The 259,848-nt window shown below is 39.3% G+C and overlaps 2 protein-coding genes and 3 non-coding genes across 5 annotated transcripts; 4 read left to right on the forward strand and 1 right to left on the reverse strand.

Moving 5' to 3' along the window:
* Positions 1-26,663: 26,663 nt before the first annotated feature.
* Positions 26,664-26,735, forward strand: TRNAA-AGC (transfer RNA alanine (anticodon AGC)). Its single transcript has one exon. It is a non-coding gene; the product is annotated as a tRNA-Ala (tRNA).
* A 2,030-nt stretch (positions 26,736-28,765) lies between these two features.
* CLCN5 (chloride voltage-gated channel 5) lies at positions 28,766-189,709 on the forward strand. Its single transcript, XM_006217837.4, has 14 exons — positions 28,766-28,990; positions 31,394-31,559; positions 140,795-140,941; positions 160,828-160,979; positions 163,717-163,816; positions 168,339-168,526; positions 171,849-171,971; positions 172,817-173,023; positions 176,515-176,595; positions 176,820-177,362; positions 179,686-179,872; positions 180,933-181,331; positions 181,491-181,707; positions 182,903-189,709. Exons 2-14 carry the CDS (start codon positions 31,544-31,546, stop codon positions 182,991-182,993), a joined length of 2,451 nt encoding a protein of 816 aa, XP_006217899.2. The 5' UTR covers positions 28,766-28,990; positions 31,394-31,543; the 3' UTR covers positions 182,994-189,709.
* Positions 64,308-64,380, forward strand: TRNAA-UGC (transfer RNA alanine (anticodon UGC)). The gene has a single exon. It is a non-coding gene; the product is annotated as a tRNA-Ala (tRNA).
* Positions 140,045-140,117, forward strand: TRNAA-UGC (transfer RNA alanine (anticodon UGC)). Its single transcript has one exon. It is a non-coding gene; the product is annotated as a tRNA-Ala (tRNA).
* A 48,314-nt stretch (positions 189,710-238,023) lies between the features above and the next one.
* On the reverse strand, positions 238,024-247,198 carry AKAP4 (A-kinase anchoring protein 4). The gene is made up of 7 exons (XM_006217834.3): positions 247,061-247,198; positions 246,235-246,409; positions 245,236-245,331; positions 244,178-244,228; positions 243,545-243,646; positions 238,940-241,069; positions 238,024-238,383 (listed from the first exon to the last, which is right to left on the reverse strand). The coding sequence occupies exons 3-7, from the start codon at positions 245,329-245,331 to the stop codon at positions 238,228-238,230; spliced, it is 2,535 nt and encodes an 844-aa protein (XP_006217896.1). The 5' UTR covers positions 246,235-246,409; positions 247,061-247,198; the 3' UTR covers positions 238,024-238,227.
* Positions 247,199-259,848: the final 12,650 nt, after the last annotated feature.

Below are 259,848 nucleotides of genomic sequence, written 5' to 3' on the forward strand. Positions count from 1 at the left end.
TGGTCTATATGTAGCCATAAGGATAAACACTACAAACACAATATTGAGTACAAAATAAGTTTGGGAGTTATACATACAGTTTGATATTATTTATATAGATTTAAAAAATATACCAAACAGCACTACGTACTCTAAGTACTGTTTTTCTGGACACATACCCATATTGAAAGTAGAGAAACACTGATAGGAAGAATACAGATTAATTTCAGAATATTGGTTACTTTGGGGGAGAGAGAGAGGGGAATAGATCTGGAAGGAGTACAAAGGGGGCTTCATCTCTATCTGTAACATTTTCTTTCTTTAAAAAGAAAAAAATAATGTATGTAAGCATGCCCAAATAACAAAATTTAGGGTATATGGGTATTTGTTATATTAATCAGTGCATTTTTCTATATGTTTGCAATATATCATAGTAGAAGTGTGATTTATTGCTCTAACCCACCATAAGTAATGCCAAAAGACTGATAACAAACTATTAAAAAGTAGTTACAATTCATGTCACGTTTGGCTTATTTTTCCAAAATACAAAGAATGCCTACAAATCCATATGGAAAAGACCACAGGTTAAATAATGTGGGTAAAGAATATTGACAGTTCACAGAAAAAGAATAAAAGTAGTTCCTATGCATAAATGATCCTCAACTTCAGTCATAATAAGAGAAAGGCAAATTAAGACATGCCATATTTTACATATCAGATTGGCAAGGATGAAGGAAAGGCTGCTAACTCATCATAGTGGTGAGGATGGCAGAGAGAAATTGTTGGTAACTATTAAACAGGTACAGCCTCTGTGTAGAGCAATTGGTCAATATCTATCAATCAAAATCGCAAAAGTACATATTTATACTAAATAATTCCATTTGTAGGAATTTACCATATAGATATACTTACACACATGCAAAAGGATGTATAACGTTATTTATTGCAACATTGAAGACAACCTAAATGTCTATCAGTAGAGGACTGGCTAAATAAATTACAGTACCTCTATACAATGGACTAAAATGCAGCTGTTAAAACACAAATTGTTATTCCATATAAATTTTATTATGACTTGTTCTTGTTCTGTGAAATATGTCCTGGGTAATTTGATAGGGATTGCATTAAACCTGTAGATTGCCTTGGGTAGTGTGACCATTTTAACAATATTGATTCTTCCAATCCAGGAGCATGGGATATCTTTCCATTTTTTTAAGTCTTCTTTAATTTCCTTCATCAATGGATTATAGTTTTCTGTGTATAAGTCTTAATCCCGCTTCTGGGCATATATCCAGAAGGAACCCTACTTCAAAATGACACCTGCACCCCAGTGTTCATAACAGCACTATTTACAATAGCCAAGACATGGAAACAGCCTAAATGTCCCTTGACAGATGATTGGATAAAGAAGAAGTGGTATATTTATACAATGGAATACTATTCAGCCATAAAAACTGACAACATAATGCCATTTGCAGCAACATGGATGTCCCTGGAGAATGTCATTCTAAGTGAAGTAAGGCAGAAAGACAAAGAAAAATACCATATAAGATCGCTCATATGTGGAATCTAAAAAAAAAAAGAACATAAATACAAAACAGAAATAGACTCATAGACATAGAATATAAACTTATGGTTGCCAAGGGGGCGGGGGATGGGAAGGGACAGAATGGGATTTCAAAACTTGTAGATACTGACAGGCGTATGCAGAACAGATAAACAAGATTATACTGTATAGCACAGGGGAAATACATACAAGGTGTTGTGGTAGCTCACAGCAAAAAATATGTGACAATGAATATATGTATGTTCATGTATAACTGAAAAATTGTGCTCTACACTGGAATTTGACACAACATTGTAAAATGACTATAACTCAACAAAAATGTTTAAAAAGCACAAACTGTTTGGGGGCAAGTGTACAGCTCAAGTGGTAGAGCACATGCTTAGAATGGATGAGGTCCTGTGTTCAATCCCCAGTACCCCCTCTAAAAATAAATAAATAAACCTGATTACCTCCTCCCCACCAAAAAAAACCAAAACCAAACCAAAACAAAACAAACTGTTGATGTACTCCTATGGAATAATTGTCAAGATATGTTAAGTGAGAAAAAGTGCAAAGTGCAGAATGGTAAGCATGAAATGCCACCTCACATGTGAATGTATTATCTATTTCAAAGACATGGTTTCAATTTTGTTAGCTGTATATGCACACCTCATATTAACCTTTTGTCCACAAACTTGAGTGAAATAAATACAACTTTATTTTCAATAATTCAACCTAATTTCTGTCCCTGAGTCCCCATTTCACTATGAGTAATACTATCTCAGATCTGTCTCCATTTACCACCAAGATGGTGCCAACAGTCCTGATATTTTAGATAGTGCCAGGATATCGGAGATGAGCAGCTAGTCCTCAATCATCTGTCCACATAGTTTGCTACTGAGTAGATCTTGGGACCTTACAGCCCCAAGAAGTCTGGTGAGTCCTTGCTAAGTTTGGGACATATGACTATTTGATAATGCTACTTATTGTACCATCTACTGAGAGGCACCACACACCAATACAGATAAAAGTATGACCATGACTGATTAGATAGATAGATAATCACTGACTATGTGTCAGGCACTGTACTGGACACTGGAATTATAGCAGTGAACAAAACAGATAAAAATCTCTGACTTCATTGAGCCTATCTTCTAGAGGAAGCAGAGAAGAAGCCTAACTCCAGAGTGCTTTTATGAGGAGACTGGAGTGGAGGCTGAAGCCCATCTTGCCAGTGGAGTCTTAGGCAGGATTTCGGGGTTGGTAGGAATGAGATGTGGGACTGCAAACAGGACAATGGATTATAGATTTGTCTATGGAATAGCTGAGTCTATTGCCCCCATCCCTGCCTATACCCCAAATACACAGAAGCAGCCTAGGAAAACTTGGAAGGATCTTTTATAAAGATACTGTGTCACTAAGGAGCTTGAATTACAGAGATCTGATGAATCAGAGGCATGGGCAGGGAGACGGGTGCGGGGAGGGCAATAGGAGCATTCCCTGGGGGGAGGAGAATTTTATCATTGATATTTATTTAGAATTGCTGAGGCTTGGTGGTAATAAAAAGCAGATTGCCATGGAGAGAGGGGCGGTGAGGGGAGGAGGGTGTAGCTCAGTGGCAGAGTGCATGCTTAGCATGCATGAGGTCCTGAGCTCAATCCTCAGTACCTCTATTAAATAAATAAATAAATAAATAAATAAAACTAATTACCTCCCCTCCCCACAAACAAGAATTTAAAAAGATCAGATTGCCTTTTAGTTGTTTTTCATTATTATTTTTAGATTTTCTAAAGATAATATACCCCTTTATTGCCTTGCCACCCAGTACAGAAAGCTGTTCCCACCACCCTTGCCCTTAGTAGAGAGTGACAAGGATACAGATGTTCTCCTAGAACAAGTACATTAATATAATTTGAGATGGTATTTGATACAATAAACCTATATTAAGGATGTGGACTTCTTTATAGCGTTTTTCAAGAGGTAGCCAGCCCATCAACACGTAAGTGGTAACTAAAAAGGAACTAATTCAAAAACCTATGCGTAGAAACAAGGGGGGGAAATGAGGAAAAGAGAAAGAAACATAAGTAAAAGACAAATGAAGAGCATACACAATGAGAAGGCTGACCAAAGAAACACAGGAAGTACTATAGATATCATGACGGTATATTGATAGCATAGGTTATCATGATGGTATATAGTTACTATAGGTATCATGGTGGCTCTTTAAAAAGAGAACAATCAAGAAATACGAGGGCTCAAAGAAGATATTTTAGACAGTAGGAGATTAAGAAAACAAGTTGATAAGTCTCAAAACAAAACAGAAAAGAAAAATGAATTACAAAGCCACCTGAGAAGCAAACAGAGAGCACAATTAAAAAGAGAGAACCATGGTGAAAATGCACAAGGGCATCACAGCAAACAAAACAGAAAAGATCACAATGATTATACAGAAAGAGAACTACAGCTGATAAAGTACATGAAGCTGATGTGTGAAATCCTTCATCCCACCTCAGATACATAGATGCTGGATACACATAGTGGAAACAAAATATATAATAGTTAGGTTTAGAATCAAGAAAAGGAAGTTCCCGAAGCACCAGAGACAAAGAAGGAAGGCTACGTTAGAGCAGTGATAACGAAAGGGAGGTCTGGGGACCCTTAAGGTTCCCCAAGATCTTTTCGGGGGCTCACAAAGTCAAGACTATCTTTACAATAATACTAAGATTTTCTTTGAATTGATCAGTCTCATCGATCACACACTTGTTCAGCAGTTTTCCCGAGGCTATGTGACCTATGATATTGCAACAGATTGATGCAGAAGCAGATATGAGGATCCAGCTGTCTTCGATCCAGCCAGACATGAAAGAGATCTGCAAAGATGCAAAACAAGATTACATTTTTTGCATATTTTGAAATATACTGTGACTTCATTACAAGTATGTCTTTTATGGAACACATCATGTTTCCAGTATTGCTATTTTAGGTAAATTAACAAATTGATATTAAGATTTTTAAATATTTTTAACTTCTATAGTGGCAAATATTTATCGTTATAACCCACATAAACAAAAGCTCTGTAAGATGCTCAATGATTTTTAGTTTTTATTTTAAAATTAGCCTATAGTAAAATTGACTTTGTGGACATACAGTTGGATGAATTTTAACACTTGTATAGGTTCATGTAACCATCACCACAAACAGGATAATAAGAACAACCAATTCTATTACCCTCCAAATTCCCTTGTGCTTTTCCTTTGTCATACCATCCCCTCACCCTGAAGCCCTGACAACCACTGATCCGTTCTCTGTCACTATAGTTACATCTTTTTGATAATGCCATATAAATGAATCATACAATCTGTAATCTTTTGAGACTTGCTTCTTTCCTTCAGCATAATGCCTTTGAGATCCATTCACATTGTTGGGTGAATCAATAGTTCATTCCTTTTTATTGCTGAGTAGTACCACAGTTTGTTTATCCATTCATTCTCAGAAGAACCTCTGGGTTATTTTCACTTTGGGGCTGTTACAAAGAAAGCTACTATGAACATTCGTGCAGAGGTTTCGTGTGAACATTTCTCTAAGGTAAATACCCAGGAATGGGATTGCTGTGTCATATGGTACATGTATGTTTAGCATTATAAGAAACTCCAAACTGTTTTCCAAAGTGGCTGTAACATTCTGCATTGTGAAGAGCTGTGTAAAAGAGTTTCAGTTGCTGTACATCTCTGCTAGCAATTGGTTTTGTCAGTATGTTATATTTTAGCCATTCTCATAGGTGTGTAGTGATTTTAATGTGTATTTTCATAATGGTTAATGATGTTGAAAATCTTTAAAAATTTTTTTAAATTTATTTTTTGTGTTGGGGGAGGTAATTAGGTCTATCTATTTATTTATTTTTTAGAGGAGGTACTGGGGATTGAACCCAGGCCCTCATGCATGCTAAGCATGTGCTTTACCACTGAGCCATACCCTCCTCACCCTGAAAATCTTTTCATGTGCTTATTTCTCATATGTTTTCTGTTAAAAATTTCATAGTTTTATGTTTTACATTTAAGTCTATTTTTGATCTTGAGTTAATTTTTGTATAAGGTGTGAGATTAAGGTTGAAATTCATTTTTTTTTGGATGTCTAAGTCCGATTGTTCCAATGTCATCTGATGAAAAGACTGTATTTTCTTTATTGAATTGCATTTGCGCCTTTATCAAAAATCAATTGATCATATTGGTACGATTCTACTTCTGGACTCTCTTCTGCATTGATCTATATTCATCAACACCACACTGTCTTGATTTCTGTAACTTCATCGTAAAGTTCAGCATAAGTCTTAAAATCAGGTAGTGTGATTATTTCGACTTTATTCTTTTCAAAATTGTTCTCATTCCTTTGTCTTTTCATATAAATTTTGGTATAAGCTTGTCAATTCTGACAAAAAAATACTGCTTGGCTTTTGATTGAAATTGTATTACATGTATAGATTAATTTGGGGGAGAACTTGCATCTTTACTATGTTGAGTCTCCCAGTCTATGAACATATGTCCTTTCATTTATTTTGGCCTTCACTGATTTCTTCCATCAGCATTTTGTAATTTTCAGCATACGCTTTTGCGTTCACACCAGGTTACACCAGAAGAAATAAAGTGGTAAAACTTACTGGTAATTCAGTGATACTACAAAACCTGGTCTATTTATTTCCCAATCTGTTAATTACTTTCAGAGTACTCAAATAGCTGTTCCATGCATTCTGTGCAGGTTTTACAGCTGTATCTAGTGGGAGAGACAGTTTGGAGTTTGTTTACTCCAACTTACCAAAACAACACAATAATTTTTAAGTGTGAATGGCTTCTGAGATGAAAAAGTTTGAAAACAGCTGCATTTTAGGTATTGGAGTTATGATACTCTCTAAGGGATGGAAGATGAGGCCACAAAGAGGGAACTGAGTTCTATTCATTAAGCCACCAGCCCTTTCACACAAAAGGAACTAGTAAAACTTCACCCACAGGGCCAGAAATACGTCAAGGAAGCTCACCATTTGTCTAGGACAATAGGTGGAAAATAGTACCTCCTAAAATAAAGGACATATAAAGAATAACTTCAAAATCCTGAGATAAATAGATAGGGATTATTTATTTGGTTCTTTTGGGGGGTAATTAAGTGTATGTTTTTATTTTGGTGGAGGTACTAGGGATTGAACCCAGGATCTGGTGTGTGCTAAGCATGCACTCTACCACTGAGTATACTCTCCACCCGCCCCAGTAGAGTTTTTTTTTAAAAGTGATTTAATCCAAGAGAGGCAGGAAAGGAGGGGGGAAAAGAAGAAAATATGATTCAAAGATAACACAGGGACTTTCTCTTCCAATCCTGATGGCGTAAAAGGAACTGAGTTTACCTTCTTGGCTGAAACAGCTGAAAGGAATGGATAAATTATATGAAAACAATGGTTTTCAGACATTGGACATCAGGCAGCAAAGGACACTGATCCTTGAGAAAAAGGAAACAAACAAAGTGAGCCCTATGATTACCTCAGCTTACTGCCTGGAGAGTTTTCAGGATACAGCACAGGCAGGGAGAATCTAAACAGAGCCCAGCAGTTTCCCTGAGTCAAGAAGACTGAGCTGAGCAGGGAGGCTATAGCCTAGTGGCAAAGTGCCTGCTTAGCATGCACAAGGTCCTGGGTTCAATCTCTATACCTCCATTAATAAACAAATAAACCTAATTATATCCCCTCCTAAAAAAAAAGGGACTGAGATGAATTTACCAGAGGTTCCAGAGGGTTCTTCTAGAATCTTCAGCTGAGCACTGATCAGCACCTATATGTGAGGAAACTACCAAAGGCCAGGAAATGAATTAAAAGAAATGAGCATAGAAAACAAGGTTTTGAGCTCAAACACGGCTTGGAAGAGTTCCTATTCCCAATATCCAGAGCAGATAAACCTTGTAATACATAGGGCTTTGGGTAGAGTGCTCAGAGTAGTGCCACAGTAAAGGCCTTCCTGTTTTACTTACTAGGCTCATTAGCCCTAAACTGCTGTTCTGATCTGTTAGTGAAAAACTAACAAAGTAAAATTTCCTGCCAACCCAGGAAATCCTCTCCATGAATGTAGAAAAGAAAGAAAACAGTTTTATTATTTAACAAGCATTAAACAGATTGTAATGAATTACAGGTAATCTGCTAATGAGATTGGAAAGAAAGAAAGAAACCCCATTCTTATGTATGCAATGTATCTATTGCACACATGTTTTTAAATTATAAAATATGTAATAGGGCTTGAAAGTACTGTTTGGTATACATTCTTTCATAGTTCATCCCAAGTTCACCTGGTAATTGGAGTAGCCATCTGTGCTAGTTAATTGCCTTTATCTGAAGAAAAAATACAGGTTCTCATATCTCTATGACAAACAGGTGCTTACAGCTTAGGGCAAAGCACCTAGGCTAAATTCCTAGGACGACAGAGAAATATAGGGGTGCTATCTTACTTGATATTTACATTTCAAAGAAATGGCTCCCAGTCCCTTCAGAAAAACGTTTCTGGGTTATAAGACTGGCAAGAGGCTTATTTAGTCCTTAAAAAAGATTTACATAAACAACAAGTTTCTACTGTATAGCACAGGGAACTATATTCAATATCTTGTAGTAATCTATAATGAAAAAGAATATGAAAAATAATATATGTATGTATATGTATGAGTGAACTATTATGCTGTACACCAGAAATTGACACAACATGTAAACTGACTATACTTAAAAAAATTGCATACATATCAAAGGAGCAGAGAGGATGGATTCACAAATACTAGGTTTTTTAAGGAAAAATCTCTAAGAAAAGGGAGAAAGAAAAGATCTTTTTCCTTTTTGGCAATAGGGAGAGTTCAATTTTATTTTTGTTTACTCTTCCAGATTTTACTATACAAAGATTAAAAGCAAACTTCAAAAGAATCAAATTCATTCCAAGTAACTTAACTGTATCCCAGAAAAAGCTAAAAATCATTCAAAGGAATTCAGAAAATTTAGTACCAAACAAGATAAAATTCACAATGTTTGGCATCCAGTAAGAAACTACCAGGTATGCAAAGAAGTAGGAAAATATAACTCATAATAAGGAAGATACAATCAATAGTAGCAGACCCAGAAATGGCATAGATGATAGAGTTATTAGACAAGGTCATTAAAATAACTGCTATAAATATATTCCATGTATGTAAAGGAAAGCAGGAGTATGTTAAGGAGAAAAGTGGAAGATATCAGTAAAGATACTCATTGAATTTGTAGAGATGAAAATACGTGTATGATAGAAAATATACTGGATGGGATTAAGAGCAGGTTGTGGGGAAGGGAATAGCTCAGTGGCAGAGTGTGTGCTTAGCATGCACAAGGTCCTGGGTTCAGTCCCTAACACCCTCATTTAAAAAACAAATAAAAGCCTAGTTACCTTCCCCCTCCGACAAAAACCCCCAAATTTAGTGGGGAGATGTAGCTTAAGTGATAGAGTGCATGCTTAGTGTGTGCAAGGTCCCGGGTTCAATCCCCAGTACCTCCTCTAAAAATAATAAGTAAATAAACAAACCTAATTACCTCACCAAAAGAGAGAGAGAGAGAGAGAGCAGATTAAACACTCCAATAAAAAAGACTAGTGAACTTGAGGACATAGGACTAAAAATGATTCCAAAAAGAAATGCAAAGAAAAGTCTGAAAATAAATGAACAGAACCTTAGTGAGCTGTGGGATGACTGCAAACAGCCTAATATATGTGTGATTCCCAGGAGAGGAGGGAGAAAAAGACAAAGAAAAATTACTAGGAGAAATAATGGCCCCAAATTTCCCAAATATGATAAATCTATAAACCTATAAATCTAAAAAACTCAATAGACTCTGAGCGTAAGAAACACAAAGAAAACCACATTACAGCACATCAAAATCAAATTTCTCAAAACACAGTGAGAAAGAAAAAAAATCCTAAAAGAAACCAGAGAAAAGACATCTTAGATAAAGAGGAGCAAATATCAAAATGATATACATTTTTCATCAGAAACCATGAAAGGCAGAAAAGAGTGAAGCAACATCTTTAAAGAACTGAGAGAAAAATTGTCAATGTTGAATTCTATACTCAGCAAAAATATTTTCAAAAAGAAGGAAAAATTAAGACCTTTGCTGACATATATAAGCTGAAGTAATTAATCACCAGCAGATCAGTACTATAGGAAATGCTAAAGGAAGTCTTTCAGGCAGAAAGGAAATACCAGATGGAAACCTGGATCTACATAAAGAAATGAAGAGATTGAAAAAGGAAACTTTGTGGGTAAATAGTTTCTTTTCCTGATTTTTAAAATGTCTTGACTAGATCATCAGTAGCATAAAGCAAATAGAATAACAATGTAATATGGTGTTTATAACATATGTAGAAACAAAATGTGTGAAAACAATTCACAAAGGCAAGGATACTGTTGTAAGTTTCATACACTATACATGAACTGCTATTACCTCAAGGCTGATTGTGATAATTTAAAGATGTATGCTGTAGAGGGCAGGGTATAGCTCAGTGATAGAGTGTGTGCTTAGCATGCATGAGGTCCTGGGTTCAATCCTCAGTACCTCCATTAAGTAAATAAAAAAATAAATAAATCTAATTACACCCAAAAATAAATAAAATAAAATTAAACAGATCACTAAAAAAAGATGTATGCTGTAAATCCTAATAAAATTAATAAAGTAACACAACAAAAAGTTAAATCTAATAAGCAAAAAAGGAGATAATGTAGAATCAAAAAATACTCATTAATCTAAAAAGAAGACAATAAAAGAACAAAATGGTAACAAAGAACAGATAGGATAAAAAGAAAAGCAATAGCAAGATGGCAGATTTAAATGTAACCATGTCAACAATCACCTTAAAGGCAAGTGCTTTAAACACCCCAATTAAAAGACAGAGATTGCCAGATTGGATGAAAAAACATGACCCAACTATGTGCTGCTTGCAAGATATCCATTTTAATAATATAAAATACAAATATATTAAAAATAAAGGGATAGAATATGATATTCTGTCTAATCAGAAGGAAGCTGGAGTGGCTCTTTTAACATAAGAAAAAATGGATTTCAGAACAAAGAATTTTACCAAAAATAGAATGTCATTCATAATGATAAAATGGTCAATTCATCAAATAACTGAACTTCAAAATGCATGAAATAAAAACAGATCTTCAAGAAGAAAGAGACAAATTCATAAGTATGAGATTTCCACACCCCTCTCTCAATAAATGATAGAACAAGTAGACAGAAAATCAATAAAGATGTAGAAGATGTAAACAAAACTATCAACCAACATGACTCAACTAACATTTATAGAACAGTTCACCCAAAACAGCAGAATATACATTATCAAGGATCATACAGAATATGACCAAGACACCAAATTCTGAGCCATAAAAAAATCTCAATAAATTTAAATGGATTCAAGGAATACAAAGTATGTTTTCTGACCATTAAACAATTAAATTGTAAATCAATAACATAAGGATATCTGGAAAATCCCAAATATTTGAAAACGAATTAATGCACCTGTAAATAACCTATGGGACAGAGAAGAGAAATCACAATGGAGATCAGAAAGCATTTTGAGGTGAATGAAAATGAAAATATGACTTATCAACCAAAAGGGCAATGATAAAAGAGTGCTTAAAGGGAAACTTATAGCACTAAACATTTATATTACAAAAGAAGAAAGGCCTCAAATAAATTATCTAAGCTTCCATCTTAGGAAGCTAGAAAAAGAGAAGCAAATAAAACACACATTAAACAGAAGAATAAATAGTAAATATTAGACCAGAAATCACTGTCATATAAAATAGAAAAAAAAAATCAATGAAACCAAAAGCAGGTTCTTCAAAAAAAGAATCAATATAATTAATAAATATCTTTTCAGACTGAGTAGGGAAAAAAAGGGAAGATACAATTTACTTGTATCAGGAATAAACAAGGGACCATCACTACAGATCCTAGACATATTAAAAGAATGATGAGGGAATATTATGAACAATATGATGCCAATAAATGAAGCAGCATGGACAAAATGGACAAATAATCCCAAAGACACAAACTACTGAAGCTCAACCTAGAAGAAGTAGATGAGGTATACAAACCCATAACTAACAAAGAAATTAAATTTTTATTTACAAACCTTCCCACAAAGTAAACTTCTGGAAAGATGGCTTCACTGATAAATTCTACCAAACATTTATGAAAAAATTCAAATCCTATATAAACTTCCAGAATATAGAAGATAAAGGAATACTCTCTAACTAATGGTATGGGGCCAGTATTACCTGGATACCCAAAAGAGACAAATACACTTGAAAGAAAAGAAAAGAAAACTACAGATTAAAATCTCTCATGAACATAGATGCAAAGTTCTTAAAATTTTAGCAAATAATCTAGCATATCATGAACAAGTGATTTATTCCAAAACTACAAAGAGGATTTAATATTTGAAAACCAATCAATATCTTTCACAATATTAAAAGATGAAAAAAGAACAATATGATCACTTCAATAGATTCAGAAAAAGGATCTTATAAAATCCAATGTCCCTTCATGATAAACATTATCAGCAAACTAAGAAAAGAAAGGACTCTCCTCAACCTGTTAAAGAGCATCCATGAAAAAACTAAATGTAACATCATACTTATGGTGAAAGATGGAATGCTTTGAGGTCAAGTTCAGGAACAAGGGAAGAATATTTACTTTTAGCTTATATTCACTATTCTACTGGCAGTCCTAGCCAATACAATAAAGCAAGACAAATAAAAAGTATGCAGAGTAGAAAGGAAGAGGTAAAACTCCACTCAGATGACATGATAGTCTACGTAGAGAACGCTAAGGAAGTTATAAAAGAAGCTACTAGGACTAATAAATGAGTTTAGCAATGTTGTTGGATACAAGATCAATATACAAAAATCTTCAGTAATGCTTTGGCAATTATAGGTCTTTTGAGGTTCCATATAAATTTTATTATGATTTGTTCTAGTTCTGTGAAATACATCCTGGGTAATTGGATAGGGATTGCATTAAATTTGTAGATTGCCTTGGGCAGTGTGACCATTTTAACAATATTGATTCTTCCAATCCAGGAGCATGGGATGTCTTTGCATTTTTTAAAGTCTTCTTTAATTTCCTTCATCAATGGTTTATAGTTTTCCATGTATAAGTCTTTCACCTCCTTGGTTAGATTTATTCCTAGGTATTTTATTACTTTGGGTGCTATTTTAAAGGGGGTTGTTTCTTTACTTTCCTTTTCTGTTAAAAAAATCAATTACATTTTTATATTCTAGCTGCAAACTATTGGAATTGAATTTTTTAAAAAAATCTATACCATAAAACACTTAGAGATAAAAATCTAACAAAATATGTGCAAGATCTGCGTGTTGAAAACTAGAAAACACTGCTAAAAGAAATTACAAAAGATGTAAATAAATCAAGAGGTATATCATGATTGTGGATCTGAAGACTCAGTATTGTTCCCAAATTGATCTAAAAATTCAATGCGTTGTCAGTCAAAACCCTAACAGAAACATTTTTTAGAAATTGACAAGCAGATTCTAAAATTCATATGTTAATTCTAAGACTCTTGACTAGTCAGATACAATTTTTTAAAGGATATGCAGTTGACTGCAGGGTCAGATTCTATCTTTATTTAAAATTTTATATTTTATTCAGTATAGATTTTTGTGTTAATTTTGATTATTAGAAAACTACTGCATTAAACTTCTATTTATTACTGAGTTTTGTGATGCCTGCTTACATTTTTTCCAGTTTTTTTTTTTTGAGATAGAACTGACATCTAACACTGTGTAAGTTTAAGGTTCACAATGTGATGATTTGATACACATATCCAAGCACAATTTTGAAAAAAGAGAATAAAGTTGGAATACTTACAACAACCGACTTCAAGACTTATTATAAAGGAACAGTAATGAAGATAGTGTGGTAATGGCATGAATATTGGTAAATAGATCAATGGAACAGTAGTCCAAAAATAGGCCCACAGAATTGATTTTTGAGAAACATGCAAAGGCAATTCATTAGGAAAGGACAGTATTTTCAACAAATAGTGCTCAAATGATTAGATACCCATATGCAAAAAAGGTAAACTTTGATGTATGTCTCTTTCCATTAGTAAAAATTAACTCAAAATGCTCATAAATCTAAAGCTATAAAACTTCTGGAAGAAAACATGGCAGAAAATCTTTTTTTAACCTTGAGTTAGGCACATATTTCTCACATATAATGCCAAAAGCATGGGCCATAAAAGAATACATTGATAAGCTGGACTTTATGACATAGAAATCTTTTCTTAGAAAGATGTTGTTAAGAGAATGACAAGACAAGCCTCAGATTGGGATAAAATATTTGCAAATCCATACTTAACAAAGGACTTGTATCCAAAATAGATACAGAACTTTCAAAAGCCGAATTGACCAGTACTATTAAATAAATCAAATCGGTAGTTTTAAAACAGTTCCCTTAAAGAAGGCATGAAGTCAAAATGACTTTACCATAGTTTTTTTAAACCAACTTTCAAAAATTATATAACCTCAAATTTCCTGGTGAATAGGACAAATTTACTAATTTCTTGAGGCTAAACTAATCTTAATGCCCAAATCTTCTTCTTTTTTTTTTTTTTTTTTTGGTGGGAGGAGGTAATTAGGTTTATTTATTTATTTATTTATTTATTTAATGGAGGTACTGGAGATTAAACCCAGGACCTCATACAGGCTAAGCATACACCCTACCACTGAGCCATACCCTCCCCCCTCTTAATGCCGAAATCTGACTAAGCCAAGGCATAAAAACTTTTAAAGGCTAATCTTGATTACAAGCATAAATGAAAACTCCCAGATAAAATACAAGCAGATTTATTCCCTAATATATGTTTAAAAATATGAACAAGGAGGGCTTATCCCATCATTTCAAGAGTGATTTAATTAGGTGATCTGTTAATGTAATTCACCACACTAATAGTTTAAAAAAGATAAAAACCATATGATCATCTTAGTTGGAGAAAGAGAACACCCATTCATAATTTAAAAACAAACAAACAACAAAACATAACAGAGAGAGAGTTGAAAAATCCTACATCAAACCTAGTGCCACTATTATCCAATATTAAACCAGAGGTCCCAACAATGCACTAAGATGAGAAAAAAGGAAAAAAAACAGGAATAAAGATGAAAAAAGAAGATGAAATATATAAAAGTCACAGATGATATGGCTGTCTATGAAAAACATCTGTGAGAATCTATAAAACTATTAGAATAAGAGAATTCAACAGGTTGCTAGATACAAGTTTCCCATAAGGGTCAATAGAATTCCTATATGGTTACAACTAGCCGTTAAAATGTAATTTTAAAGAAGGATCTCATTTGCAATAGGAAAAAAAACCCGGTAAGGTATCCAGGAATAAATCTAAAACCAGTATTTTACTTAAAATGTATATAATACCACTTAAAGTATATTTCTATCTATTTAATTTTTTCTACTTTTGTCTCCATTCAATCAAAATTTTGAGTACCTGCCATGTACCAGGCACTATTGTTAGGGCTGTAGATGTAGTGATGAATGAGACAAAATTCTAGCCTTCAAGAAACTTACATTCTGGTGGGAGGAAGTGATAATAAATAAAATGAGTGAAATACATAGCCTTGTAAAAAGTGCTTGAAGAAAAATAAATTGAGTTAAGGGAATGGATGACAAAGGAGGTGGTATTTAAGAAGGAGTGATAGAAGGGAAGGACAAGATATATGAACAGAGACACAAAAGACAGGAGGAGTTGTCAAGGGGATATCTGGTGGGATGGGGATAGGGGAGGGAGCGCTTTCCATGTAGAGAAAGCAGCAAGTGCAAAGGCCCTGAGGCAGGAAGAGCATGTCAGCTCTAACACAGCCATAGAGGGGAGAGGGTATAGTTCAGTGGTTAGAGTACATGCTTAGTGTGCAGGAGATCCTGGGTTCAATCCCCAGTACCTCCATTAAAAAATACTTAACTAAATAAATAAACCTAATCCGCCCCCCAACAAAAAAACCCAGTCATACAAAGTTAGTGTGTCTAGAGGAGAGTTATGCAGGGAACAGATCATAGGGCCTGTCTTGTAAGCCGTGATAAGGAGTATGGATTTTTGTTTGGGTGAGATGGGGAAGCTATTGGAAGGTTTTGAACACAGGAGTAGCATAATTCGATTTGTGTTATAAAAGAATCACTCTGACTTCTGTGTTGTGAATAGAATATAGGGTGGCAAGGGTAAAATCAAGGACATCAGTCAGGAGAATATTACAGTAACTGAGGTGAGAGATCATGGCGTTTAGAAATAGTGAGGTAGTGATGGAAGTTAGACGTGGTACAATCCTGGATATATTTTGAAGAGAAAATCAAAAGGATTTGCTAATGGATTGGATGCAGGATGTGAGAAAGAGAGAAACCAAAGATAACTGAGGATAGAACTAGGGTGAAAGTTATGGCCAATGAATTTTGGCTTGAGTAACTGGAAGGATAATTTTCCATCAACTGAGATGAGGCACAGTGGGGGTGGAACAAATTTTTAAGGAAAAATCAGGGGTTCAGTGTTGAACATGTTATCTCTGAGACATCTATTAGACATCCAAGTTGAGATGCTAAGAGGGCAGGTAGATCTATGATCTGAAATTGAGGGGGGGTATTAAGTCTAGAGTGATACGTTTGGAAGTCATAGACATATTAATGGTAATTAAAACCATGAGAATAGAAGAACTCACCCGGGGAATGAATATAGAAAAGAAAAGAGGAATAAGAGACCTTGAGTAGTTCAGCAGCATCTTACCCATTTTGTTCTTGTGCAGTTAGGTTTTTGGATCTCAGTGATGGACTCTGTTTTTTTCCTATTCAGCTTGGTATTTTATAATTTTGTCAATGTTAGTGTGTTTCCCTACAGTTTCTGTTGGAAACATCACCGAGTCCCTTGTCTCTTCCATCCTCAGCTTCTCTATTAATTTCCTCACTTGCAGTCAGCACAGTTCTAGTTCCCAAAACAATTCATACTGGGAGCACAAAGAATTTCAGAGATATCAAGACCTTCCCCAGTGGGGCTTAGGATCCAGGAGCTGTTGTTGTCGGCTAGGAATAGAACTCCCTTTCCTGGGACTCTGCATCTCCATTGGTAGGAGTGAAGGGCAGGCCCTGAACACCCACCCATTTCTCCCTCTCAACACTGACAGACTTGCCACAATCTGACTTAATATCACCAGGACTCAGCTCTTTATGTCCTTCAATTTTGTTTATGTCCGTCATCCCCCAAACCCTGGGACTCCTTGGTCATTATCAGCATATTTCATATTCTAATTCCATGCAATTTAGTGTATTCACCTAACCTACCCCATTACTTAGCCCTCTCCAGATCCTGAAATCCTTCCACTTGTCCTCTAGAATTCTAGTCTTGGTTTTCCTAGGACAGTTCCAGTGTATAAGTGGTGTGCCACTGTCCTGTCTTGCCCAGTTTAACATTTGTCATTCTCAATGTCTTCCAGATTTGGGTGATAAATTATATAGTCACCTTATCTAGAACTCAAAGTCTTCAGCAACCCCCACCCCAAATCCTTTCCCTATTTGTAGAATGCTTCACTCGCTCTTCTATTTCTTAAAAATTTTTTGGGGGGGGGTAATGATGTTTTTATTTATTTACTTATTTATTTTAATGGAGGTACTGGGGATTGAACCCATGACCTTGTGCATGCAAAGTATGTGATCTACCACTGAGCTATACCCTTCCCTACTACCCTTACTTTCTTAATCTGACTGAAATGTGGATCAGCCCGAGGACCATACAGCCCTCTCAAGCGGTGGTTGTTTTCTCCCACAGCCTAAGGTCCCTCACTGCCACTTTCAAATCATTCTCCCTTTATTCTCCCTAAAAGTCCCCATCTTTCAATTTCCTGTCACAGACTGTGTTATATTCATATTGTATAATATGTATCATATATATATGTGTGTGTATATATATATGTTAGCTTCTATCTCACTGTAACCCTCTCCAATTAATCCTGTCATAATTCTTTGTGATTTCAATATCTCAATACATGATCCTTCTAACACCCTAACCTCTCAGTTCCTTGAAATCCTCTTTCCCAGTTCTGTCCTCCACCGAACTGCAGTCTCTTGCCTCTATCTTGTCATTACCAATAACTGCCACCCCTCTCCTACCTCCCTGGAGCTGAACATAGCTGGAGCAAAACACAGAATGACGCTCTCACTTCAAATTCAAGACCATGAACCTCAAGTGGGCACTTAATGTTGCCAGGAAATCACATAATATTATCCTAGTCCATTTACTCTCCCAGTTTCCTAGACAACTATTTCATACCTTCTCGTCTCCCTTCAAACTTCTCACACCTCCACCCCCGTCCTCACTCTCAGCTCATGACCTTGCTTCCAATTTCACTGAAAAAAACAGAGGCAATCAGAAAACAAAGGTCATAAATTTCTACCACTTCATCTACCTACGTACCTAAATCTATGTATATATTCTACCTTTTCTCCTATGACAATGAACCGTCCCTGCTTTTAGCTGAAGCCAACCCCTCTACTCCTCTTCTGGCAATTGTCCCCTCTCTTGCCCCTCGAGCATAATTTTTTTCCCCTTCTACAGGGTCTTTCCCATCAGTTTCAACCATGCTGTTACTGTTCCCATTACAAAGCGTAAAAAGTCTTATTTTGAGCCACCCTCCCTTGCTCACTACCCACCCCATTTCTCTGTTCCCCTTTATAGCAGAATTCCTCCCTAAAATTGTCTATACTTGATGGCTGATTCCACTATTTCAATTCTTTAAAAAACAAAACAAAACAAACAACACTTTTTATTTGGAAATAATTATAGATTCACAGGAAGCTGTGAAAATACTATGGAGGTCCTTTGTAAACGTGACTCAAATTTTCCCCAGAGTTACATGTTACAAACGATAGTATAATATATAATTCAGGAAACTGACATTCATACAAAGTATGCAGATACTTCTGTGCTGTTTTTTTATCCCATGTGTAGACTCATTTTTATCACATGTGGAGATTCGTGTAAGCACCACAGCAATCATGATATAGAATGGTTCCATCACCGGGAAGATCTCCATTGTGCCGCTTCTTTCTAGCCACACCTCCTCCCTCCTGCCACCATTCTTCCATGGCAACCACTCATCTGTTCTCTGCCTCTATAATTTTCTCATTTTGAAAATCTTAAGTAAACAGAATCCTATAATACGTGACCTTTTGAGATTGCTTTTTTGTACTCACCATAATGTCCTTGAGATCCATTTAAGTTATTGCATGTAACAATCGTTCCCCCCTCCCTTTCCCCGTTTCCCTGTGTTTTATACAAAGGCAGGTGGGAAGCAGCACACAGGGGTGGTGCAGCGTCCCTGGGTCTAGAAGTGGGTGGTGATGCCTTAGGTCTCTGTCAGCTTGTTCAGGACAATGCCAGGCATCATGCTGATCTTGGCCAGCTCGCGGTGTCCCACAATTTCCAAGTGAAGGCAGCGGCTGAGCAGCTGGGGGAAAGATGGTCAGCACTGTGTTCTCTAGGATGCGACAGTCCATGGGCCTGCTGCATCCACCTGTCACGGGCTTGGGGCCAGAGTGGCAGGGCAGTATGGTGGTCTGCCTGTTTAACAGCTTCAGCAGCAGCTGAAGCCCAATGCCACTGTCCAGTGTGACAAACTATGGAAAGTGCTGGTTCTCCCACACTACTGAGTTTTTGCTGGGCCCCTCCGTAGCCCTCTGCCCGGGGTCCTCCAGATCATGTTCACTTGGGTGCCTACGTGGAAGTCTGCTCACCGCAGCAGGTACATGCCCCCGAAACTCTCCTTGGCTTCCGGCAGGTGCAGGTAGACCACGATCTGGCGGTCTCGGGCAGACACCCAGAAGCCCAGCTGGGCTTTGTCCACCGTGAAGTCCATGCTGTACACCTCAAGGGGCTTGTCGTCCCAGTACCTAAGTCTCAGTATCTTGCTGTCCTCCTGGTAGCATAGCAGCGAGATGCTCCTCATGGCAGCTGTGGCCAGGATGAAGTGCTTCATGCTTATCATGTGCTGGAAGCACAGCTGGGTGCTAATGAAGGCCATGCCCCTTAGCTCACTGGAGACAGGCTCCACGGGAAGCTCTTCTGGCTAATGGTTACACCAAGTGGCAGTTGCAGTGACACAGGGCAGTCACGGGTCCCTTCTGTCCCTTCTCATACAGGACCTTGAACTTGTTCTTGGTCATAGGGTAAATGTATGTGTAGTTTATTAAGAAAATGCTAAAAGATTTTCCAGACTGGCTGTACCATTTTACATTCCCACCAGAAATGTATCCATCCAGTTTCTCCACATCCTTGTCAGCATTTAGTATTATCATTTTTTTTTAGCTTAGCAGTTCTAGTAGGTGTCTAGTTATATCTCATCATAGTCTTTTTTTAAGGATTTTTTTAATACCAATTTTACTTTTTAATTTATTTTGGGAGGTAATTAGATTTATTTATTTATTAAATGGAGGTACTGGGGATTGAACCCAGAATCCCCTGTATGCTAAGTATGCATTCTACCACTGAGCTATACCCTCCCACCCTCATCATAGTCTTAATTTGCATTTCCCTAAACCCTAGTGACATTGAGCATCTTTTTATGTGTTTACCTTTTGTATCTCCTCTTCAGTGAAATGCTTCTTCATGTTTTTTCTCATCTTCTCATTAGAGTATTTGTTTTCTTTTACTGTTCAATTTTGAATGTTCTTTATATTTTCTATTCTTTTAGCCCTTGAAAAATTTTGCACCACTTCCTTCTGGCATAATGGTTTCTGATGATAAACATGCCTTCATTTTTCACTTGGTGGCTTCAAGATTTTTGTGTTTAGTTTTCAAAAGTTAGATTATGATGTATCTTGGTGTGGATTTCTTTGGGTTTATCCTGTTTGTGGGTTGCTTAGCTATTGGTTTGTGTCTTTTCTCAAATTTTGGAAAATTTCAATCATTGTATTTTTCAGTTCTAAAATTTCCATTTGGCAATCCCTATCAAAATATCTGTAAGCATTTTTCACAGAACTAGAGCAAATAATCCTAAAACTCATATGGAACCACAAAAGACTTTGAATTGCCAATGCAAACTTGAGAAAAAGAACAAATCTGAAAGTATAACTCTCCCAGACTTCAGACTATACTACAAAGCTACAGTAATCAAAACACACACAAAAAGACACTAGGTCAATGGAACAGAATAGAGAGCCCAGAAATAAACCCACACACCTATGGTCAGTTAATCCACAACAAAGGAGGCAAGAATATACAATGGAGAAAAGACAGCCTCTTTAGCAACTGGTGTTGGGAAAACGACAGCAGCATGGAAAACAATGAGATAAGAACATTCCCTCACATTATATACAAATATAAACTCAAAATGGTTTAAAAACTTAAATGTGAGAATGGAAACCACAAAACTTCTAGAAGAAAACATAGGCAGAACACTCTTTTACATAAATTTTAGCAATTTTTTTTGGATCAGTCTCCTAATGCAAAAGAAATAAAAGCAAAAATAAATAAATGGAACCTAATTAAAGTTAAAATCTTTTGCACAGCAAAGGAAACCATAGGCAAAATGAAAAGACAATCTCCTGAATGGGAGAAAATATTTGCAAATGATGTGATCACCAAGGGTTAACGTTCAAAATATACAAACAGCTCATACAACTCAATATATATATATTAAAAAAAAAACCCAATCAAAAAATGGGTAGAAGATCTTAATAGACACTTTCCCAAAGAAGGCATACAGATGGCTAACAGGCACATGAAAAGATGGTCTACATTGCTAACTGTTAGAGAAATGGAAATCAAAACAACAATGAGATATCACCTCACACCTTTCAGAATGGCTATCATCAAAAAGTCTACAAATAACAAATGTTGGAGAGGGTGTGGAGAAAAGAGAACCCTTGTACACTGTGAGTAGGAATGTAAATTGGTGCAATAATTACGGAAAACAGTACAGAGGTTCCTCAAAAACACAAAAATAGAACTACCATTAGATCCAGCAATTTAATTCTAGAGTATATATCCAGAAAAAAAGAGAAAATGCTAATTTGAAAAGATGCATGTATCACAATGTTCATAGCAGCACTATTTACAATAGCCAAGACATGGAAGCGACCCAAGTGCCCATCAACAGATGCCTGGATTAAGAAGATGTATGTGTGTGTGTGTTACATTACTCAGCCATAAAAAAGGAAATTCTGCCATTTGCAGCAACATGATTGGACTTAGAGAATATTATGCTTAGTGAAATAAGTCAGAGAGAGAAAGACAAATACTGTATGATAGCTTTTATATGTGGAATCTTAAAAAAATACAAAGGAATGTATATGCAAAACAGAAACAGACTCACAGGTATAGAAAACAGATTTGTGGTTATTAAATGAGAGAGGGAAGAGGGGAGAGACAAATTAGGGGTATGGGATTTTATACTATGTATAAAATAGATAAGCAGCAAGGATATACTGTATAGCACAGGGAATTGTAGCCATTATCTTGTAATAACCTATAATGGAGGATAATCAGTGGAAATACTGAATCATTCACTATGCTGTATACCTGAAACTAATACAATGTTGTAAATCAACCATATTTCAATAAAAAGCTATATTAAGAGTAAAATTTCTATTTGGTTCTCCTTTATATCATCTATTTCTTTGCTGAGACTTTCTATTTTTCCTTCATTTCAAACCTGTTCAGAACTGCTCTTCAAAGCATTTTTATGTGGAATGCTTTAAGATCCTTGTCATGTAATTCCAACATCTGTGACATAGGTCTGGGTGTCTGTTGGTTGTTTTTCATTTCAGTCGAGATTACCTTGTTTCCTGTTATGACAAGTTCTTTCATTTCCATCCTGGACATTTTTGATGTTATGTGATGAAACTCTGGGTCTTATATTTAAATCGTCTGTTTAGCTGACCTCTGATACCATGTTGGAAAGGGGGCGTGGCCTTGTTACTGCCAGTTGGAGGTGGAAGACCATGTTTCCAACCTGGTTTTCACCCTCGAGCAGAAGAGGCATCTCGTTGCTGTTGGAAAGGAGGAACCAACTCAAAAAGAAAGACAAGATGGGCACGATTCGATTCAGTGATCCCATTTGTAACAGAGAGCAACATTCTTATCCCAGAGCCATGTTCTCTACTCCACCAGTAGATGGCGCGCATCCCACGTGATTAGATCACAGAGCAAGTCCTTCATGCGGGTCCTTCTAAACCCAGCCTGATTTTAATAATAGCCATTATTTCTGAACTCTGTAGCTGGCTATTTCCTTTCAGCATTGAGTTCTCAGCGCAGCTTTGTGGAGAAGCTATCATTATTTTCACTTTAGAGATAAGGAGACCGGCTCAGAGGTAAAAATCTCTTGCTCAAGCCTGGATTCCAAGCTAGCTCTCTGATCAGACCCTCTGTTCTTTCCATCAAGTCATGCACGGTCTTTTGGAAAGCTTAAGGCGAGTTTTTCTAATTGGTGGAATTCTTGGGAGGTTCTCTTTGACTGGAGGGCTTTTTTAATGCCCCTTCTGCCAAGTGCAATAGGAGTCACAGACTAATCTGGATTGTTCAGACCAGGTAAATCACTTAATGTACATGCTTCAATCATTCTCTTCTGTCAAATGGGAACGATAAAATCTGCTCCACTTAATTCTGAAGGTGGTGTGAGGGTAGAAGGGGGAGAGAGATGTGCAAACACTCTGCAAATAGAAAGCACTGGAAGAATGATGTCGCCAACCCCGCATTTTTCAAATGCCTACTGTGAGCTGGGCACTGTGGTGGTTCTGTAAAGCAATACTTACTCAAAGTGTGGTCGCTGGCCCAGCGCCAGTCCACAAACTGTTTATGGCTCATCCGCCACAAGAAATTGAGTGTAAATGTTTCGAAACCTTAACAAAAACTTGACAGAGGAGTCTCATGTCTGTTGACTACAATCGTAAAAGAATCGGGCTTGTATTTTGTCTATCTTTGTTTTGATTTCATTTTTCTAGCAATTCATTTTTACTGTATTTTATAAAAGTTTTGGTACACGATGGATTTGGGGGGAAATGGTCCTTTGCCACAAATGGTTTGAAAGGCTCAGCTGTGATGAATAGAAAGAACATGGACCGTGCCCTCAAGGAGCTCTCACGGTAGTGGGTGAGCAGGGATCACACTGGTTCTGAGAAACTACCACCGTCATGCTCTGTGCTTCCACTCCTGCAATGAACAGAAGGCTCAACACAGTTGGATGGAATACAGATTAGAGACCTGCAAATTCTCAAAAACACTCCCTAAACGAACTCTCCTATTTGCCCCCTTAGATGCTAGCAGCTCTAATCTAGACAGAATTGGACTTCCTCTCAAATAGAGGGCAATCTGATATGAGATTTTTAAAACACCAACTTTCTCACGAAAACCATCTGTTAAAAATTCTGCTTGGTCCAATTAGAGAATTATAAAGACGGGGTTTTTGCATAATATAGACTTTCTAGTATATGCTCACAGGCTAATAGGCTCTTTCTTTAGCTGACACTAAGGCTATAAGCAGACCATCTCATTCTTCAATCTAAACACTATTCTTGTGGGGGAGCGTATAGCTCAGTGGCAGAGTGCATGCATGCCTGGTATGCATGAGGTCCTGGGTTCAATCACGAGCTCCCGGGTTCAGTCACGAGCTCCCGGGTTCAATCATGAGGTCCCGGGTTCAATCCCCAGTACCTCCATTAAAAAAACTAATTAACTCCCCCACCCCCCAAAAGTATACAATGTGTGTCAATTATGTCAATTACATCTTAATAAAACTGGAAGGGGAAACAAAAGCATGATTTGAAAAAAAATTTAAACATACTTGACAGGCTATTCAAAATTTTTTATATTACTTTTTAAGATACATAATTGAACAGGTTATACACTTCCATGGTACAAAATTGAGAACGTACACAGCTCCACAACTTGCTTTTTTCATAGAACTTTACATATAAGTAAACAAAGAGCTTTCTCATTGGAGAGATGTACTATTATTCGATGAATTCTCTGTTGAGGGAGATCTGATTGTCTCTCATTTTTTATTATTACAAACAATTGCAGACAACAGTTTACCCCTATGCAAACATAAGTGAAGGAGAAATTCCTAAAAATGGAATTTGGGGATCAAAGTCTCATGTACTTGTAATTTTATAATTATCGCAAAATTGTCCTCAATTGACTAATTGCACTCTCACCAGCAACTTATGAAAGGATTCTTCCAGCCCTCCAGCTTTGTCAACACAGTATATTACCAACATTTGTATGTTTTACTGATGGTATATCACTGTAATTTTCAGTAGTGTTTCTCCAATCATGATGTTACCTACCATTATGTTCTAGAAGCCATTTGTTAATTTTAATACTCAGCTCTCCAGGTACAAGGTGATTACAAATGATCCCAGATCATTTTTCAGAATTTCTTAACCTACTGAGCTAGAGAACTTTGTTCATTTCTTTTTATTTTTCCCATTTTTTTTCTAGAACTGTTCCAGGCATTTCTTGGGCACCCTATGTATTTTATTTTAAAACTAGCATTTCTCGGGTCTAACACGGTGCCTGGCACAATAGTAAGGGTTCCAAAAAATGTAGAATAAAGAAATAAGGACAATACCAGAAATATTCACTTACTCCTTTACGTGGTGATGGACTCATAACTATTTCAGTCTGGATTTGCAATCACAATTTCAAAATTAAAGATAAAGGTGCTTTGGACAGGCAGTTTGGTGTCACTGTGACCTACTGCTCTGGAGGTTTTTCTTTTGAAAAATGAACTCTAAAGTGCTACCTTTTATAATACAGAGAAACTCATTGCTTTATTCTTTCTTTATAATTGACTTCTAAGATCACCTTGTGTTTACTCTTTACTTTGGAAGACCCAAAATGGCTTTTGACCAAAAGTCTGTTGACCACTGTGGGGGGTGGGACAGGACATTGTTTCAATTTTTTCCAAGGAAGGGGGAGGAGAGTACAGGGTCTCACTTATGTGGATCTATCTACACTCTTTTGCCCAGATCCACTTGTGACCTTGTATACACACTTGCGGGGCACCTGGCTAAGGTTCTCATGGGGAACAGAACACAGTTAACAGAATCCATACCTCCTGATTAAATTATTAACTTTGCCTCATTAGCTCCACATTTTAACCACTTTGCTTGGATAGGTATTGCTGTTCAGGCATTCATTACTCACCATATAATAGCTCTTGCAACACTTGTGGATCCAAAGAAGTCTTATTAGTCATCACCACCATCAACAGTAATCCTAGCTCACATTTATTGTGCATTTAATCTTCCCCAACTGTTTTACATCTATTAATACATTTTATCTTATTATCCAACTGGAGAGTGAAACTTGAACGAGGTGACACAGTAAGTGTTTGAGTCCGGTTGGTTCTGAGCCCAGGCAGTCTGGCTCCAGAACCCATTCCCATAACTGGTTTTGTTTTGCAAACTGGAAAAGATAGAATGTTCTTTTTCGAAACGTACTCCTAAAATCCCCAACTGGAGCCCTCCAAATTGTCAGCGGTCAGTGGCGACACCATGTGGTAATCTGTGTGTACTGCAGCCCCTCTCATACTAAATCACTCCTGCCCAAGCTCTCCCAAATAAATCTATACTCCAAGTAAAGCTAATATTTCCTTACTTTACAGAGATAGATAGTTTCCAACCAGATGCTCTCCTTCAACCCTCTTTTGCTGGTTTCACAGGAAAAGGCATCTTTCCCAAGCTTATCTTGTCTTTTGCATCTCATTTCTATCTCCCCATGTATTTTATACTCCATTCCTTACCCCCATTTTTTTTTTTTTGCCTCTTCAATTTGTTTCAATAGTGGCTCTTCCTGCTTAACTTACAAATAAGCTCTGGTTTCTCCTATCCTGCAGTGACAAAAGCAAACAAGCAAACAAACCTCTCCCTGAACAATTACCCCAATTTACCTTCTTAAAGAAGAGTGACAGATGTTAACTAGACTTACTGTGGTAATCATATTGCAATAGATACAAATAGCGAATCATTTAGCACACTTTGAACTACTATAATGTTATATGTCAATTATACCTTAATAATGGGGGTGGGGGTATAGCTTAGTGGTAGAGTGTGTGCTTAGCATGCACAAGGTCCTGGGTTCAATCCCCAGTACCCTCATAAAGAAAAAAAAAGCCTTCCAATAAAGGGATTACCTTGCTCAAAAACCTTAGTTTTCTTTCAATCACTTTCTGAATTAAGTACATATCTCAGTCCAACACTCAGGATCTTCCAAAATTGGGACTCGATTTATCTTCTGGTTACACCTCCTACAACTTCCGTACACTTGTTTACCCTAAGCTTCAACCACAGAGGACGACTCAATAGGTCTTCATATGTGATTTGCTGCCTGCACACCTTTATAGGAAGTGTTACCCCCACTTACAATTACCATCATCAGAGGATTCAGCACAACCTGCCCCAATTCTTAGATACTTATGGTTATTCTCCACCCACCCACCCACCTATATACTGTAAGTGCCTGAACGTAGGGACTAAATGTTACCAGGTGAGAAAGTAAAAATGAGCTTGGACTGTGAAAGCAAAATCCTGTCCATTCATCAGGCTGCCATAACAGCCATAGATAAAACCAGCTGCAAATTTAACAGACAACAATATTTCTCCCCACGACATGCTGCAGCTGTAAGAGAGGATAACAACCCTCTTATTTGAGTTACCGCCATGTTTTTTGTTCACTGAGAAACTTTGTTTTCTACAATCATAGACTATCAGAAACTTTGCTGCTTGAAATCGTATCAGTGAGAATAAAACATCCCACATTTTGTCTGGAGGACATAAATTTCTTGGACCCAGAGAAGCAGCCTCAATTTCCAATCCAGGTGCAGACCTTCAGATAAGGGGTATCTGGACACAACATTCCACATCTATCTTTACTTTCTGGTTCCCAAGGAAACAGGACTCGGTTCACTTCGAAGTCCAGACCTGTCGTTGACCACTTCACACAGCCCTGTTTTGAGCTTACCAAAACAAAACAATGTTTCATTTAAAATTCACTTAAACTCCACCCTTCCCCCCAATACCATAATGACTCTTTTTCTTTGGTGAGATGCCCTGTGGTTTCTCTGGTGTGCAATCTCCCTCGTTGCAATGGGTCAAAAAGCCAGACTCTTCTGATTAGATTTTTTGTCTTTGGTGGCCTTGGGCTGATTGGTTTAGGATACAGGTTTTGTTTCCCTTACCACTTAGTTTGCCCAAAGTAGGCGTTCAAAATTGTTCACTATAGTATACTCTGAATTAGAGTTCCAGGGTTCTAGTTAGATTACCTGGATTGATAATATAAATTCCGGTCTCAGTCCTGCCAATTAATAATTAGCTGGATCATGTTAAGTAGGTCAACGTACCCCCATTGGCCTGTTTTCTCTTTTGTAAAACGAGGGGCTAATCCTAGGGCAAGGGCTTTGGAGTCAGGTAGACCTAGGTGGGAATCCCAGTTTCTATCCCTTACTAGTCCTATGACATTTGCTTTTCTGAGCCTCTGTTTTGCAATTCTTAAATTGGAGATAATACCAAAAATTGCAGGGTAGATTTTCCAGTGCTGCTATGAGGATCAAGTTGGCTGTTATAAACATCACTGTATTTGATCACTATTCATACTACTACTGTTATGTGAGCTCGGACAAGTTACTTAACCTTTCTGTGCCTCTGTTTTCTTATGAATAAAAGTGGCGAAATAATAGTACGTACCCCAGTGGGGTTACTGTGCACATTAAATGAGATGAAAAAAAGTAAAGGGCACAGAACAGTGCCTGACATATAATTGGAGGCTCAAAAATACGTGAGCTAATGTAATTAGTATTAGATTTCTACTACTAACTATTCGGTGGGCCAAAAGCTCAGGATAAACAGTTTTGTTCTAGGGACAAAACCAAAAAACCGTACCGCTGGCTCGAAACAGTGAAACATAAAAGAGTATTTCTTTTTCAAAAGCAATTAACACGCCCCGCCCTGGGTTAGGACCCGCCCAGTCCTCATTAAATATGGCAGCGAGCTAGGCCGACCTACTGCGGCTGCGCGCGCGGAAACTCCTCCCAGCACCGCCTTCGCCACGGCTCTCCCCGCCCTGCTGCCTCCCGGGCGTGTATCACCTCGTCCCGGGCTCCACGGAGGTGCGCGGAGAGGGCTGGCCGGAACGCGCACGCGCAGACGGCGGCCGTGCCTGGCCGATCCCTGCGAGGCGCCTGTCACATGAGCCGCGCGCCCGCTCCGCTCCCCCTCCTCCCGGCTGGGCTGTGAATGAAGCTCTGCCGGCTACGTGGGGCGCTAGCTCAACTTAGTGTCCCGGACACCAGAGCCGACTGAGCGCTCGGCCCGCCGGCGGCGGACGCGGGCTCCGCCGCTGCTGACCTCGGCGACAGGTAAAGACCAATGGGCTGTCCCGACCCCAGCAGGTCCCTGGTGGGCCGCTGGCCCCCGGCCCACCCTCGGATCACCCCCTGGGCGCAGCGACACAGGGGAAGCGCTCCCCCGCTGGCTCGGCTCCCCGGAGATGGGGCTTCCCCGTGCCCGGCCGCCGCCGCCTGGCACTCGGGGGAGTTAGAGCAGCCAGTTCTGGCCAGTGCAGGGCGGCATCTTTCCGAGAGCCCAGCCCTGTTCTCTGAGCCTGGGTCCCTGCGCTGTCCCAGCGAAGTTTCCTCGAGGAGCCGCGCCAAGCCTGTCTCGCTTTTGAATGGAGGAGGTTAGCTGCAGACGTCCCCCTTCCAGGACTGAGGCAGGGTGACTTTGGCTGGTAAAGCCCTATTGAGGCCCCATTCTTCTCTCTTGCTCTGGACTGGCAGGTTTGTGTGGGTCGTAGTGAAGCAGAGTCCAGACTCTTGGAAAAGTAGTCGCTGCATTTTCCTTTTCCCACTTAACGCAGGGAGCTGGTTCTCTCCAGACTTGCCAGGCTTGCGCTTGAGCGCCTTCACCCAAAAGGGGAAAACTTTACCTTCACGTTGATGCGCGTTTACCGTATTAACCTTTCCGAGCAAATCAGTTTTCTGGAGTGCCAGGTGAAGTTGTACGTGTGCCCGTATGATAACGTCAGTGTAAGCTACCCCTAATAAGTGAGGGAAATCCAGAAGTGTGGAGCATGAAGAGCCACTAAGAATCTGCTTTACAGAAACTTCGTACGTTTATGGGCAGCTACACGAGTTTGACTTGGGAGATGTTAAATTCTCCTGGCCCCATGAGGCGCGGCTCAGTACTATTTAACTGCACGCTAAATACGAGGGGGAAAAAAGGCAAACCAAAACAAACTGTCCCAGGTTCCAGATAAGTCATCAGAGCGTTTTTTCCTGGCGAATTCATCCTGGGATTTTGTGAGTTCCTAGTTTTCTTGGACTTTGCGAGCCTTTCCTTATCCAAAGCATTGTCTTTTCTCTCTTGGCTTTTTGGGAAGCACATTCACACTTTCGCCCTTAAAAAAAAAAGTCACTTAAAAAAGGCCAAATGATGGCTCTTATGTTCCTATTAGTCTTCAGTATGTATGCGTGAGCGCTTTCACTTCGTTGGGTGGAGGTGTTGCTTATAGAAAAGCTATGGACATAGCAATCTGCTTTGAAGTTCACCAGGTCAAAAAGGTGAGGACTTCTTTTCTTAGAAAAATCAGATTGGCTTGTATGCCAAATAAGAAAGATCAATGTGCTAATTAAGAACTTGTTTAAATGGACAAAGTGTTTAATATATTATTAAACCTCAGAATCAAACGAAGTAGCCAGACCTATCATTTTTCCCCCTTTCTAGCGTCTTTCATATCCTTGCAAATGGTATTGTCCTAAGACTGAATTTGACATTTTAACAATAGGAATTATCTGAAACAATTTGGCCTTACTTAAATTGGCATTCTGTTTTTACATTTTTCTTTTCCTTTGGATCTTTTCCTGCCTGATTTGAAAAGCAATCTATGCTCCCTACAGGACATTGGGAAAGTGGGAAAGTATAATGAAGTGGAGTGGAGAGGAAGGCCCAAGACCCAAAGGACATTGCTCTAAACCTTTTAAAAAAAAATTGAAGTACAGTCAGTTACAATGTGCCACTTTCTGCTGTACAGCATAATGTTCCAGTGATACACATATGTACATATATTCATTTTCATATTTTTCATTCAAAATGGCAATAAACACACATCTATCAATATATATTCATGTTTTATTACATCTCTTTTCTTTTTCTCTATGAGATCTACTTGAAAACTTTAGTTGCAAAATTTGCTCTCCTTTCTAATATTTTTTTAATGTAAAGTTGAGCATTTGGGGGGGCGTTGAGGGAAGGCATGATATTATGCTGTTCTTCATTCCCCAAATTGTGACATTTCAATAAGGGAGAGACACTTAATGGTTATCTCATCCAACCAGTCATCCTTTGAGATTCTGAAAGCCATTTACTGGAGATCCAGTGATTCATGCAGAATCAGACAACACTCAGTTGCAATATTATGCGATCTCCGCATTCTTTCTTCGGCCATACCTTGCTGCTTAAGAGGAAACTTGACCCTGTCCGTGCCTGCAGGAGATAATTTTCAAGGATTTGAATGTGTTTTTTTCTGTTTTTTTAATTGAAGTGTAGTCAGTTTACAATGTTGTGTCAATTTCTGGTGCACAGCATAGTGATTCAGTCATATGTATACATACATATATTCCTTTTCATATTCTTCATCATTATAGGTTACTACAAGATATTCAGTCTAGTTCCCTGTGCCATACATTAGAAACTTGTTGTTTACCTATGAACATGTTTTTGTTTTTCATATAGGTATTCATTTTTCTGTTGACACTTTTCAGGTTTGGGCCTTGAGCATCTTGCAGAAAACAAGACAACACAGCTGCTGTTGCATCTCCATCCCAGTCAAGTCTCCCTCCAAAACTGGAGAGGGGGGCGGGTCTGGGAACCTCTGAGCCTGAGACCCCAGCGTGGAAGAGAAGAGCAGCAAGATGGCCATGTGGCAGGGTAAGAAGTTAGCACTTACTTCTCTCACTGCTTTTTCCTCCTCCTCTATCCTCCGTCCCAACCCAACCCCCAAGCCAGTGGCAGGCAGCCAGCTAGCTGGTTCTATAATTTAACCCTTTGTCTTTGCTGGGACCAAGCGTGTTAGTTTAAAAGGAGTTGCTGCTAGCTAAAAGTTAAGATCATTTTTAAGAAGGGGTGGAGGGGTGTGTGTGGGGCGAGGGGCAGAGTAGCAGGAAAATGTAGTGCCAGAAGCATTTGAACATGAGCTCGTGGGGTTTATGTGTGAGGAAACGGAGGACATTTTTTCATATTTCTGGTTTTTTTTAAATGGCAGTATTGGGGATTGAACCCAGGACCTTGTGCATGCTAAGCATGTACTCTACCACCAAGATATACCCAACCCCCACCCCCATATTTCTGGTTTTTATTTGTCTCTGGCAAATTTCCATCATAAGGTTCTCAGAGGTGGGGGAGACAGATGTCAGCACCTCCCTGGCTTCCTCTTCCCAAAAAAGATTTTAAAGGGTATCTAATGTTACAGTGTTTATTTTTGGTGATAGAAGGAAAATGCCTGTTTTCATACTGTGCAGCAACCTGAGAGCCAAGCTCAACTTGCCTAATGGATTATATCTCTTTGTGAACCTGTGAAATCTTACCACGTATAAAGTTACTTTGTATTTCTGGTGGGGTTGCAAATTGCACCCTTTGGGAGAGTATCAAAATCTCCAGGGGCGGGGGGCATTTTTGTGTTTATCAAAAGGGAGTATGGACTTAAGAAATGGTGGACAAACACTGCCCACATTGATCTGTGACCCGCAAAAGGTGAAGGACCACTTAGATGGAGGAGAATGACAGGAGCGCGAATATCTATAGTCAACAGGTAGGTTTGTTGGTGGTCCGATGTATCTTTGAAAACTGTCTCCTGGTGGTTACAGCTATCACAAGTATTTTTGATATGCGATGGTTGTCAATTTAAAGATACTTGGTGAAATGAGATTCAGCCTGTTACACCTGCTTTGACTCACACAGTGGGCATTTATCAGGCGCAGTTTGGATATTCTTGTTTAAGTCCTGAGACATCCTTTCATTCAAGAAGTAAAATATGGGGGGAGGGTAACTCAGTGGTAGTGTGCATGCTTAGCGTGCATGAGGTCATGGGTTCAATCCCCAGTACCTCCATAATAAATAAATAAACCTAATCACCCCCTCCCAAAAGGTACTAATTTAAAAAAAAGAAAGGAAAAAAAAAGAAGTAAAATACAGAGATGCGTAAGATGCAGACACCTAGAGAGTTCCTTGTCTTATGGGAGAGACAAGCATATAAACAAATAATGGCATCAGGTTGAATATGTGTTATCATAGGGAGAGGTATAAAATGCAATAATAACTCAGAGAAAAGTGTGATGAACTCTGAATTTTGAGCTGGGCTGAACAAGATGAGTGGGAGTTTGCCGGAGGGGTGAATGAGAGAATTGCATTCTGGGCAGACAGAGGAGCACTGTTTGGGAACTTCCCAGTTGCTCGGTTGGCCTCGTGTGAGATGTGTGGGCCACGACCTCAGATGAAGCCGGGAAGGTAGTCAGAGGCTGGATAATAAAGAACCTTGTATATTCCAGGAAGGATTTTCCACTTGATCCCGAAGACAAAGATTCTAAACAGGGAAGTCACATAATCAGATTTTGTTTGCGAAAGATTACTTTGGCGGCAGCGTCGAGGTGGGGTTGGAGCCGGGGAGAGTGAAAGCACAGAGCCAAATGGGACGTGTCCGGCATAGTGGTTTAGGGGAGAGATGGTGAGAGTCTGAGCCAGCAGCAGGGGCAGAGATAGAATGGGATGAATTCTAGAAACGGTCTGTGGATGCCAGAGGAACCGAGCTTGGGTTGACACCCAGTTTGGGTGCCTGGGGATGGCGCCAGTGAGATGGCCAACTTATAGGGTGGTGAGAAGGGCGTGGGCATGGTGGGAAGTCAGTGTCCTGCATTTGGTTTGACCTGTTCTGTTTGAGACACCTGAGAGCCGTCAGGTTGATGTTGAAAAGACAGTTCGGAGAGTCTGGAATTGGAGTTTCGGCTCGTGGGGCTCTAGAGTTTTGTTCCTAATGAGGCGTAAAGAGCTGGTGTGTTTTCTTTCTGCTTAATGGCAATGTCATTAAGTAGTTAATGATTTATTTGTTAATGAGACGTTTTAATGGATCACAATTCTTAACACGAATGTCATAATTTCTTAATAAGTAATATATTTTTGCCATCTTAGGCCCTGAAGTCTGATCTGCTTAAAATTGGAGGAAAACAATTTTTCTTGCATTAGTGAAGAAGGGAGTATTCCACATAAGTAACTGCAACTCACTCTCTGTTTTGTGCAACCTCTGAAGTGACGAGCATAGTTGCAATGATAGTTTGGGTGGTGGTATGGTAGAGGAGTTAAAAGTATGGGTCTGAGCTCAACTCCATTGGTTTCATTACTTGGTAGTTGTGAGATCTTGGGCAAGGCCTTCTCTGTCTCTTGGTTTTCTTCTTTGTAAAATAGAGATACCAGTAGAACTCACCTTATAAGGTTGTGGTGATTGATTAAATTAATATTAAGCAAAATGCTGGGAACATAGTAAGTGGCATGTAAGTATGTGTGCCACTATTATTAGTAAAAGGTTTAGAATATTGTCTAGCATATAATAAGTAAAATTTAGCAATGGCTGTTACTATTACTCCTATTCTATTACTGTTACTACTTCTATTACCATTATTTGCTATAGCCCGGAATAGGACTGGGACCCTCTTCTGTGGAGGGAGTTTCAGGTTGTCCTTGGAAGGCCTGCCCTGTAGTAGTCTGTTTGGGTCTTTAGGTAGAGGTTCAGATCTGAAGAGATCCTTAGAAAACGTCTAGCCCAACCCCTAGACGTTAAGCGACAGGCTCACTATCAAACAGGATGATTGTGGTGACAGGACTGAAACCCAGGTCTCCTGATTCCCTATTCCAGTTTTTCTTTCCGTGGACTCGTGGAAGAGGGAATGTCTGGGTCTGTCCCCAGCTCAGGGAAGCTCTGAGTCAGTCTCTGGAGCTGGTAGAGGAACTTGAAGAGCTAGAGGAAGCCAAGTGTCGTTAATCTCTCGGGTCAGTGCTGTCTAGTTCCTCCATGGAGAATCTGATCAGAAGTCACATTCCTCTGAAACTTGGCCAACATTATTATTTTGGCTTCATTGGATGGAGTCCTCTAATACATTTCCTGGCCACTTTAAACAGAGTGTGTTGAGCATGACTGAGTAACTCAAGGCCATCATTAATAACATCAGTTTGATTGGACTGATAGTCAAGAAAATATTGACGAGAGTACTAGCCAGTGTGGAGTGGGATGAGGGTGGAGATTGTGCTGTCAGGTGTCATTTATGTCTTCAATTAATATCAAGCACCAGTTGTGCACAAGGCACTGTGCTGGGGGCTAGAGATGCAATCAATGGTCAGGAAAATCGGCTGTGGTCTCTGCTCTCACAGAACTTACCAACAAGGATAAAGGCAGCATTTCAACTTGAAGAAATGCCTTGTTTAACAAATGTGCTGGAGTAATTGGGGAAAAAGGACATCAACATAAATTCTGAAGGTGTAAAATAGTGTTCCTTAAGAAAGGAGAGAGGGGTATTGGAATTGCTTTTAAAAATATTCCTACCTATAATTGTAAAGAATATGAAAATGAATATATGTGTATATGTATGGCTGAAACAGTATGCTGTACACCAGAGATTGACACAACATTGTAAACTAACTATACTCCAATGAAAATAATGCAAATAAAAAATTAAAAAATAAAGACATTAAAATTTTTAAAAAAGGAACTATATGGTCAAAAAAAATATTCCTGCTCAGATCCCATCCTCGCAAATTGAGATTCAATCTTAAGACATGAGCATTTAAAGAACTTCTGTAAGTAATTCTGATGTGTAATCCTGTTTGGGAACTGCTGCATTAAAGAATTAAAAGTTAAAAAAAGAGAAATGATAAAGGAACTCAGAAAATATAGGATATTTCTATAATCTTTATATTTTTATAATTATCTTTATAATACTTGTATAGGGAATATTTATATAACCTTTATATTTTTATAATTATAATCTCTATAATTATATAAAAATAGGAAAGATATTTGTATGCATAATCTAAAAGGTAGAATAGTAATGTCATCAACTATATGAAAATTAAAAATTTCTACACGAAGTCATGAATAAAGTTAATGAGAAAACTAGAAATAAATTGCTAAAAGACTCTTCTTCACTAATTTCCCAATTGTCTTCAGTTTGGGTATTTATAGTGAACTTTTTTTTTTTTAGTTCACAATCTTACTATTTTGCTTCTATTTTGCATATCCAATAAATTCTTAATATGAGATATTGAATTTTCAGCTCTAGAATTTCCATGCATTTATTTACTGGCTTTTAATTAATCTATAAAGACTTACAGTACAATAAGAAAAATACAAATATTTTACTAGAAATATGTGCCAAGGATGAGAAGAGAAAAATACATAAAAAATCCAAATGGCCAATAAATGTGAAAAAATGTTCCCTCTTAGTAGCAAAGAAAGGGAGAAGTAAATGGTGTACCATTTTTTCAAACATAATTTGCAGTAATTAAAAAGAAATGAGAGAACACAGCTTTGGCAGAGACATGAGGAAGCAGGCATTCACATACATGCCTAGTGGGAATGTCAATTTGGCTAGATTTATCAAAAGCTTTTAAAAACGTCTTCACCTTTTGCCCCAGTCATTCCTTTTCTTGGAGTTCATCCTAAGGAAATAATGAAGGATGTGCACAAAGGTGTATCAATAAGGATATACATTGTAGCATTTTTCTCTCGTGGGGAAAATTGATAACCCTTGCATTCTGATGAATCAATACAATGGAATTCTATAGTTATTAAAGATGATAATGTGGAGTCATACTTATTAACATAGAAATAGGTTCATGATACGGTGTTAAATGGTGGGGAGTGGGGAAAAGCAGGTCTCAAATTATTAACAGTTTAAAGTGTCGGCTCTAGGCATAGAGCTGGATGGAAATCCCAGCTTTATCAGCCACATGGTTGTGGGAAGTTACCTACGTGAGTGTTCTTTAACTTCCACATCAGTTAAAAAAGGGATAAAATAGCAGCGAACCTAACAGTTCCTACCTTGGATGCTCATCAGGATCACCTGGGGATCGCTGAAGCCCACCCAAGCCCAGGGCTCACCCAGGTGGATAAAATCCGTTATCTCTGGGGATGGGATGCAGTGCTCAGGAATTTTGAAGCCTCCCAGGTGACTCTGATATGCAGACAAGTTTGGGAACTGCTGAGCTAATACATAAGTGGTTGCAAGGATTAAATAATAAAATCACAGTTCCTGGCATGTGGTAAGTACTCAGTACATGATAACTAGTCTTAGTAACTGTTACTTTTATTATTAATAGTATGATCCCATCTTAATCTATGTGTTGTGTCCATGTATGTTTCATATAAAAAGTGAGTGACAGACACAAAAGTATTAAAAAAAGTCTCAGTGATAGACACAAAAGTATTAAAATGAGAAATTACAGTTGACTTGATTTTTGCTTATTTGTGTCTTCCAGTTTTTCTGTACATAACATGAGTTCCTTGTTAATTAAAAAAAATTTTTTTTGCATTCTCTTTTTATTGAAATATAATCATTTTACAGTGTGTCAGTATCTGGTGTGCAGCATCATGTTTCAGTCATACATACGTTGTTAATTTTTAAAAGTATAATTTCTGAAGGAAGTATCCAATAGATGTAGACAGCTTTATATACTAAAGTCTTTTATAAATCGTGAAAAATTGAAGACATAATTTCCATAGTAGGGAATGTAAACAAATTACAGCAGGTCCACAGAGTAAAATATCTGGCTATTAAAAATCAAGACCAATGCTGAGGAAACTCTTCATGATATAATGGCAGAGTATGAAATTATCCCATTTCTGTCTTTTCAATTTAAATGGGGATTTATATATATCTCTCTGTGTTGACATGTTACATGAACACCCAGGGATGTGACGATAAATACAGAATGGTTGGGAATTATCCAAAGCTATTAAAGTGGCTATCCCCAGGTAGTAGGGTGCATTTATTTTTTTCCCTTTTTATACTTTTATTTTCCAAATTTTATATAATAAATACACATTATTTTAAAAATGAGAAAACAACTTAATTTGGAAATGAATAGAAAATACAGTGCCTCCAACAAGAAGTGAATTATGTGGGCTTCCGGATGACTGTCTCAGCCACTCTGTGCCCTCCTCTACCCCCAAATTAAAAAAAAAATAAACAACCAACCAAACCCCTGGGGGTTTGGTTAGAGCAGTTATTTTGCTATTAATACTTCCTCAAGTACTCTTGTACTTTTTGTCCATCTCTCTTATTGACTCCAAAAACTCTTTAGGGAGTGAGATTGGAGACAGGGAGCTGTTCAAAAATGGGGAAATTACACAGCAGAGCCCTGATTCCCCTGTGTTTTTCTCTATCTGCAGTCAAGTGCTCTACCACTGAGCTGTACCCTCTTTTTTTCTTTATCTGGCACAGTGTCTCATCTGCAGCAGGTGCAAGAAATGAGCTCTTCGTCTCTCCTTAGCGGGGCAGAACAGGTGCGGGGTGGATTATGGTGAAAAACATCAAGGGGGTAACCAAAAACTGTCTTTCAGGAAAATTGTCTCTAAGAGCCAGCCATTCCTTCCCAAGCATGCAGTGTGGAAGGAACATGAGCCTTGGAATCCAATACACTTGGATCTGAACCCAGCTCTGCCATTTGGCAACCAGTTACCTAAACTCCAAAAACCTCATTTGATTCATGGGGGGGGGGGTCAAGGGCAGTCCCTGGAGGAAGACTCCCTGGGTTCATATCCTGGCTCTATCACTGCTAGCTAGGGCAAGTTATTTCATCTCTTTGGGCCTCACCCTCTTCATCTATAAAATGGGGTTAATCATCATCATACCTGGGGTGGGGAACGGATATATGGTTCAAGTGGTAGAGCGCATGCTCAGCATGCACAGGGTTCAATGCCTAGTACTGCCTCTAAAAATAAATAAATAAATAAATAAATAAATAAATAAGTAAGTAAGTAAACCTAATTATCTACCCCCCAAAAAAACCAACCCCCCCAAAAATCATACCTAAAAGGGTATATGGCATCTCTCTGTACTATTTCTTACAACTGCATGAGAATCTCCAAATGAAGTTTTTAACCTCAAAATAAAATTTTAATTAAAGAAAAAAAAGAACAGGGGAGCAAGAATGTTCTACATAACAAGAATAGCGCTTACACTCAAGGAATTATCATCTGTTCAATAATTTTATCTAATATATAGCCTGTAATTAAATTACATTTTCTCCACTATCCTGAAATATCTTTTATAGCATCTTTTGAGGGGACATTTAGTATCCAATCAATGAACAAGTATTTAATTTGATTATCTTTCCCTTTTCTCCCCTCTTGTCAAGTACAGTTCATTTTCCTTTGTTTATTTGTTTCATTTCAATACATTGATGGTTTTGAAGAGTCCAGGACAGTTGTCACTTAAAACACTCCTCAGTGTGGCTTTGTGTGATTGTTTTCTTGAGATTAGATTCCAGTTATGTATTATTGGCAAGAAAATTACATAGGTGATGTTGTGTATGTCCCACTGCATCACATTTTGGTTGAAGACATGTCATGTCAGTTTATCCCATTATTGGTAATCACTTATTAAGGTGGTGTCTGCCATGTGTCTCCATTGCTGAGGTTCCGTTTTTCATAGATAATTAAATTCAAAAATCTATGGCATGGTACTTTCAAACCTTGTGAATATCCTATTTCCCAAACTATTCATATAACAGTTTTAGCATTACTTGGCAATGAATTGTTGAAAAATAATTTTTCTAATTTTATCATCCCTCTGTTTTTTAAAGCTGGAATTCATCTGTAATTGAGTTCCCTTACATTTTAAAATTTTATTTTTTCTGATTTAACTATAGTTGGTTTACAGTATTGTGTTAGTTTCAGGTGTACAGCTTCAGATTGTTTTCCATTATAGGTTATTACAAGATATTGAATGTAGTTCCCTGTGCTATACAGTAGATCCTTGTTGTTTATCTGTTTTATACACAGTAGTGTGTATCTGTTCATCCCATACTCCTAATATATTCCTTCCCCTCCCCTTTCCCCTTTGGTAACAATAAGTTTGTTTTCTACATCTGTGAGTCTATTTCTGTTTTGTAAATAAATTGATTTGTATTAGTTTTTAGATTCTGCATGTAAGTTATATCCTAAGATATTTGTCTTTGTCTGACTTACTTCACTTAGTATGATAATCTCTAGGTCCATCTATGTTGCTGCAAATGGTGTTGTCTCAGTCTTTTTTATGGCTGAGTAATATTCCACTGTGTGTGTGTGTGTGTGTGTGTGTGTGTGTGTACTGTATCTTCTTTATCCAGTCATCTGTTGATGGACACTTATGTTGCTTCCATGTCTTAGCTATTGTAAATAGTGCTTCTATGAACATTGGGGTGTGTGTATCTATTTGAATTAGAGTTGTCATCTTTTCCAAGTATATGTCTGGGAGTGGGATTGCTATAATTCTGTTTTTAGTTTTTGAAGGAACCTCCAGACTGTTTTCTATATTGGCTGTACCAATTTACATTCCTACCAACAGTGTAGGACCCCCACATTTTTAAATTAAGGGAAACAAATTGCATCCCAAAGATAAATGCTCATTTTTTTTGTCTTGGTCAAATTTTCTTTTTTTATTGTGGTAAAATACACATAACCTAAAAATTACCACTTTAGCTATCTTAAAGTGTACAATTTAGTGACATTTCATACATTCACAGTGTTGTGCAACCATAGCTACTATCTAGTTCCAAAACATTTTCATTTCTCCAAGAGGAAATCCCCTACCCATAAAAAATAATAATAATCATACCTACTCATCGGCTTCTTGCGAATCACCAAACTGCCCAGCCTATTGTAGCTTTTCTGATGGTATTATAATTTCAACAGGAAAAAAAAAATCAGTGTGCTCTTAAAGGGATGTTTTGACACTGGAAAGGATCTGTGGAGGTGATCTGTTTCCAACATCTCATCTTATGAAGGAAGAAACTGAGGCCCAGGGAGACTCATTCTGGGGCTGTCACATGGTACCCAGAGCCAGGGTTAGATCCTGGGTCCCTGATCATCAGTGCCAGTCTGTCTGTCTGTCTGCCTGTCTGTTTAGCCCTGCTGCCTTACACGCCCCCTCATGCCTCCCCCCCACCCCCCATGCCAAGCTTGGCTATTTTATAATTTTCTGCTCAGTGTTAGTCTTTCCCTACTATCACTTCCCCTCCTTTACTGTGGCTTTGAAAAGATCAGGATTTTTTTTTCCCCAGAAGAATTGTTTTGTCATTGAGGCTTCCAGGATGTGTGGTTTTTTTTTTTCTTCCCATCCCTCTGTTAGCAGTTTTGAAATAAACTATAGGTTCTCATGTTTTCACCAGAATTATGATTCAAAGCTTCCTGTTTGATGAAATGCTGTGCTGTGTGTGGCAGGGCAGGGGGAGGGGGCACTAGAAAGTTTCACTATGAGTGGCAACAAATGCCAGATTCTTCTACTTCTTCCTACCCTTCTGTTAACACGGAGGTATTTATAGACCTGTGGTCAGAGCCGAGAAGCTGTTGTGGAGTTCATAGGATGAGGTAACCCTGTTAGTAATGACATATTTTCATGCTTTTCAACCCAGTACCATTCAGGGATGAGGTAGCATTTTATTGTATTTATTTAGGATTTCTGCCCTGACTACTTCCGTGAAGAGCAACACAGGAATTGTAACATAGAACCAAATCCAGGACAGGGTCTGTCGAGTGGCAATGAAAGAGATAATACCAGGCATGTGAGTTAGTTTGGGCACTGAATTTTTCTTTTTCTTTTTTCCTCCCCCCATCAATTTTTCCTCTTCTGCTCCCTCACCCCCCCAAAAAGATAAGCACACTAAATGACATCATCGACATCTTCTGGCCAAAAAAAGTGCTCTGATCTAGAGGAACCCCTGGCCTTCTCTATCCTAAGTCTTCTGGTCCTTCCCCTGGCCTCCCTTGGCCTGGCCTGATGTGTGGCCACCTATGACTCAACATTGAATATTCCCAGGTTGAAATCATGATCTTTCCTGTTTAGCCTGAGAGTGGTGAGAGGCAGGTGGGCAGAGGAATGGCCACCATCCAAATGCCCAACACTGCCAAGGGCTTCTTTCCCTTGTGTTATGTATCCGGGTAATAAATATGATAGAACCTGTTCCTCTTCCATTTGCCATATTGAATAATTTAACCATCATCCACCGAGATATCAAAGCCCAAAGTCTGGGAAGCATTACACAGTCCTCGCTTTTTCCCACATGTGTTCCACCCTTAGGGGTCTAGAGCATTTCAGTAGGTCGCCTTCCTGGCAAATGTCTACTGACCTTCCAGCCATCATCTCAGAAGTCGTCTCTTCTCTGTGGTCTTTCCTGCAACCTTGCCCATAAAATTCTGGCAAAATTCGCCTTTTCCTTCTTTGTGTATTTCCCCACCAGACTATCTCTCTTGAAGGCATTGGCTGTATCTGTTCAGTGCTTTGGTTTTCATGTTTTCTGTGCAGCAGGCACTGCAGAGGGCAGGTGCTGCGGGCATAGTAGTGGCCGTAAAAATCCTGATTCTTGTCCTCCTAAGCCTTGCAGTTGTGTGGGGGAGTTGGAATGCAAAGAAATACACAGAGATTTCATTACGGGGTATCGTGAGTGCTGTCAAGTCCCATGAAAAGGAATAAGAAATGAGACATAATTTATTGGGAGGAAGGGTCTGAGAAGAAGTGACAGGTTCAATGGAGATTGAAAGATAAGTAGGAGTTAGGGGAAGAGCATCCCCCAGGTGGAGGAAAGAAAGCGGAAATCCCTGAGGTGGAAAGAACCTGGAATCTCCTCCAGCTTGGTCCTGTACAGCTGTACCATAGTGAATGCAGTAGAAAGGGGCACGGGGGTGAAATTGGAAGGGTGGTCAGGGGGCTGATCACACGGGGTTTTGTAGGCCATGTAACCAAGTATCCTGAGTGCTGTGTGGAGGCTTTGTGGATAGATTGGGCAGGAAAACAGTGAATGACAGGGGGTGTCTCATTCATCTTGACAAACCAACTATCTAGCAGAGAGTACCTGGCACATACTCTGTGTTCATTGAGTCTTTGTTTAATGAGTGATACCCGCTTGGCCTTCCTACCAGAATTGCCATGAAGATTAAATAAGGTAAAATATGCCAAAGTGCTTTGCAAAATGTGAAATAAGTGTTATTGGATGTGTGATTCACTAGATTCTGTGCAGATGTTGACGATCACCGGGGGGAAAAATAAACCTGATTGTCTTAAACTAGCAAAATCTCTCAACCAGGTCATCCTCTGCCCAAGAACAGGCTGCTGTACTGATTTCGTAACATATTCAAAGTGCACCTCCATTGCCAATGCTTTTAACACATTATGAGTGAGTGGAAACCACCTTCTATCACACCATTATGTCGCACTCCTGGTGTTAGAGATAATTGTGTTGCCAGGAGCAGTATAAGTTTCTCTTCTGTGCTGAATTCACTCAATAAAATCTCTGAACCTAAGGAATTCCTGACTTAAAGAGCTGGATGAATTGTGAGGATTAGCACCCTCTAAATTTGCATTTGTATGGGGGCAAGGCTAATCACAGCATGGGGTGACTGCCACCAGCTGTGGCACATGGTTTTCTAGCCTGTGTTAAAGTAAAAGATGTGACAAAGTCATCAGTGCGCTGCTGTTTTTCTGTTAAATGTCTAGTTCCCTATTTGAGCTGCAGGAACTTCAGACCAGATGATTGATTAAAAAACCCACTCTCTGTGCAGTTGGTGGGAGTATAAATTGTTAGAGCCCATTTGGAGGGAAGCTTGGAAGTCCTCATCAAAACGTGAAGTCCATATACCTTTTGTCCCAGTGAATCTAGTCTAAAAAGTAACTGCATAGAAGTCAAGTTGTTACAGGGAGGTTCGTTGCCTCGTTGTTGCCATTTTTTCCCTATCGATAATTGTGACGTCCATCATGAGAGACTGGTTGGAGAGATGGAGAGAATGGGGTTTACGCACTATGGAACGTATTTCATTAAAAAGAGTGAGGCGGCTCTCTATGTAATGAGAAAAATGGTGCAGAATGGTATTGTATGATCTCTTATGTTGCAGCAGAAAGAAGAGCAGAATAGGGTAGAGAAAGATGAGTTTGTAAGTACATATACTTACATATGCGTAGATGTTCTCTGGAAGGATGCACATGAAACAATTAGCAGTTGTTACCTTGGAGATTAAGGGTGGCTAGGGGATTTTCATTTTCACTTGACACTTTTCAATACTGCTTGACTAGTTTACAAGCCGTAATGCCTTTAAATAATAAATTCTTAACTGAAACCCATACCTGACTTGATTCTTTTCTTGACACTACTATACTATATATAAAAGGTATAATAGTGGCCGGGGTGAGAGGTCAGGTGTGAAGCACAGGGAACAGAGTCTGGGCAAATCAAAGGCCTCTGAAAGCTACCCAGGGAATCATCATGATGTGGGGGTTAGGGTGGGAGGTATGTGGCTTTGTTAAAACTTAACGTTAAGAAAGTGAGATAAAATTAGGTAAAAATCATGATTTTATTAGGTTTTTTTTTTGGATGAAGCAGTTTTAATTATGTCATTAGTTTTGATCTGTGGGTATTTTTTTTTACATTTTTTATTGATTTATAGATCTGTGGGTATTTTAATACCCGTAGCATAGTAATTGTATTCTGGGCCACAGTTAAACAAGTAAGTATCTCAGTGTCTGGATAAATAGTTGTTCTTGTTCAACTTGTTTAAATATTGTAAGTGAATGCTAGGCTACAATTTCTCGAGCTTTTTGCTGAAGGACCCGAGGAGGAATGCAGGTATGGTCTTATGTTTGAAGCAGAGAAGATATACTTTGCTTCTATTTGTGTTAAAAAAAAAAAGTTTTGATTAACTTAAATTCTCAAGTGCTTCAAGCGTGTTGTAGCCCACTCTCCTTCACCAAAAGAGGCTTTTTGGGTTTGTTTTGTTTAAGTTTAAAAAAAAATTTTTATTGAAATATATTTGACATATAACCTTTTGTTACTTTTAGGTGTGCAATGTAATTATTTAATATATGTATCTATTGTGAACATACAATATTTGTCTTTCTCCGACTTATTTCACTTAGCATAATGCCCTCAGGGTCCATCCGTGTTGCAAATGGTTGCCATTTAAAAAAATTGTCTTTTAGTTATTTTTTTAATTGAAGTATAATTGATGTACAATATTATATAAGTTACAGGTGTCCAATGTAGTCACTATTTTTAAAGTTGTACTCTATTTATAGTTATTTTAAATGTTTGCTATATTCCCTGTGTTGTACAATATATCCTTGTAGCTTATTTTATACCTAATAGTTTGTATCTCTTAACCCCTACCCCTACCTATGTTGCCCCTTCCACCTAAAACAAGGTTTTTGCCTGAGATACAAAAAGTAAAAGGAATGTCCAGTTGAATGTCCTCTTGATTTGCTATAATAAATATTTCCTTCACTCAGTTGTGTGTGTGTAGAGATGAGAGTCACTGGCTACCCTTAACTGACCCTGGTTCTCTAATATGTGGAATTTTAGCCAGGAGATGGGTGGTAGAAAACTTAAAAAGGGATTAATGTGCAAGAGACGTTTTACTCTCGGATGTATAATTGTGTGCATGTCTAATTGGGCAGGTGGCAGAGGCTGGAGTGATGGAAACAATCATAAGAGAGGAGAAAGGCTGTCATTTCAGGCTGTAGATGGGCATAGAAAGATTGGAATCGGTAAGAGTGCAACTTTTGAGAGATTTTTATGGTTGTGGAAACCATAGAGCCTGAGGAGCTGCCTGGAGTGTGGTTTGAGGTTGAACTTGAACCTGGACCTGAAAGTGATGCATAGAGAACCAGACAGGAAGAGTCTCATCTTTGATCAGAGATCAGAGTCTCATCTGGTGATCAGGAAGCTGTTAGAAATGGCCCCAGTGTGGACTATAGGCATAAAGGAAGGGGAAAGTGGGAGAAGAAACAGACATCTTGGAAAGACAGAGAAGCCCCTGAGCGACAAGGGGGCTAGACTTTGTTATCTGCTGAGAGCCAGCAGTTGACTGCCCTGTGCAGAGAATGTTGCTGAGAGGCCTCACACCATAGTAAAGAATTCTGATTTGACTGAGCTCAAGGAAGAGAAGAGAACAAATAAGAATAGTTATCATTTATCCATTACTTAATGTGTTCTTTACCCAAGTGCTTTACATGCATTTTGAACTGGTAATGGATAGAACCTAGATCCAAGGCAGCCTAGTTCTAGAACCCTTACCATGGTACTAATGAGCAAGTGAAATTATGTTAAGGGGGTAAGAAAGCAGAAGGCTTGAATTAAACAGTCAACGGATAAGTGAAATTCAATTCTGTGGCCCAAATCCTGAATTCTTCCTGAATTGAAGTAAGTAATTTAGTATCTTTCATGTGAAGAACACTGCTCGGTGTCACAAGTGGGACTAAGAGGAACCAGAGGTGGACACTGTCCTCCCCACAGCTGATCTCTGAGGAAGTGAAAACATGTGCACATGTAACCATGATCTAAGCTAGTGTTAGATACACATGATACAAGAGGTTTAGATGAGCAGAGGAGTTGGGCAAAGGTGAGGAGATGGCATCTGAGTTAGACCTTGTAGTACAGGGTAGGTTTTTCTATAGTTGTCAGTGTTGGAGATGTGATTCCAGGCATCACAGTACAAGGTACGTTTGAGAGTATGAGAAAAGACAGCATCATGCTAGGCCTGTTAGAATTATGTGCACTGTCTCATTAAATCCTCATAACAACCTTTTGTGGACTCAATGATTTATTTTCAAAACCAGGACACTTTTGAGAGAGAAGTGGCATGCTAATCAAAAGGGGTAGGCATACACAGGGACTGACCCAGGAAAACCAGGGCATATATATGAGACAAGTTGGTATCATCCTCACTTAACAAATGAGAAAAATGAGAATCTAAGTCACATAGCTAGGAAGTGGTAGAGCCAGGACTTGGATCCAATTCTGGCTCCCAGACTAAGAGATGTGCAGGCAGTGGGATGGGAGGGGGGGCTGTTGAAGGGCTTTGAGCAGAGAATGTCATGGTTAGAACTCTGCAAGGCAGATGGGAAGGAGATACTGGAATTAGAGATTAGTTAGGAGATTGCTGAAAGAGATTCAGGTAGAACAGTATGAGATCCTGGAGATAAGATGTTAAACTTTGGGGGATTAAATTAGGAAGGGATAAATGTGAGAGACTTCACAAAGGAAGAAATGATAAAGCTTGACTCCTGGTCAACTTTGGAGGGAGAAGAAGAGTAAAGGACAACTCAGGACTTCAGATTATTTTAGTGAAAACATATTAACCAAAAATAGCCATTGTAATGTAGAAAGGTAATGTGAGTTTTTAGTAGCATCCTAGACTAAGAGAAAAATCTGCTTCTCAGTACAATTGCCTTCCTGGCTTTTAATCCATCAACAAATTATTTAACCCTTCTTTGCCAGTAGTTATTCATCTGTAAAATGTAGTGTTCTCTGTCACTAGAAAGCCCCTGAAATAGCACAGCTTGTCTGAATGGTTTTTTAACTTCCCCATTTTCATAATTTGAGTACTTGTGCTCAGTAATGTGAAATTGAATCCCAGTGTTGAATACACTCATGTTTCTGTTATATCAGCAAAACAATAATCATAATATTGATAACAATATATTGTCTCCCTCTTCTGAACTCCTGCTTCTGTTATTATATATTGCCTATAACTAACTACCAGATGAATTCTAATGCCCGCTTTATAGTATCTTTTCTATCATTGTCTTCACCTACTTTTAAAATTCTTTATTATGATTTAACTTTTTAAAATGGTTATCTTAGATCCCCATTAGAGTGGAAAATACTTGAGGGACAGGAACATGCATGTCCCTTTATTGCTCCTAATGCCTTAGAGACACTCGGGAAATATTGATCAATTTGATTTGGCCAGCTCGTATGGTACAGTAGGACTGCCTCTCCTTTTGTTTTGTGCATTATACTTTATTAGTATGGCCTCACATAGTATTGGGTTTTTGGCAGCTACATGTTACTATGAGTTCAAAATGAGCCCAAGGCCTACTTCTTCCTTCAGGTATGTCTCTGTCTCTGTCTGTCTCTTTTTAATTATTTATATTTACAAAAAAACTTTCTGTTCAGCCTTTTACTTAAACATTAATATAGTTAATTTTTATTTCTTGTTCACCTTGTTAGCTTTAGCATTATTATCATACATAGTTCATAAATATCTGTATTCAAGTAATTAATAAATTATTGTTTGGTGTGTTCATTTCTATTGCTGCATAATAAATTACTGCAAACTTAGTGGCTCAAAACAATACCCATTTATTATCTCACAGTTTCTGTGGGTCATGAGTCTGTCATGGCTTGGCTGGGTCCTTTGCTGTCTCTCAGGTTGCCATCACTGTGGACTGGGACCACAAGTCTCATTTGAGGCCTTGGGGTCTTCTTCCAAGCCTACATGGCTGTTTTATTTAGTTCTTCATGGTTGTAGGATTGAAGTCCTCAGCTCCCCGGGGCCACCTGTAGTTCCTTGCCATGTGGCCCTCTCCATAGGCACATCACATCAGAGCAGCTTACTTCCTGAAGGCTGGCAAAGGATAAAGTCTGTCTGCCCCCATAGCAAGAAGGAATCATAGATAATCATGGGAGTGACTTCCTGTCATCTTCACTGTATTCTGTTGGCTAGAAGTTAGTCACAGATCTCACCCATGCTCAAGGCAAGGGCATGAACATCTGGAGGTGGCCATTATTGGAGGTACCTACAAGTGTCTGCTACAGTTGGCATAGAGCTGAACGAGGCTAATGGAAGATTTTGCAACTTACCATGAAGCCATTAATGGGCACTCAGTGGGTAAGGCTACTCTAACAGCTGTGACTCCAACTTTGTCATCTAGTGAATGTGTTTTTCTTTTCCTTGCTTATTACAAAGATACAAAAAGAGGTGATGTTCAGTAATTTCCCTAAAATTCTTCATCACATGGGGCCTTTCACCAAGACAAAGAGCACTGGAGCAGGAGCAGAGTTGTGGAGATGAGATTTCAGTTTGGATGCCTGTAGATAACCAAGTAGAGATTCATCTCCTGTGGATCTGGGTGCTTAAGAGAGGGGTTGGGCTGTAATAGAGATTTGGGAGCCCTTCATGTAAAGATGGTAAGTGGAGCCTAGAGTATATGCAGAGTTTGAGAGGGGAAAGGAGCTAAGAGTGAAGTTTTGGGGAAACCTAGGTACTTTATGTGAGTCCTCTGACCTCCTAAATCTAACAATCCAAGTGAAAAAGGAAACAGGATATCCAGCTCCCAAGGAAAAGTTGTATTATTTTTGTTTGCTTCCGTCTTCAGTCCCATCTCTTCCTGTCTATTCCAGGTACTCTTTATTTACCGATGCCCCTTTTCTTCTGGGATCTTCCTTCCTTCCAAGTGAACCCATTTGCTAGACTATCTATAAACACCTTATGGTCTCCCTTTGCTGTGCTCTCCAGATGCTAATATTTGTCTAGCCAGCCACCTAACCTTTCTGGGTCTCAATTTTCTCAAAGATGTAGGGAGAAGGTGATGATTTTTAAGAAGCCTCTTTTAGGTCTAAATTCTGTTCTGCCATCTTATTTCTCTCCCCTTTTCCCTTTTTGATTCTGTTGACAGTTCAGTTCCTTTTTGAAACTTCCCTCCCTTGGCCACAGAGTTGTACTTTCCCGGTTCTCTTTCTGCCTGGCTCTTCTGCTGTTGCTTTTGCTTCCTTCTGCCCACTAATTGTGTCCATATTTGGGAGCACTGAGTTTTTTGCCTTTTCTCTATTTGTATTCTCTCCCTGTTAGATTTCGTCTTCTCTTCTGCCTTTACCTCTTTTGGTTTTTCATCATAAAAGTAATACATGATGACATGTTTATCTTAAAAAAAATCATCTAGAAGCATCTTGAGTAAAAAGTGAAAGTTCCTGTCCAGCCGTCTGCTCTGAGGTAACCACCACTATCGTGTTGCTGTCCTTACTTCCAGGTGTTGAGTCCCCAAACCCATCAACTTAGCTCTCAACTCTACTTCTTTATCTATAGCTGTGAACAGAACACCCTGAACTTGAATGCTGTGCTTTCGGCCTATCAGACAATACAGCTGAATGACTTTGAGGATGTGGTTGATGTGATTCTTTCTGTGGTTGTTTCTGTTCTGTGGTTCTTTCATGTCTAATACGTATTTATTTTTGTGTCCTCATAGCATTAAAGGTATCAGCTGTAAGTTTGGTTGATCCTATTATTTTATGGCTGCTAAGCTCTCATTAGTACTCCTCCCCGGTTTGCCTACATGCACAGATCTGAGGAACTAGAATAACACTCTGTCAGAACTTTAGATGGAAAGTTGAGTGACTGAGATACGGCCCAGTCATTGGGAACCAGAACATGTGAGAGGTTAGGTAAATCCAAAAAAGGACGGGGATTTGTTGGAGGAGTGTAAAGTGACAGATGGGTAGTGTATTGCAAACTTTGATCAGTAAATTAAAGCCAGGGTGCTAACGTTAAAGAAAAATATCATGGGTTCTAAAACTTAAATATAAAACTTAAATATCTTTATCTAAAATATTAGCTACTGGAATCACTGTTCGTGTGAAAACATTGTTTTGGCTCTGAAAAAAGATGTATAGATAAGCTCTGCAGTGTGATGGGTCACTTTCCAAAAGTATTTTCCACTATAGGTATATTAAATCCAACTTAACTGGAAAGGTTCTGCCTCTTGAGAATCCAGATTGCCAATGAAAGTTGATTGCTCCGTGTTGTATTAATGAGTCTGTGTCATAAGCAAATGACACACTGAAAATTGCAGGTCTCTGTATAAGCCTAAGTCCAAAGAAATTGAAGGTCACCATCGTTAGATGGTCCATAGTAGTGGTTCTCAGCGGGGGGCAGTTTTGCTCCTCTTGGGGACATCTGTCAATATCTGGAGGTATTTTTGGTTGTCACAACTGTGGGGGGGTGTTACTGGCATCTAGTGGGGAGAAGTCAGGGAAATTGCTAATATCCTATAATGCCCAGGTCAGCCCCCCACAGGAAAGAATGACCTGGCCCAAGATGTCAACAGTGAAGTTGAAAAACCAGGGAATTTGGGGTTGGGAGGGAGCCATGGAGGTGGCATTGGTGCCCCTTTGTATTTATGCTGATGTCCTATAATTGTTAACCTTAGATGTTATGACAGTTGTTTGGATTTCAGTGATAGCAGCGTAAGTATCACGTAGTTGAACCTTATTTGCTTTTCTGGGTATTCTAATTAATATAGATATTAAAGGAAATTAGCCCCAAACTTTGTAATTACTCTTTTTTTTTTCAGGGGGAACTTACTGCCAGAACACTTAGAGACAAAAAAAAAAGAATGCTAAGACCTGATGTAATTTTATCTTGAGTTATTGTTCTGGCATACTGCATTTTAATTCTTAGACCTAAATACTACAGGTGACCTTATCTTAAACTGAGATATAGCTCAGGTGTTTAAGCGTGTTGCCCAAGGTCACCTAGTGATGTAATCATAGGCCCTGGGCCTGAAATCATGTCTCTTAATTTCTAGGCCATTGTTCATTCAATTCTGTCATTGCTTCTATGTTGCTGCTTTTCCTGAAGAGCACAATCAAGTATGTCAGAGTGGAAAATCTTAGGTGCCAGGTGTTTTGCAAATGTATACACGAATATTAAGCCTCACTAGTCATCTTAGAAAAAAAAGCAACAGAATAACCCAAAATAATGCAGAGTAAAAAAGGAGTTAGGCTTTTGTCACCAATGAACTTGGATGCCATATTACACAAATGGGGGGTGGAACTTAAAGGGAGTGGTAGGGTGAAAGGACCATTAGTATAACACAGCTGGATAGCATTTCTCTGAGCTACCATTTTGCAGAATGTTGCCTTTTGGACTGACTCCCAAACTCCATTTGGCTAGCACTTTGGAATTTTAAATGGGTAAAAAATATGATTTTCCATTGCTCCCAGCTGCCCTGTATGGTTTAATAGAATGAGTATTTAAAAGAGAATAGAACCAGCATTGATTTGCTTTATGAACTTGGGAAATATACTTGGTTCCTTCAGATGCTCAGTTCCTTCATACAGTAAATGGAGGATGTTAATGATAAAGGTAGTTAATATTTATTAAGCCATTACAATTTTTCCAGATACTGTTCTAAGCCCTTTACACATATTGTTAAACTTCAGTACAGCTATAAGGTGAATACTGCTATTCCTATTTTAAAATTGAGGAAACTGAGGTAAAGAGAGCTTAAATAACTAGTTTTCATAGCTAATAAGTAGTGCCTGGTATGGATTGAGATATGCTGTAAATAGAAAATACCCACTGGATTTCAAAGAATGTGTATGATAAAAAAAGAATATAAAGTATTTCAATAATTTTTAAAATATTGATTACATGTTGAAGTGATAATGCTTTAGATATATTGTGTTAAATAAAATCTATTATTATAATTAATTTCATCCTGTTCCTTTTTACTTTCTTAATGTGGCTTCTAGAAAATTTAAAGTTGCATATGTGGTTGGCATTTTTAAATTTAGGTTAGATGGCACTGCTCTAGAGAGGTTTATCAAGCTACCTCCTGGGGGTGGTTGATACCTCACCGTATTATGTACATGAAACTAAAAGCTGAGGAAGGCAAACATATTTAAGTACGTTGGGCTAAAGTTTGCTGTTGTCACCGGTAAGTCTCCAAGGTGGGCATTAGGGCTATTCTCTGATGGTTGTGTTATTACAGGGTGGAGAGGGAAGATGCTTTTCAACTTATGTAATTTCTAAAGTTTTAGTCCTGTACACATCTAATGAAGAACTGTGGAAGGCACTGTGTTGATGCTGTGGCTCAGATAAAAATCAGTAACTTGCATAGCAGTACTATTTACAATAGCCAAGACATGGAAACAACCTAAATGTCCACCAAAGGATGTCTGGATAAAGAAGCTGTGGTATATTTATACAATGGAATACTACTCAGCCATAAAAATAATAAAATAATGCCATTTGCAACAACATGGATGGCCCTGGAGAATGTCATTCTTAGTGAAGTAAGCCAGAAAGAGAAAAATACCATATGATATCACTTATATATGGAATCAAAAAAAAAGACAAATGAACTTACTTATAAAACAGAAACAGACTCATAGACATAGAAAACAAACTTTTGATTACCAAGGGGGCAAGGGGTGGGAAGGGATAAATTGGGAGTCCAAGATTTGCAGATACTGGTTGTTATTTATAAAATAGATAAACAAGTTTATACTGCATAGCACAGGGAACTATATTCAATATCTTGTAGTAGCTTATGGTGGAAAAGAATGTGCTGTACCCAGAAATTGACACATTGTAAATACTTCAATAAAAAAAGTTAAAGAAAAATATCAATAACTTAGACCTTGCCACCAAGGAGCTTCTTATCTAGTAAAAGAACATGTACACACGTGACTCTCCATAAAGTTGTAGGGAATGAGTGGTAGAAACAAAGGGCTTAGAATCTTAAGAGGACAAGAAGTAATGTGCAACTGTGGTAAGGAGGAGGAAAGGCTTGGGGAGGAGGTGACATTTGAACTGGTTGGAGAAAGATGGATAGGGTTTTAATAGATGTCCCCTCTGTCCTCAAAAGTACATGCAGAAATTGATGACAGTTCATTGAGCTGCCATGGTTTGCTGCTCACCAAATGGAGGCTCTGTGTGTGTCTGTGTGGCACAAGATGGAGAGAGGTCCGGTACATTGACGTGGGGATTCGTTAAGGACCCATTTGTGTTCTGTGTCTTCCTTGACCCACTCATTTCCTGCATAGATGTAGAAAATTCCACTCAAGGAACAGCTTACTTATCTAAGGCTTTTGATTTCTGATATCCTGGATTAGCCAGGCAGCCAGTGTTGCTTAAGCACATACCTCGTGCCTGTGCATATGTTTTATTTTTTCATATCTTTTAAAAAATATTTAATAGAGGTACTGGAGTTTGAACCCAGGACCTCATGCATGCTTAGCATGCACTCTACCACTGAGCTATACCCTCCTCCTTTAGGTATGTATAGATGAATGGACAGACAGATTAATTGTTTTTAAACTGTGGTTACTATGGGCCAACCTTGAAATTTAGATTTAACATGAATTTCTTCTTATAAATTCTCTAATCTCTCAAGCAAATAACTGTAGCTCTTTCCACAGGGAGGAGTTAGTTAGGGGGTAGAAAGAGGCCAGAAATGTTACTCTTAACAGAAGCTTCTCTATCTTGAAATGAAAAAAGTAGGGAAAAAAATCATCTTACCCCCTACACCGGCACTGCCAGTAACACTGTGTTCAATTCTGTCCTGTCCTATCTGCTAATTGTGCATCAAATTGACTGGTTTGGTTTTGTGTGGAAGACATTGGCATTAGAAAAAGGCTTTGAGGGGCGGGGAGGAAGAATATTACTTTCAAGATAAAATCCAGAAAGAAAACAACTCTAGAGCCTTAAGTGGTGTGGACTCTCCACTCTATACTTTCAGGGCCTTTGTCTTCTAGGTAGATTTCTTTTCGGAGGGGAGGGAGATAATTAGGTTTATTTATTTATTTTTAATGGAGGTAGTGGGGATCGAACCCAGGACCTCGTGCATACTAAGCACGTGCTCTGCCACTGAGCTATTCCCTCCCCCACCAGTTGTTCTCTGTCACTATCAGTGTTGCAGTGAACATCCTGAGTCAAATCTTTGTCACATTCTTAACTATTTCTTTGGTATAAATTATAAAAAGTAGAATTGGATACATAGGAGGGTAAAGGTTGATCAGTTTACACTCTTGAACTCTTACAGTCCTGTATATTATCATTTGGAAAATATTAATTTGGTAAGTCAGAAAGGGCTTTTTGTTGTAGTATATAACTTCCATTATGAGCGAGGTTGTGCTTTCTTTGTGTGCTTATATTGTTGATAATTCATTATCAGGTCATCACTTTCCCACTGATTTAAAAGTTATTTGATTATTAAGGAGAGTAACTCTTTGTCATAGCATTGCACATATTTATTCTCAGTCTTGATACTTGTTTTAGAATCTTTTTTTTAACATTGTTAATTGATTTATAATCATTTTACAATGTTGTGTCAAATTCCAGTGTAGAGCACAATTTTTCAGTTATACATGAACATATATATATTCATTGTCACATTTGTTTCTCTGTGAGCTACCATAAGATCTTGTATATATTTCCCTGTGCTATACAGGATAATCTTGTTTATCTATTCTACAATTTTGAAATCCCAGTCTATCCCTTCCCACCCCCCCGCCCCCTTGGCAGCCACAAGTTTGTATTCTACTTCTGTGAGTCTATTTCTGTTTTGTATTTATGCATTGTTTAAAAAACAAACAAACAAAGCATAGAATCGGTTTGTTTTTAATGTCCTTGAGTTTTCCTTTTTTTGGAGTCAAATGTATCAGCCTTTTCCTTTGTGGTTTATAATTTACATGTCTCTCACCACAGGGCATCTAAGGGCCAAGGAGAGATGCCCTCCCAGAACTGCTGCCTGTTCCTTCCAGACCAGCCTCCTGGTACTTGGAAGCTGAGAATTTCCTGGTCAATCTGCTTCCTGGGCTTGCAAGGACCTCTTTTGGGTTCTCTCCTCCTAAGAGGGGGACTCTGCCATAGATGTGAGCTCTCCTAGGTCTAAGGGGTGGTTGTTTGGTGGGAGAAATGTGTGTAGTCCACACAGATATGCCCAAGGAAAGGAGGGGCTCAGGGGAAGGGGGATTAAGACGAGGGGGGTTGTGAGCCTACGTTTGTATTACTGCCTCTGGCCTTACAAATATCAGGGATGGACCTGTTTCTCACAGTAATATTTATGATTTTAATTACACTTAAATCTTGAATCAACCCGGCATTTTCTTTGGGATAAGATACAAGATTGGAGGGGTGGTGGTTATAGCTCAGTGGTAGAGTGCGTGTTTTGCAGGCACGAGTTCCTGGGTTCAATCCCCAGTACTTCCATTAAAAATACATAAATAAATAAAAATTTTTAAAAAAGATATGAGGTCAAAAACAAACTCCCCTCCCCCAGATGTTGCTTTATACATGGAGAAACTGAGCCTTAGGTTGTAATTTAGCCAGAGTCGCTGGGCGGACTAGTGGCAGAGCTGTTTCTCATCACTGACAGACTAGTGCTCATTCCTTTGAAGTGGACAGACCTGGGCTGGATTGATTCTGGGGTCTGGTACTAACTGGCCTTTCCTAGGTTCTGTAGGCTAGGTCTTTGATTAATTAAGTAGGAGTATCCTCCCCAGGAAGATTTCTATATAATTTCACCCAGCTAGCTGCATTTTCCAGGTTCTACCCCTTGTGGTCTGGGCAGACATCATCCTCACCATAGGATGTTTATATAAAGCAGTCCAAACGCTACCGCCCGTAGTTGCAGCCTCTGTTCCTTATGTTCCAGCTAAAACCCAGCGGCTGGGAACACAGATATCTGTAGAAATGCAACAAAACCCTTTTATTTTACAGAGTTGGAATTTTTTTAAGGCTTCTGATGAGCTATTGTCACCCCACCCTCCAATTCCCTTGAGATACCATAAGCATAACTGTTAACAGAAGTTTGAGATAATTTGGCTACTTCTGAATACAGATTGCTTATTGTGATGACCTTGGTTTATTTTCCTCTAATTTATTTTTTCAGAAATTCATCTAGATTTGACTCAGTATTTTATCTTCTGTCTCTACTTTTAATCACATACTGCATACTCCAAAGACAGTTCAACCTAGCAACTATTAAACTGACTTTCAATAGGGCAGGCTTAGTTCTTTTTTTAATCTTTAATGAAGGAGAACCCTACTCTATTTCCCCAGTGGTAGAACTCTCAATTTACATTCAAGCAGAGAAAATGTGTTAATTAAAACTATCCAAGTGTAGTGAGCTCTACAATTTTAATATACGTTGCATCAGTTGACGGGGACAGGGATTGAAATAGGAAATAGCTCACAGGTACTTTTGTGATTCAGTTATGATGACACTGATATGTTAGATCTTCAGACTGCAAATTTTGGTGAAGCCAAAACTGATCCGAATGTATAGAGAACTGTATCACTACCTCCAAGGTCTGTCTTAGCTCTTTGGACTTGATTGCTGTTGCCTTTATTCTCAGACAACCTGCTTTAGGGCCTTAGAGCTAGTATTTTTGTTCATTTGTTTTGCTTTGTTTTATTTGTTTTCAGTTTAGGGGCAATATGGACATAACACATAATAGCATAGCTCTTTTAGTTGCAATGCACGTGAACTATGCTATTTTTCTCAGTCATAAATCTAGGATAAGACTGAAATTGCAGAAATGTGGTCAAAATACTCTGCAAGAAAGCAAAGGAGAGCAGAGGTATAAGGAAATAATATAAACAGCCATTTCTAGACTAAAGTTATATGTGTAAGAAAGATTTTGACAGCAGTGTCCCTTACCTTCCTAGTCAACTCTACACTAAAATATTTTGGGGGGGAGGTTATAGCTCAAGTGGTAGAGTGTGTGCTTAGCATGCACGAGGTCCTGGGTTCAATCCCCAGTACCTCCATTAAGTAAAAACTAAATACATTTAATTAGCACCCCCCAAAATGTTACTTTTTTTTTTTGCACTAGAGCCATTTGTGTTTCCAGTCCAAACTAGCCTGACATCCAAGATTCCTAGACTCCTACTGTCTCACATATGATCTAGTCCAGCCTCTGACTCAGGCTAGCAGTCCACTCACCCTGCAGTGGGTGATCGTTTCAGTTACCCTGCAAGTGGTGGTTCTGGAGTGGGGCTGCCTGAATTTGAATTCTAGTTGACAGCTGACTAGCTGTGGTTCTAGCTTTGGTTAGATGATTTAACCCCTGTATCTATTAGTTCTCTCACCTTTGACATGGGGATAATGGTACCTACCTCATAGGACTGTTGTGATGATTAAATTAGATGACAAACTTATAGTGCTTATTCTACTAGCTCGTTCTTTTTTTGTTTGTTTTATTTTTTTGGGGGGGTAATTAAATTTGTTTGTTTTGTTTGTTTATTTAATGGCAATACTGGAGATTGAACCCAGGACCTCGTGTTCGTGTACTGAGCTATACCCTCCTGCCCCTGCCTCTACTGGCACTTTCTTGTTGCTCTTACCGTTATTGGTATTCTGTTGTCATGAAGATTGAAATATTTGAAAATCCTTCTTTATTTTAAGCTGAAATCTGTCTCTTTATAATCTCTAACCATTATGCTGCACAGAAAGAAAAAAAATCTAAGCCTTTTTCTACTTGCCATCCTTTAAGATGCTGGATGGGTAAGGACGCTGTATGAAAGTACATTGTAAATTGTAAAGTGCCGTGCACTCTCCAAAGGAGTATTTAATATTGTTATTGTATCATGGTGTACAGTATAGTATTATCTAACCTGTCCATTGTACCTGCCACATCTTATCTTTTCCAGACTAAATATCTTGTGTTTCTTCTAGTATTCTCCATATAACACGATTTCTAGACCCTTAACCATCTTAGTTGCCTTACTTGGGATGTACTCTAGTTGATTCATGTCTCCTTTAAAACATGGCCCCTAGGATTTGACTTGGTCCTATGTATGTAGTCAGATTAATGCAGAGCACAGTGATAATATAATAATTACCTCTATCCTCCCTTAACAAATAGATACTTTGTTCTGAAGTGGAGAATTGTGTCAGCTTGCAGGAATATCATTCTTTTGGCTAAAGGGCCTTTTCAGATGAACTTCCATTAAATCTGTTGCATATTTTTAAACTTGCCTTCACTTATTTTTTTCACCATTTATTTATTTATTTATTTTGAGCCCTTTTCTTTGTACCAGGTACTGTGCTGTGTGCTGGGGATACAATACGGTGGCTTCTACCTTTATATTGTATTTCAGTCCTGGTCCAGCCTGTTGATATTTTTGGATTCTAGTTCTATTTGGAAACAGATTAGCTGTGTTTCTGTGTTTAATATCATTCATAAGCTTGATGAACATGCTTTCTCTGTCTTCCTTAACTTGTTGGGTTAAAAATGGTATCTTGAGGTGTGGGAGGGTATAGCTCAAGTGGTGGAGCACATGCTTGGCATGTACAAGATCTTGGATTCAATCCCCAGTACCTCCTCTAGAAAAAAAAAAGGCATCTCAGTAGTGCCAGGTACAGAACCCCGAGATGAGTAGCTAGATCTCCTTTTGTGAGTTGACATTGATCTATTAAGTAGTATTCTTTAAAAAAAAACTTTTGATTTTGAGATAATAATAGATTCATAGGATGTTGCAAAGAAATGTATAAAGTCCTATGCACCCTTCCCCCCATCTTCTCCCAAAGCTAATATCTTACACAACTATAGCACAATATCAAAACCAAGAAATGACATTGGTACAATCCAGAGAGCTTAATTCAGATGGTGTGTGTGTATAGCACTATGAAATTTTATCATATGTGTGGCTTTGTTAACCACCATCATGATCAAGGTATTTAACTCTGTCATGAATACAAGACTCCCTTGTTCTGCCCCTTTATAACTACATCCCTTCCCCCTCCCTGCGCCTACACCCTGGCAACTATTCTCCATCTCTATAATTACGGTGTTTCACAAATACCACATAAATAGAATCCTGCAATGTGTATCCTTTTGAGATTGGCTCTTTTTTTCACTCAGCACGATTTCCCTGTGGTTCATCCAAGTTGTTGCATTTATCCATAGTTTGTTCCTTTTTGTTGCCAAATAGCATTCCATTTGTGTTCTTTTTGAGTAAAGTTAGTCAATCGATCATAAATCAAATCTACCTGTATAATAGGGCAGGGTGCAATTCACTTTCTCATGTGAATGTAGTCCATGGGTAAAATGTCTTTAATGACTTACTGAAACTCAAAAACAGTCAATGGCATTACCTCAATCTACCATTGTGATCATTGCTCATAACCATCAGTTTAATATCCCCCTGTAGACTGGTTTTTTTTTCATCAAAATCAACGGTCTTTGGTTTCTGAGCTGTTTTAGAAATAATCTGACCTTTGAAAATTAGGCTGTTAGTTGTCCAACAATAGTCATCCTTCATTTCTGTAGTTGGCCGTGAACTTTTGGAGGTGACCAGCAGTGGCTTCTCAATCAGAAATGTTGGGTCTCTCAGTACCACAGGGTGTCCTTGATGTGGGCCCAGAGACCCAATCTCATTTTAAACTGCTGGCTAGTCTCAGTATTTCAGTATCCGTTGGGCTTTGTCAAACCATTATTTGTATTTGTGCCACCGTTTCCAATGTGAAAATTATCCCGATCATTGAAGATGGACTAGAAATAGGAACCGAGTCAGCCTGCTGGTGTTTTTACTCCCTCACTCTCTTTGTCACCTGTTCACATATATCTTCTATTTAGGGGTAGTGATCTTACCTTGAAAAATCTGAGCTTGCTGTAGCTACATTAGTTCCTGTAGCCTGCCAGCATGTTTCCTGTGTCGCTACTTTGTGTTCTTTAGTCATTTCTCCTTTTTTTTTTTCCTTCAAGATCACGGGAGATTGATGCTATTATGAGAACTTTTTCCCTAAAATCTTTTACTCCTCTTAAATCGTAGTCTGTTTAAGTGTCACTGTGGTCTCTTGTAAAAATTTTTGTTTCCGTTATCTGGGGGAATATCTTGGTACCTATCACACTTTTTTGTCCTTGGTCATTACCCACCAGTAAGGTGGGAAACTTAAGATGACATGGCCGTATTTCCTAAAGTTTCTTTCACTTCTACTTTTTACCAGTCAGTTCTTCTTTCTTGGTCAAACTTACACAGAAGTCTAGTTCCTCCCGCTGCTTCCTCAGCATCCGAGAGGATGAAATTGTCCCCTTATAAGTTCAGTACAGCCCTTTTCCTTTCATAGGCATATTGCTCCCAGGCTGACACTCCCTTCTCAGATCTCTTGTGGCCTCCAGAAATCCTTACTTTGGTCAAGAAATGTCCCCATATTCACAACCATTTTGCCAGAACTCTTTGCCTTGATGACAGTATTTTTTTTCCACTACCCTCTTTAATGGAAGCTGCTCACTCTCTTATAGTTCCTCAATCTCAAAGCTCGCTTCTGCTCCAGGATATTGTTCAACACCTTCCTTTTACCTTATTCTTTAGTGTGTGTGCCATTGCATCATATACAACTGTCCTCATTGGCATAGACTGATCCATGGGTTACCTGCTTACCATTTTTGAGGCCACTGGCATGTAGCTTAGTGTCTTATGGAATCCTGACCCCTGGCATCATCCTAGACCATGTCAGTGGCCACATGGATGCATAATCAAATCTCCAGCATAACACTTCTTTGACCTCCAGTACTATGCCCTTTGTTTTCATTCTGCTTCAGTAACTTCACCCGGTGGCTACACTTTGGGCCTCGTCACCAAATGGAACAATTCTACTTCTGAGGTTTCAAACTCTGAAATCAGTTTTTGGACTAGTACCTCTCACCTTCCACCTCCTGCATTCCCTTCCTCTTGCCCAGCCTCTCTGACCTCATTGACACTCAAATTCCCTTGTCTCTTCTTCCTGACTTCAGTCCTCTCCTGCTTCTACAGTCTTTCCCACTCACCCAGCCATTTCCCACTGCCACTAAACCCTGCCAGCCATTTGATACCAATTCCCACCAGTCTTCTCAATTCCCTCACGTGCCCCTCGTTGCCCTGCACCTGCCCTGCCAATCTACAATCCTCTATGGACTTTAGCATCTGTTTGCTTCTGTTCTGTTCCCAGGCTGCTGAGCAGTACTCAGGACAGTCACCTCCCCATGCGGATTATATCCATGACCAAACTGTGATTTCTGACCACAGCTGGATCCTCAACGGCTGCTGGCTAATCCTTTTTTACACATTCCTAGTTGGTTCCTTTTCTAATTTCCCACAGCATCTGTTCCTTTGTCTTACCACACCCCTCCAGTGCCCTAATTTAGCCTTCCCTATCCCCAACTCCCCCAACGCCAGCCCCAGCAGATAATCTAGTTACATACTTCCCAGAGAGGAGAGAGCCCACTGGTCACAAACTGTCTTTCCCTTGTAACATTTATTTCCATGGCTACTTTTATCTTCATTCTTTTTGTATCATCTTTCCCAAGGCTGACCTGTCTTTCTTTTTACCTATCCCCTGATGCCTCCTTAATGATATTCTGTCTTCAGTGGTAGAGCACATGCTTAGCATGCATGAGGTCCTGGGTTCAATCCCGAGTACCTCCATTTAAAAAAAAAAGATATTCTGTGTTCCATTAATCTCTTCCTTCTCTCTAGTATCTTTAGTATTTTCCTCAAAGAGCTCTTTCTTCTATCTGTAGACATATCCAAGAATCTCTTTTACCTTCCCCCAAATCTACATTCCCTATAGACTCATAGGAAATCTTTTGCCTTCCATTTTATCTGAAAATTTCTTGAAAGAGCCATCTGTATTTCTTCATTTTTCAGCCTTCAACTCATAAATCTGGCTTGTGCACCCTTCCCGCTACTAAAAACTGACCTCTCATAGGTCAGCATTGACTTTGAAATTCAGATTGGGTGGGTTGGATGTCCTGAGATACAGAAAACAGAGGAGGGAAGGGATGTGTGTGTGTGTGTGTGTGTGTGTGTGTGTGTGTGTGTGTGTGTTTGTATACACAAGATTGCCCCTGCTTGTTTAGAGGGGAAAAGAAGTATGAGGAAGAGGGGATATAATTCAATACTATACCTTTCTTGTATTCCAGAGATGTTCGTAACATGACCTAATAACATCATTTCTTTCTCTTTTCTTTTATTCTCAACCGTTATTCACTATGTTTCCACCATCTGGCTTGTTAAATTACATAAGAAAGTACCATACCACCTTTTTACTGCAAATGACAGTGATGATAACAACGATGATGATAGTGGCCGCCTTTTGGGTGCTTACTCTGGGCCACACGCTGTGATACATATTTGAATGCATTATAGCCTTTAGTTTTCATGTCAGCCTAGTGAAGTAAATATTCTAATACCCATTTTATGGATGGGCTAATGAGGGTTCAGAGAAGTAAGGGTTTTAACCAAGATTACATGGCAAGGAAGAGTCAGCACCCTGGTCAGCCTGGCTCCAAACCTCTCTTTAACTATTATACTCTACTGCCTTCTATGATCTAGTGCCAGATGCCATCTCACTAGCGCTCTCTCTGTCTGTTTTTTTTTTTTGGTTGGCATTTTACTATCTGTCTGTCTGTCTGTCTGTCTGTCTGTCTATCTATCTATCTATCTACCTATCTACCTATCTATCTGTTTCTTTCTTAGTGAAGTTACTGGGGATTGAACCCAGGATCTTATGCATGTTAAGCACAGTGCTCTACCACTTAATTATACCTACCCCTGGTTTTTCTTTCTATGTCACATTTTTGGTGGTATTTTTTCCTTTCCTTAACATTTTCCAACCATATTTGTCATGTTCATGAATCCCCAGCAAAATCATTTCTTCCCAGTCTGTGTGCAATTTCCTCCATCCCTTGCCAGAAGTTCATCATCCTGAGATCTTAAACGATTATCCAGAAAACCACATCCTATTCTTTGACATCATCTAAGTAGCAATATATTCACTTCCCATATCCTCCCTTCTAATCAAAAGTCATGACCTTCAAAAGGAAGAAGAGATAAAAAGCTTAAAGTCTTCAGTTTCCTACCTAAACATTCAAAGTCAGTAGATATAGTCCAGCTTCTTCTTGGTTGTATAATTGGTTCTCAGATCTAAATATCTGCAGGACTGAAAATCAACTGGAAGGTGCAATGCATGCATCTCACCATATCCATCTCATTGAAAGAGTCAAAGACGTCCAGGATGGGAGAATTAGCTGGGACTGAAAAAAAAATAAGTCAGCTCTTGCTGTTCATTGGGCTGGGAGGACAGACACTGCTAAAGAAGACTGCAAAGTTAACAGGAAACATTGTTGCTCCCTGACTCAGGTAGCAGCTATGAAAAAGCATACAGGTACCCTCTCTCAGTGAATGCTGCTTTCTTGTTAATAATGCTCCAGACCCACTCTGCTCTTTCCATCTATTACTGGGGCTTAACAATTGCTGAGCTGCCTTTGCCTCAGAAGAGCATCCAATCCCTAGTTTATCCCCGTTTCTCCTAATCCCACCTCAGAAATAATAAGCAGTCCAGAACCAATCCCCAGTTTCCTCAGGCCCACCTCAGAATCATTCAGAAACATCCCCCAAAGATGTTCCCCTCCTCCTTCTTGGTGAGCAGTGTCCCATGGTTCCTCTGGAGCACCCTTCCTTATAATGAATGTATGAATCTGACTTGGTTAGATTACAGACTTGTCCTTGGTAGTCCCTAGGCGATGACGCCTTAAATATCATGGTCACCTTGAGCTTTCCCCAAATGAGAACTTGGCCTCTTTCATTAAATTCAAGCCTGGCCCAGTTCCATATTTCTTGTCTTGAGCATGAAGGTCCCCACCCACTTCCTGGCTCAACCCACGTATAGTGTTAATAACAGATTGATATGGTGCCATCTTAGCCTTGAGGTGATAGTATGAGCTGAAAACCCAGGAGTAGAATGAGATTAGGGACTTGACATACCTGAGTCAGTACCATACATGGTGGTGAAAGGGATGCAGACTTAATGAACAGCCAGCTGGTGACTCCAGAAGGAGGTGAGTGGTGAAAAAAGTGAGGAACATGCATTGTATAAAAACATAAAATAGGGAGGAGGGTATAGCTCAGTGGTAGAGTGTTTGCTTTGCATGCACAAGGTCCTGGGTTCAATCCTCAGTACCTCCATTAAACAAACAAACAAACAAACCTAGTTACTCCCCAAAATTATTTTAAAAATAAATAAAAATATTTTTAGGTAAGTAGGGAAATAGCTCAGTGGTAGAGCATGTGCTTCGCATGCATGAGGTCCTGGGTTCAATCCTTAGTACTGCCATTAAATAAATAAATAAACCTAGTTATCTTCCCTCCACCCCCCCAAAAAAAAGCAAAACAAAAAAATATTTTTAAGGAAGAGTTTGACTTAGGGTGGAGTAGAGGGGCAAGAGCAAGTGATTCCAGGCACAGCTGAATGGTTTGTGTAAAAGGATGGAAGCTGGAAGGAACAAGTCATGTTGGAGCAGTAGCCCTCCCCTTGAGACTGGAGAGGCAAACAACAAGAAAGCTCATATTTGTCAATCTTTCTTCTCAGTGAAGTATGTGGTTTGAGGATTGAGGAGAGGCTGATGAGGCTTGAAGAAGAGACTATTGGAACAGGTGGCCATCACAGTAACGTAAAAGTAGTCTAGAAAGGTGGAGGTCCATCCATGTTGCTGCAAATGGCATTATTTTATTATTTTTATGGCTGAGTAGTATTCCCTTGTATAATGACTGAAATAAGCCAGAAAGGGAAAGAAAAATACCATATGATATCACTTATATGTGGAATCTGAAAAAAGGACACAAATGAACTTACTTACAAAACAGAAACAGACTCACAGACATAGAAAACAAACTTGTGGTTACCAAGGGAGAAAGAGGGAGGAGTGTAGGGATAAACTGGGAGTTTGGGATTTGCAGATACTATTATGTATAAAATAGATAAACAAGGTCCTATCCTACTGTATAGCACAGGGAACTATATTCAATACCTTGTAATAGCCCATAATGAAAAAATATGAAAAGGAATATATATATGTATATATACACATAAATATATGTATAACTGAATCATTATGCTGTACACCAGAAATTAACCAATGTTGTAAACCGACTGAAAGAAAGGAGGAGGGACAGAAATGTCTGGCAGACCCCAGGACAAAGTGGTAGCTACCTGGCTGATTCTTTTAAGGACACTTTACTTAATACTATCTGTGGAGAGGATGCTTACAACTTCTGCTCACCTGGGGCACTCAAAGCAAGGAAATCTTTTTGCTTGATTCTGACCTTACATTAGATAAAAGTGAATTTAATTTCTCTTTTTAAAAAGTATCTCAGGACAAGCATTACAAACTAGGTCACTATTCCCCTCAAAAGAGGGGTGACAGGTAAGTTTCATGTCAGTTACTTTGAAGACCGTTGTTTCCCAGTGAGGAAGTTTAGGATATAGTCCATGTTCTTCCTGTTTGTGGGCCATTAAGTCTGTCTTTTTTCTTGTAATCACCAAAAAGTGCTAAGCAATGCCTGCAATGCATCATCATTTTGGCTGAAACCAAAGCCTTAATTTCTGCTGCTTTTGCAATGAACTAGCACCTTTCTTATCTTGGGCAACTTCATTGAAGTTGGTTAACTGGTTAGGTGGTAACACTACCTTTTTGGGATTATTTCCTACTTAGATGGGATGCATGTTGCATTTTTAACTCTGACTGTAGAAACAGTAATATTAAGTATGGTAAATTTGCTTTGATCCAGAAGAATATTTGTTCAGCGACCATTTACTGACCACCGACTATGTGCCAGAAAATGTCAAATGATGTTTTAAAGAGTTGAACTTTTTTTGGTGTTAAAATTAGAGCAGCAAACAAGATATGTTCTTTTTTTTAAACTGAGGTATAGTCAGTTACAGTGTATCAATTTCTGGTGTACAGCATAATGTCCCAGTCATGCATATATATACATATATTTGTTTCTGTATTCTTTTTCATTAAAGGTTATTACAAGATATTGAATGTAGTTCCCTGTGCTATATAGAAATAATTTGTTTTTTATCTATTTTTATGTATTGTGGTTAACATTTGTGGATCTCAAACTCCCAAATTTATCCCTTCCCACCCTCTTTCCCCTGGTAATCATAAGATTGTTTACTATGTCTGCAAGTCTGTTTCTGTTTTGCAGATGAGTTCATAGGGTCCTCTTTTTTCTTCCTTTTTTTTTTTTAGATTCCACATATGCATGATGTCATATGCTATTTTTCTTTCTCTTTCTGGCTTACTTTACTTAGAATGACAATCTCCAGGTCCATCCATGTTGCTGCAAATGGCATTATTTTATTCTTTTTACAGCTGAATAGTATTCCATTGTATAAATATACCACAGCTTCTTTATCCAGTCACCTGTCAATGGACATTTAGGTTGCTTCCATGCCTTGGCTATTGTATATAGTGCTGCTATGAACACTGGGGTGCATGTAAGATATGCCCTTTTGAAAGAACTTAGGAGGAGTAGGTGAGTGTTTACTTCTGAAAAAATACTTCATTAATTCCATCCAGTTGTGAGTAAAATTACTGTATTTGAGCAAAAAGTATAGATTGAAACAAACTTTTGCCAATCACAGCTTTAATGAACAAGTAGCAATTTAGTGCCAGGCTTTGTTCTAAGCACTTTACAAAGACTAACTCATGAATCCACCAACCCTGTGAGATAGATACTATTTTCACCTCCATTTTATAGGTGAAGAAATGGAGTCATGTAGAGGTTTGGTATCTTGCCCAAGGTTACAAGATATGAAGGCATGATGTTAGGATTTGAAATATAGGCCGTCTGTGCTAACTGTATTAAACTGCAAATAGATTCCTTCTGAAGGACCTCTAAGTTTAATTTGCTTGAGTGGATTTCTCATGCCCCCTGAAATCCTGCTCATGCAATTGATGCTTTTATTTAAACTCCCTTGTCCCTATATGAAGATATCTTTCTACCCAGCTATAATCTAGATTATGGCAAATTTGGAATTAATGGTATTTAATTTTAAATTCTGCTATTTTTATTAAATTATTTTTTGCCAGTTTTTTGAGCATTTACTGTGTGCAGGGCACTTGTCTCCAAGGCTCATTCTTTTAACCATCACATTGTTCATTTCCACAAGCCCTCTCTCAACAGCAGATTCTTAGAGACCTGATGTGGGATGACTTTATCCTGTCTCAGTCTATTAGTGACTGAGTCGCCAAAATCCCAGGAAAAAAATCTTTCTTGAACTATATCAATATGTACAATGTCTAAAAATTGTGTCACATGCAACAACACATATGTGCTTCCAGGACACCCAGCAGCAGGATGGAAATAGCTCTGTCTTGTGTTGTTGTCTTGGGTTGCTCATTCCACTTAGAAGGTGAACACTGAGGGGTCATAATCCTCAGCTTAAAACCAGGAGTATTGAAGAGAGGGTATAGCTATTGGTTGAGCGTATGCTTAGCATGCACTAGGTCCTGGGTTCAATCCCAGTACTTCCATAAAAAAATGCAATAATATAGCGTATAAAATTTAAATAACCAATAAAGACTTTAAACAAAATTAAAGAAAGAAAGAAAGAAACAAACAACAACAACAACAACAAAAAACCCAGGAGCATCAAAGTAACAAAGGAGCTGAAGGATCTGCCTGGGGTTGGTTTATTGATTTGTGAGATCCTGTTGGCCTTGAGAACATGTGATTTTTATCTATTTTTATCAGCTTTATTGAGACATAATGACACACAATAAATGGCACATATTTAACGTGTACAGTGTGATAAGTTTTGTGATAAGTTTTGAAATCCATCTGTGAAACCATTGCCACAATCAAGATAATGAAAATATCCATTACCTCCAAAAGTTTCTTCCCAGCCCTTTGTTAATTTCTTCCTTCTCAACCAATGGGGAACTGCACTGCCTTCCTAAACTACTTCCTATCGCTATGTGTTAATTTGCATTTTCTAAAGTTTTATGTAAAGGGAATCATACAGTATGTAGTCTCTTTTGTTTCGCTCCTTTTGTTCAGCATAATTATTTTGAGAGTCATCCATGTTGTATGTACCAGTAGTTCATTTCTTTTATTATCCTATTGTATGGACATACCACAATGTATTTATCCATTCCCCTGCTGCTGGACACTGGAGTTATTTTTGTTTTTTAGCTACTATGACTAGTGCTGCTGTGAACATTTGTGAGCAGATCTTTCTAGGACATTATGCTTTCATTTCTCTTGAGTAAATAGCTGACATTGAGTCATATGGTAAGTGTATGTTTAACTTTGAAGAAACTGCCAACCTGTTATACAAAGTTGTTGCTGATGGGAATGTAAAATTGTGGAGTCAGTGAGTTTCAGTTGCTCCACATCTGTCCCAATACTTGATCTGGTTAGCGTTTTTAATTTTAGCCATTCTAATAGGTGCATAGTGGTATTTCATTGTAGCCTTAAATTGCCTCTTTTATTTGCGTCATTTTATTTAAAGTAGGGTTTTTAATAGGCAGCATGTAGTACATAGATTCTTGGTTTCTAAATACAGTCTGTAGATTTTTGCCTTTAATTGATTTGTTTAGATAGACTGTTAACAATTTAAAAGACTTATTTTGACGTAACTTATCTAACACCATACAATCCACCTATTTAATGTATGACAATTTAATGGTTTTTATTACATTTAGAGTTGTGCAACCATCACCACAATCTAATTATAGAATATTTTCATCACCCTGAAAGACATCCTGTGTCCATTAGCAGTCAGTCTCATGCCCTTCAATCTCCACTCCAGCCCTAGGCCACCATCAGTCTATTTCCTATCTCTGTAGATTTGCTTATTCTGGAAATTTCCTTTAAATAAAATCTTACAGTATGTGGTCTTTTGTGACTGGCTCCTTTCATTCAGCATAATGTTTTCAAGGTTCATCCATGTTGTAGCAGTTAACAGTACTTCATTCATTTTTTGGCTGAATAAGATTCCATTGTGTGGATATTCCACATTTTGTTCATCAGCTAATAGATTTTTGGAGTTGTTTTCTATTTCTTGGCTATTATGAATAATGCGACTATGAACATTAGTGTACAAGTTTTCGGTGACTCTGTATTTTCATTTCTCTTGGCTATGTACCAAGGAGTGGAATTGCTGTCATATTGTAATTCTGTGTTTAATATTTTGAGAAACTGCCAAATCATTTTTTCCCCCTTAAGCAGCTGCAGTGTTCTGCATTCCTAGTAGCAATGGATGAGGGTTCCAATTGCTTCACATTCTCGCCAACACTTGTTATTGTCTGTCATGGGATGTCTTTCCATTTATTTAGGTCTCGTTTAATTTCTTTTAAGAATATTTTAGAGTTTTCAGAGTACACGTTTGGTATTTCTTTTGTTAACTTTATTCTAAGTGTCTTATTATTTTGGATGATCCTATAAATGCAATTGTTTTCTTAATTTCATTTCAGATTGTTCATTAAAAATTTTTTTAATGGAGGTACTGGGGATTGAACGCAGGACCTCATACATACTAAGCACGCACTCTACCACTGAGCTATACCCTCCCCCTAGATTGTTCATTGATAGTGGATGAAAATGCTATTGATTTTTTGTCCTGCAGCTTTGCTGAACTCATTTATTAGTTCTAATAGTTTTTTTAGTGACTTTCTTGGGATTTTCTCTATATATGATTGTGTCATCTATATTTGCAGATAGTGTTACTTCTTATTTTCCAGTCTGGATGCTTCTTCTTTCTTTTTCTGGTGTAGTTGCCCTGGCTCGAACTTTTAGTACCATGTTGTAGAGAAGATGTGACGTTGTACATCTCATCTTTTTCCTGATTTTAAGGGAAAGCATTCAGTCTTTCACCATTAATTCTGATGTTAGCTCTGGGCTTTTCATAGTTGGATTTAATCAAGTTGAGGAAGTTCTCATCTATTCCTAGTTTATTGATGGTTTTATCACAAAAGCGTGTTGCAGCCTCTGCCCTAGGAATGAGCTGGAGTGAGGATGATCCAGACTCAGTGTTCTTGTCCTGTTGCACGTGGAGTAGAGTTTCTACCCTTCAGCTGTAAGCTGGGTGAGAGAAGGGAGACTTGGTCTTCTTGGCTGCACCTGATCAGGATACTTCTGCAACACAGTCAGGGGGATAAGGAACACTAGCAACCTCCCCTTCCTGGGGTGAAACTGTAGCCCTAGACTGGCATCTGGGAGGGGTCTGCGCCCCCATCTTCTTGGCTGCCCAGGATAGAGCCTCTGTCATGCAGAGCTTTAGATCATAGCTCAGATGCCATCCATTCTCTCTGTTCTTGCTGAGATTTAATAGGTTTTCTTCAATGTATGTTTCTACATTTGCTGCATGCCCTTAGGACAATTTCCAGAGACTTAAAATGATTGCTTTTAGAGGGGGTGGGTATAGCCCAGTGGTAGAGCACATGATTAGCACGTGCAAGGTCCTTGGTTCAATCCCCAGTACCTCCATCATAAAAAAAAAAAGAAGATTGCTTCTAAAAATAATTTTACCAGGTAAACTGTTGCTTTGCTGGGGATATAGTGGGCCAAGCTCTTTCCCCTGCCATTTTATAAGTCCCAACCAATTATTAGAATTTCTAATTTATTTGGAAAAAATTTCAAACTTACTGAAAGTTTGCAAAAAAAATAAATACAAAGACCACCCTTACAGCCTTTACCCAGATTCAACTACTATTAACATTTTACTTCATCTGCATGCTCTGGTATGCCTGTGTGTGTGTACACATATTTTCTGTACCACTTGAGGGTAAAGTACATACATCATGGCTCTTTACCTCTAAATAATTGAGTGTGTGTTTCTGAGGAGTAGGGATATTCTGTTCCGTAACTATAAGATGGTTACCAGTTTCAGTAAACTCTGTATTGATTATTGATCTCATCTACCTGTATCGAATCCTGTATTTTTATCTCCTGCTTCCTCCCTCTGTTTTTGTATGCATTTTCTGTTGTACATAATATTGAGACATGAAGAGAGGGGGATATAGCTCAGTGGTAGAGTGTATGCTTAGCCTGTGTGAGGTCCTGGGTTCAATCCCCAGTGCTGCCATTAAAAAATAATAATAAATAAATAAACAAACCTAATTACCCCCTCGCCCACCAAAAAGAAAAAAAGACATGGGAGCCCATTTTTTTAACATTTTTTTTATTGAGTTATAGTCACTTTACAATCTTGTGTCAAATTCCAGTGTAGAGCACAATTTTTCAGTTATACATGAACGTGCATATATTCATTGTCATTTTTTTTGCTGTGAGCTACCACAAGATCTTGTATATATTTCCCTGTGCTATACAGTATAATCTTGTTTATCTATTCTGCATATGCCTGTCAGTACCTACAAATTTTGAAATCCCAGTCTGTCCCTTCCCACCCCCGACCCCTTTGTCAACCACAAGTTTGTATTCTATGTCTGTGAGTCTATTTCTATTTTGTATTTATGTTCTTCTTTTTTTTTTTTAGATTCCACATATGAGTGATCTCATATGGTATTTTTCTTTCTCTTCTGGCCTACTCCACTTAGAATGACATTCTCCAGGGACATCCATGTTGCTGCAAATGGCGTTATATTGTTAGTTTTTATGGCTGAATAGTATTCCACTGTATAAATATACCACTTCTTCTTTATCCAGTAATCTGTCGATGGACATTTAGGCTGTTCCCATGTCTTGGCTATTGTAAATAGTGCTGCTATGAACATTGGGGTGCAGGTGTCTTTTTGAAGTAGGGTTCCTTCTGGATATATGCCCAGGAGCGGGATTCCTGAGTCATATGGTAAGTCTATTTCTAGTCTTTTGAGGAATCTCCATACTGTTTTCCACAGTGGCTGCACCAAACTGCATTCCCACCAGCAGTGTAAGTGGGTCATGGGAGTCCATGTTTGAATGTTTTTCTACTGATAGACACATTCAATGAAAAGATCTGTGAAGCAGCCCATCCAGAGTTTGACAAAATGCTTTCACTATCAGCTCAGCTGATCCGACTGCCACCCTGTGACACAGGCAAGATGTGTTTCCCCACCCATATCAAATATGAAGAAACACTGAGGATTTCACTAAAGATATAAAGCTTAGTAAGTGTTAGACCTGGGCCTCAACCCCAGGATTTCTGACCCCAGAGTTCAGATCTTTCCACACCAAGTGACCTTGCTGAATAAGCTCTCAGCTGTCTCCATGTGACTTTTCTTCTTAGGAATTTGAAAGCAATTTAAGATCCTATAATTCTAAAACTTGTGCCAGATGCTGTCAATGTATAGATTTGAAGAGATTGTGACTCCATAAGGTTAAGTGGCTGTTGTTTCCTTAAGCAAAGTAGGAAAAAGGAAACCTTACCACTATTTCCCTTCCTCCTCTCAGAATGAGCCCCACAAGTACTCAGAAATGTTTGACTTGACTAACAGCAACATTTATATGGTACTTCGCCAATTACTATACGTTTTAATCCGTCCTTTCATTTTAGATCTACACCAACCCTGTGAAAACCAATCCCCAGCTGATACATGTCCCTTCAAGCCTGAGAAGCGCTGCTCTAGGGCACTTCACTTCTACTCAAGCCCGGCTTTCCCTGTCCCCTTACCAACCTCTCTGGCAATGCCAATGAATCCTTGTCATGACCATTGCCAGAGAGACTTTCTCTATACTCAGACACTTTCTCTTTAAAGGTGGCAGTCTTCCCAGTGGGATATACGAGATAATCTACTAGAATATAGGAAGGAAATGATTAGAAAAAAAATTTTTGTTTGCCACTTCCCTCGCTGTTGTTCTATTCTCTGTATCTTTTTTAACAGCTTTACTGAGACATAATTCACATACCATCAACTCACCCATTTAATGTATATGATTCAAAGGGGAAGGGTATAGCTCAGTGGTAGAGTGCATGAGGTCCTGGGCTCAATCCCCAGTACTGCCATTAAAAAAAACCCTATGTATATATGTATATGTGTATATATATATACACACACACACACATACATACACATACATATATATACACACACATACATATAAAATAAATAAACTAATTACCCCAAAATTTAAATAAAATAAAAGGGCAAAGTTAAAAAAATAAAGTGTATGATTCTGTGGTTTTAAGAATATTCATACTAATTTCAAAACATTCATGTCCTACCAAAAAGAAACTCTGCACATTAGTGGTCACCACCCCTTCCAATCCTAGGCAATCACTAGTCTACTTTCTGTCTCTATAGATTGACCTTTTCTGGACATCACCTATAAATGGAATCATACAATATTCTATCTTTTGTGTCTGGCTTCTTTCCCTTAGCATAATGTTTTCAAGGTTTATCCATGGAAGTGTACTTCATTCCTTTTTATTGCCTAATAATGTTTCATTGTATGGCGATACCAGTTTATCCATTCACCAGTTCATGGACATTTGAATTCTTTCCACTTGCTTCCTGTTATGAATAACGCTGCTGTGAACATTTGTGGGGAAGTTTCTTGGTAGATGTATGTTTTCATTTCTCTTGAATATTAGTGTGTTCCTTGGTTAGCATAAATGTTATGTGTTAAATTTTGAGGGAAGAAAACAATGCAAAAGTATATGTGGTTATTTCAGGGAATTAAATTTGTATTTCTTTTTTGGCTTCCCATGTTGTCCCTCTCACTCTTTGTCATTTTATTGACCTTGCTATGTAGCTCTTTATGTATCTTCCTGCCTTCTTCTTATTCCTGCCACGGTTGCTCTGAAGAGAAAGGAAACATTTATTAATTAACATTGAAGTGCTAAGTACTTCACATTTAGCTTCGTAACAATCTATATATGGTTTGTGCTGTTAACCCATTTAAAGATGAGGAAACTAAGGCTCTGAGATTGTAGCTTGTTCAAATCACCTAGTAATTCAGAGACAGAAGTGAGATGAACCCACTTCTCCCTTTTTTTTTATTGAAGTATAATCAGTGACAATATGTCGATTTCTGGTGTATAGCACAGTGTCCCAGTCATGCATATATATACGTATATTTGTTTTTGTTTTCTTTTTCATTGAAGATTATTGTAAGATGTTGAATATAGTTCCATATGCTTTACAGAAGAAATTTGCTTTTTTAATCTATTTTTATATATAGTGGCTAACATTTTGCAAATCTCAAACTCCCAAATTTCTCCCTTTCCCTTCCCTCCCCCCCGCCCCATAACCATAAGGTTGTTTACTGTGTCTGCGAGTCTATTTTTGTTTTGTAGATGAGTTCATTACTGTCCTCTTTTTTTCTTTTTGTTAGATTCCACGTATGAATGATATCATGTGGTATTTTTCTTTTCTCTTTCTGGCTTACTTCACTTAGAATAATGATCTCTAGGTCCATCCATGTTGCTGCAAATGGCATTATTTCATTTGTTTTTATGACTGAGTAGTAGAGCCCACCTTTCTTTGATTCCAAAGCTCATGCTCTTTCTATAGACTGACTCCCAGATGGAGTATTTATTGAAGTTCAGAGGACAGATCTTGCTTCACACTGAAGACTTTAAGATGATTGTATGGAGTGAGGAAAAGGAGAAGTGAGGGATTATGCCAATATTTTGTTGAGATGTGGGAGGGGGAAGGGATGGTAGATGAATAGAGAAGTAGAACCTGGTTTGGGGAAGGAAGGTGTTGGTGAGTGTTCAGTTTGGGACATAAGGAATTTGAGAGCATCATTCATTCAGGTGACATTTGAGCAGGTTGTCTGTGCCTGGCATAGTTCAGGATGCTGGAGATAACATCGAAGAAAGAGATAACCATGGCCTCTGCCCTGATGGAACTTGTGGGCTTAGTAGGGCAGGCAGACAAAGGCTGTTATAATCCAGTGTAATGGGTGTCATGATACAAGTGAAGAGAAGGATTTAATTCAGGTGCCCGGAGAGAGTGATTCTATAGAGGCTCTGGGGTTAGTAGAAAGAAGTTTAAAATGTCTATAGCTTAAGGTACAAATAGGGGGAAGGACAAAGAATTACTGGAAATGGCTATAGGAAATAAAAAGATTAGAGTTGATAATATTGTTTGCCCCTCCTTTCCCCCTTCCTGCATGGTGATAAAAAGATGATTGCCTGCAGCTACATGGAACAACTGGTAGTTCCCTGACTCTCATGCTTTGTTGCCTTGGTACCTTTGAATGTGGCATGCCCTCTGCCTGGAGTCCTCCTCCCCCATCCCCTTTGTCCACCCAACTCCTGGCCACCTTTATCATCATCTTTCAGAAAGCCTGCCATGACGCCCCTGTTCCATGTCCCCACAGCCTCCTGGGCCTACTGATCCCACTGTCCCTTCTCTTAATTGTAAGTGCTCTCAGAGCTGGGACCTGTTCATCAACCTGAGTGGCCCCCAATAGTGCTTGACAAATAGTAGGATGGATGCATGGATGAATTAAATGCCAATGACCGCATCTTGAGAAAAATGAACAAGAGGAGAGGAGAAGTCTTCACTACTTCATAAAAAAAGAGCTTGGGGGAAAAAAAGGTGCTTGGTCGTCAGTCTAACTCTGGTTCTTAACCTGGGGGGATTTTGCCCCTCCTCCCCACCAAACTTTTGAGAATGTCTTGAGACATTTTTGGTTGTGATAGTTGACTGGGGGCAGAGGGCAGGTGGCTACTGGCATCTAGTAGAGGCCAAGGATGCTGCTAAACACCCTACAGGACACAAGACAACCCCCAGCCCCACAACAAAGACTTATCCCACCCAGAATGTCAGTGGTGCTGAGGTTGAGAAGCCCTGGTCTAACCAAGTTCAGTTCTCTTCTACCTAAAGCAGTGGTTCTCAGAGTGTGCCCCGCCCCCACTGGCAGTGGCAACGTCTGTCTGGGAACCGTCAGAAAAGCAAATCCTAGGGTTCCACCCCAAAGCCACTGAAGGAGAAACTCCAGGGATGGGGTCCCCACTCTGTTTGAACAAGCCCTCCAGGGGGATCTGATGCAGACAGAAGTTGGGGAACCACTCCTAAAGTCAAAAAGCTTGTTGGTAACAGAGCCAGAGCCAGAACCCCAAGAAATGCCAGGGTGGGAGTAGTTAAGGGATATCATTAGAACAATCCACAGGAAGTGATGGTTTCCAGAGTGAAGTGCTCATTTGGTATCAGATATTCCTGAAATGTTGCTAAATATGAGAGCAGGCAAAGGGAGGCAAGACTGCTACTAATAGTTAAGACTCCCAAAATGAAGGGAGACGAGGATAATGCCGTTAAAGAAGTGATGGGTTGGAGTAGGGAGGGACCTGAAAGCTTTTAGTTCACAGTCATCTATGCAGAAGAACTGCTTGCAAAAATTTACATTTAATGTTAGACTTCTGGAAATAACTTGGCCAGGACTCTGTTTCCTCGAACACAGCAGCTCTTACTCTTTTTGTGTTTTCTTTCAGGTTTTGTCTATGTACAGAACTATGATTACAGAGGAGTGCTTGCTGTCACAATAAATAAAAAAGTGTTTTCAAAGGCTCTGCCAGAGTGGTAGGCAGCAAAGGTAAATGAGATCCCATGGTCAGTGTGTTCTTCTTGGGGGCAGGATGGTTTGGTGCTATTTGAGATCCTCAGAAAAGCAAGGCAGGTGCCTTAGGCTCATTTTGGTTCTCTGGGAAGAAAACAATAAAAATGCCAACTTCAGAACAGAAATTTTTCTCAAGCCTCATTAAGGAAGCCAAGGATATAGATAAGATAACGGGAGAGGAAAGGTCTCCTTTAGGGGAAAATCTTGTATCATAAATAGTAGATACTGAGAGCTATTTGGATTGGCTAGTTTTCTAAAGAAGCTTTTTATTGAGTGGGAGTGGAGGGAGAAAAGAATTTTAGAGCATCATCTATGTTGGAGGAGGGAGAGTTAAAATAGGTGCTAGGGTTAGGAATTGGTTTCCCTAACAAGCTGAGTGTGTGAGGGAAATGCTCCCTAACATTACATATAATTTTTAAAAGCAATTATTTTGCATAGAAGGCTTTTAAAAAATTCTCTTTAAAAAGAAACTTCATGTGTGTCAGTTACAGTGTAGCGAATCTTAAAGCACACTTCATAAGCCAGGGAAATTAATGGTGGTATCCCCAGTTTATAGGATGTGGAAATCAAGGCCCAATGAACTAAAATGATGTGTCTACAGTCAGACAGCAGGTGAGTTTCAGGGCTAGAATTCGAACCCCTGGGATGTTTTTCTGCAAGTCTACTGTAATTTCCACAGTAACAGAGCTGCTGTAGTGATCAGTTTCCTAGATGTATCTGAGATATCTTCATACCTCCCCTTACTGGACTAAAGTCAGTACCCAAGGCTGTATATCAGGACTATAAGGGGATTTTTTAAAATACACGTGTCTAGACTTCCCCCAAAGAGGACCTAGGGAGAGAGACTTTAAAAAAAAAAAAGCACCATCTTTCCCCATCCCTGTTTGCTGCTAGTACCTCTTCTTTCCCAGAAGCCAGGCTGTACAAAGGCTGATTTTAGAGTGTGGAGCAGGTGGTGGGCAGGGCCAGGCCAGCCAGCCTCGAGCCAGTTCAGCTGTGATGGTGACAGCTGCTCCTCTCCAGTTGCCCATAAGTAGCTGATCTCAGTCACCTGGAAGAGGGACAGGGTGCAAAAAAGGGTCTTTTGTGGCCATGGGCAACTGTCGTCAAGCTTTCTGGGCTCAGATTTTCCCTCTTGCCAACCAACAGTGTGACCTTGGGTAAGCTAATCCCTTAACTACTTTTTAAAAAAAATCAGTTATTTTTCGTTGAAGACCAGGAGACAGGATAAAGTCGTGGTTGGGTAGATTTGGCCTGCAGACTCTCCCCAAAGGGTAGACATTTTTTTCCAACCCATGTGGAAGATAAAGGTAGGAACAGAGTGTCTATGGATCGGGCTGCGTGTGTGTGTGCGCGTGCGCGCGCGCGCGCGCTTGCATGTGTATATTACTGGAGGGAACAGCGGATTAAAGGAGTGTTTGTAGTTCTGTTTTATTTTATTTTCAAAAAGACATGACTTTTTAAAAAATTATCTTTTAATTTATTTTTGTTGGAGGAGGAGGAGGAGGTAATGTTTTATGTATGTATGTATGTATGTATGTATGTATGTATGTATGTATGTATTTATTTATTTATTTAATGGAGATACTGGGGACTGATCACAGGACCTCATGCTTGCTAAGCATGTGCTCTACCACTGAGCTATACCCTCCCCCTTTGGTTCTGTTTTAAACGGGAGGGGTGGACCACATGTGTCACTGGAGGTATAGGGGTCTCTTAAAGACAGTTGAAGTGCAGGACCCCACAAAGGTGAGGAAGATAATTGAAATATAGGCTAGGGGGCCAACTTTGAAGAGGATGGGGGAATTTCATCCCCTGAAACTAGCAAAAATAGATTGAAGATACTACGATTTTTTTTTTTTTACTGTATACTGATAGACATTAAAACAGGGCAGTATCTTCCTCTCAGGGTACTGTTTATACAACTCTAATCTCTGTGTCCTTGTCATTTTTACTGAAAGACAGATGTTTATGTTCTATCTTTCTTTTATTTTACTGTCTTGTCTACAGCCCACTTCTCTTCACACCCTACACCACGAGCCACACATTTATCATGTTTGATGGCTAGATTTTAGTCCCTCGCTAATATACCAGAGTTTATTTAACCACTGACTGATTTTAAAACGTTTGGGATGCAGGTGATTTATATGAAAGGATGAACTTGTCCACAGTTTTCTCGTATTTTTCATTTCTGCATTCCACAGGGAGTTCGAAGCTTTTTATCTTCCTTGAATTATTTCGGTCCATTCCTCAGACTCAACAAAATATAGTTCACTTTCAGCCAGTCATACCTATTTACTTGTTTGGCAGATAAAATTTTTTTTTCACTTGTTTGGCTTGTCTTCATGAATTTAAAAAATTTTCTCCATTAAGGAAGGGGGAAGTGTATAGCTCAGTAGTAGAGCATGTACAAGGTTCTGGGTTCAATCCCCAGTACCTCCATTAAAATAAGTAAATAAATAAACTTAATAACCTCCCCCCAAAATAAAAATTTCCTCCATTATTAGGTAAGCATTCAGGTGACTTTTTAGCTTCTCTGCTTGCTTTACCTCTTTAGCTTTGCTTTCTCTACCTCCCCCCCCGTAATTCTATTATATTGAGGCAACTTTACTTTTATAAATACTAATTAGTCATGTTAAAAGTCTAGTACTGTCTAATGTCTTTAGAATTAAAGATATAAATATTATTGGGATGCTGAATTAATGATATATCTCTGTGTCTCCCTTAGTTTCATATTAGAGTTAAAATAACATTTTTTATTGATATAATTGACATATAACATTGTTTAAAATGTACAACATGTTGGTTTGATACATTTATATATTGCAATATGATTGCCACAGTAGTGTTAGCTAACATCTCTATCATAAAATAATATTTAAGGTCTAATGCCACTTTTAAAATAATAAATCCAGCCAGTCCTTCAACACTGTTGAAAGCTTTGTTTCTCTTTATAATATGGGCTTTAGTGAAACAAAAGAATTAAAATAGTCCCAAATCCCTTTTTTAAAGTATGTTTTAAATGTTGTAAAACCACCAGAAAGTATACAAAAATTATTTATCGATCCATAAGCTTGTGACTGGAAATATTTTCAACCAAATTTCCAAATGCAGTTTCACTTAATGGCTGAAATAAAATGGAGAAATATTTATGAAAGATTGCCAAACAGATAAATGACTACAAATCTGAAATTTAAAAAAAATCTGAAAGGAACTGAAATGGTAAAAACATGCACTGAAAGTTACAAAACCATCCTAGTGGTGCATAGAAATGGTCAGTATTTAAAATGCCAGTGATTGTGAAAACTACAGATTTTTCTCCTATTTGTTGCTTTAAATAATTCACCTGGAGCCTATCTAGTACTGTATCCTTAAAAACTAGTATTGTGGGTCAGGAGAATAAAATGTGGCTGTAGCACTGAATTTTATTATGAAGTTAAACAGTTTTCAGTGTTCCTTTCTTGGTGATGTAATACTTTTAGATTTTTTAGCCGCTTACCCAAAGGAAAATAGTATTAACTGTCAGGTTGTATCAGATCTTTATTATTTTTTGCATTAAGTTCTTTTCCCATCAAAGTCATGGCTGCTTTTGTCTGTATTGCTTCCCTTTTAAACTTTGTACTTTTTTTTTTAGTATATGAAAAGCTTTATTTTTATTCAGTCATTTTCATCACCTATAGGTGATAATTTCTTCTTTTGCTTTTGTATTAATAAAATTCTTTCACATATTGAGTATAAATTTACCTTTCCATTTTCTTACAGTCTCATAATTTAAAAAAAAGTTTGAATCCTTGACTCATCTGGAATGAATTTTGATCGTTTTCCCAAAAGCATTTATTGAAAGTTCCTTTCCCCAATGAACCATCATTTCTCACACTATAATCCAAAGACATTGTGTGAATTCTTTTTCCACCATCCATTCTCCCACATAGTTGAAGTTGCTTGAATCCCATTCTAATTTCAGATTTCATGGTAAATGCATTCCTCTGTCTCTGAGCCTTATACGTATCTTTCTCTACTTAAAAAAAATATTTCCCTACTTTTTAATCTGGAGACTCAAACCATATACTACACCCTGAGGAAAAGATAATGATAAAGCAAACAAAAAACTGCATCTTAAAATTACATGGAAAGACACCATGGGTATTTTATTTTATTTTTCCATGCCTCAGCCTTAATGTCTCAGTCTTGGCAGATTTTTATTCTATTTATTTACTTATTTTTAAGTGTTGTTTTTAGTACAGAAGTTCAGTCTTTCAAGATTCAGGAATTAAATCCAAACATTACTAAATTCATTCCTTTCTATTACTAGCAGCCAGAGAGCAGCAGCTGTTGAGCTTTTGAGAGGGTAACACAGAACACCGAGAAGAATGTTTTTGGACTACTGTTAATTGTGTTCAAACTAAATATGAAGCTGAAACCAATATGATAAACCGTTTCAAGATTAAATTCACCAAACTCTCGGTGGCATCATTAAGGAAATTCATCGAAGCCCTTGGGTCCTGTGTTCTTTGCCTCTGAGTCTGAAGGCTTTGTGACGCTCCTAACTAGAGCTGGTGGCCCCGCATGTGAGGGGACCTGGGGAAATATCTTGGCTTTAGTGGCTGTTCCACTCTTCCCTTTGGCTGCTATTATTGCCTATGCTCATTTCTCTATTTTTGATCCCCTAATTTTGAGCTGTTTTTCAGAGTGGCAACAGAGATGAAACATTGTTTTCAATGCAGATGATATTTAGAAACAAAAGAAGTTGGAGGTTTCAAGATGAAACAGAAAGGAGGGTGTTCTTAGTGGTAGAGCACATACTTAGCATGCACGAGGTCCTGGGTTCAATCCTCAGTACTTCCATAAAAAATAATAAAATAAAATTTATGAAAAAAAAGAGAAAAAACATAATATCCCTTTAAATGTAGAGGCTCCCCCTGACCCCTGATGGGAAGCTTGTAATGTCAACGTTCAGGATTTATTTTTTACATTCCAATAAGTAGCATCATATAAAACAGGATGGGGAACCTTTTATTTTATTTTTTCTATTAAGGGCCACTGACCTACTGAAAGAATTCAATTAAGCATCACAAGTTTAAAAAAGCAACTTTTAAAAAGTAAAGAAATTTAACACATTCCATTCATCTGGTTTTAAAATTAGAAAAGGGAACATAAAACCCCCTAGTCAATAAATACAGCAAGTAATTTACAAGAAGTACTTGGGTTTTATGTTATTGGCAGTTGGAAGAGAAACAGAGAAGGAAAAAGAGGGATATACTGAGTTACATACACATAAAGGCTGGTCCCCCTCTAAAAAGTAGAAATAGAAACAGCTAGATAATGCCAAACTTTGCCTTTGAAAACATTATAGAAGTTACAGTGCAAGTTTGTATACCTGTGTGGAGAACTATCCTACAGATTTAACACCAACTGTTTATATTATAGTCCATGTCTTAGAAATTCTTGTCTCCCGCCTTTGTTTCTATTTGTGTGTGTAGAAAGAAAATCTTTCCATGTTTCTTTTACCATTAGTTATGCAGTTTTTCATTTTTGTCGTTCATAGTCCTTTTCAGCTGACATCATTTTGTACATTTACAGGTGTCTTATAGCATGATATAAACATTTATTTCAATGGTTAAATTAAATAATACCACTCAAGTTCCTTGAGATCAGAGACTACATGTTTTGTTCATGTGTGAATCGCTTGAAATGAAAAATCAATGAATGAGGAAAATAAATGCTATATTTGAGTTGGTTTAATCACATCTCTGTGATTAAAAAAAATATTATGAATGCAGCTGTGGCAAACATCTTTTGTACAAAGCACCCTTTTTACCTGGGAGGGAAGAGATCTAATTCAGGGTAGAGGATATGAACCTGTTCCTGAACTGGGAGTACTGGGTCAGACTGTTGGTTTATGCGGTAGTATAGCCAATGGTGTCTTGAGTGTGTCTTCATTATCCCAGTGGCCCACAGTTATTTGGCTTTGTCTTTATTATTTTACTAACACAGTGAGTGAATATGGTACTAAATAATCATTGACTTGTGGTTCATTTCATTCATTACTTTTATAGCAACTGTCTCTAACCTCTTGTTCTGAGGAACTTGGGCATTAACTTTATATAGTTAGATGACAAACTTTTTGTACATCATGTTGTCACATTATTGAAGGAAAATTGACAGGATTCGGCAAATGTCTAGGTGGAAATGAAGGTCGAAATGTTTCTGCATTGTATTAAACTGTTGTCATTTTTACCATACTTAGTCCCCATAACATATATGTGCCCAATTAGGGTAACTCTCAGGTTAATTTTCTTTCAGTGGTTGTTGCTGTGGTAAAACAGATTTCTGTACTTCTAGTTCTGTTTGGTAGATGTTTACTTTTTTTTTAAATTGAAGTGTAGTCAATTTACAATGTTGTATCAATTTCTGGTGTACAGCACAATGCTTCAGTCATACATGAATATACACATATTAATTTTGATATTTTTCACCGTAAGCTACCACGAGATATTGAATATAGTTCCTTGTGCTATACAGTATAAACTTGTTATCTATTTCATATATACCAGTTAGTATCTGCAAATCTCGAACTCCCAGTTTATCCCTTCCCCCCGGTAACCATAAGTTTGTTTTCTATGTCTGTGAGTTTGTTTCTGTTTTATAAAGAAATTTACTTGTCTTTTTTTTTTTAGATTCCATATACGAGTGATAGCATATGATTTTTTTTCTCTTTCTGGTAGATGTTTATTATCTATTATTATTGGAGTGGGAATTGAATAGATTTTTGAGATTTTATCTTATAATTTGCCCGTTTGTGGAACTCATTACTTTTGTTTCTTGAATATCTTGCTCATTTAGGTTATAGAATTATGTAGTGTGCAAATAGTGCTGTTTTAATCTTACCTCCTTATATTACTCATTTTTCTTACGTGGTTACAATGGTCACATTTTCTAATGTGATTAATTAGGAATGGTGACTAGACATTTTTGTGTGGTTTTTCTTCTTTTTTTAGATGTACTCCTTTAATATGTCTGCTTTAAGAATAGTGTTAACTTCTTTCAGGCATCTCATTTATAATTAAAAGAAAATCCTTCTACTTTAAAAATCAGAAATGAATGTTGAATTTTCAGATTTTTAAAACCACATTTATTCACTCAATTTTATTTTTACTATTTTCCTCGTGAATCACTGGTCTTAATTAAAATCAGTTTTGCAACCTCAGGTGAAAACCTGAATGACCATAAAGATCAGTTCTTTTAAAGTACTGGTGTATTGTTTGCTAAAATTTCATTGAAAATTTTGCATCTATGTTCACAGATAAGACCAATCTATAATTTTCCTTTTCTGAGTTTAGCCATAAGTCGGGTTTAGTAATCAGGCTGATGTTCACCTCATGAAAATAAATTTAATAGAATACTTTAAGGAATCATTTGTGTAATAGGATTACTATTCATTTAATTTTAACATTTAAGTACTATTTCTGTGTTTCTTTTGAAGTTTGTTGATAATAGCACTTATTTCTTTGGCCTATTTATATTCCTTATTTCACTTTAGATACTTGGGCTTTTTTCTTTGTTCATTTTTAGAAAATTATTCCTTTTCTTTCTTAAAAAATTTGCATATGGAACTTATAATTTAAATCATCTTTGCATTAAATATTTATCTCTAAAGTCAATAATTTGTGTACTTTTCTCTTTTGTTGAATTGTATTAGCAGTTTATCAACTTTATTAGTTTTTTCCAAACTGCCTTTTTCTTTTTCTTTTTTTTTTGTATATATATCTTTTAAATTGAAGTACGGTCAGTTTACAATGTTGTGTCAATTTCTGGTGTACAGCATAGTGCTTCAGTCATACACGAACATACGTATATTCATTTTCATATTCTTTTTCACCATAAGTTACTACAAGATATTGAGTATAGTTCCCTGTGCTATACAGTAGGAACTTGTTGTTTATATATTGTATATGTATTAGTTAATATCTGAAAATCTCAAACTCCCATTTTATCCCTTCCTATGACCTTCCCCACCCCCCCCTCCCATAACCACAAGTTTGTTTTCTATGTCTGTGAGTCTGTTTCTGTTTTATAAATAAGTTTGTCTCTTTTTTTTTAAAGATTCCACATATAAGTGATATCATATGGTATTTTTCTTTCTTTTATGATACAGTATTTTTCTTTCTCTTTCTGGCTTACTTCACTTAGAATGACAATCTCTAGATCCAACCATGTTGCTGCAAATGGCATTATTTTACTCTTTTTATGGCTGAGTAGTATTCCATTGTGTAAATATACCACAATTTCTTTATCCAGTCATCAGTTGATGGACATTTAGGTTGTTTCCATGTCTCCAAGCTGCCCTTTTCTTAAGAGAGGCATGTAGAGGTATAGATATGTTTTGATTCATATTTATATTTTAAATATTTCCTTACTTTCTTTATTTAGTTGTCATTTAAGAAAGATATACTTTACAGTTTCCATGTGGTTTGTGTTCTTTTATCTCATTTCTTATCTTACTGCCTTGTGCTGTGTAAAAATCTTGCCATTTCTATTTATTGAGAATGTTTTTGTATCTGAATATATGATAAATTTTTGTGAAAAAAAATTCCCGACATTTTCCACTTGAATATTATGATAAACTGAATGATTATATTGTGTTATTTTGTTTAGATACACTGAATTCTTTCATTGTTGTTTTTGCTGCTAATTTGATTCCTCATATTCAAATAATGGAATAGTTCTCCAACTAGAATTGTGTTTGTCTCTGTCATGTTAAATTTATCAGTTTTTCTTTTGTGAAAAATGATTAGATTTTATTTTATTTCCTGGATATTTAAAACATCATTATCTGGTACCTTTGTTTATTATTTTGTAATCTCTGTTTTTATTTAAAATTTGCTTTTTTTCAGATTCTGTGACTAAAGTCCAGTCTTTTAATTTGTACTAGCAAAGCTAAAAAGTGTAGCATTTTTTTTAAATTGAAGTATAGTTGATTTATAATATTATGTTAGTTTTAGGTATACAGCATAGTGATTCATTATTTTTGCAGTTTATATTCCATTATAGGTTATTATAAAATAATGGATATAATTCCCTTTGATCTATAGTATATCCTTGTTGCTTATCTATTTTATACACAGTAGTTTGTATCAGTTATTCGCATATCCATAGTTTGTCTCATACCACTTCCTTCTCCCGTTTGATAACCACAAGGTTTTTTTCTATGTCTGAGAGTCTGTTTCTGTGCCATTGCAGGAGTAGCCATTTTAAATGTGTATTTTTTAAAAATAATCAGTTAGGGTCAAATTTGTTTAATCCAATCTAAAATTATTTTTATTGTGTTTACTGCATAAAATTTAGCATTATAATTGTATTTAACACTTAGCAGTGAACTTTTTTCTTTTTAAATTCATACTCTAGTGGATTTGAGGGATGGTTCAAAGATAGTCTTACTTCCTTAATTTATAGTATTGCCTCAATTTCTTATAGCTGTGCCCAGTGATTCATTTCTAATAACCTAATGGTTATTTGCCATAGAATGGTAGTCTTTCTTATATACTTGTTAGGCCATCCATCTTATTATATTTGTTTTTCTTATATTATCTTAATTGCTGCAGTTTTTACCCTATCCTTGTGACTTTGCATATTTACTTTTAGTTTTGTTAAAACTTTCTACTTTGGCTTGGTTTGCTTTTTAAATAACAGCTGAAATCTTCCCTAACCTAGAGAAGGAAACACACATCCATATCTAGGAAGCCCAGAGATTCCAAATAAGAGGAACCCAGAGAGCTCCACACTAAGACACATAATTAAAATGTCAAAAGTTAAAGACAAAGAATATTAAAAGCAACAGAAAAACAACTTGTTATATCCAGGGGAACTTCCCCATAAAACTATCTGCAGGTTTTTCAGCAGGAACTTTGAAGGTAAGGGTGGAGTGGCATGATATATTCAAACTACTGAAAGAAAAATCTTCCAGTACTACCTGGCAAAGTTATCATTCAGAAGTGAAGGAGATATAGAGCATGTGCTCTGCCTCTTGAGCTATACCCTCCCCCATTATTGTAAGAAATTGTGACAGCCATTCCAGCCTTCAGCAACCACCACCCTGATCAGTCAGCAGCCATCAACATTGAGGCAAGACCCTCCACCAGCAAAAAGATTATGACTTGCTGAAGGCTCAGATGATGGTGAGCATTTTTTAACAATAAAGTATTTTTAAAATTAAGGTATGTACTTTTTTTAGACATAATGTTGTTCCATACTTAATAGATTACAGTACAGTGTAAATGTAACTTTCATATGCACTGGGAAACCAAAAAGTTGATATGACTTTCTTTATTGTGATATTCACTGCATTGTAGTGGTCTGGAACTGAACCCACAATATCTCCAAGGTGTGCCTGTATTGGAAATCCTCACCAGAGCAATTAGGCGAGACAAAGAGATAAAAGGCATCCATATTGGAAAGGAAGACATGAAACTGTCACTATTTGCAGATGACATGATATTATATATAGAAAGCCCTGAAGCCTCCATCAGAAAACTGTTAGGGGGACAGAGTAGAGCTCAGTGGTGGAGCACATGCTTAGCACGCACGAGGTCCTGGGTTCAATCCCCATTGCCTCCATTACAATAAATAAATAAACAAACCTAATTACCTCCCCTGACCAAAAAAAAGCCCAAATAATAATTAAGTCGTAAAAACCAAACCAAAATTGTATATTAAAAAACTGTTAGAACTAATAAGCAAATTCAGTAAAGATACTCTACATCATTAATCATCAGGGAGGTGTGAAAAAACCACAATGAGATTTCACCTCACACCTGTTAGAGTGGCTATTATCAAAAAGACTAGGAATAACAAGTGTTGCAGAGGACACAGAGGAAGGGGAGCCCTTGTACACTGCTGGTGGGAATGTAAATTAGTGCAGCCACTAGGGAAAACAATATGGAGGGTCCTCCAAAAATTAAAAACAGAACTACCATATGATCCAGCACTTCCACTTCTGGGTATCTATTTGAAGAAAATGAAAACTCTAACTTGGAAAGATAAATGCACCACCGTGTTCACTGCAGCATTATTTATAACAGTGAAGATATAGAATCAACCTCAGTGTCCATAAGTGGAAAAATGGATACAGAAAATGTAGTATATATGTACAATGGAATATTATTCAGCCATAAAAAGGAGATATTGCCATTTGCAACAACATGAATGGACCTTGAGGGCATTATGCTAAGTGAAATAAGTCAGAGAAAGACAAATACCATGTGCTCTTTCTTATATGTGAAGTCTGATATATATATATATATATATATATGAATTATATATAAATTATATATACACACATACATGATATATATGTATGTGTATGTATATGTGTGTGTGTATATACACACATTTATATATATATAAAAATAAAAAATACTAAGCCTATAGATACAGAGAACAGATTGATGATTGTTCAAGGCAGGAGGTGTGAATTGGGAAGTGAGTGAACTCTTTTTGTTTTAGTTTACATAAATAAAAATATAATTTAAAATAATAAATATGTATTGAGCTAAGCATTGTGCTTGCAAGCTTTATTAGGTGTGGTGTTAAGAGGTTTACATGTTATCCCCTCTTCAACCCAAGAAATAAATACTGTTATTATCTCCATTTTATAGATGAAGAGAAAAAAGTCATAGTAATTGCTTCCTCTCTTGATTATTTTTTATTAATAATACCAGTTATTCTTTGAGATTTGAAAAAAAAATAGTGTTTCATTTCAAAGGAGCTGTTGTTTTGCCATCTGCCGAGACGTCTGGCTTCTTGTACAGCTTTAGGTATTCATTTTCTCTATTATTAAAAATTAATATTATGTTTTTAAAACATCTGTGGCATTTTTCCCCTAAGGACAGAAAAATAAGTTGCTTTTCTCTTAGTCAAATGTATGTAAGGGTTTGTTTGTTTAAATTTTAAAAATCCTTGGTTTTTTTTTTAATCTTTATGTTTAGCTCCTTCATTTGTGGCAAACCTTCAAGAATGATTGTTTCCCTTTGTATTCATGGTTTAATTTTCCATCTTTTCTCATTTTTAATTTTGGAAAAAGTCAGTTATTGGAGAAAATGTTAAAAATCTATCTTCTCTGCTCTAGCAGATCTAATAAACTGTCTTAAAATTTAGCAGAATACAGCAGTTTTTTTCCTGAAAGCAAAGTGACTGTATTGCCTTCTAGCTTGCTATGTATCTGAACATTTAAAAATAAAATTATATAAATATATATGTAATATTAATATCATAAATATATATTTATAAGCTTTAAAAATATATCCTCAGTCAAGTCTATTTATGAATGGACAGTTTGTGGCTAAATTTACATCCCACCTGCCTTCCTCCTGCTGCCTGTCTGTTGTTTTGGAAAATGTTCTCCCCCAGTGTCAGCTAGGAATAAAATTGAAAAGTATGGAAAGTACAGCTGGGAAAGTAAATATACTTTAAAAATATGAAATGAATTCCAATATGCAGTATAAATGGCTTTTAAAATATCTGCTCTTTTTAAATAAAATTATCTCCACCACACTTTTCACCTCATTCAAATGCATCTGAAACCTTTCATTTTTGGTTTGAGTAATAGAAGTTTAGCGAAGATACAGTGATAGTAATTATACATTTTTCCAAAAAAAAAATCACACGAATCCTTTTTATACCCTTCTAGTGACATCCTTCATTTAGTTTTGATTTTAATATTGATTTTGCTTAGGCAAGGTAGCACTTCCTATACAAAACAGTGTTTTCCATGAGATTTATAAGCATTCTAAGGGAGGAGGGAAAGGTTTTCTGGTTATTTCCAAAATGATGAGGTAAATGAAATTTTAATAGTGTTTCTTTATTGCAAGACTTCTCAGAACTTTTAATACATTTGTGTATTTTTCCAAAATTTTTTTAAAAAACTGTATATCGCTTCTCAGCCTTTTGGCTAAGATCAAATGTAAAAAAAAAAAGAACAATTATATTAAAAAGTTTTTTTGAGGAATGCAGTAATATCTCATATAACCAAGTGTTCCATAATTCAGAGTTTAGAAAACGCTGGTCTAAGAAATAGATACTTGTACCCATTCTGTGTGCTGGGGGTTGGGAATATAGCTCAATGGTGAAAGCATGTGCTTAGCATGCCTGAGGTCCTGGGTTGAATCCCCAGTACCAACATTAGAAGAAAAAAAAGAGATAGCAAAAGAAGCTACTGGACTTGATAATCTTCCAAACCAGAAGATAAGAAAAAAATGCAAGACACACTCTGTTAACACGGGTGTAGAGTAGGTCAAAAGCTTGAGTACTGATAAGAGAACCAGTTTATATTGCCAACACATTTTTGAAATGACATATTCTCATCCTCATTGGTGCCCCCACACCACCCTATGTCTTGCAAATATTTGATTGACATTGCCTGTTTGTTGAAGTTTCAGGAAGTTTGGACTCTTTGGAGACTGTAGCCCCATAATCCTTCCTTATCTTTTAAACTTGTCCAAGGTTGTTTGTGGTTCATCCTACCCTTTTTCCCTTGGTGGGATAAATAATGCATTTGTTGTACAAGATAGATGGTATCTTATCTGGTAAGACCTTCTCGCAACCAGATTCTGGAAGCAGTTTGTATATGCTTTTGGAAAAACAGCAATATACTTATATAAAAACAATCTATTAATTGCTGCTTATTAAATCCATTAGAATTAATGCCTAGCATGTACAAGTATGGCAAGGGGGGAAAAATCACTACCCTTTATAAGATATCCTTGGAGGTACTTACGTACCACAGGCTAAATGTTAACAGACCAGTGGTGGTGTAAACTTTACATGAGGCTGTTTTCAAGGTGTTGTAAAACATTCTTCCTGAAAGTCCCCAAGCAGAGGGCATCTTAATTAGACTTCTAAATCTCAGGTAATATTCTCTTCCCTGTGCCTGTGAGAAGGAGGCCTAGGGAAGTATTGATATTTAGACCTTTTCAGAAAGGCCCTTCCTCAAAGGGTGGCCATTTTAACATACACTAACTCCATTGCAGAAGAATCTCAGGGTAGAAACTATATAGATTATGGATTATGCAGATTGGATGAGATACAGCTCCATAGTCTCAGTGTTTAAAATGTTACTTTTCTAGACCTCTTGCTTCCCATGGTTATACTCCTTGCCTTCCCCTACTCCCCAGAAAAAGCTCTCCATCCTCCAAGTAAGTGTTTTGGGTCCTTCACATTCTTTACTAGCCTGTCTTTGCCTGTCATCCTTGGTCAAGGCTCGGCTTTTCCTTTTAGAAAAGTGAGATCCCTCTGTTTCTGGTCTCCAGCAAGAAACCTTGAAGTTCACCTTTTTTACCCCCCAGATAGCTAGCCTACTAAACTGTGCCACTTGTTCTACAGCACTGTTGTCCACCACCCCAGGCTAGGGGGCAGTCCAGTTCATCTTCCTCACCAGATTTCCTATCTACTCTAATCCCTTTATTTCCACAGAGTTTGAGCTCCTATCCAATGAAACCCAACCAATGGACTCTGCTCTACAAAATAATGGCTTATTCTAGATTTTTTAAAAATTGAAATATAGTTGATTTGCAATGTTGTGTTAGTTTCTGGGGTACAGAATACTGATTCAGTTATACATACATATATTCCTTTTCATATTCTTTTTCATTATGGGCTATTATGAAGATATTGACTATAGTTCCCTGTGCTATACAGTAGGACCTTGTTATTTATCTCTTTTATATATGGTAGTTTGTATCTGCAAATCCCAAACTCTCAATTTATCCCTCCCCACCACCTTTCCTCCCTGGTAACTATAAGTTTGTTTTCTGTCTGTGAGTCAATAACTGCTTTCTTCATGTCATTTCCTTATTGATGAACCTAGGATGACTTTCCAATACTTATTGTCTCCAGCATAAATTCCTCCATGTGCTTGGGTTTCAAGGCCTTTGTTATCTTGCCTCACCTCATTTATCCAGCTTTGTCTTCCCTTACTTCTACTCCGCACCATGGACCCTTGAGTCAGATGTATTGTCACTCTCCCCAACCAGTGCTTCTCAAGGAACTGTGCTGAGAGATACACTTTTTGAAATTTTTTTTTAGCTTCTAACCCATCCTGTAGTGATACTTTAGCATAATACAATAAAAATCATTAGGAGAATGAAATTATAAAGACATAAAATAAAGATGTACAAAGCTTCATCTTTATTATCAGACTCATGAAGCATAAAATTACTCTGTCAGAGTGCTATAAAGTTTCTAAGTGCTTATTAATTTCTAGGCTCATCTTGGTGAGCACTGGCAGTAAAGTTTGGGGACTGGGACTAGGCTTTGAACTGTACTGTGAGTAGCACAGCTCTGCCTCCTGCTGATTTACACTGCCTTGCCCTTTGATTAGACATCCCTGCCCTGGCTTGGAACACCCTGTCTGTCTTTTTTTGTTTTAAGATTTTTTTTATTGAAGTATAATCAGTTTACAATGTTGTATCAATTTCTGGTGTAAAGCATAGTGTTTCAGTCATATATGTACATGCATATATTCCTTTCCATATTCTTTTTCATTATAGGTTACTACAAGATATTGAATATAGTTCCCTATGTTACACAGTAGAAACTTGTTTATCTATTTTATATATAGTAGTTAGTATCTGCAAATCATGAACTCCCAATTTATTCCTTCCTACCCTCTTTATCCCCTGGTAACCATAAGTTTGTTTTCTATGTCTGTGAGTCTGTTTCTGTCTTATAAATAAGTTCATTTGTGTTCATTTGTCTTTTTTTCTGGATTCCACATATGAGTGATATCATATGGTATTTTTTTATTTTTCTAGTTTACTTCACTTAAGACTAATGATCTCCAGGTTCATCCATGTTACTGCAAGTGGCATTATTTTATTCTTTTTTATGGCTGGGTAGTATTCCATTGTATAAATATACCACAACTTCTTTATCCAGTCATCTGTCAGTGGACATTTAGGTGAAAACATAGGCAAAACATTCTCTGACATAAAACTCAGCAGTGTTCTCCTAGGGCAGTCTACCCAGGCAATAGAAATAAAAGCAAAAATAAACAAATGGGACCTAACCAAACTTACAAGCTTTTGCGCAGCAAAGGAAACCATAAGCAAAACAAAAAGACAACCTGCAGAATGGGAGAAGATATTTGCAAACAAAGCGGCTGACACGGGCTTAATTTCCAGAATATATAAACAGCTCATACACCTTAATAACAAAAAGCCGAATAACCCGATCCAAAAATGGGCAGAAGACCTAAACAAGCAATTCTCCAGTGAAGACATACAAATAGGTAAAAGGCACATGAAAAAATGCTCAATATCACTAATTATCAGAGAAATGCAAATCAAAACTACAATGAGGTATCACTAGTCAGTATGGCCATCATTGAAAAGTCCACAGATAAATGCTGAAGAGGGTATGGAGAAAAAGGAACCCTCCTACACTGCTGGTGGGAATGCAGTTTGGTATAACCATTATGGAAAACAGTATGGAGATTCCTCAAAAGACTAAAAATAGACTAACCCTATGATCCAGCAATCCCACTCCTGGGCATATATCTGGAGGGAACTCTAATTTGAAAAGATAACGTGCACCCCAATGTTCATAACATCACTATTTACAATAGCCAAGATATGAAAACACCCTCTTTTTATCTGCTCCTGCAAGAAGGCTCAGACTATTTGCCACCTCCTTCCTCTACTTGTACAGCTGTACTGAACTTAAACTCCTGCTGCTCCACTTACAGTTAATACTATACCGCTTAGCACCTGATTACATACCATATTTTATTTTTCTATAATTGTTCTGTACTGCCTACCCCACTGCCTTCCCAAGTAGCCTGAGATGCTAAAGCGTGTCAGATGTGTCTTCCAAAAACAATATTGTGTCCTGGCATCCAGCCATCTAAGTCCTTCAATGTATATTGGCTGAATGAATGAATGAATGAATGAATCTTCTTTTATCCAAATAAAAAGAACATTTTCTTCCCCTAAAATGTGTTTTCCACCATATTTAGCAGGCAATTGATTAAAACATGTATTTTATTTTTTAACATTTTTTATTGATTTATAATCATTTTACAATGTTGTGTTAGATTCCAGTGTAGAGCACAATTTTTCAGTTATACATGAACATATGTATATTCATTGTCACATTTTTTTCTCCATGAGATACCATAAGATCTTGTATATATTTCCCTGTGCTATACAGTATAATCTTGTTTATCTATTCTACAATTTTGAAATCCCAGTCTGTCTGGCTTACTTCACTTAGAGTGACATTCTCCAGGAGCATCCATGTTGCTGCAAATGGTGTTATGTTGTCGGTTTTTATGGATGAGTAGTATTCCATTGTATAAATATACCACATCTTCTTTATCCAGTCATCTGTTGATGGACATTTAGGCTGTTTCCATGTCTTGGCTATTGTAAATAGTGCTGCTATGAACATTGGCGTGCAGGTGTCATCCTGAAATAGAGTTCCTTCTGGATATATGCCCAGGAGTGGGATTCCTGGGTCATATGGTAAGTCTATTCCTAGTCTTTTGAGGAATCTCCATACTGTAAAACATGTATTTTAAAAGTATATTAAATTGACGATAGTCAGGGTACATACAGAATACTCACTTTCAAGGATTGCCCTGTTTACATAACCTTTTGGCCACTGTAGGGTTGACTGTGGCACAGGTTTGGGTTGGGTGTCCTGCCTCACAGGGGCCTTTGCTGGTAATTCAGACCAGTTATTCCCAGTCCATGGAGTGTTGCTTGTTAAGAATGTTGTGAAACTTCAAAAATTGATTCCTATTTACCCAACGGCTATTAATTACTGTTACACAGACACACAGCATGCAATAATGCCTTATTTCCCTTTAGAGATTAGAGGAAACTGTAAACTGACAGAGTATTACAGTTGCCCCATGTTTGAATTGCTGAATTGTCATGTTCTCGGTTAAGCGGTCCAGTGTGCATACCCCTTAATCAATAAATCATTTCTCCTGTATGCATTTAGATGCAAGGTGGGTTCTTATCATCCATGTGCCACAAACAGTTATATTTCCATCTCAACCAGTGAGTCTTACTCCAAATGACTGACATGCTATGCTGTTCAAGCATTTTTGCAGCAAGATGTTTAATGATGCTACCAGTTTAGTCAAAGGATTCTGGGAAGTTTTGTGTTTTGTTGTTTTGTTTTGTTTTTTACTTTTCTATGAAAATAGAACACATGTACAAAGTAGCGTGTAAATACAAAGTTCCAGCTTAGTGATTTATCTCAAAGTGAACATGCCTCTGTAACTGAGGGTGGTGAGAATTTGACTGGGAACTTTCTTTCCTTCCTTTCCCAACCCCAAATGATGGTCTCTTAAACAGATGGCGTTGGTGGGAGTGCACATTATGAAGTGTAAATTGTAATCCGTGTGCAGAGGTGCTGCTCAGTTGAATGAATTAAGCCTTTAACTTCTCTCATTGTCCAGAGAGCATTGACGCCATCTGTCTGGCAGCACAAATTCTGACAACTGCCCAAATCTGTAGGGTCTTTCAGTTCATGTCTTTTTTTTTTTTAAGCTTTCCAGGTGTTTTGAATTATATTTAGTTGTGGTTTGTGGCAAATTTATGAGCTGGCTGGCTACATCTTCTTGACTTCTGCCTTAGAATCTGCAAAAGGATCACGGGGGTCAGTCTCTCCACCCTGCTCCACTCCTGTCTTTTTTTTTTTTCCTTCTGAATTTCAGCTTGGAAAAATTACAAAAAGATTTCTACCTCCCCGTCTTTCCACACAGTTACCATTTTCTTTCAAAAAGTGAGTTTGGACATACTATTTTATATGTCCTACTGTGGGATTATACACAACGTTGTGTTCATAAAATACCTGTGCTGGGAAACCTGCTTGTTTTCTTCTTCGAGATCCTGTATGTGGTTTGTACGGTTGGCATTTTAATCAGTAGCCCCATTAAAAGGCCCAGTTGCCATCAGGTGCATCATGGGTAGAATCTCCAAAACCTCTCTTTAGGAATCAAAAAGCAATGAAGAGAAGAAATACTTAAATATTGTGGTTTGTGTCAAGGAAAAAAATGGCCACACTGCTCAAATCAGTTGCACCAGAACTAGCACTTTGCTCCAACAACGTGCTGAGTGTTCTGCCCATTGTTTTCTTCATTTTTCCCGTAGCAGTAATTTTTTTAATTGAAGTATATAGTCAGTATACAATGTTGTGTCAATTTCCGGCGTACAGCATAATGTTTCAGTCATACATATATATACATATATTTCTTTTCATATTCGTTTTCATTATAGCTTACTACAGGATATTGAATATAGTTCCCTGTGCTATACAGTAGAAACTTGTTGTTTATCTATTTTATATATAGTAGTTAGTATCTGCAAATCCTGAACTCCCAGTTTATCCCTTTCCACCTCCTTCCCCCCACCTGTAACCATAAGTTTGTTTTCTGTGTCAGTGAGTCTGTTTCTGTTTTGTAAATAAGCAATAACTTCTTAACTCATTGCTATATTCACTTTGCAATGAGCCAGCAATGTTTTTTTAAAGATTGTTTTGAATGCAGGTAATTTACTTGCCCTTATGATTCATTAAAGGATATATTGCAGTTCAAAAGGTTTGCATATATGGGCAGCTATAATTTTTCCTTGGTTTATAACACAGTTAATTAAGTTCTGCTGACCCACAAAAAACCTAACTGTTACAGTTACTCTTAGGAAGAGTTCAGAATGGGGTGTGACTGGTGGGCTGTTGTTTCCTTGAGGTTACTGGGAAGGGCTTGTTACTTGGTGGCTGGTGGGAGATGGGAGAAGCAATACAATAGTGTAAACATATTTGAGCATCCAGCCAGCAAGACAAGTGAGGAAATGAGACCCCCCCCCCTTGAACTTCTGGCTTGACAGAAAGATGTGCTGGGTCCCAATGGATTTGGGTCTCTTCCTCCCTTGGCTTGAGCCCTGGATTCTAGGCATTGAAGGTTTCCTCCCCACACCCACCTTCTCCACCCCCAAGGTCAGCCTCAGAGCAGCGTTTCCCCAGGGACCCGAAGAGGAAGGGTTTCCGGTTGTCCTTGCTTTTTAATTTAAGGGCTTTGTTTAACCTGAATGCCTGGGGGGAGCGGGGGGGGTGGGGGTGGGGTGGGGTGGGATGGGGATGGAGGCGTTTTTCACGTTTAAGGGAAGAATCTAGCTGTATTTTGTGGTCCTTTGTTATTCAAGTTCTCAAATTACAGATAGTATCATGCTTGTGTTTTTCATGTGTTACATTTCACATGTTAAAGGCAAGGAGAGAAGTAGGGAGGTTGACTGGAGTGTCATGACTCTCTTGGGCTCTTCTAGATTCAATACAGTGTGATCAGAGCCTTTCAAATTAAATCATATAGTTTCAACATTAATCATTGTAGAACCACAAAACATTTCTTCTAGATTTTTTGAGGGGAGGGAAATTAGGTTTACTTAATGAATTATTTTTTAATGGAGGCACTGGGGATTGAACCCAGGACCTTGTGCATGCTAAGCATGCGCTCTACCACTTGAGTTATATCCTCCCCCACCACAAAGCATTTCTTGATCACCCCAGCATGTGTCTAGCACGGTGGAAGAGGACACAAGAGAAAAATGCCTGAAACCCGGCTTCTCTTGAGCTGATTATTCAAGAAACAACGAGGAGGGTGGAAGATGAGAATATAATTAAGAAGTGAGTACACTGTCCAACTGGAGTTTAGGAAAAGCAGAGCATCGTGAAAGTGAAACTTGAGTTGGGCTTTTAAAGACAGTTAATATTTGAACACACAGAGAGGGGAGTTGACAGTCCAATCTAGCCCAGCAACACAAGTCTGGTGGGTGGAGGTTGACCGTGGGGAAGTTGGCTTGACTGAGCAAGAGGATTGTTGAGATTCTGAGAAGCAGGACAGGGGAGTGTGAGATTGAATATGGCAGTAGGGACTGGTCTGGGAGAAGAAAAACAGATAATGAAAGGTGTAAAGCAAACGGGGCCGGACTCCAATGAGAAGGAGGGTGGGGTCGGACAGAAAGTAAAGGAACAAATATGCAACGTTGCAAACGAGAAAGTTCGGACTCGGTAACCAATTAAATACAGGGATTACAGGAGGAGAGAGCAAAAGGTAATTAATGTTCAAAATTGGTGAACTGAAAATAGCAGTAGCAATTGCAGGCAATTTGGGGGGAAGGAAATTTGCTTTGGGGAAAGGTAATGAGTTTAGCTTTAGGTGTGGTTTTTAGGCATCAACCTTTTTATTTTGTGGTAAATGGCTTGAAATGTCCTGTGGCCTGAATGGGAGAGCAGGAATAGATACTTAGAATTTGTTTGGAAATCATGACGCCTGAAACCTGAAACAGAATTCAGAGAGATGATTAGAAAGGCAAAGATGTATCCTTGTCGGGGGTGGGGGTTGGAGGAGGAGGGGAGATACACACAGTAGGAATCTTGAAGAAGGAAGAAGTGGCAAGAAAGATTGAAAAAAGGAAAGATCAGAGAGGTAGCAGGAGAACCACACCACAATATAGAATAATATAAACAAAGGCAAGGGCATGTCAAGAATTGGGGGGTCACCTTATGTCAGTGCTAAAAGAGAAAACTGAGGAAAGTAAGAAGTTAAAAAAACATTCCCTTTAGCTGTGTTCGATTCTAGTGTATATTAAGCTTTCTTGACCATGTAAAGTTAGAATCTCACTATAACACAACCTATAATAGTGCAGAATTTGATACACCCCTATTCCATCTTGGACTCCATTCCAAGAAGGTAGATATTCCTAGAAGAATCTTACCCATGACTCCATTCTGCTGCATAAACCCTAGGGACAGCATCAGACACAGGCTTGTGCGTATTGTCTTCAAATATAGACACAAAAGTGAAACAAGATTGGGTGAATTTTTCCACCAAGTTTCAGGAGACTGTTTTCCCCCTAAAACAAATATTTGGTCCTCTCACCATGAGTACGAAGCAGCTAAGATGCAGAGCTGTCAACCACTTGCTTTAAGATTTAGATCAAGTCAGTGATAGGGCTGGAAGTAGAATCCCGTTCCCCAGATGGGTAAGCATGGTTTTGTTTTGTTTTCTCTAGCCCACTGAGAGGATAAGGATTAACCTTTGACTTTACATATCTTATCTCCTGGTCTTAAATTCAGGTCAAAACTTATTCGGAAGTTTACATTTCAGAATTACAGAGTGAGGTGTAGGTGGTATTTGTCATGCTGGTTAGTCACCACGCCTTGGGAGGGTGGTTAGGCAGAACAGTGACTGAAGGATGGAGTGTGTGTGTGTGTGTGTGTGTCCCCAAACCCGACACACCCCGAAATCTTCCTGAATTAGTAAATCATTTTATCCATATCTTCTTGCACAGTAACAGGGAAAAGGATGCGATTTGAAGAGGCACTGAGAAGACATTTGAGGGCTTGGTAATGGCAATACTTCAGACAGAATGGGAGCAGCTGTATTTAGCCTAAAAGCAAACAGATTCATTTCACAGATACTTATGGGGCTTCTACCCTGTATCTGAGGCCTCCAAGGGAAGTCAAGGTCAGTCTCTTCCCTCCGGGGGAGATAAGGCACAGTGCAAATAACCGGAGTGCAAGGCTGACAGTATCTAGGTGCTGTGGGAGCCAGGCAGAGGAGAGACATTCTCAGAGTGGGTTCTTGGAAGACATGTAGAGTGCAAAGGCCTGACAGCTATTAAGAAAAGCACAAATGAAGAGATAATGGGTCTATTCATTCTGCCAGGCCTCCAAGTTGTAAGACGTAATAAGTTTATGTACCAAATGAATGGTGTAACTGTGTCTATTTTTAGAGGGGACTTGAGCTCATGAGTCAAGTCCTTCCAAGTTGTCATTTTTTTGGTTTGTTTAAATTTCCCTTGAGCAATGAAATAAAAACCACTCAACTGCCAGGTTTATCATGTGTTATATCTTGGCTTTTGAGCTACAGGGAAAGGAGGGGAAAATTAGCGTTTCACCTTGGGAACACCAGCACAGATAGGTAGCTTGCCCAGAATTCAGAGACATGAAAGGATATTAAATGCTATAGTGGTATCTGTGCAGGGAACAGCATTCTGTTGTTTAGTGCTTTGCCATACAACATGAACGTTTCAGGGAAGGATTCCAAGACCCCAAATACCTTATGCTTAGCCCAAAGCCATTATCTGTGTGTTAGAGCTGGAATCCTTGCCATTTGCTGGTGTCATCATGCCCCAGGTTAATCATTAAAGTTCTATAGACTGTACAAAGTGTCCCTCATGCCCATCTCATTTATACTGGCTCAGCAACCACCCTCATCCAAGCCTTATTCTGAACACTGTCCCCGAGACTCATCTTCATAAAACACCACCTAGAATGAGTTCCAATTGCTGCCCTTGAAATCTACCAAAGCCCTCCTCACTGCCTGGCATCACTTCCTTTCTGTTCTCACCTCTGCTGTGCCTCGTTCAGGCCCTCCTGAACTCTCTCACAACTGAGAGTTGTGAGAACTGAGCTTTTAAATCCATTCCCCGTATGCCAATCCATATTTCCACTTGCTGCAAGACGAAACTTCCCGAAGAAGCATTTTGTTCCCCATCTTATAAAACTCTACTAACTGCACATTGCCTGCAGCTGTGTTTCACCAGCATCTCAGTCATTTCCCTGCTGCCTTCCCAATCTTCATGTCTACCTGGACTTGTTATCTTCCTTTAAATCAGCTCATTTTACAGCCAAAACATGGAAGCAACCTAAATGTCCATCGACAGATGATTGGATAAAGAAGTTGTAGTATATTTATACAATGAAATGCTACTCAGCCATAAAAAGGAATAAAATAATGCCATTTGCAGCAACATAGATGGACCTAGAGATCATCATTCTAAGTGAAGTAAGCCAGAAAAAGAAAGAAAAATACCCATGTGGTATTTTTGATATCACTTATATGTGGAATCTAAAACAAAGGAAAAAGGGGACACTAATGAACTCATCTACAAAACAGAAATAGACTCACAGACATAGTAAACAATCTTGTGGTTACCAGGGAACGGGGGTGGGAAGGAATAAATTTGGGAGTTAGACATTTGCAAATGTTAGCTACTATATATAAAAATAGATTAAAAAGCAAACAAATTTCTTCTGTATAGCACAGGAAACTATATTCAATATCTTGTAATAACCTTTAATAAAAAATATGAAACAAATGTATGTATGTATATGCATGACTGGGACATTATGCTGTACATCAGAGATTGACACATTGTAATTGACTGTACTTCAATTAAAAAATCAGATCATTTTAAAAATTAAATATCTCTTAATAAAATAATGCCATTTGCAGCAACATGGATGGACCTGGAGATTGTCATTCTAAGTGAAGTAAATCAGAAAGAGAGAAAAACACCATATATCACTTATATGTGGAATCTAAAAAAAAGGACACAAATGAACTTATCCACAAAACAGAAACAGACTCATAGACATAGAAAACAAACATATGGTTACCAGGGGTAAAGGGGGTGGGAAGGGATAAATTGGGAATTTGAAATTTGCTTCCCTTGGGAAGTAATGGAAATGTTAGCTATATTGATTGTGATGGTGGTTTCATTGGTGTATACATCTATCAGAATTCATCAAATTGTACATCTGAAACATGTAGTTTACTGTACAGGAACTATATCACAATAAGGTGGTAAAAAAATCTCTTTTGGTCTCTGCAGCAGTAAACCTCATACAGGCACTCAGGCGGAGGCATTAAGAGAAACATCAGTGAGCCACCATAAGTTCCCTCTCCAGAGTGGTTGCTCACAGCATGATTAATCTTGCAGCATTTAAGGACCATGGCCTTGGCCTTATTCATGCTCATCTTCCTGGCAGAACTCTCCACTCCAGCTAAACTGGTTTATTTGTGGCCTCTTAGGCAGCACTTTTACATAGTCTCCTCCGCCTTCTGGAATCCCGTCCTCCACCTCCTCTTCCTCTTGACCTGTCAGCATCTTTCCCATCCCTGTTGGTCGCTCTCCACTCCAAGCCGTCTGGTTTACAGCAATGCCTCTCCTCTCTCAATTCCGGCGTTTTATACCTACCGCCTGGTCTGACTAGTTCAACACTTTCTTTTATCCTGCTTAAGTCTGTCCTCATGGCATCCCAAAGTCTCAGAGCTGGGATGGAGCTTAGAGAGTTTTGCATCGGGCTTCCTTACTTGGTACAAAGTCTTCAAGCTCCTTGAGGATAGTTTTCACATTATACGTATCAAGCCCTGAATGTTTGGCCCCCTTGTAGGTTTTCTTCGCTCCGGATGCCATTAAATGTGCCCTGATCTCATGATTTTTCAGGAGCTTATTATCTAGCTTATCCTGCTGATCACCAGTGTCATCAGCAGAGCTGTCAAAGGCACAAGGTCATTGTGTCTCCTCCTACTCTCTCGTATCCCTATCATACAGTCTACATAATTTACCCCTTACCTCAGTACCTCTACACTCACCTCCTGAACCCATACATACAGCCGTCTTGGTCTCCAGTCCGTTTTGCCACCTTCTCCTTTATTTTGAAATGATCACAGTGAATATTTTTTTTCTTTTCTTCTCTTCTTTAATCCTCCACTTGTGCTTTCTGTTTGCTTTTGTTTTTTGGTGGGTAGGTAATTAGGTTTATTTATTTGTTTGTTTGTTTGTTTGTTTATTTATTTATTTATTTATTGGAGGTATTGGGGCTTGAACCCAAGACCTCGTGCATGCTAAGCACACGCTCCACCACTGAGCTATCCCCTCCCCGCATTGTGAATATTTTTATGGAAGTTTCCACTCCCAGGTCTCTCTCCTTAGTTCTCTCTTTCTCTCTCTCCCTTAGCCCCAGGTTGTTGAGCACAGAGTGAAGTCTGGGCCCCTCCTCCTTTAGCAGCTCCTTCCTGGCTCTAGACAAGGGAGGCGGTGGGTGCTTGGGGTCGTCTTTCTCACTTACCCTCCCACTGCCTGCCACCACAGGGCACCCGCATATCCCTGCATAGACCATGTTCCCACGGGAACCTTCTCATGAGCAGCCCCTCCAAAAAGGTACAGGGAAGCAAAGCTTCTCACCTCCTGACCTATAAGCACACCCACTCTCTGATCTGCTCGCTCCCCCATGGACCTTTGATGTGTCAGAATAGGAATCAGTCCCTTTCCCACACTGAAGGTTTGCAGGCAATTGAGCCTTTCCGGGTCTCGTCACACAGAGAGCCTGAGAAAAGAGCCTTCTGACCCCATCAGCCTTTTATATGCCTTGGAGGGAGGAGAGCGAACTTTCCAAATCCCACCCTCACCTGCAGAGTTTACAGGAGAGTGAGACTTCACCCCTCATGCAGGATGGAGATTTCTTCATGCCTTTCTTTATTACAGTGACACCCTCCCCACCCCAACAAACACAGAGATGATGCACACTGGCTGTGAGAGAAGGAGGTGCCTGATTACCCCCGCCTCCCAGTACCTGTGTTAGTGCACGTTCTCTGTCTGTGAGGAGCAGCAGCCTCCTGACCTGTTTGGTCCCTCCTGCCACACATGCTGGATGTGAGCTGTCTTAGGTCCCCTCCCACACACAAGCTTTATGGGTGCACATGCTTTCTGAGCTGTGCCCTGTCTCTTCCACCCAGCACGCCTTCTCAGTTCCCTTCCCACAAACATGCTTTGTAGGACAGCAGTAGACTTTTAAAAAATGCAGAGAAAGAAGGCAAGAATATACAAAGGAGAAAAGACAGTCTTTTCAGCAAGTGGTGTTGGGAAAACTGGATAGCAGCATGGAAATTAGTGAAGTTAGAACACTCCCTCACACCATACACAAAAATAAGCTCAAAAGGCTTAAAGACTTAAACAAAACAGGATACCATAAATCTCCTAGAAGAAAACATAGGCAAAACATTCTCTGCCATAAATCGTAGCAATGTTCTCCAGGGCAGTCTCCCTGGGCAATAGAAATAAAAGCAAAAATAAACAAATGGGCTTTGGCTCAGCCTCACAGGCATGTATATATTCAGATGTGTGCACAAACACACACACACAGTGATGGAGAAGAATCTTTCTGACTCTTAGTATTTGCCTTATATGGTGGAGCGTGTGGAGGAATAAAAAATATCCACCTTTCTTAACTTAGCGGGGAAACAAAAAGATCAGAAACTGGAGTTTATCCTTCCAGCATGGCAGCGAACTTCTAAGTTTTCATCTGTTGGGATTCTTCTTATACCTGTTCCATCTCTGCCTCTGCCTCTGCCTCAGTCCCCCCACTGTCTAGGCAAGAGTACAAATGTCTTGAATTGTCCCATCTTTTCCACCTTGAGCATGCAGGACTATGGAACTTGCTTTTTTTTTTTTTTAAAAAAAGCATGCTTTCCCACGTGCACACATGGAGAATGAGCCTGCTGACAATGCATTCTCTCTCTTGTGTGTCCTGTCTGTTGGTGTATGTTTTTCCCACTCTTGTTCCACTTGCCTCTCTTCTTCTGCACTCCTCTTTCTTTCATGTGCATGCTTGCATGGTGTGCGTGTAAGAGAGACACCTGAGCTGTCCCAGTTCATCCAGCATTGCAGGACTGTGAGCTTTCTGGTGCTGCCCAGTTCCCATCCTATGTGTGGCTGTAATTGACCTAAAATTAACCTTGTTATTACAGCCTCCCAATGCATGCATTGCTTGTGCCACAGTGTCAGTCTCCCTGTTACTCCTCTCTCTGTATCGCGAGCCCCCCACCACCACATCTATGACAGCAGCTTGAGCCTTCTTCTTATACATCCTTAATCTTTCTCTCTTCTATTTCCCCCTCCCTCTCCCATAGACGTGCCCAGGATGTGCAGAAAGTGAGTTCTTATCACCTTTGGTCTCTTACTTGCATAGACACACACAGCTTGGGGTTTGGCGGCTGGGCATGCTGTTTCTGCAGTCTACCTGTGATGGAATCCTGGTGCGATCCCTTGCTGGCTTCGTGATCTGGAACAAGTGACTTCCTTTTCCTGTCTCAATTTCCACAATGTATATATTAAAAAATGAAACAAAAATGAAGTTGAAAAATTAAACAATTAAAAAGAACTACCTCCTTCCTTGACCCAAAAAGCTCCTCCAGTTTCTCCCTATTTTTCTATTCCATTTTACAGAAAAACTCCTTGAAGGAGCTGACCCCACTTAAGCTTTTCCCATCCTCTCTCTTTTTTTTTTAACGGAAGGATAGTTGATTTACAATGTTGTGTTAGTTTCTGGTGTTTGCGTGGTGATTCAGTTATAAATACATATATATATATATGTATATATATATATATATATATGTATTCAGATTCTTTTTCATTATACGTTATTACAAGGTATTGAATATCGTTTCCTGTGCTATATAGTAGGATCTTGTTGATTATGTCTTTTATATATATCCTATTCTCTCTTGAATGCCCTCCAATTAAGGCTTCAGTCTTCATCACACCATTAAAATTACTCCTGTCTAGGTCCCCGATGCCCTTCACATCCGCCGGGTCATTGGGTAATTTCATCATCTTCCTTAGCAGAGCCACACACAGTTGCTCATTCCCTCTGTCTGGTTTCCAGGACTCCACGCTCTCTCTCACTTCACCAGTCTCTCTTTCTCAGTCTCTTTTGATGGCTCCTCCTCTTCTCCCTGAATTGTAAACATTAGAGAGAGAGAGAGAGAGCGCATTTAGTCTTTGGATGACTTCTTTCTACTTCTCATTAGTCCTTAGCTGTTCTCATCTTGCCTTGTGGCTTTTCACGCCATCCTATGTGGATGGCTTCCATATTTATATTTCCAGACCGGACTGTTCTCCCTTGCTTTCTCCTCCTCTTTCTACTTCTCCTTCCTCTCCCTGCTCCCTCTCCCATATTGTCTGGCTCTCTTTCCTCTCACTGTTCCCTTTTCTCACACTAAGCTTTCCTTTAACCCCTCCCCTATATGCAGTTTGAGCAAAAAGGAGGCTTATTGCTGTCCCTCCACTGCCTTCTAGCCACCACCAACACATGTGTAGTGCAGGGCATGGAGGAAATGAACCACCTTATTGGTCCAGGGCTTGGCCTTGCTTGTTTACCTGCCCATCCCTGGCTTATGCACTCCACATTCTTCCTGCGTCTTGCCTGGGGCACGTGCACACACACCACACACACACACACATACATCAGATATTCAGGAGAGTAGATTATCTCACCTCCTTTGCTTGCATCTTTTCTCTGGTGGAGGGTGCGAGTGAATGAGGCTTTTCTTCTATTTTCTTTCTGGCTCACATCCTTTGCTGCAGAAAGTTGTACCTTTTAAATCTCCCACCTGTGACCTAGCACCAAAGTGAACCTTCTTAGCAAGATGATCGCCTCATCTCTCCCTTGACGCTCTTCTTCCCACACCCAGACCCTATCATTTTTCATGGCTCGTGTGTAGGGTTGTGGCCTTTCACACCTACCACATGCAGGCCTCCCTGTTAGATCTAGTTCACATGGAATCCATACCCCCTCCACCTCATTCTCACAGCCACGAGTCCTTCCCGTCATGCAGCATGAGGGGAGTGAGGTGCTCACATATCCCTCGCATGGCCTAAGGAGCCCTCCTCTCTCGTTCTCTCAGATGCATACAATTGTCAGGCTATTGAGCCTTCTTTGCCCTCTTTCTAAACACGAGGTTGTAAGATTCTGAGCTTTCTTACCATGTGTCCTCTCTGCACGGTCAGGTGTTGTTTGATCCATAAAATAGGGATAATGATGATTACCTTGTAGACATTTTATGGGAATTTAATGAGTTAATATATGAAAAGCACTTGGAACGATGCCCTCTAAATAATAAATGCCATAATAGTATTGGAAGAAGAATAAAGAAGGAAGGAAAATAGAGAAAAAATAGGTAGTGAACATTCTGAAAGGTACATGATGTGAATGGACACACAGACACACTTTCTCATTAAAGTGGGAGACACATTGTATGTATGGGGCACACATACATACCTGTCCAAAGTGTCTGGGACACATGCACACATACACACAGTGTACAGGAGAGCGAACCTCCCGACTTGCTTTCCTTCTTACATGCCTTGAGTGTAGGACCGTTGGCATCTTAATTACCCTCCCACACCCAAGGCTTGCAGGAGGGCCAGCCTTCCCCTTCCTCTCCTGTGCACAAGCACGAGTGCAAACACATACACACCGCAGGCGATTGAGGTCTTGATGTAGCCCCCTCCTTCATAAGCCCTGTGTGTGCAACACCAAACCCCTCTCTGGATGACTGTCCCATTCCCTGTGCGCCCCTCCTGGCTCACCCGCCAGGACTCCCCCACGCTGGTGCACCTTGCTTTCTAGCGTGAACCCACACCTTGTGCCAAGAGAGTGTGCCTTTCCCTGCTCCCTCTCTCACATCCCTTGCATGGTGGAGGGTGAGCTTCTGGAAACCCCTCCCACATGCAGGGTTTGCAGGATGGTGAGCCTCAGCTTTCCTTGCTCTCTTGTGCATGTGCGCATACACGTACACACATCTTCCAAAAAGACAGACATACACCAGTGGGAAGGAGAATGACCCTCTGCCCAGTGTCCTTTCTCCCATCTCAGTCATTCATAGATCTGGCAGGAGAGGGAATTTTCTCTGACCTTTGTCAACTGAAAAGAAATGCTCAACCTAAAAGTTGATAGTTATCGTTTTTATTTGGCAGACATTTCTGAGGACTTAAGCCCAGGATGTGGCCTCTCAGATTGCTCTGAGAGACTGCTCTGAAGAGACAGGGGAGGAGCCAGGATATGTAGAAATTTTTGCAATAAAGACTGGGTAGTTGGAACATCAAAAGATGACTGTTAATTAAAGAAAACCAGACATCTCAAGGAATGTAGCACTCTTTTGTGTACAGGAAGATGCAAAAGTCTGGACTCACTGAAATCATTCCTTAGCTATCTAAGGCCAGTATCCTGTTCTTTCCCATCATGAGTTCCCTCAGGGGGCACCACTGGGGGTGACAGCAGAGGCTGGGCTGCCTGCTTGTCACCATCCTGAATTCCCTCCCATTCACTGTTGGGGGGCAGCAGTAGTGGCTGATGACTTGATGGTTGCAGCATCCTTTGTTTACTCATACGGCAGGCAGTATTTTTCATTCACAGCTTTATCTTGTACAAAGTGTAGGTCCTCACACTCAGCAATGAAGACAACTTAGAAGGAGGGTGAGTCTTTTGACCTGTTCCTTCCTTGTCAGCACCTAGCAAGGGGACAGGGGAGAGCCTTCTCAGGATTCCTATACCTGGGGTGTGATGGTAAGGGAGCCTTCTAGCTAATTCCCACAAATCCAGTGTGCAAGGGAAATAAAGAAGTAAATGCTTCGGGGGGAGGGTGCAGCTCAGTGGTAGAGCATATGCTTAGCATGCACGAGGTCCTGAGTTCAATCCCCAATACCTCCTGTACAAATAAATAAACCTAATTACCTCCCCCCGCCAAACAAACAAACAAGAAAGAAGTAAATGCTCCTTAACACATACGGAAGTGTACATATATACACACACACAGGGCGCAGGAAGTGGGATTCCTTCACTATCCCATGCCTTCCTAAATGCACTTATTTGCACAAGAAGGCACATGAAGGTCCTTTTTCTTAGATGTTCACATAGACGTGAATCAGAGTGTGAGCTTTCTCTCTTCTCTTCCCAGATGCAGGATTTGCCACTGACTTATCCAGTGAGTCATTCATTCATTCCACAAATATTTGTTGAGCATCTACTCTGTGCTGGGCAGTCTCCTATGCACCAGGGATACATCAGTCATCAAAAGACAAGAATTCCTGCCCTGAGGCATGGTAGGGGGTAGACAGGTGGTGAACAAAGTAAGTACATAGTGTGTCAATTGGTGACAAGTGCCCTGGAGAATCATAAAGCAGGAAAAGGGGATGAAGAGTGGATGGAGCAGTGGCAGTGGTGATGGTGGTGAGAAGTTTAAGGATCAGGTAGGGCAATCAAGAAAGTCCTACTGTGTTTTAGGAACAGCAAAGAGGCCACTGTGGCAGGAGCAGAGAGGTGGGAAGTAGTAAGATATGATGAAGGAAATGGAAAACTGATTATTAGGACGTATCTCTAGAAGATAAGGACTCTTGTTTAAGCAAATCATAACCATAACACCATTATCATACTTAATCATAGTAATTTCTTAATGTGATCAAATATTCATTGTTCAACTTTCTGGTTGTCTCAAGAATACCATAAATTAAGATCCAAATAAAGTCCACTTATTGCATTTGGTTGGCAGGTATCTGAAGTCTCTAAATTATACTTTCCCCCTCCATTGATATGTTTTCTTTGCTTGTAATTTATTTGTTGAAAGAAAGCATGCCATTTCCTACAGTTTCCCACAGGCTGGATTTTTCTGATTGCATCCCTGTGGTGTAGTTTACATGTTCCTTTCCTTGTCTGTATTTCCTGTAAATTGACAGTTGTATTTAGAAGCCTGATCAGATTCGGGCTTAATTTTGGGGAAGGGGACAGAAGTACTTCCATCAAGAGGCACATAATGACTGGTTGTCTCTCCTGCTGTGATGTTAGTTGCCACTGATGCTCAATTCCTAGAGCCTTTATTTCATTAGATTTGCAAAATGATGATATTCTAATTCCATTATTCTCTCTTCATTTGGAATACTGCTATAAAGGAAAACTTACCTTGAACTACTGTCTGATTGCCCAATGGTACAGTTTTTATTGGAAAGGCAGGATAAATGCTTGATTCTCTTTATTTGTCATTACTCAAAATAATGAGTTGGCTTACTAGCTTACTCCAAAGGTGATTTTAAAAATTAATATGATAAGCTCATGGATTTAAATATATTTGATCTTTCTATTGCAGTTCTTGTCCTCAGTAAAGCTCAAATATCCCATCTTTAGCCAGGAGAGCTTCTTCACATTGGTTCCTGAATTCTTTTTACATGGCCCCAGTAGTTATTCAATAGCTTCTCTGCTTTCAGGGTTGAAAAATTGTTCCAGGCTTATCTTGGGCCATCTCTTTCCTGAGAGCTGGAATCTGCCATGTTGTCATTAAGCCTTGGTTCCTTTTATTAGGCATGATATTTAGAGACCACATTCTAGACCCTAGGGGTGCTCATTGCCTCTGGATTGGTTACTGTTTTCAGGCTTCTTCAATGACCAGAACAAAAAAAAAAGTATTTTGCTGTTATTGCTTTGTCTTGTTTCTAGATCAAACATGAGTTCATTCTTACACTTCCAATTCAAAGTCAGATCACCAGGGTTTTACACACTTTTGTTTCAGAAGTATCATTCTGACTGTTGTGTGGTGAATAGACAATAAAAGGAAGCAAGTGCAGAAACAGGGAGAACAATTAGGAGGCCACTGAAATAATTCGGATGAGAGATTGATGGAGACATGGTGGTAGTGATGGTAGTGGTGAAGGCAGTGAAAACTGGTTAGATATGGATCTATTTTAAAGTTAGGACCAATTGGATCTACCAATATAGTGGATGCCAGGTATGAGAGAAAGAGGGGTTAAAGACTGAATGTTCTCTTTCCTCTTTTTTCGTATGAGTTGGGCACCTATGCTGACACTGCTTATGTGGGTCCCTAAGTTTTCTGCTCTGTCCCCTCTTCTCTAATCTTAATACCCAGATGCAGGTGCTGTTTCAGTGCAGTATACCTGGGCAAGGACTCAGAGTGTGAGTGTCTTCTGCACGGAGAAGAACAGAGAGTCTGTCCATCACCTCTTCTCATTCCTTGCACAGATCCTTTTGAACATCTCATGAATTTGGGAATCCAAGTAAAGCATCAGGGGCCCTGGGCTTACTGTCATGTGAGCTTCTGCCTGAGAATAAAACTTCTCACTCCTATTAAGCCTGTCTCCATGTGTTCAGTGGGCTGGAAAAGTGATGCTTTTTCTGTCTTTCCTCCCACATCACCTTTGGGAGCCCTCTCCTTTGCTCCTGGTCTCTAATCCTTGGTACCTGGCTGCTAGTGCTTTCTGCATGCAGTGTACCTGTGCAGGGATTTAGAGCGGGCTGAGCCTAATCTGCAGATGGAAGTGCAGCGTGCCTGTACATCACCTCCCTCTCTGTCCTGCCTGCCATTATTTACTTTCTTCCTACTGTGTGCCAGACGGTCCACTGTCTGTAGGGTGCCAGCAGGGAATGGGACACTCATATTCTCCTGCGTGTACTGGCTAGTGGTCACATAGAGGATGAACCTCGTTTGTACCCCTTGTGCAGGTGTGCACACATGCCAGCAAATGAGTTTATACTCTGTAGTCTCTAGTCGCCAAGCACCCTGCCCCACCTCCCAGGATGGGCAGGCATCCATGTCCGGGTGTGGACCTGCATGTATACAGTCCCACTGACGAGGTGAGCGGGGATGGCGCTTCCTGACCTGACCCTGCTCTCTCACATCTCTCAGGAAGAGCAGTGAGCTGTCTCACAGTTCTTCCCTTGAGAGGTAATTGAATGAAGTTGCACTCTCTTGTTAATGCTCCCTCTCACATGCACAGATACACAGACGCAAGATGCTCATACACACAGGCAAGGTAGACAGGAGGGTGAGCGTGCATGGGAGGCCCACACGTGGCCAAGTGTGCAGCAGAGACAGGCAGGTGGGTGTTCAGAGATGGAAGATGGTGGAGCCTTCTGTTTCCTACTCACAGGGGCAAATGCCCCGTTCTACAGTCATTCACTTGTATTGTTCTCTTTCTCTCTCTTTCTCCTCCCCCTCCATGCACACACAGACCCTCACTCAGAGTTCACTCTCTGACTCATTCACCTCTGGTACACACATGCACGGGGAACATTCGGGAGAGTGACCCATCTCACCCGCTGCTTCTCACATCCCTGGCCTGGGGGAGGGGGAGCTTTCGAAAACTCCCTCCAACATGCAGGGTTTTCAGGAGGGCAGGCCTGAGCTACCTCATTCTCTTGTGGGGTTGGCATGTACTAACCCCACCCCTGAGTGCAGAATTTCATGCTTGATGCATCCCCAGTATGAAGCCACAGGCCCTTGGACTCCAGTGCTCTTGCAGTTGAAAAGTGAGCTCTCTAAACCCCATTCTGCGGGCAGCAGGGTAGAGGGGAGGGTATAGCTCAGTGGTGGAGTGCATGCTTAGCATGCACGAGGTCCTGGGTTCAATCCCTGGCACCCCATGAAAATAAGTAAACCTGATTACCCCCCCTCAAGAACCAAAAATAAATAAATATTAAAGAAACCCATTCCCATATGCCACCTTTGCGTGAGGGTACATCTTGTTGCCATGGTTTCCCCTGTCCCCCCTCCCCTTCACGCATACACACACCCAGATTAGAGGAGGGGGAAACTTCTGATGTTTTCCTTCATATTCTTTATATACGATGGGGTGTGAACTTTGTTGATAAGGGAGATCGAGGGAGACTCAGACTCAACTCACGTAGACACGAGGAATTCAAGAGAATGAATCTCTTAATTCCCCCCAGGCAGGTACTCAGTCTCACAGATATTCAGACCTCTTCCCTCTCAAGTGTCCCTTGCATGTGACCCCACCCTTAGAAATGCACACTCATTCAAGTACACACACATGTGTGAAGGGTAGGAGGTACAGGTCCTGATAGCCGTGGGCCAGGTGCTGTGCTCCACTTTGTGTTGATTTGTCATCCTATTTCATTTTCTTGGCACCAGTAGGAGGTAGGCTTCATTGTCCCTATTTTTCAGAAGTGTTGATCCTCTAAGCTAATTTGTGGTGGAACTTGGATTTGAACCAGGGTTATGTGGATGCTGGAGTCCAGGGTTTTCCCACCACATCACTGTAGTCTCAAACCAGTGGCAGGAGCAGCTCCTGGGAACCTGATAAAAATGCAAATTCATGGCCTCTGGAATCAGAACTCTCTAACCTGTCTAATACCAAGCTCTCCAGGTGATTCTGATGCATGTTGACATTTGAGAACATCCACACTTAACTATATGGTCGCATATTCACATGGAGGATTTAGGGGATAAAGAGCCTTGGTGATACATATTTTGATTCTCTCTTTTCCTCAAACACTCTTCTCTCCTCCCAGTCTCTTTGTCCTTGTATGTTTATACTTTTTTGTTGCTGTGTTGTTGTTATCTCAGAGGACAAAGTAGGTGCTCAACTAGAATTTTTTTTGTTTTTATTTATTTTATTTCATTTATTTATTTTGAAGGGTAGTTAGGTTTATTTATTGATTTTATTGAAGTATATAGTCAGTTATAATGTGTCACTTTCTAGTGTACAGCATAATGTCCCAGTCATGCATATAAATATATATTCATTTTCATATTCTTTTTTATTGAAGTATCATCATTTACAATGTGTCAATTTCTGGTGTACAGCATTATTTTCTTATTTGTAATGGCAATGCTGAGGATTGAACCCAGGACCTCGTGCCTGCTAAGCACGTGCTCTACCACTGAGCTATACTCTCCCCCCACCCTCAACTAGACATCTTTAACATGCTCAAGAACCTTCTCTCTCCTCTGTATCATCACAAGGAAGCACCTTCTGTAGGGAAGAGTGAGCCCTCTTGTGAAGCCCACGCTGGGCCTTCTGTGCGGGCCCCCCTCTCTAATCCTTGCTACCTGGGTGAGAGTGCTGTCTGAATGCAATGCACCTGGGCAAGGATTCTGAGAGTGAGAGCCTTATGCTTCATCTGCATATGGGACAGAGCACCCTTCCAGCCTCTTCCCAGCCATTCCACCAACATTTATTGATCACCTCTTCTATACTTGGTGTTAAGCTGAGCGATGAGCCTGCAGTCATAAGCCAGGCACTACCGTCACATGGCTTCCAATTGAAGAATAGAATTCCTCATCAGACATGATACCCACCTGCCCCGAGAGTGGGTGGGCCACAGGGTGGACTTCTCTTTGCTGGTGTCACCTACAAATACACAAAAGAGTGAATCTTCTCTGATCTCACATGAAACATTTTCTGCCTCACTGTACAATCACTCATAAATGACACTGCATATACATGAGACCCAGACTCTGTCATAGCCCCCCGCCACACACGCATGGCAGGTGCCTGAGCCTTCTTGTCTGCTCCCCCTCTCGAATCCTTGGAACCTAGGTGTGAGTGCTGTTCTGATGCAACACACCTATTCAAGGATTCAAAGAGGCTGAGCCTTGTCTGCATGTAGAAGGACCGAGTACCTGTCCATCACCTCTTCCACCGTCCCTCCTTCTTTCAAATACTTGAGTTTGCTATGAGGCACAGTGCACTGGGTGGTAGAGATTCACTGGTAAATAAGATGGAATCCTGGTCCCCGGGCTCTCTGGAGGACATGTGTGGGAGAATGGGCACCATTCCCCGTGGACAGGCTTACACCCATGTCAGGGCATGAGCTTGCTCTTTATTCCAGCTTCCTCTGTTCAGATCCTGTAATGGGGAAACATACAGCGGGTGAGGAGATTCACACTCGCCATTGTTGCCCTCCCTGAGCTTAGAATTCAGCAGAGGAATGGAAGGGGATAGAGTAGTCCCATTCTCCAGCGTGTGTGTGCACATGTGTGCACCACCCCCCGCCTCCCCACAAAACATCCCAGCCTTCCTGTTAACCCCTGGACACCTGCAGATTCTCACAAACCATCTGAAAAAGAGGCTGCTCACAGTCCATATTCAGAGGGTTCAGCTGAGAGAGAATGGCCGTGTGACCTTGTGCATGAAGATGAGAAAATATGCATACTTGGCAGAGGGGTCGATCTTATTAAATGCATGTAGTGATGCATTGTGGGGATGGGACCCTGAGAGTTAAATAGTTACATCTGGACATATACAGGCTGCAGGTGCTGGCGCTTTCTGCTCTGTTCCCCTCCTCTCCTTTGTCCCTGGGGGAGAGGATTTTCTGAGTGCAGTGTACCAGAGCAGAGATTCTCAAGAGTGAGCCTGCTCTACATGGAGCAGGACAGAGGGTCTGGACATCACCTCTCAGCTGCCTGCTGCATGTCTGCCTGCCGTCTGGTCTTTACTCATCCTTTACTTCCACAAATAATATTTATTAGGCACTGTGCTGGGCATGGGACCCAGAAGATGGACCAGACAGACTTGGCCCCTGCCCTTCCTGGGTCTTACAGTCCAGGGAGGGGAGCAGGACTTTGTCATCACCCATCACCCGTGCATGTGTGAGGGTGAGTGGGCCACATAGGGGACTTATCTACCCACCCTACTCCCAACTTACAAACAAACGCGGCACATCTTACTGTTCTCACACTGATATGTATAGAACTGTCTCTTGTTTAAAAAGTTTATTTTTAAAATTTATTTTTAATTGAAGTATAGTCAGTTACATTGTGTTGATTTCTGGTGTACAGCCATCTCTTAAGTTTAATTCAGTCCTGTGGAAATGCACTGGGCAAGAATGGTGAGCCTTCCTGTGGAACACACATGCCAGGCATGCAGGGGCTGGAAACTTCTCTTCTGGCTCCCCCTCTCTAATCCTTGCTACCTGGGTGAGAGTGCTTTCTGAATGCAATGCACCTGGGCAAGGATTCTGAGAGCGGGAGCACCATCTTCACCTCGGACGGAGCCCCTCTACCACCTCCTTCCTTCCTTTCTCCAACTGCCTCCTGCTGTGCTGGACAGCTGGCCCACAGGGGAAGGAGCCACATCTGGCCCCTCTCTGCAGGGTGGAGAACGGACTCCTTTTCATTCATCATACCCACATGGGCAGCCTGCACAATGGGGCTTGATATGGTCACTCCCCATCCTGGGCACAGACAGCTGTGTGTACGAAAATCTTCTCAACCTCAGTACAGTCCCACAGAAATGCACTCTGTGCAGGAGAAGGGCCCAGCTGGGTGCACATGCACAGACACATGGCACAAAGGGGGCCTGGCCAGGTGCATCACCTCCCTCATTCAGTCTGGGAGCCGGTGCTGTCTTGAATCACTGACCCCATTTAGGACTCCAAGGGAAGGAGCATTGTCTACATTTAGAAGGACAGAGCTGCTGTGTGGCGACTCTCCCTCCCCCTTTCCCTTCCTTCCCCAGATACTTGAGGGTCTACTAGATGCCAAGGGACTGTGTCATCACAGAGAATGTAGCAGAGATCAAAATGGACACAGTTGCTACCCTTCCATTCTGGTGGGGTAATAAACACACTATGACATTTGGATGCTGTGGACTAAGAGGCCACCATTCAGAGGAATGAAGGAGATCTCTATTTTCTCTGTTCCTTGTGCGCGTTCTGCAAACACAAAGACGTGCAGGTTACGCCAGAGTGAATTTCTCAACCTGCCCCCCCCACCTCCCAGACACGCTCAGCAACGTAGACCTGTGGGCTGAGACTCCCACTTGCAGCAAGGGCAGGAGATGGAGCCTGTTGTGCTGTTTGTCCCGCTACCATCAGCTTTCCTAACCCTCCCATCGATAGGGAGTTACTGTTTTTCCCGTTCACGCTGCTGTGTGTGGGAGGGAGCCTTGTCTTTCCCTCTCTGTGTGCTCACACGTGAACACACTGTAGGCAGAAAGGTGAGCCCCCCCTGTACCCACACGTGCACACACACAGAGCATGCAGGATAGAAACACAGAAGGTGTGTCATCCACACCTGGAGCTTCATCCATGAGTGTGCAGGACACCGACTGTCATTAACAGCGTCCTCTAACCTGTGTCCACTGTGCGAGGCAGTGAGCTTTCTACGTGCTCTGTCTCCAGCCAGAGCTGGGATGAAAGTTGCCTTTACTTATGGCTTATCTCACGCATGCATGTGCAGAAAGGGCACGTCACCTTTGTATAATCATAGGAAAATCACCTGTGAGCAGGAGAGTGGTTTCTTGTACACACACACGCTGATACACCAGTCTGAAGAGACCTGAGCCTTCTTTTCACGCCCTTCTCTCATTCTTGGTACTCGGGGACAAATACTGTCCTGGTCCATTGCCCTTGTATGAAAATTCACAGAGAGGGAATCTCATCCATGTTTAAAACAGTGGTAAGTCTGTGCATCACCCCTCCCGTTCTTTCATTCCTTTACTGTCCATTTAGAGTGGTGGCTCTCAAAGTGTGGTCACTGCACCAGTGGCCTCCATATCACCTGGGCAGCTGTTAAAAATGCAAATCTGGGGGCCCTGCCCCTGACCTACTAAGTTATGAACCACAGCCCTCTGTAATCTAACAAGCCTTCCTCCTGATTCTAATGTCCGCTCAAGTTTGAGAGTCATTGATTGAGCGTAAATGCTGGGGATGCGGTGACAAGCAAGTTGGGCAAGGGCTAAGCCTCCAAGCGACTTGGCCCCATAGAGGGTGGAAGGGGATGCACTCCCCCGTTTCTTATGCACGTGCCCAGTGCTGCGTCCCCCCACCCACCGTGAGCTGTGGCGGGGGGTGGAGGTGGCCCATCTGCTCAGGACTCCCCACCTCCTCCAGAACCACACACTTGGCGAGCAGAGGAAGTTAAGAGAACTCACAAGACTCTATCAAGAAAGAGCCTTATCGTTACTTTGCAGGGTATGCACAGAACACTGCACACACACGCACACACACGTGACGTGCGGAAGAATGAACTGCTCCTTCTCCCATACCCATTGCATATCGGAGTTGTGAATTCTCAAAGCACCTCCTATATGCATGGATTACAGGAGAGCGAGCCCTGTCCTCGAGCACATTCTGCTGAACAATCCACCCAGCACATATTCATTGATCACTTTCTTTGTGCCATGCCCTGGGCTGGGAGCATCGTGCCGAGAGTGAGACAGCTTTTCTCGTTACAGGACTTCCTGTCTCCTGGAGGTGTATGGGGAATGAACTGCCCCAAGCCTGGAAAACAAGCGCTCACTCTCATTCTCCTGTGTGTACCCGTGTTCCCCTGGACACACAGACATCCACATGTACGCACCTAAATAGAGACACATTTCCACACCAAACCAAAAGGCAGGAGAGAGGCTTGGTTATTATTTACCCTTGTCTGCAGAAGTGCTGACTTCCTTGTACACACACACTCAAAAGGACGTCTTGTGTGCAGGTGCTGGGACTGTGATTTTGGCTTCCTCTCCCCTTCCCTGGCAACCTAGGTGTGAGTGCTAGCTTCATACAGCTGGCTTGTGCAAGAAGGCAAGGCTGTGAACCTGGTCTCCGTGTAGGACAGAGCCTGTACAGAACTTCCCTTCCTGTGCTTGGCTGTTCTTCCAGTCACTTATTTGTGTGTGCATTTCCTTGTCCATCCACTTAACACATTCACCGAGCTCCTGCTGTTTGAGGGCGCCATGGTGAACTAACCAGTCGGAGATACCAGCCTCGCTGTCTAGTGGCCCTGGGACTGTCAGCTTTCTTATGACAATGCCTGTGACTCTGTGGGCTCAGGTTGTGGGGAACCAGGCTTCTGTTTATCCCCTCCCACAGATGTGCAGGTGGTGTGTACGTCCTGAGTCTCCTGCTCTGCTCCCCCTTTCCTGTCCTTCCCACCCAGATGTGTGTCCTAGCATGATGTGGTGTGCCTTCTCCAGGACTCTAGGCAGGGCCCTTTTCTGCAGGGAGAAGGACAAAGCACCTGTAAATCATATCTCCCTTCCTTTCCTCTGTCCTCTCCCTTCCCCAAGTATTTATTGAGCAAATGTGCTGTCGCTGGGTCGGGCACTGGGTGTATGTAGTATGCAAGATGAACTTGGTCCTTGTCTCAAAGGATGCTTGTAGGACAAAGGACTTCCATGCCACCTAATCGTGTTGGGTTTGGATGGGTCACAGGTTGGGGCTTCTTATGAATTCCCCTCCAGACGCACACATGTGCAGACTTCTTCCTGCTCTCATGCAGAGCTAGGTAACAGAGAACCTTCTCTGCATTGAGCGTTGTGGGTGCGTGAGCCTTCTGTCCTGCTAGCCCTCTCTAATCCTTGCTCTCTAGGTGCTAGTGCTGCCTTGATGCAATGCACCTGGGCAAGGATTCAGAGAAGGTGGGCTGAACTGCACCAGGAAGGACAGAGCCTCTACATCCCTTCCCCCCTCCCTTCCTTCTCCCTCCCCCTCTCTCTCCCTCCCTCCCTGTTACCCTCCCTCTTTCCTTCCTCACTCCCTCCTTCCTACCTTCCCTCATTCCGTCCCCTCTTCCTTCCCAGTAAGACTTTTTGGGTGACTGGTGGGTATTTGGGAAGCGCAGGAAAACAGAAGAGTTAGGGATTTGTGGCTCTCTGTCTGCTGGGCTTATCTGTGTTCTAGAAGCAATGTCCTTATTAAATAACGTCTGTGTGCTCAGGTGCACTGAGTGCCGGAGAGTGAACTCTCTCTTCATTCCCTTCCTGCCTTCCACACACAGGGCTGTGGGCAGGGACCAGAGCCTTCTCACCCGCTCCCTCCTTCCCTCCCTCCTTCTCAGCCCAGAGGTGAGTCCTATCTCAAGTACTGTCTCCGATCAAGGCTTCAGAGAGACAGAACCTCGCCTACAAAAGGCAGAACAGAGTGCCCTTATACAAAGGGCAGAACAGAGTGCCCTTATGTCTCCCTTCTTGCCTTCTTGAATGTGTGCAGAGTTTCCACCACGTGTCAGGCACTGTGTTGAGGTACAGTAATGAACAAGACAGACAGAATCACCAGACAGGTCCTCCGGTGGGCACCTTTAGGAGAATGAATTTTATCCTCTGAGGATGGAGAGATGTGCAGAATCATGGAGAAGCTTCATACCTACTGGATGTGTAGGAGTCTGCGTTCATAAGAGGTCCCTTATCTCCCAGGACCTGCAGGCAACACTGAACTTCCTTAAGATGCTCGATGCAGGTTCTTTTTGAATTGGATGGGGGTGAAGGGCAGGGGTCCCTTCTTGTTTCTCATCTTATACCATCCAGTAGGGAGATGTGAACAGCCTATATCTTTATATTACCATAATATCTGTCTCTGTATTTCCATCTCTCTCTGTCTCTGTGTGTCCCCATCTGTCTTACCTAGGGCGGGCAGGTGCATGGTCAGATTTACTCCGTCTCCCCTGCCCTTGGTACCTGGGCCTGAGTACTCAGTGCAGGGCTCTGCTACAAGGATTCTAAGAGGGTGAGCCTTGTCTGACATGGACAAGTGCAAAGTGTTTGTAGATTACCCTTCCCTCCCATTCATTCATTCATTCATTCATTCATTTCTTTGATAAACATTTATTGAATGGCTTCTGGGTGTTGTCAGGATGCAGTGGCCTTCTTGTCTAGGAGGTTCGTGTGAGAACAAACATCTTTATTATCATCATATTCATATGCTCAGTGTGCAAGGAAATGTTTCTTCCTCTCCACACACAGAAAGGTGAGTCTTCTTTTTAGCAGACTGCTGGAAGCATGTGGAAGAGTAGCTTTCCTCATTACCCGCTGTGCACACATGTAGTGCAAGGGGACGGGCTTTGTCATTGCAGGCAGGTGGTGATGCTCACACACATAGGTTTAGACACTATTTGGTACATGAGCCTTCTGATCACTTCCCTCTTTCCTATTCATTGCATGCAGGTGCCGGGCTTTCTGAAGCCACCACGTAGATGCCTGGGTCTAAGAAAAGTGTGCATTGTGATCATACAGGAGGACTATTCATCTTTCCATCACTTCCCTCAGATTTGGTCATTCTTTCAGCAATTACTTAGGAAGCATTTACTATGCGCCAGCCACTGTGCTGGTTGCTAGAAAGGCTGCAGTGAACACAATTGACAGCATTGGCTCTTTGGCCTGCTGAGCACATGCAGGAGTTTCTTAGAAGCTCTTGTTTGTTTTTTCAGGGGAGGTAGTTCAGTTTGTTCATTCTGTTCATTCATTCATTCATCCATCCATCCATTTGTTCTAATGGAGGTACTGGGGATTGAACCCAGGACCTCATGCATGCTAAGCATGTGCTCTACCACTGAGCTATACCCCGACCCCTAGAAACTCTTAATATGTTCTCCATCCACCTTTTGGCTTACATACATGTTTGTGTGTAAAGAGAGGTGGAGAGTATTGTCCCAGAGTTCAAAGTAACCTGTCAGCAACACATTTTGTCTCCTGGACATGAGGGGACAATCCAATGAGTTATGCTATCTAGGATCAATCTTTAAGAGAAAAAGAGGAGGGGTGGAGAATGCAGACTTAGTCTCACATTTTTAGGTGGCCTTAGCAGTGTTCTCCAGTATACTCTCCACTTCAGCTGGGCTGATCGATTCATTCCTCCCTTTACCCATTGCCCAGAACAGATTTATGATTTTCAGGTCAGCATAGCAATACAGTGTTACAAATGGTGAGAGAGGGAGAGAAAGGGTGTGATAGAAACAGACAGACACTACATTTCAGTCTTCTTTCTCAGGTTCTTAAACAGGTGGGACTTGTCCTTCTCTCCCAAATTCTCCTAATATACCCTGCAAAAAAGACTCAAGTTGTTTAATATACCCTAAAACCCCATTTTGGTGACTGCTCAGCCTTGCTCATGTTTTTCTCAAACTTTGCATCTTTCTTGATGCCCAGGGCCAGTAATGTGCACATTCCCTGGGACCTTGTTAGAAATTCAAATTGTCAGGTCCCACCTCAGACCTAGGGAATCAGAAAGTTGGTGTTGGGGTGGGGTAGGGAGCCCAGCAGTCTGTGTAATCAGCCCTCTGGGGGATTCTGGTGCATGTTGAACTTTGAGAATCACTGGTTTACATAACTTTAATAGAAATTTCTGTGTTACACAGGATGATTTTTTTTTTAGATTTGAAAGTTTGTTTGTTTTTATTGAGGTATATATAGTCAGTTACAATGTGTCAGTTTCTGGTGTACAGCACAATATGCATGTACATACATATATTTGTTTTCATATTCTTTTTCATTAAAGATTATTACAAGATACTGAATATAGTTCCCTCACAGGATGATTTTTATTTAAAAATTTTAAAAAGTTCTGGGAAGAGGTAATTAGGTTTGTTTATTTTGTTTGTTTTTTAATGGAGGTACTGGGGATTGAACCCAGGACTTTGTGCATGCTAAGCATTTGCTCTGCCACTGAGCTATACCTTCTCCTCCACAGGATGATTTTTTAGAGTCAAAATTTACTTATGTGAAAACTGTCCTTTCAGTCTCCTTTGATTTTTTTAACTTAATAGATTTTTTAGAGCAGTTTTAGGTTTACAGAAAAATTAAGCAGAAGTTACAGACAGTTACCATATACTTCTCCCACCCTAGTTTCCTCTATTACTCATATCTTACAGTTAATATAGTACACTTGTTAAAATTGATCAGCCAATATTGATACATTATTAACAATGAAAGCCCATAGTTTACATTAGGGTTCTCTCTTTGTGTTGAATATTCTGTGGGTTTAGACGAATGTATAATGACATGTATCCACCGCTAGAGTATCATACACAGTATCTTCACTGCCCTAAAATTCCTCTGTGCTCCACCTATTCATTGCTCCCTCCTCCCACACCCCTGGCAACCACCAATCATTTTACTGTTTCCCTAGTTTTGTCTTTTTCAGGATGTCATATGGTTGGAATTATACAGTATGTAGCCTTTTCAGAGTGGCTTCTTTTATTTATTTAACACTCCTCTGTATCTTTTCATGACTTGATAGCTCATTTATTTTTTTACCACTGAATAATAATATTTCATTTTCTGGCTGTACTGTGGTTTGTCTGTCCACTCACCTACTGAAAAACACCTTGGTTTTCCCCAGTTTGGGCAATTTTGAGTAAAGCTGCTAAGCATCTATATGCAGGTTTTTGTGTAGATGTAAATTTTCAAATCATTTGGGTAAATACCAAGGAGTGACATTGCTGAATTGTATAGTAAGAGTATGTTTAGTTTTTTAAGAAATTGTCAAACTGTCTTCCAAAGTGTCTATACTGTTTGGCATTCCCACCAGCAATGAATGAGAGTTCCTATTGCTCCACATCCTCCTCAGGATTTGGTGTCAGTGTTTTGGATTTTAGCCATTCTAATAAGCGGGTAGTGGTACCTTGTTGTTTTAACTTGCAACTCTCTAATTAAACCTGATGTTGAACATTTTTTCATATGGTTATTTACCATCTGTATATTTTCTTTGGTTAGGGTCAGATCTTTTGCCCATTTTTAAATTGTGTTGTTTGTTTTCTTATTGAATTTTAAGAGTTCTTTGTATATTTTGAATACCAGTCCCTTATCAGGTATGCCTTTTGCAAATATTTCTCCCATGTATGACTTGGTTTTTTTCATTCTGTTATCAGTGGCTTTTGAAGAGCAGAAGTTTTTAATTTTAATAAATCCAGTTTATCAATTTTTCTTCCATAGATCATACTTTTGGGGTTGTTAACTAAAAAGTTATCTCCAAACCCAAGGTCACCTAGATTTTCTCCTATGTTATCTTGTAGGAGGTTTATAGTTTTGCATTTTACATGTGGGTCTGTGATGCATTTTGAGTTAATTCCTGTGAAAGTTACAGATCTGTGTCTAGATTTTCTCTTTTGCATGTAGATGTCCAGTTCCAGTATCGTTTGTTGAAAGACTGTCCTTTCTCTATTGAATTGGCTTTTGTCCTTTGTCAAAGATCAGTTGAGTATATTTGTGTGGGTCTATTTTTGGGTTTTCTAGTCTGTTTCATTGATCAATTTGTCTCTTCTTCCACCAATACCATACTATCTTAGTTGCTGTAGCTTTTTAATACGTCTTGAAGTTGGGTAGTGTCAGTGCTCTGACTTTGTTCTTCAATATTGTGTCAGCTATTCTGAGTCTCTTGCCTCTTTATATAAACTTTAGAATCAGTTTGTTGATATCTACAAAATAACTTGATGGGATTTTGGTCGGGATTGTATTGAATCTATAGTTCAAGTTGGGAAGAACTGATTTCTTGACAGTATTGAGCCTTCCTATCCATGTATATGGAATATGTCCCCATTTATTTATATCTTTGATTTCTTTCATCATATAGATCTTACACATATTTTATTAGACTTATACCTAATTATTTCATTTTTGGTGCTAATGTAAATGACATTGTGTTTTTAAATTTTTTAAAAATTTATTATTCTATTCTTGGTCAAACCTAGATGTGTTATTCTGGAGCTAAGACTTAGCATTGCCCTCAAAGAGTTTATAATCCTCGGTGAGTAGGTTGAGGGAGCAGCTTGATCCTCACATTTTACAAATGTGAAAACTGAAATTTAGGGAAGTAGAGCCACCAAGGAAGAAGGAACACAGTCAGGACTGGGTTTTCTGACAACTGGTCCCAATTTCTTTGCTCTTCTCCAGGCCTTTTAAGTGTTTTGTTTTCCTACTATGCTAGGCATTTACATCTTACTCCATCAATTGAGCTTTTGCTACTGGGGCATCTGTTTAGGAAAACACTGCTGGTCGCTCTGTAGGAGTGGTTTAGAAAGAGTCCTCATGACATGATTCTGTTCCTAGATGACATACATTGTAGAGAGGCTTCCTGCCCTCCAAGCCCTATGGCTTTCTGGGAATCACTAATGTTGTTATAGTCCTCTGATGAGTGTCTCTGTAGCCACAATCTGCAATGGAAAAACTTCGTTTTAAGCTCTTTCAACTACCTTGGAGTGGCTGTTCATGATACAGGCAAGAAAGGTTCCTATGGTGTGAACGAATGCTGGAGATTCTCCATGCTAGAAGGAGCAGTGATCTATGACTCATTTAGCAGTTCATTTTACAGCTCTAATGGCATTGTGCTTGTAATTTGAAGTTTCAATTGTTCATTGCTGATATACAAGAAAGCAGTTGACTTTTGTATATTAACCTTGTATCCTGAAACCTTGCTAGAGTTGCTTTGCTCTTTAGTTCCATGAATGTTTTGGTTGATTCTTTTGAGATTTTCTACATAGACAATCATGTCATCTGTGTACAAAGACAGTTTTATTGCTTCCTTCCCAATTTGTATACCTTTTGTTTCCTTTACTTGTTATTGCAGTAGTTGAGACTTCCAGTATGATGCTGAATAGGAGTGGTGAGCACAGACATCCTTGTCTTGTTCCTGATGTTAGCAGGAAAGCATCTAGTTTCTCACCATTAAATAAGATGTTAGCTCTAGTCCAGGAAGTTCCCCTTTATTCCTACTTTGCTGAGAGAGAGATTTTTATCATGAATAAATGTTGGATTTTGTCAAATTTCTTTTTGCATTGATTGATATGTTCCTACGATTTTTCTTCTTTAGCCCTGTTGATGTGATGCATTATACTGATTGATTTTTTAAATGTTGGCCCTGCCTTGCATGCCTGAAATAAATCATACTTGATCGTGGTATTTAATTCTTTGTATACATTGTTGGATTCAATCTGCTAGCACTTGGTTAAGGATCTTTACAACTATGTTCATGATACTGGTCTGTAGTTTTCTGTTTTTTCAGTGTCTTTGTTTTGTTTTGATATTAAGGTAATGCTATTCTCATAGAATGAGTTGGGAAGTATTTGCTCTGCTTCTGCTTTTTGAAAGAGATTGTAGAGAATTGATATAATTTCTTCTTTAAGTGTTTGGTAGGAATCACCAGTGATCTTATCTGGGTCTGGAGCTTTCTGTTTTGGAAGGTTATTATTGATTCAACTTATTTAATAGATAAAGGATTATTCACTGATCTGTTTCTCTTTGTGTAAGTTTCAGTAGATTGTATTTTTCAAGGCATTGGTCCATTTCATATAGGTTATCAAATTTGTGAGCACAGATTTTCTAATACTATTCCTTTATTATCTTTTTAATGTCCATATGATGAATGGTGGTGGTTTCTGTTTCATTTTTGATATTATTAATTTTTATCTTCTTTCTCTTTTTCTTAGTTAACCTGGCTAGAGATTTATGAATTTTATTGATCTGTTAAAAGAGCCAACTCTTGGTTTTATTGATTTACTTTATTGATTTCCTGTCTTCAATTTCATTCATTTCTGCTCTAATTTTTATTATTTACTTTCTTGTGCTTAGTTTGCTCATCTTTTTCTAGTTTCCTAAAGTGGAAGATCAGCTGACTGATTTTAGATCTTTTTTTTCTAATATATGTATTCAATGCTATAAATTTCCCTCTAAGCACTGGTTTTGCTGCTTCTCAGAAATTTTGATGTTATTTTAAAATTTTCATTTTCTTCAAAATGTTTGTTAATTTCTCGTGAGTTATTCTTTGACACACGTGTTATTTGGAAGTGTGTTGTTTAATCTTCAAGTATTTTGGGATTTTCCAGCTACCTTTCTGTTGTTGATTTCCAGTTTAATTTCATTATGATCTGACAGCAGACTTTGCATGATTTCTGTCTTTTTTTTAAATTGTTAAGGTGTATTTCAGGGCCCAGAATGTCATCTATCTTTGTGAATGAGCCATGTGAGCTTGAGAAGAATGTTTATTCTCCTGCTGCTGTTAGATGAAGGATTCTGCAGTTGTCAATTTGATCCAGTTGATTGATGATACTGTTTAGTTCAACTATGTGTTTACTGATTTTCTGCTGCTGGATCTGTCCATTTCCAGTAGAGGAGTGTTGAAATCTTCAACTATAATGATAGGTTCATCTATTTCTCCTTGCCACTCTATCAGTTTTTGCCTCATGTATTTTACACTCTATTATAAGGCACATACACATTAAAGATTGTTATGGTTTCTTAGAGAATTGACCCCTTTATCATTATGTAATGTTCCTCTTTATTCCTGATAATTTGCCTTGCTCTGAAGACAGCTTTGTCTAATACAGCTACTCTAGCTTCCTGTTAATTAGCATTAGCATGTTATATCTTTCTCCATCTCCTTGCTTTTAATCTATCTGTCTTTATATTTAAAGTAGTTTTTTTGCAGACAACTGAGTTGGATATTGTATTTTTATCCACTATGGTAGTCTCTGTCTTTTAATTGGTATATTTAGACCATTGATGTTTAAAGTGATTACTAATATGTTAAGTCCACATTATCTGCCATATTTGCTACTGTTTCCTATTTGTTGCCTTGTTTTCTTATTTTGTCACCCACTCTTTCTTTGCCTTCTAGTTTTAATTAAGCATTTTGTATGAGTCCATTTTTCCTCCTCTTTTAGTATATTAATTATACTTCTTTCCTTTACTTTTTAAAAAACTTTTGTTAGCAGTTGCCCTCTTGTTTGCAATATACAGTTACAACTAATCAAAGTCTTCTTTCAAATAACACAATACTACTTAATGAGTAATGCAAGTACCTTATTTTCAGAATATTCCTACTTCCTCTCTCCTGTCCCTTGTAACATTTCTGTGTTTTATTTCATTTATCCATAAGCTATCATCACCAAATATTGTTGCTGTTATTATTTTGCAGAAACCGTTATCTGTTAGATTAATTAAGAATTAAAAAAAACAAAACAAAAAAACTGAAAAAAAGAATTAAAAATATTCTATTTTACCTTCATTTATTCCTTCTCTAGCACTTTTCCTTTCTTTATATAGATATGAGTTTCTGACCTCTATTATTTTTCTTTTTTCTAAAAAGTTTCTTTCACATTTCCTGCAAGGCAGGTCTACTGTTGACAAATCCCCTCAATTTTTATTTTTCTGAGCAAAGTCTTTATTTCTCATTCAGTTTTGAAGGACAGTTTCTCTGGATTCAGAATTCTTGATTGGTGGTTCTTTTCAACACTTCATATTTTTCGCTCTTCTCTCTTCTTGATTACATGGCTTCTGAAGAGAAATCTGATGTAATTTTTATCCTTACTCTTCTATAGGTAAGATATTTTTTTCCTCTGGCTACTTTCAAGATATTTTCTCTGCCTTTAATTTTCTACTGTTAGAGTATTATATGCCTAATTGTAGTATGTATGTATGTATGTATGTATCCTTCTTTGTGTTCTCTGAGCTTTATGGACCTGTGGTTTGGTGTCTATTATTAATTTTAGGAAAGTCTCAGTCATTATTGCATCAAATACTTCTTTTGTACCTTGTCTTCTCCTTCTCCCTCTCCTTCTTCTCCTTTTCCTTCTTCTTTCCCATTATACATGTCTAATTGTCTCACAGTTCTTGATATTCTATTCATTTTTTCTTTCTTTTTTTCTCTTTGCATGTCAGTTTGAGAAGTTTTTATTGACATTTTTTCAAGCTTGCCAATTCTTTTCCTTCTGCTGTTTTCAGTCTATTGATGAGCCCATCAAAGACATTCTTCGTTTCTTTTATAATGTTTTGGGTTTCTGATATTTCCCTTTGATTTTTTCTTACAGTTTCCATCTCTCTGTTTCCATTACCCATCTGTTCTTGCATATTGTCAACCTTTCATTAAGACCCTTAGCATAGTCATCATAATTATTTTAAATTGCTGTTCTGAAAATTCCAACATTCCATCCTTATGTGACTCTGATTCTGATGCTTGCTCTGTCTCTCTATGCTGTTTTTTTATTTTTATTTTTTGTCTTTTAGTGTGCCTTATAATGTTTATTTGGAAATCTAGACATGACATACTGGATGAAAGTAACCAAGATAAATAGGCCTTTAGTGTGAAGTTTTATGTTTATCTGGATAGGAGTTAAGATGTGTTTACTGTTTGCTGTACCTGTATGTATCAGAGGCTAAAATCTTCTCTAATATCTTTGCTTTTATCTCCCCTGTGTATTTGGGCTTGTGTAGTTCTTGCAATTGTATTCCCCTGTTGTTATTATGTGATGTGTTAGTAAGGTGTAGAGGGAGGGACATGTTCATTATCCTATTTCAGTCTGTTAGTAAGCCTGTACTCCTCAGATGTGAACTTCACAAGTGCTTCTCAGGTTTTTCTTTTTGTTTTTTTCTTCCTTACATGAGACAGGAAGGCTAGAGGGAGCTAGAGTTGAGTTTTCTTTCCCTTAAGTTGGTTAGGCTCCGGTAAAATAGTTTCTCTTGAGGGCCAGCCTTGTTAAGAACAGAATGCTCTGTTCATTTTCCTGCCTCCTGCTGGAAGCAAGAGGGAAATTTTCTCTGGTCTTCACTGTGAGAATCTAGTAGGGCTCCTGGAGGTAAAAGTTGCAGAAGTGTATGGTGCCCCTAAGAGTGGGCCTTCTCAAGTTCTTAACTCTCAAACTTGTCCACACTAAGCCTCTGGCTATTCTTCAGTTACAATTTAGATTCTCCTACCCTGGTACTGGTTCTCACAGAGGATTCTGCTAGTAAAAGCTATGATTCTCTGTATCCGCTTGTTTCCCCAAGTTTGGGGACAGCAGTGTGCCCTGTGAGCTGAGTCATCTGATGGCCTTAAGGAGAATTGTTGCTTTTCAGTTTGTTCAATTTTTTTTCTCATTGTGAGGATGAGAATGATGACTTCCAAGCTCCTTACATGCTGGACCAGAAAACGGAAGTCCTCCTTTGATTTTTACTTGAATACATGCATCCACCTTTTTTATTACTTTTATCAGTGATGACACAGATTTGTTCCCTTTCTGTTCTTTCTACTTCATTTTATTGCATCCATTCCCTGATGCAGAAAGTTACTTATTTTAGTACATAGGAATGAATCCATTTTGTATCTTTCCGTAGTCAGAAACAATTTTGTCTATTCTCCACATCTGGAATAAATATATTATTCTGTGTTCTTTTTAAAATCAATTCTAAAAAACCTATCTGGAATTTATTGCAGTGTGGTGTATGCTATAATTGTGTATTGTTTTCCATTTTGATATCTAGCAGTCCCTCAACTATTTACCAAAAAGTGATTCTTTCCTTATATTTGTGTTGCTTCTGGTTTATCAACTATTACATTCTTCTGATAGTGTGTATGCATTCCTAGATTCTCTATTCTTAATCCAATACCATAAAGTTTTGCTGATTCTTTGTAGAAGATTAAAATCTGACAGGTTATGTTTGCCGTATTTACATTTAAGAAAATACATATACTAGTATCCTTGCCTACTTATTTTACTAGATGAGGTTCACCATCAATCTTTTAAGTTATATAAAAGATGCCATGGGGACTTTAGATTAATATATAGTTGTAATGCAATTTAAATTACTATTTCATTCTTGCTATATTTAGACCATTCAAGAGCATGAGACATCTTTGTTGATTAATATCATTCTTTTTTTCCTCCTATTTGGATTTTATAAATTTTAAAGTAATATTGTATTTTAAGTTTATGTCTCTAACACAGATAAATTATTGTATTTTCTAGTTCTGTGGTAGTACATGAGAATGTAGTTGGTTTTTATCTGTTTACCTTATAATTTTTAAATTCATTTATTACCTTGAGTTATTTTTAGTTAATATTCTTAGAGTTGTATAGATATGCATTCATGCAATCCCAACATCAGAATATGATATTTCTTTCTTTCCTATATACATCCTTCACTTTTTTCCTCTTAAAGTTTTCTTTTACCATGTCAAATATAACAGGCAATAGGAGGTATCACTGTCTTCCTGTTTTAAGGGGAATGAGATTTTGTGTCTCGGTTTGAGTTTAAATACTCTGTATCATGTCAAGAAAGAAATCCTCCACCCGGAATATTTTTAAAATTTTAATCTGGAATAAATATAAATTTAAAAACTCCATTCTTGACATCTGTTGAGATAATTATGGCCTTTAAAAATTTATGTGTTAATCTGATAAATGATGTGGACAGTTTCCCTTGTGATACCAGTCTTGTGTTTTTGGAATAAACTCTCCTTATTTGTAGTAGCATATTTCAGTGTAATGCTATATTCAGTTTCTTAAAAGTTTGTTTCAGTGCTTTACTCGTATATTCCAAAGTGACAGTGATCTATAAAATTTGAGTGGTGTCTTTTGTCAGGCCTCGCAGGCTCTTGTCCTTGAACTTCAGAGTGCTTTTCTAGCCATCCTGTTTATCACTCTCTTGAAAACCTTTCTAATCATATTATCATTTGAAGAATCATTGAAAGCAATCCAAAGAAAAGCTGATCTGCTAAGGGAATATAGCATATTATTGTTTGAATTTTCATTTCGCTGAATTTTTAAAGCACTTTTCCCCCTCTTCTTTAAGAAATTATCTACTAATATATTTTGCCCTTTCATCTGTTGGGATTCAATTTTAATGATTTGAACAATCTCTTTATATGTCAAGGCTATTACCTCTTTGGAGAAATATTTATGGGAAATAATAGTTTGTTATTTGTTTCACTTGCACATCTGTTAACACTATCTCATCTGACTGATTTGTCCTCTTCCTTCTTACCAATCATGAGTGTTGCCCAAGGATGGTTTCTCCATTCTGTATTATTTCTCTCCTTCAACAATTCTCAAAGGGTGGTCTGGGCTCCCTGAGACCATTTCGAGGGATCTGCAAAGTCAAAACTATTCTCATAATAATATTAAGACTTTCTTGGCCTTTTTCATTCTGACTTTCTCATGAGTATACAGTGGAGTTTTCTAGAGGCTATATGACAGGTGCTGATGTCATTGCTCTGATGGCTAATGGAATACGTGTCCTCTGTTAAGGCAGGCATTAAAAAGATTTGCACGTTGCCTTTAACTAATTTTTCTTTTGCTTTGGAAAATCTAGATTTTTTTCCCAAAAGTTAATGTTAACATATAATGAGATGAGTACTATTATATTTAAATGTATTAAGAAAGAGTTATTTTAAGCATTTCTGGGTTTGAATTTCTAATACAGTAAGTATCTATAGATAGAACCCTTAAAAAAAAGCTTTTAGGTCCCTCAGTAATTCTGAAGACTAAAGGGATCACGAGACTGAAAAGTTTGAGAATTGTTGTTCTCGTACTTGCCTGCTTTGAGTCTGGTCTTTTCTCATAACTACTCGTCTGTGAGGATGACTCCTACATGAAGAACACGTTGTGAGAAGAACCACCATTATTTCCTCCTGGGAATTTTTACTCGAAATTTTGGCAGGCAGAGAAGATGCCTTGGCTTAAGGATTGGCCCAAGCCTCTGAAATATGGTATCTCAGAGACTACTATCCAGGATTTGTGTTTCATTTCTGCCTCTCAAAATAAAGTGACTAAAACTGGAATTGGAGTATAAAGTAGATTATCTATGGAGCTCTCTCTTTGTGTCAGGTGCTTAGGAACACAGATTTAAGTCACCCTGTCCTCAAGTAGCTCAAAATACAGTGGGTAGAAAAAGGGTGATTTTATGTACGTGCCAATTCTTATCACCTTCAATGTTATACTTACCATTGTCTTAATGTTCTATTTGCAATGATAAGACAATACTTGCAACTTGGTGAATTACATAATGCTTCTCAGCGGTTTCTTCCTCTTGTATTCTCCCTTTTCCACATTTGTGGTATCTGGCGTGTATTACTTATACAGAATGCCGTATGCAGGTCACTAGTTATCATTGTTGAGCAAAATTAAGAAATAGATGGGGAGGGTATAGTTCAGTGGTTCTGTGCATGCCTAGCATGCATGAGGTCCTGAGTTCAATCCCCAGTGCCTCCATTAAAAATAAATGAATAAATCTAATTACCTCACCTCTCAATAGAATTTTTAAAGATTAAAAAAAGAAATAGGAAAGTATTACTTCTTTGTGCTTGTTAGCATTGGAATATGTGATATACTTTATATTTTTACTTGAAGGGCCATGTGTATCAGCCTACCCATTGGTTTATCCATTTGTTTTTGCCACATGGGCTAGTTGAGATGGAAGTGTTCATTTATTTGTACCAACACATGTCACTGTCACTAGTTAAACAAGATGCTAGTACCAGAATAACTGAAAACTTCCCTAACTTGGGAAAGGAAACAGTCACCCAGGTCCAGGAAGCACAGAGTTCCTCACAGGATCAACCCAAAGTGGAACACCCTAAGGCACATAGTAATCAAATAGACAAAAATTAAGGATAAGGAGAAAATATCAAAATCAGCAAGAGAAAAGCAATGAATATCATACAAGGAACTCCCATAAGGTTATCAGCTGATTTTTCAGCAAAAACTCTACAGGATAGAAGGGAGTGGCACGATATATTTAAAGTGATGAGAGGGAAAAATTTACAACCAAGAATACTCTACACAGCAAGGCTCTCATTCAGATTTGGTGGAGAAATCAAAAGCTTCACAGATAAACAAAACTAAAAGAATTCAGCACCACCCAACCAGCTTTACAACAAATGTTAAACTTTTCTAGTCATCAAACCACAAGAAAAGAGAACGAAAAGAAGAAAGGGGAAAAACAAAAGATTGCTGTGGCAGTTGGGGGTCTTTTATGGTTCCATATAAATTTTAGCATTATTTGCTCCAGTTCTGTGAAAAATTCCATGAGTATTTTGACAGGAGTTGCATTGAATCTGTAGATTGCTTTGGGAAGAATGGCCATTTTAATAATGTTGATTCTTCTAACCTAAGAGCACAAGATATCTTTCCATTTCTTTGTATTATTTTCAGTTTCCTTCATTAATGTATTACAGTTTTCAGAGTATAGATAACCTCCCTGGTTAAGTTTATTTCTAGGTATTTTGTTGTTTTTGATGCAATGGAAATGTTTGTGCCAGTTATAAAATTTTGGTTTTTGAAGTGCAAAAAAAAAAAAGTGAATGAAGGGCCAAAATGGCAAAATATCCTTTTTTATGGGTGAGTTGTATTCCATTGCATATATATACTACATCTTCTTTATCCATTCATCTATTGATGTGTACTTAGGATGCTTCCATATCTTGGCAATTATCAATAGTGCTGTTACTAATAGTAGGGTGTATGTATCTTTCTGAATTAACATTTTTGTTTTTCTCAGATATATGCCCAGGAGTGGAATTGCTGGGCCATATGATGGTTCTATTGTTAGATTTTTGGGAAACCTCTATATTGTTTTCCATGGTGGCTGTACCAGTTTACATTTCTACAAACAGTGTACAGGGGTTCCCCTTTCTCCATATCCTTGCCAACATTTGTTATTTGTGTTCTTTTTGATGATGGCCACTCTGACAGGTGTGAGATGGTGTCTCATTGTGGTTTTGATTTGCATTTTCCTGATATTGGTGATGTTGAGCAACTGTTCATGTTCCTGTTGGCCATTTGCATTTCCTCTTTGGGAAAAATGTCTGTTCAGTTCTTCTGCCCATATTTTAAATGGGTTGTTTGTTTGCTTGTTAATTGAAGTACAGTTGATTTTAAATATTATATTAGTTTCTGGTGTACAACATGGATAGACTTGGAGGGCATTATGCTAAGTGAAATAAGTCAGACAGAGAAGGACAACTACTGTAAGATATCACTTACATGTGAAATCTAAAAAAAATGCAACAAACTAATGAATATAACAGAGAAGAAATAGACTCACAGCTGTAGAGAAGGAACTAGTGGTTACCAGTAGGGAGAGGGAAGGGGGAGGGGTGAAGGGCAAGATGGAGGTGGAGGATTAGGAGATGTGTACTCTCAGGTATAAAATAAGCTACAAGGATGTAGTGTACAACATGGGGAATAGAGCCAATATTTTAAAATAACTATAAATGGAGTATAACCTTTAAAAATTGTGAATCACTGTATTGTATACCTGTAACATATAATATTGTACATCAACTATACTTCAATTTTAAAAATATGATATAAAATAAATACATTAAAAAAAACCCAAGATGCTAGTATGGCATACTACAAATGAGCACTATCCCAATCTATCCCTACGTGGCTCTTTCAGTACCACTGTTGGGAATATGCCCTCGTCTTCCCCTCCCCTCTCCTTCCTCCTCCATCCCAAATCACCTGCATTGAAACTGCAGGTAGCAAACACCCTTCCAGCCCTTTTCTCCTTTCTCTCTTCCAGTCCACTGCTGCCACACTTACCTCGTAAAATTATGTTTTTATCATGTTGCTCCTCAAAATCTACCGTGGCTCCATTGGCTTCCCAGACACTTCATGATCTGTCTCCATGCATTTGCTCACAAACCAGCCATGGGCTGTTTAAAACTTGTACGGTTTTTTGTTGTTGTTTTTACCAAAAGGAGAGATCAAGTATGAAAACTGTATACCTGACTAGCATCTGATAAGTGACAGTAAAATATTAACTCTCCCCTACAGCTGCCCTGTCCTCTAGTCAAGCACAAATGCCAGCCTCATTCTAATCTCAAGCCTTTGGGCATTTTGTTTCCTTGTCCTGGAACACCCTCTTTCCTCCAGGAGGCCTTGGAGGGTGTCTCGCTTACAATCTCCCCTCCATTTTTAGAATGCCAATTTCACTTTGATTCTAACCATTTAACACTTAGCTATTGTGTGATTGCATTATGTGAAAGTTTCCTCCCCAACTAGATCATAAATTTCTTGAGAGTAACGACAGGGTAACAAATGCTTTTTGTGTCCTTAATCCTCTGCCCTCAGAGGGCAAGGCATAGATTTATTGAGTGTCGACTATATACATATGTTGATTGGCTATTAACCTTCCCCCTCTCTCCAAACTGGAATTTTCCTCAGTAAGCATTTATTGAATACTTTCCCTGGAACAACACCAGAGTTGTTGAGACAACAGAAATGAGAAGGACATGGTGTAGTCACAAGACTCAAGTGGAAGAGATTGTGCAATCAACATAGATGTCTGAACAAAGCGGGTGCTGAGGGAGAAGCCTGTATGAGCCGGTCCTAGATGGATTGAATGGGATTTCACCAGGCTGGAAAGAGGAGGCAGGACTGGATGGGATTCCAGATAGAATATCTGACCTGAGCAAAGGCACAGAGGCATTAAAGTACATGGCCAAGGTGGAGTCTAACAAATCTGTGGCAGGAGATATGTCTCTTTGGGTAGATGGGATCTAGAGTTGATAGGGCTCCAAGTGCCATGCAAAGAAATGTAAACTTGACCCAAAAGACAATGGGGAACCAGCATATGATTGTAAGCAAGAAGGTGACAAAAGACACTGAAAGTGTCAGCTACATAACACAAATATCAACCAAACAGCCTTTTCCCCTATTGCCCTTCTCCCTAACCCTCCCTTATATGACAAGCCCTATACTAATCTACTAGTTGGTATATGAAATCAAATCCCTTTACTTTGTTCCTGGCCTTACCCTAAATTCTGGCTGACCTCAGGCTTGTGACAATCTAGAGGCTGGATTTATTCCAGATGTGCCCCTCTCTGGACTGACGTGTTACAGTGAAGCTCCAAAGTATTATGGAAAGAGTGTTACCAAATGAAAGTTCATGTGCCTGGCATTCCATGAGGCCAAACTGAAACGTCAGAGTTTAGAGCAGAGAAAGGTTTATTGCAGGGCCAAGCAAGGAAGACGAGGTGGCTTATGCCCAAGAAAACCCCAAAATCCTTGAAGAGTTTCAGCAAAGCATATTTAAAGGCCAAGTAAGTGAGGCGGGGGTCACAGGATACGTGATCAGCTCATGCACAATTCTCTGATGGATTGATGGTGATCAATCCTTAGGCGCCAGAAGGTCTGGGGAGCACGTGCTCTCAATCATCAAGTAGTTAATTTCTTCCCTTTGGTGGTGGTTTTTAGCATCTGAAAAACTCAGGAAATATACAGGAGATACTATTATCTGGGTATGTCAGAGAGAGGAGCTGCAGCAGAGGATGTGGGGGAGGGGTCTTTCCCAGGAAGGCCCCACAGAGGCCTGCTCCTGCTTGGAGTTCAACTAAATGAGGGATCAGATCTCAACTTTGAGGAACTTTAGATCATTTCCTCATTCTGCCACTTTAACTTTTTCTCTTGAACTTTTTTTTTTGTTATATCTGCAAAATAAAACCAGAGACAGTACCAGAATGCATTATCCATGGACAAATACCACTTTGATTTACTGATGTTTATTTTCTTTGTTTGACTCCGATTTGTTGCATCTGTTTTGCTTGCTTCACTGGCTTCTTCTAATTTTCTTTTGTTGACCCTTTATTTCTATGTACTTATTAAGGAAGCACTTTACAACCCAAACACTGAACCAGATAGCTGCTCCAGGAAATGTTTGAAATGAGGCAGCTCAATTTAGCTGGAGTGTTCTGTGTTAGTGTTCTGTGTCAGTGGGTTACAGGAAGGAGTTTGTAAGGTCCCTTTGGGGAAACGGAAAAGTTTTCCAACTTCTCCTTTGTTGAGTCTTCATCTTGTAGCGTCATTATTTTGTTTTAATGAAGTCCCAGAACAATAGGTACACCCTCTGAAAATATGACTACAGGACATATTCCAAAGCCAAATGTAAATTATTTTTGGACTCCCTGTACTTTTTCTTCCTATGATTTGTGTGGCTAACGTTGAGTTGCTGGAACTGAGTATTTTAAATCATTTCCTGAATGAAACACGGAACCAAGAGAGGGAGAGGATTCTGCATCGTTTAAAAATTTATTCTTGCCAACTTTTGGTGCTAGTCACCGGAATTCAGGGGCGTTTGATGAATTTAAACAGACAGAAAGTCTCTCGAGTTGTACTATGCTGTTAGCCTCAGTTCTTCTCATCAGCTAAAATGGTGCTTGTTTTATGTTAAGATTTCTAGAAACCTGGAATGCCTCCTTTTGAGGTTGACTGCTTTTATAGATTTGGTGAATGTAGTAAATCCCATAGTTAGACAAATATCAACTGCAAATATTGACTCTGATGCCACCTGCATTTAAAAGGGAAAGTTGATGTGGGAGATAAGGGCAGGGAACACGCCTGGTTTTGATTTTATTATTTGTCTTTAGGCTAATGTCATTTCTACTTGTTTTTCATTTTCATCCTGTGAAGTTTGATGCAGCAACACAAGTGTCAGATGGAGTTCTTGGGAATTTGGTACTGGAGCTTGAGGCAGAGGTGAGAGCTAGAGGTAGTAGGTTTCCTTAAAGGCCAAGATAAAATAATTCAGAGTAAGGCAGGGAAGGATCTGTTATCTCAGTCAGATTCAGAGCAAAGTAGACTATTTTTTATGGAAAACAGTACAGAGATTCCTTTAAAAACTGAAAATAGAGTTACCGTATGACTCAGCAATCCCACTCCTGGGCATATATCTGAAGGAAACTCTAATTCGAAAAGATAACATGCACCCCAATGTTCATAGCAGTACTATTTGCAATAGCCAAGACATGGAATGTCCATCAACAGATGACTGGACAAAGAAGTTGTAGTGTGTGTGTGTGTGTGTGTGTGTGTGTGTGTGTGTGTGTGTGTGATGGAATACTACTCAGCCATTAAAAAGAGTAAATAATGCCATTTGCAGCAACATGGATGGACCTGGAGATTGTCATACTAAGTGAAGTAAGCCAGAAAGAGAAAGAAAAATACCATATGATATCACTTACATGTGGATTCTAAAAAAAGAGAAGGATACAAATGAACTTATTTACAAAACAACAAAACAGAGGCAGACTCACAGACATAGAAAACAAACTTATGGTTACCAGGGGAAAAAGAGGGTGGGAGGGATAAATTGGGAGTTCTGAATTTGTAGATACTAACTACTATATATAAAATAGATAAAAACAAGGTTCTTTATCTACAGAACAGAAACAGATTCACATAGTACACAATCTTATAGTTACCAGGGGGAAAGGGGGTGGGAAGGGATAGATTGGGAATTTGAGATTTGCAAATATTAACTAGTATATACAAAATAGATAAACAACAAGTTTCTTCTGTATAGCACAGGGAACTATATTCAATATCTTATAGTAACCCATAATGAAGAAGAATATGAAAATAAATATATGTATGTATATGTATGACTGAAACATTATGTTTTACACCAGAGATTGACACATTGTAAACTGATTATACTTAAGTAAAAACAAAACAAAATAAAACAAAACATAACAAAGTTCTACTGTATAGCATAGGGAACTATATTCAATACCTTGTAATGGTCTATAATGAAAACGAATATGAACAGGAATATATATATATATATATATATATTCAGATGTGTATATACACATCTGAATCACTATGCTGTACACCAGAAACTAACACAACATTGTAAATCAACTATACTTCAATGAAAAATAAAAGAGTAAAGACACTTCTTCCTGAATAACAGGAGGGAAGACCCAGAGATTCCAAATTGCCTCTGCGTTGTTAGCAATAGGAAAAAACGGCTTAGGACCCTGTGGTAGTCAGGTTAGACTTAGAAGCAGCAGCGGAGGCAGGGAATTGGTGTAAGTACATTTTTGTAGGTGTGCTCAGAGAAGAGAAGGGGAGTGAAGGAAGCAGGATAGAGCAGGGGCAAAAGCCTAGTGAGGATGGAGGACTGGCTAGCAGCAAAGGAGCTCGGCTGAGGCCACAAAACATGGGTTCTTAGTATCCTAGGAAATATTTGGTCCACAAAGCAAGGTTAGAGTTTTTGTAGCTGAGGAAATGGTTTTCTGATCCATCCTGGTCTACGTTATTAGTACCTCTGGGTCAATGATCCTACCTTCTCTACTTGACTACATGTCACCATGGAAGCATGGTCATGTTCCTGGGGAATGTATGGTTTCAGTTCATGTCTGTACTGAGTTCAAGCTCTTGGTGTATACTAAAGAAGGTTGTGGAATGCATTTCTTTTATTGATAGTCATCCTTATCCAGAAGTCAATGGCAGATTTCCCTTGGAATGGCCATTCTCTTGGTTTCAGCCATCACCTTGATGTTGACAACTCCCAAAGCTTTGCCTCCCAATCTTCATCTCATCTGGCCTACCCAGCATCATTTTTGTGTCCGTCCTACTATCCCACAATGATTCTTGCAGAGTAGGTGATTCATAAATGTCACTCATGCTGACCTCCTTGGTCAGGCTGACCTCTTTATCACAAGTGAGGGGTTGTGAAATTGAACGTGTCGTTTGGAGCTTAATCTTTTTTTCAAACACAAACTGGGCAAGTTACTTAGCCTCTTTGACCTTCAGTTTCCTCATCTGCACCAGGAGTGATAATGCCACAGCACAGGAATGCTGGAAAAATTAAGTGAAAAAGAATTCACTTTAAGCACATAGCCCAGTGCCTGAAAATTAATCAAAGTCCTGGTAAATGCTGATTCTTCCTCTTTTATGCTCAATGTTTAAAATATTTAATTTACCTGTTGGGATTCCAATTTTTTAGGCCTAAAGCTTAATGTAACCTACATGGTCTTTGCCATATTCTCATGCATAATTCTGATAACCCAGAGTAAGAATTTTCTTAGAAGAGTTGTAACACCTCAAAAGGAGTATGATTTGCTTAATCCTGAAGAACTTTGCTGACTATGATACTCAAGCAAGATTTCACCAAAAAAAATTTGAGGGGTAGGGCAGGGCTAGATAAGGCAAAGTTGGCTGTAATGCTGGTTTTTAAAAAATCAGTATAAGATTTTTTGAGTAAAATTTTATAACCTGAAGGTTCCCAAATGGAATGTTTCATCTTGGATATTAAATCATTGAGCAGAAAACAACATTGAACAGCACAGTAAATCTGTTTTTCCCAATCTTGCTGTGCATCTATATTGTTAGGAGCTATTAAAGAGTAAGAGGCATAAAATAGAGTTTCTCCGCTCCTAGATGGCTAGCACATTTTTTGATATTGATGTCTAGCTTTTATTTGAGTCGATTACTTGTGAACTCCCATGGGTTTTGTATGTGTGTCCTCATTTGGTTTGCTCATTTGCCTGGCTTCTCAAAAAACTGCTATCAACTACGTGGTAAGGGTAGTGGTACATTATATCTGGAGAGCAACTGAATATGCTAAGTAGTTTGCATATCTATATTGTCCAAATAAGAGCAGGAAAGGAGACATACAAATAAGTGGTCACTCAAAAGGTGAAAGCTGGAGGAGGGTATAGCTCAATGGTAGAGTGCGTGCCTTGCATGCACAAGGTCCTGGGTTCAATCCCCAGTTCTGCCATTAAAGATAAATAAATAAAAACATAATTACCTGCCCCCTAAAAAATGGTGAAAGCTATCCAAATGTCCATCAACTCATAAATGGATAAGATGTGGTATATCTCTACAATAGGAATTATTCCGTCCTAAAAAGGAAGGTACTACTGATAACATGCTATAGCATGGTGGAGCCTTGAAAAAATTATGAGAAATGAAAGAAACCAGACACAGAGGGCCACATATTAGACAATTACACTTATAGGAAACATCCAGAATCAGCAAATCACAGGCACAGAAAGAAAGCAGAGATTGTAAGGGGCTGGGGTGGTAGGGGGATCGGGAGTTATGTTTATTGGATATAGCGTTTCTGTTTGAGATGAAAACATTCTGGAAATGGATAGGGATGATGATTGCACAACATTGTACATGTGCTAAATGCTGCAGAATTTCTAATTTCAAAATGGTTCAAATGGTAAATTTTAAAATGTGACAATGACTATATGTATGTTCATGTGTAACTGAAAAATTGTGTTCTATGCTGGAAGTTGACACAACATTGTAAAATGACTATAACTCAATAAAAAAATAAAAAACGGTAAATTTTATGTTATGTGTATTGACCACAATAAAAAAAAAGGAATGGGTGATAAGGAGTACGGAGGTCATTGTAATAAGCCTTCTATTTTTCTTTCTGCTCAGGAGCCATGGATAACAGAGGCTTTCAGCAGGGGAGTTTCAATAGCTTCCAGAGCAGTTCCAGTGATGAAGACTTGATGGACATACCGGAGACAGCCATGGATTTCTCCATGAGAGATGATGTTCCTCCCTTAGATGGAGACATAGAAGGTATCATTACTTCTGATGACAATTTAACTTTTTAAAGATTATTTTCAGTATACATACCACAACATTCATTTCTCTCCTAGCACATGGTCCTTTTTTTTTAAACATTTTTTTTTATTGAGTTATAGTCATTTTACAATGTTGTGTCAAATTCCAGTGTAGAGCACAATTTTTCAGTTATACATGAACATACATATATGCATTGTCACATTTTTTCACATATGAGATCGCTCATATGTGGAATCTAAAAAAAAAAAGAACACACAGTCCTTTGAATTTTAACACATGTGTAGATACTTGTAACCACCCCCACTGACAGGACACACAATTCAACACACCCAAAGAATTCCTTTTTATTATCCCTTTGCAGTCAGACTTCCCCTTACCCCCAAGCCCTGGTAACCACTGATCTGTTCTCTGTCCCATAGTTTTTCCTTTTTGAGACTGTCTTATACATGGAGTCACAGAGTCAGTCAACCTTTGAGACTGACTTCATTCACTCAGCTTAATGCTCTGGAGAGTGTTCCAGGTTGTTCCATTCCCTTCTGCTGAGTGGTATACCCCAGAGTGGGATTGCTGGGTTGTGTGATAAACGTATGCTGAGCTTTATAAGAAACTGCCAAACCATGTTTCAGAGTGGCTGTACCATTTTTTTTTTGTTTTGGTGGGGGGAGATAATTAGGTCTATTTATTATTTATTTTAATGAAGGTACTGGGGGTTGAACCCAGGACCTTGTGCATGCTAAGCACATGGTCTAGCACTGAGCTATATACCCTCACCCCACGGCTGTACCATTTTGCATCTGAACTAGCTATGTACGGTGGTTCCACTTGTTCCGCATCCTCAACAGCTCTTGGTATTTTCAGTAATTTTTATTGTAGCTATTCTAATAGGTATGTAGTGCTATCTCATCATGGTTTTAATTTAATTTCCCTAATGGCTTAGGATGTTGAACATCATTTCATGGGCTTATTTGCCAATTGTATATCTTCTTTGATGAAGTGTCTGTTCAAATTCCTTCCCCTTGTTGTAATTGGTTTTTGTTATCTGGAATATGTTTATAAAACGAGAATTCCCCTTATCTATTATTTGGTTATCCAGTAACGTCATTCTTCTCAGTGGCTGCATGCAGTTTCATGGTGTAACTATACCATAGTTGATTTAACCAAGCTTCTATTGTTGCACGTATCAATTGATTCCAGTCTTTTGCTATTACAAATAGTGCTGCAATGGACAACCTTGTGTGTGTGTGTGTGTGTGTGTATCTTTAAGTGTATGAGAACATTTCTATAGCACGACAGTATAAGTGTGCTTACTTCCCCATAGCCTTGCTAGGGGTGAATATTACAATTCTTTTTTAATCTTTACAATATGATAAGTAAAATAAAGAAATATATTCCTATTACTGTTTTAATTTTTACTTTTTAAAATTAATGAGGTTGAGCATATTTTCATATGTTTATTAACATTTAAATTTCTTTTCCTGGAAGTTTCCTACTCATATGATGTTCCTGTTTTTCTAATGGGATGATTATCTTTTCTGATTTTTTATAGAAGCCCTTTATATATTATTATTAATCTTTTGTATAATGTAGGTTGAATATATTTCCATTTCAGATTTGCCTTTTTTAACTGTTTTTCTATCTACAAATATTTAAAATTTTGAAATAGCTAGGTATATCACCCTTTTGTGACTTCTGAGTTTCTTATTGTCATTAGAAAGGACTGTATCACTTTAAGATTAAATTCGTATAATTACTTAAAACTATCATCTGTTTCCTTAATTAATTGGAATTGCCATTCTCAAAGTAAAGTCAGGGAACAAGAAACTACTGTCAGAATTCACTATTTAGCAAACTTGTATTAAGGGTATATGACATGGCAGATACTTTGCTAGGTTCTTGGAATTAGCAAAACTTGAAAGCACTATCCCTGCCTTCATGAAGTTGATTCTAACTAGCCAAACAGACATGTGAGTACTTATGATAGTATTTACCTTAGAGTCATTTTCCGGATTAAATGAGATGATAACATATAAAATGTTTATGTACCTGGCATTGAGTTAATGCTCAATAAAATGTTAGCTATCACTCTTCTTCTTTTTTTCTTTGTTTTTAAATAGAGGTACTGGGGATTGAACCCAGGACCTCATGCATGCTAAGCACTTGCTCAACCACTGAGCTATAACCTCCCCCCAATTCTTTTTCTTATTATTAGTTTATTTCTATTATAACCCTATATTTTAAGTGCTATAGCTCTTATAAGAACTTAGAGGATTCATTATTTGTGTGTGTGTGTGTGTGTGTCACTGGAGGATTGGAAAAAATTTCACAGAAAAGGTTTGTTTGAGAAGGGCCTTGAAAAAGAAGTTATTTGGTAGGAAAAAGAGCACTCAAGGCAGAAAGCAAGCTTTTACAGGGTGGGAGGGTATAGCATACATGAAGTCCTGGGTTCAATCCCCAGTACCTCCATTAAAAAGTAAATAGATAAATAAATGAACACATAAACCAAAAAAAAAAGCAAGCTTTTGCAGAGTTTCAACAGGCTTAATAATACAGAGGAATAAAAAGGCAGACTGTAAACCCAAGTAAGTAAATTGGGGCCTTGAATGTCATGCTAAGAAGTTTGGGTTAACCTTATTGTCATTACGAGGACACATTCCTTCATTCAGCAAGTGCTTTTTGAGCACCAGCTGCAAACCAGGCACTGTTATAGGCACTGGGGAAGTAAGGGCAGGATGAACATAGATAAGATCCAAGTTGATCTGGAATTTAGATCTAGTTGGGTAAATGAGTAAACAAACAGACTCCCTAGTTAATTACCCATTGTGGTAAGTACTAGGATGGAAATAAACTGACTGATGACAGATGATGACTGGGGAATAACCCTCTAGTTAGAAAAGTCAGGGAAGGCCTCTCTGAGGAGGTGACCAACTTGGGATGAACATACCTAGACAAAAACCACACATTCAAAAGAATGACAAGAAATTTGCCTGGTAAAGGTACCTCAGGGCAGTGACAGTAGAAGAGAACTCCTGAATTTAAAGTTCATAAAAAAAGGCACTCATGGTTTGGTATTTGGTGGTTTTTCCTATTTGCCTACAAATATAAAAGGGACACGTGTGTATCACTTCCACTTATGTATAGTTACAACCATAGTGAGTCAGTGGTTCTAATTACTGGCTCTAGTGAAGTAGTCAGTTAGGGTATTTATAAACTTAAACTGGCCACCCCTGCTTAACCCTTCTGGCTAAACCAGAGTCGTTTAGCTTAGTTATCAGTATTGCTTGTGCTAGAAAATGATTTCATAGAACGTCTATAACCAGAGTACTTTTTGTGTATTCACACTGCTCTCAGTAGGTGATTGGGGTGAGTATCTGTTATTCCCATTTAATAAACTAGAGGACTGAGGCAGACAGGATTTTGCTATTGCTTATGATTGTGGAATGTGTTTTTGCGGGAGTTGTCCTTGACCGCTTTTCACTAGCCTTTACGGGAGAATTACTACCTGTGGTTTCCAAGGTCTGACCATATAATAAGGAGGCTGTTTCCCACGAGCCACACACAAAAATCAGCCCACTTAAAACACTCTGTAGTGATAGAATTTTCTTGCCTTGCTTTTTAAAAAAAACTTATTTTATTATTTTCTTTAATAAAGGTACTGGGGATTGAACTCAGGACTTTTTGCACGCAAAGCAAAAAGTCCTGAGTTCACGCTCTACCACTGAGCTATTATGCTCCCCCTTGCTTTGCTTTTTAATTGTTCTTACTTTATTTAATGTTTTCATGTGGGATTTCCTGATGAACACAACAACAGCAACAGAAAAAAAGGTCATAAAGTCCTTGATAGTCAGTGGTGAAACTGCATAAAATACTATGCTTTGTGCCAAACACAATGGCACGTCCTAAAAAGATTAGTTAAAAGGAGCTTGAAAGGCTGTCGAAGTGTTTCTGGTTTTCCAGATGGCTGGAGGAATTGATTTATGAGGAATGAATAAATAAATTATGCGTGGCACAGTGAAATGCATCTGAGGTAGTGTTGTAGTAGTCTGTAAATTAGAAGAAATGTAAACACGAAGATCTGAAAGAAAGGGCAGGGAGAGGAAAGTAGAGAAAGGGTTTTGAGTAGCAGGAGAAAATTCAGAGCTCCCCTCCAAGTCTATCTGTTCTCACTTGCCTGCCTCTGCAGCCTGGAACTCATGGTCAGCGATCCTTTCATTCATTTGGGATTTCGGGGAACACCCAGATCAGAGCCCAGCAGAGTGCTGTTTTAGTAATATTCTTCAATTCCCTCCTTCCCCTCACTTACTTGTCTTTCTTCATGGCATGCCAGGCTCTGCAGCATGAGGAGACCTTCCTGGCAGAGAGGGCACTGCATGTAGAGGCACCAAGCAGCAGGAGAGAGCCTTTTGAGGGGGAGGGTATAGCTCAGTGGTAGAGCACATGCTTAGCATGCAGGATGTCCTGGGTTCAATCCCCAGTACTGCCATTAAAAATAAATAAATAAACAAATAAACTAACCTCATCACCCCCTAAAAAAGAAAAGAAATAGCAAAAGAAGAATGATTTTAGAAAAAACACTGACTAAAAATGACTATCTCTCTGTAGCTTATACATTGTAGAACCCCATGTCTGAAATCTATGAAGTTGGGGGGAGGGCATAGCTCAGTGGTAGAGTGTGTGCTTTGCATGCCTGAGGTCTTGGGTTCAATCCTCAGTACCTCCACTTAAAAAAAACAATTTAAATAAACCTAATTACCTCCCCTCCTAAAAATTTAAAAATAAATGAAATAAAATTTAAAAATACATTTTTAAAAAAGCTTTTAAAAAAAAGAAGAGAGCCTTTTGTACTCCAGAAATAGAATCTGTCTATCTGAGGCCTTGAGGCTCCAAGGGTAGGGACAGTTGGAGCAGGAGGGAGGACAAGCAGGAGATAAGGTGGGGAATCTAGTTAGAAATCTAGGTGAGGTCCCGATTATCTGGCTTTTGGACCTTATCTTGTAACCCAAGAGTAATCAAATGATTTAAAAGCAGAGGAATGATAGGCTCAGATTTGCGTTTCAGAGAATTTATGGCTGTGTGTGGAGGATGGATTCCGGGGAAGAGTATGTGGGAAGCTGGAAGACCAGTCAAAGTGTTATTTTTCAAAACTCTAGGCCAAAGATCAAAGGCCTCAATTAAGACAGCAGGAGTAGAGAGGAGGGAAGTGCTGGAGAAATTTTAGAGGGGGGACCCATAGGACTCATTAAACATGGAGAAGAGGCACAGATGACTCCTAAGCCCAGGTGGAGGAGGAGCAGGCCACTCCTGCCTTGCATGTGAGACCGTGCCCAGACCATCCGGGCGAGCCTCAACATAACCTCCCAAGGTCCCAGGGAAGGAAAAAAAATCTTTGAAAAATGATGGGGTGTGAAATCCATCCCATAAGTCGTGAAACAGTTCTCTTTGTTCTGCCCCACTGGAAGGAAAGATCATAGTATTCCTTCAGAAAGAAACAGAAGACATCTTAGGCTCCAGCTCATGGAGAAAGCCATCACCTTCATCCAGGTTCGGCTCTCCCAAGCTGTCTGACTCGAGCAATTGTGTGGGTGGTACTGGGAGGAGAAGGAGAGGGATTCAACCTCTCTAACCACTTAGCCTGGGAGAATGGCAATTGTTACTGCTGCTTTTTGAGCTTGAAAAAAAAGGGGGGCCCATTGCAAAAGCCCTGCCTGGCCTCAGACCACACCAGTTTTATATGTTGAACCCTTAAAATGAGGCCTCTGATGATGGTCCACAGGCTTTAAAGGGTTCCTTTATGTTTCCCTAATGGGAAAATACCTGGTCACATTTTAGAATGTATGTCCTCTAATCTCTCACCCACTTATAAATTTGTATTTTTGTCTTAAAGTATATGCATTATTCAGGTATACTTAGCTTTTTAAAAAATATTGTCACATTTATAATTTTTATTTATTTTATTTTGGGGGGAGGGAATTAGGTACTTATTTATTTATTGAAGTATAGTCAGGTACAATGTGTCAATTTCTGGTGTACGGCATAATGACCCAATCATGCATATGGAGATACTGGGGATTGAACCCAGGACCTCATGCTTGCTAGGTACATACTCTACCACTGAGCTATACCCTCCTTCCCACTCTGGTATGCTTAGTTTTTACCTAATGTCTCATCCCGCTACCACACTGCATTTTGTCATCAGGTCTTCTCAGGCTCCTCTTGGCTGTGATGGTTTCTTAGACTTTCTTTGTACCCGAAGACCTTGACAGTCTTAAGGATCACTAGCCAGATATTTGTAGAATGTCCCTCAGTTGGGATTGGTTTGGTGGTGTTCTCGTAATTAGCCTGGGGTTTGGGGGAGGAAGAGGAGAGGTAAAGTGTCATTCTTACCACATCATATCCAAGGCATATATGGTCAATATTACTCATTGCTGCTGGTGTTAGTTAACCTTGATCACCTGGCTGAGGTAGTATGTGTCAGTTTTCTCCACTGTGAAGTGGCTCTTTCTTCATCCTTTCCATAATATGCTCTTTGGAAGGAAGTCAGTGCATAGCCCACCCTTAAGAATGAGGAAGTTATGCTCTATGTCCTTGAGGTTGAAGTGTCTACAGAAACTATTTGGAATTCTGCATAGATTTCTCTATTCTCTATTCTTCCCCATTTATTTATTCAATCATCTGTTTATATCAGTCAGCACTCATTTGTCTAATACCTTGTGTTATAATCCATTACTGCTTTATTTATTTTGTTCAATTTTTTTTTCAGCTTTAGCCATTTAGAGCTCTTTCAATTAGCCCTGTTTCCCTTTGCCATATGCTTATCACCTTGGTTTCTTATCACTCATTTACTTTCTGTCACTACAGTAGGCTCCAGGCCCATGTTATATATTTCTCACCTTAGTCTTAGAATCAGCCATTTCTCCAAGGAACCCTGGTTCCTTTCGGTGGAGATTGGTGTTAGAAACCAAGATCTAGGTACTAGGTTTGCTTTTTTCTACTGGGGCCTTGTTACTTCTAGGGCATCTCAATAAGGAAATATAAATTTATGTGTATACTGACCCATGTATATAATGCAGGAAAAATGGGGTGTGAGAGGATGGCCATGTCCAGGTCTTGGTTGAGTCCCTGGATGGACCCTGCCAAGTAAAGGTCCTTGCTTCACACAGGAAAAAATTCAAGAGGGAGCCATCATAGAGTGAAGGTAAATTTATTCAGAAAGATACATACTCGATACATACTCCATAGACAGTGTGGGCTGTCACCGAAAGCAAGAGAGACAGGCAGACAGATCATGGGGTGCAAAGTTGTTCATTTTTATGGGTTTGGTAACTTCATATGCTAACAAGTGGGAGGGTTATTCCAGCTACTTTGGGGAAGGGGCTAGGATTCCCAGAAATTGGGCCATCACCCACTTTTTGCCCTTTTATGGTCATCCTTAAACTGTTATAGCACCTGTGGAGTGCCATTTAGCATGCTGTCATACTTCAATGAGCATATACTGAAGCCAAGGTCTACTGGAAGTTGAGTCTTCTGCCATCTTGGTGCTAATTACTGTGTCTTTCTTTTAATGATTGTGCCCTGCCCCCTTTCCTCCTGTCTCATATATACCCATATCTAGAAATAGATATATTATCTATATGTAACCATCTGTATCTATATTAAGCCAAACATGAGATCATACTGCTGTCTCTAATTCTAATCCATTACCACATGGATCATTCTCGCCTCCTCCCCTTGCTTGTATGTAACCTTCCCCTCCAGGTAGTGAGAAACCTGGCTCCCACTAGCCACCATTCATTATTCATTTCCGGTATATGTGCATGGGGTTTCAAATTGTTAACCTATACCCTCCCTGGGAAACTACTTTATCAACTAGAGTACAGGGCTTGTACAAAATTCCTTTGGCCTTTGGTCTTATATAGAGTCCACTCATTTCCAGTCACTTAGGTCAGCATCTTTTTCCTCTGCTTCCTTCAGTGAGGATGTTTTCACAAATGTGCAATATAGTTAGATTTTTTTGTTCCATTCTGCATTCCATCCTGGAATTAAAAAAATTTTTTATACATTCAGGTCCACTCTTTGCACTATAAAGCTCTATGGATTTTGACAAATGCACAGTGATATGTATCCACTATTACAGTATCATGAAAGATAGTTTCACCACCCTGAAAAATCTCATTTCTTACCTATTCGGTGTCCTTCCCTCTGAGTCCCTGCCAAGTACCAGCCTGTTTTCATCTTCATAAATTTGTCTTTTCCAGAATGTCTTTTTTTTTTTCAGTTAGGAAAGGATGCAGAGAGAAGATACAATTTTTTTATTGAGATATAATTGACATATAACATTATGTTAGTTTCATATGTACAATATAATGATTCAATATTTGTATATATTGTGAAGTAAAATCACGGTAAGTCTGGTCAACATCCATCACTGCACACAGTTACAACTGTTTTTGTCTTTTGAAAGTTGTTAAGAGAGTAGATCTTGAATGTTCTCATCACAGAATGTCTTTATGAATGGAATCATACAGTATGTAGACTTTTCAGAGTGGCTTCTTTCATTTAGCAATATGCATTTGAGGTACCTCCATGTCTTTGTGTGGATTGATACCTTTTCCCTTTTCATCACTGAATAATATTCCATTGTCTGGATATACCACAGTTTGTCTATTCATTCTCCTACCTGCTGAAGGACATCTTGGCTTCTTCTACCTTTTGGCAGTTATGCCTAAAGCTGCTACAAACATCTGTATGCCAGTTTTCCTGTGGGTGTAAGTTTTCAGGTCAGTTGGGTAAATATATAGGTGTGCAATTGCTGGATTATATGGTAAGACTATGTTTAGTTTTGTAAGAAATTGCCAAACTGTCTTCTAAAGTGGCTGTACCATTTTGTATTCCTACCAGCAATGAATGAGAGCTCCTGTTACTCCATAGCGTTGTGAGAAATTGGTATTGTTAGTATTTTAGATTTTCACTGTTCTAATAGGTGTGTAGGGGGATCACACAATTGTTTTAATTTGCATTACTCTTAACGACAAATGATGCTGAGCATCTTTTCATTTGTCATTTGCCATCTGTATGTCTTCTTTGGTGAGGTTCAGATCTTTAGATTTTAGGTCTTCTTTTCTAATATATACATTGAATACTATAAATTTCTCTTTAAGCACTATTTTGGCTGCATCCCACAAATGTTGATAGGTTATACTTTCATTTACTTGAAGATATTTGAAAATGTGTCTTGAGACTTCTTTGGCCCATGGGTTATTTGGGAGTATGTTGCTTAATTTCCAGGTATTTGGGCATTTTCCAGCTATTTTTCTGTTATTGGTTTCTAGTTTAATTCCCTTGTGTTAGGATTTATGTTAAATTGGCTAGGAGCTGGGCTGTACTTAATGTTTGGTGTAATTATGGGAGCCAGGGCTGAGATTCCTATAGTGTCTTTGATTTTGTCTCCCCTCTTGATTTTGAGTTTCCTTAAGTAGGACTCCTTGAGAGAGATTCTGTGTCTTGGAGCCCTATTGGTGTGGGGGCATGGTACAGGGGAACATGTAATTTTATAATCTTCTGATTAAATCACAGTGGCTGTTGGACCCTTGTCTTGTGGCTGTGACCTTCACAAGGTTTAATCCAGTGGTTTGGCTTCCTGTTGTCACTGTCCCAGGTCCAGTCCCTGACCTCAGCATTCTCGGGCCATTTCCTGGAAGCTCAGCCCCTATTGACTGCTTTTTTTTTCCCCTTAGGTGAGACTGGAGGGCTGGGGTGGGGGCTGGAGAGGGAAGAATTCCCTTCCACCAGCTGGGATAAGGCTCAGGCCAAATATTTTCCCCTGGAGCAGAGGCCTTTGTTGAAGAGAATGTTCTGGCCTATTTCACAATGATAACTCTTGTTGACTCTCCTCCCCAGAGCCGGGAGGGGCTCTTTCTCAGCGCTTCAATTGGAGTGCTTGGTGGGGTTCCTGGAGCTAAAACCCTCCAAAGCGTAGGCTCGGGAGTTTTTTATTCTCACCCAAGTCCATGCTCAGCCTTCAGCAATTCATCACAGTTGCCATTTAAGTGACCCTACCCATTATGGTTCCGATGCTTTTTGCCCCAGGTAAGCAAATCTCTATGTGTCTTTTTGGATAAGCCTGTCTCTTCAGATCTAGGGGTTGTCCTCTCCCTTGTAGCCTTAATTCTCTGGGGGCGGGGTGGTGTCCATGAAAACTAACTGATGTTTCAGTTTGTCCAGCCTTGTCTTGTTGTACAAACAAGAGTGACAACTTCTGAGCCTTTTACTTGCCAGAGCTGAATCTGGAAGCTCCCTGTTTCTTTTCCAATGAGTGAAACCACTTTGGGCCCTTCTTTTTTTTTTTTTAATTGAAGTATAGTCAGTTGACAATGTTGTGTCAATTTCTGGTGAACAGCATCATGTTTCAATCATACATATACATACATATATTTGTTTTCATATTCTTTTTCATCATAGGTTTTTAATGAATATAGTTTTCTGTGCTATACAGTAGGAGCTTGTTGTTTATCTATTTTATATATAGTAATTAGCATCTGCAAATCTCAAATTCCCAATTTATCCCTACCCACCCCCCTTTCCCACTTGTAACCATAAGTTTGTTTTCTATGTCTGTGAGTCTGTTTCTATTTTGTAAATAAGTTCATTTCTGTCTTCTTTTTTTTTTTAAGATTCCACATGTGAGTGATGATATATGGTATTTTTCTTTCTCTTTCTGGCTGGTCCCCTCTTTTTTTTTTAAGTTTCACATTTTTTTAATTTATTTTTTTGGAGGAGTAATTAGGTTTATTTATTTATTTTTAATGGAGGTACTGGGGATTGAACCTGGCTGGTCCCCTTTTGAAGGAAGAAAAAAATTAGAGGCTGTTTGGCAGTACTGTCTATCCTGAGTGGCTTATTTGCAACCTCACCTTGTTCCAATTTATGGCATTTATGGGGTTATGGGGTAGAGGAAAGGGTTGCTGTAATGTTTCAGGAGTTCACGCTGGATGTTTCTGGGGTCTGTGGCTAGCAGGTACTGCGGAGATACTGTAGCAATGTTGGTATAGCACTAGTTAGCCATATGCTAGAAGCATCGGGTCCTAGGTTGTACTGTATTTCACTGCTCAGCTGAGTCTTTTCTAAAGATTGATAGTACCATTTTACAATTTTGCCAGAATACTAATCTCATAACTCTGCAATCAAAATACCATTTGGAATTCCTCAAAGTAGGGTCTTCTCAAAAGTCATTCAGCACAATGTATGAATGACACACAAATAATCATTGCTAAGATGATGAAGTATGACTCTTGGAGAGGACCTTAAAAACTATACATGCTTGTACCTCCTCATTTTACAGATGGGGAATGTGAAACCCATAGGGATTAAGGCAATTACCCAAGGTGACACAACTCATGAGTTATGGAGCTAGGGTTAGCATCCATATCTTCTCACTGCTAGACAGTGGGTCTGATCACAAACACTTTTTTTCCCATTGACTTTCATTAAAAAATTTAGTAAGCTATCTTCCTCTTGGTGCTTTTCTCCTGGTGTTCTCCAGAAAGTGTCACCTGTTTTCTTTGTAGATCCCCCAGTGGCCCGCCCCCCCAGAATGGAACTCTTCCCTTTGCAATGTCCTGTCTCCACTCTTCTAGCTGTATTATTGTTGTTTTTTTTAGAACCACTTCTATAACACGTAAATATACCTCACTATTTTTCTTTTAGTGAAGTATAGTCAGTTTACAATGTTGTGTTAACTTCTGGTGTATAGCATAGTGATCCAGTTATACATATATATATATTATTCCTTTCCATATTCTTTTTCATTATAGGTTATTACAAAGTATTGAATATAGTTCCCTGTGCTATACAGTAGGACCTTCTTGTTTATCAACACCTCACTATTAAAGAGTCAAACAATATACAAGTATAAGAAATGTGAAAGTCGCCCCTTTTCTTCCCACTCCAGAGATAACCCTTAAAAATAATTCAATATGACCCTTTCAATGCTTTTTCTATCCAGTTAAGACAGAGACACACATTTTAATTTAAAAAACATATTCTGCTTATTATCTTGTAACTTGATTTTTTCACATAATATGTTTGGGAGATATTTCTCTTTCAGTACATATCAGTCTACTTTCCTTGTGGCATTCCCCCAATTCCTGGACTCTTTCATTGTTTCTGGTGGTGCAGTGAATAACATACGTACACTGGTGTGCAGAGGTACAATTGTTTCTTGAAGAGCAATTCCTACATTTTATATATATGTTTTAAACTCATTTTTCTGTCCATACTATTCCCATGAATCCAAGAAGAATCTCCTACTTGGTGTTTCCTCCTTTGAATTTTTTTCCCAGCCAAAGAATAATTGCTAACCTCTTGTCACCAACTTCCTTTTAGAGATTAATAGAGAGAAACTGGTGCAGACTCAGGACAGAAGAACTGGAGAATTGCTGCTTCCAATACAATAAGTACCAGTTATTCCACAGGATTGTACTAGCCAAAGGGTTTCTCAATACTCTGGTATGTAATGTACATTTCAGAGCAGAGTCCCCTTACCGATGACATTTCCCAGTTCCCAGTCCTCTTATCAGTCTGATGTCTGTGTAACTTTGAGAAGGCAGGAATGAAGAGGCAGTAATGGAGCAGAGGGCTGTTTTCTTTTACATGGACAACCCTCTCAGCAACATTGTCCAGTCCAGCCCCTTTCCTTCCATTTCTCCATTGATTTTGTATGGTGGGAGCCTGCAGATACCAAGCCATAATCTTCATGCCGTTTTTCCTAATGCTGGTAACTCTGGCAATTAGCACCCTGGCTTCACTGCTAATGAAAGTGGGTTGGGTTGGGAACTTCCAGATTAGAGCAGATGCTGGGAAGAGAAGGCATAAAAGCAACATCTAGTGGGGACAGAGCTGTATTCAGTGGGAAACAGGGAGTCTGAAGGTGGTGGTATTAGAATCTAGATTCATGCTTAGCTCTAAAGCCTTTTCCCTATCCCTTTCTGCCATGCCCCCGCTTCTGGTATATTTCCCATAACCCTGAAACTTTTAATAGTATATATCATAGATTTGTTGCAGCTTTTGCAGTCCCATAACCCACCTCTCTCACCATTTCTTTTATTGTTTACCTCTCAGCAGGATTGGGACAGAGAGTTTGCTCTTTGTGGTCCCTCGTGCCTCTTAGCTTCACATAGTAACGTGCTGTGAGCAGGAACCAAAACAATCAGCCCTTAAATGAAATGGGGTGCAGGGGTGCCACTCAAAAGAACACAGGCACTGACCTGGCAGATTGGATGTCAGAGAGAGCCCTGGGTCATGTCCCAGAGCCTCTCAATGTTCCAGCTGCTGCATCATGGGAAAGTTCAGGAACTTTTCGTGAACAGTTGTGGGGGAGGAAACTCCTCAGGAAAGAATAGTTCTTTATGTACAGCTACAGAGGTATTTCAGTATGTAGCAACCAATATGGCTTTACAGATGTGTATCAGTGGAATAATCACCCCGGATAAGTGCCCAGGGACCAAACTAAGACAGTATATTAAAGTGTAACTTGACCCTGTGATACTCTCCAGGGCTTTGATGGGAGGGCTTACTTCATCAGTATTTGCTTTTCAGCCTCTGGGTTTGGGTAAGTGAGAAGGCAAAATAGAAGCAAACTGGAGGCACAAGTTGATAGAAACATCCTAAAAATGTTGACTGATTATTGGCACTTCAACTGTAATATATTCTCAAACAGAGAGGTGAGTTGAATGTGAAAAAGGTTCATGACTTATTGGGAGATCTGGAATGGAGGAACCAAGACAGGAAGGGAAAAGGTGCAGGTATGGAAGTGAGAAGTGACTTTATAATAGGCTCTTAGTACTTGCCTTTAGATGACGGTAAAATTTAAATGATCACAGGATGAATATCTGCTGATGTGCTAGGTAGAGTGTTGACTTTTTTGTAAATGTGGTTCTAGCCTTGCAAAAATGCAATATGTCCCTGTAAAAACTGAAATATGTTTTAAAAACAGGACTATTTAAGTCCCATGATACATACCAATAGCCTTACCCCATTTCTTTGAGTGCTTATTTCTTTCTTGAGGCTACTGCCAATTAGTGAGCCCTCATGCAGTTGTGATATTGCTAAAGCAGTACTTAGGGTGCACGAGGTTTCTTTCTATACTCTTTCCCCTTCTGGTTTAGTTAGTGTTTAACTAAATCACTTAATCAGTTACTGTTCAGCCCCCTGGGTAAATTTCTAATGGCATATTGGTTAGAGATTGAAATAAACATTATTCTCACACTAGAATGTCTTTTCTTATATTTCCTGGAGTTTTCTAGTTTTAAGCATCATGTGATTTTTAGGGAAAAAAATAGAAAGTGGTTTCCATAAAGGAAAATGAGCTAAATACATTCATTTATATGCCTCCTCATTTAAGCAGTGTGCTTTTAAAACCCATTAGTTAAGTTTTTAGACCTTAAGTATAACCTTACCAGGAAAGAAAGCTGTTTCAATGTTGACTTTTTTTCTGACTAGTTTTCTGTGCATTTTTCCCAGACTTAAGCAATGCAGGTTAGCCTTTTGGGGCCTTTTAACGTTTGAGATCTAATTGTACTTTAACCTGAATCATTTTCTCATTAGAACATTAAATTATTTTATGTATAACTTAAGGCACACTATGTCTTTGAAACTTAATTTTTACTTTTTTTTTTTTTGGTATAGAGGCAAAAATTGAGACGACTTGCCTAAGCACCCCAATCTGATAATTAGAGTCATTGTTTAATTTTTACACTTCCTTCTTTGGCAGAGTATTTACACACTAGAAGCTTAATAACTTTTTTTTTTATTGAACGATAGTCAGTTGCAATGTGTCAATTTCTGGTGTACAGCATAATGTCCCAGTCATACATATATATACATATATTCGTTTTCATATTCTTTTTCATTAAAGGTTATTTCAAGATATGAAGCTTAACTCTAAAACACTATGTTTTGAAAAGCCTTTTGCATTTTATTACCTTTTTTGTACCTCAGTAGTTGGTCCTGAATGGGATAATCTCTGGTGCCATTCTTAAGACAATGAAGTTTTGTGAATTTCATATTTCTTTCTACTAAGTAAAGAAAAAAATGCTAAGAAAAGAAACCAACTGGATGTGGAATAAGACCCACAGCTCAAACTATGTACTGGAGATTGAACCCAGGACCTCCTACATGCTAAGCACGTGCTCTACCACTGAGCTTATACCCTCTCCATCAAACTATACATTTTTAAGTACCAAAAAAGATAGTATCTTATAGTATAAAATAATCTAATAAGATAATGTAAGTTTTATTAAAGTAACGATTCTGTAGTGGTCTTCAGATACTACAGGTAGAATCCTATTTAGTAAAGAATAACTCTGAAGGAGGCTTATGAGGTTGGCAGTGTCACCCCCTTTATATACATGTTTCTTTATATATATGTCTAAGGCAATATATATATATTTATATTATATGTATGTCTAAGACAATCACACTTCACCCCCTTTATATACATATTTCTTTATATATGTCTAAGACTATATATATATAAATTTATATATATATATATATGTCTAAGACAATCACACTTGGGCCACAAGTAGCTTTTGGTTTTTAAGCTTTTTAGGTCTTTTTTACAATGCTATCAGTTGCCACTTCATTTTTATTCTCTTTAATGCTAGATTAGTTCATTAAGAGATGGAGATTTTATAGTAATGATGGACCAGACCAAAAGCATCTAGGTTCCATGAAGTGCTTCACATTTCATAAGATTTTGTTGTATTAATACTTCAGGATGCATTGAGCCTTAAGAATTGATTAAAGTAATCACAATATTTTAAAGACCTACATTTAAGGTCTGATTATTGGAGCACACTGACTAGATTTTTTTTTAAATTGAAGTATAGTCAGTTTACAATGTGGTGTCAATTTCTGGTGTACAGCATCTTGTTACAGTTATACATATACATACATAAACTCATTTTTATATTTTTTCACTGAAGGTTACTACAAGATACTGAATATAGTTCCCTAGATGTTTAACAGTGGCTGTCCTGTGGATTAATTTAGAGAGATTGGAGATGGCAATTTTTTTATCTTCAATTTTTCCAGTTTTATTGAGAGATAATTGACATACTTCACCATACAAGTTGAAAAAGCATAATGCTTTGATTCATGTATGTTGTGAAATGATTACCACACTAGGTGCAGCTAACATCTATCTTCCTATATTGATACAATAAAAGGAAAAGAAAGAAGAAAAGAAAAAAGGAAAAAGTTTTCTCCTTGTGATGACCTTAGATTTACTCTCTTGATGACTTTCCTATATATCATACATCAGTGTTAGTTATAGTCAGAGAAGGCAATTGAATTCTTCTTTACTGGACTAGCCTTACTGCACAATTAATTAAGATCTGCCTAAAAATAGCCTTTGGAATAAGACCAGGGAAGGGAAAGCCTTTAATACAGTGCAAGTATAGTAGTGAATTTATTTTCATGGCTGAAATAGCTAATTTTACCCAGGTTGGGTTAATGAGATCAGATTTGATGTTGCTTTCTGAGTTGAGCACAATGACTAAGAAACAAGTCATTTTCTTGGTTGTATTCTGGGCTTTCAAAGTTACCAGGTGGTATTAAAGAAATGACTTTGTATAGTAAGTTCACGTGCAGCTTAGTTTTTCATATTCTTTTCTATGATATGTACATAGACATAAAAATGTGTCTACAGTTTAAAGAATTATAATGTGGATGCTCAGGTAACCACCGCCCAGATCAAGAAAAATTGCCAGCACTCCAGAAGCCCCACCCTCACAATGTGCGCCATCCTTTCTCTCCTCTGGTTAGCTACTGTCTTTACTTTGGTCATTTTCTTGCTTCTCTTTGTAATGTAGTCCCTTAAATTTGTATACCAAAATGATGTGATTTAGGTTTGCCTGATTTTGAACTTAGATAAATAGAATAATTTTGTGTGCTCTACTGTGTCTGGCATTTCACTCATTTCACAAATTTAGCTCATTGTTTGTGAGATTTTACCCATGTTATTGATATCCAGTACATTTTGGTATTTTTTAAAAAAGGCTTTCTATATTTGCCTCTCTCCTCCCCCTCTGCTTTTTTTTTAAACTTAGGATCCCTGTAACTCTAAATGCTTTCCGATCTTTCTCCTTCGCCTTCTGAGATTTTCTGCTAAATGAGATCTGAAAACTGAAACTTGTCTGGATCCAGGTTTTCTGAACCGCCCTGATTGCCCCCAGGTGGATGGCGTTTGTTTAGATGAGACTACATCTTTAAGGCATCTGTGCTCGGTTAAAAATCCTCCTTTCTCCAAGGCTGGTCCAAGGGTCTGGTCACGTGATCCCAACAGTGACATCACATTCTGACCGCCAGGGAACACTGGTGATTCTTTAGGTGGCGTTTGTTCCTGTGAAAGGCAGAGAACGCAGCAAGTGCCCTTCTAAAGCAGTTCAGACCGGGGCGCCTTCTGTAAAAACTCCTCAACCTAAATGACCAAATGCGGGCTGTCAAGGTTATTTCTTCCCTGAGGCAGAAAAAAAGAAAGCTGTGATTGAAGGTAAGCAGACTTGAGCCTGGCCAAGGACCGAAGTGTGACCCCAGGGAGAAGGGGATCTGGAGAATCACAAGCAGTCTGTTGTCGGATTCTAATCACTGCCTGCTCTTTCCGAGTTGCCTGACAATTTGCGTTTATAATAGGAGATGATCTACAAAGAAGGATGATACAGCGCTCATGTTACCTAGTGATGTAATAGGATTTTTTCCCCTCCTGTTAGAAAGCTGTTGCAGATCTTCATTTTGTCTTAATATCCTTGGAGCCGGGGGCCTCATTTGATACATAGCGTGACATTTGATAACTGTTCGATGCTTTTACAAATCAGTTTCGCAAAAAGCCTTTTAAAATTTCGCCTGGAGAGAGCACACTTAAACCAGAGCAAATTCAATTGGAGCGTGAACCTGCCTGAAAAAGTAAATTTCTGGTTGGTTGGTGTCCTGTGTTTATGTCAGCATTTGTCTTGAGAATTGAAACAGCTTCGTCCCTCCCCCACACTGTCCCCCACACCTCCCCCCACCACATACTTTAGTCTCTTTCTGCCCTCATTTCCTAGCTGGCTGTTTCCCTCCAAGCTCTCAAACCACACACCAGCATTCATCTTTATCAGTATGTAACTGACATAATAGGAAATGCTGGGCTGGTGATTCAGCAGCTAACCATTTTACAGCCAGGTACACGTGAAGATATGAAAAGAACTTTGGCTAGGGGTTTTAAGATTAACTTGTTCGCTTCCTCCACTCGGCCTCTACCCTCGCCCCTGCCCCCACCCCCGCCCTTACTACGATTTGGATTCTGCAGAGCTTTTTCTTTCAAATGTGTGTGTTGCTTGGGAAAGGTGTTCTGACTTAGGTACTCAGAAGACTTCGAATTTGTAAACCCGGTGCAGCTTGGGTGTTAATTCAGACTTATCCAATGAGAGTGCTCGAGTCATCTGTGAGGAGTTTAAAGGGAAGATGGAGATGTAGGCGGGGGTGGGGGAGAGGGGGTCAGCTCAGGCCCGCTTTCGCTTTCTCTGCTGAGTGATTCATCACCCAACAGCCTGGGTAGAGCTGTGTCCCTGCCAAGTTGATGCTGCAGAGGTGAGCGCTGGCTGGTTGAGTTCAGTGATGGCATTACTCTGCATTTTTCCTCTGGGTGCATTTGCATACATTCTTGAAGACTGGTTTCCACTTTGGGTTTACTAGTGGAATCTTGTTCCACCAGAGGATTGTGGAAATATTTTGTACAAGTTTGTTAAGCAATACCAAGTAACCTTGCATCAGGGCAACTTTTGAGTTTGACTACTCCCTCGTCCCAGCTGTTCATCAGACAAACTTGAGTTCAGCTGCTATTTATTGGGTCATAGCTGAGTGCTAGACACTGGAGAAGCAATAATGAGTCAGATAGAGGGCTACCCTCAAAGATGTTCTGTCCTGGGGGGCAGGGTATAGCTCAAGTGGTAGAGCACATGCTTAGCATGCACGAGGTCCTGGGTTCAATCCCCAGTATGCCCTCTAAAATTAAGTAAATAAATAAACCTAATTACTTCCCCCCCCCCCAAAGAAGAGGTTCTGATCTAGAAAAGAAGATAAAGCATTTGCATAAGTAATTGTAATAGAAGTGCTAAAAACGAAGTAGGTAAAGGAGTGTGATCATTGGGCAAATGGGTGTGTTTCTTACAGTGGAAGGAGCTGGGAGGGACATGTCATTGCTGAGCCACGCTCTTGTCTTTAAATCTCCTCTTGTAAATCTTAGACAGTTTTAACATACTTGTTAAATGTTTCTACAAGCCCATTATATCAGGGATCAAAGTCTTGCATCTTTTGAAGGGAAATATGTACATTCCAGCCATCTTAACTCTGGAAGAGACCAACATGCTTTCTTGGGAGTCCCCCCTCAGGCAACAAGCCACTTCTTTGGATTGAATTACTGCCTTATAAATGTACATGATTTCTGACATGATACGTCTGCAAAGATCTTTGACCCTTTTTTCTTCCTCTCATAACAGAAACTGAAATACCTAAGCCCCTCCAAGCTCCTGTCTTTTGTTTCATAAATCCTTTCCCACTGCACTTCAAACTCTTGTCAACTTTCCCTTTGTACTATCATTCTCATTTGTCCCTTCACATTCACAGTGCCTTGAGATGCTCATCATTTTGTGCCTAAACCACAGAAACCTCTGCCTGTGGCGGATGTACCTATTAGGTTCCTATCAGGTTCCCATTTGGCTTTTATCAGCATACCCTCACTGTAGTCACATGATAGTTTGTAGGCCTGCCTCTTAGTGCTCAGAAAGGAGGTACTAAACATATCCAGAGTGTCTGAAGGACTAACGTCTGTTTTCTGTTCAATCCAGAGGACAAGTCGTACAATGGTGGAGGAATAGGTGCTTCTAACAGGATGATGGACTTCTTGGAGGAGCCAATCCCTGGTGTGGGGACCTATGATGATTTCAATACAATTGATTGGGTGAGAGAGAAGTCTCGAGACCGGGATAGGCACCGAGAGGTAAGACCAAAAATGTGATGTGAGTGTTAGCAACATTAGGAGAAAAAGTTGATGATACCCATTCTTTCTATGTATTCTTTGCCTCAGCCCTGGATGTGGCTGACTTTGTTTTCTGTTGGCAATGTAGGGTTTTATTTTAAATTTATTTTTATTTTTAAGGCATCCTGTATATAATTTTTAAAACTTTTTAAAAGTTTTTTTTAATGTCTACTACTTTTGGAGGGGGCAGGAGTAATTAGGTTTACTTATTTATTTTTAACGGAGGTACTGGGGATCGAACCCAGGACCTCATGCTTGCTAGGCACGAAGTTTACCACTGAGCTATACCCTACCCACTGTATATGATTTTAAAAAGAATTTGTATTTAATGATGATGTATTTTTCTCTAATAAGTGGTTGGAAAGGATCCTTGGGTATAAATACCCATGCAGAGAGGTGAAAACCAAGTTGGTGGGAGGGACCAAAATAAATTTCAAAGATCTTCCTTCCCCATCTCATCTCTCTTTTATGGTTTTTCCTCAAAGCTGGGCGTTTAGAACTAAGAAAGGTAAATGGGCTCTTTTTAAAAGAATAAAAGGAAAAAAAATCTCAGAGCGCTAGTGTTTACTAAAGCTTGCAGGATGAACTGGCGATTACAGCTCTTGTACAATCATAAAACCAAAAGCGAATTTACATATCCAACTCCAACCAAATGGCAAGACCAATCAAATTCAAATTAATGATGTTAATTGAATTTAATAGGTAATAGATGGTACTTGTGGCTTAAGGGGCCCAATTTCTTTTTGAATATGACAAGAGAATCTCTCTACTTTTCTCTTTTCAAAGGACTGGGAAAACTTCTCAGAGCAGTCTGGTCATTTGCCTTTAACCTTGTTGCTGTGTATTATTTAACTAAGGGAATCACAGTTTCTAGGAGCAGAAAGAGAGCTTAGAACAGTAGGGTCTTAGCCTCAGTCATCCTGATTCAGTAGGTGATCCTCTTGGGAAACCTTGCTTCAGCCAACAGTAGGTATTATTATCATTTTCTTTCGTACTATTTCTCCTTTGAGTCCAAGTGTAAAGTTTAATTTTTCAGTTGACTCCATTCTCTCCTGAGTCTATGATTTCCTCCTCTCAGACCTGAGGGAATCTTCTGAGCCATCAGCTTCTGATCACTTTTCCTTCCTTTCCTGGCTCCTGACTGGCTTTTTCACGACCACCTGATCAGGTTGTCCCAGGTACAGGTTTTGAGAAATGCCTTTGTCATCCTTGGATTTGTGATAATCCCTCTGAGTTTTCTACCATCTCAAAAAGGTGACCTCTATAAAACATTCCGGTTTTTGTAAGATTTCTGCTCTTTGGGAACATACGCACATATTCCTTTTTTCACTTTTATAAAAAATTTTTTAATTAAATTGAGGTATAGTCAGTTTACAATGCTGCATCAATTTCTGGTATACAGCATAATGTTTCAGTCTTATGTATACATACATATATTCCTTTTTCATATTCTTTTCCAGTATAGATTACTATAAGATGTTGAATGTAGTTCCCTGTGCTGTATAGTAAACTTGTTGTTTGCATATTCTTTCTATTATATCAATTCATGAGGCAGCCTTTAAAATAGAAAATCTTATGGCTTCAGGATTTTTGCTGTCCACAAGTCAGAGTTCAGTTTGTCATAATTTTCTTATTCAACATGTTACCCAGATTGGGACAGCCACCTGTGCTGTGACAAGGGCACATTTCCCATTATGTCAAAGTGATTGCATCTGAGTCACATTATATCAACTAATAATAATTCAAAATCAGTTGAAATGTGTTTATCAAACGCTCAAAGGAGTGTTTTCTTTTTTTAGCATTAACTATTCATCATCTAAATGGAAACACTGTCACAGGGAAAAGTGTCACCTCATCTACTTTCAGTCCTTAAATTGGAAATGTAAAGTCATAGGTCATAATGACTTTTTAAACTTCTTTTAAAATGTTATAATAATTTATTACTTGTGATGTTGTTGTAGATGAAGATGAGGTAGCTAAATTATAGCTTCAAAGATAAGAAATAGAGGTACAGGGAAGGGGCGTACCAAAGACAAAGCTGTCAGAATGCTTAGTTTTGAAATGTGGGCACTTGAGGGTTAAATTGACAAGGCTAGGGCCCAAAAGGTAAAAGTTTCTGCACCTGTTGGTAGCCGCAGATGTTTCCAGCAGGTTTTTGAAAATGAAAGAGATCATCGGTGATATGGCTGAGCATCTGTGATCACTGTACAGCGAGGGGTTTGTGGTATCAAGTCTTGGAATTTGCCCAGCCCTGGGGTAGTAAACCTCAAATTGTACTTTCACCACTCAAATAAGCCCAGGTTTGTTTATTCTTGGAAAAACAATCAAAACTATTTGCTGTGAGTCAAGAGACCATCTTTGGAATGTCTGATGTCCAGGCCAGAAAGAATCTACTGCAATAAGCAAAGCAGATTGATGCTATAAGAGATAGCACCTGACTAGGGAAGTCCTGAACAAGGTACTTGCAAGCATTGCGATACTGTAGATATAGGTGGGGTTCAGTAAGACAAGGTTCCGTAGACCTCCAAGTTCTTGGTGGCGTTGGTTCAGCCAAAGATGATTTGAGAAATAACTCTACAGTGGTCTCTATTCCCAATGAATAGGTGTGTCTTTGTGTTTCTTTACTCTATTATGTATTTGGAGATGAAAAATCAAGGGTGTGTGTAGAATGTCTCAACGTTTTCTTATTTCTCCCTAGATTACCAATAAAAGCAAAGAGTCAACATGGGCCTTAATTCACAGTGTGAGCGATGCTTTTTCTGGCTGGCTGTTGATGCTGCTTATTGGGCTTTTATCAGGTATGGTAAACTATGTTAGTTTTCTAAACGAATCTCCTAAAATTGTGATGTGTCCTTCCCCCACGTCATGAACTGAATTGAATGCTGTGCTTTGCTGTTTTACTGCATGAAAGGATTTGCTAGTGGACCTTTTGGAAGCTTGATGCCCCAATCTGCAAAGAGGCACTAATACCTCACCTCCTTCCTTAAATCAATGAGATTAAATGAGGAAATGTATTTAAATGCATCTGTACACTGCAAAATATTGTGTCCATTTTAAGGTGCTGTTAGCACTGCCTTTTGGTCCTTAAGGAGGAGCCTTTCTGTTGGAGAAATTAGCTGCTGCTTTTTTTTTTAACACATGAGGTTTAGGAAAGAAGATGTGGAAGAGAACTTCCTAAGAGATTTTTGTAGCTGTTTCTTAAATGTCTACATTTGGTGGTAAATAAAAGCATGTAAGATATGGCTCATACCCTCAAGGAGCCTACAATCTTACTCTTTCATGCTGCCTGAGGAGTGGGATGGTACCACCTTTTCCTATCATCTCCATCAACTTTCAAAGCCATTCCAAGTAACATACAATCTAACTAGGAATAGTACACTTGCCATGCAAATACAGCTATTTTTAAATCTTGTTTTTTTTAATTGAAGTATAGTCAGTTATAATGTATCAATTTCTGGTGTACAGCATGTTTCAGTCACATATATACATACATATATTCGTTTTCAGATTCTTTTTCATTATAGGTTACTACAAGATATTGAATAGAGTTCCCTGTGCTGTACAGTAGGACCTTGTTGTTTATCTATTTTATATATAGTAGTTAGTATCTGCAGATCCTGAACTCCCAATTTATCCCTTCCCATTCCCTTTTCCCCCTGTAACCGTAAATTTGTTTACTATGTCAATACAGCTTTTTTCCCCTTTTTTAAAATAATTTTTTAAATTGATATATAGTTGACTTACAATGTTGTATTAGTTTCTGGTGTACAGTATAGTGGTTCAATTAATGGGTATGTGTGCATATATATTTTTTTTTCTTTTTCATTATAGGCCATTACAAGGTATTGAATATAGTTCCCTGTGCTATACAGTGGGACCTTGTTGTTTATCTATTCTGTACGTAGTAGCTTGTATCAGCCAATCCCAGACTCCCAGTTTAATCCCTCCCTCCCCAACAAATACAACTTTAAAGCAGGTTCCCAAGCAGCCTGCCCCTCTCGTAGGGGAGGCAGAAAGCCATGAATACTAGGCAAAGATGCTGAGAGTTATATCCCCAGGGCATGAAAAGATGGGCCTAGGGAGGTCTGGCATATTGAGCTAAACTAGAAGTTAGGTGGGAAATCGGGAGATGGTTGGAGTGGAATGGTAGTCAACAGCACAGGTTTTGTTCGTGGCTACCTGGATTTGAATCCCAGCCATACCACTTGCTAGTTTTGTGATCTTGGCCAAGTTTCTGATCCCTCGGAAGCTTCAGTTTACTGACTTGGAAAATGGGGGCGACCAAGAGTACCTATATTACAGGTCCGTTGTGAGAATGGAATGGAGTAACAGCACACATAGCACTCAGCACAATGCCCAGTTGTTCACGATGCTGCTGCTGCTGCCAGTACCTAGAGAGAATTCGTGAGCCGTGGAGTATAAAATGATCACAGCAAATGAGAAATGGTTCCTCCTAGTTTTTAAAGATTATCTGGGCCAGGGGTTGGCCAACTTTTTCTGTAATTTTCTGTAAAGGGCCAGATGGTAAATATTTTAAGATTTGTGGGCCCAATGGTCTCTGTAGCCCCAACGTAGCCATAGACAGTAAGTAAACAAATGAGTGGGACTGTGACCAAGAAAAACTCTATTTACAAACATGAAGGCAGACCTACTGTAGAGTACAGGGAATTATATTCAATTTTTTGTAAGAACATATAATAGAAAAGAATCTGAAAAGAAAAAATATATGTATGTATAGGTCTAACTGAATCACTTTGCTGTACATGTGAAACTAACATTGGAAATCAACTACATTTCAATAAAAAATTAAAAAACAAAAAAAAACCCAAAATATGAAGGCAGATTTGACTCTCGGGTCATACTTTGCCCACCATGGTCTAGGGTGTTCTCTGGCTCGCACAGAAGAGGGTATGTGGTCTGGACAATTTCAAGCTGGCTCATGATAGACTGAGTGGCCTGTAATGTCAAGTATTGTCAGAGAATGAAGGGGTCAGAGAAAAAGTTACATAGTTTAACAGTTAGGGGGATACCAGTGACCTTGAAAAACCATCACAGATGAATATTTTAGGAGCCAGATTTCAAGGCAAGGCAACCATTGGGGAAATCTTGGAGATTCTGGGTCATCAGTGGAAGGAGGGAAGGGCCAGAAACTTGAAATGATAGCAGGAACAAAAGGAAGCATTTTCTTCTCTAGGGTAAGTGAAACCTGCTAAAATGTGCGTAACCAGGGAAGAAAGAGCCAATTCGGAAAAGGAGAAGGGAAGATAAGATGTTAGGTAGGGTAAGACATGCACATGTGAAAACAACCAGAGAACTAGGCAAACTCTTTCCCATTATGTCAATTTTCTGAATCCCGGCAGTCAGTGCAATAGTAGTTAGAAGGAAGAGAAGGTGGGGGTGCTGGAGTGGCCAGGACTAGGTGTCGAACAATGTGTTGGATTTCATTAGGTTATTCAAGTATGTAAATAGCCTGTGTTAACACTCTTAGCACCTACCAAAACAGACCCATGACATGGCCTCCAGCCTGTTGGAACGTAGGCATAATATCCTCAACTTTTTAATGTATGTCTTGTCACTAGGTGGTCAGTGAATATTTTTCTTTCCCTCCTACACACAGGGTATTTTGTTTTTGAGCAATGGAGAGCAACAATAGAAGCAGTGTGTCTAAAGGCAGAAACAGTCTGGGAATTCAGGGGCTGTGAATTTTATGATGTCTTTGCTCTTTCCCTAAAACACAATTCTAGACCATTTCATTTATTTATGCCACAGTTTCTTCATCTGGACAACAGAAACGATGAGAGGGCCAGAATCAAATGTATTCTAACTATCTTAACCCTGTCTATTAGTCATAGTGCATAAGTCTCCTTTCACTATTCATTTTCTTGTAATTTTCTTTTTCTTCTTTGGGGGGGAGGGGTGATTGAAGTCAAAAGAAGGTTTTTATTGGACTATTTAGAAAAAAAGGCAAGCGGGGGAGAGGGAGGGTATAGCTCAGCAGTAGAGTGCATGCCTAACATGCACAAGGTCCTGGGTTCAATCCCCAGTATCTCCATTTAAAAAAATCTAATTACCTACCCCCACCAAAAGGAAAGAAAGAAATTAGAAGAAAAGGCAAGAAAGATTCTTACTCAAAATGTAAGGGGAGGAAAAGGGAAAGAAAGGGACGGGAGGGAGAGAAATTATTTGCGTTGGATGGTAATGTCATCAAAGGATTTTTCTCATAATTTTCTTGGATAAATGCTGTGTATAAAATACTGTTTGCTCCTTCTCACTAAGAAAACTTTGATGTATAGCTGAAAAATTATGCTCTACACTGGAATTTGACAGAACATTGTAAAATTATTATAAGTCAATAAAAAATGTTAAAAAAAAGAAAACTTCAGAATGTTCACTTCCTAGGCTCAAGAGGCTTTAACCTGTTTATACCTTCATCGAATCTTCCATGTACATCCCAGTTTGTGCTTTAAAATTTTTTTTAATTGAAATATAATCAGTTTACAGTGTTGTATCAGTTTCTGGTATACGGCATAAAGTTTCAGTCATACATGTACATACATATATTCCTTTTCATATTCTTTTTCACTATAGACCATTACAAGATATTGAATTTATTTAGTTCCCTGTTCTCTACAGTAGAACCTTGTTGTTTATCTATTATTATATAGAGTAGTTAGTATCTACAAACCTCTTTTCTTTTTAATTGGAGTTACTGGGAATTGAACCCAGGACCTCATGCATGCTAGGCATGCGCTCTACCACTGAGCTATACTCCTACCCCCAGTATCTGCAAATCTTGAACTCCCTTTTATACATTCAATTCCCTGAGCCTTTCTTCCATTGCTCAAATTCCCTCATCCATGGAGTCAAATCAGTATTAAGACTGAGCCTTTCTCCCTGTAGTCTTCATCAACTCCTCTCTGCAGGCCATCTCAAATAAATAACATGCAAGATTCTTCGACGTGGGCAATTCACATTTTCCCAATCTTATCTATATGGTGAGAATAAAATGGTCTTTAACAAACTTGTCTGTCTTTATGGAGCAATATTCATCAACCCTAAGTCAAAGCAGACTCTTTACCATGTGAAGCAGCTGAAAGTCACATCCACTCCCCTCTTGCTCCCACCCAACTACTTTGCTCTCCCCTGAGGTTCCACAGAAATTTTGCAGACACAGTGTTTAATGAAGATGATAGAGATAAGAAAGGAAAATCAGACAAGCAAGAGGTTGCAGATGGAACGAGAAATATATACTTGTCCGTAATTTTGATTCCTTTTCCCTCATTTTCTCTGACAATTGTGGCCTTTCCTTCCTCTAATCAGGTTCCCTAGCTGCCTTGATCGACATCTCGGCTCATTGGATGACAGACTTAAAAGAAGGTGTATGCACAGGGGGAATCTGGTTTAACCACGAACACTGTTGCTGGAACTCAAAGAATGTCACCTTTGAAGACAGAGACAAATGTCCAGAGTGGAATAGCTGGTCCCAGCTCATCATCAGCACAGATGAGGTAACATGTAGTGAAGCTTTCGGCACCACTGATTTTTATTCTTATATTTACTTCATTTCTTCTACTATCCTTGTGGCAACTGTGGAATCTTCTTTTATTTTCCTTCTCATGAAAAGAGGAACCAGAGCCAGCTGCCTTTCTCTGTGGTTTAAATGCAGCCGTATTCTTCTGACCCATGGAGTTGTTTGATTCTTATGCAACAACTTAAAAATTTTTGCGTGTTTTAAACAAGCCTGGTGTTTCTCCTTAGTTGTTAGTACACGGTGTGGCTGGATCTTTCTTTCTCTGGTAATTTCAGAAGAAATAGAGTCAGCCAACGGGTAACGGGTAAGCTATAATTTCTAACAAAGGATGGAGTGGGTTAAAAATGTATTTATCATATAGACTCCAAAAGTAGTTTTTCCTTGAGCATTGCATTAGAACACTAAAAAAAAATGATGCACTCCATATCAAAATAACAGAAACCGAGGAATAAAATTGCCCACAGTCCCATTTTGAGATGAAATTAAAATTTTCATTTGGCCTTGCTTTTTATTTTTAGCATATCTTTTTCGATGTAAAAGTAACTTTGTTTTCCAGTTCCTTACCTTTCTATTACCACTTGGTTTGCACATTAGATCTCCCCTCTTAAAAACAAAAGCACACAAAACAACTCTGAATTCCCAATTCTGCTCTGTATTCCACCAACCCAAACAGGTACCATCGCCACTCACTCCTCGTCTGCTCTGTTGGTAAAGTGAGGGGGAGAAGACTAGGACATTTACTTGTATTTTTAAAATTGATTTTCATAACTACTTGGGTCCACAAACAATTTGCAATGGCACCTGGACCCACAGAATCAATCAAGGTAAAAGAAGGATTAGAAATAATAAAGTCAGAAATAAGAGTGTTTATGTATATATGTGACTGTGCATTTGGTTTGGGGAAAGAGTTCAGTGAAAGGGTTAGATACATACTATATGGGTGACAGGTGTTTTTTTTAATTTTTTGTTTTTGTTTTGTTTTAGGGGGGAAGTAATTAGGTATATTTATTTATTTGTTTTTTAATGGAGGTACTGGGGATTGAACCCAGGACCTTGCGCATGCTTAAGCATGCTCTCTACCACTGAGCTCTACCCTCCCCTCACCCCCTAGAGGGTTTAAATCTGTGCTTCTCACACTGGGGTAAGGTCAGTGTACGAGAGGGTAAGTGAAGCCTCAAGATACATGCTATGTGCCTTCCCAGAATATCCTTTTTTTTCCTGAATATTTGGATTTTTCCCCCCAAATTAAATGTAAACAGTCATTAAAAAGGAATGCAAAATCCCCATGTTTAAGATAAAACATAATCTGTTTCAGCTCTGCTGCTGGGTACTCCACTCCCTATCCTCTCTCCTAGATTAGGGGTACGTACTTGGGTAGAAAAGTTTGAGAAGCCCTGGAATTTAGGGTGAGTCTGTGTGTGTGTGTGTGTGTGTGTGTGTGTGTGTGTGTGTATTTCCTTTGCTTTCTTTTTACTCTTTTATTTTTGAAGTGATTATAGATTCACAGGAAGTTGCAAAGCAATGTACAGGGAGGTCCTGCATACCCTTCACCCAGCCTTCCCCAATGATAGCGTATTCGTACAGTAGCAAAACAAAGAAATTGACATTGGTGCAATCTGTGTACCTTATTCACCATTTGTGTAGGCATAGATGTGTGTGTGGGGTGTGTGTGTGTCATTCTCTGCAGTTTTACCACATGTGTAGATTTGTGTAGCCACCACCACAACCAAGATGTAGAACTCTTGTTCCATCACCACGAGGCTCCCCCACGCTATGGCTTTAGAGCTGTGTGTGTGTGTGTTAAAGTGTTCCACCTGTAGCTTTGAAACTGGAGCTGGAGATTTGTTAAAGTGACACACATTTCTCGGGCTCTCCTTTTAAAATGAATGACTGGGTAAAGCGTCTTCTAGGTTTTAAAACGAGTTCTCCTGCAGAGAACTTGACCTCCTGAGCTCTGCCTCTAGCCAGTGTCAGCTGTTTTCCCTTTCACTCCCTTTCCCTCTTTGTTTCCTACCTCTAGAGTCTTCTTCCTCCCTAGCTAGATTTGAAAGGCCAATAGAGAGCAATTATTAGTTCCTCTGAGAGACTAAAATAATGGGAAACGTGTGTCAGAATCATAACTCAGTAATCAATGCTCACGAAAAACCTGAGCATTTTGGTTCTCCTTGTCTAGGTCAATGACTTATTTTGATAGTGTTTTAGATTTTAAAAAGTCACAAGACCATTGAGTTTTGTGTTTCACATAATTTGAGTGAGTTTCGACTTTGAATATTTCTATTAGCAAGCATACCCTGCTCATGTCCAAAATATCTTTTTTGTAAGGCATAGCTGTTTACAGGCCCTTTAATGTCGGGGAATCCTTATTAAGAGTCAAAATTAGATTGTTTTCCTGGCAGACTTCCATTATAATGGGGGAGAGTCTCAAAAGTATATTTTCTCCATTTTAATGGAAGTGCTGGGGATTGAACTCAGGACGTTGTGCATGTAAAACATGCACTCTATCACTGAGCTATACACCCTGCCCCCTATTCTCTCCATTTTAAAAGTAGCTGTTGCCATTTTATTCTTTGGGACATCTGGCATCTCGCAGGTTTTGTTTGATGGGCAGAGCCTGCAACTTTCTACTGCATATTCTTGTTACCCAGTCTACTGAACATCTACCCGTTGGCTACTCCAGAGGCAAAATTCTCTCAAAGCTGTGGTCATCTCTATAGAATGTACTTGTTTATTTTAAGCAAAACACCCAGGAATTTTAGACACTTTAACTTCCTATGAAAATTTGACACCAAGGTAGGTAGTAGCCAAAGGTGAATGTAATGGAACTTTAGAACGAGTCTTCACTTCAGATGTGTAGCCAAGGTTAAGCCATTCCTATGCCATACACCAGAAACTGACACAACATTGTAAACTGACTATACTTCAATTAAAAAAAATGCAAAGAAGTCTATTAAGACCGAATAAAATTGACAATAGTATCATATATATTTGACTACAAAATCTGTCCGAGCACTCATATAGAGAGTGAATTTGCTTCTTTGTTCTTGTCTGAGTATGTAAGGATACTTAGAAGCCATTATCGATTTCCTTTGGGTGTGGCAAAGCCTCTCATTTTCAGTAGCAAGTGGGCTGACCGTGGTTCAGTAGTTTCTTTGCTGATAGTCTGGGAAGGAACATCTTGACTAATTTAATATCGTCTTTTTTTTTCTTTCTTACCTCCTCTACTGAAAACCCATTACTCAGAAGCACTCACTGGGGCTGTCTGGGCTAAAACAAGCTTCCCTCTTTTTTCTCTACTCCAGGGAGCCTTTGCCTACATAGTCAATTATTTCATGTACGTCCTCTGGGCTCTCCTGTTTGCCTTCCTTGCCGTCTCTCTTGTCAAGGTGTTCGCACCTTATGCCTGCGGCTCCGGAATCCCTGAGGTGAGTCTCTAAAATGGCTTCTAAATGGGAACAATAATGAATCCCTTTTAGTGAAAACCATCTACTAGGTTTTCTAGCATATACCACAATTGAATATAATGTAGGGCCTCTCGACATCTTCCCTGAAGTCTTCTCCCAGCCTAGGACATTAAAGGGAGTCAATTCCTAGCCTCCTGAGGGTTCCTGGTAAACCAGAGCCCTAAAGACCTCCCCAACTGCTTACCCAAGAAGCAACTAGGGTAGATCCCAGGATTCTGGCCTAAAAAAATAGTAGTACTGTCAACTTTGTGAGAGCAGAAGAAATAAAACAATTTTGCTACATTTCCTACAATATGATGTGGGCCAGAAGGAGGGTGATTCAAACCCTGTTTCTAACTCCTTTTGGTTTAGATTGCTTGACAGTGACCGAAACTGCTGAGATTTTAGGTTACCTAGATGACTTTGCCCTTCTCTGTTTCCTGACCAAGTCATAGTTACAAATTTCTTGGCAGAGAATCAAGGTTTTACTAGTCTGTAAGGATGTAAGTAAGGGAAATAACCTCCCTTTCCTCCACCCCTTTTCCATATCCATCGAGGCTCATACTTCTAATACTCTCTTGCTCAGCTATCCCATGGCCACCCCCCTCAAAAAAAAAAGAAAGAAAAAAGGAACATGAAAGTTGAAAGAACAATTGTTACATTCTTGGGCTCCTGGGTTCCCTCCCAAACTGAGATCACCACGGGTCAAGCATTTATATGTCACTTGGTCCAAAAGGTGCAGTTTCTATAATGAGGACCGGATGATTGCTTCTGAGCCTTGTTTACTTTCTTAGTGTGTGTTCACTCTCTCTGTGTTTGACTTGCAGATAAAAACTATCTTGAGTGGGTTCATTATTCGGGGCTATTTGGGTAAGTGGACCCTGATGATCAAAACCATCACACTGGTGCTGGCAGTGTCATCTGGTTTGAGCCTGGGCAAAGAGGGCCCCCTAGTGCACGTGGCTTGCTGCTGTGGGAACATCCTGTGCCACTGTTTCAACAAATACAGGAAGAATGAAGCCAAGCGCAGAGAGGTAATGACAAGAGGCCTTAATAGTCTATTTTTTTGTTGGTGGTGGTGGTGGAGATACGGGGGGTTGAACCCAGGACCTTGTGCATGCTAATCATGCGCTCTACCACTGAGCTATTATCCCATCCCTCCTTAATAGTCTTTTTTTTTGGTGACAGCCTAAATGGTACAATCTTAAGGATGAGAATTTGGGCAGTTCCACTTCTAGGAATCTGTCCTACAGACGTTTTGTCATATGTGCACAAGGTGTATGGGGATGGGGATGGTCAGTGCAGTCTCTGTCAACATCGTGAAAAATTGAAACAATCAAAATGTCCATCAACGGGGGACTGATTAAATAAACAATATTCTGTCCATACTCTAGAATATGATGCAACTATTTAAAAGAATAAGATGGGGGGAAGGTATAGCTCAGTGATAGAGTGTGTGCTTAGCATGCATGAGGTCCTGGGTTCAATCCCCAGTACCTCCATTAAAAATAAATAAATAAATCTAATTACTCAAGCACCCCCCCAAACCAAACAAACAAACAAAAATTAAAAAGAATTTAAAAACAGAATGAGATCGCACTATGTATACTGACATGGAATGATGGCTATAAAATACCATTAAGGTTTCAAAAGCCAATTTCAGAATAATGTGTATAGTAAAATTCAGTTAATGTTTTTGAAAAGTGTGTATGTGTGTGTGTGTACATACCTAGAAAGAAAATGGCTGGAAAGTGGTTTTACCCCAAACTGTTAAAAGTGTCTGCCTCTGGTGAGTGGGAAAGGGAGGTCCTAGCGAAGAAGTCGGAACTGTAACTTTTTATTATATATAATCCTATACAAGGGTGTGCTGATTCTGTTACAAAATAAGTTACAAAAACAATGGAAGATTTTTAAAAGAAGTTGTTTATTCCCATGAAAGAACATAAATTCAGCACATGTTTCAGATGCCCACATTTTCATCTTTTGTTTCCACCTACCTGACATGCAGAATTAGTTTCTTTCTGTACTGGATCTCTGACTTCTGCCTCAGTCCCACTAAATTAGTCCCACTGCAGCATCTCTGTCCTTGTTCTCATGTTTACACAGTTGTTAATGTGTATCATTTTGAGAAGGAAGAACATTTGAAAAAAAGAAAGTTCCGAGTCATTGGTTACTTTTGTCCTGCTGTAATTAAGGATTTAAGAAAATAAGGGTTCTTGCTCTGTTTTCCTTTAATTACAAAGAAGTCACATATGGAATGGGTCGAGACCAAGGTCATTGCATTAGAAAGGATCTTTCACAAAATTGGAACCCAATGATTGATTCTGAAAGCAAAAACAAAGCAAAATTAACCATAAGACTTGGAAGGAAGCTCAGAGATATTGAGATTTCAAATATGGAATACATTTTGATAGTTCAAGGGGGAAAGTTCCTGGCAGAAGAGGAAGGTTAGCAGGAGAGAGAAGGGAAATCTGAGTAGTTTGTTTAGCTATCTGTCAAATGTAGAGGGACATAAAGGCAGTATTACATCAGTGAGGTTGTTAGACAGGAATAATGTACAACAGAAGCTAAAGAGATGGAAAAAAAAACATTTTAACTGGCAAGAATGAAGTGTCAATTGTTGTTGGTTTTGCGTAGGTAGAGGTGACTTTGAAACTGTAGGTTGCTGGTTACTTTCATTCCATAAAACTGGCATTTTTGTTCAAAGAGTTCCTTATAAAATGAGAGAGAAGTTTGATTTGGCTGTTTCTTTGTACAGATGTCGTATATTTCTCTAACTAAACTCGTGAATATTTGACTATGTCATTTGCTTCCTTTTGCTTATTTAGACTTTGCAGTTATTTTTCCCTGTCACTCTCACTGTCAGCAGTAACCCTTTTATGTCCCAGGGCCTTGTCAAAATGACCAGTGAGTTGAGAGTAAAATAGAGATTTTAGAAGGCAGGGCATTGGTAAATTCCACTCTCCAACATAAAATTAAAGCAAACTCATCACCTTGATTCATTCTTCTCTCATAATTCATCCTAAACAAAGTCACTGAAATCCCCTTTCTCAGGTTCCGTGTTGAAGGTCCTCATCCTTCTCAGACGAAAGCCATTGTTATAGCCTTGGATTTCAGAGTCCTCTCCAGCTAGCCCCAGAGATCACTCTTTCCTCCCCTTTATTTTCTTGGGCCATCCTGCTCTTCCAGAGAAACCTGCCTGTTTATTTTGCCAAGAACCATTTTATTCCTCCAAAACTCTTAATTGTATTCAACTTGCTCTTGAAAATAGTTCCCGGCTACCACAAATCATATATCACTCCCCAGCAACCAGAATCCAATGAAAGGACTTGTATTTTTTGACACTTGACATTAAAAGTTTTATTGATCATATTAATCTTCCTCACAAAAGTTTTAAGTTATCTACACATTTTAGAATCTTGAAGTAAGAAGAGAAGAAAACTGATGAAGTTGAAGGGGCTGTGGGGGAAACAGCAACTTGGCAAAGGTCATGCACCTTTTATCTCCACATTCCTTTGCCTACATACCAAGGTGGCGCTCTCTACATATTTCTTGCTCTCTTTCCCTGTCTCCTTGTCCCTTTTAATTTCTCTCTGACAGCTTCTTCCGCCTCTTCTCCCTCCTCACCCTTTTCCTTGCCACACCTAAACACACTCAGATCTTCTCTTCCCTTTCAAATCTATCCCCACCCTTGCCTCTAGTTGCCTCCTCATTTCCATTTCTGTAGGTCACTAGGCATGGATTAGGGCACATAGGACAGGAAACCCTAAATACCTACTGTATGATGATTTGCAGCTCCTGAATAGCTGTGAGCCAGTTGTTACTTCAGTTTTGTATCATTAGAGCCTTCTTTAAAATCTCTTGAAAAGGGAAAGGGTGGGAGGGATAAATGAGGAATTTGAGATTAACAGATACACATTACTATATATAAAATACATAAACAACAAGGACCTACTGTGTAGCATGGGGAACTATCTTCAGTTTCTTGTAATAATATCTAATGAAAAAGAATCTGAAAAAAAATGTATGCATAGGTATAACCAAATCGCTTTGCTGTGTACACCTGAAACTAACATTGTAAATCAACTACAGTTCAATTAAAAAATTAAAAATTAAAACATTGTTTAAAATCTCATTTAAAAAGCTTTTCTTTATAAAGTGCTAGGTGAATACATTGTTGTAAGTATTTCATATAGGTGGTGGATAGGTCTACAGATTCAAATTCAGTTACTGAACTGGGAGTACTGGGGATGGGGGTGTAATTTGGAATCATGGAGGTGCCTAAATTAATCACAAAGCAAAGGCCCTCTCCTTGTTCCAGCATGTGAACCATGTGTTCAAAATTCAGCGTGCGATGTTTGCTCTCCAAGTAAATAGTAAATTGAACTTTGTTTTTGATAAACTGGATGTGAAGTATGGAAGACTTCTTTAAATGTTCGGTAACCACTGACATTCCTTTTAAAAACGTGATCGAAAGTAAGAAAGTCGTAGTATTCCATCACTAATTTTGAGTTTTGGATTGTAGGTCTTGTCTGCTGCAGCGGCTGCTGGTGTATCTGTAGCCTTTGGGGCACCTATCGGTGGAGTATTATTCAGCCTGGAAGAGGTAACAGCTTTTAACTATCTGTCGAGCTTGTGTGTGGTCTTGTGTCAGGCTATCTGTGTACACTGCAGTCCTGACGTGTGCTATGTGACTCCAGTGCTTTACCATATGGGACCAGAGACCTTTGGGCAGTTTGCATCCTCAACCCTAATTCCCGCAGCACCCATTTTCCACCTAAACCAGTTTCTGTGGATTTAGAGTTTTCTTTCTCGCTTTCTCTCTTACAGGTCAGCTACTACTTTCCCCTCAAAACGCTGTGGCGTTCATTTTTTGCTGCTTTAGTGGCAGCGTTTACTCTCCGCTCCATCAATCCGTTTGGGAACAGCCGCCTGGTTCTCTTTTATGTAGAGTTTCACACCCCATGGCATCTCTTTGAGCTCGTGCCGTTCATTCTGCTGGGCATATTTGGTGGTCTGTGGGGAGCTTTGTTTATCCGCACAAACATTGCCTGGTGCCGGAAGCGGAAGACCACGCAGCTGGGCAAGTATCCTGTAGTAGAGGTACTTGTCGTGACAGCCATCACTGCCGTCCTGGCTTTCCCCAACGAATACACCCGAATGAGCACAAGTGAGCTCATTTCTGAGCTCTTCAATGACTGTGGCCTTCTGGACTCCTCCAAGCTCTGTGATTATGAGAACCGTTTCAACACAAGCAAGGCAGGCGAGCTGCCCGACCGACCAGCTGGTGTGGGAGTCTACAATGCAATGTGGCAGCTGGCTTTGACACTCATACTGAAAATTGTCATCACTATCTTCACCTTTGGCATGAAGGTGAGGAGTTTTCTTTTGATACTTGGTGGATATATGTCTGGCTGTTTGGAAGGCAAAGCCAAGATATAATACAATTCTCGTAGCTCGTGTGGCGCTTCCAACATCACCTAACATTATCCCTCACTCCCCTCAAAGCCCTTTTTACCCCCATGTGTTCTCATAACTTCTTAGATGATTGTACATCTATCTAAAATTGCCCAAGCCTAGTTTTAGGCCAAATACCAACCTCAGTGATGAGATTTTTAAGTAGCAATGTTTTTCCCTTTTCCTTGGAAAACATATTTGTCACTCAAAAAGGATGGTGAGGTATTTATTTCAGTGCATTTTCAATCAAAACAATATCTGACCCTGTGCTATACACTAGAAACCTGTTGTTTATTTTATATAGAGTAGTTAGTTTGTTCAAACAGGGAACTATATTCAATATCTTGTAGTAACCTATAATGAAAAAGAATATGAAAAGGAATACTTGTATGTATACGTATGACTGAAACTATATGCTGCATACCAGTAGTTGACACAGCATTGTAAACTGACTATACTTCAAAACAACAAACAAACAAATAAAACAAAACACAGTGTCTGACCAGCACCTTTTTTTTTTTTGGTTCTTATAAGGTAGCTTTAGAGTTTACCAATAAAGTGAAGTATTAGGTTGAACCCAGTGAAGTTGTCAAACATTTTGACCACTAAAATAGGAATTTCATATGGTTCAATCCAATATATAGCAAAATGTATATTTTTTACAGTTGTTATCAATGTCTACTTATCAAGAAATTCACAAGTGATCCTAAAGTAATAATAGGATCATCAAAAGCAGACATTGGGCCAGCATATTTTATTTTCAGTACCCATTGTCATTTCCATGTTTCAGCAGAAACCAAAAAGGAAAATCTGTTCAGGTATTTTCCTCCTCCTTCCTTGGTTTTTATTGGTTTGTTTCTTTTCTTTAGCACTCAACTACCAAGGTAGTTCCCTACATTCTCTATGTAGGGAGATTTGAAATGGAGATTCAAACCAGAAAATAAGAGCTTGCAACTCAGTTTAGGCAGTACTGTAATCTCTGAATTGATATCCATCCTCCTCCACACCCTGGACAGTTTTGCAGGGCTTCTTGAGTTACTTGTCACCTCCTGGCTTCATTCTTTCATGTAAAGTGAATTTGCCAGAGGGGAGGGTATAGCTCAGTGTTAGAGTGCATACTTAGCATGTATGAGGTCCTGGGTTCAATCCCCAGTACCTCCATTAAAACAAACAAACAAACAAACCTAATTGCCCACTCCCCACAAAAAGATCATTAAAGTAAATTTGAAGACCATTAGACCCACCCTGATTCAAGTGTGTTCCAGAATCAGATACAAGCTATTTGAAAATAATCTCCCGTTTGGATTATCCTGGAGTCAAAAAAAAAAAAAGAGGGGAGAGACAGATGAGGATTGGTTCCTTTGGACGATAGTCATGCAGCCATAGTCACTACTTCATTTAAAAAATTTTGATCATTTATAGGGGAGGATATAGCTCAGTGGTAGAGTGCATGCCTAGCATGCATGAGATCCTGGGTTCAGTCCCCAGTACCTCCATTAATTAATAAATAAACAAGCAAAGAAACCTAATTAACCCCCAACAAAAAAACAAAGTTAAAAATTGTTTATCATTGAATATTTCTTTACACTGTTAAACTGACACCTCATGTGCCATCCTTTTTGCGTGAGCAATGGGTCAAGATTCAGTAGAAGAGAGTGCTTATCAGCATTGTGTTGAAACCCCAGCTCCAGGATTTACTCAGTTTTGGCACTGGGTGAGTTCCTTAACCTCTCTGAATCTCAGGTCCTTTGCAAGTTGGGAATAATAGCACCTACCTCCTGGGGTGGTTGTGAAGAACTGATGAAATCCCATCTATAGAGCCTCCAGCATAGAACATTGTAGATAGTCAGTAAAGGGTAATTATTGTTGATAAGAATTCAGACTTGGGGAAAATGTCTGCCTGTATGAGAAACTCCATCTATTTTCCTTTTTCTTTGGGAAAGGCTTAATTTCTGCCTCCAGTTCTGTGTTGGTCTGGAGAGTTCAGGCTCTTGCCTGATGGACCCCGAATCAGGGTAAGCTTCTTCACAGTCGTCCTTGCCTGCACGTCCCAGAGAACCTCTAGTCCCTGTAGTGTTACACAAATCTTTGCAGCCACTTGCTAGCATAGTGCATAGTTAAACATTCATTGGCCTGTTTGCTTCGCAGAGGGTCGGCCCTCCAGCCCTTACCGTATGCCAGGCGATCGATCACATCCCTCATCCCTTCTCACTGACTGTCTTCTGCTTTCTCTTTGCAGATCCCTTCTGGCCTCTTTATCCCTAGCATGGCTGTTGGTGCTATCACAGGTCGACTTTTGGGAGTAGGGATGGAACAGCTGGCTTATTACCACCATGACTGGGCCATCTTCAATAGCTGGTGCAGTCAAGGAGCGGATTGTATCACCCCTGGCCTTTATGCGATGGTTGGAGCCGCAGCCTGCTTAGGTGAGTACTGTTTGCATTGATTTCAAAGAGATTGCTGCCCAGTGGGGGACATAGTAAAGACGAGTGATATTAAACACAACTGGCTGTAGATTTTTAGAAATAACTATCTCTTTCTTGTTCGGTTTGTCATTTTCAAGTGCTTTAAGAAAGCATCTTTACTGTCTAGCTATCTACCTTCCTCCCGTTTGAGAGCAATTCTTTTCTCAAATTATGTCATGTTGAGGAAGTAATCTGCGATTTGAACCAAGATATCTGCACAAGAATGTTCATCATGGTATTATTTATAATAGCAAATAACTGGACTCAACCTGAAAGCACCGAAAAGCACAATGAAGGACTGTTTAGTAAATTATGGTACATCCATATCATGCTGTATACTGTGCAGTGGCCACTGAATGTGATGCTAACATGTTTACTGTCTTTAAAAACAATGTTAAAGAAATTTGTCCTAACATACAAAGTGTTCCCAGTAGAAAGTTGAGAGAAAAAGCATGGTGGGGAATTAAATATCTAACAGAAGCTCATCTAGGTAAAAACACACATTTTTGCAGAGTAAGAAACTTGAAAAAGGCATTGGAAATTTTTACTCTGCATACTTATAGGCAGTGAGCTGATGGATAATAATTTTCTTTTATATACTTGAAAAGATAAATATTTTCTGAATTTACCACAGTGGGCCTGTGCATCCCAGAGAACCTCTTATCTCTAGTGTCACATAAATCATAGATATCTTATGCAATTATTTATAATTGGTGGGGGGAGGGAGGAGCAATAGACAAATAAAAAAAGAAGAAAGGAAGACTCAGCTTATACTTTTGAGGAGGTGATTTCTAGAAATCTGACTCAAGTCCATTGTGAACTGGGCTTGAATGCAGTTGGCTGGAGTCTGTGCAGCTACAGGTGAGGCCTCCTTCTAGCAGTGTTTGTGATAAGTAAGCTTTTTCTGGGTGGGACCTGTGACAGGCCCATAAATCTAATGAATCCTGTACTTTTCCTGCCTTCAGGAAGTAGCCTGGATCTGTTTTTCTGTGTTTTTTTTTTTTTTTTTTTTTTTTGGCAGGCGGGGTGACTCGTATGACCGTTTCTCTTGTCGTCATAATGTTTGAACTAACTGGTGGCTTGGAATACATTGTGCCTCTGATGGCTGCGGCCATGACAAGCAAGTGGGTGGCAGATGCCCTTGGACGGGAGGGCATCTATGATGCCCATATCCATCTCAATGGATACCCCTTTCTGGAAGCCAAAGAAGAGTTTGCTCATAAGACCCTGGCCATGGATGTGATGAAACCCCGGAGAAATGATCCTCTGTTGACTGTCCTTACTCAGGACAGTATGACCGTGGAAGACGTAGAGACCATCATCAGTGAAACCACTTACAGTGGCTTCCCCGTGGTGGTGTCCCGGGAGTCCCAAAGACTTGTGGGTTTTGTCCTCCGAAGAGATCTCATTATTTCAATTGGTAAGGATTTCAGAAAGGGGAAAAGGGAATCTACTCTGGAAATAAATAAATATGTAAGACATGGAGAAACAGAGGGGAGAGGGGACCTAGTGAGGGGCCAGAAAGATTGAAGTAGTCCTTCCTTCTTCAACCTTTTTTTCCCCTCTCCTTTTCAAATAGAAAATGCTCGAAAAAAACAGGATGGAGTTGTGAGCACTTCTATCATTTATTTCACTGAGCATTCTCCTCCAATGCCACCATACACCCCACCTACCCTCAAGCTTCGGAACATTCTGGATCTCAGCCCCTTCACTGTGACTGACCTGACGCCCATGGAGATCGTGGTGGATATCTTCCGCAAGCTGGGACTGCGGCAGTGCCTGGTGACACACAATGGGTGAGAGCTCTTTGGTGAAGGTAGATTGGATTGGGGGAGAAAGGAGAACGTGGAGAGAGAAAGAAAGAAGAACCCAATTCACATGAACATTAGTTGCACTTTCAGACTCTTTTGAGATGAAGATGGATGTGTTACTTTTCATTGTCATAATTAAGCAAAAGGGAGTTTGGGGAAGATGGTATGTTTGAGAGATACGAACTGCTGGTGGCACATTATAAATAACAGTTCCTCCCCTGCAAAGGAAACAACTGAGTTCCTATGCCCAGGTGGCACTGAAGTTATAATGGTATTAGGTAGTATATGTTTAGTATTTGCTCCTTACAATACCTTGGTCATTATTATTTGAGGATGAAAAACCAAGTTCCAGTGCGGTTTGAAGATTTACACAAGGACCCTCAGTTAATGTCTGTTAGAGGTAGGCTTTAAACACAAGTCTTCTAGTAGGGAGGGTATAGCTCAGTGGCAGAGCTCTTACTTAGCATGCACAAGGTCTTGGGTTCAACCCCCAGTACCTCTATTCAAATAATTAAAAATAAATAAAATAAAGAAATAATCCCAATTACCCACCCCCCCCAAAAAGAAAAAAACACACAAGCCTTCTGACTTCCAAGGCTAAGGCTCACTCTCTCTGGGGTATTTCTTATCCAGTAAAGGAAGCCCTGCTATTTTTATTGGAAAAGAAAGTCGGTTGAGGAGAAGGATGGGGTTTTTGTGTGAATAGGGTCTTGTAATCCAGCAATTATAAAAGAATTTCACCCTCTAAAATTTTGGAAGAGTGTAACAGATATCTTGCAGTATTTAACTCAATAAGGGGACTTTCCCTGACGAAATCATTCAACATTTTCTGAATCTGTCCTTCTTGTAAGAAGGTACTCCACTAGATTCCAGGGAGAGACAAAAATGAATGAGACCCTTCGCTGCCCTCAAGGAGTATGCTGTGTTATAGGGGAACTGAGAACACGCAAGTGCTTATGTTCTTGTAAGCAAACAGAGAAATGCTTTGAGCACACTCAGGGACCCACATGTCATGCCATCTGCCTGGTGCATGTGACCTAGTCTTATCGCCTCATTTTGTAAGTGCAGCTACTGTTCAAAGACAAAGTTGAAAAGGACTGAGGAGGACAAGTGTCACCTTTAAGAATGTTAGTTTAACTGTAGACTTATTTTCATTTTGTTGTCTTGTTTTGTTTTCTAGGCGATTGCTCGGAATCATTACCAAAAAAGATGTGCTAAAGCATATAGCCCAGATGGCGAACCAAGATCCTGATTCCATTCTCTTCAACTAGAATCACAGGGTTGTACTGGATACAGAACTGGAAGGACACTGCAGATCGTGGATATATTTTATTAACTGGGTACCCACAACACATGTCCCACATTTGGATGGTGAAGTTATATTCGTGTGTTGTCTCTTTCCTACAAGTTAACCAGTTGCACTACATAATCTCTGGAAATCTTAATCTTCTCTCTAGGAGAAAATTCAGTTAGGCCTCTGTGATGTTGCATTAGGAAGATTTCATGAAAGAGTAAACAAGATTGCTATGGTTTAATTCTTTTCCTTTTGTTTTTTAAAGATTTTTTTAAATTTAAAGCATAATTGTTAGTTAATATGCAATCACTGAAAACTATGCAAGAAAAATGCCAACCGTCCTGACCTATAGCCTGCAGGAAACTCATGAAAAAAGTCACTTTTTTGGACTCTAACTGTCATTGGTGGAAGATGAAGTGTAAACTTAAGGGGCTTTGCTTTTCCAACCATAGAAAGGAAAGCCACAAGGAAAATAATAATGGTATTTTCCAGACTGTGAATTCAGTTCAAATGTTATCTTGTTCCTGTTACAATATTTAGCAGTCTTAGTTTATGTGTTTGTATGTGTATGTTAATTTTAATATCTGATTATAAGACAATGCTGCTTTGGTTAATCTCCTCTAAATGAATTTAGAGAGGTTGACTTTTATAGCTTGCTTGTTCCTGGTACTCTTTTGAAGTGCACAAAGGTTAAGTTACAGAATTTTATCCTTGTCTACAAAAGGGGTAATTTTCCAGATGGCCTTTGTTAGCTGATAGACAAGGGCTTTGCCATGAATTTGTGAGTAGCAAGGAATGATTTCTCCAGCTTCCTTGAAATGAATAATCAGTAAAGTGCTAAGCAAAGTCAATGACTAGGAATTTTCACTTCTTTGTGAGGTCCCAACTAATCCTCTTACCCAGATGCCACCTCCGTGAGTGATGGTGCTTTCGGCTTCTGGAATATGGAAGAATAGTAAAGGGAACCAAATCTAGACTGCATACTGGGGAACCGGGGAAGATCCCAAGCTGTATCTGCATTTTCATGCATTCCTTCATAACAGCCACCAGTACTAAAATAACCAGGCACTCATGCCTCCTCCCAGTGTTAAGTACGTATCTTAACAGGCCAGTGTTGTCCCTGTGATCATGAATTTAGACTTGGGGTACTTTCAAATATATTCAAGGCGTTGGAACGGGATAGGCAGCTGTGGACTCCCTGGAGGCTCCTTAGAATTCTCAATAAAAGGCAAAACCATCCTAAGACCCAGGGGGAGGTGGGTAGACCAGGCCTGGTGACACCAAAGGTGCTTGTATCCAATTGAAAAGGTGCCTGTCTCAATTCCATACCATCTTAACTGCAGGAGAAAAACATCACACTCTCGGGACACCCGGTGGAATTACAGAGCCACCACCATCATTCCGACTACTGTTTCATTTTCTACCGTTTGACCCACGTGCAATTGTCCCCTCTCTGTTCTTCCCCCTTTCCCATGCCTCAGTCCTGAGTCCTCTCTCGGGGATTGAGCACGAGGTCTGGTTAATGATTCCTGTTCCAAAAACTAACCCCCAGGGCTAGTTAAAGTGTAAACCAAATCTCAATAATTGTATGGCATATGGACCAGAGGTAACGCACAGCCATTTGCTTTGCCCTGTAGCCCAGTAACTGCTGCCACGCCTCCCTTTCCAGGCTGGTGGCCACAGCAGTGAGACTTAAATGCTAAGGGGTAAGACTTGAGCCGTTCCCATTTTATAAGTCTGTTCCCAGTGTTTCCCACCACCCTTCCAGCCAAGGATCAGCGGTCACTCGGCGTATCCTCTCCCACCCTCTGCCTCCCCTCTCCACACACCTCAGCATACCTCATTTTAAAAGTAGCTGATCTCTGATTCTAGGCTTTTTTTTTTTAACCCCTGGTTCTTATCTTTCCAAAATCTGAAATTCTTTCATTGCCCAGAACTGGGGAACCAGTTCTTATTTTGATTTTTATCTTTCAAATATCAAGGCAGTCACCAGAGCGTCTCCTTCTAACTATATTACTCAAGCATTTTAATGAAAAAGAGAAAAAAAAAACATCTCCCTAGGTTAAGACTCAGTAACTTCACGTCTTTTGTCTTTTCTGTGCCACTGATTCCCTCACACAAGATGAGACTGTTTGCGTGACCAGCCCGTATAGTGTGTAAAATCAAAAGTTCTTATGTGTATCCTTCTGGTTCACTACCTATCTTTTCTTATCAGCCGTCCAACTGAAGCCTACAAAACAGGAAATGTTAGTATTTCTGGTATTTGATGACAGTGAAAGTTTTGGTCGCATCTCAGAGTGCATCAGTCAACCGGAGGGTGTCTAAGTCTGCCTTTGTCTTTCTTCTCGGCTCTGTTTTTGATTTGCGACAGATGAGCCAGTGTTAAGGTGCTGCTTCAGAGAATAAATTCAAGAAATCAGATAACACTGTGCCAAGGGATGCTTTCTAGATGCTAAGCACCGATTGATCCTCCAGAGAATTATGTCCCTTTGATACCTCACTCTTGGTAAATCTCATTCATTAACCTCAGCTTCTCAGGAATCCTTGTTAACTCATAAACTAGAAGTAGCTTTAGTGTATGGTATCCGTTATTGTTCAGTCCTACGGTTTGGCTCAAAGGTTTGCTAATTGTGGCCAGAGGTCTCCGCTAGGCCACTAGCTCAGCATCTTAACATGCAGTTTCTTGTCTGAAAGCAAAAGAAAATGTGCTTTCTGCCGTTGCCAGTTCAACAGTTGGACATACTTAACCGACAAAGCCCGATACAGGGAGGTCTGTCAGGGGCCTCCAGTGGCCACATACCTCAATGGCAAAAGACTAATCTGTGATTTAAAAATTAGTATGAGTTAGAGACTAGTCGACTTTGGTATTAAGAAAAGAAAATTGCCTGACATAAAGGAAGGGTTTACAAAAGAAGGCCACTAAGTGCTTCAAGAAAGTTCAGGTTTTTCCAGGAAAAATATATCTGGTAAATATCCAGTCATGAAAAGGGATGAGAGTCTATAGATTTGTAAAAGTCTCAGTGCTATTACATTTTGTATCTTCATATCTGTGATGTGAAGAATTAAAGAAGCCAGAATCGTTAAGGTGTGATTAGTTATACCATTGGCAGAAGCAGGGGGTTGAATGTGCAAAATAATAGCCGCTTTCAAGATCACTTCTATTGGGATGTTTGTTCAGACACTCTCCTCTCTTCTGGCTCCAGAGTCCTTGTGGCTCAGCCCAGCTGTGGAGTAGATGTGGTATCATCCACAGAGCAGATAGCCTCTGGTGGACAGTCTGACACTGACTTTGGTACTTTGGATTTGCCAGCTGGCAGGGCAAACGATGAATTTGCTAATGGAACTGCAAAGCAGTTGAGTCGTTTTGGCACCAGAGGCTGAATCTGAACCCTTTACAGGAAGAGCAGAGCACAGTATAAATTTCTCTAGCCAGTCTTCAGTTGTGTTTGAACATAAGAATGATAAAGTAATGGGGGCTTTGTGTGGTCTAAGGCTGTGAAGTAATTCTTAATTATGAATTTATGAACCCATTCAGGTGTGGGGGGAGCAAATATTTTTCAAAACAGCATCCAATAGAAAGTAATCATGGAAAGTAATCACTACTGTATGCTTTAAGTATTTGAAACTCCTGTCCTGGTTGGGTCTTGATCTTGGTTGGTTTTGTTAGGTGATGAGTAGGAAGGTACTTGTTGCTTCACAGTGTCTTTTGTTTTGTTTTTTAAAATAAATCTCAAGGAGTGCAGGTTTTGAAGTTGAGTTTTTACTAAATGAAAGTGAAGACAATACTAAGATTTTGAAATGGCCAGTGTGTCTTATATTGCCAAAATAACTTACTGATGACCGACCACACTGTATTGTGAGGAATCGGTTTACTTTTACTGAATCAGAGCTAAATGTAGGCCACTCATCAGTTCAGAGAAACCAGGAGAGCATCTTTCATGGTGGTGCATAGAGTATTGAGCTCTTGAAGACTCTGAGAAAAATGTGAAATTTAGAAAGCAGATAGGAGGTGGAGTATTGAATTCTTAAAAAAAAAGATGTCTAAATATGTGGTCTGAAAAGTGTCCTACAGCCTTGATTTTTTTTTAACCACCTCTGGAATTTGCTGGATTCCCTTTGGGGAGAGAATTGAAAGTTAATGGCAGTGGAAAAACCCTAGTAAGAAAATATATGAGTTGTTGCAAGATGGTAGGAGGAAGGCCACCAAACCAAACATCCTGACATTTATGAACTGCTTGATCATGTGCCTCAAGGGGAGAAAAGATTAGTAGTCTCCCAAAGACCAGGCTTTCTAAGCAACCAAGAGTCTCAGAGCAGCATTTGGCTGGACGCAGTCCACTGTCATGGAGAGGGCTGACCCAAGACAAGACACCTGCTCTTGGAGGAAGGCAGCGAATACTGCCATTGCCTAAGTGGTAAGCTTTAGGTAGATTATCTTGAATTTTGATAGCAAAATATTTAAAAAATCTATACTGTTAGCCTCCCTAGTATATACTTATCGTATATTAGAAAGAGAAAAGTGAGGGTTTCTCATACCGGCGCTCAGGGAGCTGTGGGAATATGAAGCAAAATTGGTGTAGCAGACCTGTGGCAACCACTCAACTTTGCCTCCATTCTGGTTGTTGGCACCAAGGAGAGAAATTCTTGGAATAGTAGGTGTTCACAACTTCAAGTTATTCCCCAAAGGTTTGCTGGCACAGCCTCATTTCTAAACATCTGGCTCTGGGCAAAGTTTTGAGGGGATGCAGGGAACAAGATTGGTTTTTCCACTGTGTGGTCTGATTTCGCCGGATCAGCCAAGAAAGAAAGAAAGAGTGTGATGGGCGGAGTGTGCGTTTCTTGGATGGGATCTATTGGGTCACCTAGCCCAATCCCGCAGTCATCAATTCCTACCTCTATGTTCCCACCAAAGGGTCTTCAGCCTCTGTGAGCACACTCCTTGAATGAATGCCTTGCCTGAAGTTTGTTCTTTTAAGGAGAAAATGCGATGGTATAAAAATATGAGGGTTTTAAAAAATGACCTCTGCCTCTCCTCTCTTCTCTCTGTCTCTCCTCCTCTTCAAGCTCAAAATTCAACATTTTCTCAGTTGTTACAAGTGTACTGTTTTGAATGTGGACCTTGGGGAGGGAGAGCATCATCCTAAGAGTAGAGAGTAGAAGATATTTCTGAGTTGATGGGGCCAATGGGGCTTTGCTCCACTGTCACACCAAAACCAATGGTATTTGTTGAGTGCGTCCAGGGCTTCTGCATCTCAGTACAGACCTGTGAAGTATTCATTGCTAACCCTTATGTTTATCTGCTAGTCCAAATCTGTTGAAAGTCAGAGGCAGTCTTGGATTTGGGGAGTTGAAATGCCATCTGGCAAGATGGGGGTGAGGGAGTGGCCTGAGATGGTTTCATCAGGGTGGGAATGCTTAGCCTCATTACCTTCTTGAGCGGACCTCAAATATGTGGTCCTTCAAGAGTGCGCGCCTTTCCCTCCTCCATGTCACTTTATCCTTTCTTCTCTCCCCTCTCTTCCTCTCTGTCCTGCCTTTTTAGTACTCAGATTTTAATAAATATTTACTTTTTTTATTATATATTTGGTCCCTTGGGACTATGTACTGATAAAGAATTAATTTCATTCTAGGTTTTAAAAAAAACGATGTGTTTCGTATTTTATTCCTTTAAACTGTCTTTTGACGCTATGCTGCTAACCAGGTACAGGCCAGAAAGGAGTTGGCCCTCACAGACAGCACCCTGGTCATGTCACCTATGGATGACATTGATGTAATGATGGTGACCCTTCTTCATTTGACCAAGGCCGGCCTCCCCCTCTGACCTCTGTCCACTGATTTCTGGCTGTGGGGAAAATACCACCTGTGGGGTGAGTCAGTGAGGCCGGGAGGATCAGAGGGGCCGGGTTCCAGCCCGTGGGCCACTATATGAATATCTCTGTAATAAGCTGATGTGTCAGGCCAGCTCTAACTGCAGTAGCCAAAGAAAACCTGTCTGACTCAACGTTTTCATTCCCAAGAGTTCGTAAAAGTTCAACTGAAGCTAATGTAGAGAGATGAGCAGTAGCTGGGCGTCCAGAAACTAGCATCAACCAAAGCTAATATAGTCCAAGTTTCCACGGGAAGCTTGGTGCTGAGTTGTTCAGAGCAATTATCTGAGTGTTGCCAACCTTTTAGTCATGCTTTCTTAGCTTTTATTCTAACTTTCAGAGATGTTGGTCCCTGTTCGTAGGCACAGCCTGTCCCAGAGCTGGGGCTACCACTGCACACTTCATTCTGCTCCCAGGTCAAGCATAGCAAAGTAATCTAAAAAGGAAGACGTGGGCTGGGGAGTTAGGAGACCTGGTTTCTATTCCCTGTGCTTCTACTAACTAGCCTCGAGATCTTAACCGCTCTGTGCCTCAGTGTTCCCATCTGCAAAATGGGGATAGTGTTACTTGCCCTACCTACCTCACAGGGTTGTTGTGAGGAGAACCTGAGACAATGAAAGGAAAGTACTTTGACAAGTGCTATGCAAATGGTAAGAAACGGAAACAATCACGTTCAAGGCAATGGAATGGACATTGGCAGAAGGGTTGATGGGACCATCCAGCCCTTTTCTTGGTGTGGCTTAAACCCAGGTTGCCATTGCTTTATACATTTTTCACTTAGCACAGATTTGTAATTATGCATGTAATAAAGCACAGCCTTATCCGACTTGGTGTCTGGTGTGTTTTTGATGACCCTAAATTTTGTAGCTGTTGATTCCTGATCATAAAAGCGGGCTGTTGGGGGTTGGGGGAGGGGGTGTAAAAGGCAATTACAGATTCCTCCTGGGAGGCTCACTTCTTAAAATGATTTCTTAAATGCCGAATTATTTCTACATTTACAGATTTAGTAATACTTTTTACCATAAGGAGACAAATGAGGAGCACCTTGTGTTTTACTGAGAGATTCCAGATACCTAATTCTTTTTTTTGGGGGGGTGGGTAGTTAGGTTTATTTATTTCATTTTATTATTTTTTAACAAAAGTACTGGGGATAGAACCCAGGCCCTTGTGCATGCTAAGCATATGCTCTACCCCTGAGCGATACCCTCCCCCCTCAGATACCTCATTCTTTATGGCTATTTAAGTGGCCCTGTCTCACACATTGATGATACTCTCCTGATGAAATGAGATTTCACTGGGAGCTGTATATTTTTTTTGTGTCTCTTTTTGAGCTTTTACTGATGTAAGATTATGGGGTTTGAAGGCCTCTTGCCAACAGTCAGTTCTTACAAGGAGTTGGATGGGTGATTGAAAAGTTCCACCAATGAATAGTAGGGTTGGGGTTGCCCTCCTCATGGTGTGTTAGGATTAAAATGTCTTCTGTGGGAAACCCTTTGAAGTGACTGAGGAGTGGGGCTTTTCAGGGAGGTGGTTGAGTATGCAAACATTTCCTTTTCACACCTCTCTGGAGCCCAGAAAAAAAAAAAGGAAAACTCTACTTTGAAGTATGGTTGTCCTGCTTTCTCTGTTTTTCATGAATCTGATTCCTCCTCCTCCTCTCTGTTATCCAGACGACTAAGAAGGCAGTTTACCAGGTGTACCATGTGTCCAAGTTTTCATTTAAGAATTTCTCCAGTTGACATTCAATTCCATCTGCACTTGTGTTGATTTGATACCTTGTTGCTTCTAAGAAATTAAATGCCTTTGGCCTTACTTGGTATCATTTCAGGAGAGACACCTCTAGGTAAAACTAACTCCCTCATAAGCCTGAAATTCCACCAGGAGATTTCCGTTTTTGATGTTAGTTATTTCACTAGACCCCTTCCATGCTCTTGCCATCCCTGCCTCTAATCTAAATACCTTTCAAGAAAAAAAACAGTACATCCAGCTGTTACCAGCTATCAACAATGTGCTGTGCATTCGAGTGTCATGTCTCCCTGCTGTAGGGCTGAGATAAAAGTGGCTTTGGTGGAGTACGAGGTAGATTAATCCGTCATCTAGTATAGGAGCTGCCCAGAGGAAAACCTGGAAATGACCACCAGATGTCAGTGCAATCATTAAAATACTGACGTAGCTCTGGTTTGGTCAGAAAAGAACTGTCTGAGGGTCGGCAGGGCAAGAAGCATTCATTCATACATACAGCTGGATGCTGGGAATACAAAATTCAATCCCAAGGTATTTCTTCATTTATCAGATATTCTCTTTTTAATGCATATAATAAACTATGCTTTTCTTATTAAAAATAAAAATCGCATGGCAGTCCCTGCCTTTAAGGAGTTTATCGTCCTGGTGTCTGAAAGTTATAGTTTCTTTTTGGAAGTGATGTCCCAGATAAAACAAAGAGGAAAGAAGGACTCCAGGTGCTCCTTCATTAGGATGGCCATATAGTTAATTGTGTGACTAAGACGCTTTTGACAGCGGGATGGTGGTGGTAATAATTACCCAGAGACAAAAGGCACAAACTGGGATGATCCTCTGTGTCTTAGTTTGGGCTGCTATCACAAATTACCATAGACTGAGTGGCTTAGAAACACAAGAAATTTATTTCATACAGTTCTGGAGACTGGAAGTCTGAGATCAGGGTGCCAGCGTGGACGGGTTCTGGTGAGGGTCCTCTCCCAGGATGCAGACTGCAGAGTTGTGTCCTCTCATGGCGAAAAGAGAGAGTGCTCTCTGGGATGTCTTTTATAAGGGCACTAATCCCATTCCTGTTCAGGCTCCGCCTTTCTGACTCCATCACCTCCCCGAGTATATTGGGAGTTAGGGTTTCAATGTATGAATTTGGGAGGTGACACAAAACATCCAGTCTGTAACACCAGCAAACCAAGAAATGTGGTCACTCTCTTCCTCAGGGGTCTCCACCTCCTGTCCTTTGAACTCTAGTTCCAGGACCCCCAAGCTCCTGCCCTAGCATCTCAGGTTCCGCCCTTCCCTTGGGCTCCCAAGGCCCCGCTCCTGGCCTCTCCTCTCTCCTTTATAATAGGCACACTTCATCTTAACTGCTACTGGGACATGGGGTAAGAGAGGTGTTCAAGCAACCACAAGTAAAAAAAAAAATCTAAAAAAATCTTAGTCTTAAAATAATAATAGAACTCTGTGCAAAGAGCAGCAGTCAGGGTAAGAGAAAGACACATTTAGCCTTTGGGTTCCCTTAGTCCTCCTCAAGTCATTGGGTTGAGGAAGTTCCATGTCGTTACAATGCCCACAGTGAGTATCTCTAAATAGACATTTTAGGATCTCGATTCACAGGACTGCAGATAGAATAGAAGGCAGATAGAATGGGAAAAGCATAAAATTTGGAGCCAGGGGACCTGGACTTGAGGCTTCCTGTAAAGGAATTGCTACCTTTCTCCATCAAACAAAATTCAGGGGGGGGTATAGCTCAGTGATAGAGCATGTGCTTAGCATGCACAAGATCCTGGGTTCAATCCCCAGTACCTCCATTAAAAATAGATAAATAAAACCCCAATTACCCCCCCAAAATAAAATAAAACACATTTTTAAAAAATGTGAAATTATTTTAAAAATGCTCAAAAAAGAATAATTGAAAAAAAACTCAGGATCTCGAAGATTGGCTTTGGAGGAAAACTCTCCTCTTGAAAAGTGGCTTCTGGACCTCACAGTATGGCTGTGTGTTCCACAAGATTCTCCTTACTCGGGAGTCCATCTTTCTGGTTACCTCACAGGCCTTGGGATGTAGTGTAGACCATTCTTTTTTAATATTCTAGTCTGAGTGTGCCTCTATAGCATAGCTGAGATAAGGATAGAACTTTGTTTTTGCTTGTTTGTTTTGGTGGGTGGGGGAGGTAATTAGGTTTATTTATTTTTAATGGAGCTACTGGGGATTGAACCCAGGACCTCATGCATGCTAGGCATGCACTCTAACACTGAGCTATGCCCTCCCTGTGGAGGTAGAAGTTTTAATCTAAAAGTTTGGGGAAAATAAAAGGATGCCATCTGATGAGCCATGAGCTCAGCTGGCTGACTCTAACTGGGCCTCAGAATCATCTGAAATGAGTATTAAAATGTAGATTCCTGGAGGTTTGGTGCCAGGTCTTGGACTGGTATTTGGAAAACCATACAGGGATATTACAGACTTGACCCTGCCCTGAAGCTTTATCAGACTTCCATGTGGTGGACACAAACTTAGTATCGCCTGGGAGGACTCATTGTCCCACTTCTTGTTCACTCTTGGATCCCAAGTACCAGACACAGCATCCAGCACAGAGCAGGACTCTGAAAATACAGTATTGGTAGAAGAACTGACTGGAAAGCTTGCCATCTTTGTTCCTGTTTCCTGCATGAAGATGTATCTCTTCCCTAGATGTATACCACCTGCCAGGGACACCATATTTACCCAGCCCCAAGCGGTTCTTATATTTTATACCACAAGTCGCAACCTGATACCATCTCATCCAACCATTTGTAAGTGATGAAGGGCATCTTTATGTCAGGCTCTGCTACTTACCGCATGGTTTGACGTCTCTGAACCTCAGTAACGTCATCTGTAAAGGAGTAATGATGATAAAACCAGTCTCGCTGGACTGTTGAAGTGCGTGAAACTAGGTAAGAAAAGTGGGTTTTACAAGTTGGCTATACAAACATCACTGTGACTCATTTGGTCCTGAGGGCTAAAGGAAGTAAGGCATGAGAATAGTCAATTCACTCAGCCAATAGTTATTAAGCACTACTAGGCACTGGAAATTCAGTGAAAGGAAAAGAACAGACCCAGTCCCTAGATGACAATGCAAAGCACAGTCAATTTGGAGTGACGTCAACCAGCAGTCTATTCTAGTGACAAAGCAATTTTTCCCCCCAAGTCCAGTATCTATGGGCTTAGCATTCTCTCCTGGGTATTAGCAGGATCTTGGCACCTCCTCCCCAACCAAAATGTTTCCCAATTCTTTCTGCTTCAGAGGTTCTGGAATCAGCGCATCCTAGGTCCACTCAAACCAATCTGTTAGCTTTGGTTGTCAAGAGGGATGCCCCCCCACTTTGTTCCGCCTGTCTCCAGCTCTCACTTGGCTGCATCTGAAGCCTGCAAAGTCACTTGGAGATCTTCCTTATTCCAGATATCACCCAGCTTGAGAAAGCCGACCCTTTCTTGCCTGTCCCCTAGCATAACTTCTCTTTCTAGTTCCACTTACAAAACAAAAACCCCTCTTGTATATGGATGAATACCAACAGGTATGTCTGCATGTATGGCGGGGAGTAGAGAGGAGGGCTGACTACACTAGCAGCAATATCCTAGAAATAGCTTACGACACAAATACCCTTGAACTTCACAATCCTGTGAAATAGGCAAAATGCGAGGATACCAAGGCAAACGTTTGTGATTTGCTCAGTATTTCAAAGGCAGGAAGTGTAACAGAAGCGGAACTCAATGTTTGGGCCCCAAGTCCAATGATCTTTCTACTACTAATCTTGTGGCTCAGTGCTGCTGTTTCTAGGCCAATTTATGGGAAGAGAATAACAGGAGGCTGCCTGGTTGGTTGGACAGTTTCCCGGGTGTTAAAAATTTACTGCGGTAAGAATCTGTAGAGAGGCATGTAGAGATGATCAGAAGCAATCTTAGGAAGGGGATCTCCAAAGAGGTTTCTTTATTTTATTTTATTTTATTTTTGGGTGGCGGAGGTAATCAGGTTATGTATGTATGTATGTATTTTATTTTTTAGATTTTTTTATTGAAGTGTAGTCGATTTACAATGTTAGTTTCAGGTGTACAGCAAAGTGATTCAGTTATACATATACATACATATATTTTCTTCTCAGATTCTTTATTTATGTATTTATTATTTATTTATTTTTAAAAATTGAACTGTAGTCAGCCATAACATGTCAATTTCTGGTGTACAGCATAATGTTCCAGTCATGCATATACATACATATTTATGTATTTATTTTTAATGGAGGTACCAGGGACTGAACCCAGTACCTCCTGCATGCTAAGTACGTACCAAAGAGGTTTCTCCAAAAACGTGGATGTGTAGGGATGTGAGAAGTGGGAATGAACTGGGTTTGGGGAGCAGTGTCTGGGGGCCTGTATTTACTAATTGAGTTCCTTTGGTATTATTGGAAGTTTTTACCAGGAGCTTATATCCCTTTTATAATTAAAAAGGTTAAAAATCCAGGAAAGAAAACAGTCTTTTTATATGTGGTTATAAAGGTGGGTTCATCTTCTGCATTGGAAGCTAAATTTGTTTTTCCTGCAATCTAAGGATAAAGAAAGAAAACTAAAGCCTCAGGTCCAGTAAATGATGTGATGATGAGAATTCCCGTCCCTAGCAGGGGAGCCGTATGACTCATGCAGGCATGGTGGCTCTTTCCTTTCATATTCTAACACAGCAGACAGAATGAGCTTTTTAAAACATAAATCAGATCATGTCAGTTGCCTGATTTGAAACCCTTTGGTGACTTCCTATTACATACATCCAGAGCAAATCCAAAGCCCTTACCCTGGCCTCTGAGGCCTTCCTTGACCTTCATCTGGCCTATCTTGCTAATGTCATGTTAGGTGTTGAATAGTGTCCACCTAAGATTCATATACTAGCTCATTGGCAGAGTGTGCGCTTAGCATGCATGAGGTCTTGGGTTCAATCCCCAGTACCTCCATTAAAATAAATAAATAAACCTAATTACCTCCACCCAAAAAAAATTTTAAAAAGTCATATGTTAGAGTCCTAACCCCTAGTACCTCAGAATGTGACCTTATTTGGAAATAGGATCCTTGCAGATGTGAGTAAATTAGGATGAGATCATACTGCAGTAGGGCCCTCCCTACTACAGTATGACTGGTGTCCTTCTAAGAAGGAGAAATTTGTAAAACACACACACACACAGAATAGCAGGTAAAGATAAAGGTGGAGGTTGGGGTGATGCTTCTACAAGCCGAGGAACATCAAAGACAGCCAGCCAATCACCAGAACATAGAAGAGAGGCACAAACAGATTCTCTCTCAGGAACCAACCCTGCCAACACCTTAATCTCGGACTTCTAGCCTCTAGAACCGAGACCATAAATGTTGCTATTGTTTAAACCACCTGATTTGTGGTACTTGTTCTGGCAGCCCCAACCATCTACATCTCATCTCTTAGCACTCATCCTCTCTTTCACTTGCTCCTAGCACACTATCTTTTTATTTTTTTCAATTCCTCACACATCCAGTTTATTCCTGCCCCAGGATCTTTGTACTAGCTGTTTCAGGTTCCTTAAATGTACCTCCCTTAAACTTTTACATGATTAGCACCTTCTCATTATTCAGTTTAAATGTCCTCTCTTATGGAAGACTCCCCTGATCTCCCAGCAATTCTTAATTGCTTCATGCTCTTTTTTCCTTCAGTGTAGTCATCATCAGCTGGTGTTTTCTATTTTATGTGTTTATAGTCTATTTCCCTCAATTGGAATGTAAGTTGTACACCATTGTACCCATTGTGTACCCCAGCTTCTACCCAGGTGTACCTGACACACTGTAGGCACTCATATTTATTGAAAAAGTGGGATGAGTTCTTCACTTATTAATCTTATTAAGATTCACTTATTAAGCATTTATTGAATCTCTGCTACTTGACAGCCACTGTGCTAGAACTTGAGGCACAAAGGTAAATAAGATAGGGTCCCTGCCCGTTGTCTTCCCGAAAGTCTAACTACTGCCAGATCTCAGTACTGCTATAGTAGAAAGAGCATGGGCTTTGGAGTCTGACAGGTCTAAGTTCATATCTCAGCTCTGTCACTTACTAGCAATGTGATCCTGGGCAAGGCACCTAACGTCTCTGTACCTCAGTAATAATCTCTTCTGCCAAATGGAGATAATATTAATACCTAACCCAGAGAGTTGTAGGAAGAAGTACATGAGATAGATAATGTGTGTAAAAAGCTCAGCAGTGCCTGGTAATCAGTAAATGCCAAAACATGGCATTCTACTTCTATTTTGTACTAATTCAATAACCAGGGCCCTTCTGCTCACAGCTGTTTGCCTCCCTTTGGGGGAAATTAACCATTCCCCAGGAGAGCAGTAGAAATAATTTGGCCTAAAGGGAGCCCCTGGATGGCTTCTATGCGGGATCTCTATGGAGCCGTTCAGGTGGAGGAGACACAAATTAGAAACTTCCCTTTATGCCCCATATATGAGTTAGTCATTCACTCATTCATTCATTCATTCATTCAGCAACTACTCATTGAACATCTATTCTGTCCCCAGAACTGTGCTGAGTGCTGGGGAGACAGTAGTGAACAACACAGACGTGATCCTTGTCTTCACAGGGCTTACAGTCTAGTATAGGTTTTCGCTTTTCTCCCATATAGTCTTCCAGCAAATATTTATTAGGCCTGGCAGTTCCAAGCTGTCTCCATCTAGAGAGAATGGTGACATCATGCCATTACAAGATGACCAAGTGGCCCTGGATCTGGGGGGCAGGTATAGGCAACAATGTTCATCCTTGGGGGTTTGCAGACTTGAGAACACTCTGCAAATGAGCATCTAAAAATGTTCCATATATTGAGTGCTTGGTTCGTTTCAAGCACTAAATTCCATGCTTTATATCTATTATTTTGTTTAATCTCCCCAACAACCTTGGGAAACAGATACTGTTATTAAACCCTTTGATGTCAGATGAGGAAAGGGATGCTTCTGCTGGTGGGAGAGTGAAGTGACTTGTCCTGGCTTATATAGATAGGAAGTGGTGGAGGTGGAATTCAAATCCAGGTCTGTATGACTCCTGAGCCTCTTTCTACAATATCATGATGCTTCAATATTTCCATGGGCTATGTCTGCTAAGGAAGCATTACAAAAGGGCTGACTTGCTGAAAGCTAGGTGAGATCTTGAAAGCAAAAATAAAGGTCAATGAAATAGATTGGAATCTTCAAGTTTCCATACCTTCTGGTATTAGTTATCTATCTATTGCTGTGTAACACTATTACCACAAACTTAGCTGCTTAAAACAACAAACATTTATTATCTCATAGTTTCTGTGCATCAAGAATTTTGGGAAAGCTTAGCTGGGTTGTTTGCAAGTCTGCAATCAAGGTATTGGCCAGGGCTGAGCTCTCATCTGAGGCTCGACTGGGGAAGAATCCATGTCTAAGCTCACATGATTGTTAACAGCATTCAATTCCTTGTGGGCTGCCACACTGAAAGCCTTAGTTCCTAGCTTAATGTCAGCCAGAGGCCACTCTGGTTTCTTTGCTGTGTTAGTTAGGCTTCCCCAGAGAAGCAGAACCAATAGAATGTGTGTGTGTGTGCGCGTGTGTGTACAGATATGGGGAGAAGGAGCGAGGGAGGGAGAGAAAGAGAGAGAGAGATAATGAGGAATTGGCTCACATGATGATGGATGTGGCAAATCCAAAGTCTGCAGGGTGGGCCAGCAAGCTGGAGACCCAGGGAAAAGCCCATGTTGCAGTTTAAGTCTGAGGGCCATCTGCTGACCTCAGGGGAGGTCAGTCTTTCGGTCTATTCAGGCCTTCAGCTGACTGGATGAGGCCCACCCACATTATGGAGGGTGATCTGCCTTACTCAAGTCCATCAATTTTAATGTTAATCCCATCCAAAAACACCCTCACAGAAACATCGAGAGTAAAGCTTGACCAGCTTTTTGTGCACCATGGCCTGGCCAAGTTAACACATAAAACTAACAATTACATGTGCCATTGTGGGCTTCTCCAAAATGACCATTTGCTTCATCAAAGCCAGCAAGGAAGAGAGTCTCCTAACAGGAGGCTCCTTACAAGATTATGCAACATAATCATAGACATAATATCCTGCTGCTATTGCCATATTCTGTTGGTTGAAAGAAAGTCACAGATCCTGCCCACACTTAAAGGGATGGCAATTATACAAGAGCATGAATTCTAGGAGGTGGGGGTCCTTGGGGCCATGTTACAGTCTTTCTGCCACAGTCTGTCTCTTGACTTCCAATGATTTGCATCCTTCCCACATTCAAAATACATTCACTCCCTCCCAACATTCCCCAGTCTCATCCCATTATAGTATCTGCTAAAAGTCCAGTATCTCATGATTTAAATCAGGTCCAGGTGTAGATGTGATCCTTTAAGTATAATTCCTTTCAATACAATGATCTATAAAACTAGACAAGTAATCTACCCCTTATACAACCAACATAAAGTCATGAGAAGTCATAACCACTATAGACATTTCCATTTGAAAATGGGGGAGGGGGGTCTTGGGAGACATCAAAGAGTCCATGGCAATTCTGAAATCCAGCTGGGTAAATGTTAAAAATTCCTTGATTAGTTCTTAAGGCTTCTCTGATCACTTGGTTCTGCACTCTGAATTACCCTTTCTTTTTCATGAAAGGTAGCACATGTTTGTAACTGAGTAGTTTTATCAGCCTACTTCCTGCCAATAGAATTTTCCCAGTCCAACAGCTTTCTTTAATTTTGTATCTTCTGTCTCAGTCCAAGTTAACAGTGTTTCTGCTGATGTAACTTTCTCAAAAACTTTATGAATCTTCAGAGGATTTAACTGGGGTTTGTCCCATTAGGAAAAAAAATACATATTGATAGATCTGTTTGAGATAAGCTCTTCTCTACTTTGGATTCCTGAGGTGGCTAGGTACACAGTTCTTAAGCTTCCTAGAGGCCCTACTGTTTGAGAGGTTCCATGAGGCGTAACCTTCATCTCTTGAAAAGGCCCATTGTGTGACTGAATACCACTCAGATCCTTTGATCTTTTGGGAGTTTTAACAAAACCCAAAAGCCACCCTCAGACTTTTCTCTGTGCCACACTTTCTTAATGGTGCTTGGAAGCCCCTTTTTCTTTCTTTCTTTTTCTCCTCCTTTCCTTCCTTCCTTCCTTCCCGTCCTTCCTTTCTTCCTTCCTTCCTCCTGTGTTAATTGTGTATTTTTTGGCTTTATGTTTTTTAAACCTTTATTGTGGTATGTTCCTGTACAGTAAACGACACATATTTCAAATGTACATTTTGATGAATTTTGTTACATGTATACACTGATGAAACCACCACCACAATCACTATAGCTAACATTTCTTAATTTCAGCATCTTCTGCCACTTGGAGAGGCTGAGAATCATCGAGTACTGATTCCTTCTAGGTTTAACAGGTCTTCCCTTGATTTATTTCTCCCCTCTCACATTTTACTATGAACAGCAAGAAATAAACAGGCTATGCCTTCAACACTTTGCTTGGAAGCCTTGTTAAGTAAATAAGCAAATCCATCACGTATGCATTCTACATAAATTCAGGCAACAACTTCAATAAGCTTTTTTCCACTACTTAACAGGGATTCCCCCATAGCACTGTGCCTGCCACATGGTAAGTGCTTAATAAATTTTACTATTGCTGTTATTACATATACAATAGGAAAAATAACACCTATCTTCCAAGGTTGTTGTGAGAATTTCAAAAAATTATATGTGAAACTGCCTGGCCTATGTATATAGGTATGTAGTCCCCTTCCCTTTGCTTCTGTTACAGAATGAATATTTATGTCCCTACAAAATTCATATGTTGAAGCCCTAAACCCCTCAGTGTGGCTGTCATTGGAGTAAGGAAGTAAGTAAGGTTAAATGAGCTCATAAGAGTGGGGTCCTGACCCAACAGGATTAGTGTCCCTTTAAGAAGAGACACCAGAGATGTCAGCCTCTCTCCCTCTGTGTGTACTCACTGAGGAAAGGCCATTCATGTGAGGATACAATAAGAAGGCGGTTGTCTACAAGCCAGGAAGGGAGCTTGCATCAGAAACTGACCATGTTGGGAATCTGATCTCAGACTTCCAACCTCTAGAACTAGGAGAATATAAATTGCTGTTGTTTAAGTCACCCATGCTGTGGTTATTTTGTTATGGCTGCCTGAGGTGACTAATATACCTTCCTTGAGTAAAGCTATTAGAATCCAATGTTCAGAACCCACCCCCTCTCAGTTTTCAACTATTCAACAAATGATACTGACAAATGTGAAAAGCAACAATCTGCTTTTTAAAACTATAATGTTCATTTTTCTCTGATTATAAAATATAGGATCATTGTAAAAATAAGAAAATACAGAAAATCATAGTAAAGAAAGTAAAATTATCTATAATTTCTTATCTCAGAGATACCAATGGTAAGGTTTCAGTGAATTGATTTTTATTATTCTTCTATGTATAACAGTTTGTACACACATACACACAGAGGGAATTGAAGTGATGCTAATTCATAGTGCCTTATTTTCTTTTTTTCCTCCCATTTAATATTTATTAGAGCAGATTGCTTTCCACAGGTGTTTTTTCCTCCAGAAAGATTTCTCTCCTGGGTTTTTGACTTCCTGTTCTACAGCCTATTCTGAGCCAGCTTCAGCCTGTTTCAAGCCCTGGCTCCAAGCCCAAAGGAGGGTTTGACCCCTGTGGATCTGCCAGGTCATATGACTGTTCAGTAACTCTGTTTTCACCTGCAACCTCGCTGGGGAAGATGAGAGGAAATGGCAGCTCTGGGAACAGGTAGAAGGCATGAACCAGAATCTGTGACTGTCTGAAAGTCACAGATCCAAGTCCTCTTTTTTTTAAAGCACAGGAAGAGACTCAAAGCCATAGGCTAGGATTTATGGCCTGGGAGCAAGGGAATACAAATGGGCAATGGGTGGATAAGATAGATCCAAGGTTAATAATGATCCAATGATAAATGCCAAAAGTAAGGCACCAAGCTTTCAGTAAAATCTGCTACACACACAGATGTCTTTTGTGAGTGATTCTGGAGGAAATTAAAGAAAAGAGACTGAGTTTCATGTAGGGATTGCTTCAGAGAAAGGAGAAAAGATCAGCTACAGGAGGTAAGATGTAAGTAAGATACAGAGTAGTTCAGTAACAGCGAGTTCTTCAAGCCCAAAGTGATCAAGTGATATTGAAAATGTAGACATCTTCAAGAGGACATCAAGCTTTCCAGGTCTGGGATAGGGAAAATTTGTCAATTGGCATATGGAATTTAAGCCTGTGACCTCTGGAATCAGATATATTAGTTTGAAATTGTGGCTCCAGTTCTTACTAGTGATGTGAACTTGGGCAAGTCAATTAAACACCCTGTACCTCTGTTTCCTCATCTATTAAATGGAGATGATAATTGGACCTGTCTCAGAGTTTTGTTTTGAGGCATAAAATTACTTTAAAGGTTAAATGAGATCCTATCTGGAAAGTACTTAGACTAATACCTGAAACAAAGTAAGTGTTCACTGAAAGTTAATGTCAACTGTTATTACCATCATCTAGCTGGGTTACAGAAGTAATATATTTATTGAATGTATAACTACCACATTGCCTCTATGCCTCTATGATTTGCTATTTTTTCAAATTTCTGAAATTGGGACTCATCACACCATTATTTTACATTTGCATTTAAAGTCATTTGCTGAATACTACTCAGCCATAAAAGAAAATAAAATAATGAAGATAATGCCATTTGCAGCAACATGGAGCTCATTATCCTAAGTGAAGTAAGCAAGAAAGAGAAAGAAAAATACCATATGATATCACTCATATGTGCATCCTAAAAAAAAAAGACACAGATGAACTTATTTATAAAACAGAAACAGACTCACAGACATAGAAAACAAGCTTATGGTTACCAGAGGATAAAGAGGGGGTGGAGGGATAAATTGGGAGTTCGGGATTTGTAGATACACACTACTATATATAAAATAGATAAACAACAAGGTCCTACTGTATAGCGCAGGGAACTATATTCAATATCTTATAGTAACCCATAATTAAAAGGAATATATATATTTATATTATATATAATAAATTTATTTTTATATATTTATATATAATATATATTTATGTACATATATATTTAGCTGAATCACTATGTTGTACATCAAAAATTAACACAACATTGTAAATCGACTATACTTCAACTAAAAAAAATCATTTTCTCCCCCTCCTCCCTCAAAATAATACAAAACCTCTCTGACTCCCAAAGCCATGTTCTAGGTCACTGCTTCTCAAACTTTAATGTGGGGACCTCATTAAAATGCAGGTTCTGATTCAGTAAGTCTGGGGCAGAGCCTGAGATTCTGCAATTCTAAAGTCAGTGCTGGTAATACCAGTGCTACTGGTCCTTGGACCACACTTTAGATTGCAATGGTCTAATCTCTGGACTATAACCAGTCTGAGGCCAGAGAAATTGTAGGTTGTTATGGGAGCCCTATTGGAGTCAGGCCTCTGAAGTAGCCTTCTTGATGTAGCAAACTCTGGGCCCACCAGGCCTGGGACTGAGGTTTTAGAACAGTGCTGAAATCTGTAGGTGAAAACCAATGTCTGAGGCGGATAGTGAGTGTTCCTAAATTAGCATCTTTGGTTACATGTGACAGTCATGGCAGCCATTCTGAATCAGAACTGTTTAGATGCCAGAAATTCTGGAAAGTAGACCCCAAGACTTTGGCCTTGTTGATTTTACCTCTAGTCAAACCTTGCCAGTTGGAGTCTTCTGCAGTCACCTCCCACATACTCAATATGTAGGGAACAGACTACCAGTCTCAGCCCTCCACCTGGAGTAAAACCAGCCCTCTATCTAGTCTGCAAACAAATATAGTTTTCTCCTCTCCCTTCTGTCCCCACCTTAAATAGTCAGGCACCAGGGGTTGGGAGTTTTCTTTTCTTTTCTTTTCTTTTTTTAATTAATCATGGTAAGAACACTTAACATGATGTCTATTCTCTAAAATTATTAAGGGTAAAGTATAGTGTTGTTGGCTACAGGTACAGTGTTATACAGAAAACTCTCTACCGCCTATTCCTCTTACTTAACTGAAATTTTATGCCTGTTGATTAATAAACTCCCCATTTCCTCCCCTATCCCCAGCCCCTGGCAACCACCATTATGCACTCTGAGTCTATGAATTTGACTATGTAGACACCTCATGTAAGCATAATCATGCAGTACTTGACTTTCTGTGACTGGCTAATTTCATTTAGCCTGATGTCCTCAAGTTCATTCATGTTGTTGCAAATGATAAGATTCTCTTTTTCTTAAGGCAAACAGTATTCTGTTTTATGTATATACCATATTTTCTTTGTCCATTCATCTCAGTTTACAACATTCTGCCATCTGCTTCCTCCTGTGTTAGTGTACCCCTGACCTCTCTCCTGTACTGCCACAGCCTCCTACTGTCCCCCCTCCCACTGACTTCCCCATCCTAAGCTGTTCTGCCCACTCCTGACAGTGATTTTTGCCTAAAATATCTCCATTTTTCCTACTGCTTCAGTACTTTTCCTCCTCAATCATCCCTTCCCCATCTACTGCACAACTCTTCCACTTCTGGTCAGATCTCATCATTGTCCTAAGAACATTACCCCCATGACAGAGTCCCCCCCAAAGAAAATTACAGGCCAATATTTTTGATGAACATAGATGCAAAAATCCTCAACAAAATATTAGCAAACAGAATCTAACAATACATAAAAAAGATTGCACTATGATCAAGTTAGAGTCATCCCAGGGACACAAGGATGGTTCAACAAAAGAAAGGACAAAATCACATGATCATCTCAATAGACTTGGAAAAAGTTTACGATAAAAACTCTTACCCAAGTGGATATAGAAGGAACATATCTCAATATAATAAAAGCTATTTATGAGAAACCCACAGCCAGCATAGTACTCAATGGTGAAAAGTTGAAACCTTCACACAATGTCTTCCTTCTTCTAGGAAAGATTTTAGGAATAGCTAAGGGTGGCTACCATTTACTGAGTACTTTATGCTTAACTCTGTGCTAAGTACTTTACATAGATTATTATTTATTACAATAGCCCTATGAGCAAGATACTTTGTAATTTATTCTCCTTTGATGTGAAGAAACTAAAGGTCAAATAATTTATCCCAGTCTGTCTCTTACATGTAGACTATGCCTTTGTCTTTTCTCACTAGTTCCGCCTCTCTCTCCCTTTCTATTTAAGTCCCATCTCACTACTTTCAAAGCATATAGGAAATAAATTAACTAAGCTTTGGTTCCTTGAAGTGCTTGTGGAGTCTGATTTAATAAACATGTTATTTATTTGCTGTGGGGAAATGGTGCCTCTAAAGGTTTTGAAAGACTTCTAAGCCATTTTGTTCACATAAATTGTTTAGCCATTTCCCCCCACATAACTTGTTTAGCCATATAATTTGCAGTCTTTATTACTGTGGATGTTGTCAGCAAACGCCTTCTTTCTGAATATTGTAAAGCTGAACATCAGCCATGCCCCTGTCACAAGCATTCCAATCCTTGGAATGAGAATGAGTGCTGGGGTGTTCACATCTAGCAGACTGAAAGTCATGGGCACACAACAGTGACTCTGCAGCTCTGAGGATGGAGTGGGACTGATGGGATTGGGAAGGAGAAGAGGGGTTTTACTGTTTACTCTCTGTACTTCTGTATTGTTTGACTTTTCTTTATACAGTAAATGTTTTTATTACTTGTGTAACAAAAAGAGGATTATTTATTTAAAAATAAAGGACAACACTACACACTACTAGATATAAAATAGATAATGAGCAAGGATCTACTGTATAGCACACAGAACTCTTTTCAATTTCTTGTAATAAGCTATAATTGAAAATAATCTGAAAATATATGTGTGTGTGTGTATATATATATGTATATATGTATGAAGATGTATAACAGAATCACCTTGCTGTACACCTGAAACTAACATTGGAAATCAACTACACTTCAGTAAAAGATAAAATTGAAAAAAATAAAGGATAGCAGACAACAAGGAAAGTTTAGAGAGAGACTGCAGAAGAATCATAATCATCCAAAGCTAGTTATCACCAGGAATAAACAAGTGATGCCATTTGTTACCCATCAGAATGGCAAATAAATATTTTAAGTGTGAAAATGCTCATGGTTGGCAAGCATAAGGAGAAATAGGTGGTGTTCTCCACTGTTGTTGGATGGTTGGTATAGGTTCTTTGGAGGCAGTTTTGCAGTGTGCATCAGCATTTACCATTTATGTATCTTTGACCCAACAATACTACTGCTAGGAATTTACCATATAGATAGATACTCAAAAGCATGTCATGATGCAAGTATATTAAGGATACTTCAGAATTTTTCATAATGGCAAAAAACCTAAATGTCTACCATTGAAGTTTGGTGAAAGAAACTGTGGTTCATCTATTAATACTGAGAACATTAAGCAACTATTTTTGTTATGTTTTTTGGGGGGAATAATTAGATGTATTTACTTATTTATTTTAATGGCAGTACTGGGGATTGAACCCAGGACCTCATGCATGCTAGGCACACGCTCTACCACTGAGCTATACCCTCCCCCCTTAAGCAACTATTTAAAAGCAAGAGGTAGAGCTGTAGTGCTAATATATAATGATCTTTTTTGACCAATATTCCAAGTATTATATTTTATATAGAATTATTTAAGTATTCAATAATTATCCACTAATTAATCAAATGTTACATTAACACAGGGTTTTAAAATTAAATAAAAGATTGGAAATTATGTCTAAGCAGACTTGCCAATGAGTATAATTACTATTGATAAAATAAGTTTGTCAGAATTACATTTCAATAGTTGAATACAATTTTTTTTGGTAAATAATGGCTTTATTTAGGTATACTATTGCTGCTTATATTTCTTTTTTTACTGAGGTATAGTCAGTTTACGAGGCTGTGTCAATTTCTGGTGTACAGCACAATGCTTCAGTCACACAAGAATATACATATATTCATTTTTGTATGGAATGATCTTAATGTTGTGTTATTAGGTGTGAAAAGTAGGCACTGTGAATACAGTATGCTACCATTTGCATCTTTCTTTTTCCTGGAAGAAGACACAAAACTGTCAAAAGTAAAATTACATTTGGCTAGAAGAACTAGACTTCCGGGGCTGGAGAGCTTTTGATTTAAAATTTTAACAATCAGTACTTGACAAATATTTTATCATGTGTGTGTACAGCTTCTAAAGAAAAAAAAACCCCACCATTTAAAAATGTCAAAGAGGGCACTGAGAGACTTGAAAAGCTTGGTCTATGGGCTCCAGGTTAAGAAACTTTGTTTTAAGGTAAAGAGCCTGACCAAATATTTAATGTTCCATCTCTTCAGTCTGGTGGTTCCCCAAGATCAAGGGCTCTAGAGACACTGTGGCAAGGTTTATATCCTGGAAAGTCACCCTTGGGCAAATAGTCTCTAGCAAACAGGGGCTGTGTGAGTGTTAGAACATTAGGGCATAGCTTTAACTACCAACTCTAAGTTTCTTTCTTTTTTTAGACTTTTCATTTGTTAACTATTATGCGCTCACAAGAAAATGCAACATTAGCCCAGAAGGTCCTGTGTGCCCTTACCCAGTTTCCCCTAACGGTGACATCTTACATAATTAAAGTGCATATCAAAACCAGGAAATTAATTGGTTTGATACAATTATCTAGACTATAGCTCTTACTCAAATTTTACTAGTTTTTGCATACACTCATTTTGGAGGTATGTCTTCGTGTATAATTCTATTACATTTTATCACATGTGCAGATGGATCAAACTCTCACCACAATTGAGACATAAGTGTTCTGTCACAACAAAGGAACTCCCTATGTTGCTACTTTGTAATTACACATTTCTTCTCATTCTCTAACTGTTTTTAGCTATTCTCCATCTCTCTATATAATTTTGTCATTTTGGAGAATTTTATATTCTCAGGAGAGAATGGAATCATAGACGGATTAGCTTTCTTTCACAAAAGCCCCTAGGGATCCAGACCTGTTGTTGCCTGGGTCAGTAGCTGGTTTCTCTTTATTACTGAGTAGTAATTCATTGTATGGATGTATTACAATTTGTTTAATCATTCACCCACTGAAGGACGTTTGGTTGTTGCCAGTTTTGTGTTATTACACATAAAGCTGCTGTGAATATTCATGTACAGGTTTTGTGGTGGGAACATAAGTTTATATTTCTCTAGGATAAATACTCAGGAATGCAACTGCTGCGTCCTATAAGTAAGAGATTGCCAGACTGTTTTCCAGAGTAGCTTTACCATTTTTCATTCTCACCAGAAATGTATGAGAGTTCCAATTGCTCCCTATTGTGGTTAGCACTTGTATTGTTGGTATTTTTCATGTTCGCCATTCTAATAGGTGTGTAGTGATATTTCATTATGATTCGGATTTGTATTTCACTAATGGCTAGTGGTGTTGAACGTCTTTTCATGTATTTTCAGATCCATATCATCTTCTTTGATAAAGTGTCTATTCAAGTCTTTTGCCAATTTTTGAATCAGATGGTTTGTTTTCTTACTGTTGAATTTAGAGCGTTCTTTATATAGTCCGTGTACAAGGTTTTGTTGGATTGGAATTTGCAAATATTTTCTCCCAGTCGATGGCTTGTCTTGTCATTCTTTTAGCAAGGTTTACCCATTGAAAAAAATTTTAATTTAAAAACTTTAATTTATCCATTTTTTAATGGATGGTGCTGTTGATGAGATCTAAGAACTCTTCCCCTAACCCAAGGTAACAAAGATTTTCTATGTTCTCTTCAAAACGTTGGTGGGAATGTAAACCGCTATAGCCACTATGGATAACAGTATGAAGTTTCTTACAAAAAACCCCTGAAAAATAGAGCTACCATGTGATCCAGCAATTTCATTTCTGGGCATTTATCTGAAGAAAATAAAAACAGTAATTTGAAGAGATATATGCACCCCTATGTTCATTGCAGCATTATCCACAACAACCAAGATATGGAAACAACAGATGTGTCCATCAATGAATGAATGGATGAAGAAATTGTGATTATATATATATATATATATATATACATCATATATTTATATAATGTTTTATATATATATATATATATATATATATATATATATATATATATATATAATTATTTATATAATAGATCTTTAATTCAAGGAACTCGAGATCCAGAGATTACTCACAGGCATTTTTCACAAACTTAGGTCCAGAAAGATTCTCTGAGTTGCCCAAGGCTACACAGCATCCATTAGGTATGACCTCACTGGAAACTATATGGCTGACCTGTGAGGGGCCTCAGTTTCCTCATGTGTGAAATGAAGATGATGACTAACTAGCTTTATGTCATTTGGTCTGAAGAGAAAACAATATAGTATCTTCATCAAGACTCCTCCAGTTGTTATCAACAGAAACCTACCTAAGCTAGCTTAGTTAAAAATGGAACTTATTGACTGTAGGGTATAGGGAGTTACATGGAACACAAGGTAGCAAGTACAGCCATGTTTCAGGAGGGACTAAAGCTGTGAACTAGAAAGTTATCAGGAACCAAGGTAATTCTCTGTTTCTTTTAACCACCCTCTCAGTCTGTGTGGTCTTTGTCTTTCCATATTCACTCTGGTCTTCACTTTGCTATCCTGACTTCCATGTTTTTCCATGAACTTGACCAAATAGAGCTTCCTCTATTGGGTTTACAAGTCCTAGGTTTAAGTGACCAGCAGAGACTGACTAGCATCTCTGTATTCCAATTCCAAATTCTCAGGATGGAATCTGGTTGTCCCAGCTCAGATCAGGGATCCTGAATGGTTCAATCAGTTTGGTCCAGAAGTCAAGAATACTACGTGGCTGCCAGGATCTTACCCCTATGAGTAATGTGATGGTGGGTTTGGCAGACCTCTCCAAGCAGATAACATGTGCTTAGTGGATGATCCCAATAATAGCCATCTATTGTTTCTGTCTACTACCTTTTCTCTCTTTATTTTTCTGGTAATCGTTTCCATTCCTTGGACCATAAGGATTATGGACATGTGATCCAAGCTGAATTGATCATTGTACCTCATCCCTAGGCCAAGCTTACTGTACTCAGTCCTGCCATTTAGCATCTTTCTGGAATCCTTCTCCCCTCCATGATCTAGCCATTCAACCCTTCCCATTCTTTTAGGCTTTACCTTGGGCTCTAGTAGTGTTTATATTCTATCCTGCAGAGTTGCACGATTACATGTTCTCTGCCGACTTTGCATCACGTGTCCCTAATGCCATACACAGCGAAGCCTTTGGGAAGGCATCTGGGTCACTAGTATAGGGAGGTAAACGTTTCCCGGAAGTCCCCTAGCTGCTCTCCCTTTATACTTCACTGGCCAAAACTGGGGCCAGTCACTGGCTGAGGGAAGAATGTTGCTGTAATTGTCATAAACCAATTGTGGCTCATCTCCTAAGTGCTGGGCCACCTCCCCTGAGATCAAAAGACCTCTGTTGGAGACTTGATCAATGTTAGCATTCTGTTAACAAGAAGATAGGAGAATGCCTGCCAAAAGTGTCTGTTGCAAAGTGTAAGCTCAGAGAGGATAAATTTATTATGGTATACTCTGTCTGATCCTGGCTTCCTTCTATTTGCAGGCCACTTCATCCAGACCTTCATTTTCTTCCTCTGTTCTCCTCCTGTGGCATGGGATTTGACCAGTTTGTGGCTTCTAGCCCCTTTCCTAGAAAGGGAGCAGCTCTGGTGAAAAGGAATGGATGTGGCAAAGAAAGATAAGTGAAACAGTTTCAAGTCACTTTTTGCATGCTCTGCCTGCCTTTTGTAGGCAGCATTAGGTAGGAAATATCTAACATACAAGGCCACATAGCATAGCGGCAGGAGGTGGGCTCCAGAGGCAGATTTCCTGCATTAAAACTCCAGTGTCAATAGGTAAAAGTTGTAAATTTGGCCAAGTAACTAAAAACTCTCTGTACCTCAGCTGATCACATACCTCGTAGGGTTGTTGTGAATACTGAAATGAGATAATAAATACAAAACACTTAGTATAGTGCTTGCATATAGTAAGTACTCACTAAATATTACCAGTTATTATTCTATTATTCCCACTACTAGAAAAGTCTGGAAGGAAACAGTGCTTGTGTCTGAATGGTGGATTTTGGGGGATTTTTGTTTTGGAGTATAGTTGATTTACAATGTTGTGTTAATTTCTGGTGTATAGCATAGTGATTTAGTAATATATATATATATTCCCAATTTATCCCTCCCCACCCCTTCTCCCCCCTGGTAACCATAAGTTTGTTTTCTATGTCTGTGAGTCTGTTTTGTGAATAAATTCATTTGTGTCCTTGTCTTAGATTCCACATAAAAGTGATATATGGTATTTTTCTTTCTCTTTCTGGCTTACTTCACTTAGTATGATGATCTCCAAGTCCATCCATGTTGCTGCAAATCACATAACTTCATTCTTTTTTATGATTGAGTAATATTCCATCACACACACACCCACACACACCCACCCACCCACACACACACACACCCACACCTTCTTTATCCATTCATCTGTTAATGGACATTTAGGTTGTTTCCATGTCTTGGCTATTGTAAATAGTGCTGCTATGAATATTAGGGTGCATATATCTTTTCAAATTAGAGTTCCTTCTGGATATATGCCCAGGAGTGGGATTGCTGGATCATATGGTAAGTCCAGTTTCAGTTTTTTGAGGAATCTCTATACTGTTCTCCATAACGGCTGTAGCAAACACCATTCCCACCAACAGTGTAGGAGGGGTCCCTTTTCTCTATACCCTCTCCAGCATTTATCATTTGTGGACTTTTAATGATGGCCATTCTGACCGGAAAAGGTGATACCTCGTAGTTTTGTTTTGCATTTCTCTGATAATTAGTGATATTGAACATCTTTTTATGTGTCTGTTGGTTGTCTGTATGTCTTCTTTGGAGAAATGTCCCTTTAGGTCTTCTGCCCATTTTTGGATTGGGATGTTTGGTTTTTTTTAATATTGAGTTGTATGAGCTGTTTTGTATATTTTGGGAATTAAGCCCTTGTCGGTCACATTGTTTGCAAATATTTTCTCCCAGTCTGTAGGTTGTCTTTTCATTTTGTTTATAGTTTCCTTTGCTGTGCAAAATCTTGTAAGTTTGATTCAGTCCCATTTGTTTATATTTACTTTTATTTGTTTTGTCCTGGGAGACTGACCTAAGAAAAATTGCTATGATTTATGCCAGAGAATGTTTTGCCTATGATCTCTTTTAGGAGTTTTATGGTATCATGTCTTATTTTTTAGTCTTTAAGCCATTTTGAGTTTATTTTTATGTGTGCTGTGAGGGAGTGGTCTAACTTCATTGATTTACATGCGGCTGGATGACTGACTTTTTACACCTTTTCTAGGCTGTCAATCTCTCCTGAATAGAGTATAAGCTCTAGAGGGCATAAACCTTGTCTGTTTTGTCCATTACTGTATCTCCCAAATGTAGAACAATGCTTGGCACATAAGCAGCTGCCAAATATTAATTGAATGAATGAATTACTCTTGGCAAGAGAGATATAAATACTAAAAAGGGGAATGTGACTATCATTATTTGTAAACAATGTGATTGCATAAAAAAATCCAAGGCAATCAATTAAGAAACCATTAGAACCAATAAAAATAGTTCAGCAGAGAGGCAAAATACAAGAGCAACATACAGAAAGCAATAATGCTTTTTATTCACCAACAATAATCTACTGGACAATGTAATAGATTTTACAAAGATCACAGTCACAATAATTCCCAGAACTATAAATTGCCTAAGGAAAAAATCTAATGATAACTGTACAAAATTTAGATGAAGAGAAATATAAAAAATTACTGAGGAAATGGAAGAATATGTGAGTGAAGTGATGAATATGTTATATTTCACTATGTAAAGCTCAATACTGTAAAGATGTCAGTGACCTCAAAAAGTCTATAAATTTAATCCCAATCAAAATCTTAATGATAATTTTTACAGAACTCAACAAATTGATTCTAAAAATCTCTTGGAATAGAAAATGTGCAAGAATAGCTGAGACAATTTTGAAAAATGACAATGGGAGGAGATCTTCCCAGATGTCAAAACATACAATAGCCAGTATGGAGGTTCCTTAAAAAAATTAAAATAGACTTACCATATGATCCAGCAATCCCATTCCTGGACATATATCTGGAGAAAACTATAATTCAAAAATACACATGCACCCCAATGTTCATAGCAGCACTATTTACAATAGCCAAGACATGGAAACAATCTAAATGTCCACAGAAAGATGACTGGATAAAGAAGTTGTGATATATATATACACACACACACATGTACACACACAATGGAATACTACTCAGCCATAAAAATAATGGAATTATGCCATTTTCAGCAACATGGATGGGCCTAGAGATTATCATACTAAGTGAAGTCAGTCAGACAGAGAAAAACAAATATCATATGATATCACTTATTTGTGGAAACTAAAAAAAGATACATTTACAAACCAGAAATAGACTCATAGACATAGAAAACAAACTATGGTTACCAAAGGGGAAAGGGTGGGGGAGGGATAAATTAGGAGTTTTGGGATTAGCAGAGAGAAACTACTATATATAAAATAGATAAACAACAAGCTCATACTGTATAGCACAGGGAACTATATTTAATTTCTTATAATGACATAGTGGAAAAGAATCTGAAAAAATTATACACACACACACACACACACACACAACTGAATTGCTTTGCTGTATACCTGAAACTAACATCATAAATCAACTACACTTCAATAAAAACAAAATTTAAAAATACCATAGAGATGTAGTCATTAAAATGATGTGGTAATGGAACAAAAGTTGACAAATAGGTCAATGCATCAGAGTAAAAAGTTCAAAATAGATCCAAGTACATATGGGAATTCAGTTTTTGACAAAGGAGAAAGGATGAAGTACTCAATAAATAGTCTTAGGAAAGCTGGTTATCCATTTAGGAAAAATAAAGTGAGATCTTTACCTCACAACTTTCATAAAAGTAAATTTCAGATAGATTAAAGGCCTGAACATAAAATGTAAAATTATAAAAGGAAATATGGGAGAGTGTTGTAAATCTTGGGATAGGATAGGTATAAAATATAAAGATACAGGTAAAGAAATTTGATTAATTAAAAACATAAAACATCTCTAAGAAAAAAACATGAAAACAAAACTACCTCATAATTGTCAAGGACCATCAGATTACTTAATATTTGTTATTTTATGAGTTGAATATTAAAAATGATTTTGACAAGTTTTATTTTGTTTTGTGCTTTGGAGCAATGAAGAAACAATCTTTGCTTTATGTTTTAAAACAGCAATGCCTCTTTATTTGGGACTATTTGAAAATTACAGTATCTATTTTCATGGGTAGAAAATCTTGTATAACAATTAATAAATAATTTGGGGGATTTTTCAGAATGGCTGAGTGAGGAGCTTGGAAAACACTCTCCTGGAAAAACAAAAACAAAAACAGAACCAATATTAAAACTTCGAAAAATTATCAAAAACAACCCCTGGGGACTCTAGAAGATGATGCCAACAGTTAATTTTAGGAGCCATCCACGTAGAAGGCTTAATAAATGATTCACACAGACCAATTTCTCCTGTGAGAAATTCAGCATTTGATTACACTTTCAATTTAGATTTTGCCTCTTTGTACTGCAGGCACAGATCAGGGCATGTAGCAGACTGTCAATAAATGTATCCTAAATAAGTGAATTTTATACCAGCCCTACATTCTAGGAGGATGAGGCTGCTCAGAAAATAAATGGTGTCAGTTGGACAGTATCAGTCCCAGGATTTAGCCAAAATAGCCAGGCTTATAATGCAGTTGTAGAACAAGACTATGAGGGAGGGATGACTTTGATAACTGGTCCTAATAAGAGCCCATCATTCATTCCACAAATGTTACCAAGTGCCAACCACAAAGCACTGATATTTCAGAAATGAACAAGGCACCATTCTTCTCAGAAGGAGTTCAGTCCAATGTGTGGGAGACACACAGTCAACACCTAATTTCAATTCATTGTGATCAGCACTGACACAAAGTGCAGTGGAAAGAAACCATTAACTCTACCTGAAAGAGTGATAAAAAGCAAAAGGTCACACGGGGCTGGTAGAAGAAGACCAGCCAATGTTGTGTCTGGTAATGTGATGTCATTCATTTAGAACACTACCAGGTTATTTAAATAAACAAGTGCCTAGGGCACCAGCAAAGCAGGGCACCACAAAAATTGTAATCAATTTTACATTATATATAAATCATGGACAAATCAGAACTTGGTTAGGTTTTGTTCTATTTCTTTTATGGTTTAGTATTTTTAAAATATATGGATTTTGAAAACTAATACACCAATATAAAAATGCATAAAACATAAATGTACAGCTAAAAGTTATTATAAAGTAAATGTCATATGACTACCACCCAGGAAAGAAATAGAACATTGCTAGCAGCATCCCAGTAGCCCCACACAGGATGGCCAATTGTCTTGATTTGCTTTGAATTGTTACCATTTTAGGACTGAAAGTCCTGAATCCCAGGAAACCCCTCCCTGGGATGTGAAAAGTCTCAATTTTCAGTGATTGGTGCCGTAGATTGCGGAGAGGGGTGGGGAGTATAAAACTTGTATTATGGCCCTCCGAATAGAGGGTGAAAACAACACAGTTTTTAGTGTGAAGTGGATATGGTGCAGATATCTGCTTTCTGTAGTTGTTGTGGCTGTTCCTCCCACCCCTCCTGCTGCTGATATTGACAACCATGATTTGGTTCACAGTAATGGATCATCATTGCACCACTCTGAATGACGCCACTTTGGTGTGCAATTGAAGTACATTGTAAAAATAAGCATTAATAGTCTTTGACTTTGCCTGTATATCAGCTATTGTGATTTGTATTGAAATATCGCTAATTGAACCTTTAACAGTGTGAATATTGTCACCATGTGCCTTAGTCTGCTTAGGCTGCAGTAACAGAATACACAGACTGGGTGGCTTAAACAACAGAAATTTATTACTCACAGTTCTGGAAGCTGGGAAGTCCAAGATGAAGATGTGGGCAGGTTTACTTTCTTCTGAGGGCTCTCTCCTGGCTTAAAGATTGCTGCCTTCTCCCTGTCTCTTCCCATGGTATTTCCTCTGCATAGCACACACTCCTGGTGTCTCCACGTATCCAAATTTCCTCTTCTTATAAGGACACAGTCAGATTGGATCAGGGCCCATTCTAACAGACTTAATCACCTCTTTAAAAGCCCTATCTCCAAATACAACCACATTCTTAGATACTGGGGGTTGGGGTTGAACATGTGAATTTGAGAGGAAGATAATTCAGCCCATAACACCATGCGCTATAAGAATTCAGATAATGAAAATGAGAACCATTACGATACCAATGCTAGCATCACTGAAAAAGAAGGCTAAACTTTTATGTTATTTTAGAAAGGTTAGACCACATAAAACTGGATTAGGGAGGTAAATAACCCAAACAGAACCTAGTACACAATATAAAGAATCTGGTATTGGGCATAGTGAAGAAGGGTATGTGAAATCTCATATGGAGACTGAATCTTACAAGTCCTGGACGAGACTGGCAAGTACTTCTGAATCAATCAATAGTCTCCCCCAAAGACACCACTGCTCAGTTGAAAATAACAGCCACTGAATTAGCATGGGCGTGCTGTACAAATAAACACGCATTATCATGTTATTCCTTTGAGCACTCTATGGATCTGGCTGAAGTTACATATCCTGATTCAGAGGTTGCAACTATAGGCAAAAAAAAGGGGGAAATTTTGATAACAGATAAGTTGGTCCCTTCTAGCATTGGTAAGATCTGGTTCTTACCAATATAAAAAGCATGATCATTGGTAAGATCTGAAATCAGATGATCAAATGTATCAAATGATGGGTCTGATCTCAGCAAGGAAAAGCTCTTCCCCCTAGTTATTGGGTATTTTTATTTTTTAAAAGTGAAGTTTCATATTGTGTCTTTGATATCTATGAAGATGTTAATGAAACCACAGGAAGCAAAATGATACAAACTAGATTTTGCTCATCTATCTGTATATTCAGCAGACAGTATACATGTACGTTTAGAAAATTCCATTCAGTCTATTAAATGTACTAAAGAAAATGAAAATATTTAGCTTGTTACATGTCCTGTGCACCTCGTACACAGCTGCTTAAAACGAATGTGTGTTACTTACCTGTGAAATTAGGGCTTCATAATGAAAGTTTTGGGTCATTTTCAATTTCTTCAAAACATGCAGAAGCACATAATGAGATTTCTTATTTTATAGAAACAGAAAGAGACAGTCTCCTTAGACATGTGCCTACAAGATGCCTGTCATTGTTGCTGGCCATAGAAAAAGTGTTAGAATGTCAGCCTGACATAAAATCATAATTTCAAAATATAGGACAAGAAGAAAGTCCTTCCCTAATTTAAAAATACATTGAGAATGTGAGTGGAGAAAAGGATTGTAGTAAAACAAATTTATCTACTGTTTCTCCAAAAATGTCTGAAGATCTTTGAAGAGGTCATATGAACCCTAGAAAAGGATGACCTGTCTGCACCTGAGCTGTTTGATGTTAGGTGTACACTGCAACAAAAATTCATATGGCAAAAAAATGACTCATGTTTTTGAAAGAAGACTTCTTCAGGACTTAAAAAAAATGTGCCCCAAAAGGGCAGCCACATTAAACCAGGCTGTCTCAATTTCTTTAATAAAACTATAACTTATCTGGAATACAACTTCAATTTCACAAGTTCAAATTACCTCATGCTTTAGAACCATTTTTTCCTGAGAAGGAGAAGTTTAACTTATGACATTAATTTGTTTCAGAGGATTTAAAAATGTTGGATATGCTAAGACTTGGATAGTCTATACATAAATTTAAAGATGCAAAAGATCCAATGGATAAATAGCTGATTTACCAAAAAAATTTTTTTTAGTCCTTATGCCTCAGAAGTCTTAATTTGGCTTTGACCTAGAGTATAAGGGTGGAGGGTGAAGTGTGTACTAAAATGTATCTGGCTGGTAATCTCAGGAGGCAAGTTTACATACTCTGTCTGAGGAGAGTCCTAGTTGTGAGGGGGACAAACCAGGAGCTGGGAATCAAGTTATAGCCTTGGGTCCTGTTACTCACCATCTAAGCTAACCTCTGAACTTCTCTTAACTCCATTCTTTTATTAGTCAAAGGCAGATTCCCTACTTCCCTCTAAGAGTAGTAGCAAGGGCTCAGAAATGTAGTGGAATAAAGGCATATGAGAACAAGGTCACTACTATCCCTTGCTTTTGAGCTCTTCCTTCTGAAAAGTATTTCTTCTGCTTTGGGAATCAGTAGATATTCATTCAACAAATCTGGAATGAAGTGAGATTTTTTTTTAATTGAGGTATAATTGATTTACAATGTGTTAGTTTCAGGTATGCAGCATAGTGATTCAGTTAAATATATATATATATGTATGTATATATATATATATATATATATATATATATACACACATATATATATATTCTTTTTCAGATTCTTTTCCATTATAGGTTATTACAAGGTATTGACTATAGTTCCCTGTGCTATACAGCAGGTCCTTTTTGTTTAACTCTTTTATATATAGTAGTGTGTATCTGTTAATCCCAAATTTCTAATATATACCTCCCCCCTCCCACCCCTTTCCCCTGAGAGATTTTTCACTCTTTAGAAATCAAAGTTCTCATTGAGCAGCGGCCCAGTGTTGTTTATATATGTTGGCTTATGAGGGGTGGGAGGGACGAGGTAGCTAGAGTTGGTGATTCCTGAAGACCTAGTGTCTTTCTTTGGAAAGTACTCAGGTTAGCTTATAGGAAACAAGGTTCATTTCCTGGGTTCTGTCTACAGGAGTCAAATAAATTCCACCTTCAGAGGAAACCCGCCGCTTGGAACCAGAAGTCAAAATATGGCTCAGGATCCAAGCAGGAAGCCCTTCCCTACTGGCAGTTCTTCCCTCCAATTCATTGTACTTTGACTCCATAAAACAGCTTTGCCAGCCTGCTGTCCAGAGATTGTTCTTTTCTCAGCTCCCTGTTGCAGACTGGAGGGGAAGTCAGGAGACTAAGCTATTCACGTACTCACTCCCCACTGACCCCAACCCTACACTCTTCCCTGCCTTGCTGAGAGATGTATCTGCTAAACAGGACTAATCATACATTACTGGGTTGTTGAGAGGATTAACCGTCAGTATAAGGGAAGTGCCCACACCCCAGATTCTCAGTGCCTATTGGTTCTATGGGAATCAAGAGTTGCCAGGCTTAGGCCCTTGAAAACCAAGATATTTGCCCTCCTTTCCATCCACAATGAAAATAACAGTAAACACTTATCACTGTATATATTAACACATTTTAGATCCCCCAGCAACCTTATGAGTTAGGAACTATTCTCCCAATTTATGGGGAACTCATGAGATACAGAGAGGTGAAGTAAGTTTCCTAGAGTCACATAACTAGTAAGTGATGAAGTTGTTATTTGAACCCAGGTAGTCTGGTGGCAAGGTTTATTCTTTGGGAGGCTCCCAGGCTGAATACACCTCCTGTTCTCGTCCATATCTGCAGAGTTCATTCCCAGAATGTGGCAGTTACATAATGTTCCCATTTCAGGGGTGGGGCCATACAGACTTTCCAAAAGCTCCTCTTTGCCTGCTGGTCCTTTCTGAGCAAAATAAACACTCCCACCATGTCTACCCACGAGATCACATTTAAGCCAAAGTTTGGACCTCAGACCTACCCAAATTTGCATTTGGGTCATAGGGGGGGAACCTCAGAAACCCAGGCCCTTAACGAGTAAAGTATGGAGGGAGTGAGGTTATGGCTGGGGCTCATGAGCCCTAAGAATGTGAAGATTAACCCCTGCTGGTGCCAGACCCTCCCCAGGGGTGACAGTGGTCAAACTTTAGGGCTCCCAGTTCCTCTCACTTGGGAAATGGACATTGCAAAACGGAGAGGTAACCTACAGCACCAACATGGCTTTGGTTGCTGGGGAGAACCCTAAGGACTTACACAACTCTGGACCCCTCCCCCACCAGGTCTGAGCTGTCTCTTCCTTGCCTTTGGCAGTACAGCTGGCAGGCAGAAGAGTCTTTGTTATGGGACGAAGAATACTGCCATAAGGAGGGGCAAGGGCACTCTAGCCAGGAGGGGGAGTGGGGGACACTACAGTTTGAAAGGGGCCCTGGGGGTTGCCTAGCAACCATCAGACCACACAATAGCCTTGAGGAGTGTTTGTATTCCCAGGGAAGTAGACAAGGAAAATGTAGGGGGGTTGGGGTGGGAGACTGGTTTCAGAGTCTCTCCTTGACCAAACTTTAGTCAGGCTCTAACAGTCTTCTTAACTAGGCCCTGACTTTTGAGCTTCTGTGTTCCTCTCTGCATTATCCAATTTTAGCAAGAATCCTGCTAGGCCTGTTTAACCAGAATTGTTCCCCAACCCGCATCTGATCACCCTCAATATTGGTCATATTCCTAAACCTCCACCATCCCCCAGGTGGTGTCTGATCACCCTGAATGCCTTCAATTAGAATCCTGTTAGGTCAGTTTAGCCAGAATCCCCCCCTTATCCCTGATGTTTCCTCTTAGTAAATTTTCATCCACTGAAATACCCGCCCCAACCTTGTTCATTGACTACAATTCCTTACTTTTCCTTGTTGTATTCCAAATCAAGCCCAACCTCTCTTCCCCACTGTAAACCTCATTGTAGTAGTCCCCCAAATAAAGTCTGCCTTACTGTCTTTAACAAGAGTCGTGAACAATTTTTCATGAACACTGGCATGATTGTCCCAAGATAAGGAGCTGAAATTACCAAGCAGAGAATGAGATGTTCCTCAGAAAGAACACCATTTCATAAAGTTTGTATATGGTCAAGTAATTTTTAACAACTACCCGGAGTAGCATTGCTAGCCTAGATGTTGCCAGCTCTCCTTGGCCTGGGATCCTCTCTATGTGCTGCCAGACTTCTAGAAAATTCAGAAGCAGGATGGGTCCTTTTCCTTTCTCTACATGTACAACTCTTTCTGTTTGAGGCTCTCTCCTGCTTTATTACAACATCATCTTGACTGCAAGGTCTGCCATGGGCACTTTCCTACCAGACATGGATTGCAGCCAAGTGATGGGAAAAAGAATAAGGGATTTGTGTCTAGAAAAGATAAAGAACTCTTACAACTCAATAATAAAAAGATAAATAACCCAATTAAAACATGGGCAAAAAATTGGAATATACAGTTCTCTAAATGGGATATAGGAATGGCCAAAAAACAATTTAAAAGGTGCTGAGATATCATTAGTCATTGAGGAAATGCTGCAAATCAAAATCACAATGAGATACTATTTTATATCTACTAGGATGGCTAGAAGAAAAAATGTCAGATAATAAATGTTGACGTGGAGGATGTGGAGAAACAGAAACCTTCATACAGTACTGGTGGGAACACAAAATAGTACACCCACTTTGAGAAATAGTCTGGTGTTTCCTTAAATGATTAAACATAGGGTTAGCATATGACCCAGCAATTCCACTCCTAGGTATATAGGCAAAAGAAATGAAAACATATGCCCACACAGAAACGTGTACATGAGTATTTACAACAGCATTATTCACAATAACTAAAAGTCAGAAACAACCCAAATGTCCATCAACGGAAAAATTGATTAAAAAATATGGTATATATACAGTAGAATATTATTCAGCTATAAAAAGGAATGAAGTACTAATATATATGCTACAACATGGATGAACCTTGAAAACATTATGCTAAGTAAAGGAAGATAGTCACAAAATACCACATACTACATGATTCCACTTATATGAAAGTTCAGAAAAGGGAAATATATGGAGACAAAAAGTAGATTAGTAGATGCTTAGTCTGGGAGGAGGGAACGAGGAAATAGAGGGATGATAGCTAAATGGTTTCTTTTCTTTTCATTTTTCTTTCTTTTTTAATTGAAGTATAGTCAGTTACAATGTGTCAATTTCTGGTATACAGCATAATGTCCCAGTCATATATATATATACATATATTCATTTTCATATTCTATTTCATTAAAGGTTACTGCAAGATATTGAACATAGTTCACTATGCTATACAGCAGAAATTTTTTTTAAATCAATTGTTTAGATCTCAAACTTTTGCAGATCTCAAACTCCCAAATTTATCCCTTCCTACCCCCTTTTCCCCAGTAACCATAAAATCGTTTACTACATCTGTGAGTCTGTTTCTGTTTTGTATATGAGTTCATTACGGTTTCTTCTTGATGTGGTGAAAATGCTCTAAAATTAACTGTAATGGTTACACATATCTGTGAATATACTAAAAACCATTGAATTGTACATATACTTTAAACTGGTGCATTGTATGATATGTGAATTATATCTCAAAGATTTTTTTTAATTTTTATTTTTATTGAAGTGTAGTTGATTTACAATGTTAGTTTCAGGTGTACAGCAAAGCAATTCAGTTATACATATACATACATTTATTTTCAGGTTCTTTTCTGAAAGAAAAGGGAAGGGATAAATTGGGAGTTTGAGATTTGCAAATATTAACTACTATGTATAAAATAGATAAAAAAAATTTCTTCTGTATAGCACAAGGAACTATATTCAATACCTTGTAGTAACCTATAATGAAAAAGAACATGAAAATGAATGTATGTATGTACATGTATGACTGAAACATTATGCTGTACACCAGAAATTGACACATTGTAATTGACTATACTTCAATTAAAAAAAAATGTAGTTTATATCTAAGAATGGATGTATTGGGGATGGGCAAAAGGAGTAATACAATGACTGAAGGCTGTCCACCAGAGAAGGAGAGCAGGGAAGAACAGGGACTAGATGGGCATGGGATGTGGGGAGTGTTCATTCAATATATATATATATATATATATATATATATATATATATATATATATATATGTATATACTCCTTTCCTCTAGGTGGTGGAGCTTAACACCTTCACCCCTTGAGTATGGGCTGGGCTTCATAATTCACTTCTAACCAATACATGTGCAGAATAGAAATGTGTATAGAAACAGAAATATAGTATCTTTATGATGGAGAAATCTGGCAGGCACTAACTTAGAAAGGTGATGAAGGTTGACATCACCAGTGATGTCATGTGGATGTCACAGGTCCCCTGATACCATGAGATGAGAAGGGCACTTCACTTCTGTGGTGTTCTTCCCCCAAACCAATAGCCCCAGTCTAGTTATAAGGAAAACATCAAACAAACCCAAATTGAGGGACATTCTATGAAATACCTGGCCAGTACTCTTCAGAACTGTCAAGGTCATGAGAACCAGGGAAAGGCTGACAAACTGGCAGACCAGACAGAGGAGACTAAAGAGATATGATGACAAAATACAAAATGGTAGCCTGGATTGAATCCTGGAACAGAAAAAGAACATTAGTGAAAAAACTGGTATAATACAAATAAATTCTGTAGTTTAGTTTACAGTAATGTAACAATGTTGATTTCTCAATTTTGACACAAGGGCCTCAGTTATGTAACATGCTAACGTAAGGGGAAACTGAGTGAATTTTTGGTAGCTTATATGTAAATCTAAAATTATACCAAAATAAGGAGTTTGTTAAAAAGAAAAAAAAGGAAAAGACTCAAGACTCCTTTAACAGAATTTAAAGGATCTTAATTCAACCACTCAACCAGGATTTTTGCAGAGAGATACTAGAGCATAATGGTTAAGAATTGATTGAATCCCAGCTCTGCTGCTTATTAGCTGTGGGGCCACGAGTAAGTGACTTAACCCCTCTACGCCTCAGCTTACTCATCTCTGAAATGAGGATAACAATAGCACTTCCTCCCAGGTCAATAAGAGGTTGGTATCTGTTAAAGGTTAATATTTTCAAGTGCTTAGAACAATGTCTAGCACCAGTAAATGGTATAAACATGTTGGTTAAATAAAATATAAAGTAATAGTTACAAAAACTTCTGGATGGGCCCTACCTATGCACAGCCCATCCTATACCTCAGCACATATCCATTGGATTCATGTAACACATCCAGAATCCAATTTAGGGTTCTTTGTGAAACTAGTGACCTATGAGATACCATTTGCAATCCCCCAAAAGGTGACAGGAGAAGCTGTTTTATTATTTATTTATTTATTTGTTTATTTTTAGTTTTTTAAATTTATAAGCCAATGTTTTATTTAAGTAGTAATTTTTTAAGTAGTAATTTTTAATTGAAGTATAGTTGATTTACAATGTTGTGTTAGTTTCAGGTGTCCAGCAAAGTGATTTAGTTACACATATACATACATATATATATATATTCTTTTTCAGATTCTTTTCCATTATAAGTTATTACAAGATATTGAACATAGTTCCCTGTGCTATACAGTAGGTCCTTGTTGTTTAAACCTATTGTATATATAGTCATGTGTATTTCTTAATGCTAAACTCCTAATTTATCCTTCCCTACCACTCCTTTCTCCTTTGGTAACCATAGCTTGTTTTCTATGTCTGTGAGTCTATTTCCAGTTTGTAAATAAGTTCATTTGTATCATTTTTTTTTAGATTCCACATATAAGTGATATCATATGATGTTTGTCTTTCAGAGAAGCTGCTTTAGAATAACAGGCTGTCTTGGGGACCTCAGATGTAGACTGGCAGCTAATGGTAGATGATTGTATGTCAGAGAGAAGCCTACTAGACACTTGCATGCCCAGAGATGTACTTATATGCCTTCCTCCACAGATTCACTTGGGTTGCTTTCTTCTTTCAATGTGCCCCCCACTCACTCTCTGATTAATTAAGACTTTCCTTTTTTTAACACCCAACTTAAATCCCACCTCAGCTCTGAGGCCTACAGAGCCTGCCATGGTCTTTCCTCTGAAGTGCAACAATGCTAGTTGGCTCCTTCATGTGGCCTGGAGAATATGCTCTCTTAGGCATTTCTATCTCACCTCATTCAGATCATAAGTACCTCAAGGGCAGGTACTGCCCTCGTGTCTCTCACAGGACAGCTTCCCCCTGTGTGGGAGGTAAATCAACGATTAGTGTTCAAAAGGGGAGGGTATAGCTCAACAGTAGAGGGTGTGCTTTAGCATGCACAAGGTCTTGGGTTCAATCCCTAGTACCTCCATTAAAAACAAACAAACAAACAAACCTAATTCAACCCGCCAAGAAAAAAGAAAAAAAAGAAATGTTTAAAAAAAGGTTTAAAAAATATTAGTGTTCAAGACTGAACAGAAAATCCACTCTTCCCTTCATTCTTCAAATACTTACTAAACCCTGAGTTTGGGGTGGAGAATCTGGAGGATGAAAGAGTAAGTAGTCATAGTCTTCAGGAAGGCCACCATCTTTGATCAAAACTTTACAATTCGGAATGAACGGTACCGGTGGTAGAGTGCGTGCTTAGCATGCATGAGGTCTTGGGTTCAATCCCCAGTACCTCCATCAAATAAATGAATGAATGAATGAATGAATGAATGAATAAATAAATAAATAAATAAATCTAATAACCTCCCCAACCCCTCCCCCCCCAAAAACCTTTACACATTAAATTCCTAATACCGTTTGCCTCTGGTGGAGGTAGGGAAAAATGGGATGGGGGCAGGGGAGGCAAAAAAGGAGGCTTTGTTTAAACTCAGAAATGCTCTTTTATACATAATTTAATTATCTGGAGAAAAAGTCTCCTGAGGGCATAAAACTGAGACATAGGTGGAGGAGACATAGGTGGAGGAGGGCAATTCTGATAATAGAGAGAGAGGAATTTGGCATCTGGGGAAAACAGAAGACAGGGCTTGGGAGAGAAGCAGTGAGGCAGAGATAGGAAAGTATGACCCTTCCCTCAGTCTCTCCACATCTCCAGTTGATTCTACTCTCTGCCTCTAATTTTTTAAAATAAAAGCTTTAATGCAACTGGATTGCTTGTGGGAACCAGAGAAAGCACATGTAATACAAAATGAGTGTGCCCTCCCAGAGTTCAGTCACAGCAGTTTTGCATGAATAACTACCGTCTTTTTTTTTGTCATACAAAATAAGAACAGTTTATGAAAGAATCAATTTGTATTGTAAGTTCTTTTTAAAATTTCTATTTCTTTTTATTAAAATATAGTCAGTTTGTGTTAATGTTGTGTTAATTTCTGGTTATAGCACAGTTATTCATTTATATAAATATAAATGAATTTATATACATATAAATGAATTTATATATATATTCATTTATTTTTATATATATATATTCCTCTTCACATTCTTTTTCATGATGAGCTATTACAAGGTATTGTATGTGGTTCCCTGTGCTATACAGTAGGACCTTGTTGTTTATCTATTTTATATATAGCAGTGTGTATCTTCAAATCCTGAACTCCCAATTTACCTCTCCATGTCCCCACCTTTCTGCACTGGTAACTATAAGTTTGTTTTCTGTCTGTTTTGTAAATAAGTTCATTTGTCTTTTTATTTAGATTCCACATATAAGTGATATCATATGATGTTTGTCTTTCTCTATCTCACTTACTTCACTTAGTGTGATCATCTCTAGGTCCATCCAAGTTGCTGCAAATCACAATATTTCATTCTTTTTATGACTGAGTAATATTCCATCACATATATATCAATAGACCACATTCCATCATATATATGTGTGTATATATATATATATATATATATTATATATATCACATCTTCTTTATCTGTTCATCTGTTGATGGACACGTAGGTTGCTTCCAAGTCTTGGCTATTGTGAATAGTGTTGTTATGAGTATTAGGGTGCATATATCTTTTCCAATTTGAGTTTTCATCTTTTCTGGATACATGCCCAGGAGTGGGATCATAGCAGCACTATTCTTAATAGGCCCAAACTGGAAACAACCCAAATATCCATCAACCATAAAATGGTTGATTTAACATACAATGAAATATTATATAGCAGTGAGAATAAAACAACACATAGCAACATGATTAAATCTCACAAACATAATGTTGAGCTAAGGAAATCAGGCAGAAGAAAATCCATACAATATAATCCTGTTTATACACAAAGTTTTTAAAATGGCAGAGCCAAGCTGTGGTGTTGAGAGTCAGTGTAGTGGACACCTATAGGGAGAAGGGAAGGGACAGTGTTTGAGAGAAACATTGGAGGAGTTTTTGGATGCTGGTAATGTTCTATTTCTTGATCGGGGTAAGTTCAGCTAGTGATAATTTATCAATAATATATTGAGCTTATAATTTTCTCTGCTTTCATGTATATACCCAATAAAAAGTAGGAAGTTGAATAAAAAATAAAACATAGCAGCCTGTCACACTAATTAGTTGACTGTAGCAATAATCCAGGTGGTAAAGAATAAAGGCTTGAATGATTTAAGATAGTGGAAATAAGGAGGGAGAAGCAAAGATCAATGAATGATTGAATGTGGCCATTATAGAGAGGGAAGAGTCAAAGACACTGTTCAGGATTTGGGCCTGAACAACTGGGTAAACAATAGTGGGACTGGTTGAGATAGAGATCACTGGGAGAGGTAAGAGTAGGTGAATAAATAGGTAATGAAATCCAGTTGGCCCATGATGAGATCATAGCATCTATGGGGCATTTATGTGGAGAGGCAGTATGGCATGGGGTTTAAAGGTGAGGGCTGATTTTTGATTGCAGATACGATGGAGTAAACACACACCTCTCTTTATCCCCCACTGAACTTGACTATAAAACTTGTACAGAATGCATGAGCAACTATTTGAGATCTCTGTAAATATCTGCAGACAGACCAGAGAACACTAGAAATAAAAGTAAAAACAAACTGGTGGTGAGTTTACCATTTTTGTTCCTCCAGCATCTCCCGCCACAAACTCAACACATTTTGAAAACTGGAAGCAAGCACAGTGGTGCAAAAGGAGATCCAGAAGGAAGCTCAGGAAGAGTAGCAAAAAGAAATCCTAAGGCCCAGAGACTGCAGGAAATAAACGGGTGCTTCCCCCGCCTCTTTTTTCTATTCTTTTGCATGGCAGTCACCGGGTAGTCCCACGGTGGGGGTGGCCACAGAGGCGAAGGGCAGCTGGGAATGGGAAATGGCAAAGCCAAAACTCTGAAGGAGAAGAACCTTCCTTTCTGTTCAATGAACAAGCAGCTTTAAGAGAGAGAGGCCCAAACCCACTGCTTTTTTTTTGTTATTGTCACCCCTTCTTTCTCCCCTCCCACTTGTCCCCTCCCAGTAACATCCTAATCCTGGACATGGGTTATTTTTAGCCTAGAGGACCAAAAATCGAAGCCTGGGGACCCAGAAAGTACTGGAAAGATGATGAAATGTGAGGAAGTCAGTAAAGCAGCCAATAAAGCTGTTTACTCTTGACCTCTGGTGGGATTAAACTGATTCTAATTAGCATAACAAAGACGGAAAACTAAACTAACAGTCCTTGGCGAGGACCCAACTGACTACTGGTTGGTGAATATGTAGGAAAGACCCCCTTAATGGTGCACAATTTTAAAAAAGCCTTGGGGAGGGTATAGCTCAGTGGCAGAGTGCATGCTTAGCATGCATGAGGTCCTGGGTTCAATCCTCACTACCTCCATCATAAAAAAAATAAGTAAATAAACCTAATTACATCCCTTCCCCCCAAAAAAAATTGAAAAAAGAGAAACCCTTAACATAAGAGGCAGTGGGGGGAGGTGTGGCTATAAAGGGGGAGTGGGAGGGAGGTTTTCAGGGGATGATGGAACTGTTCTGTATCCTAGAACTGAAAATCAAAAGACGAGAAAGTCAATTTTATTGAATAATAATTTTAAAAATAAAATGAAAAAAAAAAAAAAAAGAGAGAGGGCTCTGAAGCCAGAACTTGCTAGGTTCAAATTCTAGGATCCCACTTACTAGCTGTGTGACCCTGAACAAGTTATACCCCTCTGGGCTTCAGTTTCCTCATTCATCAAATAAGGACAATCACTTCTAATTTAATCATATAAGAGTATGGGATTAACAGATACACACAACTATATATAAAATAGATAAACAACAAAGATTTGCTGTACAGCACGGGGAACTGTATTCAATATCTTGTAATAACCTATAGGGGAAAAGACTGAAAAAAAAAGTATGGATAACAGAATCACTTTGCTCTATACCTGCAACTAACACAACATTGTAAATCAACTCTACTTCAATTTAAAAAAAATAAAATAGGGACAATCACAGCTCTTGCCTCCTAGAGAGTTTCTTGTGGTAAAAGTTCAATGAGGTAACACATGTAATGAGCTTAGAACAGTGCCTGACACACTGCATATGTTCAATAAGTACTATGACAGATCAATATAAGGGCCTGGGTCGCAGGAGGCAGGTGAGAGGACTGAAGAAATCATCTGGTGAATTCCTGCTGGGTGTATTTCAGGATTTGTAACCCTGGGAAGAATAGCGGCCGTGACCTTTTATTTTTAAGTCATCCCATCTGCCCAGCCACCACCCCTTCTTCACTTCCCTCCTGACCTCCGTTCAGTTTGCATGCAGATCCTAAGTCTCTATTTTGGCCCTAGGCCTGCCCTTCAGTTCATTGGCTGGTTATGATCTCTCTAAACTCAAATACTCTTGAAGCTGTTCTCTATCTTGGCTGTGGATCAAAATCTCTCAGACATTCTTCAAAACTCCTGGCCTGGACTCAAAAAATGTCCGTGTCATAAAAGGCCAGCGCCAAAGCTGGGGAACTGTTCTAGATGACAGGAGACTAAAGGATAACTACATGCAGTATATGGATTTTGGATGGAGGGGAGTGTCTATGGAGTCCACTATTGGGATATTTAAGGAAAAGTGAATATGAGTTATACGTGGAAGAATGACCTTGTTTCTAAGAGGTACACCCTGAAGTACTTGAATATCTCGATGTCTGCAACTGACTTTCAAACAGTTCAGCAAAATAATAATTATGTTATATAATAATATTACACTTTCACCATTTTAGGCAGTTGTGTGCTAGATAGATGAAACAAGATGTCAAATTATTAATACTTGGTGAAACTGGATAAAGGGTATATGGGTACTCAATGTACTAATCTTATAATTTTCTATAGGTTTTCATTTCTTCAAAATAAAAAGGAGTGATAGAACGTCCCTCACTCTCTCTCCCTCTCTCTTTATTTTTTTAGTGGAGATGCTGGGTACTGAACCCAGGACTTTACGCATGCTAAGCATGTGCTCTACCACTGAGCTATATCCCCCAGAGCATCTCTTAAAGATTTTTCAAAATAGGCATGTCTGTGTTGCAGCTCCAAACTAAGGAATGAAGACTTTCCCTGGGTGGGACCTAGGTCTCTGCATTTTAAAAGTTCTAGCCCCACCCCACCTGCAGCAAAGAAGCACCACTGTGAAACTTCATCTCAGACCCACCACTGCCTCCTCTGGCTCTTGGTTTCCTTCAGGACCGAAACCTTTGCACTAGTTCAGTGTTGCAGCTGGACCTTCCTCTGATCTTTTGCAAAGTAGATATAGCTAAGGAGTGAGGGTGGTGAGAACAGGATGCTGAGGGTGGATCTGGAGGTATTCCACCATTTATTAGATGGGCAGAGAAAGAGGATTCCATAAGAGATGGAGAAGGAAGGGCTAGGGAAGTAGGAAAGAAACCCCAAGAGCATATTCAAAAGAGGATAAAGATATATGACAAATCATTCGAAGTGTATCTGGTCTAGAAGCTGTATCAGGATGAGAACTAAGTTGCTGTATCAATTCAGACGTAGACCATTTGCTGCCAGAGATTTTCCTGGCCAAATCAGACCCCCTCTTCCCGCCAGCAGACAGTCTGTGCCACAGGGCCAGCCAACAGGCACCTGAAATCTCTGGCTGGAGAAATTTCTTTTTCAAAAACAAGATTTTGGGGAGACCAATGCTAGCCGACCCCTGAGAGGAAGGCTAGCAGGTCAGGGTGTTTGACTTTGCTTCTCCCTCTGGAGAGTTCTGGGACAGGATTTATAGTTTCTGGGGGGTGTGGTGTGAAACCACTTCAGGGTCAGAAAAAAAATCCACCCATTTGTCATCTGGGGGTGGGTGGGAGTCTGGAGTCTAATGTTCTTAGCATCTGATGGGAGTGAGTGTCAAATAGAGGCAGTCAGACCAAGTGCAGCCTTAGGGAAGGTAAGTGAAAATCCTTCACCAATGGGCTCCATCATAGCTGGGGTCTTCCTGCCAGTTATAAGAAGTACCCTTTACCTCCCCCACCTACCCCTCAAGAGATGTGCCGGCCCAGATGTGGATAAATCCTTTTAACTTTCAGTACAGTCCAGGGAGGTTGGCATTTGAAAAATGAAAAATGAAAGGGTAGAAAAAACTAGAAATAAACAAAGGAAGTAAATAACAGTTGAGCAGCACTCCCTCCAATCCATCCATCCCACAGCAGACCGAGTCAGCATTCCAGAACATAAATCTCACCCTGAAACTGCCGGGCTCCGACCTTTCAAATGGTTTCTCATTGACCTTAGAAGTGAGTCCAACATTTTAAACATGATATACAAGGCCCTTTGCAGTTGGATGCCAGTTGAATTTTCTAGCTCTGTCACTCATCCCTTCCCCTTTATACCCTACATCCCAGCCACATACGTCTCCCTAAACAAGCCACACTTTATTCATCTCTGAATGTTTGCAGACGTATGGCCACCCACCCAGCCACAAATCAAGTACAGTAGTTAAGAGCCAGAATCCAGAATCAGGCTGCCTGGGCTTAATCCCAGTTGTGGGCAAGTTTCTGATCTCCTTGGCCCTTCATTTCATCAGTTGCAAAAAGGGGCTACCAAGAGAGGGACCATAAGGATCAAATGAGAGGTTTGGCAAGAAGTCAGCACACAACCCATGTTAGTTGTTACTCAACAAACATTGATTGGCTAGGTGCCCATTTACTATGTGCAACTTCCAGTCTATAGGAAAGACAGACATGTAAACAGGACATTATAATTCAGTCTGATCAAAGCGAGGATAGGGCTGTGTGAGCCAGGAGCAGCTCATGGGTTCCATCCCTTCCACCCTTTCCTCAGCTGGATTCACCTCCGATGTTACCTCAAATTCAATTTTTAGCCAGCCCCTGAGGCTTGAGAAATAGGGGAAAGTAGGGCTGACATTCAGACTTTGGGCACCAGTACAGCCCTACTGGCTGTTAAAATATTAAAATAACTTTCATACTCATTGGCAAATGCCCTAAGCACCTCAAATGTTCCATAAGGCCTCCCCCGACACCCCGACCCCTGCCTTGTGCAGCCTGACTCTTGGGAACACTAAATAGACGCCATCAGGGGCCACCCTTGTTTCTCCCAGGGAACATGTGTGCCAGCTTGTCTGGAGTTGGTTTTTTCACTCTGGTTCCCCCCACCCCCACCCTGGGACCCACCCCCTAATGGTAGCAGACCTGGGGACTGTGAACAAATGTGAATTACCAGTTTGTCCTGAGAGGACGCATTTTGAGCATCACCTCTGTTTGAACTTGAGGATACTCCATGAGTCCCAGTAGCTGTGTCTGCTTACTTGTTGAGATGCCTAGAGCTTTGGGGGTAGCTTTTGGCCTTCTTCTGGGCCCTGGCTTTGCCTGCAATACCCTTTGGTGACCTCTGCCTATCCACCAGCCTGGATTCCTTCCAGCCAACCATCCACCCCACTCCTGTGGTTCCTAGCACCTCTTAGGTGTGTCTGCTCAATTCTGCACTATGCCAGGACTTATCCTGACATGTGACATTACAAAAAAAGTCCATATATTCTGTGAAGCAGGACAGAGTGGGAGCTTTGGGCCAGGATTATCTGTGTTTGAATACCAACTCTATCCCTTCTGAACTGTGTAAACTGGAGCAGGTGACTCCACTTCTCTGGGCCTCAGTTGCCTCATCTGAAAAGTGGGATAATAAGATCATCTACCTCATAGGGTTGTTGAGGGGATTAAAGGACAAAATAGTGGAAAGCACTTATGTGAATGCCTGGCACATGGTAGAAGTTAGACATTCTTCTTATTATTTTGCAGTGAAACTTTAATGGGCACATTTAGACCTGGTTTTTAAACATTTTCACCTTGCTTGCCTCTTTGACCAGCCCAGTACCTCCAGAGAGGTAGATATTGAAAGATACGATTAGCATCATGACTAGCAGTCTGAGTTTTGAGGTGAGGAAACTGATACTTGGCTAGATTAAGTGATTAAGAGATATTGAGTGGCTGTGGTTAGTGGAAAACGTTCTGACTCCCCATTTAGTGTTATTTCCCCCCACCAGGGAACACTGAAATGGGTCATTATTGATACAATAAATATTTATTGAATGGTTACTATGTACCAGGCCCTGTGCTGGGCACTGAGGATACAGTAGTGAACAAGACAGGAGGTCCCTGTCCTCCTGGAGTTACCATTCTAGTGGGAAGAAACAGTTGTAGGCAAGTAAAAAATGATCAAAAGGATGTATCAGTTAGTGTGATGAAAAGAAAACAGGGTCATGGAATAAAGAGTAACTGGGTGATAGGGTGGTGAAGGAAGGCTTTTCTGAGGAGACTTCTATGACAAGAAGGAGTTAAACTGAAAACCTTCACCCCTTGGATATAGAGCTGAGATCTGGGAGGGAAGTTCTCATAAAAAGGAAGCTCCCAAGGTCCCGCTCTGGGCCACCACAGACCAGTGGAAGGAACAGGACAGAGGGCTGCAAGTTCAGGGTGCCTGAGAGCCCGAAGCCAGAAAGTCTTGCTAAATTGGAGACTTTCTGGAAAGAGGCAGAAGAGCAAAGAAGCTTGTGAACAGTGGAAGGGGGTTTTATTTTTACAGGTATTAAGTTGAAATATATTTTATTTTTTTATTATTATGACTTTTTAATGGAGGTACTGGGAATTGAGCTCAGGACCTTGTGCATACTCAGCATATACTCTACCACTGAGCTATACACACTCCCCAAAATATATTTCAAAATAAACCTTATTGATATAATTTAGATAGAAATGTATATATCTGTGTTAAATGTCTCCCCTATCAAGATATATAATTAATATTTTCATAATGCTAAAATATTCCCTCATGGCTCTTGGGAGTCCATTCTGGTCAGATATTTTATAGAATGTCCTCAATTTAGGTTTATCTGGTAGGTTCTCGTGATTAGATTGGGGTTATGGGTTTTGGGGCAAGAATTCCATAGAGGTGACATGCCTTTCTGTTGACATTATATCAGGAGGTATGTGATACCAATATGTCTTTATTGATGATGGTAACCTTGATCACATAATTACGCTGTTACTGGCTCATCCATTGCAAAGTTATTCTTCTCCCCTTCACAATTAATAAATATTTAGAGATACTTTGAGACTACCCATAAAGATTTAAATTGGCATTATATGGAACCTCTATGATGAATCAGAATATGTTTTATTTTATTTAGTTTTTAAATTTTATTTAGTTTTTCTAGTCAGGAGCCTGGTCTATTTTTCTACTTAGCTGTTTTCCTTTCTTTTTCTCATTCATGTATTATAGGTTTTTTTTTTCAATAAACGGATTCTAAATCAGTGGGAAGCTGATGTGACAGAATAGAAAAAAGCAGAGTATTTGACAGGAGGCAAACCTGGGTTTGAACCCCAACTCTCCCACTTACTGATCATGTGATCTTAGAAAAGGCCTTTGAAACTTGACCCTCTATGTAGCTCAGTGGTAGAGAGTATGCTTAGCATGCACGTGGTCCGGGGTTCAATCCCCAGTGCCTCCACTTATAAATAAACCTAATTATCTCCACAGTGTCAAAATAATAATAATAAGAAATTTTTTTAAAGATTAAAAAAAAACTGACCTAGTAGTTTCTGGTCCTCAGTAAGTGCTCTGTAAGAAGATACATTTTTGCCTTCTTTAATAGCTAAGTGTTTAATATTGTCACTATGGTAATTAGATCCTCCTCTTTCTGGCTGAGTGTCTAGGATGTAGAAATTCAATAGATCCTGTCAGATTTTTTTCATGTTCTGACACCACAGAGACCTAGCAGTGTCTTTGCACAAAGTGCAGGGGAACGGAACTTTTTACATATTTCTGAATCAGTGGGGAGAAAGCAGCTGGAATTGTTTTATAGTTGATGGCAGATTCTTCCAGCTCACGAGTATCAAGTATATTTTATCCTATACCTTTGCAAAGCTCATTCATTACCTCTGGTCTTTGGGGATTTGATTTTCATGGATCTACAAATATATCACTGGCAAAGGTGGCATTTTTATTTCTAGTGCACCTATATTTCTACTTTTTACTTATTTTTCTTATTTCATTATTAGAACTATTTTAAAGTAGAATTTTGACAGGGGAAATCTTGAGTGGTTCCTGTTTTTAACCAGAATGAATCTAATATGAGGTTTTGTTTGAAAAGATGGACTCAGGTTAAGCAAGAGAGAAAACACTCCAATAACTCCTCTCGTCACCTCTGATTAGTTTTTTAAGGTTTAAGTGAGACTTTGCTTTCTCTCTCTGCTTTGTTTTCCTTGCTCCAAATTTGATTTCCCCATTCCTAAACTTGTTGGATTTATTATTTGTTCCCTTCCTAAATTCTTTAGGCAGGGATTTAATTCATCGTTGCTTTTTTGTACTCATGCAGGCCTTCAGAGCAATACCATCTCTAAATCCTGCCTTGGCAATCTCCCATGCAGCAGTCCTCCCATAACATCAGTCTTCCCAGTTTTCTCTTTTGCCTCGTGCTCCATTGTGTTTTGGCATAGCCCTGTGACTAATCCTCTGTATTCCAATTTCTGACATTTTGATACTCTGCATTAATTTTTTTTGGCAATTCAGTTTGTTTGTTTATTTATCTAGTTTTAATAGAGGTACTGGGGATTGAACCCAGGACCTCATGCATGCTATGCATGTGCTCTACTGCTGAGCTATACCCTCCCCTAGCTGTGCATTAATTTTGATTTTTTTAAATGGTGCCTTGAAACTATTTTTTAAAGATTTTTTTTTGGGGGGAGCATTTGGTTTATTTTTAAAAGAGGTACTGGGGATTGAACCCAGGACCTGGGGCATGCTAAGCATGTGCTCTACAACTTGAGCTATACCCTCCCCCAAAGCTATTTAGCATGATTACTGAGATTTTTTTTTGGTGCCCCTTAAAGTTGGCCCAAGGCCAGTGTCCCTCTTGCCTCACCTCAGCCTAGGCCTGGCCCTGTGGTAACCAACCACGTGAGTTCTGCTCCCAACTTTCTGATGTTCAGAAAGATTAAAACTGTCAGAGGTACCAAACTAGTGACATGGCCTGCCAGGAAAGAATCATCTTTCCCTTCTTCTGTTCCTCTTGTCCCTTTCCTATTATACAAGGGGCTTTCAGCTCAGCAGAAGTCCTTTTCCACTTCCAGTGGCTGGCATCGAGCATGGCCATATTGCCAATAGGATGCCTGGGATCTCTTCTCTATTCAGAGAGGTCAAAGGCCAGGGTCTCACCCTCCAGGTATAAACCCCAAGGACTGCTGAGCTCCTCCAGACCCTTGTCAGGGCCCTCTGTGGCCCAAAGCATTCCTGTCTCTACTGGAGCCTGTCAGTTAGCTCTGGCCAAAATCAAGTTTCCTCACCCTGCTCTTACCTCATCCACGCCAGTTTCCCTGAGAAATTATGGAAGAGAAACTCTTAGAATTGTCAAATGTCAGAGCTGGAAGGGCCCTTTGACCCCTACCCCTCTCATTTAACAGAACATATAACTTCCTTTGCTCTATTTCCACGTTCCAAGGAATCCCCAAGGCCGCCTCATAATTAAAATCAGGAGTAAGTCGAGAGCCAAGTTAATCAAGGAAGTAAACTACTAGGGGACTCAGCTGTGCTCAGGGAGGATTGCGTCATCAGAAACGCAGCCCGGGTCCCAGGATTTGTTTATTAAGGATTTTCTTCAAGGACAAAGAGAAGGATCTGTGGTGGTTCAACTCCAAAGCTTTTCATAGGGTGGGATATAACTAGAAAAGATTTGATTAGCTTTCATCAGGGGTGGGGAGTTTTAAAGGTCCTGCCTTCGCAGAAAAGTTGGTGAAGTTTGCCCCTGGGTTTCTTACCTCCCCCCACATGTGACTCTCTGGGTCCCACACTCAAGAGAATCTTGCTTTCAGCCTGGAAATGTATCAAAAAAACTTGCAGCTGTGTTAGGATGGGCTTTGAGAGGTTCTGCCTCCTTCCTGGATCTACTTGTAACAAGACTCACCTGGCAAAGGATCAGCCCATCCATTCCTCTAGTGTAACTTCTAAACAGTGAGGGTAATTTTTTGTCTATATTTTACCAATAAAGAAAAAGGCTCAGGGTCTATCTAGGTGACTCTAAGACCATGCAACTAGTAAGAGCCAAAAGATTTAACTTCTGGGAGGGGTGGGTATAGCTCAGTGGTAGAGTGCGTGCTTAGCATGCGTGAGGTCCTGGGTCCCCAGTACCTCTATTAAAAGAAAAAGCTTTAATGTTTGAGTCCAGAAGGATGCCACATCCCATGTGTGTTCTGCCAAGCCACAAGCACTTCAGAAGTGCCAAGGTATGCCATAGCAAACTAGCTAACAGAGGACCACGGGGTTGAAACCACTGTGTTGATCTAATTTGCAGTGAATTATATAGCATTGTGATTGACTTCTGAGAAGCACACAGCAAATCTGAGAATTTAGTGCTAGTCTCAAAGGAGACACTGAGATTCACATAGGTTGGATCTGAGCAATTTACCATTCTGTAGCTTTGTTCTTGGAAAACTTTTCTCCCAGACTGCAGGAAAACAAGGAAATATCAATTGAAGGAAATAACATATAAGGAAGCTTTATTTACACATGGGGGAGGATCAGGTTCCATTGTAGTTGTGGATAGTATTTAGCCATGTGCTGTGAACACTGGGAGTGTATGTATGCCCATTTCTTCGGTTTGTTTCTCATCTGAGCTAGCCCATCCTTAAACTCTTAAAAGTAACCAAGAAAGCTGCATTCTTGGGATTGGGTGGGGGTGGTCTATCAAGTTAGGTGTGCGATTCTGGGAGAAACAGGGAGGCCATAGGTGGCAAAACTCTAAATAGCTTGTGAACTGAGATTTGGATAAATCAAATTACTCAGGAACTTGGACATGAGCTCTATCGCTGTGTCTTGGGTGCTCAGAAAAGAACCCAGGGTGATATTTGGACACAAGTCCAACACTGTATCACCAGTCCCTGAGGTTTTTTTATTCTTTAATAAAATTATTTTTGGTTTGTTTTAGGGGGAGGTAATTAGATTAATTAATTAATTAATTAAATGGAGGTACTGGGGATTGAACCCAGGACCTTGTGCAGGCTAAGCACATGCTCTATCACTGAGCTACACCTTCCCCCCATCACCAGTCCTTGAAATTGGACCCTTCCCACCCCTTGCCTCACATATATCTGACCAAGAAAACAATGACACAATTTTTTTAATTTTTTTATTCATGTTCTTGCCCAGCTTGTTGGACACCCTGTATTTGCACAGTTCAGCCGTTCAGATGCATTGGGAAATACGACCGTGTAGCATGCAATTGACTGGCTTGATGGTGGGGGGGTGTTCCAGCTGGGATGGAATGCTCCTGAGTTTGGGGGGGTTAATGGAGAGGAGGTGAAGGAGTTGTTAGCTCACAGGTTAGTGAGCAGCCAATCTAGCAGTTGTTTCCTAGCCATGTTTCCAATGGCTTCATCCAGCTGTCGTTCCTTGGCAAACTTCATGACCTCTTGAAGAAGGTCTCCAACACTGTATCCCTTCTCCGCTGCCTTAGCGGAAACTTCAGGAAGCTGTGGAGAGAGAGCAGAGATAGCATGAGTCACATGATGCTTTTGGAGCTGGAACCCAGAGGGCTAAAGTGAACTACCCCCCACCCACCTTCCTGCCCAGGATTCTAGGATTAAAGGCTGCCATAGGTCCAGGACTGGAGGTGTTTGAGGTTGGAAATAGGGAGGATTGCCTGAGCTTGGGTCCTGGATTGAAAGTAATTTGGTTTAGTATTTTATTTCTCTGGAATCCATCTAATGTAGGAAACACAGTTGTGTGGTGTGTGTGTGTTTGTGTGTGTGTACAAGACATAAGACTTAAAAAACTGCTCTAAATAGTATGTTGAAAGGACCACTGATAAGATGAGCTCATTTCACCCTCCTCCTATTGGAAGTGCACAGGCTTTGAGGTGTCCAGAGTCCCACTTAGTTCATGGTTCATCACTTTGGTGTCTTTATGAGGTAGGAGTCATTCACAAGTCATAGGATAAAGTATAGACTTAAAAAATGGGCTGCTCTCGGGCTCCCTGACTCCTCCCCATTCCAACCCTCTCATCTTGTTCCTTATTGCATTGCTTACCTTCTCCAGTTGTCCATCATCGTCCCCCATGAAGTAGAGCATGGGCACGTTGAATTGGGAGGCGGCAATCCACTGCAGGACAGCCTGGAGCTGCTTTTGCAAGCTGCTTGTCGAGCACTGATTATTGACGATGACTTCAGGGCCAGGAGCATCTGGATAGTTCTGTGACATAGCACTATCGTGACTACATCTGGGGCCACCAGCCTGGAAGTTGGAGTTGTTGGCCAAGGCAGTTTGTTCTTCCAGCTCAGCCAGGGCTTCCCCGTTGTTGCTGTACTTAGCCATGATAAGGCACAGCTTCATCACAGATTCTACCAGTTGATCGATAAACTGTCGATTCACCTGCTTCATCCCATTCATAAGGTCAAGTTCTTGATTGTTCTGGCATTGGTCTTCCCCTTTGTCAAGCCTCTTGGACATGGAAGTAGCTTTGTTGGCCCTGGGCTCAGAACTTTTGGTGTCACTTTCACATGGATCCTCACAGTTGAAGGAGCTCTCATTGAGCAGTTTTTGAATCAGTGAGAGGACAATGTTGGACATATCCAGCTTCTGGGAGTCCAGCTGTTGATTCTCCTTCAGAGAGGTGGATGGCCCAGGTGCACCCTGAGATTCTAGATGTTTCATTGAGAGCGCCTTGGCACTTTGGCTACCTCCACACTTTCCATACTGGGTGCTCTGGGTCATATAGCCTGTGGTAGGACATTCATCTTCAAATGCATCTTTGCCCTTCGCCTGCTGGGTCAGATGGTACTGGATCAGCTTAAGGGCAGAGACGATCAAGTCCTTTGCCAGTGAATCTGTGGAAGGGCTGATCTTCTCCCTTTTTTCGTCCTTACTGGTGCATGCTTTGCTAGCCACCTTGCCTTGATTTCCTTGTTTTTGGTTCCACATGGTCAGGCTTTCCTTGAGGATATGTTCACTCACTTTCTCAGCACTGGTCAGTGACTTGCACTCGTCTGGTTTTATTTTGCTTTTGTCCTTCCCCTTCATTTCGGCCTTCATAGCGGAGAATTCGAGGCTTTGATTCTTGCATTTGGGATCAAGGGAGCCGGCTTTCAAGGCTGCATATGCTAAGCTCTGTGACTTAGTCTCTTTTTTTTCACCAAGAAGAGCACTAACCAGACGTTTCAGCATAGCCTCCATGATATCAGCAGCATTTTGTTTCCCGTGGTTGAATAGATTCCTCTTGACAGCAGAGACAAAATCTGCGTCCATCATCAGTACCCCAGTGATGTTATGTAGGTTCTTCATGCAGGAGTCAATCAAATCAGACACAATTTCCTTGGTGTGTCTTAACAGCACCCTCTTCAGGACCACACAGGCTGGAATTGGCTTTCCAGAGCTATGAACTTTCAAGGTCTTCATAACTGAGACCATCATATCAGATGCCACTTGATTTGCATAAACTGTAAATTCTTTGCTGATGGAATCTGCAAATTCTTTGCTATCTCGCTGACACATTTGTTTGTCTCCACCCCTGTTCTTGTTGGATAATTCACTATACAGTAAGGTTTTTCGGCCATCCCTACACTCCTCCTTAGTGCCTCGCATTTCTGCAGAGGTTACTTCCACAGCATCGTGGGCCATTTCGGAAGCAATCTTGCTCACGGCACTGTGAGGGCTGCTTTTCCCTTTGTCCCCAGTGTGTGGGTAGATTGAATGATGGAAACACTTGCTTCTACCTTCCAACTTCTCCTTGATTTCCTTACGGGCCATCTGGATCACCAGAGAAGACAGTCGGTTGACATAGTAGGAAAGGTCGTCCATAGAACATTCTCCATCAGGGGAGATAACTGACCTCTGATTGTTAGGAGATTTGGCTGGCGGGCTGGAAGGGCTCTGGTTATTGTTGGTGTTTTTAGATGCTGTCTTTTCTAGACGTAGGCTCTGAGGTCCATTGGCCACATAATCCATGTTCAGTTGATCGGCATAGACGCTGTAGCAGTTCCCAGAGGATATTTTGTGACCTTCTCCCTCTATGTCTCCTACTTTATGTTTACAGCTGGAGGCTGAGGGACTTAGTGCATGTTGGAAACCCAGGGCATACTTTTGAAGGTCATTGAGAAGCCAGTTGAGAACACTTACAGGATTAGAGGAAGCTTGTTTGAAAAGGCACACAGATCCCTCGGTCTAAAAAAAGAAGAACACCTACCCATGAGTTTGGGTAGATTACTTCTTTATTTAGAAGCGATACCTTCTAAAGTGTACACATTAGGGATCTGGCCTTGAGAATTTGCATGGGCGCGTAACATACAATTATATCCATTAACGCATGTTTGAGCACCAGTGGCAGCAACAAAAGCATATATACATTTGTACACTTAACTAAATATAAGTGCTATCAGCATGTTTGCCAATTTCAGCTGAGTATGTGTGCTTATCTCAATATGTGTCAGAAATGTGTCAGAAATGTGTCAGTGTGTCTATTGTGTGTGTGTATGCATGTCAATATAGCGATTAATGAGTGTGAACGTGGTAGTCTGGATTGTTAGTGTATGAACATGTGCCCGTCTGTGTGTGTGTGTGCATATGCCTATGTCAGTGCCCATGTGTGATGTGACTGTGTGTAAGCTTGTGTAATAATGTGTTAACATCAATACTCATTGCATATATATGTCCACTATATAGGCCAGCATATGCACGTGAGTATGTACATTTTGTACACGTGTGTGAATGTAAAAACATGTGTATATCAGTGTGTCTCTGAATATGTAAATATTAGAGTGATCTGCATATATGTTTATAAATATAAATTCAATAGCGTGTATCACACAGCTATAAATGTATTTAGATATGCTGAAGCATATAGTCATGTATTTACATACTCATTAATAGATTTATATATAATGTATCATGTATATTAATGAGTATGTATATTTAAAATATGAATATGTATAAATAGGCAGTTGTACAATGACTGTGTATGTCACTATAGTGGGTATCATTTTTTGTTGTGTTTATGTACTATGCCAATGATTGACAATGTGTGTCAGTGTTGCACACACCTGGTGTTTGAGTATGTCTGTGAGTACATGAGTGGGGATGTCATTGTATTTGTGCCAATGTGTGTATCAATGTATACAAACATGTGTGTTAGTGAATATGTGTCACTTTGTTTAAGTTTGTATGTGTGTGTATAAACATGAGGTATATTTAGAAGTGTGTATGCCTGTACCTGAGTCTGTATGGTCTCTGTGTTTTGATCAGGGCTTGTATGTGTGAACCTGAGTGTGAGGTTATGCGTGGTGTGCTTAAATGTATATATGGATGTTTATGTGTGTCACATGTGGGTACATCAGTGCCTCTGACTCTGTATAACTGTATGTCTTTGTATATGTGTGTAATCATTGTTATGAATAGGTCACCGTATAAGTTTGTCATTTCAGTGCTTGTGTGTGATTCTCAGTGTCACATGTAGCCAGGCACGTGTGTGCCATTGCTTGTATAAATTTTTTTGTTAATGTATATTAATATATATATCTATGTGTGTGTCACTGTGTGTAAATGTATATGTGTATATCCATACTTGTGACTGTGTATGCCCATGTTTTGATTTGTGTGTATGTACTGTGTACACATCTTATACTCAGCACTAAGTACCATTGGCCTCCATCCCCCATTCATTGCATCATCACTGAATTCCTGGAAACATGAGGTCATAAAGCCCACTTTTTGCAAATGGGCTTCAGTGACAATCAAGGGGATCTGCATCGTGTGTTGTAAATTTGGGTAGCTCTTTTAAAAATACCAGCTATAATTTATCCCTTTACTGAGACCCCCAAATGGAGTTGACCACCCCTAACTGAACCTAACACTCTGTGGAGAGTATTTTGTAACTGTTTTCCCCTTCCTCAGGGTCCACTCTCATCACTCCAAAGGCATCTGGGGCCAGAAATGACGTTTCTGGTTATAATATGAGCCCAGGAACACACAACAAGAAATATTTGACTCCTTTGCCCTAGAGCCAAATATCCTGGTCCAATATCAGCTCCTCCAGGCTTGTAGGACTGTAAGAGTGACTTGTCATGTTCTCCTGTGGCCACCTCCCCCTGCCAAAACTTGCCTAACAGATAGAATTGAGGATATTTACACAAAAAAGGATTCTGTATGTGACAGTGATGCATAAGTGTAATTGCTTCTAACTTTATGCTACCCAACAGCCTGGTTAATCCCTTAAACAACAGGGTGGAGACGAGGCAACTATAGTTTTCCTTCATTGTTCTCTCTTCATATCCTCTTTGTTGTTGGGACACTGGGCAATGTGGGATACACAAGTCCATTACAAGCCACAAAGAACATTGCAATGGTTCTTTTTTGTAAGCCCATATCTTTGTTAGGATCAGTGTAGCAAGATTCTATTTGAAGTAGCTACTTGAAATCAGGAAAGGGCATTCTGAGCCTTTGTGATTTGTGTCATTGTGAGATACCTGGGCATTGAACTTACCGTGACTGTGAACTTAGGCCTGTGTTCTCTAGAATGTCATATTATTCAAATTTGGGAGCCTGTTTGACAATAGATCTCTTACTGTCTCTGAATCAGAGTCCTCAGATTCAGCACTGGGCTCTGGAACCAAGAAAGGGTAGACTCAGAGGCTAAGTATGTACCTTAGACTGGTCTTGCTTCTCAGTATCTTTGATCACTATAATCTCTTTTTCTTCCAGATGCTCCAGGTTCAATTCACCTTCTGAACTGGAACCAGTGGCATCCTATGGAATTAAGGGGCAAGATTCTCATGAACAGTTGCTCTGAGATTTTTTCCAAGCTGGCCCCCGCCTAGGCTACTACTTTCAGGCATGGATGTCCTGTCTCCTATTATTCCTTTTCTTTCTGAAGGAAAAGTAGGCTGGTAATGCTAGTTAGTCTATAAAGACTGAGATAAAGTTCCCTTCACAAATAACCACTCCCTCCCAACCTTGCTGAAGGTATTCACAAAGCCATTGGTCTCAGGAACCATCAATCTTTTGGATGGGGTTCCCCTCCCCCGCCACTTTTCTGACATGCCATCATTCTCTTGGCCCTACCAGTGACATCAGTGGCTTCTAAAGTGAGATTTGGTATCCAGAGTGACTGGAAATTCTGAACCAGGGATTGTGAGCTCATGAGAATGATGGCTTTCTGCCTGAGTCCCCTCCACCTTCCCATCCTCTGCCACAACCTTTCCCTATCATGTTCTCCCTGATAACCCTCTCAGCAGTTTCCTGCCCATTCCAACTCCCAAGGGAGCAGGGAATACCCACCTTAGAATCTTTATCTTCCACCGTCAGAGTAGACACATCAACAAAGCATATCTGCATCAAATCAGGAGGGTGAATTGAGAAAAATTCTAGAGAAAAAGGTCTTTATCTCTCTCTTCCTGGGACATGAGAATAGCACCTACCTTATAAAGTTCTTGTGAGGATTGATTTAGTGCCTGTAAAGCTTTTAGTAGCATGCTTGCACACAGTTAAGTACTCACTAAACAAGGTTCTGATTTTTATTAGGCAGACAGAATCTTAACATAACTCTATTTCATAAGTGAGAATACCTACCTGTGTGAGAGAGGTCTGACATTCAATATACGCATTTATTTAGAAAACTGAGGAAAGAGGTGGCTTGCCCAAATGACACAGACTCAGAGGTAGAACTTTTATTAGAACTCGATTCTCCTGGCTCCTGGCTCTATTATGCAAATATTGCCAAAAGGTGGTATTTTTACTATTGATGATATACACGATTTTAGGTGGTACCTGGTTAAACATTTCTGTGTTTAATAGGTGCATTTCTTGTGGTTCATTAGGTAAAATACATACTAGAACATCAAACCTTTGGTCTTATGGATAACATTGCTTAGGGTGATGGTAATTTTGAAACGTAAGTCAATTTTTAAAATGCTGCAGAAATACATTGGAAGTAATATCATGAGTGATGCTTGAACATGAAAAAAATGTGAAATACTATATAAATCACTTGAAATTGGGGGTCCCACTTGAGAGTAACTTACTGTAGCTAGGTGACATTAGTATGACTTCAGAAGTGTGAGGTAATAAAGGCTGGTAACTAGGCAACCCCCACCCCTCACTCCTCTCAGGTTCCTCCCACCCTCCCCTCCCCAGGTCCTTTACATCACTCCTCATCTGGCCCCTCCCTCCATTGTCCCTGTGTGATGTATGAGAACACTGGTCCCTCACAGACTTTGAGCTTGATTGCTTGGATTATTCACCATATCACTCTCCACTAGTCTATCCCGGGCCCCATGATATTTGTACACAAAAGCCAATGCTTTCCACTCCTTGGTAGGAGTTATTTTGTTTCTTACCACTTTCCGGTCTTGATCTTGCTGTCCAGTTGGGCTGTAGAGGTCGACTTTGCATACGCCCCTGTGGCTGTGTAACCAGTCAATATCTTCAGACATCTGGAAAGAGAAAGCAAATAAATCTGAAAGGCTGATATATGGTTTTTATCTAAGATACAGAGAGGTCTGAGGGAAGACCAGAACCTGACCCCAGAGGGCAAAGCTGAATTTTACTTTTGAAAGAGAATATAATCTCTGCCAATTTCCTTCAACACCCCCCAACCCCACCCCATCCCCCCACCCCCAGCCTGGAACTAAAGGTAAAAAGGAAATGGCTGAAGCCACTGACTGATTTTTGCTCTGTAAGACCTCAGGTCTACTTTATTTTTTAAATTTAACAAGAGAAACCTCTTTGGCCAAGTATTAGAGGGCTGTTGAATTCCTTTCCCTTAAGTTCCTTCAAACTGGAGACCCCTTTAACCCCTAGCTCCCTCCCTCCTCTCCTCCCCTCTCCCTTCTCCCTCCCTCCCTCAGCCTTCCATCCTTCCCTCCCTTTTCCTCCCTCATTCCTTTCCCTTCCTCCTTCCCCCCTCCCTCCCACCTCCATTTTCCCTCTCTCCCACCTCCATTCTCCCTCCCTCCCACCTCCATTCTTCCCCTCCTCCCTCTCCCTCCTTCTGGCTCTCTCTCCCTCTCAACATTTTTAATAACAACTATCCTCTAATGGCTATCCTTTCACAGGATAATACTACTTTTCAACCATTTACCATCCCCTCCCATCCTATCCTCCTAGATCTTTTTGGACTCTCCCTTCAAGAATCTCTAGAAATCCCCAGAAAAAATTCTAGAAAGAGGCTTTCCCCACCCTCAGAAGGGGGAATTTCTTTTTTTGAAAGGCTAGAGATCACTAGCCTAGAAAAAAAGAGAGGGAGCCATAGAGGTCCCTCATGTGATCTGAATGTAGCCTCAGTTGAAATCCTTAAAAAAAAAAACTAAAAAAAGTAAAATTTATAAACTTATTACCTTGATAATGAAGTTAGTTTAGACTTTTGCTGAAAATGTGCCACCCAGAGGGAGATGTGCCCCTTGAGATGAAAGTGGGCTGTGCCAAGTTCTTGGGCACCTGCAGCTGGCTGCCACCCCAGTCAGCTGTTGAGTAGAGACTGATCAGCCGGTCTTCTGTCTTCTGCCTTTGACCCTGCAGCATGACAACAGAGTTTGTTGGATCATAATGCCTGTGGTGATCTCAGCAAAGGTGGGGCAGGCTGGCAAACTCAGCAGCCCTTCAGATCAAAAGTACCACAGTGGGGGGAGGGTAGAGCTCAGTGGCTCAATTCCCACTACCTCTATTACCAAAAAAATTTAAAAATTAAAAAAAAAGCACATCAGGCTGTCTACTGTACCACACATTTTTTCCTATTCTGTCTAGAAGGGTACATATATTTCTTTTACATTTTGCCCAGCTCACAGCCTCTTAAGCCCTCCTTTCTCTTTCCTCTTTATGCTAGATACTTCCAGAACAATGTAGTCATGTTAGTTACCAGTTTTAGTGGCAGTCTGTAATTTTCACATGCAGAGCTACCACCAGCCTCTGTGAACAAAATAGTATTAATTTTCACATCTTAGCTTATTTCTCTTTGGGTTTCCCTCTAGAGATTCAGAGTTATGTGTGAGGAGACCTCTGGATTTAGGAAGAAACAGAGAAATGTTAATCAAAGTCCTCTCTGGGTACCCTGAATAAAAGTATTAAAGTGAGAAGTTGGAGGCTGCCTTAGCAGCTTCTGTAGTTTCATTTCACCATCAAGACACCCCCTCAGCTAGTTAAAAAGAAGTCAGAAGATGTCCCTACCTTTGTAGTTGAAGAATAGGCTATTTCAAAGGAACTTGGAATGATTGTTTCTGGTCAGTTTGGATGCTGTGATGACCCTTCCAGTCTGACTCAAGATGTTGCTGCTGTCTTCAACCCTCCATACTCTCCTAAATGCTTGCCCACCAGCTGGTCCCAGAACTCATCCTTCATGACATCACTGTTTCCATGCAGAACAGTGACAGCACATAATCAGAGGCTCTAACCTTAGGATTCTGGGTGTCTAATTGGTCCAGCAAGCTATAATCTTTATCATGAGGTAACTAGCCCCGCCCCCAAAGTTAATCCAATAACATTATCTGTTACACTTTGAGATGCCTTCAGTTCAGCCTTATTTGGGAAACATTAGCCCATAACCAAATGTTCTCACTGTGCCCTAGTCTCATCTTGTTTTCTCCTTGTCCCTTCTCCACATGCCTCCACATTAACCTCATGTGAATAAATGGATCTGAATATATATATGTTCATGTATAATTGAAAAATTGTGCTCTACACTGGAATTTGACACAACATTGTAAAATGATTATAAATTAATAAAAAATATTAAAAAAATCAGTTGAGATGACCCCCTAAATAATATAGAGTTTTATATCCTCAGTTATACCTTCCCTTCCTCTTTTATCTGTTATCCCTAAATGGCATGTCTTAAACCTGCTGTACAGCTTTGATCTTGTCAATTCATGGCATCAAAAACAGAGCTGGACCTTTGTTAAAGGTGGCAAGACTGATTTTATTCAGGCTATTAGGCAGTAAGGGAGACTTTAGATAAACAGAGCTCAGCTCTACTGAAACAAAAGGCAGGAGGCTTTTTAAAAGCTGGGAAGTGATAAAGGAAAAATGCTGAGGGAAATTTGTGGGGTAGGAGGTTGATCAATGTGATCAGGACGTCTGTGATTGCTAACTGGTACTTAACAAAGTTAGGTTCCTATCCTTCCATAGTGACTGGGAGACAGGGACCCTTTTTTTCTTGATGGTTACATTTCGAAGGGATGACTCTCAGGTCTTTGGGAAAGATATTCCTGGGTGCTAGAAGATACCTCTCCAATGGACAGAGAAAGGATTTACAATCAGAAGTTTTCTAAATTAAGGGCTCTGAGAAAAGGGAAGCCAGGGGCCTAAAGTCAGGTTTTGGCTGGAATAAACAGTAAATTCTTTTGGCACTTTTGAACTTTCTCAGGCAGGCATTTAAGGAGGCTGGGGTCATCATTCTAGGGACACGGCCTTGAAGTGATAGAAACTATGCTAGTGTTTGTTTAAGTCTCTTAATGTAGGGAGTGGATGAAATTGTTTGTGCTGGAAGTTGAAGTTCTGATAAGACCAAGTTTGAGGCCTAGTTGAGAAGGGAGGCTCAGAGGAGCCTGACTATCAAATCATCATGTTGTACACATTAAATAAATACAATTTTTATTAAAAAAACAAGTTATGTCAAGGAGGAAGTCCTTGTCAATGGTGATGAGTTAGAATATATAATACAGAACCTGTTTTTTCTACACCATCTTTTGGTCAAGGGGAACTTTTGATGATTAAAGATTTGTGTCTGGCTCATGTCTGTGGAATACGAATCAATGAAAGAAAATGTTTATTTATTCTTCAATCACAAGAATCTCTATCCCAAAGATAAAAACACTCAGCCAATAATCACCAACCCTCCCAAACCTCTATGTCTCCCAGCCCAGAAGGGAAAAACTGTGATCCCGGCCTGGAAAATGTCTTACCAAATCCCCTAACTGACAAAGAGAGAACTATTATGAATGATTAGAGACCTGTCCCTTGGCACCCAGGTCCTGTCATCTTGGAGGCTAACCAGGAGCAAACAAGAGCAGCATTTGGATGGGATGGGAAACTAATAATGAGATGTAGGGAGGCTTAGTCATAGGTTACGGTATATCCACTGCCTCTTCTTTCTCTCAAGCTGCTGACGCTCTCAGACTGGCCTGTACTGACTAGAGGGACAGGTGGGAAAAAGGGAAAGTCAAAGAGTTAAAAATGGAATATGCTTCATTAGTGTGCGAATATGTTTGAAGCAGTATGCACTTAGGTTAGCCCTTAAGAGCCAAACAGAGAGATATTAAACACAGAAGCTTTGGTCATCATTTTTTTTCCCTAATCACCATCATACATTTTCTTTCTTTTTTTTAAATGTATATATTTATTATTTTTTGTTGAAGTATATTCAGTTACAATGTGTTAATTTCTGGTGTTCAGCATAATGTCCCAGCCACATCATCCATTTTCTAACCTTGTTTATTCTACCCAGACATCTTCTCTTCTACACAAACTTGTGAATAATTATACAAGTCGATACTTTGAATATGCTTTCAGTTTGTGCTTGATTTGAAAGAGCTATTAAGATAATAAAAATGGGACCTGTGTCTGGAATGTAATTATTATGAATAATGGCAAAATGAAATTTAAATGAGCTGAACTATCAGCCTACATGAAATCACTGTTAGTCCCACTAAGGATCTTCCAGACTTAGATTTAACCTACCTAATTTAGTTTATGTGATGACACTGTGACTATTTGGAAAGTGGGCTGTGATGCTAATTATTATCAGATGTTGTTTATTGTGGACCAATACAAATGGGAACTCCATTTCTTTTTCTCCTGAATTGTTTTCCAGCCTGAAGCAGTGGAGGGAGAAAATAAAAGACTTTTAAAAGCTATAAACAGCTTTAATTTTTAATTTCAGAGGGCAGGTATTAAAGGAAAGCAGATGCTTATATATTTTGGGATTTCCTTTTAGGTAGGAGCTTAATTAGGCGGCTACGATCTGTTCCATTGCCTTGCAGAAAATGACTTACAGCTATTTTTGAGGGGTGGGCTTGGCTTGGCAGTGGCCATTTCTGATCAGGCTCCTCCCTCGTATAATTGTGAAATTTCCCTCCTCTGATTTCCTAGAATATTTGCTGATTGTCTGTGTAATTCATCTGACATTTACTAGATCTGGCCTTGTAGAATTAATTAACTTTCCCTGTTCCTGGATCACCTACATTGACAGCCTGGAGGGAGGGCAGGTTCTCTGTCTCTCATTGTATCCTTGGCAGTACTGGGTACACAGCTGGGCTCAAGAAACAAATAATGGTTTTGGAATTTTAGGCAGGAAACATGTCAGAAGCCACATAGTCATGGCATCTATAATAATGAGAAAATACTCTGTTGACTGTTTGAGGGGACAACCTCCTTCTTTCAGCAATAATGCTCACACATTAGCGATTGCCAGTATCACCTGGAGGGCTTGTTAAAACAGATAGGAGGGGAACTTCGAGGATCAAGAGGGTATTGTATCTGAAGAGGGTATGAAAATTCTGCACGCAGCTACCCCCACCCCATATACCTTGCCCTGTACATCCCTTTTTTTCTTTTGGCTGTTCCTGAGTTAGACGTCAGTAAATGTTAAGTAAGGTGTTAAAAACAAACAAACAGAGAAACAGACAGTTGGGTCCCGTCCCAGAGTTTTTAATTCTGCAGGTCTGGAATGAGGCCTGAAAATGTGCCCGGTACTGTGTTTTACACGCATTATCTCATTTAATTCTCACACAACCTTCGGAAATGGGTACTATTTCGATCCCGGCTTTATGAATGGACAGCTGGAGAAGAGAGACCATTTGGCGGGAGATCAGAGGCTGGCCACTACCATCACCTTGGAGGTGGGGTGTCTGTGTGTGCGCCCTGGGATTACTACGCCTTTTCTTTCTTCTCAGGTCTGAAAATACAGAAGAAAAATTCCCTGAGAAGAAGAGAAATATAAAGGATCCCTGCTCTGATCTTTTGGCCCCATCTGGTGGCTTCAAGTCTGACCGAACCAAGTGCCGATCCGCTATCTCCCCCTGCTGGCGAGAATGGTAGGGTCCGCCCGGAGGTCTAGGAGAGCGGTTTTCCTGAGGTGATTTATTCTGACGGCGGTAGTGCTGAGGCGGTAGTGCTGAGGCGGTAGTGCTGAGGCGGTTGTTCTGAGGCGATTACTCTGAGACGGTTGCGCTGAGGCGATTATTCTGAGGCGGTTAGTGCCCACCCCCCGCCCCTTTTTTGGGTTTTGTTGGTTTTGTTTTGTCTTGTTTCCGTTTCTGATTGTTGAGGCGCGCCTATCCAATATATAGCATTCGTTCCAGTCGATCCGTGGTTTGTTAAAGGTACCTCATATTTCTCTGGGTATTATAAGAGCCTTTTGCCTGACATATATCCATATATCAGTATATAAATATACCTGTGTCAGATCTGGAGATGTGGCTGAGGGAACTCGGGCTGTTAATCGGATTTTTTTTTTCCTGTCAAGCCCGCAAACTTGTCTCGTACATCTGACTAAAAGTACTTAAATATAGTATTAACTGGTGTCAGGGTTTTTAACTTCCCTCCAGATAGTCTCTCTATCAGCGAGTGAATGTTTTAAACAAAGACCACGAAGGAGAGGAAGGGGGTCTGAAAGCTCGCAAGTTCCCTCACAGCCCTTGTAGGCGGTCGCCATCTTCCCCAACACACACACTGAGGTATCATTAAAATGGGAAGCAGACCACCCTAAAATAGGATGAAGTCTCCCCTAAAGTGGGATAAAGACCCCCTGGTCTTCAACTTTGTGGTATAGTGGCCCCATGGGGATATCTGGCTTAGCCTTTTGGCGCCTGTCGCTTTCAAATCAAGGTGGCAATGGGGGTAATGCGTTCATGTGGCCACTAGGAGGTCGCAGCTGCTTGGAATACGTGTTTGCACACCTTAGGCGATCACCCCGTCCAAACGCTCGTTTTGCCAAGGCAGTTGCCCAGGCAGTCCTCCAATTCAAAGGGAAATTGGTGAGTCCTCCCTGACAGAATCACTCCCCATTCTAAGAACCGCATGTTTGTGTATATTACATTTATTGATATATTTCCTTAATGGCACCATCGGAAGGATGTGTATAGGTTCAAGGAAAGCCAATGACTGTCCAATTCTGTATAGAAACTAACAGTGCCTCATGTACTTAGCCACTCAGTCATCACTCCTGGTGATGCTGGGGTGATTATAACAGAAGTGATTGTGTTGACAGTAATCACACGTGTCCTCTGAAATCCTTAGCAGTTTTATATTTACCTTGCTTTCGTGCTTATCGCACTCTGCTTAGTGTTGTAGTTATTTCATTACAAGCTTTATCTTTCCGAATACAGAAATGCTTGAGGAGAATGACTGTGTTTTACTCATCTTCATTTACCTAGCAAGGGATAGCACTAGGTTCATATATATTAGTGAGTGCTTAAGGATATTTATATAACTGAAAATTAGTGTATATACCTGAAACTAATATAATGTTATATGTCAATTCTATCTCAATAAAAAAGAAAGACAATTACTGGTGATGATTGCTTAAGAACTTCTATGCCCAGAACCACACAGAAGTGCTTGGCTATGACCAAGAATGCTGGATCATGTTGGTCCCAGCTGCCTGGCTTATTTCAATAACTTCCTAACTGGTTCCACTGAGTTTTTCCTTGCCACTATTCAACAGAATATTTTTAAAGGAACCAATATATTTTATTAGCCACTGTTATCTTTTTATAACAGCTTTATTGAAATATTCAAATACCACACAACTCACTTTTTTAAAGTGTACAATTCAGTGATATTTAGTATACTCAGAGCTGTGCAAACCATCACCACAATAAATTTTAGAACATTTTTATCACAAAAGAAAGAAACGTCATACCCTTAAGCTATTACACCTCAGCGCCCCCAATATTTCATTAATAGAAATGGAAATTATTTAATATGTGGTCTTTTGTGACTGCTTTCACTTAGCTTTTCACAAAAACTTTTCCCAGTAAAGAGTTGTGACAACCTGTGTAAAATGTTGTTTATGAAGGAAGCTCATTAGAGACTCAGTACTGAGGGCTTTTATTGGGGGCTGGTCCTGCAGGCACCCTCTGCCTAGCGCATACCAAAACTCCAGAGTCCCAGGAGGAAAGCTAGTGTTAACCACAAACCATGTTGTTTGCACCAACAGTTAAAGTACGGTGAACTATTCTTACCAGTTAGGGTGGTGGGAACTCTCCCCAAATCCAAGTTCCTAGATCCAAGCCAAGGGCCAACCTTGCTAAGCAGGATTTTCAAATGATAGCATTCTCAGACCTGCTATGTCAACTCCTTTCTACACATATTTTGACAGGGATTTCATTGATTCTGTAGATCAATTGGAGGAGAATTGCCATCTTAACAATATTAAGTATTCCAATCAATGAACATGGACTATCTTTATATTTATTTAAGTCTTTCATTTCTCTCAGTGATGTTTTGTGGTTTTCAGCATGCAAGTCTTGTCCTTCTTTTGTTAAATTTATTTCTAAGCATCTTATTATTTTTGATACTTTGTAAGTGGAATTGCTTTAATTTCATTTTCAGATTGTTCCTTACCAGTGTATAGAAGCAAAACTGAGTTTTGTATATTGAGCTTGTATCCTACAACCTTGAGCTCACTTATTAGATCTAATAGTTTTCTTTTTTTGTAATTGGATTCTTAGCCTGTTAATATGGTGGATTCTAAGGACTGATTTTTGTATTGAAGTATAGTTGATGTACAATATTATATTAGTTACAGGTTTACAATATAGTGATTCACCATTTTTAAAGGTTATACTCCTTTTATAGTTATTATAAAATATTGGCTATGTTCCCCATGTTGTACAATATATCTTTGTAGCTTATTATATACATAATACTTTATGCCTTTTAATCCCCTACCCCTATCCTACTCCTCCTCCCTTCCCTCTCCCCACTGGTAACCACTAGTTTGTTCTCTATATCTGTGAGTCTGCTTCTTTTTTTGTTATATTCACTAGTTTGTTGTATTTTTTTAGATTCCACATATATGTAATATTGTACAGTATTTGTCTTTTTCTGTCTGACTTACTTCACTTAGTGTAATACCCTCCAAGTTCATCCATGTTGCTGCAAATGGTGATATTTCATTCTTTTTATGGCTGAGTAATATTCCATTGTATAAATATGTATCACAACTTCTTTATTCAGTCATCCCTTTATGGACACTTAGGTTGCTTCCATACCTGCTCTAAACACTGGGGTGCATGCATCTTTTTAAGTTAGTGTCTTTTTGTGAGTATATACCTAGGAGTGGAATTACTGGGTCATATGGTAGTTCTATTTTTAGTTTTTTGAGAAACCTCCGTACTGTTTTCCCATGGATTGAGTTTTGAACCAGTCTTACATCCCTGGAATAGACCCCACTTGGTCGTGGTATTTAACACTTTTTATATATTGCTAAATTCTTGCTAATATCTCACTTAAGACTTTGCATCTATTCTAATGTGGGATATCAGTCTGTAGCTTTCTTTTTTTGTACTGTCTTTGTATGGTTTTGGTATTACGGGTTAAAGTGTTCTCTTATGAGCTGGGAAGTGTTCCCTACTCATTTATTTTCTGGAAGAGATGGTGGGAGAATTGGCATTAATTATTCTTTAAATGTTTGGTTTAATTCTCCAGTGAAATAATCTGGGCCTGGAGACTTCATTTGGGGGGAATTTTAAAATTACAAATTCAACTTCTTTAAAAGTATGGAGCTATTCAAATAATGTATTTCATATTGGGTGTATTATGGTAGTTTTTGATTTCCAAAGAATTTGTCCATTTCAATTAAATTATAAAATCTGTATATGTAGAGCTCACAGTATTCCCTTATTACCCCTTTGATGTCAGTAAGGCCTATAATGAGAGCTTTTATTTCATTTCTGATGTTTCTAACCTGTGTCTTTTTCCCTTGTCAGTCTTGCTAGAGTTTTATAAATTTTATTGATCTTTTCAAAGAACCAGTTTTTTTGTTTCATTGATTTTTACTACTGGATTTTTCTGTTTTCAATTTCATGAATTTCTGCTCTTGTCTTTATTTCCTACCTTTTACTTGCTTTGAATTTATTTTGCTCTTCTTTTTCTAGCCTTGAGGTGGAGCTTAGATTATTGACTTTTAAACTCTTCCTCTTTTCTAATGTAAGCAGTTAGTGTTATAAATGTCCCTTTCAGCACTGCTTTAGCTGTGTCCCACAAATGTTGATCCTCATTCAGTTCAATGTATTTTCTATTTGCCTTAAGACTTCCTCTTTGATCTATGAGGTGTGTTTTTTAGTTTCCAAGAGTTTGAGGGCTTTTCTTGTTATTTTTGTTATTGATTCCATTGTGGTCAGAGAACACTGTCAGTTATTATTTCAATTTTTAAATATTTGCTGAGGTTTGTTTTATTATTGAGGGTGTGGCCTGTTTTAATAAATGTTCCATGAGATCTTGAAATAAATGTATATATTGCTGATATTGGATGGGGTGCTCTATAAATGTTGATTAGATTCTCTTTGTTGATGGAGTTGTTGAGTTCTTATATATCCTTGTCAATTTTTTTATCTAGTTGTTCTATCAATTATTGAGATGTGTTAAAGTCTCCAACTCTAAATGTAGATTTGTCTATTTCCCCTTTCAGTGCTATCAGATTTTGTTTCATGTATTTTGCAGCTCTGTTGGTTGGTGCTTATACATTTAGGAGTGCTGTGTTTCCTTGGTAGATTGAGCCTTTTATCATTATGTAATAATTCTCTCTGTCCCTAGGAATTTACTTTGCTCTAAAGTTTAGTTTATCTGATATGAATATAAATAATCCTGTTTTTTAAAAATTAATGTATGTGTTATATATCTTTTCTACTTTTTTATTTTCGATATGCTTACATTATATATTTGAAATGGGTTTCTTGTTGACAGAATATTGTTGGATATGTTTTTTTAATCCACTCTGCCAATCTGTCTTTTAATTCCTCTACTTAAACACTATTGTTTAGCATTTCATATTTAATGTGATTATTGATCTGTTAAGGCTTAAGTCCACCATTTTATTTTTATTTGTTTTCTGATTATTCCCTCTGTTTCTTAGAGGGATATGTTTTTTCTCCCTGTCTTCCAGTCAGTTACTTGAATATTCTTTTAAATTCCATTTTGATATATTTGTGGTGTTTTTGAGTGTATCTCTTTATATAGCTTTTTTATTGCATGTTCTAGGCATTACATTATATATACACAACTTATCACAGTTTACTGGAGTTGACATTTTACCAGTTTGAGGGGGGTGTAGAAACTTTTCTTCCCTTTACTCTCCTCCATCTATATTATTGTTTTAAACATTTCCTCTATATGCCTTGAGAACCACATCAGACAGTGTTGTACATTTTGCTGTAACTGGCAGGCATAATTGAACATCAGCATAAGTCTATTGTATCTACCTATATTTTTGCTCTTTCCATTGGTCTTTCTCCCTGATATTACCAGATTCCTCCCCTTACTATTTTTTCCTTCATTGTAAACTTTCTATTATTTTAAGGGAGACATCTGAGAATGACTTGATTTCCCCTTCACTCCTGAAAGATATTTTCCTTGAATGTAGAATTCTGAGTTGACAGCTCTATTCTTTCAGTACTTGGAAAATAATGTAACCTATCTCTGGCTTACATGGTTTCTGATAAGAAATCTATTGTCATTCAACAAAATTTTGCCCTATTAGAAAGGTGTCCATTATGCTTTACATCAGAAATTGACACAGTATAACTGACTGTATTTCAATAAAAAGAAAGAAAGAAAGGTGTCATTTCTCTCTTGCTTCTTTCAAGGTTTTTTCTTTGTCTTTAGTTTTTAGAAGTTCGATTCTGATGTGTCTTTGTTTGAATTTCCTTAGGTTTACCCTGTTTGGGGGTTAACTTAGCTTCTTGAATCTGTAAGTTTATGTCTCTCTCAAATTTGGGAAAATTTCAGCCTTATTTCCTGGAATAAATATTTTTGTAGGAAAGATTACCAGAAGTAGAATCTCCGGGTAAAAGGGTCCAAACATTTAAAATTCAATAGATATTTTCAAATACTTATCCCAGAGTTTATGGCAGTTTTTACTCCTGCTGACTTTGAATAAAAGTGATTGTTTACCCACCCCTTTACCAACAGAAATTATTATTAATCTATTAAACCTTTGCCAATGTCCTGAACAAAAACAATGCATTATTGTTTTAATCTACATTTGTTTTTAGTGAAGTTGAGCATATTTTTATGTTTGTTGACCATTTATATTTATTCTCTAATTGTTCATTTCCTTGCCAATTTTTTTGATGGGTGGTTCACCTTTTTCTTGTTGATTGTGTAGTTCTCTTTGTGCTGACAATGTTTTTGGCCAATTTGTTGTTAGGTTTTTATTAACCCTGTTTTTGTTTTTGTTTACTTGTTTTGCTCAACAAAAATTTAAAAATTTTAGCTCCTAAAATTTATTGAGCCTTTCGCTATTTCTAGATTTTTTAAAAATCCTGTTTAGAAAGGTTTTTCTTTCTGCAAGGTTATAAAAATATTTTAAAATATTTTGTCTAGTATTTCCATGGTTTCATTTTCACAATTATGTGAAAAATATTATCATGTAAAAGTAAGGTAGATAATAGTGATCTCTTCTGTCAGGTTTTAATACAGGTATGTAGTGGGAAGGAGAAAGGGGAGTTTAGGAAAGTGTTGTATGCTTGGGCGGAGGAAAATATTCGAAAATGGTAGACCAAAGGATGGTCTCTTCTTAATGTTCTCACTGAGTGCAACCTAAAGGAAAGGCTAAATCAACTGGAAGTATGAAAGTTGAGAGGAAAGCAAGTTTTAAAATTTTTGGAAAAATTATAATTTTTACTCAATATCTTTTTTGTTGATGTGAAAAACTGGGACGAAATAGGGAAAATGAAATTGCTTGTTTTGTGATCTTTGTGTTGCCGTTGTTTTGGTGGATGGACCTTTTTCTCTTTAGTCAATTGCGTTAGTACTATACTTTCTTTATGGTGCATCCCAGTGTGACACTTGTCTATAGTGATGACCCTTAAAAGGTACTTATTTACTTGGTTTACAGATTTTTTCAGCCATCTGTTGAGGAGGCAGATATGGGGTAATGCTTATGTGTTTGGTCCCTGCAATCAGCTTACTGACTGTGTGATCTTGGGCAAGTTACTAAACTTCTCTGTACTTCAAGTTTCTCTTTTGAAAATAGGGACATTAACAACTCATTGTATTGTTGTGTCAGAATAGTGTCAAACACATAGTAAGCAATTGATAAATGTGAACTATTCTTAATGCTAATTACTGGAGATGGAGCACAATAGGTGTGGTCCTTGCAGTTATGGATCTTGCATTCTTGAGTGAGGAGGTAGGTTAAAAAATTACAAATAACAATAATTACTCTAAAAGAAATGTAAGGGGCTGAGATAAAGTATAAGGGAATGGGAGAAGAATCCTACTCTAGTTAATATGAAGAAGGAACATTTAAGCTGAGGCTTGAAGCTTGAGGGAAAAAAATTACAAGTAATTTAAAGAAGAGAGAAAGAATGTTTCTGATAGTGGGAACATCATGTGCAAAGATCCCAAGGGGAGGAGTTTTGGTATATTCCAAGTTTTGAAAGAAGACCGTTATGGCTGGAATGGAGTGAATGAGAAAAAGAGTTGTATGAGACAAAGTTGATGAGATAAGTGGGGCTTGTAGGCCAGAGTAAGGAGTTTGGATTTTATTTTAAGTTCTGTGGGAAACCACTAAAGCATGAGAGGGACATGATATATATATATCATATATATATATATATATATTTTAAAAGATTGATCTTAGATAAACAACAATGTCCTACTATATAGCACAGGGAATATATTCAATATCTTGTAATAACATATAATGAAAAAGAATATATATAAGTGTATAACTGAATCATTATGCTGTACACCAGAAACTGACACAACATTGTGAATCAACAATACTATAATTACAAAAAATATTGATCTTATTGTTGTATTGTATTTGCATTAGAGAAGAGTCAGATTGGAAAGGGGGACAACAGCTTGGAGGCTTCTGACAGTGGTCCAAATGAGAGACTATAGAGGTAGTGGAGATGGAGAGAAGTGGATGGATATAAAATATATTTTTGAGGTAAAATCAATAGGACTTGTTGAAGGGTTGGATATGGGAGGGTAAGGTATTGGAAAAGAGTTTGAATCAAGGGTAATACACAGGTTTCTGGCTTGCTTAACAGGCTTAATGTGGTACCAATTTCTGAAATGGAGGACACTAGAGGAAGGATCAGGTTAGTTGAGGGTTGTGAATATGTCGCGTTTGAGGTGCCTATTAGACATCGAAGTGGAGACGTGGAGTAGTCAGTTGAATTTTTGAGTCTGGGGTTCAGGGTCAGTTTAATTTAGATGATATTTAAAGTCATGGATCTGGATACCATAACCTAGGGAGATTAAAAAGAGAAGAATCTGGGATCATGTGATTGTTTTACCTTTATTGTAGAAGCTATGAGATACTAAAAGGTGAATGGACTAATAATAAAGGTAAGGATGTAGTTTAGTGGTAGAGTATCTGCTACATATGCAGGAATTTCTAGATTTTATTCCTGGCATCGCCGTTTTCTCTTTGCCTCCTCAGAGTACAAGGCAGGGCTATAAACTCTTCAAGTCTTTTGTCAGTTACTCATATATATGTTTTTTCTAGTTCCTGGAACAAAACAGGTGTTCAATAATAAATATTTGTTGAATGAATGAATTAATGTAGGAATGAACTGAATGAGAATTTCTAGGTTGTGGTACTCGCTTTGCCACAACGCAGCCTTGTGACATTGGGCAGTTAGCAAACTATAATTTTGTTATCCGTAAAATGACAATAAGAAAAGTACCTATCTTTTTGGACAGGGTTTAAAACAATAAAAAAAATTATAGCAATCAGTACGGAGCTAACAGTCAATTTAATGATAGCTACTATTAGC

This window comes from Vicugna pacos, chromosome X (assembly GCF_048564905.1).
Source record: "Vicugna pacos chromosome X, VicPac4, whole genome shotgun sequence".
NCBI lineage: Eukaryota > Metazoa > Chordata > Mammalia > Artiodactyla > Camelidae > Vicugna > Vicugna pacos.

What these genes read in the sequence shown, in the direction of transcription:
- AKAP4 (XM_006217834.3), bottom strand. Translation starts at nt 245,331, where the DNA reads ATGTCTGAAGATATTGACTGGTTACACAGCCACAGGGGCGTATGCAAA. An exon ending in TGGAAGATAAAGATTCTAAG is followed by an intron (nt 243,647 to 244,177) that starts GTGGGTATTCCC and finishes TTAATTCCATAG; the next exon opens with GATGCCACTGGTTCCAGTTC. An exon ending in AGAAGCAAGACCAGTCTAAG is followed by an intron (nt 241,070 to 243,544) that starts GTACATACTTAG and finishes TTCTTTTTTTAG; the next exon opens with ACCGAGGGATCTGTGTGCCT.
- CLCN5 (XM_006217837.4), top strand. An exon ending in TATTATTCAGCCTGGAAGAG is followed by an intron (nt 176,596 to 176,819) that starts GTAACAGCTTTT and finishes TCTCTCTTACAG; the next exon opens with GTCAGCTACTACTTTCCCCT. An exon ending in AGATCTCATTATTTCAATTG is followed by an intron (nt 181,332 to 181,490) that starts GTAAGGATTTCA and finishes CTTTTCAAATAG; the next exon opens with AAAATGCTCGAAAAAAACAG.